This window comes from Aythya marila (genome assembly GCF_965140915.1).
Source record: "Aythya marila genome assembly, chromosome: 2".
Classification (NCBI taxonomy): domain Eukaryota; kingdom Metazoa; phylum Chordata; class Aves; order Anseriformes; family Anatidae; genus Aythya; species Aythya marila.
Window position 1 is genome coordinate 111,935,010 of NC_139043.1, and position 212,772 is coordinate 112,147,781.

A 212,772-nucleotide genomic window follows, 5' to 3' on the forward strand; every position below is an offset into this window, starting at 1 on the left:
GGACTGCTTTTTCTCTCACATTTCTGTTTCACTGACCTGTACATACAATGGATGTGCACAAGCAGGATCTCCTGCCTAAGGCACTGAACTCAAAATAAATAAACAAATGGCAAATATTATTTTATCTCTTTATTTTTTTTTCCAGAATATTTTAATATTGAAGCCCAAGTTGTTATTGTCAAGGGACAGAAAAGGGGAAAAGGAAAGGGAGAAGAGAGAAGTTATGAAGACAAATTATTTTATTTAATTTATGGTTTTGTGAATGGTCACTTCTGTAGGCAACAAAATGTTTTCTTAAAAAAACAAAACAAAAACAAAAAACCAGCACCATTAAAGAAAGCATGATCCCTGAATTCTAAACGAAACACTGTCTCAAAACAAAAAAATTGCCAAAATGCTTGTTTCACCCAGTCACATCCAGTCGGGTAACAAAGCGAAGCATAACAGCATTAAACTGTAGCTATCCTGCTGAAATCAACTACACCCCCTTCGGAAGATTCAGAGAACCATTTTCTGAGCTTGTCCTGTGGGAATAATATTTTCTTTGGTAGAGGACTGAAGGAGGGTATTTACTTCACTGAATGTGGATAGAAAAAATACCTATGCACGTTAGGGATCTCCCCCAAAATTCTGTATTTATCATGCATGTTTAGTATGAGTGGATTTCACATTGCTGTTATACTGCAGGAGTAATACTGCCCTATAAAGGCATAGAATGGCTAATGTTGAACAGATGTAAACATTCAGAATACTGACAAAAAAATAAAAATAAAAAAAATACATACACACAAAAAACCCTGTACTGAAAATGTGAATTGTGTTAAATTTCCATAAAGCAGAAAAAATATTTTACAGCAGTACAAGAGAATTATGGCAACAAAGTAAAGCACTTTTCTTGTAACATTCATGAACAGTACAAATACAACAAAGTTATTCTACGGACTAAATTATTCTTTAACTATCAAATATAGTACAAAGCGAAATATTATGTGCTATAAAAGAAGCAGCTCCTTAAATTAGACTAAAAAAATGCTTTTGTTGTTGGTGGTGGTTTTACAGTGACAAAGCATGATGACCGAAGACAACAGGATTTCATAGATTCAGAAACATTTAGCTACACAGGTCCATGATAAAGCCACTGAATATTTTGTTGGTCTCCCCCCTCTCGTGTCCTGCAGAGCCCCAGAAGACGACCAGCTGTGCTGCTGCCAGGAGGCTGTAGAAGTCATTCAGTGTTTGGAGCAGGGCCCTTCCCGTGTATCAGCTAAAATGATCCTTTTCGGTGACATTTCTCAGCTTGTCTGGAGTGTTTATCCTGGTACTTCACCACACCTTGGAGAAACTGCTCAACCGGAGGCTACAATAACTATTCTGAAATTGTGCGTGTGTTTATAAGGGGAAGGGGGTGCAGCATAAGGTAATTTTACTTCAGAAATTGCATTATAAAGCACCATATGCACCAGCTGAAAAACTGGGCAAGGAATTGCAGGGCCCTGAAAAACCATCTGCACGTTCTGTAGCTTACCCTGACAACATGCACCACCCTCAAGAAGAAAAGTCTATAGTACAGAGAATATACCTTCTGCTTTATGGCTCAACCTTGATTTTTATCTTTTAAACATTATTTCATGTACTAGACCTCAGCAGGTAAATAAAATGCAAACAGGGAGCATCCAGTTCACCATCTCTCTTTTTTTTTTCTTCTTTTTTTTTTTTTTTTTTTTCCTTTTTTTCTTTTTTACATTATTTCAAAGGGAATTTCTGCTTGGAAAATTAGTTCAGAACAGGAACACACAAACACACACACTGCAAATGCCCTAATGTTATCTGCATATCTCACAGGTATGCAATTAAAAAAAAAAAAAAAAGAGGGAGGAAAGAAAAAAAGGAGCGTTTCTCCCTCTCACCCAAAAGTGCTGTTCCAGGGGTAGGAGTGGGGGAACAATTTTGGAGGTTTTTTTTTAAAAAAAAAAGTAATTTATACATGCTGCACATCGGGACACATATGTACGCACACATAAACACAGAGTGTTGTGTTCTTAAGCAATTCTTTCACCACTTTTCAGTGCATAAACTGTTAACACCTATTGGTGCAAACTGCATGGTCATTAGAAAACAGAATGATATTGGGCCTGAAGCCTGGACAATTAAAAAAAAAAAAAAAAAAAAAAAGGAGTCATTCAAAATTTACTTTGAAAGGTGACTGTGTTCTTCTTCAAGACCATGGGTCACTTTTCCCCAAGCATTTGTGTGACCTAAGAATCCAGGTAAGATTTTCAGTCCTACTAGGATTTAGTCAGGCTCCTATATCACTGCAGTTGCTTTTAAATATTTCAATAACCTAAAACTATTATCTGTAACAATACTTCATGACTGTAGCTAACTAATTGGTCAAATTTATTCCTGGTGCAACTCCAGTGACTGACGAATGAAATGAGTGGAACTGCATTATGGAAGAGTTTGGTCAGTGGTGTAATATAACATAGCACCATTCAGTCTAATGCCACTTTAAATAACATTTTATCATGACCTCACACATGCAAGTTGCAATCCTGATACAAAAATGACAGTATGACATGAATGAATTACCTACCACATTAGTCACACTCTTATCGTTTGAACAAAGTAATTTTTTTTTTTTCCTGTGGCCGGAATTTATTTCTGTATTATGTCAGTCAATACAAGAAATAGTATGAGATGCAAGTACAAAAAAATACTGACTTATGTGCTGTGGACATGAAAACCTGAGCTAGAAATAAGGATTCCCAGCAGGCTTATATAAACACAGGTTATTAGAAGTCTAAGACTGGTTGCTCTCTTCATTTTAAATAGAAGTATTCTACCTATATCAAGTATAAATACAATGCAATACAATTCCGATACAAAGGCTCCTCAAATACGAATTTGATATGCATTAACTAGCTATACTCATGCTTATTCATGAGTATTTTCCAGTCACTTTTCTTTTTTTTTTTTTTTCTTTTTTTTTTTTCACAGGAGCTGGCATAGCAGTGAATGTTAATTTTCATATGGTTGCTTTTGGGCTTTTTCTTGGCTGGCATATCTTCCTACCAGAAGACCTGAAAGTGCTGAGAAGCCATTTTTTAAAATCACATTTCACATTAAGGAGCACTTTTGTATAGAAAAAATATATTATTGTATCAGCAACAAATTTGTTAGTGTAATTATAAATGGCCTTTGTATCACACAGTGTCAAAAATAATATTGATATGTTGCTAATTACAATAAAAGAGAACATCAAGGTGCACCATAGAGCTTCCTATGACAGGAATGTATGTTGTAGATATTCCAGCTCACTTTTAAGACAATAAATGGCATTTATCATTTTTGTGAAAATGGTCACACAAGAAAATAAATGTGGTTCCTCTATTCAGTAGAACCTCACTAATACCAGTGTCAAGGAGACCAGTTACAGCTGTAAGTAGAGACCAGTAACTACACAAACCAAGATCATGTAAAAAAAAAAAAAAAAAAAGTATGGTGTAAAATGTGGTATACTGGTTTCCTAAACTCATTAACTTTCTAAATTCATTCACTATAATATTTCGGAATGCCACAGTAAATGCAGTATTACATACTTAAAGCTGAAATCCAAACATTATTACAGCTGATACATTTGCTATTTGAGAATAATGGAAAGAAAACCAGTTTTCTTGAGCAGACTGAAAGATGTTTAGGTTAGTGAGGTTCTACTGTAATGGTAAAAATAACATTTCTCTCTGATGCTCACATTTGGGCAGACCCAACCACAACTTGCACTTGGTAGATGGACAACTTGCACTCCACATTTTGTTTTCTTGAAGTGGGAATAAAAAAAAACCAACAAGGTATTTTCATCTCCCCAGCAACTGCATGTGCTTTATCCCTTTAAATATTTTCCTTATAGGTGAATAGGGCCCCATTTTTATTTTTATTTTTCTCTGCTGTTACAGTGGCTAACAAATCTGGAATGCAGCTATAGTCCTAAATGTAAATACAGTACTGGATAAATATTGAAAATCACTTTAAAGATGCAGTATCCCTTTAAAAAAAAAAAAAAAAAAAAAAGCCTTTTTTGCTTCAGATTTCTAAAAGGTAGAGTAAGGGGTCTGAATTCCTTTCAGGAAAAAATAAAATAAAATAATAGTGCTGTAAGTAATTTTAAGAATGACTTTAAATGACAAAACTCTGAGAGATGTTATTTCAACTAACTCATATAACAGGAAAAATGACTGGTAATCTAGTATTCAATCAGTACACAACTAGAATCTTTCCTTATTCATTTATCATAAGAACGCACCAATTTTAGGCCACAGAGAGGCTAAAACATCCAGAATCTATTACGTATGTCTGACCCTATATATATTTGGGACTGACAAACCAAGTGGACAGATTAGCGAGACAACTATAATTAAAGAATATTTGAGTAGGAAACAGGAAAGAGGTTTCTAAGCCCCAGCAGAGGTTACTTTTTCCAGACTCTACTGAAGGCAATGTGATTCCAGTGCTGGTCCCACTAACCCATCACAGATACAAATCTTTCTCAAGGAATCAATGAGAAGAGATGATAAGCAAGATTTCAGTTCCATAATCCCTGGCAAGACAAGTGAGGAAACTCCTCTAGTGATCCAAATTCCTCCTTTATCGCTACGTGAAGGGACTGTATTTTAGCCCTAATAGTGGAAGTCTGTTGAAGAAAATAATTGTATCAGCATAAAAACTGCAAAGCAACTAGGAAGCTACCATGGCTGATGGCCCACACCTTTCCACCTCGCTGCTCAAGACAGGCGGTCAGTGTTCGGCGTGCTATTCATTCTGCATAGCTACTCCACTGCCTGTAGAGTTATTCTTCCACTGATCTTTAACCAGCAGGTACTATCAACCATCGAAAAGTGGGGAAAAATGTGCTGCACTTTGTGCAAATAAATACAAGCTAGGGATGACATGCATTAATGCCTTTTTGTCTCTTTTTCTTTCTCACAACATGAGAACTCACAGAAGCTTCAGTGACAACGCTGTCAGTTTTTTTAAACTAATCCTAGAGGTTTCCTCTTCTTTCCTGGGAATGGCACTCATGCCACAATAGCTAAATTCTGAAAGCACCATGAGGGGAAAAAAAAAATAAAAATAAAAACCCAATCGACTAATTGCAAACTGTCATTGGCCTACACCGTTCCAATCCCTCCATCCTGCTCTCCCAGGCTGACAAGGGATACTGCATCTTTGACAGTCTCTACCGTACAACCAAGCAAGCTACACACAGTTTGGAAGGCCCTATGCAGTCATCATGACAGAAGGCTCCGCAGCCTTTGCACACGATCATGGCTTTCAGCCTGCAGGAGCATTTCAGTTCCAGTTCATCGGCATTGCTACTGTCAGCAAATTTTTGAACCGGCATCTGCGCGCTCTGGTTAGACAGGCCCGCGGCAGCGTTCGAGCCACTTCCTAAAATCCCAATTGATTTCTCAATTGCAGATGCTGCCCTTTTGAAGCTTGTGCTACCGAAGTGTATTGTTGGGTAACTTCCACAGAGCTGCTGCTGCTGCGGTTGCTGCGGCTGCTGCGGCTGCTGCTGTGGGTGCTGCGTCTGTATTTTCTGAGCAGCAAGTTGGGTAAAAGGCTTCTGTGGCTCAGAGAGTAAATAGGAAGAGAAATCTGCATTTTTCAATGCAAATGCTTTTAACTGTTCTTTCACTTCATTCTGATCATAGGAAGCTTGCTTCATGCCCAGTTCGCAGCTGCTGCTTAAACCTTCCTCAAAAGAAATGGGTTCGGATTTTATATTGCTACAGATGCTTGCTGGCTGAGGCCAACTAAGTCTTTTAGTGGTTTCCATAGTAACTGTCGGTTGTTTTTGATCAGAGGGGACGTCTGCATTTGGGTGAGGAGGAGGAGGAGGGGGCAGGGGTGGGGGTGGAGGGGGGGGGTGCACTAACGTTTTACTCTGGAGAGTCTGAGAGGCACTGGCAATGTCATCACCTTCCTTAATTTGAATACTGGGGGAAAACACACTTCCTAGCCTCAGCTGGTGAGCCGCTGTAGAAATATTCACGTCTCCCAAGCCCTTCTGTTCCAGGTGTCTGCTAAAAGCAAACGCATTGCAGCCAGGTGGGCCTTTTGAAGTAGTTTGCAACAAAGCTGCCGTAGGAATCGGGCCTCTTGCAGCCATGGACATTTGGTAAAAATGCTGTCTGTGTGAGGTACTAGCTTCTGCGTGAAAGCTGCCGTTTTTATCAATGTGAAACAAGCTCTGTTGGAAACTGCATGAAGGCAACGGCCTCTTCTGCTGCTTGATCTCTGGGCTGTGAGCGATGCGGCTCTGAATGGCATGTTTGTTCAGCCACTCTTGTTTAAATGGCTGACCATGCCCTAGCTGGTTCATGCTGGAACTAATTACACAAGGAGCCACTTTAACATCTGTGTCCATTGACACCTTCCCAGGCTCACATTTAATTTGAGCGTGTTCCCCTACAGTCCTGGCCATCCTCTTTTTCGGATGGTTTTCACGCTTTCTGATTTGTAGCGGGGCTATGCTGCCTGCTGCAAATCCTTTACCATCTGGGTTAGGAGAGTTGGAAGGGTGCTCACCAATATTTCTCTCGGACACTGCTGTTTTACATACTGAGGTAGTTTGCAAAGGCAAGGGAAGCCTGTTAATTTCTAGTTTGGCTCCTGATCTGGGCTGCGGCAGCACTTTCTCTAAAGGCAGATTGCCTTGCAGTAACTGTGTCACTAAAGGATTGTTGGCCTCCACCGATGAGAGGCGACAGCTTGAGCCCCCAGCACTCGTGACTCTTTTTAGGGTCTCTGTGGTCAGAGACAGGGAGTCTTCCATGGAATCTGCCATGGGGGCCTTGGCGGTCTGTGTCGGCTGTGCACTCGGGGCGATTTCTGCAGGCTGGGCCGCCATTTCAGGGCCTGTGAAGTCCTCCGTGTCCATCCTGAAGCACTTGTCAGATTCGGTGGTTTCTGATTTAACAGGAACAGCTAGGCTCGTCAAAAGACTCCTGGATTGCAGTTCTGACATCTGTGTGTAACTGGAAGGTTCGGTTTTGACACTTTTTAAGCAGTTTTGCTCTGCATATTCCTTATGCTTACTGGTGTTAAGATGGCTGACCACTGGCTGGTCTGTGCTCATTGCCTCTTCATCATGCCAACAAATTCTATTGTTAGTGTTATACTGACTGGCACAGGCAGCATCTGCTTCATTTTTAAATGCCGAAGGACCTCTTAACTGCTCAGCAAAACCTTGGCTGGGAGTAACCACCTCAATTAATTTATCCTGGGGAGCAAGAGGCACTTCTCGAAGACTTGAACAACCTGCCTGCAAGTTCTTGCTGTCTTGCTTTGTAATGGTGATAAAGCTGGAACTGTGCTCAAGGCTTTCATTAGAAACTACTTCGGGCCTGCTTATTACAGACACCTGAGGACAGGTTATACTTTGTAAGGCAGCTTCTGTCCGTACAGGTCTGCTCTGCAGGTCAGTGCTGTTGTCTGCATTTTCAATAGAAGAAGAAAGTGACAGACTGGAATTCAGATTTGTAGTGTGGTCAACAATGACTTTGCAAGGTATAGACCTATTCATGGCAGTTTGCGTATAGCTCACTGGCTGAGATTTACCCGAGAGATCCACGCGGCTTCGTGCTCCAGAGCTTTTGTCTAAGAGATCAGCGTTTAATTTAGTAGCATTATCATAGGAGCTTATTGTCACCATGTTACCAGTAAACATTGAAATGGGTGGCCTTGCAACAGAATCTGCTACTGCAACAGCCTCACTGCAACTTAAAGCTGACCTAGCAGTAGTGTGGATGGAGACAGTGCTTTGCTCGTTACACCCAGTTATGGCTATCTTATCAGAAGAAAATCTGTTGGTAGTCCCCACTGGTGGAATCAGTACAGAACTACCAGGGAGATGATTTGGCAAGTTATTTGCAATAGATGAAGCTGGCACAGTGGCATAATGACTGGAGACTGCATTGTTCGCATTGCTACTTGGTATTGGCAACCTTTTGTCATCGATGGAGTTTGATAAGACCGTACTGTCTATGGAAACTGGTACATTACTGTTATCAATACATTTTGGTCCAACGGCTATGCATGGAGTATCAGCCCCCTGGATGGATTTCAGCATATTTATATTACAAGCTGAAACTGCTGTGTTTGCACTGTCAACAGACATTAAAACAGAGGATTTATCAACAGAACTTGCAAAAGAAAGTTCTTTAATTGCTCCAGACATAGCAGTGCTGCAAACAGACACAGAGACTGAATTTTTATTATAAAGCACTGGCACACTGTTACTTTCAGTAGAGGTAGATGAAATAATTTTCTCACACAACTGTGGCATAGGTATATTCTCATCAGAACTGTGAACGGGTATCTCAGTAGCAGTTTCTGGTAATGTAGCTGTGTTAAGCGACTGCTGCAATAAAGCGGTAGTCTCACGGTGATGAGCAGACTTGTTGCTAGGGGACCTGCAGTTAGGATTAACTATAATGACACCGGTAGAACCTTCAATCTTTGTATCAGTAGAAGCTGGTATCTCTAGAGATGAGGTACTTTCCTTTGAGTTGAACTGTGACTTTGATTCTTTATTAGTCTGGAGTAAATGAGCTCTGGCTTGATGCTTTGCAAATAGCTTGGCCTTTGTTTGCTCCTTGATGTGCGCCAGTGTTCTTGTCTTCCCACCTTCGCATGGGGTCCCCATTGCTCCAGAGACTATGCTTGCAGCTGCTGCCACGGCTGCTGCAGCTGCAGCTTCTCTTTGGGCTCTTGCTTGCTGAGCTCTTGCTTTGATATCCGCGAGAGTTCTAGCCCCAGTGTTTCTTCCACTGCTGACTGATGTACTTGGGGAAACTCGAGGTTCTGGTTTCGAAACAGGTTGGCTCTTGATAATAAAAGGCGGTCCAATTTTTGAAAGCTGAATCTAAAGGAAGAAAGAAAACAATAATTCGAATGAGATCATAACTCACTACAGTCACCATCTGTCTCTTAAAAGGGTCAGAGCAATGTAATGAAGGAAATTACCACTCAGTGCAGCTGGACAGAAAAATGCTAAAAAGTAATGATATTTACACTGCAGTATTTTATCATCTTCCAGCATGAATATCTGACACCTGTATTGGCCTACTCACACTGATCCTTTTGACAGGAAGAAAAATTGAACTGGATGACAACATGATGCTTATCTGACACAATTTGTCAGACCTGTTTTATCTGCAGTGTATCTAACTGAGAAGATCAACAAGCCTGATGCACTGATACTGGGGAAAATGCCCACTACTGAGCATTTGCAGAAAATGTGTGAAAAAGTAATAGTCATGTAGTGCTTTTGTTCCTTGGTCTCCAATGACTAAGCTGTTAGGAACTGCCAGTCTTTCCTTATATATCAGGTGACAAATCTTGCCTTTGGATAGGATGTAGCCGTATCGCCAATGAGCCTGTTTTTCATGTTACACCACAGAGCAGTTTAAAGTAGCGGTATAAGACAAGTGAATCGTCAAGGACACACCGTTCCCTTCCTCACTCCCAGTTTCAAGAGACCTGCTTTAGTATATCCCTGAGATACCTCTTACAATAAGTGTGGGACTTAGTGGTTAGTGCTATCACATCTCTTCTGAAAAGATCTGAGAAGAAAGGTAGGTAGTTTTTGTAGCTACAGTAGTCATAAGGTATGACAGGAAGTGAGAGCCTTACAGCACAATGATTAGGGGGAACTGGGGTTCTTTTTTTCGCTTTTAATAACAAAGCATTGGGGGTTATTGGAGAGATAACACAAAAGCTAAATATTTGTTACATTAAAAAAATAATCACAGAAATGATTGTCCAAAATTATTTTTGTAAATGCCTGACATGTTTCAGTATCCTCATTCACTGGCTGGAGGCTTAGGGGAGATTTGTTTGATATGACTGTGCAAGACTGACAGTATCTGATTTTCCTTAAAAGACCAGTGAAAATCGATATAAAGATGGTATTGTAACATATAGCCATTTTTATGGCACAGACCAGGGCAGTGTCTCTTCACACGGCCCAACTGGTGGGCTTATGTGGAGGGCTGGAATACTTAACTCTTCCTAGCAGTTAAATATCTGGCTAATGAATAAACACTAATGCCTAACACAGTGAGGCTTTGTGAAAGCCTCTTCCAAGGAAACTGGAATGAGATTCACTTCATTTTATTCATGCCACTAAGCACCCATCAGAAGGCCAATTCTGAATTTGGTTATCACTTTTTTTTCAGATGTCACATTACATAAGTCATTATTTTTAACTAATGTTTTTCATCATCATATTTCCTCTTCCACTGTTTAGCAGTTCAATTAAAAATTGTGTTAACATATTTGCTCACAATTACTTAAAAGCATTCTGCTTGTTGTTTCAGTAGCATTTTTTTCGTTTTCTGCTTTGTATCACCAGAACTGCTAAAAACTTTAAGTGTTTGACTGTTTTTCTTATTATAGTTACAACTTTTTCTCTTCGCTAGTGATCTACTTTCCTTTGTGTTTAGAAAATGGTTAGAATTCATTAGGCTAGATGGAGACTGTCCAAATATGAAAGAATATCACTAAGTTAGAAGAGACTATCTCAATTGCATCACTGATCATAAAAATAAATTAGTTGAAATAAGCTGCTGCAGTAGTGATTAAAACAGTTAGCCTATTTGCCCTCCTGGCCACATTAACAATTTTCAGTGATTGCAGCAGTTAAAAATAAATGCAGAAAAGAACATTTCTGAATAATCAGGAACTAGTATTGCAAAGTCAGTGGCTTAAATTCAGCAAATTGGATCTAAAACTTGGCTGATGTCATCATGTAGAAAATTAAAAGGGTCAAAACACTGAGGCTATATATGACTAAATCTACAGATCCCCCATTTGTTTTTTTTTGTTTGTTTGTTTGTTTGTTTGTTTTTTAAAAAAAGCTTTTCAACTGGAATATATTTTCTCACACAAAAGAATGATACATATAAACATTTGCTTAGATGCTGTATCTCTTTTATCTTTTGCTTTGCCATCAATAGCTATTTATACATATATCAGATACTTCCTCCTAATGGCCAGGTCTCTGCTTCTAATTAATTCTGGAGTGAAATCTTACAATTCAGCCTATCCCAAGCCCTGGGTTTGCAAAGGGATCTCCAAGTATTCTGACTCTAGGTTCTCTGGATGGATGAAGGTACTTTCCCCACCCCACCTCCCCCCCCAGGGCTATGGGTATAGTATGGGTATGGTAACATTTGTTATTCATGCTTGCTGAAGAAGTCATCTGTGGGAGAACAAGCAGACAATACAATTGGACAATTAGAAAGAAAGACAAGTAGTACTGTGTAAACAATGGAAGCTCTTGAATTAGATTAAGCCATAGATCTCAGAAAACTTTCCCTCACACAAAAGCTGTTTTATAGCTACAACCTTGGCTGAACAACTACAGGTATTTACATAAGAAGTAATTTGGCACGGTAGGAATAGTAAACTAAAAAGGTCACTACTAAGGCCCCTCACATCTACACAAAAACCCAACATGCATTTTGTCTGCATGCAGTCAGCAGGAAGGAGATAAACTTTTAGTTTCTGAGTCAGCTGTTTTTTCATTACTTTACCTTAAGGGGTGGAACTCGGGGTTCTTCTCTGAGTGGCTGATCTTTCTCAGAAGGACTTGTTGATGAAGCATTACGATTAGGCTGATCATCATCTATTCTAGCTCTCTTCTCTTTGCAGATTCCAAAACCGTGCTGTTCTGCTGTTTTCCTCTTTGGGATCTCTGGGTCTCTGCTTTCATTCCTCACTTCAGGTGATTTTGTGGGTTCTAATGACTTGGAAGAATGTGAACTCTCCAGTCGGCTTTGGCTGCTGCCTGTTAACTTGTGAGATTTACTTCTGCACACTTCAGAGAATGAAGATTTTTCTAGAGATGAGGTATATAGTTTTTCATGTGGCTTTGATGGAAGCAGCTCAATACTTTTGCCCACTGATCCTTCCGGTAAGACAGCTACCTCCGATGGCAAGAGCGTACCTTTCTTGTCACCTCGTTGCTGAATACTGTGATTTTTAATCGTGATCACCTCTGGAGAGGAGTGGTCTGGGATGGAAGCAATGTAGGATTTCTCCATTTCGGAATGTGACTTACATGGTTGATGACTGAGGTTTTTGCTTTGGGGCTCTTCCAATGCTGAAGTATCAGGCATAATTGTTAGTGGACCAACTTTCAAATTTTCAGGTGCACTCTGAAGTTGCTTTGGCTGAACAACAAAATTCTCTTCTTGAACCACCTTAGGAATGGTAGAGCTTTCTTCTTTCAAAGTGGGGAGGGAGTCTTCCAACAGACTTGGTGATTTCCGTTGTTGCAAAATAAGTCTTTCATTGGTTGGGGAATTAGAAACTGGAGATGTTTCTGATGGAAGAGGCAAACTATTTGCAACAGATGTTTCTGAAGTCAGAAGAACAGAAGATACTGAAGACGTTTCAGATGTTAAAGGTAAATCAGACATTGGAGATGTTTCTGATGTTAAAGGTAAATTTGAAGCTGGTGATGCCTCTGACGTTAAAGGTAAATTAGACATCAGAGATGCTTCTGAGGTTACAGGAGAGGTGGACATTGGAGAGATTTCTGACATTAAAGGTGTATGCAAGTTTTCATCAGTGGCCTTTTGCTGAATATCACCTTCAATGTTTTCAGTACTGGACACTTCAGATGAACAAGCTGTTTCAAGAGATGCTGGAGTACAGGGTTCCTCTGAAGTTGATTGAGTGTCTCCTCCAGGAGACGCAATACAAACACATGGTCCTTCTGGACTTCCAGAGGAAAAAGAAGTCTCAGAAATACAAGCATTCTCAGATGATTGTTCCTCGGGGTCACTTTGAAGCTCCATATCCACTGCAATGCCCCCACCAGTGAACAAGGAGCCTTCCAGAGCAGCATTTTGCATTTCTGGAGCAATTAGCTCTTTTGTAGACTCAGAATCCTTCTCTGCTGTATCACTGACAGAGTTTGTGGATGAAGCTGATCGTGCTGGTGATACACAATCCTCCAGCTGATCTATCACAACTGACATGTCCTCCTGAGGGCATTCTGACTTCAACTCCACTTTAATTTCAACATGAGATACAGTATCAGTTACATCATTCATCATGACACAGGACTCAGTGCTATCTGCAAGCTGCACTGCCTCTGTTTCTTCATTTGTGCCAGCTGGACTAACTGACTCCTCAGAAAACTCTTGCTCTGTTTTATGGTTCTCCTCCTGGCATTCACAAATACTTGTCTCAACCTCTTCTGCAATCTCCTCCTGAATAATTGATTCTTCAGGTATCAGTATATCCTCTGAGTCTGCCATTAGATCCTTGACAGGAACCTGTTCCATATTACAAAGAGGTGGACAACACTCTTTCTCTGGCAATGGTGAAATTTTAGTGCCTTTCTGCTCATGGTCTTCAATGGTTGCTTGCTTAGAAGGACCAGGTGTGCCAGAAGATCCACACAAAGAATTGCTTTCATCTTCATCATTGTTCTGCACTGCCGTCAGTTTCATAGATTCCCCTCTTGACATTCCCAATCTAAATAGAAAGACGTAAATTAAAAAGGCTTTTTCATCACAGACATGCTAAAGGAATAGGATCACCTTTGTCATCCACATTTTCCATTTACAAAAAGGACATATTGTCCAGTTTAAAATAGTGGTTTGTTTAAGTGGTGGCTGGCTGATTTATATAGTTGTATATATGGCTTTATATATTTTGGAAAACATACTACCCTACTTACTTTAACAGTGCTAAGAAACTTCAATATTTTAAATAAACAATCTATTCCTCATTATTTAACTATTCAACACTTCAATGAAGCAAAAAAGCAAGTTATACAGATTCACAGCTACTCATGCTTAAATTTTGGCATTTATTTTTTAATATCAGCAATTATGACATCGCTGATATTAATATATCGGCAATGCTAACACTGCCACCATTGCAGAGTATATGGACAATTGTATCTTCTTAAGTCAGTAAAGGTTCTAAAGGAAATTCATTTTTATCATCTACATCTAGGGTCAACACAGTCAGCACTATGGCTTAAATGCTACACTTATGTGAAAAAGCTGCATCTGAAACCAATAAAGCAGAAGAGGCATTTCAGTTTTGTAATTCAATAGTCATTTCATATTTATCATGAAAATCAAAATCACTCTGCTTCAGCCTCATTTTACCAGTCAAGAGTTAGTTATTAAGATCTCAATTGACAGATTGTGTGTTTTCACTCCATTTGTCAGCAAACTAAATACTTCATTTAGGATAAAAACTATTTCTAAATAAACATATCTATGTATTCATTTGTATGTATTCATATTATTCATTTGGTTTCACTATAATCAAAAAGAAGTTTAACATTCTTAAGGAGATAAAAGGAGACATTCACAATCTATACATTCATTTTCAGGGATGAGTGCAAAGAAATGATTCCAATATACCTGCCTTCTGAATACTTTCTTGCATTTGGTCCTGAAAATATTAGTTCCTATACATTTTCATTATTTCAAATAAATAAATAATAATAATAATAATAAAGCCAATGGCTGAAAAAAAGTGGTTATTTTTAAAAATGTTTGCTGACATCCTCATTTCCCTCTTTGGACATTTCAACAGATCTTCAGCACCTTCAGTAAGATCTTCCAAGCAGACTTTGTGTCTTAGCAATTCCACGATAGCACAAAATACGAAAAAGCTTGGTTGGAGGCCTTAAAAAAAAAGTCACTGTCTTAACGATCTTCTAACCTAATCAACAGGAGTTTGATCTCTGTTCTCATTTTGATTAGAAAACAAAGTAATTGAAGAATAATATGGCAATAAGTGAGCACGAAAGATATTTAGAAATTATGGAAGCAGGATAACATGCCAATGTGCAGCCAGAGGGTTCAGAGATCACAAAGGCCTGTGTATATGAAAGTACAGAATTAATATGCAGAAAGATGAAATCTGTGATTGTGCATTTTAAAAATAGATGCATTAGATGTGTTATTCACACTGATAGGTATAAAAAAATAAAAAAATGTGCAGCCTTGAATTGGTACCCAAAAAAAGCACTCTCAGGGTACTTATTAATATTGCCTACTGCTAGTCACTTAATATGCACAAAGTCTACCTATGCCATCAACACGTTGAGGGAGGATCCTCCAGAGAGCAATTCAGAACAGCTCATTTGCATCCCCACCTTGAATGCATTTCTGAAGATGTGTGTCTCTTCTATATAGACTTTAGGTTCTTTATATAGTCTAAGTTTAGACTTTAAGTTTAGATGAGTAAATTAGTAAGTTTAGGTAAGTAAAAGTCAGTTTACCTACATTTAGGTGAGTAAAGTCCTTCCTCTAAAGTTTCATGTGCAAATGAACAAAAGTTATCTCAGGAAAACAAGGGGGAATGCACTGCGTTACCGAAAAATTAAACCAGTGGTCTATTTTCTCTAGCTGTCTTACATCATGAGAGATATTGCCTGCTAGTTCTCTTTTTGGAATGAAAAAAAATAAAGGAATGAAGGACAGGATAAAGGTCAATGCAAATGTCACATGGACACTACGCAAATGCACACATTCCAGTAATGTATCAAAAAGGAAGAAATATAAGAAAAAATAAGATAATTCAGGATTAAGGCCAGAAGAATATGAAGAATCTTAATCAGTTTTATGCAGTACTGGAAATAACTACTATCTTAAGAAGACGCTGCAGTGAAGAAGAAAATACTTTCAAGAGAAGAAGGCTCAAGATCAGCATGTTTAAGGCAATCCCAGATTGCCAGATAAACAGCTGATCTGTCTTCCTCCTTAGAGAAACAGACATCCAAAGTTTGCAAAACAGCAAAAAATATGAGAACAGCAGTAAACAGCCATTAGTGAAAGTGCTCATAAGGACATGATTCAACTGATAAAGTAAGGGCAGTCAGTTATTAAATAATAATAATAATAAAAAAAGTAACTCAAACAGCTACTCAAGGATATATGGATGCTGATACTCTAGTGCTGTGGTAAAAAGGACTGGGGAAAATTAAAAGAAAATTAATGAAGGATTAAATCAGCAATAAAATTCAGAGGAGGTCTACCCAAACTTAAACTTTTGATTTAGTGAGCTGGCAGGGCCATCCTGACACATAACTCTCTGAAGGGTGGGAAAAGAAAATGTTGAGACAATAGCATGTAGCCTTTATAATCCTAGAGGCAACAGCTGGAAAAATGTGAACTTCTGGCAACATGCATCAGCTGATCCTGGACAAATGACTGCAGAATGAAGTTTCTGCTTTTTAAAGTAAGCTAAAGAGAGGTAAAATGAACAATGATGAAAAAGCAGAAAGAGAACATAAACAGATGGAAGTAAACTACGACTGACAGTCCTATGATAAACAGCCTGAGCAGAGAGATGAACACACACAAAAAACATAACGCACACAGCCTACACGAAAGAAGCACTCTAACGCCATTGAATGCCATCAACTACAGAGCATGTAAAAATATATAACAAAGAATCTATGTCTATTAATGATCATTCTCCAGGTACAAGGTGAAAGTTGAACTTAGTTATGGGATACTTAAAATCAAATGAGCTGAAGTCAGAGTAAGATTCCAGATCAACTGGCAAGTGAGTAAGTTAGACTGCACGAGATCCATTTTGCAGATAGTGCATCTGAGAAATAGCTCAGGAGGCTTTCAAAATCCGCTACTTCCGTTGAATCAACATAACTGAAAATAGATGAAGCACAATCATATGCATACCAAGTTTAAAAAATGGTGTAAAAAAAATGGTAAGAAAACTTATACAAGGTGGAAACTATAGCAAAAGCTACCAGAGAGACAGTAAATAATTGGAAATATACTTCAGGACAAGCCAACTTGACCCAGAAAGCCAACTGCATGTTGGGCTGCATAAAAAGAAATATGGCCAACAGTTCAAGAGAGATGATTCTCCCTCTCTGCTCTGCTCTCATGAGACCCCACTTCGATCACTGTGTTCAGCTCTGGGGTCCCAGCATAAGAAGGACATGGACCTGTCAGAGCAAGTCCAGAGGGCCACATGGATCATCAAATGGCTGGAGTACCTTTCATATGAAGACAGACTGAAAGAGCTGGCTTTGTTCAGCCTAGAAAAGAGAAGGCCCTGGGGAGACCTTATAGCAGCCTTCCAGTTCCCAAAGGGGGTCTACGGGAAAGCTTTGTCAGGGAGTATAGTGATAGCACAAGGGGTAATGGCTTTAAACTAAAAGAGGGGAGATTTAGATCAGAGGAAATCTTTCCCTCAGAGAGTGATGAGGCCCTGGCACAGGCTGCCCAGAGAAGCTGTGGATGCCCCATCCCTGGAGGTGTTCAAGGCCAGGCTGGATGGGGATTTAGGCAACCTGGTCTGGTGGGAGGTGTCCCTGCAGGGGCTTGGAAGTAGGGGATCTTTAGGGTCCCTTCCGACCCAAAGCATTCTGTGATTATAAGCAGCAAAGAAGTAGAAGCTGCCTATATTTTAGCCAGGAAGAAGAATGCAAGTCAAATGACATAAGCTGGGGAAAAGGCAAGAGGGACCAGATTCAACACTGTAGTCAGAAATGGAAATTATGTGCAATATGACATTTTGCGTAACAATGTTGATGTCAGGAACTTATCATCCCAAATGACATGTATCACTGCAGACTGAGTAATTATCTGCCAACCATTAGTGTCCAGCGATCAGCTAGCATGGCAGGACTGCTGGCTCTGTAAAATTATGAGTATCATTCTCTCTGCATATGACAGTCATTTGTGACTTCACAACAGGCTTCAGCTAGAAGCTAAGCTCTTGCTAAGCTCTTACTAAGCTTCTGCATGTTGTGGAAGGTCCTGACTTTTTTTTTTTTTTTTGAAGGTAACTGACTTTTATCTTGATATGTATAATGAGAAGCCCTTTTGTTCCTTACCTAAAAACCTAATACTAACTTTTTGATACTAAAGGGATCAATGGCTGGACTAAATTGAGGTCTCAAAGCTTTTAAGTAAGAAATGAAGCACTTCATAATAAGAAAGTCTGCAATAGCAAGACCCTAGAATTTCCATTATATTTGAAGATAAAGTGATGTAGAAGTAGTATTCACACTGGAAGAAAACACCTAACAAGGATTGGAAAAAAATAAAATATTAAAATGTATCTGTACATTTCCTGCTTTGTTTTCACCACATTTCCCAATGGCCCAAGGCAGTGGATTGTGGGAAGTAGCATTTTTACTGCAGAAACACTTTAGTTAATGCCTTAATCTTTACATGCAGATTTTCCAGTGTCCCAGATTTCATAAGTAAAAAGCATCTAACAACAAAACTAAAACTCATGTGATGATGCTTCCCCTGGCATATTTTTGTCTACTGTGTTATTCATAAATTCCATTCAAAGATACCTGAAAATGAAAAACTAATAAGTTTTAAAGAATTAGTTTATACTTCATAATGATTAATATTAGAGATTATTAGTATTTTTAATAATATTTTTAAAAATGGAGATGCAATTTAAAGTATTGATAGATTAAAAAACAATTTTTAAAAGGAAGAGTTCAGAATTTTAAAAATATGTGAATCTCTTTTTCAAATTTTGATTTTTATAAAGAGAAAATTTAAGGACTAAATTCAGCTTTTGCTGAATGTCATCTATGTGTAAGGATCAATCAAATCACAGTGACTCTTCCCTGTTTTGTACTTGGAGTGACATCATCTAATTCATTTTAGCCTGTTATGGATATTTATTTATTCTTTACATCTCACTTCTAAAGTTAGACTAGTCATATTCATATGACTCTAGCCAGTATTTCTCCTGTTGTGTATTATAATCCCATAAAAAGCCATATCAGTCAAACAAAAAAGAACTATGTGCTAAAAAAAATAATCCTGATTAGGAAAAAATAAAATAAATATAAACAATCTGCAAAAACATTTCTACTGGTTTTCTGGTCTGTAGAAGCTGCCTTTATATTTTGCAAGAGGGAAGAATTGCCATAATGCCATCTTTTAAAAGATAATTAGAAAAATACTCACATGCTTAGGCCTTGTGTCTTAAGCCTTCCTTGGAATGAATTTTTATGGATGAGTTACGAACCTTTAAAAATGCAATTGTAATGCAAGTGCAGACATGCTGCTATAATTCTACTCACAACTTCTTATATCAGGGAATGACTGCCTTTGATAACCACTTTATTAAGTTTTACAGCATATGACTGTGCTATGTGAAGCAGAGAATTATATTTTCATTTGCTCCTAAAAGAAAATGAAAAAAAAAGCTTGTATTTGCTTCAATACTTACTTTTCACCATAAAACCTTTCAAAGAATTTTTCTTTCCAAGGTTCCGTTTTCTTTTCTTTTTCAATCTCTTGTCTGATGCGCAACTGCATTTCTGGAGTAAATTCTCCTGAAAAACAAATACTAACATATTGAACAAAAGTTGTCAAGGATTAGTTTAATGGATAATTATAAACTACAGATACACAGATGATGTACAGTGATTTCTTTTACAGTCATCCAACAATCCCCTATAAATATATTTAAAAAACAAAAGTCAGTGTGACATTTACCATATAACATTGCTATCTCAAAGATATTGGTGGGATTTAGTCACATGCATTTATGCTTCCACAGCTGGCAACGATGAAAACATTTTTTTTTCTTTTTAACTGTCAAAATAAACTGTCACAGCAAGTTGTAAAACTGTATACTAAATTCAAAATGGAAGTAGCAATTTTTCTTTTTCTGTATTATTGCTGTATTACACTTTCCATTTTAAAAGTATTTCTCAAATGTAGAAACAGAGGCCTTCTTCATAAAAATAATTAATCTTTGGTAAATCTGAGAACAAGTAAAGAGTTACCTTCTGCCAATCGTTGTTTCCACCCTTGTGCTGCATATGCGAAAAATTCATTATTTAGAGCAGAACTACTGAGGCGCAAAACTCCATCACTTCCCATCTAGAAAACAAGCCGATGGTAGCAGAAGATACTGTCAGAAACAGTGTTAACCAGGATTACATAAAAATGGAGTTCCAATTAAGGGAAATGGGAAGGGATAGAAAGTGGAAATAACAAAGGAAATCACCTCCTATTACTAAAACAAAATTTTCATTATGGTCATTACTGTAAACGCATATGAGTTAATCCAGCATCACTGTGCTCTCTTCAGCAGTAATGTCATCACTATTACTGGTGTCAACTCAGTTTACAACTGATGTGTTTTAATCACAGCTCTCAATCTTGAGCCTAGTATGTCCAGAGCTATGGTGCACAAGCAAAAATCAAGATCGTTATTGTACTTGTGCATCTGCCTGGAATACGGTACAAAACAAATTAATTAAATATAATGAGGGGAGTAACTTTGCTGTATTTCTCAATGGTAAACACACTTAACAGTCATGCTAGCTAATGTGCTGTACTGGCAGAAGAGTGGATGATGAGTAACCTTAACAAAATAACTAGTGTAAATGCAACACTAAAAGCAAAAACAGCCATATGCATAATTTTATAGGCATCAAAAGTGTGAAAGAACATTATAATTATTTTACTTTCTACATCTGTCAACCATTCAATGATACAACACCATTAAAAGTCTAAATTGCAATATTTTCTATAATAGTTTTGAAAAGCAATCCAAGTATTAAGCTTTCTTCTACCATAAAACTTGATGCTAATTTTCAGTTTGGAAGGATATATTTGACTGTTGAAGGAATTCTAATAACTAATTGAAGGAATTTTAATAACTGGAAAAAAAAACAAAACAAAACAAAACAAAACAAAAAAAAACAAAAACAAGGAAGTGGTGATATCACCTCTAGCATAATAAGCAGACAATAAAAATAAAGTAGTAAATAAAGAATGGAAACAGCAGAAGAGTTAACATCAGTAGAACAGTCACTCTCACTACAGGTCATTCTACGTCTTCTGAAGTTAATAACAAATAAATCCTTGAAAATGCCATTGGTAATTTAGTAGTAAAAAAAAGATACCATATTTCCAGCATATTAACATGTGTTTTAGTTATGTCATTTCCCTTAACTCTCAGTACTTGTTTCATACCAGAGGCAGAAAGCAGCAGATGCGTCAGAACATTTAATGATATTTAGCCATGTCTCCCTCACCGAGGTCTACGTTTCACAGATAACATCATCTTTGCTTTCAGAAAGCCTTTGCTAATTTACTCATTTCCTAGGTGACATCCTGTCCCGTAATAATCTCATAGGAGTAAAACAGGAAGATGTGAAGTAGTAAAAAGAGAAACAGATGCATGGCCTCTGAAAAACAGGCAATGCAAAAGGCATTTGATTCCAGCCAGAAACCTGTATGTGCATGGTACCAGGGTCCTTCAGTGGGATACACACCTACAGTATTGCTGCCTGTGATCTCCTGCTAGATGGCATTGTTTTGCCAACAAGTCAGAGGACTTGTATTCATTAGGGTGGATAAATAATGCCTCCATGCTTCTCATGATGTGGGTTGCAGAACACCTTAATTATAGATTGCCTATGACTAAAGAAACTGGAGAAAAAAATGGAAAGAAACAATGAAACATGCAGCAAAAGCAGCAAGAAAATAAAATCCATGAAAGACCAGAAACATGTATTTATTGTATAAAGTAAACTGGTTATTTTTTCTCTGCACAGCTGAACTTTTTTGGGGATATAGTTAAATTCCCAAATTACTATATTAAAGTGAGATTTCAGATACTGCTGTCTCTTGCATCTGAATAAACAAATCAGCAGTTGGTCAAAACCAGAATTTGCTCAACTTCCTAAAAAAGTAAGATGAGAAGTTATAAAGAAAATAATCACAAGTAACTAAATAAACAATTTTTGTTCCCCAAAGAAGGATTCTGAAGCTACCTTCAATTTCAACATAAAAGAAGATGAAATAGTGACACCTGCTCCTGTCAACATAGGTTCTACTACAATCTTCTACTACAAACTAATAAAATCAAATTTCCATCCCAAATTCTGACATTGTTTTGCAGGGAAGAGTAATACAAAAATGAAATTGTTGTCATTTAACCTTGCTTAAATGTAGTCTACCTCATAAATACAAGGTCCTCCTGAAACCCCATTGCTTAGCTGGTGGCAAACAGTGAAGTCACATTATTAGCCAGATCAACAAATCTCATAGGAAAGTAATAATTTACAGAGATGAATTCTCTGTTAAATCAGCAAGATGAAACAACTTATCCTAAACCCATATGATCATTAGACTTCATGGAAAGATGGAATGGACTGCAAGAGGTGGAAAGAGCAGCAATCCACCTGTAGATTGCATTAAATATAATATAAAACTGTAGCCAACTGTGATTGAGCTATTTCACTGGGCTGCATAAATCAAGAGCATTATGAAGACTGCCAAGTTAAATCACCATGTGAATACAGTAAGAACAGTATTAGCTTTGTTGTAACTGTGTTATCATAAGGACTTGAGAAAAGAAAGGTTTGTAGGAAGAGGTACTGCATCTTTTATTATATTGGCTACTGTAGTTGAAAAAGTGCTAAGCTTTTGGTAGCAAAATTTCTTACAAGGTATTAAAAAGGAAATGCAAACCCCAAGCTAAATGAGCTAAATGAGTTAACCTAACAGAGGTTAACTAGACCACATAACAGAAATGGATGGGGCGGAACTGCAGAACAGAAATAAAATGTTAGCACGGTCATAGGTAAAGGGCTACTAGCTTCTATGGACCAGGAAGAGAAACAAGGAGGAAGTACTTGTGGAAGGAAAAAAAAAAAAAAAAGAAACTTAGGGGAAAAAATAAGGGGGGATAAGAGGAAGACAGCAGTGGTTTGCCTAAGAAGAAATACTGGTATAGGTCAACCAGCAGCAATGGAAAAACAGGTCATTTGTGGACCAATTTAGATTAGTTGTTACAGAATCACAGAATTGTAGGGGTTGGAAGGTACCTCAAAAGATCATCGGGTCCAACCCCCCTGCCAAAGCAGGTTTCCTAAAGCAGGTTGCCCAAGTAGGTGTCCAGATAGGCCTTAAATATCTCCAGAGAAGGAGCTCTACAGCTCTAAAGTATTAGGAAAATATATTTCCAAGATCAAAAACATCATGTTAAGGCTGCTTACATTAAAAAAATAAAAACAAACTTAAGGAAAAATGACTGCTGACTACATCATTGTCATTGCCTTGATGAACTGTCAACTGGGAAAAGCTTTACTGAGATTTGTGTTCAGGTAGCCACAGAAATCATGGAAGATTTAAATAGCTGGAACAACCAAAAACTAGACAGGAAATCATATAATGATACAGAAGGTGGAAAGACAATAATAATTAGAGGAGAAGCTTCCAGTGGTCTATTTTAGCACAATATGGAAGAATTCAGACTAAAACACAATGGAGGGATGTTGAAAGCAGGCACCATTTTGTAAACATGGTACACATAATTTAAGTTAAGAGAGAAAAATAAGATTAAAATGGAGAATTCTATTTGAATGCAACAAGACTAAACTTTTAAATCAAATAGGATTTGGAACCCTCTTAAATCACAGAATCACAGAATCACAGAATTTTCTAGGTTGTAAGAGACCTCAAGATCATCGAGTCCAACCTCTGACCTAACTCTAACAGTCCCCACTAAACCATTTCCCTAAGCTCTCAGCACATAACTTAGCTAAATTAATGCATAGCAGTCAAAATTTCTTCTTCAAAAATGCAGGAAAATATAGAGTTGGCTGACCTCAGTGACTTCGCTGAACATGCTCAGAAACATGAGATCAAAGAACACCTGTGCTAAGAATGGAACAGGAAGAATGCATTCACTCAGTTAAAGCTCAAAGAGAAAAGGATGACAACAAAAAAAGCTAAAGGAGCTCAACGGCTTAAGAAATGAGGTAAATGAGAGAATTTTTCAAAATGTAATAGGGGAACAAAATAATACTGAGCAGAAAACAGATCCACTACCAAATGAAGGAAAACAAAAGCTAAAACAACTACCAAGCAGTACAATCTTTTAGCTATTTTTGATTCACTTAAAGATTTCTACACAGGAAAAAAAAAAATAGGACAAGTTTGAACAGTCATAAAACTAGTAATTGTACATCTAGTTATTTGAAACAAACAAACAAAAACAACAGGGAACACTTGTCTACCAGAAACAATGATACTAACAAAGATGTTCTACTCTTTTTCTCAACACACTAGTCAGGTGACGTTAGGCTGACATTTTTTTTTCTGCTGTTAAACTTGGAAAGACCAAGTGGTCTTCTTCCTACAATATTAGCTAACATATCCTCTACTGAAATCTTATCTCACACATAAAATACACATTCACCTAATCCAAAAAATTTAAGCGGAAACTGAAAGTTTTGAAGCCAAAGGGTGTATTTACTTCTCCATCCTCTGACAACGGAGACAGCATAATTAACCACTACTTCTAAATGAGAATTTGTAGAAACATGCCAATAAAGCAGTTCTTAAATACACTATTAAGTTTTATGGCATTTAAAAAATGCTGTCCAGCAGAGACAGTGTGTTAATGAGCTGGAACAACAAACATTTCTTGAGAAGTTTATGTTGTATTCTATTGAGCTTTAAATTCTGATTGAGCACAGTGATAGAATTATGTCTCAGAATGAATACCTCTAAGCAGAACTCACAGTGGCTTTTAGAAGTTCCTCATTTTTATTTAAAGCTAACAAAAAACACCCAAAACTCAAAAACATATTTGCTAAAAAAACAACATCTGTTTGCATTACAAAGCATTAAAAAGTCAAATGCTGTTCTCAAAGAACTGGGTAATTTTTCCACCAACAGCTACTTCCATTATATTCCTCCAAGTTCTACTGAAAAATCTCTTGTGACAATAAGGCTAGGGTTAATTTTGCGGTTCTACTTGAAGAAGCATACTTGTTTTAGCGAGGATACAGCAAGCGCTGCATGAGAGTATACGAGTAGGTTACCTTATCTTGGTTAGAACATCAGAACACAAGAAATTAGCAAATCTACTATTTCTGTCTTCCTTACAAATGATTCAAAACTCTCCCTGTCTATTTATAAAAATAGTAACGATCCACTACATCTAGTTGCTACGAAGTATCACATATTTCTTACATGAGAGCTTACATGTGAATACCACATCATTTGATCATACCTCACTACACAAAAGCAAACAAACAAAAGCAATCAGTGAGACAAGTAAAAATTCATCCAAACTAAGTGTTCCGCATCACTTATGTAATTATAAGCTTTTTACAAACTGCTACTAAACCTCTTTTGTGCTTTTATATTTTGTCCTGAGGGATGAACTGTCCTATAATTCACAGAATTTCCCAAAGGTGTTTAAAAGGAATCATGTGCAAAAGACGGAAGTTATGAGAAAATACATTTTGACACCTTTGCATTACAGATTCCAAAATATTAAAAATGAAAAACTTAGCAGCATTTTTATTACACACAGGAAAAAATGTATTTTATTTCTGTATATGGAGACACACCACTGCTATTTTGTATCATGGAACAAAAGCACTTCTCTGGTACTGGGCACCAGCATCAAATTGACCTGTGACAGATGTATATAGTGCAAGTTCCAGACTCTGAAGATGCGACAACCTTAGTGACCGACTTTCTTAACATGTTATGATCTCCCTTGTTTCATCTATAGAATAGAGACACAGACTCAGATAAAGCTAGCCCTATAGCAGAAAATCACATATAAGGCACTCATAGCAGCTCATTTTCTCACAATAAAATTTCAGTTAAGGGCAGGAGGCAGGAATCGAGTTAGCACACCCATTATGCTGAAATCCAACAAAAAACTAAACCAGCCACATTTGGGATGTAATGTTACAGAGACAATCACTTTGGAAAGATGGCTAGATGGATGACATGACAGGTTTGGCTCATTTTACTCTTGACAATCAAAAAGCAAAAGTCCACATGCAGCGGGGAAGACTTGTATCTGTATTTTCCACCAAAGATCTCTAAAACTAACGGGAACTCGTTCCAAGAAAAAGGATTATTTGAATATAAGCACACAGAAATAAACACCTATTTAGATGTTCTTATTCATCAGCCTGAAAGAGCTCCTCAGTCTTCACCAACAGTAAAGGAAGCCTAAAGATGATCAGATTCCTAATCAGGGCTTCTACACTTGCAACCTAAACTAGCCAGCATGAAACAGTGCTCCTCCTACCCCCTCCATCTACATTCAAACACGACATCAGTAGAAATATTTGTGGTGTACCAGATACTTTGTTGCTCCACACAATCACAAAAGAATTAAAAATTTCTACCAAATCTGCTGAAAAGTGATGGGAAGCTTTAGAACAGATTGCAACTACACAGCTCAATATGCACAAACTTCTACCAAATGGACATCCTCTGAATGCAGACTACTGTAAACTGGGTGAGTAATTTGTAACACATTTTGATGACTGATTTTTGTGCTTTTCTTACACATCCATTATATTGGGTAGGCCAAACGTGCACAAATTCATATTTGTTGATCTCACACATTTCCACAACCTCCTACTGGTCATCATGAAGTCTGATGCATGAATTGTCCAGCATGGGTTTTTGTCAGAAAAAAAAAAAAAAAGAAAAAAAGAAAAAAACAACAAAACGAAACAGATTTCACAGTCATTATCATCAAGCTAGGTGGTTCATGTTGTAACTGGAGTGAACTGCCTTCTCTTTTAAAATCTCTACTCTCAAAACAACAGGCTATCTACTAAGATTATTTTAGCCACCCAAGTACAGGTGCACATGACAATTTCTAGCTATCAACTGACCTTAGGCCTGAGCCTATTTCAAGACTTGTGAAGCAGTACGTGGAATGGAAGACAGAAAGTGCACAAATAATTCTGACCCAATGCACAAGCAAGAGCCAGGTGATACTACCAAATACCAGCATACACTGCCAAAACTGCACATTTGTCATCAGTGGCTGTATGCCACTACTGGAAGTGCTTTTGGGATTCTCTGAAGAGGTAAATAGAAAGGGAGAACCATTAATCACAACAAAAACAACATCAAAACTCATACTTTATAGATGATCATTCAATGAAAAAGATCTCACTAGCTCACTGGTACTGCTATTTATACCTACAGTAACAGTACCAAAGGCATGCAAGCCTAGACACTACAGCTTTATACAAATGCAACTTAAAAAGAGACAGATGGAGGGGTCCCTGGCTGGACTTCAGTTTGAGACTAAAACAACTAACGTAAATGTCTAGACATGGCCTACATTTCTTATCTCCCATTAATGTCAGTGGATGTCTAGCCAGTGCACTCAGTGGAGCCTAGAGGACTATTCTGATGACCAGTAAGCTGGCAACTGCTTTCTAGAGAGACAAACAGCTCTCTAGGCTCTGTTTTTCATGCATTGACTACATCTGCATTGTCTTTAAAGGGAGTTTATACACTTAGCACACCTGCACATCCAAATTTAGATGTCTTAATTTGCAGGTTATGCCACCCTCCCCTTGTCAAACAGCTCAGAAATTAGCAAGGAAGCTACAAAGAGGTAACACACTGCAACAAATGAAAACTGTAACAACAAAGGCACTGACCAAATTAATTTCTGTTAATTGCTCATAAAACAACATAAGAGACAAGGTAGTGCATTTCTTAAAGGCCACCTACCTTGTCATTAACTGCTGAAAACTTAAAAAAAATACACACCATGACACACAGAGCAGAACTAGATATGTGCTCCACAGATACATTTGGATAAAATGTTCCCCATCTAACCAGTCACAAACAAGCTCCTTAGGATTGACCTGACAAAGTATAAACTCACATGGCTGTTGCACAAGGCAAAAAACATTACATTCCTATCCTTCTTGAAACAGCATATTTGAAATGGGCACAAGCAAAATTTAAGTAGTCAGTCTCAGGCAACATTAATTAGTTTACATGGGTAAATGTTTGGCAAGTCTAAAATTCAGATACCAAAGAACAATGGCACCCAAGCACATAAACAGAGAATAAAAAACTCTCTGTGTACTAATCCCTTCAAACCTTCATAAATCTTTATACACAGAGAATTGTAATGTCAAAATCAGAACCTGTTCTGGCAAAAGACAGGAACCAGTCCCAACAACAGAGAAAGAAAAGCAAGTGGTTGCAGCATCCAAGAGATTTATCACCTCAGAATGGATTCAGAGAGGGAAATGAAGTGGAATGAGGACAACAGAGACCCTCAATAACATCTTGGGATGTATGATGACTGTAAAATCTACCCATTTCACTGATTATTAAATTTGGATGTCCATCTACCTTTGATCTGAGAATGCAGCAAGAAATGACAGTGACTGGATCAGAAGTGCCAAGGAGGCTGTAAGACTCATCATGGAGCCTAGGGATCTGCTGATGTTTTTAACAGCACAGACTGACCATGAAGTTGTGGTTGAATAGCTGTTACAGTCAGACTGGCTTTGGCATCTTTACCTATGACAGGATGCCCAAGAATGTTTAGATATAGGGCAATAGGTAAGCAAAGATGGAGAATAGCCCTCACATAAGAAAGGAACATGCTGTGATGATTAGCTAAATCCTTCAAATCTTACTGCTGTATTTATATATGTGGCCCAATAATATGGGCAAATCATAAGGCAATAGTCAAGCCCCCTGGTAAAGTACACAACTAAATCAACAAAACCACACACGATGATTATTAGGTAATGCATCTCTGCCCAAACCAAGTTTATTTATAAAAGGAGGTATTAAAGAAGGAGCCAATATGATGACAGTGGAAACTTAGCCCAGTTTCTAATGGCTGAACACTAATGCAAGTACTACAAATGGTACGTAGGAGGTCTTGGAAGATGTAGTTGACAACCAATATTTTGATTTACTAGGCAAAATGGAGATATGGTAATTCATATAACTCATAGTAATATTAAAGACTAAAGCTTGTTTGTGAAAAAAAATACTAATGATAGCAGAATAAAAAAAAAAAAAAAGTGTTTCAATTAAGCATACTTTCATAACAGCAGAATTAGTTGGGTGAATCCCCCAAGGACCCTATGCAAGCAAAAAAAGAAGTTAAAGAAACCTCACAGATCTCTAAATAAACAATACTGGCCATACCAAGTGCAAAGTATCCTACAAAGGATTAATTGGGATTGTACAATGAGACCAGATTGTGTTAGTGAAGACCCCACTGTTGATCTCACATCATGCAGGGAATGGAAATGAGGTCAACTTACTGAGCAAGAATACTACAGTAGAACTTAAAGGGCTAAAATGAGATGTGGTTGGCAATGGACATATCAATCTCTGAAAGAAATAATTTTGTAAGTATATTACGATCAAGAAGATGATGAAAAGAAAAAAAAAGGTCCACTGTGCAATACAGCAGAAAAACAAGAGGGATGCATAGACAAAGCTAATGCTCATAGTGCCTTTTTTGCCTCCATCTTGACCAGAAATATCTGAGATGTTTAATAGAATAAATGACATCAACAAAAGGCTAAGATCTTACTCTTGAGTAAGCAAGAAGATGAATACTTATACATATTCAAATCAGCTCGGCTTGATGGACCAACCTCCCAAATGCCCAGTTGTGAATCTATTTCAGAACTACTAAAAGACAGATTTCGTGAACACACGGAGCAGCAAAGAGGGTCTGTGACAAATGCAAAAATATACAAATTTATATAATTTTATGTATACAGCATATATGTGTCACCTGTGTGCAAATAGGGGGAGATAAGCACAGCTAGACTTACAGACCATGCCAGCTTCAGGACACCTCTTTGGCCTACGCATAGTCTCTTTTGAGGTGACCTAGGGTATCCAAAGACATTCGTATGGGTTGATCCTTGGTGGACACAACCCAGAAGCTACAGGAGACCTACACCCTTTCGAAGAAGCAGTTGGGTACTAGACTACATACCACTTGTCTCGATTGGTACAAGAAGCCTATGGATACCATGGACAAGTATCTTGCTTGCTCCCTCTGTTTTCATGCTCTGGAGAATTTGTGCAATGATTAAAGCACAAGATATCACACTATAAACAACTGCTTGGAAGTTAACATAACAGCCAACATAGATTTGTCAAGAACAGATCATGTCAAATCAATTTATTTTCTTACTGACAGCATGAAAGGCCTTGTGATAGAAGAGAAAATGCACAAGTTTTATATCTTGATTTTAATAATAGTGTGTCACATGACATTCTCTTAAGCAATCTAGGATTTATAAATTGCAATTAAGTAGCTGCAGAACTAGTCAAAACTTTTATTAGTGAACTATTGTTTATTATTGTTTTGTTATTGTTAATTGTTTATTTATATTATTATTATATATTATTTTTGTTAGAAGTGCTGTGATTTCATAAGATAATAGCTTAGCTTTGCCAGCACACTATTTAAACCTTAGATTGTACTTAGCTCCTCACTATTGTAAGTGGATGTCATAGCATGGAGCATTGCACCTTCTCAGCACTATCTTCTCTCTCTGCTTGTCTTGCACACTCTTGGTATCTGGCCCCATCTTTCTCTAACATAAACCTTTCAAATTGGCCACCACATTCATGCTTTGTGACAGCTAGGAGGAGCCTTACTCAGTCCATAAACAACTCCTTTGCTAGCAGTTGACAGCTGATGCAACATATTAAAAAGCCAGGCAAGATACCTTCTATTCTTTAGTCTGAGTGTGACGTATCTGCAGAACAGGCTTCTCATCAAATCTAAAAGCCAGAAATTATAATTTCGATATACATTATAGGTCTACAGAATAGCTGCAGAGAGTAGCATTATAAGGCCATACACTCTGTACATGCCAATATTGTTACCACTGCAAATTGGAGAAAGCACAGACAAGGGAAGCAGAACTTACATGTGCTTGTCAGTCTCTAGACTATTTAATTTCTGGCTGACACATTCTTCCAAAACTCTAACAAGGTCTGCTTGCATTTATCTTAGTCTGAATTCTACATAATACAAAACAATGATCCTCTTGCTCAGTATTCTGGCTAATAATCCAGGAACCAATTATGTCAAGTTCTCCACAGCTAAAGCTTTCCCTGTCAAATAATAGTTGGCAACTATAAAACTTAACTCTAACACATTTAAAAATACTTTTAAATAAACCTACATGTATTTCTAGTATGAAAATTGTTAAGGAAGTTTCTCCAATTTCTACAGAATACTGCTGACTGTTCAAGTATGCCGTTACCTATCTGAAAGTCATTTTTCCACTTATACAACTACCATTCAATGAGATTGTGATAAATGGAACCAAACTAAAAGGATGCTGTAACAGTTGGCGAGTCTGTAATAGAGAACGAGTGTGAAAGCGCTTGAGTAAGAGAAGGAAAAGCAGCTGTAGTTGTCACAAAAAATCTGTAAGTTCTGTTAAACACTGGCTGCATTTCTGATGACAGGATTTCTGCTATACAGCTCATTGTTAAGTGAAGATACTACATTTTTCAGCAGTCAGTAGTATGGGAATGGTACCATATGGTAACAGTATCAGATAAAATCAGAAGTTTGACTGACCCTTGATAATTGAAAGGAACAGACAATGTAGAGAAAACTTGCAAAAGACTCCATAATGGCCAATCATTAGGAAAGCTGTTAAAGGGAAGATTTCTATTTCAGTTTAGCTTAGGTGGCATATGACTGAAAAAGGGGATTTTTATTTCACATAAACATTTCAGCACATTAGATATAAGTGTGGCTACTATTCATATGTATGCATCAACCATCTTCTATTTATATCTGATATAGTGTGCCAACAATCAATGCTAACTTTAAGTACACAAAAGACTTCCATGAATTAGTTGCCTACTGGATAAAATACAGCACTTGACTATTATTAAATTTGCTTCTCTTCACATTTAATTTAGTTCTGGTAGATTAAAAAAGACTAAATCCAAGAATTTTGTTTTTTAACAAATGTTTATGGTTCATGTAAATTTTGGTGTACGGCCCTTTCTGTAGCTTTTCAACTTGATAGAACTTTGAACTTAATATTCAAGAAAACGACCTAATATTATTTATTTAAGTAAAGGGCATTTTCTTTCTTTCATGCAGCCTCCTTATTGCTGCTTAATAGTTGACCAAACAGATGTTTCTGCTGAGTTGTCCATAATTTTGACCATATCTTCTTTACAAATCTAATTTAGAAACTACCAGTGAAAAAACTCACATCATTATTTCTAGTACAAAACAGTGTATGTTTTCCTACACTTAAGCCCCACTAACGCCATTAAGCTTCAATGTCCAGCTTTGAATGCTTCACTATGGAATGCCTCAGTATCGGATTACTGACATTTTTGGGTAAACCTTATATTGTAAGAGAAATGGCCGCAAATACACAGAGCTCAAGAGGCCACAGGAAGAAACTGTAGATATGATAGATAACCCATAGTTTCCCCAGATGTGGTAGGAAAGCAGAGTCCAGAGATCCAGAAAAAGGAACTGTATGGGGACAACATCAGTGGCATTACCAGGTCCTAAAAAAACAAACAAACAAACAAAAAAAAACAACCCTGTCTGAGGTGCCCCAACATGAGAGTTGAAGACAGAAAGAACCATCTTAACACAGCACACTTTAAATTGGTTTAGAAGTCAGAGGTCAGGCACAAAATGTGATATACTAACAAATGAAAACAACAACACTAAGAAATTAAAGGGCTAAGCTAGCTCACTAATTAACAACTAATATGCTCTCTTTACTCCTGGTTTTCCATATCCAAACATTGACACACACAGAGAAAATAGATTTCAAATCCTGTTTTTTTTTTTTTGGTTTGTTTGTTTGTTTGTTTTTTAAAAAAGGAAATAATGCAACAAAGAACCCAGAAGATTATAAAGAAATGAGCCCTAACCAAGATGATTCTCTCAAGAAGAAATCATTTCTCTCAAGAAGAAATCATGACACATTAACCTAAGTAAAATTTTCTGACAGGACTAAGGAAAGAATGACCAGTAGAAAAAAGCTACAGAATCATACATAGGACCTCTAGAGGTCACCTAGTTTTCAGTCATTCCAATTCAAGCAGCTTGCTTAGGGCATTGTCCACATGAAGCTGGAGTATTTCCAAGAAGAGAGCTTCCACAGCCCCTCTGGACACCCACTCAGCGTGAAAATATTATTCCTGATAATCAAATCAGATTTTCCCATGTTCCACCTTGCGTCCAGCACCTCTAATGCTATCATTACATGACACCAGGAAGAGTTCTGTCTTCTCTACACTCTACCATTAGCTAGCTGTGGAATGACATAATATCCTCCCACATCATCCTCTTCTGCATGAATGAATCCAGCTCACCTGTGCTCCAGTCCTTCAACCATCCTGGTAGAACTTCACTGGGCTTACTTCAATATGCCAATGTCTTTCTAGATAGAAAGGCTATCAGTAATCACTTCTCTTGATCTGTTGGCTGGGCTCCTGCTCATACAACTCAGGGTTCTGTCAGGCTTCTTTCCTGCCAGGATACACTGTTGGCTTAAGTACAGCTTGCTTGCCAACCAAGACACACAGGTTCCTTTGTCTTTTTATGAAGATGGGTGCAATGTTTCCATTTTCCAGTCACTGGGGACCTTCCTCCATGATGTTTCAAAGATTTAGACAGCAGCCTTGCAAAGACATTAGGAAGCTCTCTCAGCACCCTTGGATTGCAGGCCATTGCTTCTCATATATTTCTATGAGCCAAGTTCTCTCAAGTAATCTTGGCTTGGTCCTTATCTACTGATAGCAGTTCTCCTTGAATGCCTTCACTAAGCTCAGAGGCCAGGGAGACCTCGTTGGTGAAAACAGAGGCAAAGAAGGAATTATTACAGCCTTGTATGTGTACACAGTCACTACATCACACACCCCATTCAACAGTGGTACCAAATTTTCCTTGTCCAGGCTATTACTACTACTGTTGCAGTAGCTGTTCAAGTTGATTTTGATATCCCTTTCACATTCCAGCTCCACCTGAGCTTTGGCTTTCTTTACACCACTCTTACACGCTAGGACAGTTTCAAAATTCCTTCTTCAGCCTGTTCTCACTTCCACCTCCACCTGCATTTTTGTGTTGGATCATGGTCATGAGTTCCATTCTTAGCCAAGCTGTTTTCTTGATACATTTATTTGTTTTTATGAGTATTGGTATGAAAACTTCTAATTCTTGGAGAATGCTCACGTGCCAGCTTTCATGAGCTTGTCTGCCCTTCAGAAATGCCTCCCATGGGATCCCACTCACCAGCTTCCTTAACAAGCTGAAGTTTGTTCACCTGAAGGGTCTATACTCTGCTACTGTCCTTATTCACTCACCTCAGGATCCTGAACTCCACAGTCACTATCACTAAGGCTAGCAAGGCCATTTATTAATACACCCCCAACCTATTAAACCCCCAACAAATTATTCCATGCCATTGAACAGCAGATCCATCTATGCATAAATCCCAGCAGCCTACTCCACTAACCACTGTCAAGAAATATCCTGGTACCCTCCAGAAAACTTGTTGTTTGCTTTCTATTTGTACTGGGTCTGGCTGGAATGTGTTGCCCTTCCAGCAACACGAGAGATGTTAATGTCCCCCATAAGTAAGGCCACACCTATAGTACTGTGTCTAGTTCTGGGCTCCTCAGTACAAGAGAGAAGTAGACATTCTGTGATTCTGAGATAAAAAACAAATCTGTGACACAGATTTCCTTTAGTTACTTAAAGAAGAGTCTATTGACTTTCTCACCCTATCAAAGAATGGTTGAGGTTGGAATGGACCACTGGAGGCCACGTGTTCCACCTAGAGCTGCTTGCCCAGGACCATATCCAGATGGCTTCTGAAGGCCTCCAAGGAGGGAGACTCCACAACAACTCTGGCCAACCTTTCCAGTGCTCTGTCACCCTCACAGTCAAGTTTTACCTCACGTTCATAAGAACTTCCCAATGGACTCCCATGTGTCCATTCCTTCTTGTCCTGTTACATCCTCCCATCAGGTATTCATACACACTCATACATCCTCCTGAGCCTTTTCTTCCCTAGGCTGAACAGTCTTAGCTCTCTCAGCATTTCCTTGGAGGATAGAGGCTACAGACCTTTCACTGTCTCAGTTGCCCCTCACTTGAACTCTCCAGCAGCTCCACATCTCTCTTGTACTTGGGAGCCCAGAACTGGATGCCATATACTAGGTGTAGCTTCACCAGTGCTGAGCTAGATCAGATGGTATAACAAACTCCTGTCAAAATGTCAGCTATGCCACTGGCCTCTTCTCTGATCCTGACCCACAAGTTCTCAACCAGACTGTAATCCACCCCACAGTAGAGCTCCATACGCATATTTTGTTCCTTTACATAGAGTGTAAACTAATCCCCTTGTCTTTCCCGCCTGTCTTTCCTGAAGGGAAGCAAATTTTCATCAATGGTAAAAAGGAAACTGAGACATGTGCAGAGAAAAGGCACAGTATAACATTGGAGATGAACAGAAAAAAAAATAAAGTAAGGGGGGTGGGGAGTGGAAAATGAATAGTAAAAGAGTTGGTAATTACCAAGTTTAATACAAAATGTTGATTTTAGGTCTGGAGGACACAGATGGTAGGAATGTGAAAGAAGTAATGCAGTTGGAAGCTACAGAACATTTGAAAAAACACTCAGGACTTGCCAAAAACACAGACACAAAAGGATAGCAACTGTTTCTTTGCCTGAAGATAAGGAACATTTAGAGGCTCATCTCAAACACAAGAATGAATACACACATTTACTCACAGAACTATGACATTGAAGAAAAATCTGTCCTTCAATCTCCATGTATTTAAGGCCAACAACAATGGAAGAAATTCTGGGTTTAAAGTAGGGATATGGGAGTATAAGAAAATTGCTTCTGAGAAGATGCAACCTTTCACGACCCTTTTGCTGTTGTGGACACAGAATACTAAAGCTGAGAAGTACAAGAATAATAAGATAGATACATTCAACATAAAGGGTTATGGTAGACAGCAACACATGAATCTGACCTAAGAGCTGCTCCCAGAGCAACGAACTCAGCTAGTCTAACTTCATGTTTTAGGTAGATGACATGGAGAAATACTTGCTTATGCTATACCTCTCAACTCACAGCAATACTAATGTAATGCAACTTGAGCGCTAATGTTCACTCTGTGATTTCTCTTCCATAGGTCTCACATTTTAGCAGCAGAGTGACCCAGAATATGGCTAAATTTTATTTAGTCCTGATGATGAAGTTATCAGTCCTTATACATGTAAGTAAAACTCTGTCATTCCCATCTGACCACCAACATAGCACAGACAGTTTGTCCTTGAATGCAAAATGAAAAGACAGATTCTGAAGACAGATGGTGAAAGTAATTCTAAATATTACTTCAGTCCTTTAAAAAACAACCAGACTAAACTTAGAAGTAAAATATTAAAGACGAAAAAGAAACTATCTACTACCATAGGGATAATTGCTTCAGACAACAAGAGGAGAGGAGAAGAAAAGGAGGAGTCTTTTAAAGAAAGAAACAAAGACCTTTTCCATCTTCACTAAAGCAGGAAATATGCCGAGTAAGACTGAAGAATTGCAAACATATGTTTTCGAAATGAAATGTGACTTGTTAATTTAGACCTTGTCTAAATCAAGAAGACAAGTGGGATAGCTATATTCATTCCAATACACTGTAGTGTCAAGAACGACAATAGAATCCAATCTGGTTGGGCTCAGATGCAAGAAATTAAATGAAGAATTTAAGGAGAATAATGAACCCAGCAAAATGAAAAAGATAAAGCATGTTTTAAAATGAATCAAAAAGCAAGTAAAATGTAAGGAAAATCAGAATAAGCAGCCAAGAGTACCTTCTAACTGCATTCAAATTATGAAAATTTTGACTAAAATTTATTTTTCGATTATATCCATCATATGATTACCAATCCCAAGCATGTCAGAACATGTAACAAACAGCAAGTATTTACAAATGCGCAATACAAATACACAAAACTTATTTCAGAAAGTAGGCTTGGAGAAAGTAAAAAAAAAACTATTAAATTACCCAACAATAATGTTGGAGAAGGCACAGAAAAAGCAATATAAAAGCCAGAGCCTACTCTTCTAGCTTCTGATAAAAATAAAAGATTTATGCCTTTGGTCCAGAGAAACAGGAGGCGAGGGGATGTTATATGTAAACATCTAAAATTAGTATATTACTTTGATATGTCATAAATGAGAATCCTGCATCCTATCCCATTTCTGTAGCCATTAGAAAAATTTGCCTGCCTATGAAAAAAAAAAAAAAAGGCTCTATGTTCTTCTGACAGGAGAGAACAAGCTAAAGGAAATCTGAGTTGACGTAATTTACAGACAAAGAATAGTAATATTCTGAAATAATTGGGAAAAAACCCTCAACCTCTTTTTGCCTTCTTTAAACAAGGCACATATAGTGAATAGAGATGTTGAGTTACAAAGGGAGAGAGGCAGGCAGGGATGGAGGAAGAGACAGAGTTAAAAAGAGAGGGAGGGAGAGGGAGAAAGAAAGGGTAAAAAAAAAAAAAAAAAAAAAAAGAGGGAGAGTGATTGTAGCAGAAGCACAGATGGATCATTTCTACATGCTCATCTTTTCACCGCACCTCCATCCACCACCCTGTTATAAGTCCTCCTCTATCTTCAGACTTGGGATTGCGAGGCATGCTCTGTTCTCCACATAACATCAGTGCAGCCCTACAGTGGCAACACTGGAGGCACTGCAGACCAACTTTATTAGCACTTTGCAAGGAAGGAACAGCTGAAACACTACACCTCGCAGCACTGCAATGCATCCTTAATAGACGTATAATTTGAAGCATGCCAGTCCCTTGTGTCCATATATGTTACCGCTTATGTCCACATTTTAGTTATACCCTCTTTAACACTCATAACACAGCTCGTAGTAAAATGTCTTTTAAAAAATCATTTATGTAAGTACTTCCCTACTGGAAGAGAGTTCAAGGGGAGTTGTTTTATCAATTGTTTTGCCTTTTAAAAGTACTAATAATTCTATCAAATGCAAACAGAACTGTTACGGCACATAAATGTCCTCTTTTTTTCTTCCTTTTTTTTTTCTTTTTTTTTTTTCTATTTTTTTCTTTTTCCTTTTAAGCACTTAAAGCTGTGCACTGTACTTTATAAAATTTGAAGAGAAGGAGAGGGAAACAAAGCTTCATTAGTTTGTATCTGGAAAGCAAACATGAGCCCAGGGCCCCTCACACACCAGTAAGAGTTGTGGAAAGAGATACGGCAGAGACAGCCATGGCTCTTGGATTTAGGCTTCCAGCTGGCACGGCACCATTGCTGTGGCCTAGTAGATGGTTTAAGTTGAGCCTTGCATCAGACAAATACAATTGCAATAGTTCTGCTAACTCCACTGCAATAGTTGTTTGTGAAGGAGAGACATGCTCTAAGTGTGAAAAGAGCTTGTAGCTAAGACTTCAGTAGAAAACACTAGTTCATACTTCTGAAATACAGTGACCAAGCTTACAAAAACAAAACAAAATACGACACAATAAAAAATGTAAAACTCTCTATTTACATATGTAGAAGCATTGATATTGAGGAGGACCTTGGAGGATTACTGCAAACAAGTGAGCAAGCATTCCATTGCTGCCTCCAACAGAGCAGCCAGATTGCAATGCAATTGCAGTGAGCCCCACTGGACTGCACTAGGGAGGCTAGAGGGGTATTTCTGTAGCTAAAGCCAAGAGGGATGTTGAATTAAAATCCTTCAGCCTTCAATTCACGTAAAGTGAAACTGATGTTTGTTGTTAATTCATGACTGTGAAATGTGCTGATGTATCCATACAGCTGTGTTTAGTAAAAAAAAAAAAGGTATTAACTCCAGCATAAGGACAGAGGGGCCAGCTGGGGGGAAGTAGGCTCTCTGAAGAGAGTGTGCTCTCTAGCAGAGCTCAGGAATCAGAGCCCCAGGACCTGAAAAGGCAGTTTACATGCTTTGGAATTTCTTCATCCATCCATCCATCATCCATCCATCCATCCATCCAATAAGATACCTACATTAAAACTACCCTAAAAGCTGTAAAAATAAAGCACATTACAACAATGCTACGCTATCCACATTAACCAATAAAACCAAAGAAAAAAATGTCAGTTAAAAGGAGACATTTGGCAGAAAATGACCTTCAATTACTACGCACATAGGGATGTCAATTTAACAGCTTTTTAATACACTTACATGCAGAAAACATGTTACATTTCACCTTCTTCCTCAAATGTTTTCCTCTGAACTGAGTGCTTTTGTCATATCCGTAAAACTATTTCAGTGTAAAACTCAAACGTACAGGAACATAATAATAAATATTTAAAAGCTACTGAGGTTTCTGCTGATAGAGAACTGAAAAGGACAGCTAAGAGGTTGCAGTATTAGCAGAAAAGTAAAATAAGGTAACCATTGAGCTACTACTAGACTATAATAGCACAGATAGAAATGTAAAAAAAAAAACTAGGAGTAAATAATACACACTAATTTCTGCACTGTTTGATTTCCTACAAAGAAAATGCTGGAAAGGTCCAATGGCAAATATCTTAATGCACTGATGAAGTTAAGAAAGTGAACAGGAAGATGGTTACACTGCTACAAGGAAAGAAATATGAAAATAAAGCTCCTCTTCTCTCTTTTAATATACATCTAATATACAGTAAAACATACACTGGACAGCATTTATTTAATTCCTTTGAACTCAATGACTGAAATAAATAACAATTGTCAGAATGGGAGATACCAGGCTTCCCTCCTTGTCTTCTATGAATGTATGACATTTTTTGTATTATTCATTACCCTCTCTTCCCTGCAGAACTCAAACTAATGTGTCTGGGAGTAGGAATATTTTGGGCATAACAAAAACAATGTTACTGTCGCTTAAATGATAGGAACAGGTATTAAGCTAAATTAAACTACATGAAAGCAAAGAGGTTTTGAAATGGAATTCTGTAGACAGCTTCCCCAAATTTACTTCTAACTGTTTTAAATAGAAAAAAGAAAATCACTGGCTGGCATCAACCTGTACGTTTTTTCACTTCAAGGTGAGAGGGAACCTTTCCAAGTTGATATAATCAACCTGAAGTGCCAGCATCAACTTAAATTGAGTGGGTGAAGACAGAAACCTTGAGCTGACCTTGAAATGACAATATGCTATAATGGTATCGTGTAACAACAATACTGGCACTGACCCACGAGACAGTAATTATTTAGAGATTCTCTGATTTAGAAACAAACAAAAAAAAAAGAGATTAAGGTGAGTTTTGACCCATTTTAGAATCTTTTCATCTGTAAGTCATGCTTTTCTGTTTAGTAAATTGGCTTACTATAAACCTGAAATACAGTCAATTCTACAATATTACATGGCTTAAGTATTTCCCTGAGAATATTTAAGTTTACAGTTCTGCTTTTAAGTAACTACTTCGACTATCTATAAATTGCAGACTGATTCAGAAAAAGAGAATGCTCAGTTTCTTCCATAAAACAAGTAAAGCTCAGACAGTAAAATTTTTGCCAGGGTATCTTCTGTTGCTATAAAATGCTATTCATGAATAGGTTTGGTCAGGTAGAAGGACACTACAAAGTAACATACCGAAAATTCCTGAAATTCCCAACCTATGTGAAAGGGCAGGGCAGGTGCAAACTGTAAGAAGCTCGCAAGAACCCAGTGCTACCAGAAGAGGAAATACAGGAGTTAAAATTTCAAAGATCAGAATTATTTAAGCATTTGTAGACTCTGTGAAGACACATTTTTTTCAGAGCCATCAGAAAGGAAAGAACATTTTGTGTAGCTCTCTAAGGATAAGCAAAATCACTTAAGCTTTCTGCTACTGTTCAGATAGGGCAGTACTTCGTTTCTTGGCAGCTTACTAAATGTACCTACTTGCCTTCCCTTTGCCCATACCCCAGAGTTAAGAGGGGCAATTTGACTCCTCAGTAGCAGCAACATGGGAAGCCGGTGTAGAAAAGATATTGTCACTTGCCATTCCTTTTCAGCAATCTGCCACACAGACATGTTACTATCCTTGCATGATATTCATTGTTCAATTAATAGTTACAGATGCTGATGCAACAGAGCGTCTAGATACAGACAGAAACTTTCTGCTTTGAAGATAAATATTTGCTGAGAGGTGGTCAGGAAGGCTTCTGTTATACTGACATATCAGATTGATGTATTAATATTAGAAGTAGGTATTTCTCTGAAGAAAATTCCATTGTAGCTGCAGAGCATTCTAATTGGAGCTGATCAGAAAAAATTCTTTGCTGGGATTTCTGGTAAGTGAAATCTTTTTGCAGGAACATTGCTTTCCGCATAGATTCTACACCTACATGTTTTGTTACTGACAGCTCAGACATCTATTTCTCATGGGGGGATCCCACACGAGGCTTCTGCATCAGCTGAGCTTTAAGGTTGTTGAGCCCTTCAGACCATTTAGGCTGACAAAGAGCTCAAAATCAGGATGTCCAAACTGGAGACATGAAATTCTCTGTATCCAGTGATGTAAAATTTTGGAGTAGCCCACTAAACAGACAAGTCTGGTCATGGCTGCTTCTGTGAACAACATTCACATATTACTTCCCACCAAACCCAAATGAAAGCAAATGAAATCCTTGATGAAACATTACTACCATGACTGCCAACTTGATCCAATTTATTTTTCAGGCATTTTGAATACAGAGAATAACACACAGGCCTCATTGCTACTGAAATAAAATTTAAATTAATATACAAGCTGAAATCAATTTCTTGTATGAATAACTGATGATGTAATTTATCTTGTCCTATGGGAAAAAAAAAAAATCCTGCACTTCCACTTTGTCAAAAATCTTGATGGAGCAGGAAAAATAATACTGCCAACATAAGCAGAGTTTTTATTAACTTCTTCCATTCTGAGACATCTTTCCTAAAGCTCTTTACTCCATGTAGCCATAACAGGCTCCCTGACAGCAACTGCAAAACTTGAAAGCCAGAGAAAAAACTGAAAACATTCCCCGTGAAGCTTCTGATTTGGACCTAAACTTTTTTTTGAACATGTTAGGCTAACCAGGGTAGAGAGGAAAGTTATTTATTTATAATTACCACTCATACATACAAAAAAAAGAAAGAAAGCCTCAACTCCCTTAACTAATGGTTTCTAAAAATGCTTATTCAAACTGACATATGCGTGACAAGTTTCAGCTCAGTACGATTTAAGGAGGAGGAGTTATACCGCCCAGAAAAATGGTGTTTATGACAGAAATGACAAAGGATCATTCATCATAGGGCTTTTCTATGTGGAGCAGTAATAAAGCCTAAATGAGACTGCACTTCATTAGTAATTTATTTCACAGATCACTATATATATACAAATAGCATAACTCTATTACATTTTTATGGTGCCATTCATTACAGTACTTCACATACTACATCCACATGACAACACAGAAATGCAGCTCTCTCTGGGGAACACAGCAGCACTGACTGCAGGGCAGCACACGGAGAGGAAACACACCACAGCCAGAAGAGCAGAAGTAGCAATGCTCACATGAAGCAAGAAAACAACAACAGAAAACAATGAAACTGAATGCTCAGAGACGGGCGGCTAAAACGAGGAATAGTTTTACAGGATTTTTGCTTGACTGATGCCCCGTTTAATTTAGAGAGCAGAATTAAAAGAGGAAGACCAAAAGTCCCTGGCGTGTCTGGTAAGAACAACTAACATCAGACACCCTCACCAGAACTTCCTGGCTGGAATTTGCTCTTGTCCTCACTTGATCCTTGAGCACCACACTGGTGTTTCCCATTTAACTTACTTCCACAGGAAGGAAAAGTACATCAGTTCAATTGCTTTCATCAGTCCGTATCTAGGATGTTACTCTTTAGGCATAGCAAAGGACACAATCTCAGATATCAAAAAAAGGGATCAAATTCTCTATTACAGCCTTTGCAAAGTGAGAACACTGGGCAGATGATTGCTACTTTACTCCCTGCCAGGTAACAATCCTTCAGCTATCACACTTGGAGGCCATACATTTACATTAATCCACCAGAGGTGAAGGAAGACTTCTGCCTTCCAAATGTACCTTAAAATACAGTATTCTGTACAAACCTACAGAATACTGTGAGAAGAACAGAGATAGAAGGACACCCGCACGTGTCGCATGACAACTCTTTTTTGTGACTAGTTCTCCTGGGAAGTAATACTATCCAATTACATAATGTTGGACCTTTGAAATAACACTTGAAATGTGTGCGTTATGTAAACGTTTTCTGAAATACTAATTAAAAAGAAACGTATTGCCTTTTAGTGGTGACTTGTAATTAAATTAATTCTCTTGATTTTCTTGCCAAAATCTGTGCTGTAAGAAACTGATTAAGAAGGGGAATGGCCTGTCAGTTTTAGAGCCTCCGTGTTTTAATAAATTTTCAAGTAAGAAACTTTATAAATAAGGCCACAGTGCCTGCAATTGAATGTCTGAACACTGTAATTTATGATGCTTGGAGAGAAAACATGAATTTAACTAGAAGATATTCAGTAAAAGGTTTTCTGGGCACAAAGTTAAAATCTGTTTTTTGCAGGGGAAAATGTTTTCTTAAAATTCGTCAGTACTGGTTTTGACCACCATGTGGGAGCTTGAGAATAAATACATTTATATTGTTTCTCCTGAAGTTTTGTTTTTTAATGTTCTCTTACAAATATTCCATTATGAAAGTATGTTATTTTAGTCCATAACATACAGTGTGTAATTGGGTAAGAGGCTGAATAAATGCACATCAATACAATTTTTCATTCTCTTTTTATCATACAATGCTTTCCCTTGTGTTACTGTGGTAGAAGCTACCGAGTAACAGCTTAAGGAATGAATTCATGCCATTTTTCTACTGATTTAAGATCCGTGTTTTAATCACTCTTTTAAGAGACCTGCATCCTCTAGTTAATAAATAAAAAGTGAGATACTGACTATCTGCAAAAAAATTCAGTGCCCTAATTGGGTAGGTTGCCTAAGAATGTATCTGAAAAAGTACATGAGTAGCACCCACTGAGATCAGTAACCCTGATTACCCCTGGAAGTCAAGCAAATGTGTGACTGAAATTGATGCTGGCTCTCTGCACTATTTTAACTGCTAGACATGTGGCAAAGGTTTCTTCTTGCTCTGGGAAGCCTGCAATATAAATAACAAATGCACAAAGGACTAAACACTGTAGGAATCTACACAAAGTTATACTTTTATTTCAGTGCTTTTACTCCTCAAATGTTTCTCCTTGACATAACTGATTAACAACCAGTATGAGCCAAAAGCAGTGAGCCTAGAACAAGAAGTTCCTTGTAAAAAATATGAACGAATGAACTTAGTGCACTGGAACTGAGCAGACACATATATAGGCATGTGTAGAAGGGTAGGAGGAGAACAAGCCAACAGAACTAACACTGACCTAGGCTTTGCTGGTAGAGTTCCCAGGAAGGTCAAAGATGAAAATATGTAGTAGTCTTGAAGATGAGAAGTTTATTTACAATATTGTAGATTTAAAAGAAAGCTAATTAAGAGATTTGACAAGTTTGGAAGATCTGCTGGCCAGTTTCCATTCTGACAAATCAGGGAATAGCAATTTCCAGAAAGAAGGGAAGCAGAATCTGGTTGATGCTGAGGTAAAGTTTACACTCATTCTACCTCTAACAGTTTTACCTAATAAAGTATTTACCTAATGAAGAAATTTTCTTCTTTCTCTTTTCTAGAACAATTCTTAGTCAATCAAGACAGCCCAAGTAAGCACACTTTAAAATAGTCTTGGTAAGTACATAAAGAAATTTTGCATGCTTCTACTTACCTGCCTGTCTACTTCTGGAAGCAAAAGAAGGAGGTATTGTTGAAAGTGCTGAGGTAAAGAAGCAAAGGTGTGTTTGTTTATTAAAGCCCTCAGGTTGGTGTTCACTAGAATAGATCCTGGTGTTTCTATGTCAATATCCTCAGCTTTGGTCCATTTCAAATGTCCTGGAGTGAATAAACAAGAAATAACTTTAAACATAAATAAAGGATGAGAACAAGAACAATTCCAGTAGTTTAGCTTTTATTGTATAGTATAGCAAGGTCCACAGAAAGAGTACTCTGAGAGAGGTAACAGCCTTTTCTAGGTGTGTAACAGCTTCTTTTATATTCCCTGTATTTGTTTCTTGAGCTCTTGGTATGTTCCAGTCAGCATCACAACAGACACATCCTTACTTCCAGCTCAACAGATCAACTCAACTCAGCAGAAGCAGCAAATTTTCTTGTAATGTCATCAACATAATTCTGTGCATCTACTTCCAAGCAAAAGACTGCTTTACAAGACTGATGTCAATCAATCATTACAGAGAGCTGCTCTTGGGCCTATGTTCTGCATCCACAGAGCACTATGGCCTGCCTAACTCATTCCACCTGCTAGAAACTACCTGTGTGAATAAACTGATCACAGAGATGAGAATATTTACAGGGTTAATTTAGTGTTTGAAAACATGCATTTCTTAGAATTTTTGCAAGAACTTGTGATCTAAAATGGTAAACGCAGAGAAGGCAACAGCAAGAATTACCAGAGGTCTACAAAACAGGGTCTGTGAGGAAAAATAAGACTAAGGTTACGCAGAGGGAAGGGGAAAATATATAGAAGTCTTATGTACAGGGGTAAAGATCAGTGTCTTTTTACTGACCACAGCAGATAGCAAAGGTAATGAGCTTAAACTCTTCCACAGTAAGAAACATTACTGGTAAGATATGGGGAAAATAAAGCTTTTAACCACATATGTCAAGAAGACACCAGATTAAATCCATGGGGAGGAATTGCAATTTCCATCAGTGGAAAACTTTTAAGAATTTGTAGAGAAATATCTGCCAGGAGTGACAGGCGTATAGCTGATCTTGCCCTGTGACTGACAAACAATTTAGATGACCACTGGATGTCCTGCCTGGCCTCATTTTGATTTATTTCTATGATAATATTACAAGATACCTTATAAAGTCCTTTGAAAAGCAACTAACTAGTGTTGCTTAGGATATATACATACTGCCATAACCCTTTTTGCCTTCCAGTCTTAACATACTGCAATACTCAACACAGAAATGGAAGAAGTGAGGAGCGCAGGTGGCCAGAACAACTTTGAGACTTCTAACACTTCCTAGGAAACTCCTCCAGGCTTTGGTTTGTTGTTCTTCCAAATATTTCAATGATGCTGCAAAAGGGGTCTTGACTAGGTCATACACAAACTCCTGCAGAATTGCTAAAAAAACAATTGTAGCGAATATTTCACTGCTATCAACACTGATGTTACTCAACTGATATGCTCCCCTTCAGTCACAGCCTCCCACAAACATTCTTGCAATTTCCTTTTACTTATTAGTAAACAACAGTAACTGAATTAGACAAGGATGGCTTTGCATTCAGCATAGGATAACCTTTTCTAACACATATTTTCAACATACTGTATTTCAGTACTGCAAAGACTCCATTACAAACAAATGAATGCCCTGTTAGAAACGACAATTGTGTAGAAGTGCTCATTTTCATGAATGCATCACAGTAAACTGTCCTTACCGTCTGTTCCACCCACTAAATATAAATGCAAATAGAACACAATCCCCAAGTGTAACACAAGTAGTATGATGTATCCAAATTTAATGCCTGTACGTATACTCCTTTCTTTAATCAGTACAGAATACACTTCCACATTTTTTAAGTAACTCCAAACTGGAGTAACATTTTCCCCAGCTAATGCTTCATATTCTAAGGAAAACCATGCATATGTAGATGATCCAAACTAAACCAAAATGTATGATTGCAAAGTCAGTAATATCGTACATTGGTAGATATTTTAATGGCATGAAGAGACCAAGAGAGTAATAGAAACTCAGGCTTAATTCTGTGTGCCAGAGTTACACATTTTCTGATTTACTTGACTGGCTACTTATTTACTTACAGGCTACTAAGGCAGCTTACCAACTTGTTGAAGAAATATGTATACTGTTCCTAGCATAACAGGCCAGCAGATCACTGTACATAGCCAGCATTGCCATGCTCAACCAAACCAAACCAACCAACCAAACAAATACCAAAGGAAAGACAAACAAACAAACAAACAACAACAAAAATATACCACCAGAACAAATTCTCTCTCCTGCATCCTTCCTAGTTTTAGGACCTTTACTGTAGGTCTCGAGTTTGTAGTGAGATTTAGGGAAATGTTTGAGAGTAGCATGGAAAGTAGCCACTCTCTGGAATTTGACCATACGCCTCTACCACATAGCTACTTGTAACTATGAGGGAGACAACGTTACGACAGAGCATATGCCAGTGCTTTTCATACTGTTTTTCTACAAAGACAGACATTTTGAATCCTTATGTAGCTGCTACCGTAGTCTGGGGAACCACTGGCCAAATCAGAAACAGAATGTGGAATATGAGAGTATGAGAGAGAAACACAAGCTTACGGATTTGGAAAAGAGATTAATCTCCAATATAGAGAATTACCTATGAAAAGTGTGGGAGGACCATGTTTCTACATCAAAGTATGAAAATCAAAATTGGAAAAGGACAGAAATCACTGAACACCTTAAACTTCACACAATGTCCCCTACTTTCCAAAGATTGTGCCTAAAGACTGGAGAATTTATCCTGAAATCCAAGAAAAAATCTAATGTATTCACTCTGTATTTGGCACCAGGCGCCATTTTGATGAAATATCTGGGGTTGGGGAAGAACGGATACATTAAATTATGTATCTCAGTTTTACATCTAGAGAAAAGTTACAGGAAATAACCTAAAATTGAACATATCTTTGTGCAGCAAAGTTGTAATACTGAAAGAGTATTTTCAGTTTTGAGTAATGCCATTTGATCAACATAGACACTAGGTATCCATCTGAGATCAATAAATATTCTGCAGGAAGATAATATATAAAAGCAAAATACAATTTCATGGGAGGCCGTGATACAATAAGGTTGCATGAAACAGCTCACCAGGAACTGGCAATGGACTATTTAACAAGCAACCTATGATATTTAGGAAGTAAAATATCTTCAAGCTATTTTACAGAATTGTTATATATAAAAATAGAACTAGGTCAGGTCACTAATAAAGAAAAACTATCTTATCACCACAAAAACAGACATTAAATATTTTTTAGGATTATCCAGCTACTATGAAAAGCTTGTTTGCTAATTTCGCCAATATGGCCACATAGCAAAAATATTTCTCTAAATGATTCAGCAGTCTGCTGAATGCAAAGGTCCTTTGTAAAGATAAAGAAACAGTTATGTAATTATTCTACTTTACTTTAGCTGAGACAAGAGTCTTAGTGAATACTACTGTTTCTGTTCCTTAGGGAACATTTCCAATTATGTTTCATGCAGAGCAGAAAAATCTGCCTATCACATGGAGCTATTGAGAATTTTCTCCTTGCATCTCTTCAGATAAAATTCTGCATTAATTACAGATCAACATCCATGGATCTTGCTAAAAACATGGAAAATAAGAACCAGACACTATATCTACCACCTCAAGAGATGTAGCTTCAAAAATAATTAAGGATCCAGCTGAAGAAACAAATCAACCAAAGAATCAGAATCAATCAAAAATGATGTACCAAATCTCTATACGACATGGAATAACGCAAGTGAGGAAAAGAGGGTTAACTTCTAATAGGACGGATATGTAAGAAAAGATGCTATTCTCTTTGGGATTAAGTGTATTTGTTTGGTATTAGACTGCAAGCAAATTTAACAGGAAGAAATAATATTTGCTAACCCACCCCTTGCCATCCACCCAGAAATCATAATGCAGCAATCAGAAGCCAACTGCTAGGTGACCTCTCTGTCTGCGGTTGGTTAGGTCTGTCAAATTTAAAAAGCAACTACAGAAAAGCATTCTGGGAAAGAAAAAAAAAAAAAAAAAAAAAAAAAAAAGCCTATGGATTTTACAGGTAGCCAGAAAGAAAGATACCTTCTTGAGAAAGGGTCAACTTCTAAGTTTGAGAAAGGGACAGATATAAACCAGCAAAATACAACTTTTAAATAGAACACCGAGTTTACAAACATCTCAACATTAAGATAACAAATAAGATATTTATTCTACTCCTACTCACCTAAACCAGATTTTTTTAACCTCTTTAAGTGCTGGCTTGTTTGTTTCCCAGTTGGAGACTTTTGCCCATGTTTCATCTCTTTATCAGAACCATCTGCTTCACCATTTTTAGATTCAGATCCTTAGGAAAAAATAAAACACCCAAAACATGACACTGATGCACTTGCACCACCAGCCCCCCCCCCTCCCCCTTCCCCCTCCGTAAACAAAGCAAAAATAGGATTAAAAAAAATTGACATCTACTTGCTGAAAGGCAACACACCTTTCTGGTCACAATACAATTTCTCATCATCAGAGGAAATGGAAGAAAAAGATCAATAAATCAATTAAGTGCCAAAAACTAAAGTTTACTGAATACTACAGTCAATAAAAATGTTCACTGATCTAATAAAAATAATGTTTTCCTATAATGCACAAGAGATATCTTTAAAAATATTTTAACCCCAAGTTATAGGGCAGTAAAGCAATTTAAAGGTAAAAAAGGATCATTTTTCTGTGAAGCAACACTTACAGAAGAGAGATGCCTGGAAATACAATTGTCAATTTGTGTTAAACACAGACATAGAAATCGCTTAAAATGAAGAAACTTAACAACCAGAACTAAAGGTCAAGGTTATGCTGTGGTGATAAGAACAGCACCAGAACAAGAAAAGCTAACAAAAGGATCCTAGTATTGCAACACAGAATTGAGAGACAAATTCACATTCATAAAGAAGCTTGCCTTTTTTTCCCCCTCTCCTTTTTATGGCACTGAATACCAGCATGTGGTCCTCCATTAGAGTTCCAGAGCCAAACAAAATGTTACTTTGCATTCCTTCAAAGCTGCTGCTATTATCAATTGCCATTTTACTGTGTGCCTTCAGTTCTTTATTAAAATTAAAGAAAAATCCCTGTCCTTGCGTCACAGATTTTATAAGGAAATAAAGATGTTAAACAAAGCCTCCAAGTGGAAACATCATTTTCAGCAGTCCCTAGTTCTGCACGCTACACATCTGACTCAGAGGAAGGCTCTGTGACTAGCACTGATCTTGCAAATAGTCCTTTAGCTATTTACCTGAAGGTGAATCCGACTGCTCATCAGACACCTTTAATGGTGTCAAAACAACACGAGGAACAGTCTTGTTTACCATCATTGAGACTCCATTTCTTCTTTTCTGCTGTTGTCTTAAAGCCTACAAAAATGATAACAAAACATAAAAATGTAACAAAAAACACTGCTTGTAAGTGAATTACATGAGACATTTCTCTACCATTACACTGAATCTCTTAAAATAAGCATAATTTACATAGCTACTGACTTGCCAGACTTCACACTCGTCCCCTTTATGTCATTTTCCTTTAAAACATAAAATCAGGCTTTTGGTTATAAAGAGAAAGAAGATGCACCTTAGATCATTTTCCAATACAGTTTTGACAACAAAGAAGCACATAACTGTTTGCTCTACCTTAACAGCACAACATGATAACCCATGGAATGTGAAACTAAGACTTCCAAGTAAAAAAAACGTAAAATAAATGTTTCAAAACCAGAATAAAAATATATATGTCTGCACATCTCTCGCAGGTGCATCCTCTCCAGTATACTGCTCAGTCAATCAAGTTAACACAGAGTGTCATCAGTATGTACAGCATGTAAGGACTACAGTATTGATGCACTCACTCAGCCGTGAGTAGTGCTGCACAAAATCACTGAACATGGCAGGAATCATTTATTTTTGTGAAGGGAATCAGTCCTAATCTTGGAAACCTTGCAGCACTTGGCTTCTGCCTGCTTGACTTTGGGCATTAACCTTCAGAACACGAACATGATGGTGTTCTGGCAAATCTCGGGAAAAATGATACAAGAATAAATCTCTACAAATGGGAGTGCTTTGTGTTTCATAAATGGATCGACTACAGGGTTGATAATGTAATACCAAATATTTAAAGGTTAGAAATAACAAATACCTGCCAGATTGTTTTACGTGGAAAATGATACCTCATTCAAAAGATCTTAAAATATACAAATACGAATGCTTGTCTATTAATACACTTGCAAGCATTAAAATTCTGGAATTAATCAGAATGGGCTGGGCTTAATACCGATCTCTTCTATCCTCCCATTTTCCTCCAGTCTTACTCTGCACTCTCTTTTTATAACTGCGATTTGTGTTACGATCTTGGGGGGGGAGGGAGGGGATTTATTAAAGTAATACTGTATCAACAAGGAACATATCTGAAACAAATTATTCCTGCAGTTTTATGAGCATGAATGACTTATGACTTAGAAGGTTAAAATCTGTAACTTCAATTAATCTGCAATCTTTCCAAAATGTTCAACTAAAAAATAATAATAATAATAAAAAAAAAGATTCCTGAAAAAAGAAATCAATATCACTCTATTCTTCTAAATAACATACTATACAACATAAAATACACCAAACCACATAAAAGCTGTTTCATTGATTAACCCCTTTTATAGTACACTTCTTAAAAGACACATAAGCACTGTGCAATAAAAAGCAAATTACAACACTCGAAATCAAACAAAGAGAAGAAGCTGGTCAGATCTGCACTGAACCAAAGACGCAAGCAGAAAGCAATAAAGAACAGCCTATACTTCAAACACTTCTGAGACAGAAAATTCACACTGGTATTGGGCAAGGACAGCCAGACTCATGGACACAAAATTCAAAAACATTAAAAATTCTCAAGTAGTAAATTCCGCCCCCCCAGATTCCAAAAACGTACCCCAGTGCACAGTCCTGCCAAGCTAGGTGTCAAACCAGGTGACCCTTGTTCAACAGCAATGCCACTTAGAGCGTAAAAAATAGTCTACTAAAAATTAAGTGAAAAGACAGCCAACTGCTCTGATAACAATATACTGGTATAACCACAGCCCAGTCATTGTATTGTTGCCCCATGGCCTGATTTACATGATGAAGAACAAAGAGAAAATCATCCATCCTCTGTGACATCCTCCCTAGACAAATGAGTAAGTGCCCACACAATGCCCCATGCTTTCCTCCAACCTCCTTCTGGTCTTTCAAGACAACTTCCACCTCTACCAAGGACCACAACCTCATTGCCAGCATCCTAGGGAAGCACCATTTTAATGATTTATACCACCACTGTGACAAAAGTAGATCCCTTGCAAAGCCTCGCAGCCACTTATCTGTGCTTTAGACCCAATTGCCATGAAGGAGGGGGAGCAGGACGTGGCATACCTCCATCGTGACAGGCAGGCCACACTTGTCTGCCCCAGCTGACGCACTCGCTGCCGGACCCAGTGTTTGCCAAGCAAATCTCTCACTTACCTTCTCTCTAGTTGTGGGAAGGCCATGTCTTGGCACTTCCAGGCAGCATGCTGTGCTCGCGTGGCTGTACAGAACCAAACTACCCATCCCACTATGTCTTGGGCAAGCCCCAAGAGCCACAAAGGCAAGAAACATGGTGGAGAGCAGGCAGATGCTGCTACCAGAACCATTCACATTGCGGCACAGCCCACTGCTGCGCTAGGGGCTAAGCACCTCAACATGAGAGACTGACGCACAAACCTTAAATACGATGTTTCCCTTTGATATATATTTGCTTTTTAGGGTTTCCTTTTTCCCCTAACATTCATTATTTTACTGCCTCCTCCATGTCCACAAAGCAGGGCCCATAGTTAAGTTCAGCTCTGTACAGGATGACCCAAGCTGGCAGAATAAACACATACACATGGACAGACAAAAGTCATGTTGTATAATGGCAAAAAAGTGAAAACTATGTGAACATGAAAATCTAAGTCAAAGTTTTATCACAAAATGCCAACAAATTATGCTGTGCCTAAAGAACATGATAATAATCATTCCTATGCCTCTCTATCTTTACATTTGTCAAAGGAAAGATATGAGGCAGAAGAGCAGAGTATTAAAGCATCAAGTAAATGATCTAACATTTGACATGTATGGTAAAGAGATGACTGAGATTTTGCCCAGTCATTCTGTTTAGTGGGAGAAATTATGAGAAATTATTCCTAGCTAATCACAACATTTTATTTTTTTTTGTATCTTTATTTTGGATGTAAAGCTGCAGGGTCCAAATTTGATGCTAGACAAGTCTTTTCATGAAAACAAAACACCAAGAGCAAGCCAGTATATGGAGAAGATGCAGACTGAAGTCTAGTTTCTAGTAAAGCCAAACACCAGAAGGAGTTAAGTATAAACCAAGGACATTGTGTGCAGTCTCTGCTGAGGACGAATATATAACTGCTCTACACTTCGCCTGAGGGATATTAATTTTAGGATACAAGACTACTGTAGGATAAGACAAGAATCTTGTATCCCAAGATTAATTCTACTTAGCTTGGAAGTCAATGGGATTACTCAGAGTGAAACACACACCAAATGCTTTGCTATATTGAGCCTTCAGTGTACCAAACTAATTTAGTGCTTTCCTTGTCTCCACAATCAGATAAATCTCTAGCTTTAGCTCTTCTGGTGAAGGGAATAAACACAAAGTAGATGAGTAAAATTTGTAACTACCACTGAGGAAAATGAGAAATTTTATGACTTATCCCAAAGAAAAATGGTTCCAGATCTCATTGTAGAAACAGAAACAGTAACTAACACAAACTACACCAGCATCTTTTACTGACAGAACATTTTGCAACTCATCTATATTTAGAGATAAATGACCTCTTAGCTGAACTGCCCATGGATCTGCAAGAAAGAGCCAATAACTACCAAATGATAAGGTGTCACTTTTACTATTGAAAGTAAGATAGAAACACATATAGCATGTATGATAGCTTACATAATAATTATTTGTCTTTAATGAGATGAAACTCTGTTTACTTTTCAAATTTATTCAACCACTTCGTGCTAAATGCTTCAGTTAAAAAAAAAAAAAAAAAAGCTGTGAGATGTAAATTCCTAGAACAGATCACTGTTAAAGTAGTCTGTAGAACATTCCTGTCGTCCTATCTGTATGGCACATAAATAAAACAGGAGAAAAGGAAAATGAAAGGTCATGTGGTATACAAGTTAAACATTAAAATCACCGCCAAAATATAGTACTTACATCCAGCTTTTCACAAGCAGATTTGCAAAGGACATCTGTGAATCTCTTGTACATAATGAGTATGGAGAATTCCCAATATTCCCATTCATAAAACAGAACCTGTGACCATCTGTTGAATAACACTGCCACGGTCATTATACAGGGGTTGGCATAATTAATTTGTTTAATAAAATTATTTTATTGCCAAAAACCTATCAATCCACTTTCATTCAAAGAACTCAACATAACACGAAAAAAAAAAAAAAGTTTTAAGAAAACACAAACTTGAAAGATACATGCCAAAAGAAAAATGTCATGCAATTAACAGAGATATTCTAATTCCAAGATGGTTTTCATAAACAGGTTACAAGAGCAGGTCTCCTCATTTTTGGGAAGTTTATGCCCCCGCTGGAGTGTAGCAGTGTGTTGGAGGGCTCATGAATGCCATTATCTGTTCTTAAGAACAATCTTTTCATATATAGTTGATTTTGACATAGGAAAGACTTTTCCACCCATGTGACAAAATGGTAGACTCTCTTCAATAAAAAATAAATTAAAAAAAAAGTCTTTCCTGAACTCGAAATGAAAGGAAACAATATAGACTGAAAGGTAACTGAAGAGAGGGGAAAAATACACCCCCAAAAGAGCCCCAGAAGCAAAATGTCAGGCATTATGTTTTCATTTTACTGCTGCTTAGGATTTTTTTTTTTAACTTTTTTTTTCCCACATCTTCTCAAATCGTAATGAAAAAACGCAGCATACAGATAAACCATTAATGCAGAAAACTACTTTCATTTGAGCTTAAATGCATGACATGCTGAGAATGTTAAAAATTAAGTTATTAACAACAAAGATATGTAACACTTGGCTGCATTAAGCAACATAGTCCCAGATTTCTATTTGTTCCATAAATGTCAGGTCTACATTCTGAAACTCGTATCGTGAAACATAACCTTTGAAATTTCACACATTATGGATCAGAAACATAAAGATATGGAAGTCTTGCATTCTGCCATGTAAAAAACACAAGCTATGATACACTGAGAAAAGTCTATTGCACAAAATAAATAACAACTCTACATTATGGTCATGGATCCTGAATTGGCAAGGATGAAACGAATTTATAGTTTATCACTGATTCACTTAACACCACCATAAAATTCACTCTTTGTCCCCTCTTTCACCCTCATTTTGTTAGTAAAATTAAGACAGACTTTAATTCCCACATCTCTCTTAAATTAAAATCTCAGTGGCAACCTGTTTCATGGGTACACAGAGCAGTTAAAATAAAACAGCAAGCACCACAAATCATGAAGAGTAAACACATTGATTCTATAACATTATTATTCTTGCGATGCCACCACTTCTTATAGTAAACATATATTAAAAGCAGTTATAAGCATGCAAATGTATGATTAAAACAATAATAAATATCTCTCATGGAAGCTACTGCAAAATACAAAGTGTCATTCCTAAAGCACAGAATAGATTAGTATACTTCCAGCCAGACTCATATACCAAACCCAGCCAGACTCATACACCAAACATAACAGCACTGGTGCTAAGTGTACACAACTGATCAGTTGGAGATGAAAAGCAGTGGCAGAATAACTGGAAGTTTGGAGACCTAGGTTTTATTTTCAAATTCTTTTAATCACTTTTAGAATAAGTGTCTATGCTTGTCCAATACAATCCTCCTACCCCGTGACACTTCTTTTTTGGAATAGAAGTAATTTCTTGCCACATATTTGTTCTTTAGGTCCCAATAGTGGTCAGTCTTTACACACAGTTATAGTACACATTAACAACTGAATATTTTTCTGTGTATTAACCAACAGTGAAGTAAAGTGCTTGTCCATCTGTAGTGCAGAGAGAATACGTGCATTTCTGTGCATGTCCCTACACCTGCAAGCCAGTACCATCTTTTATAGGGGTACAACAACACATTCACAGCTACCACTGCTGCAGATCACAATCAACTGCAAAGTGTACTTTTTTTTTTTTGTTTTGCTTTCCCAACCATAGTACCAAACGAGAAGGACAAAAGTGCACAATGTGTTCAATGCCTGTTCTGACTTGCATGTGAATGGGAATGACGATGGCACATGCATTGACTCAATGACACTTTTTTTCCGAAGAGAAGAGTATGCTTAAAAAATAAACAAAATCATGTATTAAACTAGTAACAACTATCAGCTGAAAGGTGCTTTATGGGAAAGCCTACTTCTTTGCACAACAAACACATATAGCGAAGAAAACAGTTTGCATAAAGCAGTTAAAAAAACAAAATAAAAACCGCGACATCCATAGAAAATTTTGAAACAATCATCAATGTTTTCTTTCAGGTCAAATTTACAAATATACTCTTGCAAAAGGTGCAAAATATAGTGAGGGGACTACAAGGCCATCCTACCATTCTCCTGACAAAAACATCCTCTCACACTACCTCTCAATGAGACGGGCACCAATTTACATTGAACCAACGTAAGCAGTTAAACTGTAATGTCTTTATGCCAGACATTCCTACTCCAGCCTGCATTCTACATGCCCTATACTCTGAGGACACAGTCTGCTGAGGACCTACCCAAAAGTTCCTATAAAAGCACTGGTACATCACTGCTTGTCAGCATTTTCAGAGGCCTGAAGATTTGTGTGCCATTGCAACTCCTGTCTTTCCCTGAAAAGGCCAACCATTGCACTTCAAAAATTGAGGCCAGGTTCATTTCCTCCTGGGTCTATGTTATGTTATAGAACATTCAAATCAAAAGCTGTTCTTCACATACGGCCCAGCAGAAGATACTCACTTAGAGACTCATTGCCAGTGTATGGAAAAATCATGCAACATCATTAGAAAAGCTTGACTACTGTGCCCAGCACCCAACAAAATGCGAGTCTCATCTACAGTGATGGCAGTTGTCATTAGGACAGTAGTTATGACCAATCCATCTTAAATAGTACCCTAAGTTACTTAAAATAAACGTTATCAGAAAAGTGAACCGCTTATAACTTGAGCACTGCCATCAGCTTGGCTGACTGATACTTGGGACAAGAAACAGCAGCTACATACCAGAACTATGCATGAATTTTCAACATATATTTGGGAAGAAGATTCCACTATGTAGGGGTGGTAAATGTAACCAAAATTAATGTTCACGGGCATATTTTAGGTGAGGGGCTCTGTCCTACAGTGAAGCAGAGTGGGCAACAATGCTTCAACATGGTAGTGATATAAAGTTGCTTTAAAATTCTTAAATATTTCTCAGAGGAATGAATTCTGAAAACCACATTTATTAAAACAGAAAACATGCAGGACAGCTGCAAAAAGCATGCTATGCAAACAACCCCACAGGGAAAACAAGCAGAATGCCCCAGCAACTGGGAGTTAATTACTAAAAAGCGGTACAAAAAGAATACAGGGATCATGTGGATTCCTGCCCCTTCCTTTCCATCACAAGTAAGGGCTGAGGACCATGGAGATGACCAAGAAGAAAGTCCCATAAACACTGTGTTGTGTCTTACCAAAGCACTGTGTTGAGCAGCTGGTACATGCTGCCCATGCATAGGGACCTTTAGAGGGACATACCGTGCAGCCTGCCTTCGGGCAATGCATGTACTCCCTGAAGAGCTCCTGCTGGAACTCTTGCTCTTCCAGCTTCTTTTCCCCATTATGCAGTCTCCCTGCCATAGTTTCTCTGTCCTCTTCCCTAGACTTGTCTTGGCAATCAGAAAATCAGTTTAGTTTATCATCTTCAAAATTCCATTTTCCTGAACGCATTTTGTAAATTCCACTGTCCCTTCCCATGTCTCTCTAGTAGTCAAAAAGCAACATGTTTTTCTTGTTTTCCATTTGTTGACAGGAAAATTTGTCAAGAATCGTCACTTATGTTGCCAGACATCTGATCAAATGCTTCAGCTAGGGAGCCAGAATTCTCCAATTGTGTCCTTGGTAAATCTGTAGTATCTGAAATGAAACATAGGAAAATGGTTAACACAGACACTGAGACAGTGCAACAAACTCTCTATTACCAAGGAATTCAGTACAAGAAATCTCTCTCAGTTCACACTGGAGTTTCAAAGACTTTCAGGAAGACACCCGGTGCTCAAACTCTTTGTGATCAGGACAAAATCATAATGATCTCCTCTGTCATCTTTATTTCTTCAGGGGAGGAGAAAGGAAAGGAGGGCAGGCAAATATATCAGGCTTGCATCACAACATATGAGTGAGTAGTTCTTCAGTGAGTCAAAGGACAGACACCACAGACAGACTCATACTGGATTACTTTCCAAGGACAGCAAAATGCTTCAGGATAACTTGTATTCAAGGCTGTATTCAAGGAGAGAAGTCCTAACAGAATGAGTGTGGAGGGAGCAAGACTGGTGAGTTTGCTCTTGTTCTTCTCCCAAAGCAAGATAAGCGGTGTGCCTGAGGTGAAGAAAGGAAAGCAAATCCACACCAGCACCAAGGGAGTTCAGGATTCTACCACCAGTGCCAACCTAGGCACTTGGACGCCTGTGTCCTTAAAAAAACAAACAAACAAACAAATAAACAAAAACCTGATAAACTAGTCCTGTGAATTTGGGCAAATCAGGGCTAAATTACACTGTTTGCCATTCTGCTCTGAAATTTAGTTTTCTGTTGCTTCAGAAAGACTGTAGATTTGTTTCTAATGATAATAATTATGGATGTGCTTGAAAATTCAGCCTGAAACATTATTTGGAGCTTTACAGGTCTCATGTACTGTAATTCAGGAGCAATACATGAGCCAAACTGCAACTTCCCCCATAGCTCTCTTACTGCTTGGGGCCTGACAGCATCCAATGTTAAAAAAAAAAAAAAAGGAAAAAAAAAGAAAAAGGGCATACAGTTGCCACTTTTGCTGTAAGAACAAATTATATGGATGGGTGCTTCCTTCTCCATGAAAAACTGCATCTACCCACTTTATGAATAAAATAGTGGCACATATTACGAACCCAGCCACCAAGCATGCAGACAAAGCCCAAAGTTAAGAAAAACAAAACAAAGCAGCAGCAGTAACATACCTTGTGTAGATTCCCTTATTTCCTGAGCTTCTCTCCTCCCAAACCCACTTGGCTGCTGTCTCTGGAGTTCTGTCTCTACAAAGAGATCTGGATGCCCAGCACAGTCTCAGACATGTCCTGGTCTGTATTCAGATTCTGAGTCTGAATGAAGTATCCTTCTCTTCTCCCAACAGAAAATTTATGGGTACCCTTCTTGGTGCTGATTCCAAAGTGCCAAAAGTGAGGCAGGATTTTCTTCCATGTCTGGGAGGTCTAATATCATCCCAGACATCGTTATATCGCATCTTCAAGTTCTTTATCCTCTCTTGGATACTGCCCCAGGAACCAACTGGTACACTGATGGACAAGGTGCTCTTATACTTGGCTATCAGAGTCCAACAGACACTAACACCACCTCAATGTCCTGGATATTCACACATGCTCAGTGTTACCTACTTGAGGCCAGTTTGCAGGTATGATCGTTTCTTCTGAGAAATGTTCCAAGAACATCTTGATAGATACAGACAAATCTGTACATAGCGAAGACTTCCAAAAAAGTATCACCTCAAGTCAATGGAACAGAAACTGGACCAGAGAGGAGCATGGTAGACACTACGCCATGACTTGATGTCCATACTTGAGTTAGCCTTGTCCAGAGCAAGAATAATTCACACAGTAGTGTGATCATGTACCACTGTTAGCAGATGCAGATGTAGTTCAGTACTTTCCTGGTAAGAGGTCCTGACATGGGTCTGCATGCCAAAATTCTCAAGTGTGAAAATGAGGTAAGTCAGTGTGGAACTGATCAGTACTGATGGGAAATCAGTGCGTGACAGCATGCCATAAACCCCTCTTTCAATGGTACTAGATAAGCAGCAGCTGGGCACGCATACCCAAGCACTTCCAACAGCAAAAGGGAAACAGAAATCTTTAAAATCTGCCACCAGAAAGACAAGCGTAAAAGGCAGCTCTACACCACAGACTCTTTTGTCTAAGCCCTCATGAGTGGGAACTATTTTGTTGGACTTTACACTCATACTATTCAGGAACAAAACTGAAACTTCCTCAAAAACCAAAAAAGTAACATGAAATACACTCAGTGGTGAAACATTCAATCTTTCTCCCAGAAAAATGACATGATGGAAGGTCGCGAAGCTAGAAAGTTGCCAGACTAGAATAGCAGCCCAAGCTTTCAAGGTGAGGAAATAGGGTCTGAACTGTGAAGCAGACCTTTTGAGTCCACTGGAACTGCAAACCTCCCTGGCCCTTACAAAGTACCCTGGCTCCCTGCTACCTGAGAGAAGTCAAGACCAATAGCGCGGGCTCAGAAAATGCCCTGTCATCCAAGCTACTAGAATAAGGTTAAGAAATGCAGTGTTGTGACTAATTTGATTCTTGAGAGCATCCTAAAATGTTACAAGGAAACGTGAGATTGCTCTTTGCAATCTAAACCCAGTAATATCTCTAGAATTCATTAAAAATCACATATGTAAATCCAACATAACACTTGAAAGAGAATGGCATATGACTAGAGTGGCTAATAAGTAGACAAACAGAGAAAATCTGCTAATTCTAGTTCTGATCTTCAAGCAATACTTCACATTATCAGCTTGCCTCTCACTTTAATTTTAATGGACAACAAAACAAAAACACACAAAATCAAGCTAATCAAAACTTACTGTTTTTAAATAAGTTGAGTTGGAAAGTGGTTGAAAGACTACCTTGTCAGTTTTCTTTCTGTGAAGACTGTTAAGTAATAGAAAAAATACAATAGCTAGGGAAGACTGCTTTCTGACATTTATAAAGTATATATTTATATGTTTATACATTATAAACACTTCTTGCTGAGAGTATGTTGATGGCTCATCTTCTGTCACTTTAGCACAGAACTGGTAAGTTAGCAGCAGTTGGAGAAGCACTGAATCCAACTGTATGCAGTTTTTTGTGTATTCAAAAGGTAGTACAGGCACTTCTTTGTACAAATTTTATGTGTTATGTGCATTCATAAAAGCAATAGAAAGATTGCGAAGTGAAAGAAAATCACTGTTGAAGTTTTTTCTCCTCTGCTGCAATATCAAATTAAATCAAATCTGCAGCATGCATATGGCAGTAGCCAACACCTGAAGCTTTAGAGAAAAATTAAAACAAAGGAAAAACCCTCTGGCACTCTGCAATACAATTGTACATTTGTCTAATACTGTACATACAGAAAACATTTTACTGATAGGTGTAATAATCTCATACTCTGAAGTACAAGATCTAATTACCATTAACTTAATTAAAACTGATTTCTTTCTATTGATTACTTAACTTTCCAATTCTGCTCTAACCCTACTGCCTTAGGGAATGTTTTCAAAGATTTCCATCAATGTTATGACTTTTTATATTAATTAAGCTATTTTGATTAGTTTGCCCTTTTAAAAATTATTCTCAGAGCCATATATCTGCTAAGTGACAAATGACAGAGTTTAAACAGCTTACACATGTTCAAACACTCATAGCTTTGCTTTTTTTCCTCCTTTCCCTTCCCCTGCTCCCTCCACACCTCAGAAAGTTTATATATTATAAAAGATCTATACAGAAGTTTCCAAAAAGTTGAGTGCCTTTCTCTGAACTACCCAAACAGCTAGAGAGCTGCTTTGTGCACTGTCCAACCTTCCTGAGCAAGCAGTTGTGAGACCCCAACCTAAGAATCCTCCCCAGTCCTCAAACCCGCCAGTAAAAGATAACCTTATAGATACGATAAAGGTCTATTAATTTTAGTGGATATACACTTAAACTGCATGAAAAACTAAGCACAAATACTGAAGTGTTTCGAGAAGGAGATGTGGACAGGCTTTGCTCAATTTAAGCCTAAATCAACAACTCTGCAATAAACTACCCCATGAAATACTATACTTCAGTTAAACATAACTAAGAGACCAGTTACCAGAAAAATTAAAGCAACATCATCTCGTTAAACTAACATTTTAGAAAAGTTGTATTTCGTTTTTTTTGCTGTATTTACATGACTAAAACAATTCCTACATATTCACAACTGAGAGGAAATACTGATATATATATTTTTTGAATTATTATTTTTTTAGTTTTTCATTTGCCCTGTTGTAAGCTGAACTAATTTGGCATTGTTGGAAAACAAATTTCACAGTTATGATTTCTGTTAACATCTGACTTTGAACACACAGTTACTTTTGCCAAACTTTACTACATATCTTCCAACCTAAATCATCCAAATCACAGGTTATTCAAGAAACAAAAACAACCTCACTCTTATACACTGTAATGTCAGATACAGTACGCAAACTATTACTAAACAGACCATAAAGAAAAACTAAAGAGCAAGTATACCCAGCTTCTTACCTATCTGCAGAACTTCTTTCAAAATGTTTGCTTTATTTTAAGTCTCACATAAAATTTCCAGTGTTAAGTGCTTACACACAAAAACCTGGGATGTGATTAATACAAACAATTCTGCTTAATTGCAAAGCACTTAAAACAAACAAAAACAAACAAACAAACAAACAAACAAAAACACATCAAAACCACAGTAAATGGCAGGACTGCACCATTGTTTTTTTTTTAAAAAAAGGGGGTGGGGAAAGAAAAAAAGAAGAAAAACCCAGCAATACATCACTAAACAAAGCCCTAAAAATCCCATTAGAAATGTCCTGAAATTCTGCTGAAATCATGTTCATATCAGACTGACACCCATGCTAGAGGAAAGCCAACTGATGACTAGGCAGTAGGTGCTTACCTGCTTAAGTGCTTTCTTCGTGTGCTGCTGGAAGGAAGATACTAGCTTGCTTTGCACTGGTGCATTTGTAAGGCTCGAATCACGATTGGAAGACATTTCTTCAGATGTCTGCTTTGGGCAAACTATATAAAAGAAAAAAAAAAATACTGTTATGGGGTTTATCTTCTATGCATCTTGGAGAGCCCTAAGAAAAGCAGGGGGGGGAGGGAGAAGCAAGTGCCCGGAAAACAAAAAAGCTCGCTTCACTAAATTCGACTAATCTTGAGGTCCAAATGAGCTGGGAATCCAGCTATATTTTAAATACATGAATTGCTTCACAAATATTTGTACCTCACCAGCCCCTTTCTGTGCAGCTCCGGAGACTGCAGATTTTGCCTGTCAGGTCCTGAAACGTAACTGAGGAAGCTGAATAACAGTTTTCACACAGAAGCCAGGCAAAAATTATCTTCTTCACCAAGTCATTTCTAACAGATTACTATGTGTCTAAACATGTATTTATACAGAAGACACTGATGACCCTGTATGCTGGATTTATGAGTATGCAACTGCATTCCAGATCGTAATGGCGTCATAGGAGCCAGACTAATCTATTTTGTAAGTACTTTTTGGTAAAAGTAAGAACACACACTTGCCTGTTTAACAGGTAGACTGGAATATCCTGCAAAGAGGAACTCTGGTCTCTCAGGTAATACACACTGCTATTTGTCAGCCTTTTTAATAATACATGTTTTAATGAATAAATACTACTGCACTTGTTTTAATCAGCCTCTTGAATACATATTGTCTTAGACACAGAAAAAGTCTCCTGGTTAAAAACATGATTTTTTTTTTTTTATTATTTTTTATTTTTTTAAATCCAGCTTTATTAAACAGATATGAATGCTGTGAAAATGCCTGGAGCATCCTGTTAATCTTGGTAGTCAACAAGCTTGGCCAAAAGGGCTGTGAAAACCTTTCCACTTCTAATGCCTGGCGTTACTATCACTCTTATCAGTGTCTTAAGGCAGCCCAGCTAAAACAGACTGAGCACAGATCCAGAAATGGAGCAGCTTTCTTCTTCCCTCCTCCTCTGACTGGGTTCAAGTCTGGGTTCCCGTGCGCTGCCCCAAGCCGGTTTGCATGCTGACACGCTTGCTTTAGAAAGTCCCCAAACTGCTTATGCTTTCCTCGAGATCTGCCATACGTGGTGAACCTATGACAGCAGTTTGAGGACACGCAGAGGTTGCACAGACATGGGCCTGAAAGAATTTTAGCCCAATATTTCTGTTCGCGTGTGGTTTCCTCCTCCCATCCTTCAATGGGGCAAGCAGGTAAGTGAAGTAGCATTCCAACTCCCGTGCCTCTAGCAGTGCTTCATAAAATAAATATTGTAATGGCTTTTTCTTTGGGTTTGTAAGAAAAGAGATAGAATTGAGACAATTTATCTATCAATAAGTAATTGCCAGTGTAAGATGCATGGGATATTAAACATTTCTTTCCACACTGAAAGAAAAAAATAATTAATACTTATTTGACAAGCAGAATATATTCTGTTTTATGGTTTTGGCATTATGTCAAGATAATTTTCACATTAGATTAAAAAATTTCATTAGCAGATAAGACAAATCCAATTTTGTCACAAGACTTCTAACTGATACTTTTCACTTTTTTCCCATGTACTCAAAGCATTTATCAAGAATACACAAAGATGCAATACAAAACAGATCCTAAGCTTACAGTGTCACCTGGTTGGATCAATGTTTTCCACATGATAAGCAATGCTTACTATCAAAAAAGGCAACTCAGAGGAGCAGTAAATTGTCAGCAGAAAACAAACAATAGCTATTTTATATAATCTAAATCACTATAATAGCTCCTGAGATACAGAACACCTACACCAAAATAAAAACCTGACATTTCAAATTACTCAACTTATGTTTTGATTCTTATTTTCAAGATTTATATATATATATATATATATATATATATATATATATATATATATATGTATATATGTATATATATTACTGTTTTCTGGCAAAGACTAAGAGTCAAAGAACTGAATTAAAAATAGAAATAATGTAAGCATACAAATCCCAAAGTTAAGGAGAACAGAATTGAACAAATTTAAAAATGGCAGAAGAAGGAAAACTATTACGTATATAAGTCCCCCTTCTAAGTGAGGATACAACATGAATTATAGTGAAGAATGTATTTCTGTTCTCCAGGATGACTAGAACTCCTAGTTCGTTTTTGACTAAGTGGGAAATTCTGGTTCTCATGACTTTGATTCAGGACATTATCCAACAGTATTTCCTATTTATTTTAGTGATAAAGTTCATCACAGAGAGGTTTGGCACCACTAACTGATGATGCTCAACGCTACAGCTGTTAATGTCAAACTCGTGATACAGCATGGGAATAAATATAAACATGGCTCTAAATTAATTTTAGGCTTTAATTCATTTTTATTCTAAGAATAAACCCTTTAATTTGAATTAAAATGAAATCGTGACAAGGTCTGTTAGAGGCAATACTCTTGATTTCTATCATTACCTTAATTTCGCATAAAAACTAGTATCAATGTATTGTTTCCTCTTGCTTCTGTTTCCTTAAAACTTTGACAGTGAAAATAAACCAAGGAACAGGGCTTGTTCTACTTGTTGAAGCAACTGGAACTAAAACCTGCTGAAATAATAAACCAGCTTTCCATATCTGTGATCAGTTCTGCAGGTACCTCAATGTATGATGGTTCAGTTTAGTGCAAACCAAAACTACGTCCTTCAGATTTCTGAAAATAATTGGAGAACAAAGTATTTCTGTTTCCTGTCAACTATAGTTAAAGAAATAGATGTATGAGGCTAAAATCCACTGCTTAAATTTTTTTAATGGCATTGTGATTAGAGAAACTCAACTTCATTTATTAACAATAAATATTTCCTTCCTAAGATATATTTAGTACATTAAAAATAGTTTCCTTCACATATCCTGTAGCTTAAAATATTAAGAAGTTATTCTAAATATTGTTTTCCATGATCATTTAAATTTCTATTTCCATTTAAAAGCAGCTTGATACAAATCATGGGTAAAAACCTAACCATCCAGTTAATAAGACATGTCATTGCCTATTTTCCAAAAATAGAAGATATAAACACTAAAAATCTAAATACATTATGTTAATTTATATAATTGCTTAGTAGTTTATACAGTATATTCTCTTGATTAGTAAAAAAAAAATAATAATACCAAAGAAAATCAATATATTAATTGTTTACAAAACAATATAAATTAAAATTTTCTTTAGGAAATTAAATACAAATATGAGATTATCAATAAATTTATTCTTTAAAGCAAGTTGTGCTGCTTAGTGATTTAAATCAATCTATGCCAAAATCTCAGTATACTACAAAGGCTGCGACCACAGAAAATTGTATTTATTTGTTCATTCAAATGGATAAGGTCCAACTGCTTTTCTCTGCATGAGTCAGAAGTGAAAAAAGGGAAAAACGTGATAGAAAAATATGTCAGTGTTTGAAGTAAAAATTGATGGTCCTAGTGAAAAAAAAAAAACAAAGACTTAAGACTGCAGCTATGAAAACCAAAGAACACAGTAAAAGAAAAACAATTTCATATAGAGTCAGTGGTCTTTGTACATATGTACAACTTTGGAAAGCTGGAACTACTTTGTCCATAAGCACTGAAGATGCATGAATATTATCAGATCCATGTTACCTTGAAAAACTCTATCAGAAAAGAATGTTAAAAATAAACTAGATGTTGGGGAGGAAGAAAAGATCCTTGAAAGAATGCAACAGACTAAGCAAAAATATTTGGGTAGCAAATAAAGAGGATTCACCATTATTGCTACAGCAGAAAAAGGGAACGAGAGCAGTTTTAAGCCTACAGGAGGCATTTCGCTTTAATGGAGAATAATTAAGCTCCATTCAGCTTCTTCAAGGACCAGGACTGAGTGAAGAAATAAAGCAACTATTAAGCCATAAACTGTTAGGTTACGAGCTGGAAGAGCAGCTGGGTCTCTGAAGATAAGACCTCCTTAGTGAGTGTTCAGGGAGTGTTAACATGAATGATAGAATTAGAATTACTTAATGAAAAGAGGATGTTAAAAATGTTTTTGACAACCTCCAGTTAAAATAACCTCCTCTCTTCCATTTTTCCAAGACCAGTTTTGGTAATTACTGTGACAGGCTATGATTTGTAAAAATCAGCAATGTTACCTTTTAATTTCAAATTTCATAATTTCAGTATTTTTATGTTACTACAACCTCCCTACCCCCAATAAATATGATACGTACTTAAACCATATTAGAAGATACATTTCTTCAAAGAAACAGTCTTTTGTAATAATACAACTTAAAATTATTCTGTCTCAATGTCACAGAAAGTTATTAGGAATAATTATAAACAGATTTATGTAACTGGGTGGACAGAAAAGTTCCTGGAGTGCTTTATGGGGCTTATTTTCCCCAAATAAATAGCACAATTAATTCTGATTTCAGACAGACCATACTGATTTAAAATCAAACCAGTAAAATCAACACCAGTTCACTTCCTTCTTTGTTACAGAAACCACAGCAGATGAGAAGGATTGTTTACTAATGGCCACATTACAAAATTCAAATTAATATTGCTACCATATGCTAAAGACTATAATCTACCTCAAGCATAAAATGTATATACACACTCTAGAGATACAAAACTTCACAGAGAACCCCCTTACACACAAAAACTCTCTCTGAAATATCCATAAAATTCAATATTTTCTTTGGGTGACACAGATCTATACTTGCATTGACATAAATAGTCACGCTTTGCCAACACAGACATATCAAGTAATTCACCTCCATCACTCTTTGATCTCTACAGCTCAACTTGCAAAATCTGAACAATTCAGAATGCGACTCTTGCCATCAGCTTTTGAAAATGAAAACCAGTTTGGGAGTTGGTTAATTGCACAAGTTCACCAATGCAAGCAAAACCAGATGCATATATCAAGGGCCCTACTGTGACTGTAAGATTCTTTTCAAAAAGTAATACTTGCACTGTGAAATGATGAGTAACATTCAATCATGTTTTGGAAATAGACATCAAATACCCTGTCAGGATGGTAGCTTGCACTGAATCACATAATAATCTGAGGAGAATTTTGTGCACAGACATTTAATAAATCTTTGAAAACTGTGAAGCCTCGTTCCAAAGGAAGTCAACATTTTCCACTAAAAATGTAGTCTGTCATCACTAAGTCACCAGTTTCTAAGGCCTCATAACTGCTAATGTACAGAAAAAAAACAAAACAAAACAAAACAAAACAAAAAAAGAGATGAGAAGATCCCTCCCTCAAGCTCTATGTTATCTTCTCATTCTTATGCCTTATTGCCACAGAGGCAGTGAAACATACAGAAGTTAAACTTAATCTCAGGTATAGTAATTCTGTTTTGTAGCTACTCGTGGGGAAAAAAACAAAACAAAACAAAACAAAACAAACAAAAAAAAAAAAGCAAAAAAACAGGAAAAGTCTCTTTCTGATGTGTCATCCCAACCTCAGTATGTTTGGGCTGCTATTCCTTTGCCACTCTACTGCTTAGAGAGAGCCTACCTAGCATCCAGATATTGCCACGTACAACAGACATGCTCAGTGGAAGCAGCGGCATCGTTCTCAAGAAACAATATGCTAAGGATGACAGGTTTCCCTCAACTGCCAGAAATTCTGTTCTCAGAAAGAACCTGAATACATAAACGTGGACTCAGCTTTCAAACAATGGTGAATGCTCATTCCTCCCAATAGGATTTATCCTAGCAGCTTTCTAGTCCAAAAAGCATAAGGCATCCAAGATCACAGCAGCTACAAAGACAAAATTTCAGGATTCAGCAAGAATCTGATCCTCTATCATCCATTTACTACCTCTAAGAAAACTGCCTAAGAGATTAATTCTGCCAGTTCATTTTTATATTGAAGAACTTCCAGTTTTCGGAAGTGCTGCAAACCACGGCGTCTCAAGAGGAAATTATATTGCTCAGCTCTGGGCAAACTTCAGGCCCTCTGTTTGGGTTGGGCCTGGGGAGGGAAGGCATGCTACCGCAGGGATTGCTACCTCCTCCACAGTTAGATCATTGTGCATTCCACTGGCTTGCATGAAGACAACTTTTAATCAACTGCTCTCCGTGGCTGATGGATTACCCCTGGCTTCGGAAACCCTGGGGACCAGTGCTTTTTTGAGAACAGAACATCCTATTGATGGGCAAGAGGATATTATAGTCATCATTTTCCCAGGCAACAGTAATTGGGATTTTAATTCTTTTACTGACTGTGCCTTTACTTGCTGCCCTGGGTTTGAGTGAAATGGAATTTACAAAAAGATACGAGAGACTATTAGAGACCTTCTGTAGAAATCCCATTCCAAACAAAATCAACGGTAACATAAAGCGTTCATTTCACATGTGCCTTGGGAGAAGGTGGGGAAAGAGATTTCTCCGCAGCATCTGCAAAATCCTGAGGTGTGGCCTTTCTGGTTATCAGTTTAACAGTACTGATGTGGACTAAGAGCTTTTGCCACGTCATGCATTTATAACTGTGAGAAGTTTGTATTTTATTATGCTAATAGAATTGTTCAGTAGCTTGCATTATACTGTGACTGCTGTTTGAATGTCAGCTGGTACTTTTTAGTCAGAAAGCTGAAGACTGTCATCTAAAAGCCCACGAAAGGACAGGGGCAATTGCTGAAGTTCATGATAGGGTCTCATCCTCAGTTTCCAGCTAATTAACTTTAAAGAGGCACTTTTAGACCCTTACTAAACAACTCCTCTTGGCATCTGATCGTTCTGTTGGAACTGGGGCTTCTGGACTCTATCACACTGGAAACAAGAGCAAATTAAAAATGCAATCAGACAGTTAAGAATACAACATGAAAACAATATCTATTGTTTTATGTATCATACATATTAAGGCTGAAAGGAATTGCTGTATCTATTGACCTTTTCTAAAACATCAGTCAGAGCATTTCATAAAGCATTTCTTATACTGGAACTTTTTTTTTTTTTATGCCACAGAATACTTTTCTGTAATCCCAGTTTTAGTATGCATAGTTAAACTGATAGGCATCTGGTTAGGTTTGTTCTGCTACACCAAATATTTTCTATAGAAATAACTTTTTAAAAATATTTACAAAACGATCAAGTCATCTCCTCATCTCTGATAAACTAACTAGACTGGCTTTCTTAAATTTCCCAGAGAAATGGAGGTATTTGTTCACTCAGGAGTTCTAATATCTCTTTACTAAATCCTTTCCTATTTTCCCTAATTCTTTCTTACAGGTATATTGAATGCAGTACACCACTAATCATTTAACTACTGCTATACCCAAAGGAAAAATTGCACCTATACACTTTAATCAGTATTACCAGAATTATAGTCCAAAAACTGCATTGGACTAATTAGCAAAAGCATCTCATTTATGTTGAATTAATTTTCTACTGTGAAATCTGAAATGCTTTTCAGATTTACTGATTTTATTGGAAAAATATCTCCATTTCACAAACATAACCTTTTTAATTTACTTTAAATTCTAATAAAATTCATGTTGCTCTAATCATTTAGAAGGCTATTAGAAGGCATCTCAACATTTTTATTTATTATCAATAAATTTAATCAGGAAGGATTTTACACTTTTCAAAAAGTAATGACAAATACCTTGAATGAAAAAGGATCAAATCACGTCCTCAAGAGAACAGCAAAAATACCTATTTTGGATGGTGATTCCTACTCCTCTGCAGATCTACTAACTTGCAATTTTCAATCCGCTTAGAATTGGCTGCATTTCTTGGTCACGGTGCTGTTTTTAAGCCAAGCATTACACACTGCAAACGTACACTTACAGAATTCTAAATATATATCAATAGATGCCTTTATCAACTAAACTTTCAGTCTGACGAAAAGCTATTATCAAACATGTTTAACAAAGCTAAGTCCCGTATCAGCTGGCTGATACAAGATATGCTGTCTTCAATTCCTTATTGATTACACCCAGCCTTGGTCTTTCTAAATACAATATAGACTCACTATTACCATCCCAGTTACTCTTTTTTTTTTTTTTTTTTTTAAATTTACAAACTTCATAACACTAGAAAAATGAAAAAAGTCATGTTTTCAAAAATTTAAAAATATCACAATTTGTTAAAGAGGAAAATATGAGGGAAAGTTCTCAGCTTTAAATACAATCTAGGTGTAAATTACTGCTCTACCACAAATATTTAAAAATGTTTAATTTTAGCAGCTGCTCTTTTATGCCACCCTAAGTGCTAGAATGATTTTTATCACTGTAAACTGTGAAAATAGTATTCAGCCTCCTCCCAGTCCAAACCCAACAATTTTCTACTTCTGGCATTGTGGCACTATTATTTACATCCTACCATCCTAAATAATTGCCAGGGTTTTGCCACTATTTTTGTTTGTTTTTAAGTAGCAACATAAACTTTACTGCTTTCCTGTCCATGACTTGAAATGCGACTATTTACACTGCTTTTCATTGCTGGATTCTTCCGGTGACTTAGGGAAGTGTCCATCAACTGAATATCAGACAGGAATTGTTGAAGAACTACAAATATGTATGTTCACTTTATACATGTACATGCAGTACAGACTACATAAGAATAAAAACACAGCGCTTGCAGTATTTAACTTTTAAACATAAAATATCACAAAGAAGATGTAAAGCCGTTTAATAATTTATGACTTTTGTTTTTCAATCAAGCTTCATAGCTTCACCAGCAGATTCCAAACAACCTAGGAACACAGAACCACAACACATCCTGAGTTGGAAGGGACCCACAAGGACCATTGAGTCCAACTCCCAACTCCACACCGGACCACCCCAAAATCAGACCACGTGTCTGAGAGCATTGTCCAAATGCTCCTTGAACTCCAGCAAGCTTGGCGCCGTGACCACTGCCCTGGGCAGCCTGTCCCAGTGCCCAACCACCCTCTGTGTGTACACCCTTTCCCTAACCCCCAGCCTGACCCTCCCCTGTCCCAGCTCCATGCCATCCCCTCGGGTCCTGTCGCTGTCCCCAGAGAGCAGAGCTCAGCGCCTGCCCCTCCGCTCCCCTCGTGAGGGAGCTGCAGGCTGCCATGAGGCCTCCCCTCAGCCTGCTCTGCTCTGGGATGAACAAACCGAGGGACTTCAACCTGTTTTAGGCAATCCCATCACTCCTATCACAGAATATTTTGTAATTTTTCAATGCTGTAATGAGCAATACTTAAACAACAGTATCAGTCCTGTACAGCTCTAGCATAGAAGCCAAGTGAGTCACCAAAGATCAAAAAAGGCAATCTGTAGTAGAAAAAAAGGCATGAATCTTTTCATGTCCTAGTTACAAACAGGACACCCTCTCACCATACACAAAGTGACCCAGAACAGTCAGCTGCAGGCAAGCAGTGGGACAGGTTCTGAGCAGGTGGGCAGAACTGATGAATGGAAGATTTATTTCAGAGATCCTCAAAAGTTTATTTTTTTTAATAAAACATTCTCTTTACAAACACTACATGAGTGTACCTCTAATAAGAACAATATTAATTTCTATTACTTGCAAGTTATGTTAGGTGACTGAGGAACTGTTTTTTGTTTATGAGCGATTATACCTTTCAGAAATAAAAATACTGATTTTCTAAAACTGTTTGAAGCCATTTTAAGTGCTTGCAATGTTTCAGTTTGTTGTTATTTGACAAAAGAAAAGAAAAGAAAAGAAAAGAAAAGAAAAGAAAAGAAAAGAAAAGAAAAGAAAAGAAAAGAAAAGAAAAGAAAAGAAAAGAAAAGAAAAACGAAAAGAAAGGAAAAGAAAAAGAAAAAGAAGGAAAAGAAAAAGAAGAAGAAAGAAAATGCACAGGATCCAATACTTCAATATGTCTTTATGCCAAACCAACATGGCATCCAGGAGAACCTCTGCCTGAAATAAGTAAAAACCTCATCTTTATCCTGTGCCCAGAACACTACTGAGGGACCCCACAGGTCCATGCCTAAATGAGTGGGGTATATCAGTATCTGGCCACTGCAAGTTTGAAGCCTGGTAATGCAAATTACTCATTAGCTGTAAGGCCTAGAACAATGATAAACCATGAAATTATCTACTCAGCATACACCTAACAGCACTACTCATTGTCTTTTACAAAACAAAACATTGTCTTTTACAAAAAAAAATAAAGGCACTTGGTGTTCCTGATTTAATTATAAAGGCAAAAGAGAGAAGCTACTAAAAAATAATTCTACTGCGCACAAAACATTACTCTTTAGAAATCACACCGTGAATCACACCTATGTAAACAGTACTTTATCTTTTCCCCAAATACGTCCTCTAACACTGAAATTAAAACACCTACCACCATTTTCTTCTCCATTATTATTGTTTGTCTCAGCCATTTCAGTGCCATCTAACTCAGATTCACATCCTAAATCCAATGTTCCATCAGTAGGGCATGTTGATTCTTCTTTCTATGGTTAAAATGAAAAAGAAAACTAAAATTAACAAGAAAAAATTATACATTATTCCTGCTGCATCTCCAGAAATAGATTGCTGCAGTATATTCGTATGCTTACATTTCAAAACACAGAATAAAATGAAATATGCTTGTGAGTTATTTCAGAAAAAGACATAAAAAGCGACCTTCATGAAACAACTTTCAAAGCAAAACCAAAAAAGCTACTCTGTGAAGTCATAACATTTTTATTTAAAAACTGTCAAATAAAATGCAAGTTTTTCCACTTTTTATTTTTTATTTTTTTTATCTTTTTAACAGAAACAGACTTGTTTGGCTGTTAAAAATCCTAGTCTTCCAGTTGAGTGTCCAGAATGCTGCAGCAAAACACAAATCCTTTAATGTTTCTTTTTAGCTTGTGCCTGTTTCCTGAATTCAAATAGCTAAAGCAACCTGGAGCTCACAAGCATGGGAGTGACTGTGAATACCTGGATTTGTGCCAAGAATATCTCCACATTTAAAGCAAAACAACAGCATTTGTTTTAGTAAATTAGGAAATGGAGCTTCTGAAATCTATTAATTCAATTTTGCATAAAGAATTTTTAGTTATCAGGAACAAGCAAATCTGTACGATTTTATGTTTTTAAAACCTTTATACATATTTTTTCTGCCATAAATTACAAAACATCCTTTCCCTCACCCCTCTAGCCCCAAATTTCAATTAACTACATTTAGACTGCCAAACTTATAATCTCACTCTCTTGTTTCTCACCTCCACTTCACATTCCTGCACCGATTGTGAAACCACTCTAAATTTGATCATGTACAATAAAAGAAAAAAATCCATCCATAGAAATCACGAGAAACACACCAAAAAAAAAAAAAAAAAAGACAAATAAAGAGGAACAGAGAAAGCATAAAGACAAAATTCCACCACTATAATTAAATTCCCTGTCAAAAGTAATGACACAACCTGTACATTTAAAGCTGATTTATATTAGACTTGCAAACAATTTTCCACTATGTAAAAATAAAACATTAATCTGATTACTTAACAAGAAAGTCTGTGATTCTCTTGAGCTCACTGCTCATAAAACAAAGGCCTTTCTCTGAACAACTCTGAAAAATCAGCATTTTAGCTAAGCTACATGTTTTTTATACCATATGCTAAATTCAAGAACATGTATATGCTTTCTAGGATAAAACATTCAATGTTTACTTTCATTATAAATCCTTTTAAAAGACATCTGAAAGCAGTTAGAAGGACTATCAGGTCATTTCCTCTCCAAAGGATCTAATCTGTTTACCTTTCTATCTATTGAGACATTCATAAAACGGATTAATAGCACTATGTACTTTCTATACACAAAATTTAAACTTACTTTGAGAGCATAGAGTCCCGACTTCCCAGGGATTTTGAAGAATGTTCCATCACCTACACGAGTGTTAGTATGAAGCATTGCATTCAGGCAAGCTAATGGAGAGGTTCCACTGAAAAATAAAATTGTGCAAAAATAAAGCAGTCCAAGATTGAGTGCCTCTTGTAAAACTATTCCCTCAGTCTATTTTTTTTTTTTAAACTCATGCTTGCCTGGCTTTTTTTTTCTGTTTTTTTTTTTTTTTTTTTAATTCTCTCAACCCTGAAAACATCTACATTACAATAACAGGCCAGTTTCAAACTTAATCATATGCATCTGTCCCCTAGGCTCGAGGCAAAAAGTCTGTGAATTATAATTATGCTTTTCTTCATACAGCAACCAGCTCCACATTTGAAGAGAACCAAAGTCCAAATATTTATGTGAAATTACTTCGTAAATAACACCATGAAGCCTCATTTTTAAAATGTTACAGACAATGTGGCTGCTGTACATGAATGATCAAAACAGTACCAAGTTCAAGGGCAGCTGCATCCTATAGGATGAAAGGCAACAAAAGAATAATAAAGAGCCCAGGAAGAACACATTAAAATTAAAAGTGATATATAGTTAAGCCTTCTCCTGGCTTAACATGGTCAACATGGATTACTATATATAAATATAAGTACATTTATACCTTATGTAAAGAACTATCTTTCCAAATTATAATTGTTTTAAAGATTAAGAAATCAACCTACTCAAGATAGTAATTAAATGCAATACCGTTGTGAAATTACCGTGCATGTTAAGAGACTATTTAAAAAGGAACACAACATGTTAAAAAAAAAAAAAAAAAGAGTACTTGTACACAAACCTCCCTATAATAAATATGTTTTAATACAGCAGAAAAATAATGCAAATGTTTCTACCCTAGATAAACCTATACACTATTTATACACTATTGTGAAAAGCTGATCTCAGAAACCTGAGGATGTAAGTATTCATAAATTGTTTTACTTCATTTTATTTTTAAAATTAAATTTCTGTACAAGATTTAGAGAGGTACTATAACATCTCTGTCCCCATTTACTGACTACTGTACATGGCGTACTCAGGGACTGAATCGGAAACTGTGCTTCTTCCCTGGGGTCGTCAGCCGGCACACGCGCTTATCTTTAGCCACGTAAATATATTCCACTTGGTTAAGTGGAACAATGCCTGCGCATTAAATTAAGTGTGCTGCTGAGTATTTCAGGTTTAATTATATACTCAACTATAAAGCAGGATCAGGCCTTCAAAAGTCCATTAAAAACTACTGCTCTTTATTATGCAGTATTTTAAGAAAGCATCCAGTCCTTGTCGCAAATTGCACGACTGATCTTTTTTTAAAAATAAAACTGGACTGAAATTGTCATCTTTCATATGATAATGGTGCTTTCTGTTGAATTCCATGGCTCTGTAACAACAAAATTCTTCCTTACTATAAATATATTCATTTAATGGTAAGACAGATAATGTGGTAATTGCTCTTCCAGTAAAAATTGAACAATGATAAAGTGTCCTCAGGACTGGAAGTCCTGTCCAATATAATGTATTTACTGTTGGTCACATTACTACATCCAAAAAGTACAGGTAAAAATGCTGCTAAAAAAGCATCAGATATTTAATATATATATTTTAAGGATTTTAAAATGTCCACATGTCCAAACGTGACCATGCAATATGCAAATTTATCCATTTTGTTTTTTTTTCTAAAAAAGAAGAAAAGAAACTAATCCCACATCTGTTTTAGATATAATACTGTAACATAATATAAAACTAAGTATTGCAGAAATATAATGATATTGCTAGCAGTAGCAAAGAAGATATTAACAGACTTCATTTTAGTTAAGTTTAACAATTACTTTAAAAAGTTTTGGAATAAGTAGTATACATCTCTTTACACATTTTCCTTATTGTATTAATGTTTGACAAGCAAAGACACAAGGCGTTTAATAGAGCAGTTCTAGTTGCATAATTTCTTCCATATGGTAGCATACATAACATGAAGCAATTTAGACCCTCACAGTCTTGGATCTTTTTAGTGAAACATTATCACAGATTAAGATTTCTCTGCAAGATAGAAAGAACTTGCTGACTCTGCAGTGGAAGACAAACTCAATACATCAACAAGAAACAAAACTGGGTATGCTTGCATGCAGTGATCTGCTTCATTCTCTTATCCCTCTATAGAAATTCTGGACCCCTCAGTTACTTTTAGGTATCATTAAGCAATTAAAATGATACATGATGAATGAACCCAAACTAGAGGATTTGGCAATATCTCATGACCACTACTGTGTTCACAGCAGATATCTTAATCTTCGAAGTCTAGCCAACTGGCAAGTGGACAATAGAAACTACTCTGACTTACAAAGAAATCCGTATCAGCTACTGAGCCAAGAGGTACTTTAACTACTGTTATGCTTGTTTCATAAAGATATGTGCAATTCCTATGTAATTTGGCTGTAACCAAATTACTTAACCAAATTACTGTAACCAAAGGGCTGTGTCCACCCTTCTTGAAAAGTGGACTTGCATATGTCTATAATGGTTTACAAAACAAAACACAAATCCTAAAGTTGCAAATGAAGTAGTAATCCGGATATTGTGGGGTAGGATTTATTTTGAGCTTGCAGCTCAAACTGAAATCCCGTGGTGTCACTGCTATTTTGACCCATATTAACCAGTCACTTGCCTATTCTTCTGTCAGTACAGGCAACTTTAAAATTCCCAGATATTACCCACAAGGGATGCTGGAAATGCCTGAAGTATACTGTATCACAACACAGGGAACTGCGGTTAGAAAACCTAGCAATCAGAGGTCCCATGGTGCAGGCTGATGTCTGAATCATAGGGTAGTTTCTAAAGGATCCATACTACTTATTGCATGCTTTCTAAATTCTCCTCAGCCTAAGGCCATATTCACTCTTCTCAGAACTGCTGGCATATATTAATACAGCAGCCAAGCACAGCCAAATACAAGGCTCTAAGTATCTTTGAATGTGAAAGGTTATACAATTTGACCTAAGTTCTTGAAGCACTCCACATCAGTTCAACTTTGATTCCATAAAATCAAATTGCTTACAATAACTTTTAACTTTGCAACTCAATATCTGTGAATTTTCACAGCCACAACATATTCAAAACCAATATGCTGAGTTTTGTTGCCACAGTCTACATATGAGGAATATGTTTAACATTTACAGTCTTCAGATGCAGAACTTCCATACTATTTATCATCTCTCAGGTGAGATCGCTTTAAACCACTGTGATATTCTTAAAGTCATATGTAGTCACCTTTTGCAGCAGAATGTCTTTAAGATTGACTGTTTTCTGCTGGTAAGTTATTTTATATATACATGCTTTTTTTTTTTTTTTTTTTTCCTGCTGGTATGTTATTTTATATATACATACCTACCTACATAAAAGCAGTATACTTATATCTGCATGCTTTCAAAAAGATTTTTAAAAAGTTACTTACTTTCTGCAAAGTTGATATGGAGTCACAACAACCAGCGACATAGGAAAGAGAAAAAATGACTGATTAGCCTTCCAATATAAAAGTTCTTAATAAAATTTGATCATTTAAAAGACATCACACATTTCAAGTTTCAGATACGCTCTTCCCCAATGTCACTGTAAGTTGGCAGTAATCAAGCATCCTTCCAAATATCACAAAATTCCTGCACATTATAAAAGCAAGCTTTTCACCCCAACTCCTCCAGCCAAAACTATCTCCAATATTTTGTGATTCTGGGCTCCCTCTACTGGTCACGAAGCCGGTGATACCTAAATCCTAACACCAGCCTAGACAGCTTCTATACACAAAGCTGTGCAAACACATTTCAGGCAAGTACAAATTTCTGTTACTTTCTCTGCTGATACCTTCCCCCCAAAACCAACAAAACTCTGTGAAACAGAAGTATAAATACTATTTATTTTGATATTTAAAACTTCTCAAACACACAGTTTTATCAGAAAAAAAAAAAAAAAGAAAAAGAAAAAGAAAAAGAAAAAGAAAAACTTCTGTAGTTATACTTTTAATTCTAATGGTCTTCACTAGACTGCTTGCCAAGAGAAAAAGGATGATGTTGGCAAACAAGATGTTTTAAATATGGAAAATAAAATGCCTAAAGCCAACCTGTCCAGACAATATAGTATGGCAGACAGTGAAAGTGCCCTGCCGCTTGGCAGCAGGCAGCATTTCAGCCCTTCAGCCCCCGTGCCTGCAGTGCAGCCCCTTCCCAGAGCTTCCCAGGGTTCCCGCTGTGCTCCTAAATAGGACGATGAGTGCTGTAAGAGGAGCACTTAGCTGTCATAAATGTGATTATTATTTGTTTGAAATCATCTGCTCATCTCATACAGATCCATAAATAGTCACAAGGCAGCAACAACATTTTCTGCACTGTTGGAAACAAAGTGAAGGGTCCATAACTAATTTCTAGACCTGATATGAAGTCACATAGAGAAAATAGGCTTATTGTGTATGTGAGTTAAACCAGTTTGGGGGGAATTGCAAGCCCTCTGGAAGAAAGAGCGTAAATTTAGAGGTATCTTGATGAACAGGAGACAGAAATTAAAATCAACATGAAAGTCAGTCAACAAAATAGTAAGTCCTATGCAACAGAATATGAAATCAAATACTGAAAATACATATTTTCATGGCAAGTCAGAGGGACAAACACAAAAGCACAGTGAAATGGGTCAGAAAGTAATGAAAGCACCACCGACTGTATTAACAGAATGGGTCAACTCAATTGCCATCAACTTGATTCTGGGCCCGTTTACACTGAAATGTAGACAATAAGTAGAAACGCTAAAAAAGAACAAGTGTGATAACAAGTAAGAAAATACGGCTTATAGGGAAAAGCTGTAGAAAACCCATTTGCATGGTCTAGAAGAGTAAAAGAAGGCCTAATGGTAATTTTTCAGAAGAATTTAAAATGCTGTTGTAAGTCAGCAGAGACAAACATTCTTCACATTCTTAACTGGGGGAAGAAAAAGAAAGTTCACAGATTGTCTAAAAGTGTGAAAGTAGCTGTTATTGTTTTAATCAACACTATAACAGGACAAGGAAGTTTGTAAAATGACCTTCATCAGAGGATTAAATAAACACCTCTCCTGGCTGGTTCACATACTGGAACCTGTCCCAGTGATAACATTCATATTGAATCACCTCTTGAGAATATGTCCAGCACTGCATCCTAGGACGTCTTTATTAAATAAAATTTTAAGCCTGAGACTAACTGCATGCCCAGACCAATGAGTGGCTGCTGACCACTCCTAAGCTGCTCTCCCCCACAGCCGTGCTTGACTGAGCAATGACACAGCAGCCCTTGGCACTGGGGCTCTTCCAGCCCAGAAGAAAGAACCACGAGAGGTCTAGTGAACAGGAGACTGAAAAAAATAAAGACATTGTACTGTATGTAAGTGGTACAGCCACAGGATTATTCCCCTGGCTCACAGAGAAGTAGAGAGCATGAAGTGAATGGCTGAAAATGATGCTGATCGGCACAAAGTTTCCTGTCAACCATCTACAAACTTTTCAGCAGCAAAAGCTTCAAGTTTGCCTACATGTAAATAAATCAAATCACAGGATGCTGAAGTCTTGCCCTCATTCCACTATCTTCCCTGGTTATTTTGTAGATCTCTACACAGGAAGACTGAAAGTAGTATATTCCCTTTCTCAACCAATGTAAAATATAGACTGTGTTCCAGGTGTAATTGCATTCAGACTCATTGTCCTTCTTTCAACCGACAGCAAAATCATGGACTAAGCATGTTAACCCAAACTAAACCAATTTAAAGTATCAAACAGAAAACTTGATTTGAAAAATTAATTGAAATCTTGCTTTGTATTTTTTTTCCGTTCATTTTCCTTTGAGAGGTTAATTCTTTCATTGCTCAAAATTATTAAAATACCTCAATCAACAAATAGACATTTAATGTAATATTACTCTTTGATAATCAGGAGACTATATATACATTCAGCAATTATCTAACTTACCTTACAGAAACTAATCTAAATTATTGTATTTTCTTATGTTAAAATAGCAATAACATCTAATTTACTAAAAGCTTAAAAACGTACTTATTTGTGGTAAGCTGTTTTGGGAAAGAAACTGTCATTTGATTGGCTTTTAAATACTGAATGAAAATACACTACATATATGTTGGATAGAAAAAGGAAAAAAAAAAAAAAAAAGAGAGTTTTCAAAATATTACATATCCAACAATTTATTAAACAATACAAATATTATCATTTACTATGTAAGTAGTAGGTAGCTAGGGAACCATCTATTAGTTTTATGTGAAGACTAGTGAAACTGCAGAGCTGGCAGATCTCAGCTTCTCACGCAAACTTTTTATTCATAATTTGGAACAAGAAAAAAGCATTTTTCTTTTTGAAGTTCCGATTGGATTCTGAATTTTAAAAGGACTACTAATTTGCACTACAGAAAATTCTCTTGATACCTATAGTAGGTATGACTGTCAAAACGAGTTATGTTCTAAAGTCTTAACCACTTAAATAATAAATATAGTCATAATAAATAAAATCTTAACCCTTAAACAGTTCTTTCATATGGTTTTATAGGAACTGAAGTACATATGAGTAGGATATATGTATATTTGAACTTTATATTTATACCATTTGAATAATAGTTACATGTAAATTTTAATCTCCCAATTGGGTACTTCCATATTCTAAAAGAAAGTTTTGAAAAATCTTAAAAGAAATTGGTATTCATTTTTAAGCTTATTTTTTGATCTATTTTATCCATGTTACCCAAAATTAACATCAAATTTGTTCTCATTTGGGCAGTACCCTAAAGGAAATGTTTGCATCTCTGGTCCTATTCATGCTTCACACTTGGCACTTAACTTTCAGCCTCAAAATATTACAAATATAGCTACTATTTTTGAACTGAGTAAATAGCCAGAAAGCTTACAGCTATCAAGCAACAAAACAGACTGAGACAGCTGATTTGACCACAAAGTCTCATAGACTGCAAACAAATCCCAGAAGGTGATGGGGAAAGAGCCCATATATAAAAATATATATATATTGCTGACATCACTTCATACCCAACCCTTACACAGATTTCTTGGTTTTCTAGACCAGATGAAGACAGAGGCAAGAGTATTATTAGTATGATGGGAAAAACACAGACCAGTACAGACATGCTAAAACATAACACATTCTTCACAGATACCCCGTGTCTGCCTCTAGCTAGCGGAGCATACCTCTCAGCTTTCACTGAAGTTAACCCAAGTAGTGACTCACAAATATCTAAAGCAGAAGAACCAGCGATGAACTCAAACCTTGTCCGTTGTAGCTTGTGAGGGAGTTACAAGCAGCTGGAATCACGGTTGACTGAAGTATCTGATATATCACCAAGAAAACAAATCTTTTCATTGTCCTTCAAATGTGAAATAACCTGCAGCAATACTGGAGAGAAATTCAGCGTCGATACTAAGTTCAAGCCAAGTATCACGCAAGGATATTTTTTGCATTCCTTAGCAGGATAATAGAAAAAGCTGCTTGAAATCTCATTAACAAACTCACCTAGTCTGGTTTTACTTTTTGAGCTCAGCAAAACCTGGAATCAGGCAAGGAGCCAGAACTGGAGCTGCTTCCACAGAACTAGCAGGTGTCCTCTGTCTGTTATCAAACCGTCTCTGAAGTGTAAAACAACTCTGTCTTTCCTGGGAGGAGTGGCATGCAGCCACCCAAAGAGACAAAATATTATTCAAGTCTTCTGTGAAAGGATATATGTAATAAACAAAAACTGGAGATTAAGCCACTACCCTTAAGACCTGTTCCTACCACTTCTAGGAGCCTCCCACGTGAACCAATTTCCCTCCCTGCCTTTTGTATGTCTACTTAGAGCCATTGTGGGCAGTGACTACATGACACAAGCACACACAACACAGCACAAACCTAATGAAGCTCTAGCCATGTGTCATCCTATAAAAATCACGGTGGACAGACTAGTGGATGAAACTGCTGGAAAACAAGACCAAAAGACAGGGGATTCTGGTAAGAAAATGATGTTTTGTTTCTCTGTTTAGGAGTTTGGCAGATTGGTTGCCTTCACCCACAGACAGTAACAAGTGACCAACTGACCACACAATCCAAGATACTTAGGTTCCTGTGTAAAGCAAAGCTCTTATACATGACTACCCACACATTATTCTTCTACGACTCTGTAGCTAAGAGTTTGGATTACTCTTACAAATAGTGGCCTAGCTTTAGTTGTTTTTCTTTTTCTTTTATCACCTCTTAGTTGTATTGTGGCACTATAGTATATCTGATTTTTCTTTCTTTTCCTGAGGTAAAGACTACTGAAAACACATCAAATCTGCCCTCTGCTCTGTAAAACAGACTTTGATAGACATTTCAATCAAGTTCAGCATTTCTACCCCTACCTTTAGAGAACACTCCATGGTCTGAGGCCACGACATATGTGCTTTCTGGTACTCTACCACACTGATAATGAGTCTTTCTAATGTCTAGAGTAAAATGTGCTGTAGCTCCTTGTAGTGGCAGTCTGGAAAAACTTCTGATGGTATCAAACCTGAGGACAACACCCATAGCAATATTCCAGAAAAAATAAAATAAAAACTGTTCTGTGGTGAAACCAGAGCTTTGTCAGAACTCATTTAAAACAATGAAATGAAAAGCCCCAGGAACTAAAGTTCATCACAAATCTCAGTGCTCCTTGCATCAGCTAGTCTTCTTGCTTTTTAATAAATTGGTTTCTCCTACATAAAAGCCTTTATATATAGAAGTTCCAGAACCTGTCTAAAATTTAGAGTGTACAGGAACACAATTTTACACGGCATGTAAAAAGAAAGAGCTATTGCCATAGTTTTCTGAAAATATATTTTCTCAAAAAACAAACAAACTGCAAAACAAACAAAAAACCATAGAAAATACCTTTGGAGACATAGATTTCCTCAAGGTTTATATAATACATATATATTAAAACAAGATGAGAAGAAAAAATTAAAAGCACACAAACATATCCTACCAACACCAACTTAGAAACTGCAAACAGAAGGATACCTGAAATTTTCCTGAAATTTAGATATTCCTAGCTATTATTTTTGCTGATTACCCTTGCCCCTTTGTCAGCCATTCCTCTGAGTAGGTCTCCCTAAATATATCTCCCTTTTTTAATGTTCTAAAAAGTATGCTTGTAACACCATGACACCTCTTTAAATGATATTCACATGTGGCAACAAGCATTCCTCAACCACAAAGGAAATGAGACAACAAGTTTTACAGAGAATGTTTACACTTCTCTGTGTTCTGAAACACCTGGGAAAACCTCGGGTTTCTCTGCCTTGAGAAGAAAAATCTCAAAGAAAGTATACACAGTAAAGGCATTTCTGTACTTTGAATCATTCCCATTTTGTTAGATGTACTACAGACAACACAAGAATAAAGCAATGCTAACCAAAGAGGGAAAGGAAAAAAAAAAAAAAAAAAAAAAAAAAAGGATTTAAATGTGTTTTTAAAAGACACAGGCAAAGATTAGAAGAATATCCTTTGAAATCATCCTAAAAGAAAATGTTTCAGAAAGAAAGTTATACCAAAAGAACAAGAAATCCACATGTATCAGAGATGGTCACAACAGCTAAAGTGTTCTCCAGACTGAGAACACCCTCCTCATTCAATTTAACTTGAAAGAAACTTTTTGATTTCTTTGTGTAGCAAATTCATATGCTGGTCAAATAATATAGTTCTCTCTGGCAGCTACTTCCTACACAAGAATAAGTTTTTTCTTTTCTCTTTTAATAAAACATTTCCTTTTAATAGTTTTAACTGATTTCATTAAAAAGCAGTAGTACATTTTTAATTTTCTACTCTAATACCTATGATCAGCACGAAGGACAAAATTATAAAGAAAGGAAAATATGAATTCCTGCCACATGAAAGGCACTCTGGAGTAGAGGTTAAAACACGGCTTTCTTAAAGAAACCATGGTTTTGATATATACGATGTCTTATTTTAGTATCAGATTTCACAAGCCCTTGTGGGTTTTAAATACATATGTTTAGAAAAATGAAGTAATGACTGTGCTACAATCAGAAATGTACAAAGCCCAAGAAAAACATTGCCACAAAATGTGCAATATATAAAATGAAAAATAAAAAAAAAAAAAAAAAAAAAAAAGAAAGGAAAAACACTCTTCCAAATATTCTTGGCTTCATGTTGGGTGAAGCTTACTCTGAAAAAAAATAATAATAAAAAATAAAATGGTGGAAAGTGACTATGCTGAACAAGAAATAGTAATCACCAAATGCCTTTTGGCCTCTAAAATTTAATCATCCTACACAAGGGACCTCTATGAATTTATCCCAAGTTTTCTTGTTTAATTTGGCTTTTTAACTGGCCAGTCGCCACAATGACAACTTTCTTTTGGAGTATCTTGTGTGTGTTATTGAGATATAACTGGTTAGTCAAAGGCAAAATAAAATATATACACACACAGAGAGCTATTTTTAACAACATTAAGCTCCACCAAGGTTCACACTCTCATATCACTGTAGATATTTTATAGTGGAAGGAACTTCCAGAAGTCATCTAGTTCAACCTCCTGCTCAAAGCACAGCCACTTGGATCAGGGCCTTGTCCAGCCAAGTTTTGTGCAGTCTCCAAGAATGAAGACTTCTCAACCTCTTTGGACAACCCCCTCCCATGCTTAACTGCTCTCACTGGGAAAATATTTTCCTTAGTATCAAATCAGAATTTTCCATGTTCCAACGTGTGTCTGTTGTCTCTCATGCTGTCACTCTGCAACCTCCAAGGGAAGTCTGGCTCTGTTTTCTCTACACCCTCCCATTAGTTAGCTGCAAACTGCCATGAGATCCCCTTGAGCCTTCTCTTCTCTCGTGTGAACAAGCTCAGCTCTCTCAGCCTCTCCTCACACTTCACATGCTCTAGCTCCAACCATCTTGGTGGACTTCGCTGGACTCATTCCAGTATGTCAATGTCTTTCTTCTACTAGCAGGCCCAAAACTGGACATATCACTCCAGATGTGGTCTCACAAGTGCCAAGCAGAGGGGAAGGATCAGTTTTTCCAACCTGCTGGCTATGCACACTCGTTCTGACATGGCCCAGTGTGAACTTGGCCCTCTTTGCTGCAAGGCCACGCTGCTGGCTGACATCCATCTCCTTAACCACCAGATTCCCAGGTCATTTTCTGCCAAGCTGCTTCCTAGCAAGTTAGCTCCCAACCTGCACTGAACTGTGGGGAGCAGAACTGGACATTACTCCCGAGTGTGGCCTGACAAGCACTGAGTGTGATGATTACATCTCTAGCTCTGCTAGTAACGTCTCTGCAAATGCAGTGCAGGATCTGATTTACCTTTGTTGCTCCAGCAGCACGGTACTGACTTATGTTCAGGTTATTGTCCACCATGACCCAGGTTCCTTTCAGCAAGGCTGAAGGGCCTTGTTGATCCCAGCCTGTACTGAGCTTTTTGGTTACATTGTCCTAGGGCAGGAGAACCTGCCACATGAGGCAAGACTGAAAAGAGCATCTTTTCATGCCGTAGAAGAGAAGGCTCAGTGGGCCTCACCATACTTTTCTAGTTCTTAAAGAACAACTACAAAGAGGCTCTCTCTTCTCAAGAAGCCACATGGAGAGGACAAGAGGAAGTGGGTACAAGTGGCAGAGGTTTTGTCTTGGTATCAGGAAGAAATATTTTATAGAGAGAACAATCAATCACTGAAACACCTTCCTCAGGGACATGGTAGAGTCTTCATCACTGGCAGTTTTCAACATGACTGAACAGAATGCTAGATAATCACATCTAGCAGGTTCCCTTTTCCACAAAAGGTTGGACCTTTTGGTCCAAAGGATCATCAGTCCTTTGAGGTCCCTTCTAATCCCTGTTCTATGATTCTGTGCTGCTGCATGGGTTACTGTCTCCCAGACGAAGGATTTTGCTCTTTGTTGAATTTCTTGAGGTTCCTCTTTGCACATTTCTCCGTTGTCTCAGTCCCTCTGAACAGCAGTCCAGTCTTCCAGTGCACCAGACACTGCCCACTTGAGGATCATATCCAAACGTGCTGAATGTGCACTCTATGAGAGACTCTAGGTCTTTCATAGCGACATTCAACAATAAGTTTCAGTACCAATGCCTGAGCAACACCACTTAGTAAGTGGTCACCAAGTGGACGTTGCACCTTTGATTAATACACTTTGGGCATTACAGACCTGGCAAATTTCCATCCAACTTATTGTCGTTTTCCATCCACCTAAGTCTCTATCTCAACAATTTGACAGTGAGTATACTATGGGAGACTATGTCGAAGGCTTTGCTAAAGTCATGATGAGGCTGGTCAGTCATGGTATGTTTTTGCTCACTCTTAGCAGCTTTCTGCCACATTTGTTTACCTTGAAGAAAGGCAACTGAGACTGTCAGCAAAGACGCCACACAGATCCATCCCATGGATCCTGTCCCTGTTTAGTAGTCCTTACTCCTCAAAGAAGGTACCGCAGCCTATAACACCAGCCATGCAGTTACATGTTGACTTAAGGGATGTATCCTTGCGATCTCCACCTTTTCCTCTCCCCAACAGGACTGAGAACACTCCCTGGGCATTTGTGCCATGTACCCTGCAGTCATGATACACTCAGGTTCACCGCAGTAATATCATGGTGGCAACATGGATGAACAACAGATGAAGTTTGAGGGCTGGACAAGCTTCAGATGTATCCCTCTGCAACATCTGCTATTTGTATAAACATGTAAACATCCAGATACAGCAAGTATAGCACGTTGGCAGATGGGTGCCTCTGTCTCTGACAGGATAGGGTCTCCAATAACTATCATCCTCTTTCTCCTATTCATGTACATGTTTGGTGAAGCCTCAGCTGGGTCTCATGTCTCCACTGACAAACTTGTTCACCTCTTTCCAGGGCACTTATGCCTGTCTTTCTCTGCAGGCAGAGCATCTTCCTTCTATTGCCAGAAGTCACTCCTCGCTGCAGCCCAAGGCCCAGTGTTCTCGTTGGGTCATGGCCTCTGATGTGTCAGGAATAGTTGATGGTGACCACGTCCTATGGCACATCATTACCATCAAAGTCCAAAGTTAAGTCACACATTGTCCTGAGCTGATTTTCTGTGCCTCATTGTGCTGTTCTTGCACTAACTGCTGTGACAACTGCTAGGTCTGTCTTAGCAGCCTGTTTCCTGGGCTCTGGGAGCTGTACTCTCTGTACCAGTTCTACAGATGTTCCTCAAGCACTCAGGTTCTTGATACTGCTCCATCGAGCTAGCTGAAGACAAAATGCATAGGTAGTCCATAATCAAAAGGTAGCCAACAGAAGCTGTCTGTAAGAGCTGACGGAGGCAAACACCTCCTGGCTCTGACCTGCAGCAGCAACCCACCAGAAGTCCCCAGAAGCAGCAGCTCCCAGATGTTTACTGAAGCTTCCTGAAGAAGCCTGGAAACTGCTGCATCTGCTAAGTCTCTCGTTAGCTGTCTCTGCTGCAGATCTGAAACAAAGTGGCAAATTGTACTGCAGAACAACAGCAGGACTTCAGAGCTGCTTCACCACCCACAGAGCAAGCCCATGAAGCATCTGAGAGCAGCTTCATTAACTTTGTTGCATAGTGAAAAAGGGGAAAGGAATCAGAAAACTTGCCAGAAAACCATTGTGGGCCAGGTCTAGTTCAGAAGGCTGAGCGGGACACCTACTTCAGCATGCTACAACAAGAAAAGAAACCCTGATGCAGCCACAGCTCCTAGCCGCTCTCCTCCACTGACCGATTAGAAGAGTCTCCTGCCTTTCCTAGCAACCACAGCAGGGGGTTTTGTTACTGCAGTTGTGTCGGCAACAAGACACCACACTAGAGTTAAACCAGTGATAGTTCATCTGTGTACCTTTGTGGAGTAGTTTTCATTTTCAGCAACAAGCACTGCATAATACTGGGCTCATGTCACTTCAGCCAGCTCTGCCACTCAAAGCAGCAGCCTCACTTCCCTCTAAGACCTCACATTCCTGCCTCCATGCCTTCTCTCCCACCCCTTTTTCCCTTTAAACCTTGATTATCTCCCCAAACAGCCATGTGCATGTTTGTGCCAGCACCCAAGGAGGTGTGCAGCCCAGAACAGGAAGAGCAGCTTGGAGAGAGCAGCATCATTCTTTCAGCTGCAATATTGGTTTACAGTAACTGGAGAAGGATGGCCTCAGCCTGACACAACTGGTTCCCATTTCGGACTCCTCGGAGCAAGTCCTGTATTTCACCCTGTGTCAGCAAGACAACATGCTCCCTCCTTCAATCCTGAATTTATGTGCCAGCTGCAGCTGAGCTGAGCAACCCTTGGATTGCCATGTCTGGCCCATGAAGGCACAGAGGAGGGAAGAGGTGGAGGTACCAAGGCAGGATGACCAAGGAGCCCCAATACCCACATTCAGGCTCGAGCCTGAGGTTGTATCCCTGCTCTTGCATGATTTCACTGCAGTTTTCCAGTGGCTGCCATTAAAACCAACTGCAAGCAAGTTTATAAAATTAGAATAGGTGCTCACGTACAGACATCTCCCACCTACACCTCAGGAAAAGAAAGAAAACACAAGAAACAAAACAAAACATGCTGTTAAGTGGTATTAGAAAGCAAGTTTAAAAGATAGGTATATTTCAGAGAAAGGGGTTAAGCTGCAGCGATACCTATCCATTCCAATGAAATAACAACCCACCAGCACTGCTGAGCAAAGTTCACTAACTACTCTACAGTTTTAAAAGACTGCTTATATTTTATTAGAATTATGCTTTTTTTTTTTTTTTTTTTCAGTTCAGAAATCTTTAAATCTTGTAGAAGTTACTCAGTGTTGAGCAACTAGACTGTAACACAAGATTATTTTATTAAAAAAAAATATTTCTCCCTGACAGGATAGCATTAAAACAAATTGCTATGCAGAACTTAAAAGTGATTTATTTTCTTTACTTTCAGTGGCAAGAATCTTAATAAGCTTGGATTATCCTAATTAAATAGTTTTATTAACTTTGGCCAGTCTTTAAAATTGACATGTGCCAACATGCCAGCCTGTTGGAGCTTGTTATATTACGCCAATTTAGCCACACCATCCATCTGGTTAAGTAACCAATTTTCTAAATCATTAAGAAAGTTTTTAGCTATGACAATTCCTATGGAAGGCTTTACGTGGAAAGATTATTATCTATTCATTCAACAGCAATGCTGAAACCACCAAGGCTGAATTATTTTAATATAAGGATTTAACTGTTTTTACTTGCTAGGAAGCGATTTCCAGGGTCTTGCTTACCACAAGCTAGTACTGAATACAAGTTCTTCCAGTCAGTTCAAGTTTTTGATTTTGCTTCTAACACTGTTAAGCTATAAATCCCTCAGCCACAGTGGAGTTTCTTGGATTTCTTTCCTTCTAATTATTTTCTTTTTTCTCCTTCCTTTTCCTTCTTTCTTCTTCCTCATTTATTTATTCCTTTTTTTCCTCACTCTTTTCTGCTTTCTCCTTGCTTGTCTCCTTTTCTCTTTCCTTTCTCCCATTTTCTCTCCCTTCCCTCCTTCTCCCCTTCCTCTAGCTCCCTCCTTTCTTGTTCTCTCTCTTTTCTTCCCTTCATTCCCCTCTTTTTTTTTTTTTTTTTTAACTCTATCCCCTCTCTGTATATTCTCTTCTTTCTCCTTTCCTCTCTTTCTGTTCTTATCTCTTGTCCTTTATCCTTTTATCCCTTTCATCTTTTGTTCCCCTCCTCCTTTCCTTTTCTTTCTTTGTTTCTTCTCTTCTCTCTTCCTCCCCCTCGCTCTCCTCTTGTGATCAGTTAGCCAAGTGCCCACCCAGCCACCCACCTAATACTCCTCCTCAACAGAAAATAGGGAGAAAATAGGATGAAAAGGGTCAAGACAAAGACAGGGAGATCGTTTACCAGTTACCACGAGATGCAAAACAGACTCGACTTGGAGAAAATTAATTTATTGCAAATTAAAATAGATTTGGGTAGTGAGAAACAAAGATAAACAAACAAAAAACCCACCAACAAAACCAAAATGCTTCCTCCCAGCCACTTTTCCAGGTTCAAATTTCCTCCTTCAATTGCAGTTCCCCTACCTCACCCCATACTGAGTGGTGCATGGGGATGGGGGATTATGGTCAGCCCGTCACAGTTCCTCTCTGCAGCTCTTTCTTCATCACGCTGTTTGCCCGCTCCAGCGTGCTTCCTCTCCATGGGCTGCCGTCCTTCAGGAGGAATCTGCTCCACTGGGGGCTCTCCATGGGCTGCACTTCCTGCCAAGAACTTGCTCCGGTGTGGGCTCTCTGCAGGCCACAGCTCCTTCAGGAGCTACTGTTTCACATGCTCTGCTTTCCTCCCCTTCCTCTCTGTGTAGCTTTTTTGCCCTTTCTTAAATATGTTATCATATTGATGCCCTGTCACAGGGCAGCCCCAGCCTCTCCTCACAAGGCCGCCCCTGCAGCAAACCCTTACCATGTAACACCTCTTCTTTCTTTTCTTTCCCTTTCATCTTTGTTGTTCCTCTCTCTCTCCTTCCTCTTCCCCTCCCCCTTTTCTTTCATCTTCTCTTATCTATTTTCCTTTTCCCTTCCCTTCCTTTCTCTCCTATTTCCTCACTCTTTTTTTCCTCTCTCACCTTCCTCTATCCCCCCACCCTATAATACACTGTATTTGTAAAAACTATACTTTTAAATCAGAACCATAGTAATAAATCTTTTTACGAAATAACAATAAATGAGAAATTAAATTAATAAAACTCTGTTCATGTCTACTCAAAACAAAGAAAGGGTAACACTTCATATTCCTTCTCACTAACAAAACTTCAAGGAAATCTCCACAGTTTCTTTCTGTTTCCTTTATTTACAATTAGGGCATGACTTCTAAGAGAGACAGAATTTTGAAACTAAGCATCAAATTATGGGATAATTATGCAGAGGTGTTGTATTTACTTTGAGCATCCAAAACATTGCTTTCAACCCAAAAGAAAAAGGAAGCTAGAAGTTATAAAAACAACTTACTTCTACGTCTTAAGTTCATACTCAATTGACCAAAAAACTACTTAAAACAATTTTATAAAATCTATTATGTCGCATAGAAGAACAAATAAAAAGAAACGTTCATTCCCTTTCAGAAGATTTTCCTCAATGTTCTTGTACTTAAAGAGTAATTCAGCATGTGAGTATGTTTTACTCAACCACCAGAGGCAGGAAAAAAAAAAAAAAAATCAAACAAACACTGATATAAAGAATGCAGACAGGGAGTAATCATAAAGATTTCATCCAAAAGCAAATTATTGTTTTCTAGTAATATTTATTGCTACAAAAATATTTCTGTAAGCAAGAAAATACTATCATACTTTACATCAAAATAAATGCCACTACTATAATTTTGCTGCCTAATAAGTGTCAGGTATGTCTTTAAAATATTTTTGTTAAGAGCTTGTATCTGTATTCAAAGCCTGGAAATAAATATAGAACTGGCAATCACAGGAATTTCTGTATCTTTAAAAAAATATAGCAATGCAAGATTTATTTTATCGGTTCAAATTAAAATATTTTGGTGGATATAAAAAGTTTAAGTTATATATTTGTTGTGCATAACAGAGTTTAACTTGGCAAAACAGCATAGCAAAAGGTTGGTTCTTTCCCTCAAAGCACCAAGCACATACTTTTATTTTTGTTTTAACTTAATCCAGCTGTTGTTGCAACTCATGCTATTAGTAGATCTCCTTATTCTTTTTTGACTTAAAATAGTTCATTAAGACTGGAACTGACAGACAAATTTCTATTTATCATATAACTAAAAATTAATCTTATTTTAAAATGTCACAGAAAACACTTTAAAATTATAAAAATAAAATTATAAAAATTCCATCAAATAATTTGTGGAAGTGAAGCATTAGTAACTAAAACAAATACATAAAAGTTTTAGATTAGCCATACTCAATAGGCACACTGCATTCCATCTGAAAGAAAGCTTGATTCTGCTGAAGTCATTAATAAACTCCCTTTAAAAGTAGGGGCTGAGATACACATACAAAGAAAGAGTCAGAAAAATGTAATATAACGTGGCATCACAATCAAATTTCAGTCTTAATGAGAAATCGTTGTCTTCTATCAGTCATTCTGATCACGGTCTCTAAATATTTTTTAATAAATAATTTAAAGCCTAATATAATATTAAAGCAATTGACAGCATCAATCGTGTCATCAATTCAAACTCCTGCCTTTTTAGAGTTTGTACTCAGAGATTGCTTTTATTCATACTTCTTCAATAATGGATTTAATTTGTACACCCAATAGCTGTAAGTTCTAAGACTTTATTGGCTACGCTCCGTTTCACTCACTACGGTGTCAGAAGCATAGAAAAAATCTTCCAGCCACAGCCTATCAGAAGATTTATTTTCCCCTGTGTTGTATGAAGAGGCTACCATAAATGAGAGAGGATCACTACTAGTAATGTTTTACTTCCAAAAGGCAAGTTGGTGGCTTAAGGTGGCTTTTGCAAAATCTTTGCTCTGAAAATGTTGTATGTATGTGCTAGCCACCTATATAATTTTCCATTCTCAACTAAAAGCAGAGAAAGTTTGAAGGTTTGAAAAGTTTGAAAGGTTGGGAGTGCTAGTTTTGGGTGAAGGGGAGCAGACAGGTAAGAGTGTGTGTATGTGTGTGTGTGTATCTATGCTGAAAGCCAGCAGTCTTTTTAAATCTTCCCCTTTGTCATGTATTTTTGAAGATTTCTTCTCAAGATGTTTCTTGCTGTCCTTTACTGGCTGTTTTTTTTTTTTGTGATTCTGGAGGCCAGATACCTTTCTTGACACAAATGATTCCATATCTGATTTGGCCACCTGAAGTATTTAACAATTTATAAAACAAAACTCCCAGGTACATTGGTAACATGAGAAAAAAGAAAAGAAACAATATCAAGTAACAAGGGCCTTTTGCAAGAGAGAGTAATAACTGTTTACATCCCTCACCTGTTTTATTTGTGAATGAAATATAAAAGCAGGCAATTGAAACTTTTAGAAAAAAAGCTACAGAATCTTGATAGCAGATATTTTAAGCAATCTTATTGGAACATGTAAAAGGTACAGAAAAAGATAAACATATAAAGAGATAAACATGTAAAAGATACAGAAGTAGTTATGGATGCTTTACGATGCTAAATAGGATGACTATTGATAGCTATTTTTGCCCTCCTCCCCCCTTTTTTGTAGTAAATGTGTGTCATCAAAAGGGCTACTATCAACCATTTATTTTTTCTCATATTAAAAATATAAAAAATAAAATAATATAATAAAATATAAGAAAGCAATAAGAAAAAAAATAAAAGAAATGGGGGAAAATACCTTTGTCCTCTCTTAGCTACTGAGAGCTAACAGCAAAACAGTTGTTAGGAATGTTTTGAGCTCTTTCCCATACAGTCTTTGCTACTGGAATAACTGAGCAGAAGATATATTTGAATAAAGTTCTGTGATTTACAATTTTATATGTATGTATAAATAAATGTGAATATATATCTGTAGGTGTATTTACACACTCAAGCACATAAACAGTTTTATACATACAGCATTTAAGTTCTTCTATTTATACTTTGATTCGATATATATACATGTATGTTTTGCTTCTTAGATCTCTGTTGATACTGTAAATATTTGCCAGCCACACAACTGCTGGTTTTAGCAAGCAGCTACAATAAAGCAGCCTGTCTCAATGACAAATTATATGAATTACAAGCAGAATATGGGGGAGTTCCACACTCCTGAAAGAAAATCAGATATTTCTTAAAACATACTTTTCCTGCAGATTATACTAAGTAAATAAGCAAAAGAAGTTTGGGCACTTTTCATAATAATTCTGTTTTGAAATGAAAACTGTGTGCATCATATAATTCTACATTAATTAAGAGAACTATCTATGAGACTCAAAATAAAATAAAATGGAATTGCTGGAAAAGAAATCCACATCTGTAACAAATTTTCTGACTATTTATACCTGATCTTTGCTATAGTCCCTGGACATTGGAATTCTGAGGTTTGTTTTGGTCTTCACTCTACAAAAACATACTTCAAAATCTTAAATAAAATATGCCAATGCATGACTAAGAGAACTAGTAAATTTTCAGTTCTTACAATATGAAGAAAAAAAATAAGAGAAAATAATTATGTTCAGATATTTTTCCCTTCAGTTAAGAAATGGTTTAATTACAGGTAGACCAAACCACATACCCAAAACTTTTCAGAAACATAAAGACATCCATAGCAAACTGATCCAGAAAATAAATTACTACTAGAAAATGATGCTTTCATAGAAAGCCTGACAATGTTTTCTTCTTTCACATTCAAGTAAAATGCATTTAATTCAGTCTGCCAGAAATGGCTATGCTTCTGCTCTACGAAAAATATGCTAATGATGAAAATAAGTACTTGACAATTTACTGAATACTGAGCGGAAAATCTGTAATGAATTGCCTATGTTGTAGTATTCAGTTTAGGCTTTTTTTTTTTTTCCCAGTTGCTGTGGAATACTAGAAATAGCATAGAAACAGATTATACCATTTTGTGGGATGTTGAGCATGTCCCTTAGGACAGAGTGCTTAGAAATAAAGACAATAAAAGTCAGCCGTGGAATAAATGAAATTCAAAGCAATAATAAACAATAGGTTTAAATACTAACTCTTCAATTCAAAAGAGAAATGCAGAAACCAAAACAGAAATGCAGAAGAAATTCAACCCCAACAAATAAATCTAAATCAGCAACTAGTAAATTGAAACCTAGAATAATTCATCTTACACCTGCAAAAGAGAACAGCTACTTAGGTTACTTGGATGTGGCAAGAAAAGCTCGTAAATCCATTAAGCCAGGCATGTGTTCAAGTTACCAGCCAGATTTGAATGTTCACTGTAGGCTTCAAGTCTTCAACAGATTAAATTCTTTTCTTAAGAATATTTTAAGAGACAGTTCATTCAAAAGATGACTCCTTCTAGCTAGGCTCCATATCATTCTCTGTTTTAAAGTTTCATATATATATGGCTGCCACTATCAGGCTTTTGTGTTGAGTCACTTTTGCCCAAATAGTTCCTAAAGGAAATACAGCAGATTATTCTTGCCTTTTCTAAGCACAAGAGAGCTGAACAAGCTTGCTAGCTGGTTAGTAACTCTTACTGCATTTTGCCTCTAACTAGCACAGACTGATATTAAGCTCTCTCACAGGTCTTGTTTCTGTCTTTTACTCAAAAATGTTAGTTTATTACCTGTATGACAGATCTTCATTTCTGAGCCAGGATGGAAAAAGAACACATTCTGTCAAATCTCACCTTCACAACGATCTTTGAGAAAGCTTGGCTCTGCACAACAGTAGATGCATATTACTGGAAGCTCTGCTATGTCCTGGTTCCTCTTAAACCAAAAGATGCTGGCAACACAGGCCAATAGAGGTATTAAAACCAAAGAAAGTATCTACCTTCCACATAGTCATGGTTCCGTTTATACAGTCACAGGACAACTTTTAGAAAAAGGAACAGAAAAACACCATGTAGACTGTGGGAGATCTCATCTCTTCAGTACTTGAAAAAAAAAAAAAAAAAGAAATCAGGCTTAATAAAGCACTACATTATAGGAAACACACTATACTCAAACAGGAAAAACAAGAACCAAAGAACGAACAAACAAAAACCTTGCACTGCTGAGGATGGGTTACTGATCTATTTTCTTACTCATAGCTTCTGTATGTATCTGATAATTTTGAATGTGTTTATATCTCTTGGATATCCCTATTTAGTTTACCTTTCCGAAAAAGAAAAGGAAAATTCAATGCAGAACTACTACCTGAAAAATAGAAACATTAAAGAAAAATAGATAGTATACTTACACATTGCTAAAAGAAAAGTTGCACTTTCTAGGAAAAATGTGGGAAGCCAGTCTTGACACAATATATAATTTAGGATAATTTTATACATATGGCAACACCAATTTATAATGCAGGAAGTTCCTCTTTTCATCAGCCTGAACTAGATTATCACTTTTCAGTTTCTTTCAACAGCAGTCTACACTAAGATGCATGAAACAGGAGAAAGAAAGCACAAGTTAAATTCTTACATTAAACATCAAAATATGCTGAGAAGGGAATTATTACAACTGTGCAAAAAGCCAGCGATGAATTTGTTGAGGAATTTACACACTTTAGTTTTCATAGCTGATGCCATTTACTTCAAAATAAAATGTCCACTAATAGGAAGTTTGTTTTTTATTGTATAAAAAAAATAGATCTTACAAGATCATCAACCTCTGTATTGCTATCCATTCTTTGTTACTGTTAAGCTGTTGGATTTACTCTTTTATTAAAAAAGGAGTACCTTTAATATGGCTTTAACATATTACATGGATCTTAATTTCAGCAAATTAGAGTGTGATAAAGGAGAGTTGGGCATGCATTCAAAAGATAAAATATTTTTGCCATACAGACTGTTAAAAATTGAAACATGTTTATCACATCACAAAATTTAACCACCACCATTTTTTCTGTTACAGTAAAACAGATTAACTTTAAGATGTCAATGCTTCCACTGAATTATTAAACTTTAATGATCTTATGAGTCACTCTCCCTTACCAGTAAAGTGTCAAACAAATAAAAGAGCATTACCTTAGTATAGTGCTCTTTGAGAAAGTACAGGTTAGGTTTGGGAGGAAGGTGCAGAAACCTAAGTAACTGCACAAGTAAAATAGAAATATTTTTAATAGTACTGGGGAGGCAGGTGTCTAACACAGATTGCGTTCGTATTTTCCCAAGCTTTGCAGACATTCTGAAGAGAGCTGCTAATAGATTTAAAACAAACAATTTTATTGCAGATCTTAAAAATAATAATAAAATAATAATAAAAAAAATAAAGCAGTATTTCCCATCATTTCCATAAAAGGTGGAAACATTATGATAGATGTTTTAATGCCCAGACACATAGAACTATTGTACCAGTGCTCAGTAAATCAAAAAAAACGAAGTGTTTAACACTATATGCGTTAAAAAAAAAAAAAGGAGAGAATCAACTGAGCATACAGGCACCGGCCTCAACACTATGACAAATGAGGGACAAAGTACAAAAGGGGAAGCCATATGAACTTTTCTAAGCTGTTAAATAATATAGTGAAGATACCAGGCATGATAAGAATGATGGGACTGGGTTTTTATTTTCCTATAACTTCTCCTGGAACCAAACTAAAGAATAACACTAAGTTGGTCCTGAGCCAGAATATGAAGTAGATACTAAAATCTGAGATGTCGACATTGTAGTCCTTTAATAATTTCAGCCACACAGAAGGGTAGAATGAATGGAGTTTGAGTCCTCATACATGAGAAGGGATGACAGCAGATTGGGGTAATAGGAGACCATGGGATTGGTGACCTAGTTTGAGAAAGAGGGAGGGGAGGATTCATGTAGCAGCAACTCTTGGTACAAGAGACTGCACATTGATGCAAAGAGATGTTGCACCAAGATGCCAGTTTAGTAGACAGGATATTGGGAGTGGAGGAGAAAAGGACTGGGATATATTCTTAGCTTTGCATTCACTTTGAAAGAAATTACTTAGCTTCTCTCTCCTCCCTCTTCTTACATATGCTCAGTTAATATTCATAACAGTAAGAACAGTATCCTCCAAAGCATTCTGAGTAATACTCAAAAGATTCTTGTTATTTATACTGTGCCAATTATCATCTGAAGTATTTCCAAAATTAAATCCACACCTTAATAAAACTAACAAAGGCATCTGCATTTGACGTAAGTATGATGTTTAGCCTGCCTGTAACATCTGGGGCGCACATTACTACATGCACCATGTAAAAAACAAACTAACACACTAACAAACAAAACAACAATGAATCAAGTAATCTTATCAAACACGCTGAACGCAGACTGATTTTACTGGACTGTTTTATTGAACAGACTCCATTGTCCTATGAAAGGAAGAGGAGCAACATTGAAACAAAAAACAGCCGCAAATCATTTCTAAAAATTGAAACATGGAGCAAAAATGAAGCTAATGGTGCTCAAACAAAAAAAATGCATTCAGCATAGTTAAGGATCTTATATTGAAATTTATAAGTATACACAATGGAAGAAAGATGATCACTAATAAATAAAAATGCTATCATCTGTGCAATTAGCTGATGGAATATACTTGAGATTTTGTAATTTTATATCTGTTTCATTAGCACAGAATGACAGTTTTCCAAATCAGTGCAAAGACAATATTACCATTGTACAGACATAAGCAAGTTACCTTCATACTCACTGTAGGGTAATCATAATGCAGCAACAGGGAATTGGGAATTACCAGACCTACCCACAGGGCTACTTTTAAGCTTCAGTTACTACTGCAGTTATTTCAGGCCTACATCACTATCAAAAACTGAACTTGTTATCACGGATGGTATGACTATGGAAGTTACAGTCCCAGCTTTGGAACGCAGTATGGAGGAAACCCACCAGTTTTTACCAGGTTAAACTGTACTGTGGCATAAACCATGCTGGAAGCACCTAGGCAAGAAGGAGCAAGCCTGAGATTTTCAGCCGGTGTACTGTAGCTATCAAATTGGGTGTTTTTTTGTTACACCATGAAGAAAAGTGTTTCAAAGAGGTATCTGAAGTGAACTTAGGTAGAAAGACAGGTAGGATTGAAAGATTGTTTCTTTCACTGCTCTGCAGCCAAAAGCCATATCTGTAGTTACATAAGGGTCAACCCTTTAATGCTAGGCAAAAAGAATGTGAACAGCTGTCCCTCTCTTTTCCCATCAAGGCTTCCTTTCAGCCCATTGCAGGGAATAACTACCTTCAAGACAAAACAACATATTCCTTCAGCTGGAAAAGCTCCCAAATAAATTCTATCAGACATACACAACCACAGAGGCCTTTCAACTGTCTGTGCTCTTCCTTTAACAATCAGAGCCTTGAGACAAAAGCTGTGGTTCTTTCAGTGAAATTTTAAGAGCCTTTGGTTATTAAAGGGCACTTTATTTTATTTTATTTTTTTTAAGTGGAAGATAAAACCTGTAACTTTTGAATAATTACAGATCACAGTGACATCTTGGAATTATTTCACAAAGAAAGGAAAGAAAAAAATCTGTCTACGTGCATAGACAATAAAACAAGGAACTCAAGATAAACAACAGAAGAGAGCTGTCAGCTCATTTAGCCTATTTACAGAAACAGCAGCATTCAGAAAGGGTTTTATTTCTAAGTCAATAGCTCTAAGGATGAAGTATTCAAAGGCTTGAAGAGACACTGTCAAAGAGATCAAAGGATTCAAAGGTAAGGGTAAATTTTTCAGGAGTATGATCTCACTTCAGAGATAAAGACAAACCCTGTACAGATCATGTGTTTTATTCCATTGATGACTGTTCAACAACTCAAACTGGTTTTAATTCTAGCTAACCCACTATTTTAATATTTCCGAACAAAGACTGTAAACCTACTAAGAGTATCTTAAGATTTATTAGGGTCATACTTTGCTGCTTTCCTGGGCTCAGAAGACTTAATATGTTATGATATAATTCATGATAGATATTATCAACAATGTGAAAGAGAAACAGCACTATTGCCAGTGGCAAGCATCTCTTCTTAGTCTTCTGAAAGACTACTGTCACAATAATAAATCAATAAGTAGTTTAATCTTCCATAGGAAAATACAAAATATGCAGAGAAAAAAGGAGGAGAAGTTAGGACTGATGCCGTGATTTTCATAGTTGAAATAAAGATCAAACAAACACCAAGAAAAAGAAGTTTAAGATCCTACTAGAAAATGGAAAATGGACCTGGAAGAGAGCATTTTTTAACCTCTTCTGGGACTGCAGCACTAAAGGACATGGCTTAGCGATGGGATTCGGTAGGTCAGGTTGATGGTTGGACTTGATGATCTTGAAGGCGTTTTCCAACCTAGATAATTCTATGAAAATTCCTTGACAAGACAGAGGTCAGTTGCTCCAGCTGAACAGCAAAAATGTTATGAAAAAGATCCCATACCAGGGTTCGTAATCTTGAGTTTAATGGAGGAAGAAAGTAAATAGCTAGCATAGCTGTGGGCTAAAGTTGCACTCCAAAAATTAAACATTTCTTCTCCCATTTTGAAAGTTTATTGGCTTTTAACTTGTACTGAAAATCTTTGGCTTTAATCTTTTCCAGACATGAAGGCAGACAACGAGTCAATTTCCCAGCCTTACCAAGCAAGGGGAAAAGAAACTACAGAAAAGCCAACACATAATCTATGGCTATTAGCATCATACATCTATCAGAATTTGGCTTGATATTTTCCTCTGGGACTCAAGCAATATGTATGGCTCCAGTACTTCAAACTGATCTAAAAACATTCATAGAACAATATGAATCAAGGGATACACTATTTCATTCCCCTCATTCAAAGCATGATCAACCAAACCTACATAGCTTCTGATAGATTAGTTACTTGTGTAACTAAATTGTTCTTAGAGAGATGTACATGTCACGTCTTTCTCACAGCTTATGACAAAACTCAATTATAGCCATTAGAAAAAAATCTTCTTTAAGTCTAATCTCAGTCTTTCTTCACTACAATTTAAAGGCCTTATTTCTTGACCTGTCCATATCAGATGGACAGGGTAATTTATTCCCTTACTTTTTCCCCCATCTTTTACGTATCCAAGGATTCGTTATGTCAAAACCCAATCTTATCTTCCTTAATCCAAACACCTAATTCATACAAACTTCTGTCCTATTTTTATCTGCCTGACAATTTTAAACTGTATTCTGTCAGTCCTATCCTCCTTGAAGTGTACTACCCCAAACTGAAGAGAATAGAGAGATTATTTCCTGTGGTCCTATAGACAATTTCAAGAGGGGAGAAAAAACAAGAATAGTATTAGGATCTTTCTTTTTTACCAAGAAACCAGGAGAATTTGAGAGAAGGAAACTTTTTTTTTTTTTCCTGTGAGAATCAGCAGGTTTTTTTAAAACACATGGCCTACTTAAATACTGCCATTATGACTGTGCAGGCATCCCTTGGGGGGAAGAAAAAAAAAAGTCATGGGCAAAAAGAAACATCTGGCAACTTATGATTCTTCAATTTTAGGAAAATAAGGAAAAACACAGAATGAAGAAAATAGGCTTCAGGTAATTAAACTTCAGGCAACTCAGAGAACTGACAGGCAAAGTCTCCAGAGAAATCCCTCACCCAGCAGGCACAAACACATTTCTGTAAGTGCACCAAGAGACAGGAGACTGGCTTGCTCTTCAGTGAAGGGGGTGACACCAAGCACTCACCCCCAAAACAGAAGAGTGCTACTACGTTTTCTTTGCTGGTACACAATTAGGAAAATATCTATGACACCTAGTAAAAGCAATATCAAGCACAGAAAAAAAAATGATTTGATAATTAAATAAGTTAGATATTCTTATATCAGCTAAGTCTATTTGAATTTACTCTCAGGTGTTTAGAGCTGACTGGATCAGTTTCAAAATTATTAAAGATATTTTTGAAAACTTGTAAGAGCACAGCAGCAATTCCAAAAGACTGGAAGACACGTAGGGACTAGATTTTAAAAAGATGGAAAAAGGAAGAGGCAGAGAATTAGACAGTAATTTAATTCCAATTCCCCTGAAATATGGAATAAAAATTTTGAAGGATTTATCAGATAAGAAATCGTGTAATACATAGATCTGTCAAAAATCAGTTACTTCAGATCTATGAAAAATAACCTTTCTGAAACAGTACCAGACCCTGTAGATAAAGAAGGAGAGTAGGTATCATATACCACAGCTTCAGTAAGTTTCTGGACCTTGTTTCTCACGCATCCTTCATAAGAAAAGGAGAGAAATATAATGCTGCAAAAGGAAACAACTTCCAATACACAGGCAAAGATAAACTTGGAAGGGATGCATTCATGTTGAAAGACAAAACTACTTAATAAAGCAACCTTAATAGATTTGAGAAACCACATGCAGAAAAGCTGAATATAATTCATAAAGACACGGGGAATTCTAAACCTTGAGAGGAATCAGTAACACCACACATACAAGATGGAGAATTACAAGGAAGGTTGCAGCACAGTGGAAGATGGAAGAGGAGCACAGAGGTTAGAGTTGCCCATACTCAGACCAGCAGTCTATATCACAATAGCAAAACAGCTAAAATCTCATGCTAGGGTGCATAAACAGCAGGCTGCAAGTCCAAAGAAACCTACAGTGGGACATGGAATTGTTCTCAAAAGAACAGGGACAGTGGAGGCTGGGAAGGGAAATCCAGAGTGCTGTGCACAGAAGTTAGCTGCTGTTTATCTCTGTAAAGAGATTTCAGTGTCCAGGACTGTTGGCTTGGCACTGCTCACTAACGCCACAGGCATGAATGTAAAATTAATGCTTCTCACCTGTCTCCACCTCACCCCAAAAACACCATGTATTTTCTACATCCCCGAAAGGTTTGCCTTAAAAGTTTTTAATACTTCTAGGTAGCAAAAGAACTACTTGCCTGCTGGCCATTTGGCAACCAACCATCATAGCAGGAAAGGTATTAAAAAAACAAAATTGAACCATACATCCCTCAAGATATATGGATCTAGGTAGGTATATAACCTCTCACAGTATGTTAGTAGCTTTTTATTTTAATTTCTAACTTGTATCTGCTTTGGAATTTTCCTCCTATTGTATTTGATTATTTCAGTAATAAAATATAAATGTGGAACTTGATGTCTTTATTGCAAACAAACAAAAGAAAAGGCTGAAGAGTCTGACAGCATCTTTTAAAGATTACATGTAACAGCTACAATGAAATTGCTGAAAATCAGACATTATTCATTCAGATTTACTACCACAGCAAAAAGCTTTAGATTAATTATTGCTGCAATATATTTGAAAAATGACTAAGCCAATTAATCTCGTTCATCTATAAATGGAACAGCAGAGACAAGAATTTTTAAAGAACTTCATTTAGGATTGCCAAGGTTCTACTGACAATGATAATCAGTATAAAGGAATTAGTAAAGTATATTAATGTAGTAACATACTGCTGGCACAACTCCAGACTTGAAAAATACACAAATCATTACAGAATAAAATGTGCTAGTGACATTTGTGTGCTTATGACCAGGTGATTACATATAATAAAACATACACCCCTCACTCATCTTAGTTGGCTGCAGCACAGACCAAGAAAGATCATCTTTGGTAATGGCAAAGGGACCATGCTGGTAGAAAGGTACTAAAAGAAACTGCAGAGCTTGATGAAGTAAATGGGTGCATTAAGATTATGTGGCAAGGGTTTGGTAGCAGAGTAGGGCTGCAGGGGTAGCCTCTGTGAGCAGAGCCCAGCAGCTGCCCCATGTTAGATCAGAGCCAGCTCCAGACGGCTCCAAAAGGGACCCGCTGCTGCACAGAGCCAAGCCAGTGATCAAGGCTTGGTGGGCTCTGGGAGAGCAGATGTAAGAAAGGGGAAAACAAACAAACAAACAAACAAAAACCACTGCTATACAACAGCAGCTGGGAGAGTGAGGAGTGAAAACCAGCCCTTTGGCCCCCAAGGTCAGTGCAGCAGGAGGGCAGGAGGTGCATACCTTATCAGATCTTAAGAGTTACGCACTCAGATGACTTTGCAAGTTTGTGCCTAACCAGTATTAAAACGTGGCAGAAACACAACTTTTAAATGAAATCAGAAATTAAATGAGAAACCAAACACCTCCAAAATAAATAAACATCTTTGATTTATTATTATAATATTTTTTTTACAATTGCAGCATCTAGAATTTCTAGACTAATCAATTCAGAATGACCTACCTTACAGCTTTATACAATTTTTCACATAAGAAATAAAGAATGTTGAATGTTACCCTTTTTCACTTATCCAGACACTCGTCGCCACATATGGGATCCTGCAATCAACTATACATTCACACATACCTGCACATACCATGAATAAACATCAGGCCAGAATGAATCTCAGTTTCCTTCCTGTTTGCCTGAAATCCTCAGTTTCTTAGTAACTGAAGTAATGAAAGAGAAGATCTGGTTTTGAACCTCATTAAAGGAAATTTTATCCTATTATTTATTCTGCAGCAATTAAAAAGGGTTTCTGCATTTTCTATATTTAAATCAAATAAAAATGCTGCCCTCACTACCTCCCATAGGTTTTACGCACACAATTTTATTTACATACTTTTTAGGGAAACAAGAATTTTTAAAATTACAAAGAAATGCTATTATCAGGCATGTAAGCTTCTCCCATGTGGTTGCCTCATATCACAAGATAGAAGAAGAAAGCAATCTATGCACTGCTGTGAGAAACAGTATCTTAATGAAAACAGATTTTCAAATGTGGTTGTTTGGTGTGTTTCTTTTTCTTTTTCTTTATGCAAATCCTTGCAGCATAACACACGTTTGGTCATTCGTTTTCAAAAGTTTTCATTCCCTTGTTTCTTTGGCCCTGCCAAATACACTTCAAGCAATTTCTTGGCAGGAACTAAAGCATTTTATATCTGTAAATGTGGCAAATTCAGCTTCATCTTGCACTCCATCTCTTTTGCACTCTTACCAAAATACAGATATTATAACCATGTTATATGGGTACCAACAAAGCAGTGCATGGCCACGCACTGCAAATGATCACGCAGAGCATTTCTGTTCCTTAGGAACAACAGTGAACTCAGTAAAAATATATCCCGCAGTTACTTCTGGCTCAACAGAGTACATTCAGAAGTAATGGAAATAATGCGTTACTACTGCTCTACTCAGGCTTTTTGTTCCCTTTTTCTAGATTTTAGGTACCAAATAAAGGAATATAATTAAAAATAAAAACAAATATTTCCCTTTGAGACAGCAACACATATTAGAATTACTTATTATAATAGAAAATTTGTATTTTATAATTTGGAGAAGAGGAAACTGCATCTTGTAGGAGTCAACCACCAAGCAAACAGTTTTTCCTTATTTTATTTCCTGCCCAAATTTCCATCTGAGGGTCACTGGAAGACCTACCAAGCAGAAACTGGATGGAGCATGCTCATCTGAGTAAACCATACTTATCTGATCTCAAAATACTAGAGTCAACAAAAGACAACTATGATTTTCATGGGCTCTGGATAACCCACCAAACCTCTAACAGCTTCATGATTATAGCTGAAATCTGCATCCAATGTATACTGCTATTCAGCAACTCAGGATCCAGGCGCTGCAACCACGCAGACTAGCCCTCAGTGCTCAACCACTGCTCTCCATCCATTCCCGACCCTTTATCAGCTCAACCCCCACTGCTGCAGGCAACACCAGCATGTCATAACAGCAACTTAAGTGCCAGACCACAAACTTAAGTGAGAGAAAGAGTGCTTCCAACTCCACCTCACACATTCTTCACACACATGATGGCATAGGCAACACAGCCACCAAGCCTGGGGCTTTCAGCAAAAATGAGAAGCAGCTCTGAGCTTTCTGACTAGATCCCACTCTCTTTGTAAAGAAAGGCTGCTGGACTGGAGCTAACCAACAGAGGCCTTTTGGAAGGTACAAAGGTATGCCAGTCACTTTCCATCTTAAAAGCCTAGAACTAATGAACAAACAAAACCCATCAGCTGTATTTCCCACTGTGGAACCAGAAATTAATTCAGCCATTAACCAGCACACTGTGTTCTGTGAACCACTCCTCGATGGTTTTCAAAAAGACAGTCAAAATACAGAATATATGACCACTGACCTTGTTTCTTTTAACCCTTCTTTCTGAATGACTTCCAGTATTTGTTTTGCGGTCATTGGTGAGTTGGGGTACTTTTCCAATGCCTGAAAAGAAATAATAAATGGGTAAGTGTCAAGACATAGCTGTCCCATGAATCTGAAAGGTTGTGTCTTCATGCAGTCTTTACATAGTCATTTGTGAAAGGCAGGGAATGGCAGTGTTGAGACTGGAATCCTTTGGCTGTTGGAAGGCCAGATACAAATCAGGAAACTGCAGCAACAGTAAGGTTTACTTGCTGTATCTACTGTGCTGCCTGGGAAAAATTCTCAGCAGGTTCCAGATAAAGAGTTGAAATACACAACTAATTTTATGACACAGCAACAGAATTCCTTTCAAGCAGAAAGGAAAAAAAAAAAAAAAAGCAAGAGACAGCTAATTGTGGTCTTCCTCCCACCCTCCTTTTCAAAATTATAGATAAATAGAACTATCTGAGGTCATTTGAATATTCGACACTTAGGTTTTACTGTGACCTCAGGAACAAAGCAAAAGCTAAGAGTTTCCATTCATAGAGTAGGAGTTTCTATGAAAATTGACACAGGTAGGTTTCAATTTTCAAATGTTCTTTGTTTCTAGAAACTGTGAAAAATGAAGTAGTCAGAACAGTCACAGCACACGAGATGCTACATGACAGCGTGCAATATATTTTTCCAGTTCAGCTCAGTTTTCCACTCCTTTGCCTTTTCCAATCGAGCCCAAAGTAACCCATTCTTCTTTCCAGATACAACCATCTTGAACAGAATTTTCTGGTTTTCCACTTCCTTTTAGTCCCAATCAGTTTTGAGCTGTTAAACAAACAGCTGCTCTTGTTCATTTAAAGTGCCAGACTGACAGCCCTGAAAAAAATGAAACCTTTCACTCGGCAGTAAAAGGTGCAGCACAGGCAAGAGCAATGCAAGCTTCCCAGAGCATCTTGCCAACATCATCTGAGCCAGACCTTGCATTTCTACCATGAGTAAACAAGAAATCAGTTTGGTCTCCGTACTCATCTAATCCTGAGCTTCTCTCTAGTATTTACCAAACAGTGGCAATTGTGAAAGTAGCTACTACTATGTGGATATGTGCCCACTAGGAACTAGAGACACCACCAAATCATGTCATGCCAGTCACCAAACTGTAAAAGATGCTAACCAGGGCTGTAATTCAAACAGCTCACAAAGCCAAAGCCTCCCTGCTCACTACCAATTGACCAGCTCAACCTTCTCTTGCCATTTTATAATTCTGACTTGCTACCTGTTCTCCCCTTTCTCATCGAAAATGGTTTACCAAATCCTTTGGCTGTTTTGCTGCAGGTGAGCTTCTTATCCTTTATCTTTCAGTTCCACAAAAGGAAAATGCAGAAGTGAGGGCTGCGCTAGAAAGGTCTGGGAGCTGAACTGAGCTTATCTCATGTACATCAATAGGCAAGATTCAAAAGGGACCTGTCAGGAAAGGAAAACCGAAAGGTGATTTGAAAGGAGAAAGAAGAGTGGATAGGAGAGCATGACAAGGAGTAAGGACAGAAGGAACTGCACAGAGCTGGGAAAAGGGCCACTGCACAGCAACGCATGAGAAGTGATACGAGGCATTAATGACAGAACCACATAACACATTGGGAAAATGACAATGAATTTAAGGACTAAGACTCTAGGATGAGAAGAAGTTGATGTGTGGGAAGATACAGAAATGGAAAGTTTAACCTTTGAAAAGACAACGAAGAATAGGGACGAGGTCAAATGAGAATACACCGAAATGGAGGGAAAAGAAGGAAACGGAACAGAACTGGGAACATTCCAGAGGGCAAACTGGAAAGGACAGAAGAGGAAACTACACTGTACTGGACACGGCTATGAAGGAAACTGTGTGCACTTGAAAGTGGGGTTACTCACTGTGGAGGATTCCCTGTTTCTCTTCCTGAGTACAGGCCCCTCAGCACACCTGGGCAGCTCCTCCCTGCAAGTGAGAAAATTTGGGTAGCCCTGTCCCCTTCTCTGTGACATCACATCCTACTCTGCAGAGTCAGAAAACGTGCCAGGTATTACCACGTGGATTTGACAATAATGGGAAGGAAACAATAACACTACATAAACATCAGAAGTCCCCTTGTTCTGGACAATGGGAGAAGGGAGAGCAGTTTGTGCTGAGGAAGCTGCACTGAACTGGTTGTGGAAACAATGGCCAGACATACAGGATACGGAAGATCATCTTCACCAAACAACAATGAAACCAACAAGCAGGATGCATAGCACCACTACAGAAAGCTTAATCAAACCCACAAGGCAGATTTCAAATACCACAGTATGAAGTGAACACATTCAGGGTATAATGACAAACTGAAACACAGAGTATGTTAGACAGGCTGAATGTGCTGGAGCAAACAATTGCTCATTGTGTGGATTTATTTTACTGCTGGACATGTAGCGTGGGCTGCAGTTCATATACTCTATGAATTTAATTCTGTTCATCTAACCCTTTAAACAGAGGACTGTTATTTAAAGAACTGTTCATACCCAAACTGAAAAGCATAAATTCTCCAATTCAGACACTACTTAATTTGAAAACCATCTTACTGTGCACTTGATTAAGTTTTCTTTATCGTAATGAAGATTAATCTAGCGGAGAACCTTAGCAAGGATACCTTCTTCTGCCCTTCCTACCATCCTGTGCCCTCCCCCAACAACTTTAGCCTAACCATTTATCAGAGGGAAAAAATAAAAATAATTACTTGGAAAAACATTTTAATGACAATGCCATTATTTTCTTCCCCCAGTTATGGAAAATAGCATCTGAGTATTATTTAAGAGCCTGTGAGCTAATGAATACACTGAACTGATAATTGCACAAGCGACTTTTGCCTCTGTATCTCACCATTAGCATTGCTAAAAGCCCACAAGCCTTTCTGCATTTCTAGACTTTTAAAAATATTAGAAATTCAAATTGAATTACTAACTGTCCCTTAAGGCAAATAAAATACTAAAATGCAGTAGCATACTTAAGTCATAGACTCCTTGGTCAGACAAAGTAATCACATCCTTTATCTGTTTTGAATATCTTTCTCCTTCCTCCCACTCCATCCACCAACACTCATGTCATGTACGGGTAGTGACTAATAAAGCTGGAATTAAAATATGCCAAAGTACTGTCATGAAGACCACGATTGTTTCGATGTGTTTTGTTGCAAAGGACAATGGCAGAAGAATGGTTTGCACTGACTGCAACCTCTATCACAGAGGATCAAATATGCTCTATTTATTCCTGCCATTCAACCACAGCCTCAAAAAGGGACAGCCACTACATAACTAGGACAAACGATTTGATATCCATCAGGACAATCTGGAAGGGAACTGCAGCAGTCATTGCACTGAACACATTCTTGGTGTTCATTCAAACACTGGTTAATAGCTCAAAGAAAGGCAACTGACCAAGCACAAACAGTGGAAATCAAAACTCGCAGCAATGGTTGCAGCCAGACAAACTGTTAGAGGTCTCTTTCACCTACATATATCAACCCACAACTTAAGCAATATTTAAGCATAATAGCTGCACAAATGCAACAAACAGGGACATTCCCAGTTCCGTTTCAAAAGTCTCGTCAGTTACATATAACAAGAAGAAATCCCAATTCCTTTTCTCAGCAGGGTATCTATCTTGTATACATTTACACTGCTCAAAAAACATCAGGTACTACGCCAGGGAAAAAAGCATTTTCCGGTGAGCTGTAACAGGAGAACTCTGGAGCAGAGTCAAAACTCTCAGCTCTGCATAAGAGGGAAATCCTGAGTGCTCAGCTCACCTACGAAATCAGAACAGAACCTCTAGATAGTGGACGGAATTATTAATCTGTACATAGAGCTGCAGGAAGCTGATCTGCTCAACCACTTGCACTTCGGCCACTAGAGGGAACACAAAGAGAGGAACAGCACGAAGAAAGGCAAACTAGAAAGTAAGCTTTATGGCCCCCCATAAAGGCTGCCCTGCAAAACTGGGAAGCTTTGCCAGAGAAGCAGCCACCAGTCCTGCAGCTAAGAGTTATCATGTTAGCAGAAAACAATTCTTCTCAAGGTGAACCAAGTGTGGATAGAAACAGCGCCATGGTTCAAAAGCGGCAAGCAGATCAGTCCAGTGGTCTTGGTGCTGCTGGTCCAGACACGGTACAGTAAGCTGAAACTGAGCTGAGCCTTCTTTGTTTTTTTTTTTTTTTTTTTTGTTTTGTTTTGTTTTGTTTTGTTTTTTGTTTTTGTAAGCTCCCTGCAAGGATCTGAAGGTCAGATAGCTGACAAAAACCAGGATCATTTTATCCCATCTGCTTGGTCAAACTGTAGGCTGAGCCACAGCTCACAAAGCGGAGCAGTTCTCTGTAGAACGTTTTTAAATAATTCAGCAGGAGAAAAAGGAACAGTACGGCTATTGCCAGCGCTCCCACTCAGCAGCTAAAATACAAGTCTGGCTGAACTGCACAACAGGCAGACATTCTCTACTGCCCAAAGAGAGCAGGGTGAACAGAAGAACAGAAAAATATCTTTCCTTCTCCTAAGCAGTAAATATATGATCTTTCCTAGCCACCCATTACTAAGTTAATTGAAAGATGGAGTCCCAAGCAGGGTACAAGAACAGCGTCCTGGAATAAATCCAGCATTGTCTTTTCCAGCTGCTTGTGTGAGGTTAACAGGAGGACTGACTTCTATTGTGGGAAATGCCCCACTCAAATCTTTTGTATTCGTTTTTGATTAACGGCTTCAGTCATTGGGGAATTATCAGCAGCCTGGTAAAAGTTCAAAGCCCTTTGTGTGAAGAAAGATGGGTAAATGGTTAGGAGAGGAGAGGGTTGGGTAGGGTAGGATACAGAGTGGGGGAAGAAAGGAATTGGATAGACATGGGTGAGAAAGAAAACAGCAAGGCTGAGCAGAGGGAGGGTACGTAATATTGAACAGCAAAGAAGGAAGAAAGTAACAAGGGAAGATGCACTACAAGCTATTTTAAGAGAAGTTCTCAAATAGAGGTTCGTGGAGATGGTGATTAAGAGAAAGGTAAAGACTAATTTCCAAGTACTAAAACATTAAAAGAATGAGATGGGAGTAATAACTCTTCTGGTAGGCCTTTTGTCTGTAAGCTAGTGCAGCTACTATAAGGAAGTTATAAAATTTGAGTGGAGGTAGATGTATTTCATCAACGATGTCTTTCACGATATGCTCTATATTATGAATTTGCCTTTGTAATTCATGCATCATTACAGATAAGAAAGAAGAGCAAAATCAAGCAAGGAAAGTAGCAAAGCTGTAATAAGAACAAGAAAGCAACATGCGAAGATGCCTAAACTTGCTGAAATACATGAAATGTCTGATCCTCATTTAGGGGATCTGTCGGTACAGATCCATGAACACTTCAATGACTGTAACAGGATGAACCCAGAGTTAGCAGAATTCTTTCAAATAGATGTGGAAGGTCAGGATCAAAGACACACATCCCAGCGAGCAGCATGTCAAACTTTCTACCCTGGTACGGGTACCACTATTAGCAGAATTACTATGAATATGAGAGTGACACTCATCTTTTGAGGTATGCAATACCTGTAACCTCCGTATCTCCCACCTTTCCACATCCCTACTAAAACACCTTTCTTCCCTTCACCACAATACATTCCTGCAGTACATTCCTACGTCCTCTACATCGTGATGCATTAACACACCCATACAGAGGCTGTTCATCGCTGTGGGTTCCCCAAAACCAACCACAGGCACCCAGGCATTGCCTAGGTAGCCAAAATGTGTGTGTGCCAAGTAGCTAGCTAGCAGCATGCTAGCTCCGAGTTGCTGACAGGACAAACTGCATTGTGAACCTCCCATGGCTCGTAGAAGATATTCTCTGCCTATTTAGTTTACAAAATGAGTGTAGAAGTTTCAATCTCTGTATCAGTGCAGTCAGCTGAAAAACACGAGCCAAAGCTGCATACAGTTAGGAATCATTATTCCAGGGAAGAGACCAGGAGCAAAAAACAGATCTGCCACCCAACAAAATTACTCCAATCTCCACTAGCTCTACGGGATCGAACAGGCCACGATCCTGAAATGCCTCTAATTCCAGCAGGGATCAAAATTCCCCTTTGGCTCTTACCCCTGTACAAAACGAAGAGAGGCCATGTTTAGGTGACTGGGACTAACGGAGCAGAATGGATGCGAGCGCCCTGCCAGCTGCCTTTGTGCTACTGATAAGAGAGGGAAGGACCACCACCAGTGTGGTGTGTCCAGCACTACTCAGGGAACAAGGCAGAAATACTAAGAACCACTGAACCCCAACCATATTCACTTCATATATGCTGTTTTCTCTATTGAAAGCTGATACAGATTTTTTTTTTTCTGGCACTGGTTATGCAGCAGTGTTTTTTCCAATGTTGCAGCATAGTAAAATCAAAAGAAACATGAAGAGTAAAACTCCCATAAAAATCAATAGAGAGAATGAGTATGTGCTTGTTTTAAAAGCTTTCGTCGCTTAACTTCCTCAGGCAAATGTAATGTGTAAGGGTTACTTTTAATGTGAGAAATAAAATTCCTACTGGCTACTCTCTGAACATACCAGATGTAACAAGAGGCGACAGTTATGCCGGTTTTGTTGCCATTGCTTTATTACCAGAGCTTATCTTGTTTGACAGTGTCCTAAAGATACAGAGCTAAGATTTCCAGAAGGTGGAAAAAAAAAAAAAAAGAGAAAAAAAAAAAAGAGAAAAATAAAACCAAATCTAGAATCTTAGCAGAATGAAATATTTTAACTGTGTACTCTAGCTAAATATTCTTACATACCACTTTTGGCAATTTTAAAGTATTTTTTCCAGGTAAAAATCACCTACTAAATGGATAAGACAAGTGGCATTCTGCAGCTGACATTGACTCCATTGATGCACCATGTATACACTTAACCAACCAAGAAGCACTCCTCTTCATGTTTGAAAATATGGCTAATGACAACATATAAATAACACTTAAAATTATGCTTCCATTTTAATTCTGTAAGAAAGGTGGCATGAGACTACCTCACAAAACCTGCAGCACATTTTGATGCTTAGGTGAAAAGCCAGTAGAAGTGCCAGTTGATCCTCTTAACCTCACAGGGCACATCCATAAACTTCACAACTCACTTGTTTGCTCTGTTCCTCACTCACAGGATGATACACAGCATTGCTCCCTTTGGATTAATAAGTAAGAAGAGATGCAGAAAATTACTAAGAATCTGTCTTAGCAATTTTATTCCAGAAAAAAAAGACCAGAATGTGTCCAACACATAGACAACCTGGAAAGAAATTTCTGAGATGAGTGAAGCAAATGATAAAGCAAAAAACAAAAAACAAAAACAAAACAAAACAAAACAAAAACAAAAACAACAACAAAAAACCCTCTTGCAATTACAGAATTACAGCCACAACAAAAAACCCACTTTCAGTTTCCTGAGCCCACCTGTACTGGAAGCAAAATGGAACACAAAAACTTCCATAAAAGAAAAAATGATGAAAGCTCTGCTGGGTCTTTTTTGCTTTGTTTTTAATTGGAGTTATTTGTTCTTGTCAGAACTCGCAATTCAAACCAGTAGAGTCTTATCAGTCCCTGTGCATTATGTACTTTTTTCCCCCAAAGTTGCACAATGATTTCGCATGAGTTTTCATTAGTCTGCATCATGACATCATTGCGTGCAGAATTCAGTTCACTGGCACAATGCAGATCCACTGCTTATATTGCTCTGAGAGCAGATAGGGTAAGTCGCATTTTTGAACTAAAGAAATACAGCTTTCTTAGAGAATGTGTAAAGAGAGAATTCTTTTGTTAGCTGTCAGTGGGATTTTGCTATCTCTGTTAAATATATAATGGTTAGTGTCATAACAAAGATCAGCCATCATGTTATGGCATTTATCTTCATGAGTGAAGAGAGGAAGGGCTACTGTGATTTATTCCATCTCTCCTCATGAGACGATTAATGTCATAAGAGATCAGCCTTCAGTACCGACTTGTACACAGAATAAAACATAGGGCTGGAGTGGGATGCTAGGCAGTTTTAATTGCCACAAGTTTGGAAGCCCACATTACTTACAGATGGCACAGTTGACAATTACTCATCTAAGATTTTCAAAAATAGAAGAATATTTTGTGGTTCACTAACTCATATCCATTTTATGTTGCTTACTTGTTCAGCCCTCCTTACCAGTCCTTCTACAAAATCCCTTTCCCCATCTCATCACCCAGGTCCACCCACAGTTGTCCCGTTAAACACAGCATTCACTGCAGAATTGAAGTGCATATTGGCAGTCTACGGTGATATTTGTAGCATCTGTTTAAAGCCTTGAAAAATATACTATTTAACAACTATTACTAAGAAACATTTGTCACAATACAGACAGATTACAAAGAACATGCGATGGCTCTGTATCTGAGTTTGTATGTATATGTAAATATATATAAATAAAACTTTGGATAGAAGGAGCAGCTTTCCTCAAGTTTTGAGAAAAGTTACACAATCTCTTCTTCCCAAAGGTCTTATAAAACAATCTGACCATTTCCAATTTACATTAATAATCTTTCAAAACCCTATCGCTTCAGAAAAAGCATACACATATTACACTGTTTACATACTCCCAACTCCTTCTCATAGAAGAAAAAAAGAAAGCCTCAGATTATATTGTGGTGTTGAAAAACATGATAAGCAAGAGCTCTGTTAAAGAGGAAATAATTATTTTTCCCCCAAATGGAGCGAAAATTAGTATCTGGATTTTCTCAAATTCTCCTTTTCTGGATATTGATAAATCATGCCACACTGAGTAAAATTTAATTCTTGATTTTTTTTTCCCTTTTAAAAACAGCGAATCTTTACCATTGGTTTGCATCAACTATAATAAGTTATTAAAGAGCTCTCACCACAAAGCATTATCCTTATCTGCGTTTATCAAGTATTGACTCAAACACTTTTATCAGGCTGTTAACTATGTCCACATATAATGTAATCAGCACCTGAGGCCAGCCACACCAGTGAGAGCAGCCAGGTAACAGCGTAACATCAGGGCAAGAGAGAAGTATTATGAAAGCTAAGGACGTTTTTTTTTTTTTCTTGATAGGAGGAGAGGTGGACAGGAGAGAAAGATCAATGGGACCTTATCAGTACAGCTGTCTTCCAACTGGATGCTGATTTCCCTTAGACATTTGAACCAACAGAAGCAATTGTTTGGCATAGGTAAGCCGATTCAATCGTGTCTGCAGCCTATAAAGAAGAAAGATTAACTTTCTTCAGAACTGGACTTGGTAAGGAGACAAAATGCTGACTGTTAAACCAACTGTTTGCAATCAAATCTCAACCCAAAACAGAGAACGTGTCATCCTCCATGAGGGAAAATCCTGAAAATGTTCAGGATAATCTGTAGTTGTGGAGGCTGCCAACTCCTGACCCTTTTGGAAGGCGTTATTCCATGCTGCAAGGCCAGACTCCCAAAAGTCTATCTGGCGGATCACTGGCCAGGTTGCAGCGGGAAATGACCATCACACAGCTGATGATGCCGAGCTCTGGAATCACAACAAAGTAATTGGTCAACAGAGATGAAGGATTTGCTAAAGGAATGTAAATACAGAGACTTCTTATAAAACTAGGCTTCCTGTTCAAGGCAAATCTCTATCTTTAAGGGTCATTAACTTTACAGCATATTTCTTACCTAAGACACTTCACTATACATTCAACAGATTAAACTGTTAACTGTCGAGAGAATACCCAAGAAAAGCCATGCAAGGGCAAAACACGGCTGTTAGATAGTATATTCAGTCATTAATTTTATTTTTTTTCTATGAGCACCGATATAAATATATGTCAGTTTTCCCAAAGTTGCATCTCCTCTGGAAATGCAGAAGTAATAAATTGTCTGCTCCTAGGAAATGTTACTGGTAAATAACTTCAATGTCCATGGGGCTTAGACACAATGTCTTAGATGTAATGTTTTAAAAGATGATAATAATACATGTTTTTGCTCCATCTTCTATTTCCTCTCTAAAATAGCAAGCAACAAAAAAGTGAAAATTGTTTCATGTGAAGTTACACTGCCTCAGCTTGGGCTTCCAGTGTAACTACTGAATGCACACCGTGCCTTTGAACCAATGTGAGGCAGTAACGAGATTCGACTCAAATCCTGGAACGCAATCTTCTTTAACTATGCCAGACAATCTCATCCAAAGACATAAAATTATACACAGAAGATTTAGGCACTATGTTCTCTGAGGTTAAAGAGAAAATAAGCCATGGTGTCCAGAATCACAATAAGAAAACTAGAACAGTCTCATCGTCAAACATTGTGTCGGACAGACTTTAGGAGATTTTAGGAGATACGTATGTTTTGCTGCTCTAGAAATAACCTTGGCAAGATCATTTGAAACTAATTCTGAAAATTCTGGTAGGAGATCTTACTACCAAACAGATGAGAGAAAATTTCAGAAGATGAATTGGCCTTTTCCATTATTTCAGAGAGATTACTTATAATTTCAACAATACCATTTTGGCTGAGATAGCCCCCATATTGGAAATTGTTCTAAACAGAATGCAACATAATAAAAACACAGCATTTCATTTCCAAAACAAAGATTTTGTCTTTTACAGAAAAGACATTTTTTGGTGGTGGTGGTGGTGGTGTATTGTTCCCCCCCACACACACACCACTTTTTTTCCCCCCCTCTCCATTTCCACCCTTAAACTACCACAGTTTGAGAAGAATCCAATCTCGAAAGATGAAGATTTGTTACCTAATTAAATGAAATGGTGAGAGAATAAATAAACAAATGAAATGCAATTTCATCCTAGAATTCAGAATTATTCTTTTCCGTTTCTTTCACTTTCAGTCATAGATTGTCTCATCCATTACATTCACTATACTATTTCTCACTGGTAGAAAAATATCTCCTCTTCTTCACCATTTCCCAATGCAGCACTACCATCCTTCCCGCAGGATTACATCAGAATTACTCAGGCACGCTCTCTTTTTACCACATGACATGCCAGCAGACACAAACCCAGTTTCATTCTCTTCTACTAATCCCAGAAAACATATGCAAGTACTAAAAGTAACAAGCATCGTAACTATTATGTATGCTTGTAACATTAAAAAAAAAAAACAAACACATTATTTTCAGAACATTAATTATCAGAATGCCCTCCCCAGATCCTTTTCCTCCCCCACCACACCCATGTTTTTCTCTAAAATTAACTCCACCATTTAACAACACTTTAACTAACACATGAAACTTCTTCCCATAGCAGCTCCAAGAATGCTGATAACAGCAAACAGGTGCAGTGCTTTTTTATTATTATTAAAAAAATAAATAAAAATCTTTCAGTCTCTTTGCAGCTCTTCGAGAAGCATTTCCCAACCACCATGCATATATACCAGCCTCCGTGATCCAGCCAGCTTCTTTTACAGTTCTGGCTCAGAATGAGAATAGGAGCATTATTGTACTTTATTTTAACATTACTTTAAACTGTTTGAAACATTCTCTTACAGCTCAGACACAATATATTAAGTTTGCATATGGAAATTACAGTATGAAACCAAGTCTGTCCTCATTAAGGAAAGTCACACAGCTAGAGACTTTTTATTTTACTTTTTTAATTAATGTAATCGTTAAAGGTTTTAGCAATTATAGAAAGATAAGAATCTTTTGAGGATGTGTCAAACAATCTATCTCCAAGCAAGGCAGATAACCCCACAAATGAACGGAGACAGAATTGTTCTCTATTGGAACATATCACTTCTTTCATTAGAAACTAATCTACAAAAAAAAAAGTCTAACGTGTCCCTGAAGAAAATCCTACTTAAAGCCATCTAATTTGAAAGATCAAGATCTCTTAGATTTTTGGTTTGCCAGATTTTCAAACAAGTTAAAAGACAGCAAGACAACACTCTTCTGGTCCACCTTCTAAAGCTACACAAAATAATCCTGGTCAACTGCCTTGATTCCATTCCTTCAGAATCTTAAACGTTTCCCAGTTTCTTCATCTTCTACTGCTGTAGGTTTCAAGCCCGTGGTTCGCAGACCAGTTGGAAGATTACCCTTCTGGAGTCCATGAGGCAGTACAGCTCAAATGATTGCTCAGACACTGATTATCTTTAGCGTCTTACAACACGCCCCCTCCTCTTATTGCTTATGTCTTGCACTGGATCCTGCACCCTTCATTCACTTCTCCCACACTTATGCTCTCTTTCACTGTACACCTCCCCAGGCAGCCCTAGGTGAGTTCTGCAGCCTCCTCCTCAAGTGTTGCTGCTGCTGCTGCGGACCTGGAGGCTAAATTAACAACCCACAATGAACGTCAGACACTTAGTGCAAAGGACTGCTCATTGTACAGGCACAGAGAAGTTCCTGTGGAGGTACTTTGTAAATGCAAGAGTCATCAGTGATGGATGAGTAATGGACATATACAGCATGCAGTAACTTGCACAGTCAGACTGATAAAAATCTCCAAATTTACCTTGGGAAGTCATAGCACTCCAGCTATTAAGTACTTCTGCTACTCTAAAAAAAGAGCATGTTTTAAGATCACAGCCTCTCAGAGGGGCTCACTGAGTCCTTGGAACACTGTGTCACAAAGAGCACAAAAGATCCCTCTTCATAGGATAACCACAGTGCTCAAGCAAGCTGAGAGCAGTAATTCCATTTTCTTTCAGCATCTACTCTTTGAGTGCTGATCCCGTGCTCTGTAAACCATAACATTCACCAACAGACTTTTACTAACGAAAAGGAGCACGACTCCACAGCAAAGACATAGGCTCGGTTATCACTGACAAGTTTCACTCAAATGGGTAACTTTCATTTCAAAAGTGACAGGGGAAATTGGCAGTGAGTCAACTGATCCCTGAGCACTGACTGACTGGAGGAAACAGTATTTTAGTGCAAAAAATTTAGTTTGCAAGATGAAAAAACAAACAACTGGACCAACTCAGGAGCTGAGAGCAGTGTCCATTTCTTGCTGGTGCTATCTGTTTCCCCAAAGGATGCTGGGGCTCATTACGAGCAGACTGAATGTCCCAGGCATGCAGACTTGTGTCTTTGATTCTCCCAGCCAGTCTCACGGAGCTGTAACCCAATACTTAACATCGCATATAAGATTTGGGCTGCTAAGTCAGGAATTTGAGGGACCACATCAAAACAGGAATCCTTACTCTATCCTCTCATCAAATATTACTTACAGGGATACCTGGCAAAAATCACTTCAGCTATTGCTCACAAGGCTACTGTTTGACTACCACCCACATTCAAAGCCCCCCCAGCTGCACACATAGACTGGGTACAGTGAAGTAAACCAATGTTTTAAAAGATCAGTAGCCTTATAAACAACAAATTATTCCGTATACTGCAGCTTCCCCTTTCTTTCCTATGATCTGGCCCAACAGACCCAAGCACTTGCTGAATTGTCCAGCCATGCCACTGGTGTGTGCTTAACAGACAGCAAATGTTTAATAATGCAATGCAACTTGACAGCACAGCGTCCTGGAAGCAGGACAAAAGAAAGACAAACAACCTGTTTGACAGGCATTGCCAATGTAGCAGAATTGGCTACACAGACTTTTTTTTTCCCTCTAGAAAAAAAAGAAAAAAAAAGTTTAAAACAGAGAGCTCAGTACAAGATCAATCCACGCAAATACCAGGTAGTCCCTTGTACCTTCAGGCCACTACACCCTGCCACTGGTCACCTTGAAACCAGTGACAAAAAGGTATTAACATATCTCCAGAAACTTATTTGAAAATGTCTTCAACAGTGATTATGTCTTCAACAGAGCTTATTCCACAGCTACACAATGAGTCCTACAAAGTTGTCATACTTACATTTTAAAACAGAAGATGAGTGCTTGCAAAAATCTCCATTATGAATGAAATAGCTTATGAAACAGACTAGAATGCACTACTGACTGCTGCTGTTAAGTATGAACCTGCTGCAGCATTGCTATATCAAAACTGCTGAAAACATCCAGAGGCTTTAAGTACTAAAAACCCTCAAAAAAGACAGAGGAAGTGAGTGAGCACCATTAAATAAATACAGAATTCTCAATCTGAACAATAAAACCAGTGCTTGCTGTCTAGTCACTGTCAGGAAAATAAAAAAATAAAAAATAAAAAAAAAGAGGTAAAGATACATTTGAACTCTAAATGACCTCCATTGGGTCTCTTCAGGACCACTTTTTTCTCCTAGTTCTCCCATTTTTAAGTAGGACATGAAATTCCACAAAAAGAGCAGATGCTGGCAAAGTCCAGAGAAGTCCTAGCTCAAAAAATGGGTAAAGAAAGTTACCAATTGATTTCACAAACCTAAAGCTAATTTGGGGCATCTGATTTTAGTTTTAAGTCTGACCAGACAATGTGACCTTGAGGCCCTTTCCAAACTCACTCTCTTTGATTATCAGTTCTATGATTATCAAACTAATAGTTTAATTACGATGAACACCAAACTCCACAGAGGTTCTGTTTGGTCTTACCTGCCTAGAATTTCAAAACAAGAGAAAAGCCCAATGAAATGAAAGAAGCTGATGTGATCAAAGAACACCATAATTTTGAGACAGCTGCTAGAATCTCGGTCCAAAAGAAAGACAGCCGGCTATGGCCAGTGACTATTTACTCCCATTTACTTTGCTAGGTAGCACTGGCAGATGTGGTGACATGCATTACCACGCAGTACTGTATTCCTGGTTGTCGTGGTTCCGCTCGAGTGGGCAGCCGAGCTCCACCACAGCCGCTCTCTCACTCCCCCTCCTCAAAGAGGAATGGGGAGAAAATATGTGAAAAGGGCTCAAGGATTGAGATAAGGACGAGAAAATCACGCAATAATTATTGTAACGGGCAAAACAGACTCGGCATAAGGAGATAGTAAGATTTATTGCCTACAACTAACAAGCGAGAGAAGTGAGAAAACAAAGGAAAAAAAAAACCAAAAGCACCTTCCCCCCCCATCCACCCTCTTCCACCTCCTCCCCCCGAGCGGCGCAGGGGAACGGGGAATGGGGGTTATGGTCAGTCTACAGCACTTCTTCTCTGCCGCTCCTTCTCAATCACTCTCGTCCCCTGTGCTGTGGGGTCCCACCCACGGGGTGCAGTCCTTGATGAACTGATCCGGCGTGGGCTTCCCACAGGCAGCAGCTCTTCCAGAACTGCTCCAGATATGGGTCCGTACCACGGGGTCCATCCCTCAGGAGAAAACTGCTCCAACCTGGCTCCCCTACGGGCAGCAGCTCCTGCCAGATCACCTGCTCCTGCGTGGTCTCCTCTCCACGGGCTACAGGTCCGGCCCGGAATCTGCTCCGGCAGGGGTCTTCCACAGGCGGCAGCCTCCGTCGGTGCAGGGCCACCTGCTCCACCGTGGTCTCCTCCACGGGCTGCAGCGTGGAACCCTGCTCCACCGTGGTACTCCATGGGCTGCAGGGGGACATCCTGCTTCACCATGGTCCTCACCACAGGCCGCAGGGGACTTCTGCTCCGGCGCCTGGAGCACCTCTCCCCTCCTTCTACACTGACCTTGGTGCAAGGCTGTTCTCCCACTCCCTTGACTCTCCCGGCTGCTGTGTGGCGCAGCGTTTTTTCCCTGTCTTAAATATGCTCTCACAGAGGCGCAAAACAACATCGCTTATTGGCTCGGATCTGGAAAACAATGGGGCCCTTCCCAAACATGGGGCAGCTTCTAGATCTTTCTCACAGAAACCACCCCTATGGCTCCCTGCTACCAAAACCTTGCCACGTAAACCCACTACACTGGTACAGCAGTGCCAACAGACACCCCAGCAGCTGGTAGATAACTGGGAATTTTGAGACATAAAAAGAATCAACATTTATCCAGGAATAGACATCAATAGATCTACTGAAGCAACTGGGTGTGGAATTTATCCAGTTACAACTGATGGGACTAAAAGAAAAATAATAGAAACAAAGTTATCACTTACTGAAGGACAATGTTACGTGCTTAGGGAATACAATGATTGTGGTAGAGCCTATCATAAAAAAGGTTTGAATCATAAACGCGAGAACAAATCCCATGGGACTTGAAGATTGCCTATGACTTACTAGATTCTGTAGACGTTTCAAAAGGAAACTCACCAACCACTACAGGACTTAGGTGTGTTCTCCAGGAAAGGGAGACAAACTTTGACCTTCGCATGGTTGTTGTGTACTTTGGTTAGGCCTCTTTTCCCTCTCTAGACATCAGGTTATACAAGGAGCTGATCAGGATGACTGCTTTACCAAATTCATGGCTGTATCTATATTTGTCCAAGATCTCAAGAAACAAAGAAAATACCTTCAACAGTAAGTTCACCGAATCACTCACTAGCCCTAGACACGTCTGTCACGGAACACTTCTGAAGTTGTAGATAGCAACATTATCAAAACATGCAAGTTAAGCCATCCTCTACAGAACGGGATTTTCACCCACAGGGTAAGGTCCAGCAGGATGGGGCTCTGGGCAACCTGGTCTAATGAAAGATGTCCCTTCCTATGGCAGGGAAGTTGGAACCAGGTGATCTTTAGAGGTCCCTTCTTACCCAAACCATTCTGTGACTCTGTGATAATGATCTCTACGTAAAGCCTCTACAAACAGTGAGGAGATACTCATCACCACCGACTCAGCTAGATCAATCCATGCATGTAAGAGGGCCATTTTTAAAACACAGTATAGGATTTCTGCCTTTTAAATAAATCATTTTCTGCTGCTCTACATCATGAACAATCAATTAGAAAATGTTCTGAAATACCTTCTACAGAGAGCTATAGCCCAGTCCTCTCAATGACTCAGTGAATGTCCCTGGTGCTTTGAGAGCACTGACTGAACTGTGCTTGTTGATGACGGCAAAAGTTGTCGGACAGAAACTACGTTTAGTTGAACTACACAGAACAGGTCTGCCTCAGAGAGCTGAGGTGCAGGGTGCCACATCAGATTCAGAACCTGCAGGTTAACAGCCGGACCCCATATATTAAAAACCTTACCTAAAAGTTCCAACGATACTGAGGGAAGCTACATGTGAGGCACCACAAAGACTTCATCCTGCTGAACTCAAGCTGTTAAAGCGAGCTGAAACTCTTACCATTCACAGGATGTAAACAGAAAACACAGGACTGTCCCTGCTTCCTGTTCCAATGCCACAAACCAGAACTTGCTCAGGCCAGCCAGTGGTACTGCCCTAGATCCCTCCTACACTAACTGCAGTCCCCAACCCCTTTCAGTGCACTTACACTGAAGGCAACCTAGGGAGAAGGCATGCACTGCCAGATGGCTTACTATCTATCTCCTGATACTCTTGGTGTCTGTGTTAAAGTACGATAGCCCTAAGTGGATATAACTGGGGACTGGGTGGCTTAAGGTATGGTACTTGGAGACACAGGTCATTCCTCTAAAGCTTAGCTTAGCTGCAGGTAAGAAGGGAGGCACTTCTCCACTATGTTTACATTCTCAGTTTGTACATCTCCTCCCAAGGAAGTCCAACAAGAGGGAACTACCTCGCAGGACTTCACAAGGAAGGAGCTGCCTGAGAGGACTGACCATCAATGGTTTGGGTTTCTTTGTGTAGGGTGACTGCCACTCAAAGTTGGTAAAAATTTGATGGGTCACCTATGGCCAATCTGTTGTCACTGAGCACCATGGTGATTTGCTACCTGAACTAACAGGATGAGCAAGTGGGCTGAACGAGGGTATGCTGCTTAGAGCAGGCTCTGCTCCAGGTTGTTCCTATGACTTTGCAGGGGAAACTGACCATTCCAGAATGACAACTAAGGTGGTTGATTCCATCTGCAAGTCTGTAAATTCCTCAAAGGAGGCTTTGGTCAGTTTCAACTGGAACCCACGGAAACACAATGAAATATTTTGTGCTAATCACACCTCCTTCCAGGTCTCGATAAAGGACATATTGGAAACAGAGGCTGTTATTTAGTTACTGCTAGTTACAAAGCATGCCAAGATTATCATCAGATAACCAGGAAAATAGAAATCGTTTTGAAACTTGCAACATTTCAAAAACACCTTTTGCTCCAAAGCCAACAGCTAAAGTTTAGCAAATGACTCTCCAAGTGACTATAACCCCTAGTCAGAGTATAAAGAACAAAGCAAACACCATGGCAGGATGCAGAATGAATTTGGCTTTTCGCCTTGAGGAGAGCATGCTACTTGATCCAGGCTAGGTTGCTGCAGTGACACAATTTGATCCAGGGAAGTGGTAAATTGGACTGGCAGATCCCAAGCACCCTAGCTGTGAATAGTAGATACGGCCTCAGGTGTGGTTACTGGAAACCATTTCATTGTGATTCGAAAAGTTTCAGGTGAAACTGATCAAAGCATGCAGCATCACAGGAAAATATTGGTTCTTCTCTACAAAGAAATATAAGCCAGGAATCATTCACTGTATCAGTAAGCATTAAATCGTACCTTCAGGCACTGATAACACAATCTCATTGTTGAACAATGCTCATATTTAGATTCCTGTAAGAGTTTTCTCCTATTTTACCCTGATTTGTAGACATATTGTAACTTTTTCTCGGAACAAGTTCCATTCTCAGTTTGGGTTACTGCTTCCCAAAAGGTCTGTGATGCCAAGGATGAAAGGGCCATCTCAAGAGTTAGAATCTCTGTTCCTCTCAATCTGCCCTAGAAGAATGCAAAGGATGAGCTGAAACAGGAAATTTATGGTTTTTTGACCAACTTTTTAAGTAAAAATAAAATAAAATAAAACGTACTAATTCCTGTAGTATTTTATACTAACCAAATGAAAAACGCAACCACAGAAGGTAAAAAAAGAAATGCAGGTTCAACCTTGTCTAACAAGTGCAAAAATTATTTTGAATAAAACAAATTGGAGGAAACCCTAGAGCAAACCAAAATAATACATAGTTCTTCAAAGCAGCATTGATTGTGGATCAAAGGGAAAGGCCATCAAAACTTCCCAAGCCACAATGTTTCTGCATGTCTGAAAAAGAATTAACTGAGAACAAATGTGGAAATAATAGTAGGTCTGTGCTAACCCAACAACAAAGAAATCCTTAATACTGAAAAACAAAGTCATGTCAAATCGCCTATTTTCAGAGATACATGAAGCTCCTTTCGCAATGCTTTAAAATTTATTTATAGTAACAAGAGTGAAGACTTCCGATAAAAGCCAAAGGCATTATTATCATCAATAGTCTAACTGCACAGAAGTTACTCTTCTATTTTTTTTTGTTTGTTTGTTTCATTTGTGGTCTTCAAATATGAAGATGTAATGCAAAAATAGTTCCATACCACTGTATCTATTTCAACTACACTATCTTAGCAGAGCAGATGAAGCAACAACCAGCTTTTGGACAGCCAGCCCCAATAAACGGTAACATGCAAGCTAACAATTCCGGTGGGCTTTTGTTGCTTTTTCATGTTTTCCTTTTTTTTTCCTTCAACATCTGTTTCCTTAATTAATTAGCATAATTTTCTTAAAGTTTACAGGAGCAACAGAACAACTTGTAATTAAGAGCTGGATCCTGTCAGGAGACTAGCGCAAGAAATACAAGAATTAAGGAATGAATATTAGTCACCCAACATTCACACATCAGAATCATGAGTGCTCTATGGCACCATAAAACACACACAGCCATCAGTAACATAAGAAAACCTTTCTCTTCTCTAAATTTAGTTTTGAAAGAGAGCAAAAATACTGGAGAGGAGATGGGGCAGCCAACACATGAGTAACACAACAAATGTTGCTTTTCTCATCCTTGCTACTCTTCTCATTTTCTTCTGCTTTATTGTCAACTAGGGGTAGTAACTTAACTCAAGTGTGTTTCGAAACACCACTTACAGGAAAGAGAAGAGGGCAATAATAAAGACGAGCTATCCATTAAAAACAAAAACAAACAAAAAAAAACTTTTAAAATGTTATCATAAAATGTTACTATCACCTTTCACAGACATTCTGTGCTTCATGCATATGCTGAGCACTGCATTCATGAGGTGAGCAGCCCGAACTCATTTTGTTCAGGCTTTTTCTGCCCTCTAGATCACAAAAACCAAAGGGTTTTGCCTGGCAGTCAAAATCAATGATACAAGTTGAATCGCTGCCTGTTTAAGACTGCTAGCAGTTTCTATGTGGCACAGTATACTTGGACATATTTTCTTCTCAGTAATTTTCATTTTGATATTTCTTACACAGTATCTTATGGCATGAAATTGAGGCAGAATTCAATATTTCAGGACTTTGAGAATCACTTGAGAGTCCTAGTGAGCCTAAGAACAGCTGAAACTCACCATATACAAGTTTTTTTTTCAAGTGAATGGGATCGTTATAAATTGAACTTCTCAAGTGCTTAGCCTTTCTGTTCAGTTTTTGCAAGAGCCACATATGACCAGAAAACAACAGCTTCATCACATTGGGATCAACAAGAAGACAGAGGAGAAACTTCCTCCTTCCTTTAAAAATTTTCTTTTGTTCTTGTTAAGTGTTGTATCTTACTCTATCTGACACAAAAAGCAAAAAACTGGCATGGAGATAAAGTCCAGGTTGTGCACAAACATTGCTGTAGTCTTCTGAAAGTACCTGAGAGCTGACATACCAGGTCTAGAAAGGTTTGCCCTTTGGCAGGTTGCAAAGACAGGTTGCAATTTTGTCCATAAAAATGTGTGTTGTACAAAATGGGTTCTGTAACATGAACTGTTAGAGGTATGCCACCATTCCACTGATCCTGCACATGCGTTCATTTCTCAGGAATGCTTGTAAGCTGGGTTATGCCTTGCCCTGAGATAAGCAGACTTGCGCGAGGAAAAAAAGCAGCGTGCCGCACACAGAAAGATTCAACTCTCTGCAGGAGACTTCTTCCACGAAACGCAAGTCCCAGTACAGGACATTCCAACAGCTCCTGTTTTACCGCCTATGTCACAAACATGGTATGTACAGCAAGAGCTGAGTATAATGGGAGTCCTTTCCTGCTTCGGTTCTAAAAATTGAGGGAGTATCTTGAAAAAACACTGCATTGCAGGAACTTGAGTTTTCAAAGACCTTTTTAATCAAATACAAGAAATGGAAATGCAACACTGCCTGTCAGTGTGGAGCCGCACCACTTAGGCTTACACATTACAACGTATTTTAAGACTGTCATGTAATATATTTTTCTAAAGCACTTCTCTTTCTTTCATTGTGAACGTGGGAAATGGAGAGCTGTGTAATGATTTCAGGCTTGAGTCCAGTTTTTGTACTCCTTTTTATCCATGACAACTATTACATGGTGCATTATGAGTTTCAATATAGATTGAATAGAGACATGACCATATCCATTTCTTTCATAATTACTGTGAGAGAAATAGTAAGAGAGTGAATGAGGCAAAAGTGTAGCCACAGAAGGAAGATGATTTTATGACTAAGAAACAGGACTACTACCGAGACACTGTTGGTACTATAACTGCCTCTCCCACAGATTTCCTGTACAGCTTTGAGTAAGGTACTTAATCTTTCCGTGCCTCAACTCTGCATGGGTAAAGCAGAGGTCAAAATACTTAACTTCATAGGCATGTTGTAGGTATAGAAACATTTGTGTTTGGGAAGCTACTGGGTGTTGCTAATAATAGCTACATATGTGACTGAAACATAGGAGAAAAATGTATCTTAGCACAGACTTTGAGAGGTCTACAGAAAATAAAGTACAGCACCTCACAGCAAACAAAGAAAATTAAAAAATAAGCAGGTCTAGTGAGCAGGCTAGAACTACTCGGAAAACTAGCATACAAGTACATCATTCAAAGTCCACATTGTAACAGATGCACATGCACAACAGAGTGAAAAAGCAACATTACCTATCTTCTTTTATACCTTTTGAGCAGTTCACTTTGAAAGCCCAATACTGATGTAACGTAAGGGCTTTTGTGGAAAATTTAACACAAAAATTTCCATACGTTTGCTGTGTGAATTAATTCAACCTCTTGTTTCTAAAAATAATTCGGTACTATACAATTTTACAGCATATTGATCTAGGTAACTCATGAGTCGTTTTTCATGAGTGCGTATCAATCACTTCATTGTTTACTTGTCGTTGGAAAGAAATTGATTTAATCAAACCTTGCAGTAATACATTATTGATGCATCCCAAGAAAACGAAGTCATAATGAACCATCAGGGTCCTAACATAAAACACTGTAAGGAGTGGCAATTTCGGCTTCGATCTTTCACTGTGATTTGCAAACATATGCCACTATGTTAATAAAGCTCTGTACAAGACTGGCTGCTCTGCACCGTACTATGCGTCATTCACATAACAGACTTGGGACAAGTTCTCTGTAACACAGCAGACCCCAGGGAGACTAGACAAAACCACACTGTGGACCTTGTGCATCTCCACCACTTATATACAGCGATGTATCATTTTTACTGGATTTTTGCAAATCATGACCCTTCTGCGGGGAGCACTAGGTGGTATGACATCACGAAAATGAGAGACTTCGCCTTTCTCCTCGGCACTGGCTCAGCCTTTGTTCTCCAGGGGCTCTTAAACTTTCCACATATTGGACCACATGGGAATAGTAATTTTAATAAATACACATTAAAATTCTTTTATGTACATTCGTCAAACAAAAGACAGCTTACAGTGGCATCTGCTGCAGTCACTTGGAAGAGGGAAGCTAGGAAAGCAGTTGATGGATTTTATAGACTTTTGAATACATTCTGATAGTTTAAAGCTTTAAGAAACAAGCACTGTAGTAACACGCCCTGCCACCGTTATTTTGTCAAAGATGAGTGTTTTACTGCAGATAAACTTTTGTTACAATTACGAGAAATGGGAGAAGACAGTGGTGACGCTGTATCAGAACATCTTCACTAAAGCTGAGTTATTAGAAAATTCTGTAGGACGTACAACGAACCGTATCAGAATCTAGCACTGCCCAAGCGTATGAGAATACCTAGGTACAGCTTACAGAGACATCTATAGGTAGTGCCTGTCTAATACCTCATAATTATTTACATGAGAGAGCAAGGCTGAACTTCTACGTAGGAATTCACATACAGCAAGGTGAGAAACATTTTTACAAGAAATGTCTAGTTGTGAAGTACAACAGTAATAAGATATCAAAACACATTACCAGGAACAGATGCACCATTATCACAGACACTTTACTTAAGCAATTAAGTCCGTATCCGAGACAGATAACATATAAAGTTCATGTGGATACAAAAAGCAAAAAAGCAATATAGCCAGTAGCATAAATCCCTAGCTTTCTGATCTTTCCGTGCACCCAGTTGAAGCTGAGCCAGACGCAAGTTTGCAGGAGACACACACAGAAACGTGCACAACCACACATGCTGTACTGTGCATAGACTATTTGTTGTAAAATTCCTAGAACGGAGCGAACTCACACACACTCTGAAACCGAAAAACAACATAAACAATGTGGGCTATTACACTGAGCAAACAATAATACGGAATCATGAAAACAGATACAGTAGGGAAAAGGAGACTGTTTCCTAATGAAGTGGGAATAGACTAGGTCTCCAGAGCCACAGAGCCTTCAGAGAAGCGGGTCTGATTGCCCTGAATATTTCCCTGCTCAGCCGGGAAAGTAGAGAGGGTGAAGAGAAATCCCAGTAAGAGTTCTCTCTAACGTCCTTGCCCCTCACCCCAGTCCTCCTGTCCGCGCTAACAGGACGAAAAGGCAATTCCCGGATATTTCACTTTTCTCTGCGCTTTAACGGAGGGGTTTTCTTGGGATATCTGATGCGTGAACTCACCGAGACAGAAACAATCCCTGGATATTTACCCACACACACGCGTGCGCGCGGCAAGAGGAGAAAAGAGCAGGCATTTCCTCACACACACGCACCGGAGACGGGCCGCAGCTCTTTCTCCTCTCGGGCCGGGGACGGGAGGAGGCCAGCGGGCTGCCCGCGCCTCACGCGTGTCCGCGGCATGGGCGTCGCGGGCGGTGGCAGCCCCTCGACACCACGGCCCCACACGTGCAGCGCCTCCACCTCACGCTTCGTGCGGGGCTGCCCGGCCTCACACGTAACCCCACGCCCTCACACGTGCCCTCACACACCCAGATGTGCCCTCACACGTAACCCCACGCCCTCACACACCCACACGTGCCCTCACACCTAACTCCATGCCCTCACACACACCCACATGCCCTTACACACCCACATATACACACCTCACACACCCGACCTCACACTCACAGACACTCCCTCACACACGCGCGCGCTCCCCGTCCCGCCCTTGCACGCTCCCTCACACTCACGGACTCGCTCCCCGGCCCTCCTTGGCACACTCCCCTCACACACACACACACACACTCACACACACACACTCACACACTCCTCCTCCCTCCCCCCTTTACACACTCGCGCCCTCTCGCGCTCCCTCTCCCCAACGGCCCCAACGGCCGGCAACAAAGCGGCGGGCAGCGCGCGGGGCGGGACGCGCGCACGGGCACACGCAGGCTCACACTCACTCACTCACACTCACACACTCACACGCTCACGTTCACGCTCACACACACAACGCTGCCGCGGCACCTACCAGGCGGGCAGCCTCGGCCCAGGTGCGGTCCTTCTTCTTCCTCTTGTCTTTCATGTTTGCATCTCATTGAGGTGGTTCTGAGGGGAGGGGAGGGAGGGGGAGGGCGGGCCGGGGAGGGGTGTGTGTGTGTGTGTGAGTGTGAGTGTGTGTGTGTGTGTGTGTGTGTGAGTGTGCGTGTGCCGGGGGGGCCCGCAGGGGTTCCGCACGGACAATGATACGGTGACACCGAGCGCCGGAGCCCCCGGGGCGGGAGGGGCGGGGGCGGAGGAGGCGGGGGCGGAGGAGGGAGGGAGGGAGGGAGGGGGGGGAGGTTGAGGAGAGGAGGGGAAGGAGGGGAGGGTGGGGGGGGGGGAGCCGGGCGGGTTCGGCTCCGTTCGGCTCCGCTCGGGCGCGCTCGGCCCCGCTCGGCCCCGCCGGGCTCCCCGTGGCGGCGCTCAGCTGACAGCCCGCGGGGCGCCCCGCCACGCTCACAACAATGCGCTGTGACGTCACGGCGGGCAACGGCGCCCGCACCAAACATCCCCCCCCTCCTCCCCTCCTCACCCCCCCTCCCCTCCATACACACCACCCCCCCCTCCCCTCCCGCTCCCGAGCAGCGCGCCCGCCGCCAAGCCTCGCGAGAGCCCATGCCGAGGACTACAACTCCCGTGGTGCCCCGCGGCGGGCGGGGCGGGGCGGGGCGGCTCCCTGGGGACAGCAGGGGTCGGGGCGGCGCCCCCGGGTCCTACCGCCCGCCCGCGGTGCCCCCCGTCCCGCAGGCAGCCCCCTCCCCGGCACGGGGACCCCTCCCGCTGGCTCCTACCTGCCTGCCCGCGGCTGGAGGTGTCCCGTGGGAAGCGGGGCGGAGGCGCCGCGTCCCCCTGCGGACAAAGGCGGCCGCGGGGCTCGGTCCATGGGGCGGCCGGGGGACGCGTGTGTGTGTGTGCCCTCCGCCGGGCGGCGTGGGGCGGAGGTGCCCGCCGAGGGGGGAGGCTGCGGATTCAATCAGTGCCCCTTCCTGAGCCACAGGATGTGGCGGGGGGGGGGGGGCTTTCTCCACGATCTCTCCTCCCCTCCCCCGAATAGTGAAGTATTTTTGGAATACTACCGATTATTTATTTATTTATTTATTTATTTTTCAGGCTGAAACGAGTTGAGAATGATTCGGGCTTTGTCCAGTGCCTCCTTCGTCCCTCCCCAGCCGTGTGCCCTCTTGGTTTCCGTAACGTTAAAACTCGCACAGCTTACTGGAGAAATAAAAAAAATAATAATAATAATTAAAAATATCAGTCCCAACTAGCACAATGTTCACAGAATCACAGAATTTCTAGGTTGGAAGAGACCTCAAGATCATCGAGTCCAAGCTCTGACCTAACACTAACAGTCCCCACTAAACCATATCCCTAAGCTCTACGTCTAAACGTCTTTTTAAGGCTGTTTTATTTAGAAAAGGACAGGGGACAGCCCTAGGGGAAGCCAAAGCGACTCCCTGATGGCACTCCCTCCAGGAACACTCAGGTGGTGTGCAGGGTTCCAGCTGTTGACACATCCCCCTCATCCCCCTCATCCCCCTCATCTTTATATTGGAAATGGTACGTGGAACGTAATTCCTCACTGTGACGCCTCTCCAGATTTCATATTTCATTTTCACACTCAAAACCATTAACAAAACAAACTCTATTAAAGCACTTTCTTCTGAATTTTGGGTTGACGCCACACTGTGTTGACTCCACAATTGACCAGGGTATTTGATATTGCCTCAGAAGTGTTCTTGGGAAAAATGGTGTTGGAACTGGGAATTTTCAGGTTCAACGGAGCTAGGTAATGTGTAACAGCTATTAAAATCATCCAGTTGTAGAAACAGCTACATATTCCTTAACTTTGATATTTACTGAATATTTCATGTCACCTTAGAAACAGCTAGAAAGGAAATGCTCGCTATTAGGATAACTTCATTGTCTACGCTTTGTTTCATTGACTTTGCTTTCTACCTTTTATGTCTCTGTCCTACTTTTCTTCTTCCTTTTATATTTCCTTCCCTTCAGTAACTTCCTACTCCTTTATGATGACAAAAAGGAATCATTCACATCTCACCCCCATTCTAAAGACTAAATCTTTAGTTATTAACAACTTCCTTACAGCTGCCTTTGAAATGCCCTGATTGTTTTCAGCATTGAAACTGCATTAAAACTAAAAAATGCATAAGGAAGTTTATCAGTCTTTCTCATCGTAAGAGGCTGTTTTCAGACTAAAATAAATGTTTGCATTAGATTTCTGTCCGTTCACAATTAGATGACAACCTGGTTGCTTTTCAAGTTGCGTCACATCCCTAACATGAACTGAATTTCCATTACTCTGTTGAGCTGGAGAGCTTTGGTCCTGACACATTGGTGTTGGACAGAGGAGGACACTCCTTAGGTAAAGAGAAATTCAGGGATCCTCTATTTTTTATTTTTTTTTTTAATTTATGTGTTTGTGTGTTTAGTGGTGGTGGTTTGATTGGTTTGTACTATTTCCTGTTGCAGTCAGGATCACACTTTCATCTGGTATTTCTGCAGACATGTGGAATAGTCTTTACAGTATTACATCCTTTATACTTTACATTCAGCTACTGAAGAAATTGGACCGGTTTTTGTACTGCAATTGAATTCATCTGCTTAATTCCTACAAAGTTTGGGTGCTCTTAAGTTCCTTCTGTTGTTCAAATACAAATAATTGAAAATCATATACTATGTGTCCCTGACCTTGCTGGAGAAAGAAAGCCATTTATGCTGTTTACTGTATCAGAGCAGAGAGCTGGTGTGCATTCTGCATGCTTTCTCTCATGATAAAAAATAAAATGAATTCATGCTGCTGCAATGTCTGCAATAAATGTAGCTGAATCCTGTAAACACTGCCAGCGTACCTAGAAACCAAGGGAATCAACAGCATGGTACACGGCTGCTTTAAGGGAGTTGAAAATCACATGTAAGTCTTGAAGCACAGGGGAAAAGGGTCAAATTTAGCTTATGGAAGAAAGCATTTCCTATTGATTATAGACAGCATTTACTGCATGAATTGGACCTGACACTACAGTAGATTGTAACCATTGCTACTCTAACTGAATTGACAATAGCAAAATTGAGAATGAGAAGTGGTGAACTACATTCAAACTGCAACTGCTGGAGCTACAGCTAAAAGCTCAGCATGTGTAACACACATCTCAGAGCCATGATCTCGGGGAAGTGTGTCCATGTATGTGCGTGTGTGTGAGATGCACACACAAATGCAACTCTATGCAAATACTGCAGAAAGACGTTATATTAAAATCCATCATGAAATTATAGCTAAGCAATATTTATGTGAAGTTATAGTGCTAGATGTTACTGTGTTGAGTGTGTGGATAGAAGCAGTTATTTATTATGGATGCATTTGTGTCCAGTTACCTTTTCTTCTCTCAGAATAATGTCCACAGACTACTACAATAATGTTGGACACCAGCTTCTGAGTTTCAGTGCTCAGTGAATGCATTTCCCTGTAATGCTATAGAAGCTCGACACTTGACATATCTAGTGAAGCTACCTGAAGAACAACATTGTTCTTCTTGTTCCCTGCATAGAAAAATGACTTTTGATACATATCGCTGAATTCTTTATTGTGTACAGTAATATTCTTGCCAAGCAGAAATCTGTAAACTGCAGTAAATACGCAAATACATATTGGGTACAGTGCTTCAGTACAATCAAACATTGCTGCAATACAAATTCCAGTTTCAGCTGTTACAAAAGAAATAGTATCAACTATTACATGGAAATACCAGATGTGCAGAAGGGTTTATTCACAGCATGAAAATTCAATCTAATGTGCCACTATTACAATGGAAATTATATTCTCTACAATTGAATGAGAGATGCTGAGTCACAACATAATTAAAAAAATAGCCTGGAATGATACTAATGAAGACACTGCATTTTCTGAATTAATTTCAGCACAGTGGTAACAAAAAGCAAACCGGAGTATTTAGTTTTGTGTGGACTCAAGGAAGCCAAAAAAAGAGTCATTGTGATTGACAGTTATCTATTTACAGATACTGACACAGTATTTACAGAGTATGTTTTCTACTCTTGATTTAAAGCATGCATATTACCAAGCATTCAGAATGCATGAGTTTCACAGCATTTACTTAATGCACTTTTCTCTTTTATTCATATGCCGTACAGAATTGAATCAACATCCAGAGCTTTTCAAATATGTTCGTAATTCTTAATAACAAGCTTGGAATCTAGTATTATCTGGATAATGTTGCTGTATTTGGAAAGACTCCTGAAGCTCATGAAAGAAAGAAGAAAAAAAAACAAACCCTACAGGCTGTACTTCAACATGTCAATACAGGAGGGCTGAAGTTGAATTTTGCTAAATACTAAATTGGGTGCACAGAGTAGTCTTTTCTTGGGCACACCATCTCTCCATTGGGACTGAAAGAGGTCACAGAACACATAGGAGGGCTCACCTTTCTCTGGGGAAAAACAGAAAGAAAAAAAAGAAAAAAAAAAAAAAGAATTACAACCATATTTTTCAGGTCTAAAATCAAGATATACATTGTCTATTACTAACGACACAACGGTTGTAGAACCATTGTTGGTTGGAGAACTCCTCCTACTAAGAACAGTAAATTGTAAAACCTACAATTTAACTGGGACAAATTTTGTCAGAGCTAATTTTCTGCCAGTGAAAGCTTTGACTGTATTCAGCCAGTAGTTAGACTGCTCACTTCAGTGTTCACCACAATTGTCATTACTTTTGTCTCAGGCCAGAAACAGCCAACTGCTATAAGGGGAGGGCAATCTCTTTTATCTCATAGCCCCCAAGAGTTCAGATAAAGGCTTAGGTTCGTTTCTGTGGCATTGGAGCTGATCTAATAAACCCAACTGTTGCTAACTGGAGGTTGGCTTTACCATCCCAGCAGGTGCCTGGTGGTACCCCAGTGTGGACAGCCCATCAAGCTGTCACCTTCAAATTGAACTGCCTTCCAAGCAGCACATCCCTGGGACACACTGGCCAACACTTTTTCACACTGTGAATATGAGATCGCTTTTACCCAGATGCATGGAAACAACTTCTATGAGAAGTCCGTTGTATGTGAACCAGGAACAATTTACAAGGTATCATAACAGTGATAGAAAGAAAACATTTATTTGTGCATCCACTACAGAAAGGAAGAGAACTTGCCTCTGAGGCATCACACTCAAAGTGCGTACAGATCACACCTCCCTGGCAGTTCTGCTAATGACAGAAAGACTCAGAGGAGCAGGAACCGTCTGCAGATGGCTAGCAAGATTGCTTTCATTTTTATATAGCCAAATCAAAAACACAGCAGATGATAGTTTATCTCATCTGCTCTTTTTCAGATGCTTATCTAGTTGATTATATAGAAATTGTTGCATGGATTATAAATATGACTGCTGCAATTACAGGAGAAGAATTTAAAGCTGTTATCTTGAAGTGTATGATTTAACAGAAATTACATATCTTCCTGTCTAGGAGGTGATCCAGGAATCCTGAATGCATGGATGCTATTCTAATACCATGTTTTAGCCTACGGAATGAACTTCATGCACAGGACAGATAGGTAATAAAATGTCACATCAAGTTATTTGGAATTTTAAGGAATTATAAAGGTGTACCAGAAAAATTACAAGCAAAACTTATATATCATGCTAATGACAAGTCTCAGGGGATTGTCAGAACAAATCAAAAATGACAGGACAAATATTAATGGCCAGAATGATACGAAGGACTGCAGTGTCCTTAAAATTACTCACCAAAATGAAAGCAAGTGACTCATGCACTACCATACCATTACAACCTACTCTTTACTTTTTTTTTTCTCCTTGAACAAATAACATCAGAGTCCATTTGGGCAGTTACTCTGGCTATCTAGCAATCTGTCTGTGATAGACAACATCGTAAAGTGACCAAACACAGCATTTATATTGTGTGACATCTGCTGCTATAATCACTTTCTTTTCTGTTTTCAGCCAAGAACAAAAGCTGTAAGAATTAGTACCATTTAGCTTCTTACAATGTGGAATTTTTCCAAGAAGGAATATATAAAAGACTGACATTGAGTTACCTTAAAGCCAATGAAGAACTAGAACATTCAGTAAAAATTTGGAAGTCTTCATAGCTAACCTGGAAGGAAAAGCTTGGGATACCTTCTCAAAGAACTAATTACAAATTTAGAAGTAACATACTGTGTAATCACAGAAATTGCTTCCTAAACTAATGCCTGGAGAGCTACACATACTGAGTTAAACGTTGCTAGGTTGAAGATCCTAAACCCAACATAATAGCACAATCAGAGACAAAACAAGGAGTCCAACAGAAAGAAAAGTAGTAAAGTTTTCATTGTTGTACTATGGATCTGCAAGTCTGATTTGTCTTTGTAAGTGCAAAACCCTGGCAACCTATGAAAAGGGGAGTCAGTTTACGTCGTCTCAAGATGGCTGGGAGAAAAAGACTACATCTATAAGCTATCTTTTGGATAAGTACATACCTGCTTGCACCTGCTTGCCAAGGGCAACATAGAAATACTTTGAATTGTTTCCTTGTAAATGGTTTTTACCTTCTCTACATAACAAAGCAAATGACACCAGATAGTCTGGTCAGTCTTCTGCTAGTTGCAAATGAGTATCTGCACGCATCAGAAATTTTCAGATAACAATGAATAGCACAAATATAAAATGTTAGTTTATTAATGACACTAATTACTCAAAAAGGAGAAAAATATGGTAATGCAGTTTTGGTGATAAACAGCAGAGTGCATTTGTCAAATGCACCAGTGTGAAAAAATAAATAAATAAATAAATAAAAGTCTGGGGACATCTCTGTGTTTAGTCCAGATTCTTGCTGAATATATGGTGGGGTGGTTTTCTTCCCTTGTTGCTCCTTTATGGAAACACTTTGACTCTACCACATAATATATGATACATGTACTTTGATACAGGACCATATGCAGTTCTGATTTGGGTGTGTTATCATAGAATCATTAAGGTTGAAAAAGACCTCCAAGATCATTTAGTCCATTCATCCCCCCACCACCCATATCACCCATGTCCCCAAGCATAATGTCCAACCTTTCCTTAAACATCCCCAAGGATGGTGGTTCCACCACTTCCCTGAGCAATCTGTTCCAATGTCTGACTAATCTTTCTGAGAAGAAATGTCTCCAAATTTTCAACCTAAACCTCTCCTGGTGCAACTTGAGGCTATTCCTTCTAGTCCTGTTACTAGTCACCTGTGAGAAGAGGCTGACCCCCAGCTCCCCACACCTTCCTTTCAGGTAGTTGTAGAAAGCAATTATATAGAGTATGCAGAGAATATATAATATTTTGCTATTTTAGCTGTACTGAGTGCAGGAACAGTGAACATTTTTTCTTTTGAATTTAGCAGATTATTCTACATTGATTGCAAGATCCCCTACTCAGGCAAATACTTGCAAAATTAGTGCTCTTTTACATAATCACTTCTATTAGCTATTTAAGTCTAAAAAATTTAAAAGCCAAGTGAAAGCTGAATAAAATAATCCTTAAAATGACAACTTTTTATTAACAGTAAATCTATGTGTTGTTACTTGGGGCAGGGACTGATCTTTGGCAGTATGTTTGCAGTGCAGCTACCACATCAAACTGTGGGCTGTAGGCATCCCAACAATAACAACATGTACATTTAAGATAAAATTACACACATTTGTCTTATGTATATTGGACTTTAAAAACTGTTACAAATAATATGTTACAAAATTATATCACACGAGAAACCAGGAGCCTTAATTAAAAACAGGCTAGTCAGAACAATGAGGTTAAAAATCTTAATGTCAGAGTATTTGGTGTTGGATTTCTTCAGTCTTCCTTCTGTTTTGGGTTGTTTTGTTGCTGTTGCTGTTTTTTTGTTTTGGTTTTGCCTTTGTCCTCATCTACACTCTGATCTATCTCTCGGATAAACTTCTGCCCACACAAGGATATCCTAAATTCTATTACAGTGAGCCATCCATTTTCTACAGTCCAGCCCTCCCATGACAGATCACTTATACTCAGACCTTTAAGAAAATTAATATTTTAGATCACCTTTTACCTTCTGTAAGAATTTCCCATTATAGGTAAGAATTAAATCTTTCATTAATATTCTGTATATACAGTTCACAGTGCTTATTACAGGCTGCAAAAACAAATTAAAACATATTGTAATATTTAACATGGGACATGTCACAGTGCAGCTGGCATGTCCAACAATATTTCCAATGATATTTCAAAGTTTAAAGCAAGCCGAAGTATAAAACCCTTACTATTCCTAGACCTAAACATTCTTCAATTTAAAATGTGTTCATGAAGTTCATGAGACTAATCATGTTCAGGAAATGCTTAAACCATTAGTAGAACTAGGCTTCCAGCATGGCACAAGTTGGTACAGACATTGGAAAACATTTGGCTGGATTGCCAAGGGCACGTGGAGGAGATGCATGCCTGTGATGTTTGGATCTGCTTTTTCTTTATAAGCCATTAAAAAATGGAAAGAGAGTGTAGCACTTTTTTAGCATGCCTTGTAGATCTTGTAGTGAGATATGGGGATAATTAATAGAGATTTATTTTTGATTTTTTCAATCTCCATATATTTTTTAAAGCATCCTTTAAAAAATGTAAATTTATAAAGTTAATCCTGGCTTAAGAAAGTTATTTTTAGATAAACATTTAAGAATTGGACACACCTTCGGATGATTTTATATGTTCCTCTAGAAGAATAGCCATGTATGGATGTTCACTGTCAGAACTGCAACTTACCTACATAACTGCATTGGGTTTTATATGGCCATTGTGAAGTTTATGGATTGGAAACACCTCCACTAAATTATGACAATTTAGTGAAAGGCTAATTTGGAAAATTTAAGGATTTGCATGGCAGATGACTCCTCTTTTTAGAGCCTGAGGTTAGGGCAGGGACAGGAAGTAAAGGTTACAAGGCAGATTATAAGTGTGCAATTTGTAATAAAGGTTTGTGGACCGTGAGCTTTTTAGATCACTACATATAGATGGTTTTTAGGTTATATTCAACAATTATGAGGGGGGAATCCTGTCAGGAAGTTATTTTGGGAAATGAAAGAATCTAAAACACATTATTAACAGGAGAATATCACTTCTGATCAACTGCTTTTATAGCTGACCAGTTTGTTTCACTCAATTTGCATTTAAGAGAGTTATCTATATATTATCTATATATTAACATAGTTTTCTGCATTCATTCTGCTAGAATTTATGACATGGGAAAGAAAAAAGTTATGCACAAATACTGAAAATGGTTGCAAAAAATAATATGCTGCATGCACAACATGCCTTTATCAAGGCTAACCATCTATGTACATATGGGAAAAGTAAAGGGAAATTACTTCTTACACAAAAAGGAGCAAATGCCTTTCTCGATTTGATTTAAAGTATCTAAACTGGCTATTTATCAAAAATAAGGTAACTGGTACAAGGAGGGCATTATAAGCATTTTTTTTTCCTGAGCCTTAGACAATGTTCCATGTTAATAAGCACTAAGGAAAAAAAAAAAAAAAAAGTCATTTATACCAAACCATACATAAGGATATTTCAGATAGATAAATCTGTTACAGATCAGCAGCAAAAGGCACCCTGTAAAACTTCCTTAAACAAAACAGTGCATATGCTGCCTAAAGTCTTAGACAGAAGTTTGCCATTGAGCAAGGGACCAGCTCACAACCTATACATCATTTACATGGCATGCAGCATAGCAGTATACATTAGCTATTGTGCAATAGAATATGCTATAGCAAAAATACAAAGATGTGCTTTTAATCTACCACCTGATAGAGATTACTGCTCTTGTGCGGATGATCCAGCACTCCCTGAGCAGTCCAAGCATATACACTGCAGCTGCATCCAGTCCCAGGTGCGTGCAGCCTGTGATTAAAAGTGTCCTTGTGATTTCAAAGAAAAACTGTTCATTTAAAGTTTTCCAAATGAGGAGCAGTCTAAGGTTACTAACAAGTATGCGATGCCGTCCCTTTAATTAAATAACTCTTTTTAAGACAAGTTCTGTAAACATTTGCATGGAGGATTCATTTTATGCATTCATGAGGTGATCACGAGAAAAATTTCTCATGCTTGCAGGCCAAAAAAGGCCAAGATGCCTGAATTAGACTCACGGAGAAAAATACATTTATCCAAGGACACAACCCCCAAAGCTGTTTAAGATTTTCCCTGTCTGGAAATGCTCGAAGTCCCTGGGAGCCTGCCCTTTCTGCCGTCAGTTCCGTGTGTGCTTGCTACTACACAGCTTCTGTGCGCACCTTCCTTGAGTGTTCTTGCAGGGTGCCTAAAACTACCTTAAGGATAATAAGCAGAGTACAATGGTACCCCAGGTTGTGTTCAGGATTTATATCTACATTAATACAGTGAAAGAAAATGGTCTACCTGTAATTGAATCCTTTAAGAAATGCCTAGTACTCCATCTCTGCTTCTGTAAAAATAGGAAGGCATTGTTTTATTTACTTATGTTGTAGTTATATTTTGAAAAGAGTCAGTAAGCTAGCTAGAATACACAGCTTTTCTTTGATTAGATCAAGTTTCACTTAAAATTACTCTAGCTTTACTCTTGTGGTTACCCATATGTTATTAAAGCATTTTTTCTTTTGGCATTTCCTTTGTGGGGAAGAGATTGGAACAAGAGTTTCAAGTTCCAGAGTAAATGGAGGATGGTTATTCTGGTCTAAACAAGAAAAACTGTGGTTGCTGTAGTCAGGATTGCAAACCAGCTTTGGTTTAATAAATAAATAAATAAATAAATAAAAATCACGTCAGATCCCACTAGGCACAGAAGGATAGCATTCATATTGAGATGCTGCACCATCACAGAAATCCAATGCTCAGATCCTGGCTCTGAGCCCTCTTTGAACCCCTGGCAGTCTTATATATATATATATATATATATATATTTTTTTTTTCCACTAGCACAGTTCTCCAGACTACAGATATTAATATTTCATTTCTTCCTCCGTTTGTCTTCCTTGCTTATTCAAATTGAAAGCTTGTCAGAACAGGGACTGAAAATCTCTTGGTATGTATACATCATGAAATAAAGTGGAAACCTGATCTAGGTTTGGTCTCTCAGGCTATCACATGAAATAATTTATATATATATTTGTATATATATTAAAATAAATGGCAATTGTACGATATTTGAAAAATACAATTTTCCCAGTGTAAAATTATTACCTCATGCTTTTTTTTTTTTTTTTTTTTTTTTTTTTCCCCATACAGACATTTGGAGAAAACTGAATGTTGAAATGGGAATGGTCCACTGTGACACTGACTGAGGGGGAAAAATTGTCCTCTGGTGAATGAGTACAGCTTTCTGGATATTTTGCACAACTAGAAAATCACAAAGATGTGAACAAACAATAATATTATCACAAGGCAAAACTGACTGAATTTGGCAATTCTATACAAAGGGATTTTCAGCACAGATGCAAACATCAGAATAAATTACTGTCCTAATGGCAATATATCCTTTCTACTTAGAATTGTTTTGATTTTTAAATGAGAAATATGAGAAATATAAATTGCATGTCTTCTTTTTCTTTTTTTTTCTTTTTCTTTTTCTTTTTGAATAATTCCATTTTCTGAGGAGTTCAAGGATCTGAAAACAGTGAGACAAATCATCATGATTCTGTTCAATTTCACAGGCCCCCTTAACTCAGACCTCCCCTACTGTTACAATTTTGTGACTGAAAGCCACAAAACCGACATTGTTAAATATAGTCAAAAGGCATACATTTAGATGACATTGGTCTTCAGTTTTAACCAAAGACAGTTATCCTTCAGAAAGGTATTATTGGCTAAAATATGAACTAGAGAAATTCAGACATAGATTTAGACCTACTTTCACTACTAGAAACTTTGAAGCTAACACGGGTTGCCTAACTTATATAGCCCTGTACTTCAGCTTGCCATTACTAAGACCTCACAAGTCTAGAGGTAATGAATAGGTCTACATTACTTTTCTGTGATTCCAGTGAGACATATACAACACTTCATGCTGCTTATTTTGTCCCCAAGTAAATATATATCATTTTCCAATACAAAGGATTTATTTTTCACCATCAGTGAGAGGGAAAAGATAAAAAGACACTTCCCAGACTAAATATTTTTTTGTGATCAAAAAAGGGGAGGATAAAAATACAGATAAAATGTGATATGGTGACTCTTAAGGCATTCTTCTTTTTTTTTTTTTTTCTGTTTGTTTTGTTGTTGTTGTTGTTGTTGTTGTTTTCAACATGTTATTCTTCTAAAATCCATGTTCTCAGTATTCTTTGAACACTGACACTAATGTTCTATATTCTACATTTATGGATTTCAGCTTTTGGAGTATTATTCCTTCTGGAATTTATAGGTTTCAACCTTTTATCCTAAAGGCCCGATTTCAATAGCTTTCCAGCTTTCTATAATCCACGTGGTATATTTTTTCCATATTTTAACAGTCTCAGTGTGTTCTATAATTGGTTGGTTAAAAATGCAAAAAGTTTGAGATTCTGAACAGTTTGCATTTCATGCACCTATGATATTTATACTTCAAACAGTTCCCTGACATTTTATTTGGAAACTGATACATTCTTCTTCCAAATAAATAATTCAGATAACGTATTACATTTTTGTAACTCAGGAATGAAAGTCAATACTATTCATAGTGCTGTTGACATGTCGTCTAGTAATTTATGGAATAATTATGACCATATTTGGGATATGCCTATTCCTTACATTTCTGATCTGTCCTCCTCCAATACATCTTGACAACATTGTAATTCATGTGTACTGTACAGAGTGAATATATTTGAAGACAGACAATTCAATCCAGACAAATACATTAAAAATATAACACAGTTGTTTGGAGTTGATATTCTCCATGATAATTTAACAGCAGACATTTTGTTAGCAATGAAGGAATTCTGCAATTCTACCCTTTATTCCTAATCCATGAGACCATGAATGCTCATTTTTACTGAATTGTTATCTAAATCTGCTTAAGCTTCCAAATAATTCAATTGATATATATATGAAATACTTTATTTTAGAAAATGAGTGGGGGTGGTAGGTAGCATTGTACATACTTGAAAATAATACTCAACATCTTAATCCAATTTTATACAAACATCTGGCCTTATTTATAATTTTATCAGTTTAATTTTATCAGTTAAAAGAACTACACAAATAAGTGAATGTATTTCCTCCTTAGTATTTTTAATAATTCTCCTTAAGACTGTGTTTTACGTGTGTTTTCATCTTAAAAACAACAACAAAAACAAAAACAACACCACTACCACCACCACCACCAAAAAAAAACCAAAAAACTTTTAACTGATATTAACACAAAATAAAGAATGGGGAATTTGACTGAAAAGAAGAAAATCATTGGGAATTTTGCCATTGACTTCATGAGGTCAGGATTTTTCAACCCCCCCTATATTACCTGAGAGTGCTGATTTTATGCATCTTGTTGAAATTCATGTTTCCATAGTACATGGCTATTATTCTATGATGCATAGAATTTGCTAGTGTAGCACTATTAACAGGTAAAAAGCACAACTAATGCTTTTCAACATATGTAACACATGTGTCAACACATGTAACGTATCTTATAAACCTACACACATATTGTGATTCATTGTCATATAAAAACAGTTCCATCAGAAGTGACATGGCTATTCACTTTGTGAAAATAGTTCATTTAAAAATTTTATCTAGAAATTAACATATTTGTCATGTTCTCTGAAATAACTGAAAATATAATTGAAATATCATGACTGGGTTTACTGAGAGTAATAACTACCAGACTCCCTTTTGTTTAAATTTGCATTTTTCTTTAGGAGACCATTGATAATTTATTTAAAATAATTCCTTGAGAAAATTAAGTATTAATTATGAAATTACTATTTCATAATGGCACCATAGAAAAATGCAAATCAGGAAAAGATTGGCATGCTTAATTGTTTTTCTGTAGTACTCATTTTCTTTCATCATAAATGAACACGGGAATAATTTCATTAACAAAAAATATTTCAATAATATGAGAGCATTTAAAAACCTTGACTATTGATAAAATATATCTTGCCACAGTTACCTGATTATGCCCACGATTAAGAGAATAATCAGTCTCTGGCTGTTGATCAAAAATTAAGCCCAGAGAAAATATACATAAAACAATCAGATTGTAATTAGATATTTGGTAAGCAGAAGTGTTAGCAAATCTGGAGTGGCAGAATGGGGAATTTTGACTAATTTTATTGTAAATATTTAACGTAATATTTATGTTGTAGGAATTATTTATATTTATTTTTATCTCTGGTCAGATTTTGTTTCTTTAAGAAAGCCATAGAAGAAAATATCTGATCTGGAAGGATGGTCATTATTTAAATGTAACAGAACATAGAAAGTACAGAAATATCTCTGCGCTCCATGCATCGAATATATAAATATATAAACTTCCTGTACCAGTGAATGTTTTAGATTACTTCCATATATATAACCATTCTAAAAATTACCAACGACAGTGTTATTATGGGAACACTTGCCTATTTTAGAAACGGACTGCAGAGCAAATGTTATTAATAAATTGTGAGCCCCCAAATGAAGATGTGATAGGTACTGTGTTTCTTTGCTGAATACTCTCATAACCAACAGAACATTATTCTGTGTAGGTTTTGGTTTTGCAGATTGTGAAGTCATTACAGAAGAGCTCTTCAGAGAAATGAAAAGTTAAATTTGAAATGGAATATTTTTATTTTCTGAAAATACCATTTTGGTGTTGAAGCAAAAGAGGTCTACATCATCAACAGGAAACTATTGCCTTTATTAAAGGAAAAGGTTTCAATTTGATACAATACATTTTTAAAATACCATTTAGAGGAAATACAAACAGTGCATTTGTAGATTCTGATTTAGAATGACATTCCCTTCCCCCATTTGCATTCTATTTGAGACAAAAAATAACAGTAGCTGAATCTACTTTCTTATTGTATTTCAGATAATTCTTTCATCAGCCAAGCACCTCTTCCCAAGACTCTGCTGTGCTCCCTGTAGATTGAATCCCTCTGAGATATAACTTACACTCCAACAAAGTAGGTAAAAAAACAAATGATAAAATAGTGAACTTAATTTAATTAAAATACCAAGTATAGCACTACAGAGCTTCTGGGAAATATTTCCACTGTCAAGGTCTAAGCAATGTTGGCACTTTCTGAAAATTCCAAGTAGTGTATCAGTTAGTTCTATTTTACTCAATTTATAACATCTTTTATTTAATCTCTTTCTGCTGCAGTATTTTTAAAATCAAAGGTCCTGGGAGGATCTTGCTATAGAGCCTTTTTATCCAGAAAAGGAATTCTGTTTGATATATGGGGATATTAGAAAATACAACAGTGTTATATCTAAATGTATGTGCAAACTACTAACTGCATTTTTAATTACTGGAAAGAAATGAAATGTCTCTTTTAAATGTAATAAGCTATTTCTTGACAAGTCCACATGGCTTCATTTTCTACTTTAAAATAAACATCTGCAGTTACTTAGGAATGTATTTAAGCAAGTATTAAAAGCAATGATAGAAAGGTAGTAGTTTACATGCTGGCACAGACCAATATGATTAGGGAATCCATTTTCTCCTTTCTCTTTCGCTTTTTTATTACATATACTCCTAGGCAATTTAGATAGCACGTAAAATCATTCATGAGCATAACAGACAAAATAAATCAAAGAAAATTCTGCTGCTATTTCTCTACAACGTAATGAAAACCTTAGAATGCTTTCTCAAAATCTGTTACATATATATTATTTAGTCTTGGGCTCTCACCAGATATCATACCATGAAAATATACTGCAAATAGAAAGACATAATTTTTTTGTTCAGTAATATCCATGATGATAATGATGCAAAATAAGAATGTCACTTTCTTCAACTGAACAAACGTTATCAAACAATATGCATTTTCAACTTACATGAAATGTTAACTAAAAATACATTAGGTCCATAACAGAGATCTCTGAAATTCAGAAGAAAAAAAAAAAACAAACATCTCTTTAGTGGATTTCTTCAGACTTGTCCAATGAGGACTACTTTAATAAGAGTTCAAACAATAAAGTATAATTAAGGGCTTAAGAGTATTGCTGCTGTGAGTACATGGGCTGTTGTAAGTATACAAGATTTAACCCTTTACGTTATATAAGAAGCATACTGATAGTTAGAAAACACACTTGCATTCTCACAAGGAAACAAAATATAAGCTGTTTAATCTGCTTTCTTTTTGAAAGCCAATCAAAACTATGCAATTTTAAGACCTTAGACCTTCCGTGACAAAAGTTTTGAATGACAGTTCAAACAGGGGAGATATGGTTTGAGGTATATTAATTGCAGTCTGAAAATAATTTAAAAAAAGCAAACACAAAAATAATGTTATGAGAATAATTATTCTTTTTATTCATCTTCAATTATTTAGTTGAAGTTTCATTTAAGCTATATACAAAATAGTTAAAAATATTGCTTTCCATACATGACATATAAGATAACATTACTGGCAAGACTTCGGTTTTAGGCAGCTTCCAAGTTGCTAAACACTTCTGGTTGCCAGCAGTACACTTTGGAAGATATTTGCATTGGCTCTTTTTCTCATGTTCATCAGAAATTCCACAAAATAAATAAATAAATAAATAATAACAATAAAAAATAAAAAGCATCTCAAGTTGACACCACTGCTTTCTGCTGCTGTTAGTACTATATTGTGTATAAAATTAGCTTCCATCTAAGATACAGTCAGCAACCTCTTCTGGTTCAGTTTCATCTCATAGAAGTTCTCATGTAAGAAAGGGATCTCAGGAGAAAAAAAAAAAATTAACTGCTGTTATGATAAACAGGAAATTATATGGTGAATATCAAAGAGGGTACAAAATATGCCCTTTGTCAAAATATTTGAAATTATTTTCATGAGAAATAATTTGAGGTAATATTATTTTTGAAATTGTCAGATTTTTCATCTTGAAATTTTTGAGATAATATTTTTTGTTAAAAAATAGGATTTTAAGCATTTTTACAGGAAATGACAATGGAACACATATAAAAATATTTCTCCAAACTGAAAAATCAAAACAATTAAAAAAATTGCTTTTCTGTTTTGGTGTATAAAAAATAACGAATGAAACATTGAATGAATGAATAATTTGATTATATATTCTTTCATTGAATGAATGAAAGAATAATTTAGGTTGGAGGGGATCTCTGGAGGTCACCTTATCCAACCCACTGGTCAAAGCAGGGCCAACTTCAAAGGTAAACCAGGTTATACAGCCATATCTAGCTGAGTTTTGGACATTCCGTAGAATCATATGATGATTTGGGCTGGAAACCCAAGATGACCTTAAAGATCATCTAAGCCCAACCCCTCTGCCATGGGCAGGTAAACCTCCCACTAGACCAGGTTACCCAAAGCTCCATCCAACCTGGCCATTATTTGCATTGATAGAAATATTCATAGATATATGCTAAAGAAATGAATATTAAGAATGTCTTCTTTGAGGGAAATAAAAACATTAATTAGAACCAAAATCTTCATACAACTAATTCACGTGAAAAAAGCTGAAGTGGGTGGCACCAGCATTTGAAGACCAGTTAGGGAGAGTGTCTAATAAATAAGATACAGTAATGGTTGGCAAAGCCTGTAGATGGTAAAGCAGGTTGAGTATCACAGTGCACAACCAGGTATTGTTTTTCAGTTGTGAAACAAATAGGAAAGAATATGGATAATTTTCTGTATTAACGTGAACAAAGTCTCTTAGGTTAAAAAATGTTTGTGTTTTCTTTTGTTTGTTTGTTTGTTTGTCTGTCTATTTCTCTGTGTGGAGCTGTCTTTGAATGTGGGAGTGTACATTGATTAATTCACAAACTAGTAGCCTGTGGAAGGTTTTTCTATGCCTTCAGTGGTCTTTGGATGCCATTGTGCATAAAGATTCGTGATGCTATATTGCTGCAAAGTGAGAATTTTAAAAAGGGAAGTAATGACAATGAGTCAATGAAACAGCAACTGAAATCGGCTTTGCTAATGGGTAATTTCTAGTTAGGAGTGCTGACAATCATACTTTAATGTGCGTATTTCTGGATTATGTAGAAACACAGATCCATATTTTAGTATTTCTCATACACAGATGTATTTTTGGGGAAGAAACAAAGATCCAAGCCCTCAGCTGGTTTAAATCAATGTTTTGTTTTTGCTTATTTTGTTAAAATTGATTTTTATGTCATTTCTAGTTCTTAGATTCAGCATTTTCTAATCCATAACTTACCTTTAAATGAATATAAAGTCAACCATAGTTTTACAAACAGTATTATTTCCCTGCCATGTAGTGATGCATTTCCATATCTATTATTAATGCCTTGGTTGCTACTGTCTCTTTTAAATTACTGTGTGCATTAAGCCTCTAGCATGTGTTTGTGTGCATTATCTTCACATGCCTCATCTTGTTCTTGTGCTCCGATTTGAGTGGGGAACTCTTCTATTTAAATTCAAGACAGCAGCTTCTGAGTTATTAACAACTCTGTCACAAGAATTTGCATCTGCTGTCCCATCATGGTGGGAAGACAATGTCTGTCTCACTACACCATGTATTTTGATACTAGATATGATCTTTATCACTTGTTCAACACAAACTAACTAGGCTCAAGTGTGTAACTCTATTCCTTTACTGACAGTTTCTGTTAGACTTACAAGAATCAACAGCAACTGGCTAGATAGAAAGAGGTACCCTACAAAATTACTGTCATAGCTAGCTAATTCAACAGAGATGTCCCTTATCTACATAGAGACACTAACCCTATAAAATGTTTTTGTTCACCACAGAACCTGTGTTTCAGCACAAAAAATAATAATTTTGCGAGAGCCATGATAACTTTCATGTGCAAGGGTATTAATTTAGGCAGCTAAGACACCATTTCTAAGCATAATATTTGACTTTTTAGCATTGTCATAACTGCAGCTTGTTCTAGAGCATTGCATGAATAATTGAATATTTGCTTTCACAGACAAAGAGAAAAATATGTGTGGTGGGAATGAGACATAAAGAACCAAACTGTGGCTTTTCACACTAAAAATAAAGGAAGTTTTATGCTAAGTTAAACATCCTGCTTGTTCTGTAACAATATTTTTTATTTCCAGGCACTTAAAGAAAAGAAAAGCATATAGATACCCACATATACAAAACTGTTTCACTTCAGTAAGCCAGTACTGGAGCAGCCAACCCAGATGCAAGACTGCCATACCTAGTGTTTTCTTCTACCTTGAGGAGCTCAAGCTCTCATTTTTAATCCCATGAGGATGCCTCAAAGAAACTGTGCCTCAGCAAATGTTACTCAAATATTTCATAATTTCACACAGAATCACAGAATGGTTGAGGTTGGAAGGAACTTCTGGAGGTCATCTGGTCCAATCCCCCTGCTCAAGCAGGGCCACGTAGAGAATATTTGAGACCATAATATAAACCATGGAAAATCTGAAAATTGCTGGAAAATGCTCTTCCTCCAATTTTCATATTAAGATTTTCTCCATTGCTACTAAGTAATGATCTGAAGTGTCTTGTTCTGATTACATTTGACTAGTATTTTTCCCTTATTAATGTAAATTAAATAATTACAGCACACCGTTCTAAAAATGACAAATACATTTGGTAGAAAAACCTATAAGATTGCAATAAAAATTCTGCATAAAAATCTCTCTTTAGTGTTCTTCCACAATTTTATATAAAACACTGCTTCTGCTAAGTGCTCATTTTAATGATATGACTTGTTGCAATGCAATTGCCACAACCAGGGATTGGACAGTATAGTATATCCTGCAGTACACTTTGTTTTCTCCCACCCTACTTATTACATGATGAGCTATTAGAGTGTTATAAGGAGAGCGTAAACATCCCTCCAACACACTAGGAGTTCTTCAAAGTTGTAGAATGGCCAACTGGTAATGCTAAATACAATTAATTTTGCACTGCTTGATTTGTTGAAAACAGACAATATGAAACGAATCTGGGACACATTCCTTTTTCCCCACTTAAGACAATACTGTATTAATAAAATTTTGCACAAAGGCTGAAAATGTAAAAAAAAACACTTTAAAAGGCAACCTTAGGGTCTGGTTTTGTTCTGAAAATGTACTTAATGAAAACAGCCCACTGCTAAACAAGTACATTCTCTCCTCATATCCGCTAAAACATTTGTAATGCATATAATGAGTAATTGGGATGGAGGTTCAGCTTTATGTATCCCTATTAGCATGGCAGGGTGAGTTGGACTGTCTTGCTGTTTGCACATTGCCAAAATTAGTGTTAAGTTACAGACAGTTCAATTTTCCATATATGTAATTAAGGACAAAACTTGGACAGATAATAAAATTTATTAGTGATTAAGTATGAAAAAGGAGGAAAAATAAAAAATAATAACAAAAAAGAAGGGAACTGAAGATTCTATGTTACCAACATTTTGGTTGAAAGCAGTTTCAGCCAGTCACATGAATCAGACTGGGCAAATCCTTTCCATTCATTCAGATGTAACACAGAAAGATAGCACAGAAGGGATTTTGTTCGGGGCAAACTCAGGTCATGAGGTTTTGAGACTGGGTGATTTTAGGTACCCCATTCTGGATGAAAGCATTGTGTTAAGTTCTTAGCTACCAGTTAGGTGCAAAAAAACTGTTGCAGATACTGGGTAGGTGCCTCTTCTGACGTGGCCTAACATCTCCCCAATATTTGTTATTTCATCTTCTTCATTGCTGCAGAAAATACTTTAATTCTGTGTTTGTTTTTGTATTTTTTATTTTCATACATGTAAAATATTCTCAATTACATTGCAGAAAAGATGATTAAAGAAATAGACCCTGAATTTCAGTATTGCAACTCAGCATTCAGTGCTAAGACCAAGGCTTCTAACAAGGTTCAGTATGCCTTGCTGCAGTGTGTGCAGGCTGGAATAAATGGCAGAATTGGTCCCATGTTTTCAAATTTTCCTAGTAACTAAGAGTTCCTAGTTTCCTAGTTTTTCAAGTAACACACACAATGCAGACCATCTCCTTTCCTTTGCAGACTGATCTGGCATATGTTTTACTAACAATAACAAAATAAAAAATAGCAGTTGTAGACAGTGGAACAAGCCTATATGAGAGTGAAATGATCCTTATTTTAGAGTAAGGTGCCTTTTCCAATATTCTTTATTGTATCATTTTACATTCTGTGGACTATAAAATAAATATGTGAAAAATTCTCAAAGCAGTGATGGGTAGTACATGTTCAGGATTTTTCTTGTTCTGTTAAGACCCTGATCAATCTTTTATAAGGGTGAAACATTACAAGAGAGGTGCAAAGAGATGTTCACAGGAGATACTTACTGGTTATCACACCAACGAGTAGTTAGTGATCTATATGTTTTGTTTTGTTTTGTTTTGTTTGTTTGTTTGTTTGTTTTCCATGTTATATACACCTATAATTCCATAATTGTAAAACTTAAAAATGTTCCTTGAGATACCCATATGTGAGTAAACATTATGTGCTTAGTCCTGTTTCTTTTGAACACTGATCCTACCTTTCACAGCATACAGCTGCAAGAATAATCTTCATGCTATTCTAAAAGAAAAAAAAAAAACTTTCTGTTAAATTAATATTAATATATTAATATTAATGTGTATATTAATTAACTGTTGTATACACAACAGTGTATATTAATACACTGTTGAAGCTTTATTCCCAAGTATGAATAAATTATAGACCTAACTACAAAGACACTCAACTTTTGGGTAGATCTAGTTTTTACTAACACTGTCTACATTCTCCAAATGTATTAGATAGCCGGCAGCTATCTAAATTATTATTATTTTTATTTTCTGCAAGAAATTCTACAACTAAGGATGACCACAGAAGTCTTACAATAGTAATCAAAAGATAGACATGTTCTTTGTCTCAAAATAGCTACAAAAATCAGTAACTACTCTGCAAGATCAAACACAGTAACAGTGAAACTTGTATATTTGTGAAGCTCCCTTCATTGCTTCCAGAGTTGTTTCCTTTTTCCTTGCAAAAGCCTAGAAGAAGGCAGAAATTGTGTGTTGCCAAATGAGTAGTGATAAATCATAATATGAGAAATGTGCAACAGTCTGGGGTCTGAAGTCCTGGATTTTGCCTGAAAAAGTAAAAATGTACTATCTTTCTCCTTTATGTATCTCCACTCTTCAGCCTTGGTAAAAATAATCATCTCAAGGTTAAAATTATGATTTCAAAACCTGCAAATAATCTAGGAACATAGTATTTCTTCTCCTGATAATTGTTGTCCCATAGTTTTCTTCAGTAATGAAGAGTATTTTTTTGTTCTTTGTAAAAAGGGTAGTTATTTTGAGATATCTATCTCAATGCAGTACTATTAGAGAGATAAGAGTACTTTTGAATTCCAGCATGCCAACATTATTAATCCATCTCATTGCATGAATCAGACAATTACATAATGGCTGAGGCTGGAAGGGATGCCTGCAGGTCGTCTGGTCCAACCCCCTGCTCAGGCAGGGCCACCCAGAGCAGGGTGCCCAGGCCCGTGTCCAGGCAGCTTCTGGAGATCTCCAAGGTGATCTTCAGCCTCACTGGGCAACCTGTGCCATTGCTCCATCACCCACACATAAAGCAGTGCTGCCTGGTGTTCAGAGGGAGCCTCCTGTGTGCCAGTTTGTGCCCATGGCCTCTTGTCCTGGCACTGGGCACCACTGAACAGAGCCTGTCTCTGCCCTCTTTGCTCCATCCCTTCAGGTATTTACAGACATTTATGAGATCCCCCTTGAGCCTCCTCTCCTCCAGGCTGAGCAGTCTCTCAGCCTCCCCTCATAGGAGAGGTGTTCCTTCTTCATCTCTGTGGCCCTTTGCTGGCCCAGTATGTCCAGGTCTTTCTTGTACTGGGAGGCCCAGAACTTGACCCAGCACAGCAGGTGTGGCCTCACCAGCACTGGGCTTAGGGGAAGAATCACTTCTCTCGACCTGCTGGCAACACTCCTCCCAGCACAGACCAGGATGCCATTAGTCTTCTTTATGGGGCACTTTGTTTTTCACCTGGTCCACTTTTGCTAAGGTAAAAAGCATTTACATCTTCCCTTCTCTAAAATTATACTGAGGAAGTAAGGTGAGGTAAGGCAAACACTTCACCCCCCACTGCCCTTTCTTTTTCTCTTCAAAAACAAAGGTGTTGAACATACTAAAATGCACAGAAAGCACAAGGAAGTGATGAGGACACACAGAGAAATGGATTTTTTGGTTGTGTCCTCAATTTTTCCAACTTTTTTGTTTGTTTGTTTGTTTTGATATGGTACAAGGTGTTAAAATAGAAAACAGTGGTTATTTTAGGAGAAAATAAAAGCCTGTATCAGTTCCAAGGCACCCTTTTCCTACTCCCCCATCTTAATTTTGTGCTCCTACTCTAAAATGAGGGAGAAGTACAGAAGGCTGAGAATATACTTCTCATGAGGGAAACCCAGATTTAATTAAGTCTTATAGGAGCCCTAGTCTCTAGTCAAATTTGAGTGAAATAGCTTCTCACATCATTATACCACTGTGCAAGAATTTGCAGGGGTCAATTTTAATGACCGGGACTGACAGACAGCAGCCGTGGGGGTCTGCTCGAGACCAGGCTGGCGAATGGGTAATTGACATGGGGATGAATTACACGGGTGAGGATCATCTTTATTCTCCCAGGCAGCGGTTCCCGAGGATTTCTGGATGGGAGCAGGCTGGGGGGCACCCCAGCGGGGGGTCCTGCTAAGCCAGCCTAAAGCTGAGGCCTAGAACTGAGGCTCCCCGCCGCCACTCCGTTACCGAGGAACCGGCCCCAACAGACACCACGGCCGGGGCGGCGGCGGGCGGCCGCTTCCTTCCCTCATGCCCGCCCGGAGCCGTGAGTATCCTTTTTTAATTCCAGACCATGCCCTCTTGTCCTATCATTAGCTACCCAAGTAAAGAGTCCCTCTCCATACTTTCTGTAAGACCCCTTTAAGTATTGAATGGCCACAATGAGGTCTCCCCAGAGTCTTCTCCAGGCTGAACACCCCAAGCTCTCTCAGCTTTTCGCCATAGGAGAGGTGCTCCAACCCTCTGAGCATCTTCATGCTCCTCCTCCGGACCCACTCTAACAGCCCCACATCCTTCTTGTGCTGGGGGCCCCAGACCTGCATGCAGCACTCCAAGTGGGGCCTCACAAGGACAGAGCAGAGAATGGAGTCTCATTGTTTCACTCCTTAGTAACACAGGAATAGACTTTGAAAAAAAATAATAGTTGAAGTAGATTTTGAAAAAAATATTTCGAAAACCTTACAGAAAGTAGGGGTGGCTGTTACTACAATGATGCTAACTGGTCTCTAATTTCTGTTGGTCTTGCTATTTCTTTGGGAAATAGTTAATGAGGAATGGGGGATTTTGTGACAGGTTTAGTGGACTTGCCTTAGCTCACAAGGTTGTGAAATTTTGGTCCCACTCCAGTGGTGGGAGCCTAAGTGAATATATTGAAGAAATATATATCAGAAATATTATAAAGTACTGTAGTCTTGGCTGTTGTGCTTCAGCACAATATACCCCAAGCAGCAATTGTTTCTTGTAAGCTTTTCCATATTGGTCATATTGAGATGTATTTTGGAAGTTGAGAAGCTGGTCATGATCCCAAATGAAAAGCCAGAATCTATTTGTTTCAGGTATAGGTCTAATCTTGTTCTTTCATGTTGTTTTGCTTGGAAAATTGAATACATTTGCTAACACAATGAAATGCATTTTGAATATGCTTCCAGGAATTTAGAGATCTGCTAAGGTTTGAAGGTGTTTGGTCTGCAGTCCTTTAAGATTGCTCCTTATGGAGGTGCAACCTGGTTATCTTGTTAGTGAGATAGTACCAGTATTAAATAAAGAAATCATTTGATTACAAAACTGATACATGTGTTTCGTAAGCTTTCCTCCCTACTGAGGGGCTTTAACTAATTTATTTTTTTTTTTAATATTCTCATCTTTTCTCACATATTGCCTATGTGAGATAATAGACATTGGATTTTTATGCTGGTACAGTATCTGACTCTAAGATCTATGTTTATGATGTAGATGTGATGGTCTGAATTTTACCTAGCTGTTTTGTAAGGAGCTTTTGGGTGGAGTTCAGTAAAAAGAGGGCATGGTAGCAGTAATGACAACTAGACAACTGTCTCATGTTTCATAACTTACATAAAGGACAAGTAGGTCAGAAACTGTCAATATGGAAGCCAGAATTAGGGAACATTTCTCCTATTGAGGGGTGATGTGAGATTGTTTATTTCAATTTGGACATGAAATTGAGAACTTTTCTATTCCTCTTTTGGTACTTGTTGCAGTTTTGGATGAAATTACCATTTGGAAGATTGTTATCCACACTAATTTCCAAAGTTAATACTGCAATAGCTGCCCACAGATACTTTGTATCATGTCTTCAGATCCCATAGAAATTATAGTGAAATCAATCTAAATGACAATGAAATTATTCCTAATATTTTCAAGATGCCTACTGAAGCACTACACTTGATGTTAAAAGAGAGACTGGAGTAAGAATAGAAATTGAATGGTTAAAATGTTCGTTATTTGTAAAATGATAAAAATCTCATAATAGAGAGAAGCCTGCCATTCCAGCTTTCTGTGGGATTCCTGATTTTGCATACTGTTTTGATCTTTATAGTAGTTGCAGCAGGAAGCTATTGAGACTAGGCAGTATGTAGGAAAAAAAAAAATTATCTGCTTTTGAATTCTGTATCTCAAAGCTGGATATTAGACAATTTGCAGAGTAATTATAGTTTTCTGCATCCTTTTCCTTCACAGTATAAGCAAGAAACAACTTAATAATGAATACTGAGAAAATTTGGATCACTCAGACTCTTCTTATTTAACCTCCAAGGACTTGGCTATACCCAAAACCTGTGCGGTGAACTTTAGTGAGGTATATATAGTGCATACTGTAATTTTCCTAGTACTGTGCTAGTTATGTACTTGAAAAAGGGCTTTGTACTGGCATAGTTCATTACTCCTATGAAGGAGAATAAAAGCAAGGATTATGCTAGTCTGTGCATGTTAATAAGAAATAAATCTCTCTGCCTAGCAAAAAGTGGGTGTTTACATGAAATTGCACATTTACATTACATGATCTGTGTATATTGTGTTAACTTTTATGTACTTGAGAACAATTCTGTGAGTGACAGAATGAATAAATCTAGCCCCAACCCCCCTCTCCTGCATTCTTGTTGTTCAAATATGTAATAAAGCCTCATTAAATGTTGCTTTTTTTTGTTTGTTTTGTTTTATTATTTTTATTCTTCATTATACTGGGTGATTTTAGCTTTGTCTGAAAATTAAGTTGAATTACTGAACAAAAACTGCTCGAAGCTAATAGTCACATTTCCTAAATTAAAAGATTTATGGTTCAGGATATCTCACTCTTGGAAGGTACACAGTAAGGAAGCATTGGCTTGAACAAGCAGCACTTCCAGTCAGCTTGGGGGTATTGATGATTTCTTAACTATCATCAAACTTTTATTTTTTTTACACAAAACTTTGACTTGGAGTTGTCAACTTCTAAGGGTGTATTTCAGGACAAGTACAAGAAATGTGGCTGCATTGCATTGCATAGGTTAGTCTTTAATGTTGAATGATTATAAAAAGGTAGTCTGAAAATGTATAATTAAAATCTCTCTCTTAATTTTCTTTCTTAACAAGGTATTCTATTACTTTTCCATTTTATTTATTTATTTTTTTTTTAACAAGAGAACATCAAGAATTAATTAGCTGCTAACATCTCAGCAGTGCCACAAAATGCGTCTTGCACCAACTGAACAAAAGAATGTGTTTATAGTTACTCAGCTCTTGAATTGGAGTTTGGCAAGATCTTCTCTTCAAACTAGAAAACACACAGATGCAATTTCATATTATTTAGTAGTGTGTTGTGTTCCTTTTTTAATATTTTAAATAGACTGTATGAACCTGCCAAATTTTCAACTCATTTTGTTTCTTTAATCTTTGTGACTAAACTATTTATATAATATACATAGTGGCTAGAATTACTACTTAACCAGGAGCTCCTCTGAAACATGAAATGATAAAGTGCATACAACCTAATGGGAAATCAAATAAAGATGGATCACTGTTTTAGAATGTTTATTTCTCCCCATTTATTTGTTTATTTATTTATTATTTGAAACAGCATGGTATTGTCATATGAGGCACAAGCCATGTCTAACTCATGTCCCTGAGGAAGAATGGAGGCACTCTGAGTAATAGGGACAGCAAGGGCTTGCCACATGATTCTTGCACAATGTGGACACAGTTCCTTCCTGGGAAGAGCTGCAAGTACTGGAGGACAGGATGATCTACAGTTTGAAATAATCTGGAGAAGTCAGAGAATAGGGTGTAAATAAATAAGAACAAATACTACAAAGTAGTATGCTAAGTAGAAATTAAGTGTACGAAGAGAAGAAAATGCTAAGTAAGGTAGTGAAAGATCCTTAACTTACAGTGCTAAACATGAAAAACAGCGTCATACTGTAGTGACTGAACCAAGGGTTGTATCAGGATACAAAACCAAAAGCATTGTGTAATGCATCCATTCTTCTCAGCACTGATGAGGTATCAGCTGGAAGGCTGTGTCCTCTTTAGGATGTGTCCGGGAAGACCTGGACCAGCTGCAGAGAATGTGGGAGAAGATAGTGGAAAAACAATAATAATCTTGGGGGCATGGAGGATTGGAAGAATTTGGTCTGTTTAATGTAGAGAAAGGAAGAGAGAGCAGTTCTCAAATATTTAAGAAATTGTTTACAAGATGAAGGTAATCCATTATTTTCTATGTTCATAGAGGTATGACAGATTACATTACGCATTAGGAGAGCTGACTAACAGTTTGCCATGATGGCTGAGTTTGGTTTAAGTTTGCCTGCGTATTTGGTAGAAACTATCTCTAAAAGATTTTAAAGTGGGTTTGACAAGCATTTGTCAGAAATGGTTTGGATTCAGTTGAAAATGCTGTGGATCTTTCAATTCATCCAGGCATTATTTTGAAAATGGCATCTGTTTTCACGCTCTGCTATGCTCCTGTCATTATTAGAGAGGAAATAAAGTTTCTGCTTAGTTTTACGCCTTAAGTTCTGCTGAGAAACTTGGTATCTGCTTAATTAAATACACAATTTCTTTTTTTGCTTTACAGATCCTCTGTCCTTTTTTTGCTTTTATTGTCCCATTCCAGTTTTAGCAGCATGTCTTTGTCAGCCTCTTTTCCTTTCAGATTTCTCATTTATTCTGTGTTATCTTTGGATCTTTTTAACGGTTACCTTTCCATACTGCGTAATGTGTTTTCCAGCTTTGCCTTGCAAACACCTTCGTTCCCATGAATGCCTTATCTCTCCTGCTTTACTTCAGTATGCCAGCATCCTTGTACTTTGTTCGTTTTTTGTCTTTTTCTTCCTGTCATTCTTATCTTGTTTGTTGTTGTTTTTTTGTTTGTTTGTTTGTTTCTTTCTTTCTCTTTCTTTTTTTCCTTTTTTTTTTTTTTTCTTTCTTTAGCATATACAAGATGATGTCTCTTTTTCTTTGTCCTATATCTACATTACTTCTAAAATATCAATTTTTAAGATCCTTACAAAATACAGTTTGATGGAAAGATCATGAAAGAAGTAAATACAGTCACTTTAGGTAGCCTCCACTTAAAGAGTGCGTTTTGGTATATCTAAGGAAACAAGGTCACTGTATATGGTTTGTCACTGTATATGGTCTGTCAGTGCCTGTCCTCCAGAAGCTTTTGAACATACTGTCCAATTTCATCCAGATTTGACAGATAGGTGGGAGTCTCAAAGTTCTTCCAAGTTTTATGAAAATTGGCAGCAGAGTAGGAGGAAGAAAGACCCAAATTATTCCCTCGACTGTAAAAAAGGAGTTACAAATTAGCCCTTTACATATTCTGTAGGGTAGCGGTCAGCTGAATAATCCACTGTGCTTTTGGTTAGCAAGCACACGTCTGTAAAGCTCCCATCCAGTGTGCACACCCAGAAGGGAATACCAATGGAAGCTGTGCTGGTCAGGCTCTGTGTCGCTGGGAGGAACTGGCTTTCTTTGAGGGAATGTTGCACAAAATTCCAGGGGAAACCAGGCTTTATTATTGAGTCTAATGGTTATGGGAACTGCTGGCTTTTCTGAGCTGTAAAATGTTTTTTGTGGCTTTTTTTCTGTTCTTTGCAACATCAGAGAGCCCATTAGGTATTAAATAGTAACCATTTCTAAATACTAAAATGATCTTTCATTCATCTCTTATCCTTTTTTTTTTTTTTTTTTTTTTTGAGAACCTATTATATCCTTCCAAATTTGACTGGATCAGTTCCATCAGTCCCTTGACCCACTAATCTTTTAATGATCTTTTAAGATACCAGGGAGGTCTGAGGAGGCAAAGTAGACCAAAACTATATTGTTCATAGTTCAGGCTAGGAGCATGACAGCACATGCTAAAGAAATTCTTGGACTTTTTCTTTGGGTCCCTTTGTTGCAGCACTGATAACTACAGATTCTTGTGCAGGGTTTAACAGATTGAGAAAATGCTTTAAGTCACCAAGAATTAAAGTTTTTGACTAGAGATGATGTCTGTGTTTGTTTTTAAGCAAGATCTATTTGCCTGTTTATCTGTTCGGTATTGCCAAACTCTTTCTGAAATTCCAGTGTTTGAAATGAAACGTATTCATGGCAATGAACTTGGTAAGTATAAGGCAGCTCTGAAACAGCCAGTGCAGAAGTTACTGAGCAAACAAAGCTAGGAATCGGAAAGAACAGAAGACTTCTAGTGTTGAAATAAAAACATACAATTGTCCTGCTCATCTGACTGGCAAGGTTGTGGTGGTTTGATTTTTTTTTGTTTGTTTGTTTGTTTTTAGATGCTTATGATTCATTCATTCTGAGAGCTGATAAGGAAGTAAAGAGGAGTTTGTAGCTAATTCACCAGCTGGTTGAATTGAGTTAACTTGTTCCTGCTGAATGCATGTTTTTTAATATTGTTGAGACAATTAGTCTGTTGTAAGACTAAGTGTCAGCATGCCTGGAGCACTTTTTCCTTTTCTACTATTTCCTGAAACTAAAGAAACAAGCAAATTCATCCTTATTCAACGTGAACCTCATTGCAAGTGAAAAGAAATAAAATAAGTTTGTCACAGGCTGTTTCTTTTTGTTGCTTGTTTGTTTGTTTTTTTTTCTTCTGAAATTTCTCTAGCCATTTCTGGATGTTTGACTATTTATGTATTATTATAAAATAGTATTTTGAATCTAATAGCAACAACAGAACTGGCTTAATTATAAGTAAGTAAAAAGATAAGCAGTACTTAATGGTTTGATAAAATGCAAGATCTGTAAATATTTGATCAATTTTTTTTTTTTGTTGCTCCTTCATTACTCTATTTTTAAAAAAATGAAATTCAAAAATGTCTACATATCTAATGCTCAGAATAGGAGATGTGATTTGTATGAACATATGAGGCAATTATGCCAAAACTAAATTTCTTCAGTTCTGTGGTTACTATGGTAACCAATATTCACTGTATTTCATTTAGACGTATACAACAGAAGAAAATGCTAGGTTTAAGGTTTAATAATCTTTTCAAAAATATTGTGCTATAGTACGTGATATTTTAATTATGGATATGGGGATGGATCAAATAACTAACACGCTTAGTAGCATGAACGTGGGTAGTAATCATCTTTAAAACATATTTGGATGATTTTTCTGGTAATGGAATTTCGGATGCTTATTTCTAACAATTGAATTGAATTAGTTTTTTGCTTGAGCAGAGAGATTGTTCCTACAACTGTCAGGTCTCTTTGACCTTCCAGGAATAAGGAAGAGATTAATAATTCTGTTGTTTCATTTCTGGCCTTAGAATGTGTGAGGAGGAACATTGAAATAACAAATTAGGTAGTGCCTTTAGTCAAAGGTAGTTGCATTTTGTGAGAATCCATGTCACAGAATGTGAGAAGCTCTTAAGGCATTTATTTTCTCAATGCTGCTTGATAGGAGAGTAATTCCTCTTTTCTGATTCATGTCACAGAGGTGGAACTCGAGAATATATAATGACAAAGTGCATCATTCAAGACTGTGGCACAAAGCACATGGATTTAATACCCTTACCTCTTAGAGATTTCCAGTTGTTTTTCAACTTGTTTAACTGTCTGGTTTTTATTTTAGAGTTCATATTTACACTAAGGCCTTTTATTCCAAAAGAATAGGAATTAAGTTCACTTCCATTGCAGACTATATAGTTGCAGTGAACCCTAAGAATAGTGGAATACTGGACAAAAATTCAAAATGATTTTGATACAGAACTATCAAAAGTATTTGGATATTTTTGGATAGTGGTAAGATCTCAGATACAGAATATATAGTTGTGGACACCAGTAGAAGTTTGTGAGAGTACTTTATTGATTTTATGTCCCTTCTTAAAGCATGTAGTGGCTAGTATGAGGGACACTTTCTTTTACAGAGATCTTGTTTCTGTGAACGAAATAATTCTGATTTTTGTTATTCCTTTTGTTAGTATTGTTGGTTTATATTAGACTGCCTACAAGATTGTGCATGAAGTCTTGTTTTCAAGAGTGAGACTTTGGTATCACTATAAAACATTTTAATGTTGCAAACTGCTATTTAAACAACACTGTGTACTATTTTGAAATACCACACTAAATGTAGCTTGAGGGAATAATCCTAGGGATATTAATCGTTTTTTGCATATTCTGAAGTAAACCTGGGCTACATTTCAGTGATTAAAATGATTCACTGCATCGCTTGAGGACAAGCAGAAATTGTGCAAGAGGTCCTAGCACCCTAACACCAAATGATAAAATGCTGTATTTGCAGAAAGCAAGCACTTGGAGGTCAGGAAATGATAGGATAAAATGAAGATTGTTCACGGAGTGTTAGCTCCTTTAAACTATGTATTAGTTCATAATTTTTATTTATGCTAACTGCATTTGGGGGAAGGAGAAAAAATTCCGAGACCAATGGCATGGCCACAATGAAACAGGAATCAGCAAAAACACTTCTAACAAATTTCTCCTGTAATTTGGCCATACCTGTTAGTCTTATGAGATAGATAATTTCAATTTGCACATAGTTTGCTTAATGATGAATGAGAGTTTTGGTGAAGAGGTAAGTATCGGAGTTGATGAGAGAAAGGTTCATATGGAATAGGCTATTTATGGAGTATTTATGAATGTCCCCAGACTCTTCCTGGGGAATGGTTTTATGATGAGAAATAGTAGTAGTAATTTATGTTACATGGACAGTAATTTTAACGTGTGGAGTCTAATCTCTTTCATAGAAAAACATTTGTTAATAGTTTTACTTTTAACAGAGTTGTTAGTTCCTCATCTTTCTATTTGAGATGTTGTCATTAAACATTTGTTTTTAGCAGATGACCAATTATTTCTATTAAAGTACCTAGAAAATAATTTAAGAGTTGTATTTTTAATTTAGCTTTAGTCATATTTAATAATATATCTGATATATATTTTTAATAAGTTTATATACATACCTGATGAAACATTCACAATGCTTGTTTTTCTTACTCCTTTATGAAGTAGCATACAATGGCTTTTGAAAGGTATGCTCTAGCAGTGTGGCTTAACATAGTGGTTATCTTTGGCAGAGTGAGAAAGTCAGTTTGAATGCTGTAAAATTATTTGTGCAGAATAACACTTCCTAGAAGTTGGAGATACATATTACAGAATTAAAGTGCTAACTCACTAGATTTGGCTTACTGGTCTAGGTAGGATAGTATCAAAGAAATTTGTTCATCTGTATATTTATAACTACAGCTATGAACATAAATAGTATTTATATACATGTATATCGAAGCTAAGATTTTCAAAAGATAGAGTGAACTAAGTGCTGACTATTTTTTTTTCCAAGCCTCAGACAGGTACAAGACTTTTGTCATCAAGTCTGGATTTGTCCAATATAGTTTGAGCAGGTTGTCATGCACAGTGAAATGAGTTTTTTGTGTTCTGTATAATGTGAATGATTCTGCATCAGGCAAATGATGTTCACACCTTGTTCCTAACAAGGTGTATATCAGATTGTATAGTAGGTATCTCTAACTTGTATATCAGATAATAGTCTGTTTTGTACCTCCTTCCTGATGCATTGCTGGATTTATAAGAAATGATGAACTGGAACTGTTTCTTAAGCTTTTTTTTTTTTTTTTTTTTTTTTTTCCTGGATTTCATACTTTTGTATATATGGTTTTTCTTCTCTTTTCTTCTTGCTCTAAAGCTATTCTGCCTGTAGATACTTATTTTCATTGACTTTCTGAGAGTTTAAGAATCTTTTGTATTCCTTTTTGGAGCTAGTGTGGCCCATCAGGTCTGACTGTTAGGATAAGCCAGTAGGAGGCTAAGGTATTGCTTTGCTGAGTCCAAGAAGCTGACATCCTATCACACGTTGAGTTAAAAGTTCTTGCTTGCCAAGTTGGCATATTTCTTTAAGTAACGTTGAGACCCACCAATAATTGATTCAGGCAATAATTGTTTCAGGAAATGGAAAAAGCTACCGTTTTGTATGCAAGAGAGATTGTTTTGTTCTGTGTTATCTATCCGTTGAGTGGGCAGTGGTTCAGTTGACAGGTTTATGGACTTCCACTGACAGTTTTGTAATGAAAATTCATCTCATAGGTTATCCACTCTACACATCTGTCCAGTTAGGGCTAATTTCTACTGTTGTGGGGTTCAAAAAAAATCATGTAATTTAAAATGCTGGGCCACATAGGTTGAAATCTGCCTGTCTTGTTTTTATTTATTTATTTATTTATTTTATTACAATTTCATTACTTATGTAGGTTCCACTGGGCAATTTGTAATGCCAACTGGTTAATTGCTGTCTCTCTCTTAGTAGAAAAAGAGAAAGCAGATTTACTAACCTTTAAAAATACTACAGATATATGTCAGTGATAGGATGAATTTTGTGCTGATGAAAATAAATGTTTAAAAGGTGTATTTATGTATATATGTATTATTATTTTTCTAATTATTAGGCTGCAAAGCACTACCAGCAATAATGTTTGAAACACAGATGATTTCCTATTCTAAGGACAGTGGTGAGGCACCCCACGGTATGTCAGATGTCTTCTGTAACACAGTTTTCAAGTAATTTAAAGAAGGGCTTAGATTTAAGACATAATTAATTATTTTATATTTTGTATTTTAATAGTGTGCAATGCTAGTTCTCTTTCTAGGTTATCTGTCATGCTGCTCAAAATCCTTCATAACAATTATGCATTTGTATGTTCTGAGTGTCAGCCATTGATGTCACTCGTTCATACTTCAGTTTTTCTGTCTGGAAAAAGCAAAATTAGCTGTATTTCACATCATATAGATTTATTTTTTTTAGATTGTAAGAAAATGGTGAATGGTTCCACTTTCTTACTGAGTTGTATTTCTAATTTGTTTTTACAAATGGTTTAGAAGACTCGTAAAAATGTTTGCATTTACCAAGGAAAACCAAAGAAGTAAGAGAAAAAATCTCTTTTTATTATGTTGTTTTTAAGTTCCAGATTTTGTTTAAATTAAGTTATTGTTAGTTACATTAATGATGTATGAAAATAAATAATTTTTACAACAATATTAATGTTCATTTAGTAAAACGTGAAAACAATAGCAGTAGAAACAACTAAGTGAAACTGAAGTAATATTGATCTGGAAACATGAACTTGTATGTTGTGGATCAGAGTGTAAGAACGATCCAAAGTCTTTATATGCTTTGTTAGGACAGTAGGCATCCTGTGAAGGCTCTAGAAACAAGCAGAGTGAGATCCTGTGAGGTTGTTTTCAATACTAGTTTTAGTGGGCTCCTTTTCAAATAAAATTTTTCAAACCATCTTTTCCATTCCAGTAAAGCTCTTTACATAAAGGAGTAAGGTTAGAAGGATGTTATGTAACCTATAGACAAGATGCAGATCAAGATACTAAGAGTTTATTCTTAAAAAGTAAATAAATAAATAAATAAATAAACACAACCACCCACAAACTGTATATGAAGGTTGTCTGTAAATCTATCTACTTTACTGTGTAATCCCTTTTATTAATAATGCTATTTTTGGTTAATCTCCAAGGCCCTTATAGCATTTTGTCCCCCTGAACATAATTAGGTTAATGTTCCATCTTTGTAGGACAGCTGCTTATATTTTTTTCATAGATTAGCTGCTAGCTTTCAGTGTCTTGTTCTGATTCCTGACACCTTTCATTAATGATCTCTGCAGTCAGATTACCATTCTGTGTATTAATTAGTTAACATTAATAGTGTGACACAGTATAATTTAATTATGTCATTATAAGGCTAGCAGAGTTTAAGAAAATGTAGTTGTTAAATCTGCATGTTTTCATAAGATACCATATAGCTTTAATTTCCCAACATGAGAACTACTGTTTTGGAAGTTCATCCCTTCAAAAAGTTGAAGCAAACACTGGCTGGAAGTAGCAGTCTAAGCTTGCCTCTTCAAACCTTTTTTTTTTTTTTTTTTTTTTTTTTTTTTTTTTTAGTATCTGACAGCTTTGCCTTTTTGGTTTCTGGTATTTTTTCTGGTTGGACAAAATCTTCACTGAGGACTAGCCTAAAATTATCAAATTCAATTAATTTGGGATTAATTACATAAAATTAATTATAACAAACCGTATTCTGACCTTCATCCATTTTTCTCATCTTTTTGAAATTATTCCTTCATATTCTTCATTCATTTTTGAGTCTTCCTCTCCTCATTTTTGAGATTGTGTTGAAAAGGAACAATGTTTTTTGCATAAAGTGTGCAGCATAGCAATAGATGCAGCTGTTACATTCTCCTAGTCAATGTCAAGACCAAGGTTTATCGAATCCCAAAGTAAAGGAAAAAAATTATGTATCAGAAAATCTGATATCTGCCTGCATGTAACGTTTATCAACCTTCTGTATTTTCTTTCTTTCTCCAGGTAAGAACGAGTGGTACACCATAAGGCAACGTAGCTGTGCTTTTGTAAACACTCCATTACCATGTATTAATAAAGCTATTTATCACATTCAAGAGTTGGAAGTAAAGCTGTATAAATGCTTTCAACAGGTACATTTATGGTTGAAAATGTCCAAGTGCTTTTTTGTGTAACAAGTATTTTTAAAGTAAGATTACTATGGTGATTTCTATTTAAAAATGTTACTTCAGCTGGTATGTGTGGTCCAAAACAGTGCCCAGCATGTTTTTATTACTAGTTATGATGTGTTATCTGCTTAATGGTTTAGGCAAATCAAACTGTCTCACAGCATCTTAATATAATATATCATATATATATTAGTAAATTCATATATGACAATTCGGATGCACACAGAATCGTTGTTTCGATGATGTAGATAGTCTGCAAAATATTTCTTGATACTAGTCTTGACTAGATACTCAGACTGATCTCTGTGCCATCAAGTGACATTTTCTGTCACTTATAGTAAGCAATGTTCTTTCCTAAAAAGTACTTAAAAATTCCTTGATTAAATATTCTTTAATCTTATGTTCCGTGAACAGAGCTGTGAATTTGAAAATACTATGTTTCTGTTTCTAGCAATATATGATGTTTTCATAGCCTATACAGATTTTGTGTGACTAGAAACAAGAATAAGGGGGAACTACAAATGGGTAGGTAGATGAATAAAAGTGCAATATATTCTGTTTTAAAGTATAGTAAAATCTTCCCATTAACTTCTTTGAGAACATGATTAGTATTATTTAAATAATTCACTTTACTGGAGGAGTGTTTTCCAAATGTTAATAAATTCTGTATATATCTACACTGCAGTAAGAAGATCTGATTGCTACTTTTGCAGACAAGTTATATTTAAATAATTTAGCTCGAGTATCGACCATAGTGCCATCATAGCAGCACATCAGGAAGACTATCTTACATTAATCTTCCAAAAACATTGTTAAACATGCTTCAGGGAGATTTCTGCAACTGCAGCATAGGTAGTAGAGGAATCCAAGGTGTATGAACTACAGTAATATCTCAATTTACAGCATAGACTTAGGTAGAAAATTTTATATTGTCTCATTCACCTGTATTTAAAATGATGTGAGAACAGTGAAATGATTTTAGTATTATAATTTTGTCATTAATATACATGAATTAGATGGATAAACACTAGATATTCGTTCATATTAATATATATGCAGTCTTGTGCATGTTTTCCCCATCTCTTCTAACTTTGTGAGCATACTTAATACACAGAGCTTAAAAATAGTTTAAGGCCTTTAGACAGTGACATCGTTACAACTATGACTTAAGATGAAAAAAAGACAGGGTGGCTTCAGTATCTCTATTTCAGGAATGCTTCTAAAATTCAAAATTGGGAACATTTACAGGAATTAATATACTGCTACAAATATAGAGAGCCTTTGACTTTACTAGGATAAATATGAATTTATTTACATCTCTGATAGTAAGTTAAATATCACCACTAATGTGTCCAGTTGAAATGGAAAACCTCATGTCCTTATTGTTAAATTCGTACCCTGCAAAACAGGATAAACTGTGTGCACACTGCTTTGGGGACTGGTTTCTCACTCTTTCCAGTTCCTGAACTGTGCTTGGAAACTGGGAATGATTTGCAAATATGGTAATTGTAGCAATAAGATTTTGTAACAATCTAATCATGTAGGTGATAAAATTGCTGGGCTCAAACAGCCTAGTAGTTTTTTACTGTTCTAAACATAACCCTAATGAGGAAAAAGTATACAAAGTTCAGACAGACACTCTCCAATATTTTTGAGATTAAAAACAAAGTATGGAGGTTACAAGAGCAGCAATGGTATTAACAATATAAAATGAGTTTTAAAAAATTACATTACAAAATTAAGTAATACATGACTGTTATCTGCAAATATTTTATTACCAGCCTTTTGAGATCACAGTTTTTAAAAATTCAAAAACTTTGTATTTATTTTAAGATGGTAAGAAACATACATCTGTATGTACACTGATTATATCTTCTTATGATAAAAAATGCGGTGGCCTTTTTATTAGGAAAGAGGAAATGTATGTATTATCTGAGATGTATGATGGAGTTTTTATTTTACTTTTGCAGTATGACCATGTGTTTAAGGAAGAAAAAATGCCACGGTAAGAATTGTATACAAATCATACAAAGAAACACACAGAATCATACAAAATTATGTATTTGTTTTAATAATTAAAACAGGTAATTAAATGATGAGAAGTTAGTCTGACTATAAAGTCTGCTCTGTGAACTATAGACTTTACTAAGTTCTTCTGTTGCATAAAACTTATCTAAAGTATTCTTAGTACCTGCAGGAGCTGGTTATTTCAGGAGCCCTAAAGTATTTATGGAATATTTCTTATATCGCTCCTATTCAGTGTTTAATTTTCAAAGTGATCTCATGTCTCAGGACCCACCTAAATGATGAATTTCTGTTGGTAAGAGTTGTTCAGTTTTTGGTACTTCTGTAATTGTGCCTAATCCTAGGTACTTAAATACAGCTCATTGCCGTTATTTTAAGCTCTCATTGCTTCAAGTTAGAAGATACCCAAAATAAAGCTGACTGTGTGACTTTAAATTGTATTATTCATGATGCAGGCTACTTTATAATGTAGTTCTCATAACAAAGGTTAAAAAGAAGAGTTTGAAGAGGAGAAAGTGTCTCATGCACACAGCTTGTTGTCCTGACTGTTTTGCTCAATGAACACTCCATTTCTCTGTATATTTCCACTCTGTCAGATATGCCTACTGAGTTACCTTGTGGTCAGTCTACTTAACCTGTTCATTGAACTCCTGCTTCTGCATCTGATTTGAAATCTCTTCTATCACCTAGTAGAAGTTTTCCTATTAAATATCTTTTTGTTGTTGTTGTTCTCTTCCCAGTACTTTACATGCATTTTCTGTTGATCTAGGGAGGCTTTAGTTCTATTTTTGACATCAGATTTTATTTTATTTTTTTTTCTTCATAGAAACCCCAAATTTCAGTGGAGTGCTTTCAACTCTGCACTTTCACTTTATGCATGTATGCGCAATGTACCATGAAAACAGATTTCATTTTTGTCTTAGGTGCATGTGACAGACCTGTATGTGCTCTTTAACCTGCACACGTGGGCATAAATGGGTGGTGGTTATCTTTCATTCTCTTTCTTCTAAACTCCAGCAGGCTAATGAGCCTCGTGAGGTCACAAGAGAGCTGTGGTTCGCTTGTGTTCTAATTTGTCTGTTTCAGTTATTTCTTTCCCTCTGTCACTTGTGGGTTAAACTTGTCCTGATCTCATTTTAACAATGCCCTCCTCTTTTCTGCTTTTGAGTCTCCCAGGATTTCAAAAGCTTGTCTGTTGGAAACTGATGAAGAACTTCGTATCTCTAAAAAATCTTTAATACTTTTCATTGTGACCCTTCAGTGATGACTTACCTTAAACTGATAAAAGTGAAACTACATCTAACTTGCAGTGTAAAATATATCTGTGTCTCATAGTGACCCTCAATGCTTCTGCTGTTTAGAAGAGTTTGGAAAGTATATATTGCTCCACCAAGTTCAGGGCTTGGAAAGAGTAACAACTTTTCCAGAACAGTTTCTCACAACAGTTTCAGATGTTAAAGAAATCTCTTTCTTGTATTTCTGTAAAGAAATGTGAGAAAAGAGTTTATATGGGAATTGTACAATTAAGAATTCTTCTGTATGACTTGCAGTGTTTTTTTAGCAATTATTCTGTTCACCTAAACCAATGTTTAAATATATAAGACTGAAAAGATACACTTTTGACTTAGTGAAAACAATATTTATGTAACAGTGTTAATTTAAATTCAGTCTACAATTTTAGTGACAGTGGGTTTTATCCACAGGATAACAAAACAGGTCAGTGCTGATTCTAATGAAGATATCTGTTTGTCATTCGATTTTCAAGAAGCTAATGTATCTTGTGAAGGTAAAATGTTTTATAGTACTCAGTCTGAGTGGTTATAGTTACTTACCCTCATTTAATATATGCTTTGCATTTAATAATAGTTGTTAATTACTTGGTATATCTTATGTAAGTGGTGAGTGTGTCCTTTGAAATCTGTCTGTGTATTCTCTGTCAAGCTGAAAGACATATATTTAAAATGTTATATTAAGTACTATTAAATCATCCTATTTGCAAGACAGTAATTTACATTTCTGTATTTAGATTCATACTGCATTTTAACACATGTAGGAGTTGAACCAGTAAAACTAGTTACACTGGTTGCTGGAAAATCTAGATTTTTTTTTCCATTTAATTTCAGTAAAACAAATATCTGCACCAATGTTGCAGGGTTTTCATAATATACTCCTGAGACAGAGTTCTATTTTTTACAATTTGCTTCTTTATTCAGATTATACTTTTTAAAATTATTTTAAGTATTAGAGAGATTATGTGCACTTTTTAAGCCACACTACATTTTAATTACTGCTAGCCTGAGGCAATCCTGTCTGCAGTAAATTGTGTGATAACATTTTTGTTGATGCCAGCAAAGCCAAAAGTTCTTTCCAGTGAAAGTAGCTTAAGTAGTTATCTTTTTTTTTTTTTTTTTTTCAATGCTCACAGTTTTAATCAAAATAATTTGGGAAATTAATGATTATTGACTGTGGGATCTAAATGTAAAGGTCTTGAATTCTGTAGCTTCTTTAGATCAGGATAATGGAAGACAGCCTCAAAAAAATCTTGTATGGAAACAAATAACTCAGGCATTCTTGATAGCCACATTTCACAAAATAAGATGTTGATGACCCAACATTTGTTTGTTGTTTGCTTTTGAGATATTACACTGAATATGGTTAGAAATCTGAAGACTTTGATACTTCCTGGGGAAAATAAAATAAAATAAAATAAAATAAAATAAAATAAAATAAAATAAAATAAAATAAAATAAAATAAAATAAAATAAAATAAAGCAAAACAGGTATTCTTTAAAAATTGAGATAATTAGGAACTTGATTACTGACCCAAGCAACATGGCAAAAATGAAAATTTGGTACCATCTTTATTAATGTATTTTTGTTGTACTCTGCATTTGACTTAAGCTGGAGGAAAATGCTGCTGAACTTGCAAGTTTTATTTGCAACTAATTGTGCTTGCCTTGACGCTAGCTTTCTATTGAGAATGAAGCTGGAATTGAATATATTTTTAAGCTTTCATAAGAAGTAATTATAATGTATTTTTTAAAAGCAATGTAACTAATCGTGCTTACCATGACACACGTGGATAGGCCAACTTTGTGTTGAGAATGAAGCTGGAATTAAAAGCATATGACTAAGCTTTCATTAAGAAAATAATTTTTAATGTATTTTTAAAGACAGCAAGACATTAACCTTGAAGCGCAAAACAGAGGCTTTGCTACTGGAAGTTACTGAGCTAATTAAGCGACTGGAGGCCGATCGTGAGGAGGCAGAAAAAGCTTTGGAGAGAGAGAGACAGCGAAGGAAAAAGCTTGGCATGGAAATAGATCGTATGTCACTCTGGAGGCTGCAGCAGCTCCCTGCAGCTGTGCAAAAAGGTATCAGTATTGAAACTAAGAATATTTGTTACCAAGTATGTTACCAAGAATAAGAATTATGACTATAGTTGTGTTTAGTGTAATAGAACTACAATATTTATACTTCTGAATTTGGTATGCTTGAATATGTATCCATGGGAAAAAAGAAAGAAAGAAACAAACAAACAAACAAAAAAACAAAACAACAACAACAAACAAAAACAAAAACAAAAACAAAAAAACAACAAAAAAAAACAACAACAACAAAAAAAAAAACAAAACAACAACACATAATGTACATTAACAGAATAGTTAACATTGTTTGAGAAATAGCTTAAGAATAAACAAGACACTGAAGATTATGAGAGATACTTAGCTTGTGGCAGGGAATGAGAAGTTTAAGCAGAATTACAAAATCATGCAATGTGTTAAACTGTATATTAAACCATAAATTAAAAAGATAGGTTTGTTTTTTTTTTTTTTTTAAATAAAATGTGATAAATTTGCATAACATATTTACATGAATGGTTTGATGTAACCATCAATAGGTCTCCTTGAAATCTCAGACTCTATGGACATTCTAAGGTATTCTGTGATTAACTGACATCTACACTATAGAATTAAAAAAGAAAAGGAAAAAAAAAAAGCCGTTACTTTGCAGCTGTTGTTGTCTTCTGACTTACAAGGCATACTGGGAAACAGGTAGCATTTGAACCTAGACTTATAGCCTGTTGCTTGGGAGAAAACATATATCTAGAGGAAAATTATAAACATGCATTAGCATTATCAGTGCTGTATCATGTCAAAAGCCATTCATATTCATTGACAGTCGTAGATGCTATGATTGGGGGTGGATTACTCTTTCCAAATTCTCACTTAACTATTACAGCTTTTGTGTGTATGTGTCCTTAATACTGAAAAATGATGACAGCAGTCTTAAAATCACTTCTTTTTAGTTGTGATCACTTGCTTTTTTTTAAGGTTACTATCTCTTTGCTCTTGAGACTTATTCCCTGATCTTTCTTTCTGAGTACTGTGATCTGTTCTCTATTCTTTGACCATGTTTATTACTGTTTTTTCTTGAAAAGGTATGTATGGTTCTGCAATAACATTTTTTTTTCTTTTTTTTTATCAATGTTAATGTTAGTCTTTAGTGCAAATATGATCAAGGTACTCTAAAGAATCTCACACAGCTATTTATCAAATCACATTAGGTGTTTGTAGGAAAAAGGAAAATAATTTTGAGAGCTCTTACTGGCATTACAGTTCAGTTTCTGAATAATTTAAACTTTTTACCAATAATGAGGCACTTGCTGTACTAGACCATTGTTAGGAACTACCTATGCTTGTTCCAACTAGGAACTACCAAAGAACTACTTAGGAACTACCAAGGCTTGTTCTTCTCTTGTATGCCTTGTGAAACAGATATTCTGCCCAGTTTAAGATGTTAAGAGACTCAAATACCTTCCATCCCAGTGTTTAAAGAAACAAAACATGGCAACAAACAGCGTGTAAGTCACAGTGCAGTCTACCAGAGCCCTGATTTTTTTATCAAAGTCCAAGTTTTAATGAATCTTTTTGAGAGTGAGTATTAAGGAGAGCTTCAAATGACAGCTAGCTCCTGGCCTCTGAGACTGTAAAGAAACTTAACTGCACAATACTCCAGAATAGCCAAGCAAAAGAAGAAAAGAAAAAAAAAGTTTTGAAACAAAGCTTCTGTGAAAAATTGTTACTTGTCTGCCTTCTGTAGTTGACACTTTGGAGTTTCAGACCTGTATGGACACAAGCACCAGCCTCAGGTGCATGTCAGTCTTAATGGCTTAAAGAAAATGAACACTAGAGGACATGTTTAATGATTTCATATTCATGTTGTCAAACTGAAGGAGTTTGCTGGAGAAGAATGGAAGCTCTGAAGAAGCTTACAGGAGTCAGTTTAATGCAGGATCCAACGTAATTAATTTTCTACTTCATTTAGAGGAGTCTTTTTCTAACAGAGATGTTGATGATAGGGCAGTCAACAGATGTAAAAAAAAAAAAAAAAAAAAAAAAAAGAAAAAAAGATGACTGGCTGTCTTGGAGAACACATTCCATAGTGGTGGATTACTTTTCCTTTTAGAATTTGTTTTCCTGCACTGAATTTAGAAAGTCCGTTAATTATGATGAAAAAACTGCTCAAGTGGTTGTTCTGGTAATACCATTTGTCTGTATATTTCAAGCTATTCAGTGCCAAGAGAGAATGGCAAATATTGGTGAGCAAAATTTTTGATGTAGTATACCTGAGTAGTGTCATATTAGGTTAACCACCAAATTCCACCAAATTCTTTATTTTTTCTTGGGAAGAAGGGTATGTATGTCATCATGGTAGTGAACCCATGGTTATGGACTCTAAAATCTCTAAACTTTTTTTCCTTTGTATTCCTCTTAGCCTTATTGGTTTGAGTTGCTTGGCTTTGTTTTGCAATGTCGTTATTGAATAAAATAGGCTGTTTACTTATAAGGAAGTCTTAATTATTCTTGTCTAATATTAGTAAAAATTCACAAAAAAAAAAAAAAAAAAATGAAGGGAATGATATGTGTTTCATTAGTAAAAAGTAAAGTTTCACAATAGTGGAAATGGCAGCTGTGTGCCAAAGTACACCAAGAGATCATGTGGACAGGATGGTCCTCCCCTTTAATGCCCAAGGATAAGAATGCACAATATCTGTAAAATCAGTAAATCAAAATTGTGGCTGGAAACCCACATACCTATTTGACCATTTTGACTATTTATTTTAACACACACACCCTTTTTTTCTAAATAGTTCATATTTCTAACTTTCTATTCATATCTATATATTTACATATATAGATATATATGTATAGTTTATATTCCTATAGCCAGGGAATAAGCAAGAACAACATCAAACCATCAAACTTCTCAGCTTTTTCTACAATATATCACCATAATATTTCAAGATACCATGTTTGTTTATTATCGGTGAGTAGTGGGTATCTTGGAGGCTGCCAAATCTGCCTTGGAAGTATAGTATCTTTATTTCTGATTTTAGGGTCCTGTTCTTAGTTCCTTTACATTCGCAACACATCACATTACGTGAAGGTACTGCACAATTCTCTTAAGTCTTCCAGTTGATAGCTATAAATCTCCCAATTCCTTTTTACAGAAATGCCTCAGGTTATCCTGTAGGTGCTGTGGGGGTAGTTTATTATTTTTATATCCAGATGTCTAACAAAATATACCACAGCAGCAAACAATAGTAAGGACCTTAAAAATAGGAAATGAGACTTTAAACTTTCTATGTTAATGCCTATTTTTTGGCTGGCAAATTATCTTTTATTTTCATAATGAAAACTGTTGAGTTCTGACAAAATCTAGGTTCTTGGCGTTAGAGATGCAGTGGTCAACGTGTCTTCACTCAACTGATTTTCATGTGATTTGTAACCATTTTAGCTCTATAGAGCTTCACCTTATCCTTTCAGTCTACAGTGCTTTTCTTACACTGAGAACAGTAGAGCAATATTTATAACTATTCCAAGAAAAAGGCCTCAGAGAATGTAAGTCCAGTCTTCCCAGTTGTGTTTTTGACTACTTTTTACTGTCTTGTTTAAGTAAGTCATAGAAGAGGAAAATACAGGCTCTGAACCATCATGGTATTCCATTACATCTGTTTGTTACTGTGCTGCTGCACTAAAATTAGAGGTGGTGGGACACCTGTTAATATTCCCAGACACTAATTTGAAAAGCATAGCAGTGGTTTCTCTACAATCTTCCCATCATTTTCAGAATGGTATCAGGTGCCACAAGAGATATGAAGATGGAGAGGAAAAGAAGTGGCATAATTTGTAATAGTAGGTTCCTGGATGTGAAATCATAGTCAGTACTAAGGCACATACTCTGGTGCACATCCTCCTAAGATTTTGACAAATACCTCCCTCACAATCCAGGGTATGGTTATGGAGCAAGAGTCTTTCAAAACTGTGTTTATTGATGGATAAACACTGCATGAAAATGAGTGCATAATGAATGCAAGCCAGTACTTGTTTAGTCCCAAACATATACTTTTTTTTTTTTTTTTCCCTAGAAAGACAAAACGTGAAATTGGACAGATAGATCCCTGAAAATATGTGAGAATAATTTTTTGTTTTATATTTATTTTCTTATTTATTTATTTATTTTAGCCAATAACTAACTCTAATTGGAAACAAGAAACATGTTAAGGTTTTACCAGTTTGCAGAGATTTTTTTTTTTTTTCTTTTTCTTTTTTAATCAGTTGCCTCTAAAGGGCGATTTATAACATCCTGAAAACAAAAGAAGAGATTGAATAAAGAACCAGAATTAAAATTCATTCATGGGGAGGTTAGAAACTGCTTGCAGGAGAAAATCCTGTGGCAATTGAAAGGTCAAAATTATAGAAGCAAAAAAAGCTTCAAGAAGATAAGGTCAATGATAGAGCTTCATTCTCTAGCACAGTATTTCAGGATTTGAACTGCAGAGATGTTACAAGTCAATTGCAGTGATGCAAAAAGCAGTATATATATATATACATATATATGTATATGTGTGTGATACTCTACAGATCTATTACTCTTACTTTACTGTTTAACATTATCTGTAAATATAAAAAAAAAAAATCAAAAGTTTGGAATAGTAGAATATACTGAACACATTGTGTTCATTATGATAATATATATGTTCATTATGTTCATATATATAATGATACACCATATCTATTAAAACAAACAAAAAAGCACAAAACAGCATGAAGTTTGTCTGTGAAGATTAACCAACTCTCCCCCTTGATTTATGAGTAGACTATGGTAGTACGATGTTTTGTCCTTGGAGTAAATTTGTCATTTTCAGGATTCTAATTTTTCACACTATTATCTATAAGACAAAAATTATGTTAAAACAGCATTGACGATAAAGGGAAAAGACCCTCAGGGATGTTATAATTATCCCTAATCTAAGTATTACAAACCCAGGAGATTCTTAATTAAGAGTTTGCATGACCCATTCAGAGTAGGCACAGAATCCTGTTATTTCTTCAGACTTCCTTTGATTTCCATTATTGCTAGCTCCTGCTGCCTTTTTGTACTGTAACACATTCAACTAATTGCAGTGACATAACCCATCTTCAGAACTGACCTTCTCTGAAATATAACAAAAATCCAGTGTAATACACATTTTATTCATCTTACTGTTAGGCATCACTTTGTATGACACAGAAAAAACACTTATTCATACAAAGTCCCTTTAACTTTTAGTGGCAATGAAATAATAAATTTCTAAATTTGTGATTTATGTCTTGTTAACACAGCAAATTTTATCCAATGTTAAGGGATTACACTGGATATTCCACAGCTACTTCTCAGAGCTTGCAAGCTGTTTTTCTCTGTGAAATGTATGCTCTCTCTCAGATTTGGAGCAGTTTACTCCTTCTGAGATATTTTCTGAATATATATATTTTTTCTTATCTGAATATCTTACTTTATTTTCCTTAGATTCATGCCAATACTTTTTCTCTGTGTAGAACATGAACTGCTGCAGGACTGTTATGACACAGTCTGTAATAAGCCTTTTTTTCTGAGCAAGATAAAATATATGCTGTCATTCAGCAACCAAGGATCTAGTTACAAATTTTCTTGTAAAGACCCTTAGGAAATTTATGCCGGAGTAGGAAAAGTAAATGCAATGAAGTGAATTAAGACTGACACAATTCTGTGTGGCAACATGAACATGATCTATCTGATGGCTTCAAATGTGTATCTTTAGTCTAGCTTTTCTGAAGCCACCTTAATTCAGGAAGTGTCCCTGAACTGAAAACAGTTGGCATATTAAGGTTATCTAGGATATATACTCGTCCTGTTCTTCTGCATCAATGTATGTCCATTGTTGGTGACAGAGAAGTTCTGTACAGCTGTTTTTGTGTGGTAATATCTCCCTCAGGATATAAGTTGATGCCAGGTGTTTTAGTTTCCTTCATAAACACAAAAACACCTCTCACTTTGACAATTTGCTTGAATGATGTAGTTAAATTATTAAGTATGAGTTTCTAAACAGTTCTACTGTTAACGCAGTATTTGGTGATGTCTTTTGTAAGCGATGTCCTCTGTTGGCCTTTAAAGTATTTTACAGCAAAATTTTGCAAGTCTTGTACTTGTTGTTATAACAACATATTTCCTAATCTCACTAAGTATTCATGGTTTCCCTCAGATACAGATTTTGTTATGCTAATTATCTTTTTAACAGAATACGAAATGTGTGCTCAAGACACCTTGGAGCTACGATGGCATTTTGATTGTAAAAGCTGTCAGCTGCGACAGGTAGAAACCCAAATACTTAAGATAGAAACAGTCAACAGAAAGATTCAGGAGGATATAGACTTCATGAAGAAACACAGCCCTCTGCTGGAAGAAAAGCTAAATCTGGAAGGTGAAGCTGTGAAGGATGTATTACTAGCTTATGAAAAGGTGAATACAAATCATGCAAAGACATTTCTATTAGGACCTTTCCACTAGATAAGTGTATATCCTTTTAGAGAACAGCAGTATTTTGGCATTACTAGTCTGTTGTAAATTTTGTACACAAAGGCTGAGAATTGTGTGCCTGTACATACAGGCCATTACATACAGGTACTCAGTGCAAACAGAATCCAGGGAGGATAATGCTGTTGGCCTTTAAATGCTTCACAAGCATACGTGTAATGTAATTCTAACTTTGTAAGTTGATTCCATGTGGATTTTTTTTTGAAAGAAAGATAAATGTCATATATCTGATGTCTGCATAAATTCTTTTCAGGTTTCTCACAGTCAGAGGTTAATTTTTTTTTTTTTTTTCCAGAATGTATAGGTGTTAGAAGTTGTAAAACAAACTAAAATTTAATTCTTTTCAAGTGCTGTTGTCTTTTTTTTTTTTTTTTTTTCCTAATTTATTTATTGGCAGTATTTATTGATAACAATATTGATAACCATATCTTATTTGTTGACAATAAATGCCAAATTAACTTAATTTCAGACTGAATAATCAAAGTTTAGCAATGTTGTAGGTAGTTTAAAATTGGTGTCTGAAAATGAGAGATACTGTGTTAACTCAAGTTTAGATTTTAATACTAATTACTTTTGATATATGTTTAATTGTTGCTTTATTTGCAAACCTAGAGATGAATCTATTTCAAGATTCTATATTTACATTAAAAATGTATTATGCTTGTGGGTGATTCTTAATAAAAATTCGTGATCTAAATTATTATTTCTTTAATTCACATTTTGAGGAGTCAAAAAGCATGTAAATATGCTTCTAAAATTAAAAAGAGTTAATTGCATATTACATCATATAAATAATATGATAATTGTTATAAAGTCCTTCTGATTCATTTCCTTTTTCTTTGTTAAATATCAGCAGGACATGATCATGAGACAGTGTGAGAATTACAGCTTGAAAATTCCTTATTTCTATATTTTGGAAAAAAAAATCTGTACACCAAAACTTACACATCATTCTGACATTTAAAATGGCTGGTAGTTCTGATATATTGATATATTTTCAAAATACTAGCTGATATATACTGATATATTTTCAAAATACTAATTGCTATTGCTTAATACTAAATATTAATACTAAATACTAATACAAAATACTAATTGCTTAATACTGAATTTTCATTGCAATTTAAAAAAAAAATTTACTTTTGAAGCTCTAGTTTTTAAAATCCAGATAACTAGTTTGAGCAGGTAAGTGCTAGATTGTAATAAAGATTTTATATCATGTCATTTTTTGACATTTGTAATATTTTCAAAAGCCGAGACAATAGGCTTGTGCATAGCTCAAAGTTGATAGGAGCACTGCTGTTTATACTAGTGAAAAAGTTGTTCATTGTCTGCATTGTCTCAAGCCCCTCTTTTACACAGGTGACTGCAGGGCTTGTACATCCTCTAGGATATACTTAACTAATGATTCTGGCAGTGAAACTTCTATAGCTTCTTTCAGCTTTCTTTCTTTCTTTCTGCTCCAGAGGTCACTATCTTCCCATGGAAGTAGCCACCTTTTCACAATAACTTGTAAATTTTGCTACAGAGCGAAAGGCCTCTTGATAACACTTCTTGATGTCATGAAGTTTTACAATACACATTCTGTTGTCTTTGCAGACCATGCAAAATTCATTGTTATGGCATCTCAAAATACTGCTTCAAATTCAAACTTCAGTTTTAAGATTGCAAAGAATCAGACAAATCTAGATTTTTTTTAAATATTATATAGGATTTTTATATAACATCTTTCGGAAAACTTACTTAATTTTGTTGCTTAGGCATCAAAAATATATAGCGATGTTCATTCTGAGCTCATGGAAATCCAAAAGACAATGAAGAGAATTGATGAAGAAGGGAAAAAGAAGATAAAATCTTTGTATGAGAAAATTAAATATTCTGGGATGCTACTAAGTCAATACAAGTAAGAGCTATTCAAATAGTCAAATTGTGTTACATGCTTGTGTTAGTTTTTAGTAGTAACAATGAAACTATAGAGAGTTTGCATGTAGAAAACATTTTAAATTTTTATTTTTGTAAAATTAAAGTTAATAGAATCAAACATAAAATATGTGTTTGCTTTGTCTTAGTTTATATTAGCAAAATAGGGAAGGGATGGTGTCCACAAATATACACAAATGTAAGGTTCCATGAAGCTCCTGAAGTATATATTTTTGCCTTATTTTAATTAATTATGAATTTTTATTCCCTTTCACAGGATTTTTTTGCTATAATTCTTATTGACTACACAAATTACTTGCATTGAACAGCATCTCTTACTGAAGTGTCATAGTACCATAGCTAATTTTGAATTTGCATGTTAAATAAAACAATTCTAGACAAGAAGTACTTTTTACCTTATCAAAATACATTATCTTTTTTTTTTTTTTTTTTTTTTTTTTTTTTTTTTTTTTTATCCCACAAACAAACAACGTTAATATAATTTAATTGGTTTGCAAGGTAGCTTCTGTAAAATGACGTATGTTGCAGTCTCTTCACTCTCACCTCTGGTCAGATTACTAACCCCTGATTTATCAAGTAGAACTATAGGGACACCCGCTGCTGGTTGCTGGTTGGTTCTTTTAATCACTTAAGAGTCAGGACCAAGAATATCTGTGCATTCTAACATTTCAGCAATTTAATTTCAAAAAATAATTGGTGTTCAGGAACTTGAAATGCCTCTGTCAGGCCTGTAAAAGGAGTACTTATTGCCTGCCTTAGAATTTTGCAAGTCTTTAAGCCTGCAGCTGAAACACCAACTTTTGCAAAACAGAGCAGTCTCACAGTGTATTTTGGGGAAGAGATCAACCTCAGGAAATCATTAAGTTGCCTAATATGACTGGTGTTTTTGATGTCTGCTATTCAGGGAAATCTGAGCTTGCCAGTCAGCTGGAACAGAGGCCTTACTGACACATTCTGAGAAAGAAAGGTTATTTAGATGCAATCATTCTGTTTCTTTTAGAGATATACCGTATCACTGTGGATCTCTCGGTCATTTTCCCGAACTACATCAGAATCAAAGAAAGATCATAGCTCTTCCTGTCATATGTTTATACTTCAATATAGGAGCAGAAGGAATCCCAAGTCACATGTATTTCCCAGAATGACATTGCTACTCAAGAAATTCCAATTGTAACACTCACAAAGTGTTTGTGTACTTGTAATGAGATATAAACTGTGTGACATCAGTAAGGTCTAGTCAGAGTAGGATAAAAATGTATTTTTCTTTAAGATTAATAGTTTAGCTATTCAATGCTAGAATAAGTCTCTTTGTCTCACTTGCTTCTTTTGTCAGTGTTTTTTTCTTTTCTTTTCTTTTCTTTTCTTTTCTTTTCTTTTCTTTTCTTTTCTTTTCTTTTCTTTTCTTTTCTTTTCTTTTCTTTTCTTTTCTTTTCTTTTCTTTTCTTTTCTTTTCTTTTCTTTTCTTTTCTTTTTTTGATTCTGACCTTTACTATGAATTTCTCACAGTAAAGCTCTTACTTTACTTGAGTTCAGGATAATTTTGACGCTACATTCTTTTCACCTTTATATTATTATTTTATGCTAATAAAATGTTATTTCTGATCAGAATAAAGGGATTCACACATGTTTATGTTTAATTAACTAAAGCTTAATGTTTTTCATTCCAGAGTCTAGTTTTTGCAATCTAGAATCAATCTAGATTGCAATCTAGTGTATTGCAATCTAGAATTGCAAGAATAATAGAAAATCTGGAAAGAATATATGAAAATTAAAATCATATTCAGAAATATAGCTAAATCCCAATTATTTTAATATACAAATCCTGAGACAAGATTTCTGTAATATCAATACCCGTCAAAACTGGCGTAACTTCTGGAAATCATCATGTGATTCTCCAGTTAAAAGTCACTACGTGTGTACAAAGGAAGAAGTGTGTGAAGGGTAGGAGTCAATACTTATTTTTGATGGGTATGAGGCTGTGAATGCAAGCTTTGCAATGTCTTCACAGTATTTGGAATTTAATTTTAGCTTAAATATAGAGAGATGTTCTGATCACATGCTTATTAGCTTCTCCGTGGGTTCCAGTTGAGAGAAATCTGGCAGCATTGGCCCTCATTCTGCAACTGGTAAAGTTCATTGCAACCTCATATTGATTATGGGAAAAGTCAGATCCTGGGTAAGAGGTATTACTAAAAATATAGTGTGATTTATTACTATGTATTCAGATTCACTGCAAATCTTTTTAGTGTTTCACTTGCCTATTTAATGTTCTGTCAATGTTCTTGTCTAAGTTACCAGCTGCTGGCAAGAATTGTTAGCAGTGGTTATAGTGATCCACTGCCGAACATGATTTTATTATACAATATCAGAGCAAACAATGCTACAAATATTTGACTTCACTTTCCATCATATATTTATATATATATATATACATGTGTATATATATATATATATATATATATATATATCCTCCATTACTTTGGATTTTTGTTTTGTTCCTTATTCCTATCTCTTTTCTAAAGAAACTTTCTCTATTTTCAGTGTGATTTCAGACCTCTCCAGGGTGTCTTCTGAGTCTTTCATTTCTGTGATATGCTTTTCAGAAATGGGTTAAAAGCTAATGCAAACAGTATTCCAAATGAAGCCATACCAATGACTTTAACGGGGATGTCTTGCTTTCATTTTTTATTCTAATGTTTTCATCCCATTTCCTAATCTAATCCCTTAGCTTCTTTATATTTGTTAAATGTTGAGGAGAGCTTCAGAGTGTTTATGGAAATGTGTGCATGTCTTTCTTAATTTGAAATAATTAATTTAGAATTTTGAGGTGTAACGATTGTTCAGCCTCTCCAGTCTTATACTTCTTTTGAGTACAGACACTAAATGCTACATGCTGTTGTTCTCCCCAGTTTAGTTTATCTTGATTTTTTTTTTAAGCTTCATAGCTCTTTTGGCCCTGCCTATCCTCAATCATGTTACATGCAGACTTTTACTTTCACTACACCTTACCCTTTCAGATCATTAGTAAATATACCAAAGCAGCAGATATGGGATGTTGAGATACCATGTTATTGACCTATTCTTTTAATGAAAATTGATCATTTAATTTTACTTCTGCATTTTATTCATCAGTATTAGAATTCTGTAGCTTGTGTTAGAACTACTTTAATCTTTAATAGTCTTTTATGCAGGACTTTGTTCAGTTCTCTTTGGAATTCTCTCACTGCATCACAGCTGCTGGCTTATTTAGTAGTTTTAGGACAGTGTGGGCAGTTTTCAAGTTTTGTTTTGGTACTCTTCGTGGAAATCAAGACTTTGAGTTTGTTTCATGTTAATGGAAAGAAATTGTGGTGTTAGTCTAGATCGTCAATCATCAGGTAGTTACTGGTGAATTGTCACTTTTCAGTTTTCTTGTCACAAGCCTTTGTTCTGAGGAGCATTAACATTGCTTTACAGAAAAAAAAAATTCTCTGTCCATTTGAAACAATCATAATGAAGTGAAATCCCTATGGTAATGGCAATAGGTAACTAATACCTCAACTTCATCATGTTGGTAGAAATACACCATGTATGTTTTTTGTTTCACCTAGTTAAGGGATTTTGTATTTGTAAAACATGGCAACGATGAAGACTGTTGTGCATCTTACAACCTGTCCTGTTTGTGATAGCAGTGATTTTAGGAATATCAGCATTTACAAGAAAAAGTCAAGAATATTTTTTTCTACCCTTCACTGAGGAAATTAATTTTTTTGTCTACTGTATTTTTTCCCATCCATTTGCTAGACTTGTAATTAAAACCAGAAAGCCAGAATTAATTAAAGAATAGCTTACATTCCAGAAGAAGCAGACCCTTCAGTTGCTGCCTAAGGAGGATTAGAATAGTATAGGTGTGAGAAAGACAAATTTCTGATGGCATAGTCTTGAAAGACTGCTCTTCAGTTGGTGCCTTTTTCTTTATGTTCAATACCATAAGTGAGAGAATGATGAATGATGAAACTTGAAATACTGAGGCTGGGATACATCACACAGCACAGTCTGTTATTTTTGCACATATTCACTGTGGCTGATAATAGTGTATTTTTCCATGGGATTGTACTCAGAAAAGTTGTGGCTGATAGGCAGTATGAGAAGAAAATTACAGTCTATGTCTGTTAAATGTCTGTTATCAGAATAATTCCAAGTGTCATTTATATGTCTATCATGACTGGTGGGACCTGAGAGAGTAGATGTGTTTGAATTGTTGGTTTCGTGCTCATGATATATATTCTGTGACCTTTGGAATGTGATTTTGCAGAGTAAGTCTTTATCACTGGATAGATACCTTGGAAGCAAATAAAGGAAGTGTCTATCAAGTAATCTTGTAGGAATGGCTCTTGAATTACTGACTGAAGTCTTTTTGTCATACTGTTTTATTTATTTATTTATTTTTTACTATGTTTAGGTATGCAACACTTGTTCAAGGTTTTTTGTGGGGTTGTAATGCAGTAGATGTTTGTAAAATACAGCTACTGTTGGCCTTAGTTCTGCTGTGGTGGATTTATTTTGCCATTTAAGGTGTGCTTGCTTTAATCATGTTATTGGCTGAGTTAGTTCTCTGGGGAGCATGGGAGAGACTCTTTTCTACCTGCTGAAACAAAAATAGTGGAAAAACATCAGCAATCATTGTAAAATTTTAACCTGACATCCCTCTATTTCTTTTGCCTTTCACCAAATCCATTCTCTTACACAGCTGTAGCAAAAGACCTGCGCACAGCCTATAAAGAGGCCTAACAGTGTCTCCTGGGAGTGTTGTCCTGACTATTGTTGTAGTTACTACTACCTCTTTCTATAATTATGAGTACCTTTCCTTGTGATAAATGCAGTGTGTGCTGAGAAATCTGCTATTCAGAGCTAAATTAAGGTCTTTATCCCCTCCTTTGACCTTGTTTACGGTATGCAAGTTCCTTTTTGCATGAAGAACTGGCATTTTACTTGCATGGTGGCACCAAAGATACTGGTTACAATACTGGTTACAGAAAAAAAATTTCTTCAAAAATGACAATTATCCACAAAATGACAGTGAAGTAATGTGATTAAGTGAAAATAACTCTAAATTATATTTAGTCTCTAGTAGAAAAAGAAATTGACTCCCATTTTGTTTAATAAATATGTTGAGGTATGATGGAAAGTCTTTTGCTCAACTACACTGATACCTGTTTAGAGGTAATTAGAAGTTTCAGTGTTGGCAAACGGTTTCAAGTACAAGTGAACTGGTAGCCTGATTAGTTTTGATTTCTGACTGAAATTGTGTGAACCTGCCAGGGTAGATATTTTGAAATTCTCTCATGCATACCTGTTCAAGAAACGTAGTAGAGAATCAAAATAAATCTTTACTAATTCAGATCTGCTTTACATTTTCCTTTATAGAGAGGGACTACCTTGGAAAATTTCCAAATAGATGGATTCACTTTCTGTGTATTTCTATTAGGAATGAGTTAAAGCATTCTGAATTTATTTGGACCGAATACTGTATGAAGTTAAAAGAAACAGAGGAGAAGATTATAAAGGATGAAAAACACCTTGAGGAGTTAGTGAAGCAAAAAGCAGAAATCCAGGAAGATGCAAAATGTTGGAACAGCAAAGTGAGTCTTGAATATTTATAAACAAGCAAGTAAATGAGTATCTTTTATTGAAAAGTACATGAATGCCTGAATATTTTTGTGTGTTTAAGAGTTACGGTCCTCTGTAAAAGTAAAAATACAAGTATTGATTTAAAAATAAAAAGTGGTAGAATTGTATAAAACTCTCTTATTAATTCTTGTGTTTTGTTATCAGTTTTCAGCATTTTTTTAAGAAAAATGTAGTCATCTTATGTTGCTTTGAGTGACCTGTGTATTTTTAGTTGTTGTATGCATATCTGCCTAATTTTGCTTATCTTCTTAAGTCATCTGGAAGTGTGTATTTAGCAGTACAACACGATTGTCCTATTGAATTAGTAGATTTTTTGTCCTGAGTTGGCATATCATACCTTTTTCTACATCATGCAGAGTGATAGTTTCTTTTACTTAAAATTCCTGTTTTATCTTATATTTGTTGGGCATCCCTTTTTTAGTCTTGTATTGCTGTACACAGCAGTTTGAAACATGAACTGGAGATCCTTATGATGCTTGACTAGGAGTTTTCAATTAATTTACAGCTCCATGTGTGGGACCACTAGAGAAAAGGACGAATCAGGCCCAAAGCAATGCTCAGGTGCCTAAAACAGGATTTATATGCACACAACAGAACTTGTCATTTTTTATACCTATGCGTACACGTACATACATGTATATGTATAAATAAAATAACAGTAAAATAACAACAACTCTAAAAATAAATATTTGGAGTGTCCCTCACTGGAGACATTCAAACACTGTTTGGCCATGGTCCTGGGCATCCTGCTCTAGGTGGCCCATCTTGGGCTGAGATGTTCGACTAAATGACCTCCAGAGGTCTCTTCCTACCTCAAACATCCTGTGATTCTGTGAAATTCATTCTCTTGTGCCTGCCCAATACTAATATAATTTGTGCATCTAGATTGTGAGGTCCAGAATCTAAGTGGAGTGTTTCCTGCATTCCCCAAGAGACTGAAACTGCTTAGCATGACCAAAAAAGGTAGAGATATACAGGCATATTAGACAGCCTTTGCTAGATACGTTCTTTCCTTTTTTTCCAACACTCAACTGTGTATTACAGTTTACTTACTGTTACTGGCACTAGCAATTGCTACTGATATGTAGAAAAATGCTTTTCTCAAATTGAACCAGTACTTATTAGTAAACCTTTCCCCTCCACCCTGGATTTCTTTTCCATCTCTTTTTTTTTTTTTTTTTTCCTGGTCTGATACATTTCTGTGGATACCAATTGGGTATTAAAACCGAAACAAGGGAGAAGGTAAAATGTGCAACAGGGATAAGGTGGAGCATGGAACTGTTCCTTTTGGTGACCACTTCTGGTTTGATTAGTTTATGCTGAAGATGAGAATTAGGCTTAGCATACAGTTGAGCTGTTATTGTCAGTTTCATTCAAAAATATGGCTAAACCTTTACAAGCTAGTAAACCTTTAAAAGTAATTGAGGATTTTCAGAAGGCTCAAAGTGATTCTTCTGATCATCAGGGAAATATTTGTGGGAGAATGGAATTATTTTGGGAGTAATGAGAAAATATTGTGATTATTTTTAGCAAATTAAGTGGTGTTTGAATTGGATCTAAATTGCAATGTGCTAACTGTCACATACATCATTATTTTATTATCAAGGAACAAGTCTGAAGACATAATTAGTGATGTTATATTTTCTGTCTTTTTTCCCTTGTCTTGACTAATGCTTTTTTTATATATTATTTTTATTATTTATTTGACATGATCTAATAGGAGTGGTTTATTGCTTAGTAAATGTTACAACTTTTAGCAGTATAAGGATAAATCTGAGTATTATTTTTTTCCATATTGCTGAGGTTTGTGATAAGACAGGCATCTGTATGCATCAAAACCACCTTTCTCTATCTGTATGGGCATAGCTCTTCAAAGATGAGAAACAAGACTCCTCATAAAATTAATCTCACATTTACCTACATCTCCATTATTCTTTCACTTTCATTGGTGTCCAGCAATTCAACAACATTTTTTTTTTTAACTAATGGAAGAGGATTTGGAATCTGAAACTTGGTGGAGACTTAAGATGCATTCATTTGGTAGCCTGCCATCGAAATACTTTTCCAAGCACTGAGGGGAATCAATGCCCTCCTAATACAGTAATGCAGCAAAATTAATGCTCTTCCGTTTCCACTAGCAGCAGAAAGAGATTGGGCATTGAATAATATAGTAGAAATGGTTGAGGCAGAAAACAGCCCATTAACAAATTAGTTATATAAATATAGTATCTTCATACCCACTTCCTTATAATGCTCTGTATAACAAAAAACAAACAAATAAACAAAAAGTTATGAGGTAGGTGTATATAGAAAATTAGACTTAGGAAATTTTGGGTGCTGATTTATTTGCAAACCTACTTTTAATGATCTGTACAGGGATATTCCAGAAATGTTTTCAAAAAAGAAAGGTTTATCCTGAGATACTTCTCGAGAAACAAAGGAAGTGATACATGTAGAAAAGTATCAGATACTAAGTATTACTTGGTTGTAGTTAGTATCTATGTGGCTCATATCTTTGTTGCACCTGTGCAAAGGCATAATTTGATGGTAAAAAGCTTAAGAAGTCTTAAGACTTCATCTGAAGGTGTTACTCAATCTACAACAAATTATTTGGAGTAAAGGACCAAGGGATTTGTATCTGAGTCCCCTTCGAGTTGGTCTTCTGTCCTTAAAAATTCTGAAGGACATTGTAAATCCCTCATAAGCAGGATACAGATGCTCTTAACAGTTACAAGAAGCACTTTGTTCTAATTTGCTTTGGTAATATTTGGTCTACTACTTTTTTTTTTTTTCCTTGCTACATCAGGTACAAATAGTAGATTATTCCCTTTGTTGCTATGACCATATTGCATATGCCTGAAGATTTGTAATGTCTCTGCTCTGCCATCCCTACTCTAGACAAAATAAATTTGTTCAGTCTGATCTTACTGATCTGCTTTTTCTAGATTGCTAAATGTGCTTCTTTTCAGTCTTTCAAAATATACCATGTTTTCTAATCCCTAACCATTTTTCTTTCTCTGTGGACTTTCACAGTATATTTATATCTTAAATTATGGAGTCCTGAAATATACGTACTACTTCAGTTGAGGACTTTCTACACCTCAGGCTTTAATAAAGTAGTTTTTATTGATTTCCATAAATATTAAATAGATTTTTTTGACCTAGAAAATTATATGATTATTTTGTATTTAATAATGAACATTTGCAACTGTCTCTCTTGTAAAACTGGTCTTTCTACCATTATTTTCTGTTCTGAATTTTTCTGTCACATACTTCCTGAGTGTAGCATTTTGTATTTGTTTGGATTTAATTTCATCCTGTTGATTATATACCAGCTTCTAGTTTATCATATGCCAGTTAGACCCATATCTCTATAGAGATTGTATAGGTAGGCTCTGTCAGGATAGCTCTGTTATTTCAGTCTCTGCAGAGGAACGAGAGGGGAAGAAAGCACAGTTCATTAAGCTCAGTGTGAGCAGGTATGCCTTTACCTACTTAAATCCACTTTAAATGTTTTCCTTATCCTGTAGATGCTTGCTTCCCTAACATCCTCATTTTGCTTTAGTTCCGTTGGTTGGTCCATCATTGAATCTCTGTATTAATCTCTGTGTTAATTTGATAGATATTTCAGGATATTAAGGAAAATCTTGAAGCTGAGAGGAATTAAAGGTATTTTGTTCAATTGCACACCATATGTCATGTATGAATTTGCAGGCTGTGAGTGTGTTCTTACTGATACCATGAAGTCCAAAGATTCTGCTTGGATACATAACGATTGGAATATGCGTATAAAAGAGCATGAAATACCTCCAGTTACTCTTTAATAGCCTTCCTTTTAAATTTTAATGTAAGATATATTGTTCAAATTTTACAAAGAAATGTAGGAGATGTTTGTATTGTTAATTACTTAATTGTTTAAAATATATTCTAGGTACAAGACATGAATAACAGAATAGCTGCCCAAACTGATGAGAGCATAAAAATATCAGATACATCTTCTGAAATGATTAAAGCTATGGAAGAATTAGTAAGTTCTTTATTTTTTTTTTTTTATGTAACTGAAACAAAAATGTTTGCATTTTTGTTTGCATACTTTCATTTTCTGTGTTGACTTGACTTATTTTGACTAATGTTAAAGGTGTCTTAATGTTTTAATGATCCTTAGAAATCCACCAGAGAAAGTGAACTACAGAATATAAAGCAAAAGCTTCTCAAAATTGATGAAGCACTGGATGCTTTGAAATATGAAAATGAAGGACTTGAGGGAGAAAATGAAGAGCTTTTGCAAGAATTCAGAGATAGGTAATACTAACAATATAAACATTAACATAGGAAACAAGCATTATTTTTTCACTGAAAACATGCCTATAAAACAGAACCTTGCTTTTATTTTAAGTCTGTCTATAATTAATATTTCAGTAATTTCAAGTCTCTTCAGGCAGAAATTTATCATTGAGATTTTTTGACCTTGACTTGAAAGAAAAAAAGCTAAAATTCTGCCAAAGAGTATGTACATAGTTTGACAATTAAAATGAAACAAGGAAGATTCTGAATTCTCTTTGTTAGAAAAAAACTCAGTCTTAAAAACATTTTGGCAAAGCTTGTATGGATTTTATTTTTATTTATGATCTTTATAAAATAGAATCCGAAATACTACATTTCTCTACTTTCTTCGAGTTCTTGTTAGACATTATGCACGTATTTTTTTGGCTCTTCAGTTTATTGATTCCAAATATCTGTACTTTAAACTATATTGTGCTTAATATTCTCAGTGCATTAATAACATAACAGAAAATAAAACCAATTTTCAGTTCCTTCTTCATCTGGACATCAGGTGTATGCTGTTTTTAGGTATTTGACACATTGCTATATATCCTCCCGATCTTGTGATCTTTTGGATCAGCAAAGTCAACTGAAAAGAAAAAATATTGAAAATAATTGTATTCTCACAAGTTTTTTAAAAATCAATAACTGAGTTCAATAGACATACTGTCAGCATGAAAACATTCCTTACTAGACCCCAACAATTCTATACAAGAGATGTAGGAAAGAGGGGAGGGAGGGTATAAACACAAAGATGAAAAAGAGAAGGAGGTATGTTCCTGCCCCTACTAATGCTCCCAAGTTGGAGCTCACACCTTACACAATCAAGCAAAACAGCCATAGGTCTCAAATGGGTATGAAACCAAGCTTCAGTAGAGTTCTGATACTCACAGAACTACTACTAAGAACATTTTAGAATTAAAAGTTGGTTATTTACCTTTACAAATTTGTTAGTTTCAACTGCATTTAATCTTTTTTTAAGCATTATCTTTTTCATATATAATTAGTATTGTTGTGAGTGTGTCATGATTACTGTGTCCTTCCACACGTTCAGGAATTCAAGAAATGCATGCTAAAGTTTGGATCACAGACCCAGACAGTCAATATAACAAGTACCTAGTAATGAAGCTCTCCAGGAACTCAGTCTCTTTATTTTTTCAATGGATGAGTTGAAGACATTCTGAAGGGGAAATACCTTTCTAGACAGCTATTTAGTTTAGTCCTAGAAACCAATGAGAGGAAGCTTATTCAATTTTAAATATTTTTTACAGAAAAGTGTTAATTCACTAGGAAAAAAAAAAACACAACAGTTTTAAAATATATCTTGCTTTAGTGGAAGAGCAGGATTCTTCGTCAGCCTAACACAATCCCTGATCTCTGTATATTGCTTTCCTATGATTAGTTAACTCTTAAAAGGATTTTCTGAGATACTTTATTATAGAACCGTTGCCTATTCTCAATCCTACTTTCATGACCAGTAACCTCACATGAGAAGTATTAATTCCTAGAGAAAAAGGAGTTGCTAATCCATACTAAAATTTCAGATAAATTACATTCCCCTTATTCTACTGAATACAAGCAAAACAGAAAGGAATAATGTTGTTAGTATGGATTTTTGTCTGGGTAATACAGAAATTGAAAATCTTTTATCTTATTGGAGTTCTTGGCTAAATAAGGTGTGTTTTAACTAAAGGCTATAAATAACTATAGTTCTCTTGGTTGTTTTGCCAATAAGTATCATGGAGGAAATAAGATGTTTATTCTCAGAAACCTTTAAATTCTCTCATTTTCTATTAATCTCTTGCATTATATTGGAAATATTTTGCATATCAGATCATTAGTGTGATGGTCTGAGCATTTTGTAGCCTCCCACAAACATTCTCAATATAATTGTGCTTTGTTTTTCACATTCCTTTCTGAGTATATCGTGATTTCTGTATGTTCTTTTGCATTAGGGTAGAATTGCTCCATTTTATGAAATTGCTATAGAATTCCTGAAGAAATTAGGGAAGGTGTTAAGGTTAGTAAGGATCTTGTTTCATAGAGAAGATTAAACTTGTTGCTCATGAACTTGATGGGGACACCCTTTAAGCCATTTCTGATGTGTTCACTAATAGCTTTACCTAGGTCCTTGGGAAGGTGATGGAGCATCTAATACTGGAAACCACTTTCCAGGCACATTTCACAAAGACAGGAACATCACAGAATCATAGAATCATTTAGGTTCAAAAAAATCTTCAAGAACAACAAGTTCAAACATCAACCAGACCTACCATGTCCACCATGTCCTATCAGTAAACCCTTAATGCTATGTCTACATGTCTCTTACATACCTCCAGAGCATCAGGAATAGTCAGGATATATTCACCAAAGGGAAGTCATGTTTGATGAACATGATAAACTATGATGAAATTACCAACCTGGTAGATGAGTGGAGAGCCATGGTTATAGTCTTCCTAGACGTCAGTAAGGCTCTTGGCACTGCCTCCCATAATACCCCCATATAAAAGCTGTTGATGTAAGGGCTGGGTGGACAGACTGTGAGGTGAACTGAAAACTGGTCAAATAGCCAGGCACAGAGGATGGTGATCAGTAGCATGAAGTCTAGCTGGATGCCAGTAATGAGCAGTGTAGCTCAGGGGTCAGTACTGGGTCCAGTCCTGCTTAACATCTTCGTTAGTGAGCTGGATGATGGGGCAGAGTTTACTGTCAGCAAGACTCCAGATGATACAAAACTGAGAGAAGTAGCAGACACACCAGAGGGTTGTGCTGCTATCTAAAGGGATGTAGATAGTCTGCAGAAATGGTCTGACAGGAACATCATGAAGTTCAAGGGGAAGCTGATAATTCTGCACATTGGGAGGAACAACCCCAGGCATCAGAACATGCTGGGGGTCACCCATGAACCAACATGAACCAACAATGTCTCCTATCTTCTTTGTCATTCTCATAATTTCTTTGTGTTGTTTCTTTGTGCATTCCAGTATTCAATATTCAACCTTTATGTTTTCAATAAGGAAAAGAAAGAGGGGGGGGGGGGGGGGTATGTGCTCGCCTTACCTCACTTTAACTGTTCTGTATAATCTTAGAGAAGGGAACATCTAAGTAGTTTTTATCTTAGTCAAACTAAGGTGGAAGCCAGTATGCCCAAGCCATGAAGAAGGCTAATGGCATCCTGAGCTGCATTAGGAGTGTTGCCAGCTGGTTGAGGGAGGTCATCAATCCCCAAAGCTCAGTGCTGGTGAGGCCACACCTGGTGTGCTCAGTCTAGTTCTGGGCCCCCCAGTACAAGAAAGACCTGAACATACTGGGGAGAGACCAATGTACGGCCACAAAGATGAGGAAGGCACTGGAGAACCTCTCCTATGAGGAAGGTCTGAGAGCTGGAGCTGTTCAGCCTGAAGAAGAGAAGGTCCGTGGTGGATCTTTTTAAGGTATATAAATAAGCGATGGGAAGGTGCAAAGAACATGTAAAGAGTAAAGAGCATGTAAAGAACATGTAAAGGTGCAAAGAACTCTTTTCAGGGGTGACCAGTGCCTGGACATGAGGCCATGCGCAAAAATGAAAACACAGGAGGTTCCCTCTGAATATACGGAAACACTTTTTGACTGTGTGGGTAACTGAGTACTGGCACAGGTGGCCCAGAGAGGCTGTGGAATCTCCCTCCTTGGAGATCTTCAAAAGCCACCTGGACATAGTCCTGGGCACCCTGCTTTGGGTGGCTCTGCCTGAGCAGGGGGTCAGAGCAGGTGACCTCCAGAGGTCACTTCCAACCTTAAGCATTCTGTGATTCTGTGATGAAGGTTAACAATATGGATATGTAGGAAAATAATAAAAAATAGGTACTTATAATTCTTTGATATGAATGAGCAATCAGGGCTTACAGTCATGAATAGAGAAGGCTTAAAGTTTTGAGGAAGAGCTTCATGTATTCAACATCAAATAAAAGGGTCTAAAATACTGCTTTTGGTTTTGATTTTCAAATATTTTTGTTTTACAGTTTGATACTGGGTTTTCCATTTAGTTACTGTACTTTATAAAAGGTTATGTATGATAATGTCTGTGTTATTTTAACAGTTCAAGAAAAAAGAAGTTGTATCAGTCACAAGTCCAAACTATCTGCAAAAACATACAGAAGACTGAAGAACAAATAGAAAGGCTAAATGAAGAGCTATGTAAAAATGAACTGTCTTATAATGAAAAAAAAGCGAAGTATGAGGAAATCCAAACAGAAATAACTGCAGAAAAAATCTCTTACAAGGTTGTGATTTTTATTATTATGATTATTTTTTAATTTAAATTCATTTTTAGATTGGAAGACAAGGAAAAAAAGATCTTTGTAACAGAGAAGTATTGGGCAAGCAACCTAATATTAAGCAAATAATAACGTAAAATTTGTGTTTTAACATGTACTTTAAAACACTTGAAAATGTGGAAAATAATAGCCTCTGAAAAAGAAAATAAATTGGTTACTAAGTGGTCATGGGTAATGACAGGCTAAAAATTAAAGTTGACAAATTTTAAAGACTACTAAGATTTTGTTATTCATAGGTGGTTCAACATGGATAGTAACAAATAACCATATTGTTCTTTTGTAACTACATGATTACAAGGATTTGCAAGTCAATATATTTTACTAGTTAGTAAAAGTAAACATTGCAAATGAAATTATTTAATTATCACTTGGATGTCATTAGTTATCTAGAACTGAAATTGACATTCATCCTCATGAAATTCATCCACAAGTCTTGACATGATTGTGAAGGCTTACGAGACTGAGAAGTATTTTTCTGTCTTTTCATTTTACACAATTTTTAATAGATAACACTGTACATATCTATACAGTGTTATTGCAAGGTGTAAAATTCAGCATTCAGAAATACAGAAAAGAAATAATCAGGGGAATTTTCAGGAGTCTTTATGCCAGCGTGTTTCGTATATTCCTCATTAGTGTTCTACTGTATGTATAGTATAGATTGCCTGGAAGAAAAGACTTTAACAGTTTTATTCTCTGTAATAATTTTAAGATTTCCTGACTTAATCAGTAAAATTAAGAACATCATAGTATTTTCCAGTTTATAGTATGAATTGGCATACTAGGCACTCCACATTTTTCCTACATTCCTTTTCACCTAAGTTCTTGGACATCTAAGTACCAGACTCTGCTTCTAAAAATAAACGAGGAACTGTTGGATGTGATTTAAAACCGAACCAGTTGAAGGACTTATGGAGCCAAAGCAAAAAAATGTAAAACATAGGCTAGAGAACCTTGGAGCTGTTAAGGCCTTGCACTGTGCCAAGTTCTCTTCTCTTGGATTCAATTTATATTGTAGGCGATACCTGAATTTGCACCATGTAGTTTTGGCCTATAAATCATCTTTTTGGTATATTATGCTGTTCTGTGGACATGCATTTTAATGCTAAATTTGCGCTGTTTTGTTTGTGTATAAATTTGATGAGCACCATTTTCTCTACATTCTCAGTGTTGTGTGCTGAAAGTTTTACACAATTAGATGTTCAACAGCACAAGCAGGAGAGTCTATTATACTCCTAATTTGATTTTTTTAATGGTTATTTAGGAAATGATTAAAAATTAGTCTGAGAAATAAGAGTTTTAGAAGAATTTCAGGCAAACCCCCTGTTTATTTGCTGTCCTGTCTTTTTTTGTCTTAATTTATCTTTTTAATGTAGCTGTTATATTCAGTTATATTTTGAATTTATAAAATCTGTAACATTTTGTGATAAAGTCAAATGTTGTGTGACGATTTTTTTTTCTTTATTTTCTGCTTTGGATGCCCTATCCATGTAAGGCCCCAGTTCTTATTTTCAAAGTCATTCATTCTATATTTACTTTCCACTTGTCACACATTACTTTTATTATATTCTTGCTCTTTTTCAGGCTGAAAACTCCTGATCCGTTAATTGTTTCATGAATGAAAACTGCCCCATATCTGTCATCATTCTGTTTGCTTAGTACTGTTTCCAGTTCTATTATTGTGGGGGAAGAAAGCAGGACTAGAACTTGCAGAGAATACTCAATAAGTAGACACACAGTGGCATAAAGATGATCTCTTTTTTTGTCATCTTTCCCTTTCTTAATAGTTCTTAACATTACATTTATTCTTTTAGATGCAGTGGAGAATTTTATTCACAGTGTCATGGAACTGTCTGTTTTACCTTCATGGTGTTGTTCCTGTTTGATTACTAGCCACATCAAAATCCAGTCTTGTATAAAAAAAATACATTTTAAAAAGTGTCCTAATGTATAAATCTACATTTACATTAATTGAATTTTGTCTACTGTTAGCGAAACCCAGATGGTTTTACTAAGTCATTCTGCAAAATACCCTATTTTCCATATTGTCTCTGAATAAATTGAAAACCACAGGATCCATCATGGATACTTGCAGGACCCAATTGTAGCTCTGATGCTATGAAAACTGGTGATTTATTTCTACCTTTGAAGGTCTTCTACCTTTGAATGCATTACATATTCATGTTAGGACTGATCTCTTATGAAGTCATTTATATAATACTTTATGAAATACCAGCTAAGAGTCCAGGTAGACTGTATCACCAGACTCTCTTTTCCACATACTTGTTACATCCTTCAGAAAATTGATGACTTTGCAGCACTGCTTTCCAGTCATAAAATATATATATATATATATTTTTTTTTTTCATAATAATACATGCTATCAGTTTGCCAAGCAGGGCTTTTAATGTTTTATTTGCTTTGGGATTTAGTGTTTTGTTTTGTTTATGTTTGTTTGTTTTTGTTGTTGTTGTTTTGTTTTTTTTTTTTTTTTCTATCATATTTTGAATGCTTCATGTTCAAATATGTATGTCAGTGCTTTTGATTATCTGTTGGTTTTATATTGTCTCTAGAAGCCTTCCTACTTAGATGTGTTTGGAAAAAGACTTGTTACTAGTTCTAATGTTCTTTGTAGGTTTTCTAAAAACTCTTACTTGTGTGGCATTATTTTTAGATTTAAATTGGCAAAGTTCAAGATCTTTTATGTTTTCCTTCTTTTAGACATAATTTCAAATTTTGGAGCATACAGTCAGGCTGCTAATAGCTTCTCTTCTGTGTGATGGTGTTGATTTTATTTTTGATATTTCCAGACTGTTTGTGAAAACTTGACATGAATGTGCTTTTGGTCTCCAATATTATATTAATTAAGATATATAAGTAATCTCTGCCTGACGTGCAAATAGTTTACTGCTTCTTGTAATGCTTTTAATAAACTCTTCAGAAAAAAAAAAATATATATATATATATATATATATATTTTTAAATTGACTACAGCATTACTTTTTGGATTTTGTTGTTCCTTAATGTCCCTTCTCAAGTCATAAATAAAGTTGGAATCCTGGACAAGTAGTCAGTAAGAAATGTATCTCAATGCTTTACACTTATGGTAAGGGAATTTCATTTTGTATGTGTTATCATGACTTAACTTCTACATTAAACCATTGCTAATGGTCCCATCTCCAGTGATAAGATAGCTTTCCAGCACCACTCAAGTACCTTTGTTGTTGAATACCTCCATTACTAACAGTTGCAAAATGATCATTCTGTTATCAGCTTTAATGTTCCTATAGTTAGTCTCAGCTACTGTAACTTAGCAAAAGCACGGTGGTTATAATAATTTAACAGCATATGAAGACACACACAGGGAAGGTGGCCAGAAGTTGCTAGTTTAGTGAGAATAGAGTGCACAGAAGCTAAGATACCTCTCTGTCTAAGAAACAGTTGAACAGAGATGAATTTTGAATACGGCCATATAAACAAAGGTGCAATTTATATTTATATTTATATAATTTGACTGCCTGGTCTCTGCTGTTATTTTGTTATAACAATCAACCCTTGGTGTGTCTGATAAAAGTGTCTGTCTGTAACCACCAGTTAATCTGTTTCTGTGGGCTACTGAACAGACTGAAGAACTTATTCACACAATTACCAAGTGTTATTGTTAGCCATTTAAAATAATGCTGCATTTTGGAGCTAGATTCCACCTAGTAGACTAAGTAGATTTGGATTCAGAGAATCTATATGCATATGTGAGGGGAAATGTAGGGCCATGGTACAGGTTGTTGCTCAGAGTTTTCCGTGGAGCAAATGTATGAACTGTCATCTGGAGAAAAAAAGCTCATTGATTAGAGGATTTCCTTGCAATGTGCTTTCCACATGAACACTGATCTCCATGTCTTCTATTCCCTTGAAGATTCTAATAATCTTTGGGATTTGGGGTTTGAGGATAAATGGGGTTGTTTGTCACCTGCTTCTGTATTTTGCTATGTATGTGGCATCTGGGAAATGCTTATGACTTGCTTATGCAAGAACCTCCCTCTCCAAGTGTAGATGGCATATGCACTCCTGTAATGCAGACATGGATGTGAATAAATCTTCAAGAAGTACTTTTCAAAAATAGTAGTGATTGAGTCTGTTTTTTACTTCACTATTGGCCATGTTGCACCTAATTTTGCTTAAGTAATCAGTTTTGTAGTCCCTTAATTCACTTAACAGCCCTAATTAGGATTTGACTTAGATTGTAATCAGGTATAGTTATGATTGTCTGCTAATCTGACACATTAAACTAGAGGTTTTCGATGTACAACCTATAATAATTTTCTATATAACTGTAATCCTAGAAGTGGTATGAGTAGGATGCTCATATAAGAAAGGCCTAAAATGTTCCAATTTTTAGTAGAAATTAAAAAAAAAAAAAAAAAAAAAAAAAAAAAAGTTCCATCATATAAAATACAGAAGGTACTGAGATATTTTTAAATTTTAGCATTTAATATTCAATAGCCAATTAGGTAAGCCAACTCATTCAGCTCTTCATGCATTTAATTATCTTAAGGTGCCAAAATTAAATTAAATTATTTTTATATTTATTCAAATTAAGAAAATATTGTTGCTTTTCATGTAGTATAATCTATATTTATTTACCTATTGTGCCTGAGTTGGTGTTGTAATTTCCTTTTTTGTATATTTTTGTGATACTTGAGAGAAAATTTAAAATCTGTAAATCTGTGGTCATCCTTACTGTGATGTTAGTGTTAATTTTTTTTTGTTGTCCATTAATTTGTTTTCTTATGTGTTGCTTATGGCTTTTTTTTTTTTTTTTTTTTTTTTTTTCAAGAATTCGGAATGGAATCTTAAAAAGGAGATTCAGGATGAAAAAGAAGTTTGGAAATTGATTCAGGTAAACATGACAGTAACTGGTTTATTTAAATCTAAATTCTTCTGCATTCTTTTTAATTCCAATCACAAATTAGCTTAGAGTAACTTCTGACCAATTCACATAGAAAGCTAATAGGTTTTGCTAAGTAGTAATGTTTGCTGTTTTTTATTTTCAGCTAGGAAAATTTTAATACTTATGAAAACATGGAATATTTTAATTGTAACCTACTTATTCACAATAATTTCCAATTTGCTAGGAAAGAAAACAAACAAACAAACAAACAAACAGAAAACCCTTCCAGTGATATATATATATATATATGCAGTGACACTGTAATTTGAATTTGTAAATTTTGCTTACTTCAGTTTCTGTAGAAAGTGCAATCAGACTTACTATACCTTATATTGACACATGCATATATAAAATAGGCTGCCTTAACACCATTTTATATTCTTCTGGTGTGAACTGCTGAATTTGAACAAGACATGCTTGTATTACATTTTTTTTTTTGTAGTCAAATATAGAATAATAGATTGGCTTGAATTAGCCGGGACCTTAAAGATCATTTAGTTCCAACCCCCCTGCCATAGTCTCCCACCAGACCAGGTTGCCCAAAGCCCCATCCAGCCTGGCCTTGAACACCTATAGGGATGGGGTGTCCACAGCTTCTCTGGGCAGTCTGTGCCAGTGCCTCACCAATCCCATAGTAAAGAATTAATTTTTCTCTGGAAGAGTAATGCTCTTCAATAATCCTCAGGCAAGTGTTGATACTTCTTCAGCTTTTCTGATTGAAATCCCAATAATGGCATCACCAAAAAGGATATTCCATCTATTTCCATCCTTTGGCAAATTGATTCCTTCAGATGTCTCCTATGAGAGCACACATAATGGTCATACTAAATGTGTTGTAGTATCTATAAAGTATTATAACCTTGAGCAAGACACTGAGTGGAAGCTTCAAGACTATTTTCTGAAGAAATCCTAATTTTCTGCATTTAGTGTCACCAGCAAGAGACAGGAGGACTTAAGGTGGGGTTATCAGAACCAAGCTCTAGCTTCTGTGAGATCTCTGGTAGTCTGAGAAACTTTCCTGAGCTCATTACATAATCCCCTATTATGCAAGAAGATGAAAATCAATGTTTTTTTTTCAAAGTTGCAATCCAGTAACACAGAGACTTCCATGATACAGACAAAAATTAGCAAAATGCCAACATGCTGTTGGTAAAGTCCTTGCCATTGTTGCTTCCTGCTGACAAGAGAACAGAAAGCAGTATATTAACCATTTACAGTTGGGCATCTTCTATAAGGAGATGGGATACAGCGATAATGATCTTGCCAAACTTGAACCACCCTACACAAGCTGAATCAAATCCCTTGCAAGCAGTACAAGAATTGCCTTCTTCTTAGTTAAACTTGGTAGCAGCTAAGGAGCAAAATTAATCAATTTTTTCTTATCCAAGACCACTTTGATACTGGAAAAGATCTCTTGTGATGCATATTTAGCACAGCAGTAGACAAAATATCCAGACAGCCCTTTCATAATTGGTAAATGAATGCCATTGAGATTCACCTCTTCCTTCCTAAGACGGAGACTTGTAATACTTCTGTGAAAAATACGTCTAGTATTAATATGCACACCCTCACTATTGTGAGATGCAAGATTGTTTGATTCCATTGATCCTTGCTGCTCATCCTGAAATGAATATTCACATGCTGTGAGTGTTCTGATGTTGGATTCTGATCCATGTATGTAGATCCTAATCTAAAGAACATAGCCAGAACTGTTTGGAGGCATTGCAGTCCTTTATTGCAAGTCCTCTTAACTCAGAATCCCTTTTTGCCTTCTTTTGCGGTTGTCTCAGACAGGAGGGATGTAATTTGAGAGGTCTTGAATGCTTTTCTTCTTTAGAAATGAACCTTGAATTTACTGTGATGACTATAACTCCTTCTGAGAGTTTTATTCCCATTTAATTTTTTTTGAGAGGTCTGATCCTTTTTTATTTGCTTGTGGATGTTTACAGTCACCATCTTTCTTCTGTTACAAAGCCTGTTCTTTACCATTTTGTGACTTCAATCTTGCAAGAGCTCAACAGCAGAATCTAGTATCTATATCTCACACTTCTAGAAAGACAGTCTCTAAGAGAGATTTTGCAGTTCCTCTTCATTCCTGACATTAGCAGGAAGTGCTGAATGCTCCTCTTCTAAGCCATGTGTTGAACAAGGTCTCTGCCATATGTACTTGTCTTTGATGCATGACTTCCTTTTGATTCAGTCTTTGCTTAAGAGAAGGCTGAAAGGAATGCTTCTGGGTCTGACTGATGCAGCATGACAGGTTTGATTTGGTGCTTCCAAACATCTTCCTTACTTTTTTTTGAATCATTGCTGATAATTTTGATTATTTGTTGGAAAAAAAAGTCTTCTTCTTCTCTCTCAGTCTTGCAAAGACCACTCAGTGGCAATTCTAGCCCACTTCCCTTCTACAGACGGGAACAGAACACTTCCCTAATGGGAAATAAATTTGCTTCTCAGATCTGCTTTTGTCATTGTAGTCCATATGTTTTCAGAATAAAGAGGTTGATCTTTGTAAGTATCTTATAATTCTTTTAAGGAGACTTTTAAGTTCTTTTTTTCTACTAAAACAATTTTTTCTATTTTTTTTTCCAAAGCTTAATTTTTCTGGGTTAGATGAACTTTATATCCTTTATCCCAAGCATGTTTTCTTACTAATAAAACAAAATTATGATGTGAAAGGCTGTTGAAGAAGCAAAAGCTATCATTAACTAGTGACTCTACAAGTGCACAGCAGTTTAGACGAGGGTCTGTTCTAACATAACTAGAAGGAATCCCCTAATGCCATCTGAGTGTAAAATACCAGAGCTCCAGAAATGCTAATGGTTTTCTGGAAAGCTTGTCCATTCCATCTACCGACCATGTTGTCATCTGGAACTTTATTCATAACTTCATCTAATATTGTGCCATTCTATAGGAATTCAGAATTTTTCCTGCATTTACTACTTGAAATACTCCCAGTAAGGATAAATATGTAGACTATGATTTAAAACTTCAAAAAGATTAAGTCATATGTATGGCCATTCCCAGACTTCTTTTCAATTATCTTCCTGGCATCTTTCATTCTGGTTCTACAGAGGAAAGGAAATCAAAATGGTACCAGTTTCATTCCGCTTGTATGTTACATATTCTATATATATATGTATAGAATACATATATAACATATTATAAGTTCACTCAGTGCTAGACAGGTAAATAATTATTTGAGTTCAAGTGATGGTGAATTGGGTGTATTAGAAATTGAAAATGTATGTAATGCCTGCCTGCACTTCCTGAAGAACATGTCTTGTATATAACATTTCTCTTTCTTTATTTATTTCTTTGGCAGGGAGAAGGTTCAGGTGGATGTAGCCTGGTTGTTGTATTTTGTATTTTCCAACGTTGAAGGGCATTCATTTATCTATCTATCTATTTATTTATTTATTTATTTTCCACTCTTCATTGTCTTCATTCTCTCTCTCTCTCTCTCTTTTTTTTTTTTTTTTTTTTTAATTTAAGAACATGCCTATGGTGATAAAATTTACCCTTGGAAAAGATTTTTGCTCTTGGCGTTAGTATTTGGAATTTTAATCCATCTTTTATGGGATTCTATTCTACTCTTTGCTTAAGTATTACTGTAAATTCATTGTCTGCTTCAGTGTAATATTTGCATTTCATAGTATTCCTTGCTGGTTCGTCTTCTGTGTTTGTTTGACAGTAGTGCTGGTTATTCAGCCTATTCATATGCTGACATAAAGGCCAACTTTTCCTTCATTCTGAAGACATTTCTAATCACCTTATGATATATTTGTTAACTTATTTTTGTATATGCATTTTTTTTGGTCTATTTATAGTATTCACTTGATGTTCTTTCAGATTCAGATTTTTCGTGTTTAACTTCTGCTTCTGATTTCATACTGAAAACAAATTCTATATATATTTTAATAAACAGGCCAGGATTAAAACAATATATGATGAGCTAGAGGAAGAGCGAAAAGAGAAACTGAGGAAAAGAGACGAAGATATGAAGACGATAGGAGAGAGGGAGAGAGAAGTAGCTGATCTAGAAACAAAGAACAAAAGAAGTAAAAATTTATTTAAAGAAAACCATGAGGTAAAAGTGGTAAATTCTGAATCATTTTGTAGTGTAATTTAATTTGTGCTATTATTTATTGAATATAAATATATAAATAAGAAGAAACTGATGCTTACAGGGACCCATAAAGATCATTTAGTTCCAACTCCCCTGCCATGGGCAGGGATCCCACCCACCAGACCAGGTTGCCCAAAGCCCTGTCCAGTCTGGCCTTAAACACTTCCAGGGATGGAGCATCCTCAGCTTCTCTGGGTGGCCTGTGCCAGTGCCTTGCCACCCTCTGAGTGAAGAATTTACTCCTTATACCTCATCTAAATGTACCTTCTTTTCATTTAAAAATAATACCCCTATCACAACACTCTCTGATTAAAAAATCCCTCCACATCTTTCCTCTAGGCTCTCTCTAGGTACTGGAAGGCCTCAATAAGGTCACCCTAAAGCCTTCTCTTCTCCAGGCTGAACAACCTCATCTCTCCCAGTCTCTTTTTGTAGAAGTGCTCCAGTTCTCTGGTCATCGTTGTGGCCCTCCTCTGGACTTGTACTAATTCTTGCATATCCTTTTTGTAGTGTGGGCCTCAGAGCTGAAAGCAGCACTCCAGGTGGTGTCTCACAAGAACAGAGTACAGGGTCAGAGTCACCTCCCTCAACCTGCTGGTCATGACTCTTTTGGTGCAGCCCAGAATGTGGTTGGCTTTCTGGGCTGCAGCATACATTGCCAGCTCATATTCAGATTTTTGTTCACCAGTACCCCCAACTCCTTCTCTGCAGGGTGATTCTCAGTCCACTCATTGCCCAGCCTGTATTAATGTCTGGTATTGTCCTGACTCAGTTGCAGGACCTTGAACTCAGCCTTGCTGAACTTCATTAGATTAGAGACCCACCTCCCATCAAGACTGTCCTGCTCCCTCTGGGTGGCATCCCTTTCAAAGGGGGCAAAGGAAATAAGTGGTTTTTCTTTGTACCTGAACCTGAAAATGCAATAATCAGTGTAAAAAAATTTATTTCTTAAGTATCCGAAAGAGGAGGGCATTACTGTCATAAAAGCAAAAGCAAAATACCTTTGTTTTTGTTTCAAAATCAACACTAAAAAAAACTAGCTATTGATGGTTTTTGTCCAGAAGAGAAGTTGGAGTTTTCTGTAATCCATATACATCTTCCATATCATTCTCACAATCAAGCAAGGTCAACATCTTTTGAACCTATTTAGTTTAGATACAGGGTTTTTTATTTGGGGTAAAAGCCCAGACAGAAGAGTTTCTGCTGCCTCATCTATAAGAAACTGTAGCAGCATCACTCTGTAGGTTTATGATTGAGTTATCTGACTACTGGTAAATAGCTTGTTACTGGAGATCTTCTTCTCCAGTTTTTATTGTTATTCTATTTGCAGGGTTCTTGATATAGTCTGCAGGTAGCAATACTTCAATGCTTTTGTAGACGCAATGAAGAATGTTGAATAGTTTTATTTGAGATAATGAATTATGTGATAGTTTATTTTTGATTCAGGTTTAATAAGTCAAATTGAAAAATAATAATAAAAAAAAATAAAATAAAATAAAGGTTCCTCTAATAGTTAATAGTATTTTCAAAACAACGCATTAATGGCAGTGACTAATATTGTTAGCCCTTCCCCAACTAAACCTGAGTAGAAACAATGTGACAAAGATCACATCATTAGTTTCTTGGAAACCTAGAGAGGTGTGGTATAAGTTATATATCATCGTCTATAGCTATGTATTTGCTTCTGTGTTAAAAGCCCGGAAACAGAATTTGCACAAGCAGATTTGTATATGAATGATGTGTGAAAGATACTGGTAATTTCAAGAAAGAACTTTCTTATTGATTAAAGGTTCCAAGTGTTTCAGAATGGAAATACTAATACTGATATTAATGTTTATTATTATAGAAGAAATTGAATTTAAAGGTTTTAAAAATGTATCTATTATATGATTTATATAAGTATATTTCATAATGTAAAATTGTCCTTATTACATGTATTAATAATAATTTCTATCATTTAATATTTGGTGCTCATACTAATGATGCAAATGAAATTAATACAATAGACAAGAACTTCTGTTTTGTTTGAGGTACTAATTAATAACAGAATGGATTAATGAAAAATATAAAAGTGAAATATTCCAATAATTTATTTTCCTTCTTTTTCCTCTTCCCATTAGCTGTCTTTAGCTGTATTTTTCATGAGCTAGTGATAATAAGTAGTAAACATTTCTTTTGTCCTTTATACAACTTCCATGGAAGCTATTCAAAATATTTGTTTTGGTTACAGAACTTTATATGTAGCTTCCTAACAAAAGGAATGTAAAGACGCATGGGAAGAAGAGTAAGCAGTGATATTTTGCTGTATATTTAATATTTATAAACACTGATAAATATTGCAAAGCTGCATTTTAGTTGTGGATTTTTCATTCAAAGTGTACAGTAAATAAACATACAAATAAGCATACTGGTTGATGGAAAAATAGGTTTTTAGGGGTAAACAAAAATAAGCTTAAGTATGGTGACTATTAAAATATTTAACAACTAATGTATTATCTGAATTCTCTGGAATGAAAGACAATAACTTTTGAATACTAACACATCTCATTGTGAATGTTCTCTCCAGAAGCTTTCCTATTTAGAACAGAGACTACAAGAGCTAGATAAACAACAGGAGCAAACAGAACAACAACTGGAGAAAGAAAGAACTATTCTGCTGAAACAATTAAAAGATATACAGGTGAATCATAAAGCTTTTATGGCTTTTTTGACATACATTTAATCTCAAAGGTTAGACTGTCATTTCTACACAATTGTTTTGGACCTATATACATACATATAGTGTACATACAGCTTTCAGTTTCTTGCTTGTACTAACCTATGAGGTCCATAGCCTTGAGACAGGGTAAAGTACAAAGCAGAATTGATATTGGGGTCATTGAAAAGTCCTTTGCTTTCTTCATTTGCTGCACTGGCTCAGATTGCTTGAGGGGCTTTGGAAACACAATGAAGAAAATCAATAAAGGACGAAAAGGATTCTAGTGTAATAGAAAGTGCCTGCTGATTGCATGTTTGCTCAGCAGATGGCATCTTTTTGTAAATGATGGCTTGTATCTCCTGTATCAGATACTAAGCTGTATAATCCACTGAAGGGAATTACTGAAATTCATTACTGAACACTATGCTGTATATAAATATAAATATAAGAATTACAAGAAACAAGCATTTTGTTTCTAAGAGTCTGTTCATTTTTATTACACTTCCATTTGTATATTGTATAAACTTAAGTTAGATATTATAGTCTCAAAGATGAGTCATATAGATTCAAAAAAAAAAAAAAAGCTTTCATGTTGTTCAGAATAGCTTTCATGAATCCAATAATTTCTACTGAAAAAACTCTGAGACTTCCTATTTATGATAATCTTAAATTAGGGATTGAGGAATTAATTGATTCAATAGGTTTCTAAATTTGGCAGGGAAGACAGAATTTATACATCCATTTCTGTTAAAGACTGTGCTCTAGCTAACTGCAGGTTAACCAACATATCTCAGATTATGTGGAAATGACTCATGAGTCAGCATACCAATATTCATTAATTCTACATTGTTGTTAAGTACAGTTCTTTTCTATACTTTTAAAAATTAATTTTAAAACTGCCTTTCCTAGTAACTGTAAATAACTGTCTCCATTAGTTGCTTTAGCAATATCTAAGTTAGTGTTCTGTGTAGGTGGAATAAAATAATGCACAAAGCCTATTTTGTGAGATCTCTAGAGTACTGAACGAGTAACAATACTTGGATACCTTAAATACTATATTTTTAGAACCTGATGAAGTTCCTTGATTGTAGCAATTGAAGTTTCATAAAAGGAGGGCTTTATAAAAGCGTCTGTCATATTTTTAAGAATAAATTACATTTCTAACTATGCTGGGGCATGCTATATTATTCTGTAATGTTATATTGTTTTTAAGGAAATTATTTAAAGATATATTCAGAGATTTTAATACTCAGGAATATGACATTGTCATGTTTAAAGCTTGTTCAGTGCTTGGCTTAAATGATTTTATGGAAGAAATGGCAATGATTCCACCGTATTCATAGTACAGGAGCAATATAGAGCCTGCAACTTCCAACTGATCAAGCAATTCACCCAGTCCTTCATAGTTTATCTATCTTAGGACAAGATAAATCACACACTGGAGGCTACTGCATCTTACCATGGAATTTGAAGTGATTTAGTTTGTTCTGCTGACATTCAAATGTCTAAAAGCTGGATATCATGATAAGAGCATATGAATTCTACCTCATAATACACTGGTAGTCTAGTTCAGCAACTGAGAAGAATGATGAACGGTGTTCAATTGATAACATCCCAGTGTCAAAAGACTCAGTCAACTTACGCAGGATGCTCGACTGTTATCCACTACAGAAAACCCTAAAGGGTGTATATTCAGTCCATCAATATTTAGATTACAGAATGTAGCATAACTCATTTTTATTTGTTTGTTCTAAAATCTGATTGCAAGTTCTCTGTCTTCTGTAATAAGTAACAGAATGTACTGAGTCAATGGTTATTATTACCTATGCTTGGAAGGTTTTCCAGTTCTTATCTGCTTTATCTGCTAAAAAATCCTGAAATGAGTACAGGATGTCAAAGTAACAAAACTTGTTTTCACTGGCAGTTTTGTTCTAACACAGACTTTTTTTTTTTTTTTTTAATGAAACAGAATAATTAAAAACAAAAACAAAACGACTCATCATGACTTCTTTCTTTATATCTGACCCTCATACCTCAATCATTTTGGATTTCATAATTTGATTAAGTTTAAGGCCCAAACAAGTAATCTGCTCTGACATTCTATATATCACAGGCTACCACATTTCTTCACCCCTGATGCTGAGACTAAAACTAATATGATTTTTCTCAGAGGTTTGAGACTCTCTATGGGCGGTTCAGTTGCACAGGGATTTGCATTAATTACCATATCTTCATTTTCCTTCTAATGATTCTATGTTTCTGCAGAAAACCTGAAATTTCTACCTAATCCTATACAGATGCATATTACACTTCAGAAAGTTCAGAGGCCTTAAAAATTTCATGTGCATGTGGTACCTCACACACTTCCATGCTTGTGCTCACATCTGTTACAAAAGCTTTGGTTACTGGCTTTTTTCAGCTACCTTTTAGGTATATTTTTATGAAGCACTTCATTTATAGGGAAAAAGATAATTAGACTATGCACCAGGCTACTGATTCAGAAAAATGGTGTGGTATCTAAAGAAAAAAAAATTAAAACACTGACCTTGATTTAAATACCGATGTGCACTCTTTGTCTACTAAGTTGTGATTTCTTAAAATTCTGTATTTATATGTGTGTATATGTAAATTATCTCTATATATGTGTATGTGTCCTTATACATAATCAAAAGGTATTTTCCTCCCTCTTACTTTAACTCATTTACATAGCGGCATACATCACATTAGTATGTGTTTCAAAATCTAATGCAGTAAGACCACTTGAGAAGTATCACCCAAATAGTAGACTTCCACCTGTTTAATACCATAGTACCACTACAGTGCTTGGTATTTGCCTTTTTAATTCGGAAGAAACTGCATCTTTTTTTACCAGATACTGTTGCTATTGGAAGTAGTGTTTGCTTCTGTCATGAATCTTTCCTTTTTTTTTTTTTAATTTTATTTTTATTTTTTGGTCCTGTAACTATCAGTCACTTTTGGAATGAAAAAAAAAAAAAATTACAATTTAATATCCTTTCTGCAGAATAGGGAGTTTAGTGATTTTTTAATGTAATGTTTTTCAGCAGCTTAATGTCAACATCTCTCTAAGAAGTTGTGTACTTGTAGAAGAGGAAAGTAGGCAGGAGTTCAGCAGTCTTGTCCTCTGTGCTTCAGTCCTCTTCTGTATGGAGTACAGGGAAACTACATTATGAAAAAAAAAAAAAAAAATGGTATCCAAAAGAACAAAATTCTCTATTTAAGCAACTAAATGAGTAATGCCAGTTTTCAGAGATAATGAGTAAACTGCATTCTGCCTCAAGTCAGTAGCATCTAAAAATACAATTTTTCCTGAAAGTTCATTTTTTTAGGTATCTGCCTAAAACACTTGTATTGTGTAAGCAATACAAATCAATAAAAGTGGCCAGTTAAGACATTAACTCTGCATATGCTGAAATAAATAGGTCCAAACTTGGTCATATATGAAAATTTCTCCTTTTCACTGTCATTAACATTTTTGCTGTGCAAGCTAGTGTTTATTTGAAAAAGTTTTATGAATCAGAGCAAAAACTAAAGACAATATGTATTTTATCAAGAAGGTGGCCTACAGACTTCCATTCATACATATACAACATAGGCAACTGCAAAAACAGAAGTGTCATGATAATATTTATGGATTTTTAGATGTGTGACAAATTGGAAGGCTACAACCGGATGTGCAAAATCATGCCCTAACAGACATGCAATTATTCCAGTTGCACTAAGTGTTTCAGCTCCCCCTCTAGAAGTAGTTCTGCTTCTTCGAGTACACAATTTCATGAACTGTTGTCCATAATCATACGCTTAAACTGCAGTATTGGGAAGTCTAGCCCTGCTAGTTTACATGCTACATATTTTTTAATTCCAGGAAAAAAAATCATTTGTTTCCAGTAAAATTGCTGAAAACTCTCACACTGTGGAAAATTTAAAAAATGAACTTAAAGAATTTGCTGTGTTATGGAACATGAAGCAAACGCAGGTGGAAAACATAGAAAAATCTTTTGTTGATTTACGGTAAGACCTCCCTCTTACATGAACTTGTACAGGTAGTTTATTACTTTTAATAATTTTACTTATTACAATTAATACAGGTAGTTTTATTATTTTACAGTATTATTTCTAGGAAATATAATTCACTTTTCCTCAATAATTTGGAAGTATTTTTGTGGGATTACTGTTTCAAGGTATTTGTAGAAGTTATTCATGATACATTATCTGCCTACCAAATTGAATTTTGCATATCAGAATTACTTCAGGAAATCTAATAATATTCATGGTCAGTTGCATCCTTAATTAATGGAGAATTCCTTGCATCCTGTGTTTTCTCTAGTTTGAGAAGTGTGGACCTATGCTTATTGTGACTGATGAGTACTGAAAATAGTCTCAGAGGTCTCCATCCAACTGATAATGTAGACTACCTTCTAGGCCACTCAAGCCTTGGAGGGCCATGTATGTTGATTGCACAGCAGGCTTACTCTTTAAGGAGAAAGGTGAACCTGCTAAGCAATGGCAAAGAGAAAATAGCTTGGACTGTTGAGTTGTGCAAGATTGCTAAATAATAAAAAGCAATCCTGCTGTCATGATAATACAGCTCCTTCTCTGTCATCTCACTCACTTAATGTATTGTTAGTGTTGAAAGATCTTTGAGAGATTATTGCATTAAATTCTTGGCTGGGGAAAAAAAAAGGTGTTTTTATAAGTACATTTTTATAGCTGTATATGTGGGACTGGATATGTTCTTTTGCAACTCTTGATTCAAACAGAATGATTTGGAGGCACTCAGTGTGCAGTGGAACTTACTAAACTTACTTCAAGAATTGAAGGCATCCTTCCACAATTGGAGATATCTTCATATTTTCCTCATCTCTTCAGCCATTAGTTAGTAGTTTCATATCAATGAAATGCTGTATTTAGACTCACAGAAAAAAAAGTGATAAAGTCAATAAAAAGTGATAATGAGAGGTTATTCCAAAGGTTATTGCAAAATTTGGACTAACCTGCTAAACAAGGGAAAATTGTGTTGCAGGTATCCCACCTAGAAAGTGCTTTATACCAATGGCTTTGGAAAAAATTGTTTATGTACTCTTGGAAGAGATAAATATATGTCTTCATATATGAAGTTAAGAATGAACACGAAATACATTCACACATTTTTTTTTTTATTTTTTTTTTATTTTTAAATCTCAGCAAAGTGTGGTGCTAATTTAAGGATGATGGACAAATCCTGTGAACTTGAGATCTGTGTTAGAAGCATGCTTATATTGGAACCCCTACCATTGATATGCATCAGTTCAAATACCATGTGAACCCAGTGAGAAGAAAATAAGGGTGGGAAGCAGGTTAAGGGGATGTGTTGGAGATTAGGAAGAGTGGAAGGGTGTTTCAGTGAAAAGAAACTCCAGGTAGTTTCTGCTGGATCACTTACTCAGCCTCTCTTTAGAGAGATTTTTGTAGACACTGATTTAGAAGAGGCTTGAGATGCTCTAATTTTCTGCAAAGAGGTTTGTTTTGCTGCAAAAAGTCTCAGAAGAGACTGTAAGGTGGATATTGTGACCTCCAGAATTTAGAACTAAATCCAAAACCCCTAAATACCTCTGTTGTTTCAAGCATGAGGTAATTGTTAAGGATAACATATTACTGGTCCCAGCTGTTCCTAGCTTGACAGCATAAATGGCTCCTGAGAAGTAAACATAAGTTTTAT

General features: G+C 36.7%; 1 protein-coding gene across 4 annotated transcripts; it reads right to left on the reverse strand.

Moving 5' to 3' along the window:
- Positions 1–2,238: 2,238 nt before the first annotated feature.
- Positions 2,239–131,143, reverse strand: ASXL3 (ASXL transcriptional regulator 3). Of its 4 annotated transcripts, XM_082753611.1 has the most exons (12): positions 130,884–131,143; positions 106,359–106,445; positions 74,640–74,747; positions 73,162–73,273; positions 62,796–62,917; positions 50,055–50,172; positions 49,002–49,121; positions 44,720–44,883; positions 19,844–19,940; positions 19,282–19,387; positions 11,601–13,554; positions 2,239–8,926 (listed from the first exon to the last, which is right to left on the reverse strand). In XM_082753611.1, exons 1-12 carry the CDS (start codon positions 130,935–130,937, stop codon positions 5,234–5,236), a joined length of 6,735 nt encoding a protein of 2,244 aa, XP_082609737.1. In that variant the 5' UTR covers positions 130,938–131,143; the 3' UTR covers positions 2,239–5,233. The 4 variants fall into 4 exon arrangements, with proteins under 4 accessions (XP_082609737.1, XP_082609734.1, XP_082609736.1 ...); XM_082753608.1 differs by lacking the exons at positions 106,359–106,445; positions 130,884–131,143 and adding an exon at positions 78,136–78,221 and having other exon boundaries at positions 74,640–74,748; XM_082753610.1 differs by lacking the exons at positions 62,796–62,917; positions 73,162–73,273; positions 74,640–74,747; positions 106,359–106,445; positions 130,884–131,143 and adding exons at positions 57,606–57,983; positions 59,063–59,808; positions 60,721–60,744.
- Positions 131,144–212,772: the final 81,629 nt, after the last annotated feature.

What these genes read in the sequence shown, in the direction of transcription:
- ASXL3 (XM_082753611.1), bottom strand. Translation starts at nt 130,937, where the DNA reads ATGAAAGACAAGAGGAAGAAGAAGGACCGCACCTGGGCCGAGGCTGCC. An exon ending in CGGGACTCTATGCTCTCAAA is followed by an intron (nt 73,274 to 74,639) that starts GTAAGTTTAAAT and finishes TTTTAACCATAG; the next exon opens with AAAGAAGAATCAACATGCCC. An exon ending in GTTAAAAAAATCTGGTTTAG is followed by an intron (nt 44,884 to 49,001) that starts GTGAGTAGGAGT and finishes TATTCACTCCAG; the next exon opens with GACATTTGAAATGGACCAAA.